Source organism: Melospiza melodia, chromosome 2 (genome assembly GCF_035770615.1).
Source record: "Melospiza melodia melodia isolate bMelMel2 chromosome 2, bMelMel2.pri, whole genome shotgun sequence".
NCBI classification, from domain to species: Eukaryota; Metazoa; Chordata; class Aves; order Passeriformes; family Passerellidae; genus Melospiza; species Melospiza melodia.
The window spans coordinates 60,407,221-60,692,755 of record NC_086195.1 but is presented as its reverse complement, the minus strand read 5'-3'; the positions used below and the strand labels follow the sequence as shown (position 1 = coordinate 60,692,755).

The 285,535-nt window shown below is 45.7% G+C and overlaps 4 protein-coding genes and 3 long non-coding RNA genes across 10 annotated transcripts; 3 read left to right on the top strand and 4 right to left on the bottom strand.

The window, feature by feature from the left end:
• The first annotated feature begins 45,666 nt into the window (after nucleotides 1-45,666).
• On the top strand, nucleotides 45,667-105,933 carry ARHGAP31 (Rho GTPase activating protein 31). The gene is made up of 12 exons (XM_063148363.1): nucleotides 45,667-45,895; nucleotides 81,335-81,437; nucleotides 81,932-82,076; nucleotides 86,932-87,014; nucleotides 87,636-87,743; nucleotides 89,426-89,571; nucleotides 90,870-91,068; nucleotides 92,865-92,989; nucleotides 95,411-95,470; nucleotides 96,304-96,924; nucleotides 97,254-97,564; nucleotides 98,455-105,933. Exons 1-12 carry the CDS (start codon nucleotides 45,796-45,798, stop codon nucleotides 100,885-100,887), a joined length of 4,434 nt encoding a protein of 1,477 aa, XP_063004433.1. The 5' UTR covers nucleotides 45,667-45,795; the 3' UTR covers nucleotides 100,888-105,933.
• Nucleotides 71,304-74,692, bottom strand: LOC134415108 (uncharacterized). Its single transcript, XR_010026939.1, has 3 exons — nucleotides 74,243-74,692; nucleotides 72,116-72,240; nucleotides 71,304-71,367 (listed from the first exon to the last, which is right to left on the bottom strand). It is a non-coding gene; the product is annotated as an uncharacterized LOC134415108 (long non-coding RNA).
• A 5,712-nt stretch (nucleotides 105,934-111,645) lies between the features above and the next one.
• Nucleotides 111,646-123,443, bottom strand: UPK1B (uroplakin 1B). Its single transcript, XM_063148362.1, has 8 exons — nucleotides 123,209-123,443; nucleotides 118,015-118,102; nucleotides 117,293-117,493; nucleotides 115,733-115,807; nucleotides 114,911-115,021; nucleotides 114,448-114,627; nucleotides 113,601-113,684; nucleotides 111,646-112,979 (listed from the first exon to the last, which is right to left on the bottom strand). The coding sequence occupies exons 2-8, from the start codon at nucleotides 118,081-118,083 to the stop codon at nucleotides 112,929-112,931; spliced, it is 771 nt and encodes a 256-aa protein (XP_063004432.1). The 5' UTR covers nucleotides 118,084-118,102; nucleotides 123,209-123,443; the 3' UTR covers nucleotides 111,646-112,928.
• Nucleotides 123,444-132,141: 8,698 nt separating this feature from the next.
• On the bottom strand, nucleotides 132,142-138,136 carry LOC134414160 (uncharacterized). 2 transcript variants are annotated; one of them, XR_010026682.1, is made up of 4 exons: nucleotides 138,014-138,136; nucleotides 136,728-137,174; nucleotides 136,389-136,451; nucleotides 132,142-135,714 (listed from the first exon to the last, which is right to left on the bottom strand). It is a non-coding gene; the product is annotated as an uncharacterized LOC134414160 (long non-coding RNA). The 2 variants fall into 2 exon arrangements; XR_010026681.1 differs by lacking the exon at nucleotides 138,014-138,136 and adding an exon at nucleotides 137,863-137,994.
• Nucleotides 138,137-141,751: 3,615 nt separating this feature from the next.
• On the top strand, nucleotides 141,752-154,172 carry LOC134414975 (uncharacterized). The gene is made up of 5 exons (XM_063150302.1): nucleotides 141,752-142,001; nucleotides 144,537-144,671; nucleotides 147,417-147,561; nucleotides 151,239-151,470; nucleotides 154,101-154,172. Exons 1-5 carry the CDS (start codon nucleotides 141,752-141,754, stop codon nucleotides 154,170-154,172), a joined length of 834 nt encoding a protein of 277 aa, XP_063006372.1.
• A 15,087-nt stretch (nucleotides 154,173-169,259) lies between these two features.
• LOC134414159 (uncharacterized) lies at nucleotides 169,260-172,830 on the bottom strand. Its single transcript, XR_010026680.1, has 2 exons — nucleotides 172,496-172,830; nucleotides 169,260-171,083 (listed from the first exon to the last, which is right to left on the bottom strand). It is a non-coding gene; the product is annotated as an uncharacterized LOC134414159 (long non-coding RNA).
• A 240-nt stretch (nucleotides 172,831-173,070) lies between these two features.
• On the top strand, nucleotides 173,071-277,444 carry IGSF11 (immunoglobulin superfamily member 11). 3 transcript variants are annotated; one of them, XM_063148359.1, is made up of 7 exons: nucleotides 173,071-173,148; nucleotides 270,008-270,171; nucleotides 271,344-271,551; nucleotides 272,343-272,498; nucleotides 273,519-273,641; nucleotides 273,872-274,022; nucleotides 274,648-277,444. In XM_063148359.1, the coding sequence occupies exons 1-7, from the start codon at nucleotides 173,076-173,078 to the stop codon at nucleotides 275,096-275,098; spliced, it is 1,326 nt and encodes a 441-aa protein (XP_063004429.1). In that variant the 5' UTR covers nucleotides 173,071-173,075; the 3' UTR covers nucleotides 275,099-277,444. The 3 variants fall into 3 exon arrangements, with proteins under 3 accessions (XP_063004429.1, XP_063004431.1, XP_063004430.1); XM_063148361.1 differs by lacking the exon at nucleotides 173,071-173,148 and adding an exon at nucleotides 173,659-173,726; XM_063148360.1 differs by lacking the exon at nucleotides 173,071-173,148 and adding an exon at nucleotides 182,649-182,669.
• The last annotated feature ends 8,091 nt before the right edge of the window (nucleotides 277,445-285,535 follow it).

Here is a 285,535-nt window from a genome sequence, read left to right as displayed (position 1 = left end):
TTGGGCTTGCTTGGCTCTCAGCACCTCGCCCACACAAATCCTGCCAATAGTCATTATTGTGATGTCTTCAGAGCTACTTCCAGTGAGGAATATTGGGAGAAAAGTGATGGGTGGATGTAATGTAATGTACTGACACCACATGCACCTTGTACCCCACTCTTTATTTCAGTCTCATTTGTGATGAAAGGCCTCCTTGCTCTTTCTTTGCTTTCCATCTCAGCAGCAGGAGCAGGTCAGGGATATGAAATGAACACAAATGTGCACATGCTCCATGCATGTGTGCATGCATGTCTGTTTGTACCTGTGCAGCACAAGGAATAAAGTCAATGATGTCTCCTCGAGTAAGTCACAGATCTTTGAAGGTCTAATTTTGTCAGACAAGACTGATTTTTTCAATAGGGCATCTATAAGAAATATTGTCCTAAGAAGAGCTAATACTCTCAAAGAGAAAAAGACTACACATGTACTTTTGTATCCTTTAAGACTTGAATATTCTGGGAAGTTGAGTCGTGTGGCAATAGAACAGCACTTATTGCTCTAGCTATGTTATTTTAACTCCCTCATGTGCATAATCTGTTCTGGAATAAGAGTAATTACTCCAAAGTAAGAAAATGCTTTTATTCTAGAACAGCATCTCCCTGAGGGTGAATTATACTGAGAGCGGAGTGTGAACTAGTTCTTCCTGCCTTACCAGACTTTAGGATGAAAAAATTGTTTTCTGATCTGCACCAGAATAAAAATCAGATTATTTTGAGATTTTTATCAGTGAAAATGAATCAGTGAGATCAGGAAGAGCTCCTTAGCAGCCTGCTGATCAGTATCTGCTGTGGGTGGACAATCCACAGTTTGAGGTCCCTCAACTCTCTGATTCATGGATGGACATTTACTTGGAAATCCTGCTTGGAGAGAAATGTCCTGAAAGCACTTCACTGTAATAAGTGTGTGTTCTGACTCTTATTGTCTTTTTTTTTTTTTTTAATTTGAAGTGTCCTTGTCCTTGAGAAAAGTTTCATCTTTGATAAAATCAGTTGGTATTTTCCAATGAAATACTGGTTTGTTAAAAAATTCATGACCAGCCTTAGTAGTATTAGCATAGATTTAATGGTATAATTATCTAACTATAGTTATGCTGGTCAGTTCCCTGAGGTACTGAAGCTCTAAGCTCATTTCTTTGTGTGCGTGCGAGCACAAATGATAATGCAAGTCGAGTATTCCTCTCCCCCATGAGAACATGGGCATCTCATCTCTTCCCTCAAACTACCCTTGCTACTGGTGCCCTGGAGCACTCCCACGATCCTGCAGTGCGCCCCTGGGCTGCCCTTCCCGGGCTCCCCACACGTATGCCAACAGCTGGGATTCCTCTGGGGCTCCCTCAGACCTGCACCTTCCAAAGCAGCAAAATCCCCTGCTCCTGCACCCCTTACCCCGTGCTCTGTGTCTGCAGCACTGCCAGCACCCAGGGCTGCTCTGGGGCTGCTGCCCTTGAAGCAGCAAGCTCTGTCCTGTCCTCACCAGCCTGCCTGCCCCGCTTGCCTTTGCCTTCCCAGCTCATCCTCCCCCTCCATGGCGCATTGGAGCTTGTTGGAGCATCTGCTGCCCTCTCCTTTGGAGTCGCGGGGAACGCTGCTGCCCTCAGCTAGCTGTCAGTATTTATCATGACATCCCATTAGCACAATCCACACTAATGACTGGGAAAGACGCATCCATTTCCATTTTCTAAAGGGCTTCCACTGGCTGGGATCCGGCTGCAGGGTGAGGCTGGGGAGGGTGGCAGGGGGACAAATCTTTGTGTTGACAGAGCAAAGGGCACATATCATTAGCGAGTGCTCTTCCCTCCAGCGGCTCAGCGGCTGTCAGGGCCGAGCCAGGGATTCCTCTCCGGGCAGCTCAGCACTCGGTCAGGCACTGCAAGGTGTGAGCTGGTTCGGGGAGAGGGGAATCGCCTCCCTTTTGCCATCTGCACGGCCAGAACAGCTTTCCAGTTACACAGACTGCAATTGCCCAAAGCTGCCATTTCTCTCTGTAATGTGAGTTGTGAGTTAAATCTGTGGTTGCATGCCCAGTGTGGAAGAGCCAGGAAACGGGATGCAAAAAGTTCGTGGTCAGTGTGTATGTGGTAGGGAGAGGGGACAGGACCGGGGAATCATGATGCTGCTTCTCCCCACCCTACACAGCACTCAGTTCACCTGGTTTGCAGCTCTGTGTCTGTAAGGTCTCTGATTTGTCCTCCCCAGATGTCTCCAGTAAGGAAGAATTAACTTCTCCCATATATCCAGCACTCTTACCCACTCCTTTCCAACACCTTCTTAATCGAAATCCTGTTTGTGTCCCTTTTGTCTGACTGAATTGGACTTTACTGCAAAGGAACTGAAAGACTTCACTGTCAATCTTGCGTAGAGAGGAAATGGGTCCATGGGAGATGCTTGAAGCTCTTGCTATGTCATTCTAGGGGGAGATAAGTCAGTTCTGTTGCAGTGAGACCAAAAAATAATGGTTACAAGAAATCAGGTTTGTGTTCTGAGCCCAATCCTGATTTCCTTCAGCAATCCCTGCTGGGTGTTTTGGTTCAGGTGAAGGCAGAAGAGCATATGGCACTCAAAAACCCAGGGCAATCAAACACAGTGATGCCATTCCCTTCTTAGGACTTGACACCATTTTCTCCTTGTCCCTCTCACATCCTGACTCCAAAACCTCCCACCCACTGCTGGCACAGATCACTCTGTGCTATCCAGAACAGAGGCTTCTGTGCAAGTGAAATAAAGTAGAGAGAGCTTCCATCTCTGCCATCAGGAAATTTTTCCACAACCCAGTGTAACTTTGGCCACAAAACTTACCTGATACTGAGATGGAAATATCCTCTTTTGCTCCTCGCTTGTCTCCTGCCTCCCTAGCAACCTTGCCCTTTAGCTATTGATGAATAGCTGTGTTTGCTTTTTGTCATCTATTATCCCACAAATATAGATTTCACTTCTGTAATACTTGCTGTAAATTTGACCTTCAAGCTCCCTGACTGGTCTCATCATTTTTCTCTGACCTCCAGTTCCAGAAATTGCCAGAATTGCCACAAGTATACAGCTGATGTAAACTCTTGCCAGTCAGATATACCCCCATTTTTCTTAGGTGCACAAAGCAACAAGGAACCTTTTTATATTAAAACCTTCTGTTTAGCCGGTGCTTCCTCTCCCTAGGACCTATGCTGTTACTAGAAACATTTCACATATCTTCTATTTGCTGAGTATGTGCTAGCAATATTTTAGCCTTGACTTTTTAAAATGAATCCCATCTGGATGTTTCTTGCTGAGGTTTCCAATCTCTCTTGCTCTGTTCCTGGTTTGCTTTGGTCTTCATTATTTCATCCCCAAGGAACCACAAAAGGTTTCTATAGTCCTCCTTTGATGTCTATCCTTGTCTCTCTGCCTGTATACTTTCTTTTTGCATTTTAATTCATTGAGAAGTTCCTTGCTTGTCCAAATGGGCCCTATGCTGAAATATCCAGTCTACCTGCTGAACAATATTGTTTGTTCCTAAGCTCTCAATAATTTTGCTTTAAGAATAAGTCAGGCCCCTTTGGTATCTTAGCCCCTCACAGCAGCTTCTTTTTCAGATGATTCTTCCTGGAAAGTCTCTAAAAAAAAAAAAAAAATCAAAATTTGCTCTGGGAAAATCCAGAGTATTAACTGCTGTTTACCTTCCCAAACATTCTCTAGATCTTTAACTCAGAGATTGTATGGTCACTGTGGTCCAAGCTACTTTCTGTGACATCATTCACCACCATTACCTCTGTCTGTGAGCAGGAACAGCATTGGAACAGCATTGCTTTATCCTTTTTCCTTTCCCCTTCCTTTTAATCTCAGTAAAACACCTTCTCCTGAGGGTAATGCCACATCCCTCTGGCTTCATCTTTCCCTTCCCAGGGCAGCTGGCACAGGTAATTTCTGCAGGAAGGACTCACACACCTGCCTTCAGCCAGGGGATGTCCTTGATTTACAGAAATGTCCTACTGCTACCCAAGGGGAGGTGGGTTCTGCTTTATCCCTGAAGTGTTTTCATGTTCCTAGGACATACCTGGGTTTCCTGTTGCCCTCCCAGCAGATGTCTGGATGGTTGATATTCCCTGTGAGGATCAGGGCTTGCATAAGGAGATTTCTGTTAACTGTTTTTAAACAGCCTCAATTACTTCCTCCTCTTGGTCAAGGGGTTTGTGATGGAACCACAATGCACCCTCCTCATGTTTCTTTCTTTGCTCCTACCTGTCCTTCCTAAAGAACATCCATGACCTCCAGTTATGAGTGACATCCTACCATGTCTCTGTGATCCCACATGATCCTTCCTTGCTCACTGCAATCTGGAAGATGGAGAGGAAGCTGGGTGAAGGTACACACAGTCCCTTCATGTGACTTCCCTTTGGGTAAGAAACCTCTTGCACCATGCTGGTTCCCAGCTGTGTTCCCTTACCTTGAGGTCATCAGTACTGTGGCACTCTGGTCCTCCCCTGCTGCAGCCTGGAAAACTCTGTTGCCTGGTGTTACTGAGCAGGAGGAAGTGTTTTCTGAGGCATGACAGCAAAACAAAGCTAAAACAAACCCAGAAAGATAGATACTGAGATGTTCAGATTCAGAATGAGGATAGAAATAATAAATAGGCCTTAAGAACAAAATGTTTTACAGCTATAACCTGTTTTTCACTGCTGCCCTCTAAGGAGATGGGTACTGTACATCATATGCTGTGACAGGGTGGTCTTGCTAAAAGCAAAATGATATGTGATGTGAGTGAGAGATTCATGGCACATTGGAGACTGGCTTGTCTTGCTTGTCTGGCTGAGCTTTGTGTGAAACTGATACGCTCTGATTATCTCTGATAATATGACCTGATGGCCAGAGGGAGCTCCACTACACAGCACTACAGCAGAAAGAGCTGTGCAAGGCTTGGTTAAGCATTTCTGAGTAGGCTTAGAAACTCTGATGGAGTAGAGGACTGCTTCCAGTCTTTCTTCCCCCTAAAAAAAGCCATTTGAAGGTCTTTTGATCATCACTGGATGAAAAAATTAGTCAAGAGGATGAATCAGGCACTAAGAAGAAATGTAAGCAGGTGAATGGAGCTCAGGTGATTTTTGTCCTACATTTTGTGTGCCCAGTGGGAGGTTGCACATGATTCAGCAGGACCTTCTTTGTTTGATGTATTGAATGGCAGACAGCCTAAAGCCTTCTGGACTTCAGTCCACAGCTAAACCCCAAACACTTCCATCACAGTGTAGAGATAAGAGAGAGAAGCGTAAGGAAAAATCCCAGACAAAAAAAAGCAAGGCAGGCTGGCTGATAAAACTAATCAGGCTGGCAATGAGGAAAAGCTTTATTGTTACTACCTGCAACTGAAGATAAACTACAGGCAAAATGGCAAGAGCCGTTTGGGCTGAGCAGGGAAGGAGGTGGTGAAGATTATGGGATGGAGCACTCTGAGGAGAATCTTTGAAGTTGATTTACTATGTCTCTGGCCTGAGTGAAATCCCAGGAAGCTCTGAACTGCACTTCAGATGTGGGGGAAAAAAATGACCCTTCTTTTTTATCTTTTATTTTTTTGTATGTAGAAACACACAGTTGTGGAGGGAACAGGGGATACATAGCCAAAGGGACAGTTAGCCAGAAGAGGTAACATCTGTAGCAAGTTTGTCAACACGTTTCTACATAGGAAAGGCAGCAATGCAGGGCAATGCATGATATCAAAAAGACATGCTTCTTCCCACCAAACAGTCCTCCAAGGGTGGGGTGAAGGAAGGGAGCAGCACAGCTCTTGGTGTCTGCAGCAAACAGAATCACTGCCTTTGCTGTCTCTTCACAGCACTCGGTGCTCCCCTCCCTTTGAAGCACCACGACCCTCTGCTTCCCTGAGCTGTTCTGCTACAAGTGCCAAGCAGAAGCAGGTACATGGCCATATGAGACCTTGCCAGCGTGTATGGCTGATTGCCCTGGAGCTGGGATGCAAATGGAAATCTGCTGTGCCACCTTTACAAGATTACACTGATGTCTGGGCTCTCGGGCCACAGGTGGCCTTCCAGCATCTCATGGATTTATTTCTGCAGCTCCAAGGGGAGGATATGGCAGCCTAAAGGACATGGTCTCTGACAGAACTGATTGCAGAAATGTTCAACCTCAGTGAACTTAGTCTGAAAACTAAACAGTCAGAGTGGGGATAACTATCAGCAGCTTTCTTTTCTACCTTCCCTGCTAAACACACACTGACTGGTGCAGAGAGTCGATCCTTAAAGTATCTTAAGGACACTGGGAAAATTAAAACCAAGTAGTTTCTAAAGCGGGAATTGTAGGGGAAGTGCTGAATTACTAGCTTCAAAAAGCAAGACAATTTTAGGGGTAGAAGATCATTATCAGATGTCTATTTTTGAATTTTTGCTTATTACCATGTTCCCTGACCAATTTGCTGAAAAAAAAAAAGGCAGCCAAAAATAAGAGAAGTAAATTAGATGGACGAATGTCAATGCACCTTTGAAAAGAAGCCCTGAGACCAGAGCCAATGTTGATAAGCTCTGACTTCAGGATACCATTTATAGCACAAATGTATATGACCAAAATAGGACTGGTCGCAGTAGCAAAAAGAAGGACATGAAGAACTGTGTATTTTATATAAGGAAGAAAATGTGCCCTTGGGAGCCAGGGTACAGTACTGGAGAGAGGCTGCCTGGCACCAACACAGTTCTGCAGAGCTTTCAGGGCTGTGCTTGTTGCAGTGAGAGGCCAGCATCCTCCAGCTTGCTTAAATACACAGAGACACGGGGACACACAGAGCAAGGTGCCACTTGATTTCACAGTCCTGAGGTGAAAAAAGCCCTAAAAAGCCATAAAAAAGGGTTAATCCTGGGGAGGATGTAACTGTGCAGAGCAAGGGAGGCAGGGCTGTCAGTCCTAAGGGGCAATGGGCTTTTGCTTCCCCAAAAGTGTGATGGCTCTGCTGAGGAGCTGGTGGGTTAATTGTGCTGGCAGGCAGCCTGATAAAAGAAATTTAAGTGCTCACGGGCTCCTGAGTAGCCAGCAGTGAGTGAGAGAGAGGAGGAAGTGCTAGCTTTGGGGTGGGAAAATGTTTGTGTTGCTTTCATGAGGAAATTAAAAATACTGGGAAGCTATTCTGATTTATTATTGAGATAAGGCTGATCACCATTCCTTGGAAAAAAATAATCCTCTGATTGCATGAAGCCAGATCTAACACCAGAATCTGCCAAGCACTACACACAAAGGCACACCTAATTGCTCAGCACCAATAATGATTTTTTGCTCACAGCAGTAAGTTTAGACCCCTCCCATTTTCCGCTGGGCTATGTCCCTACCTCAGCCCTAACTCACACAGGAAAACAAGCTCAGCAAAGGGAGTGGTTTGCCTGGGGGTCAGGCAGTGAGTCAGCCTCAGAGTTTAACCAGAGAATGTGTGACTTTCCATATGCTTGCCCAGACCTCTGGCTGTATTTCCTCCCCAGACCTGCCCCCAGGCCCCGGGTGGGATTTCTCTGCTCAGTGCACTGTGCATTAGCAGAGAGGAGCTGCAGAGGGTCAGTCATTTTGCTGACAGGACACTGCTTCACCTGAAGGATGCCAGAATTTCCCTTTTCCTGCATTGATCTTCTCCTGAGTGACTTGGGAAAGATACTGCCATGGAGGAAATGTTGACTACCAGGCTGGCAGCCTTGATGCAAATGTCCAAAGCGGCCAGGTCTTGGTGACATTAATCCTTTCAAAGAAAGATTGTGGCAATAAATCTGTGTAAGGGGTGGTAAAGTCTGATGCATGAAGACAGTTTAAAACAACTAGAGATGTGTACTGTAGCTTGTCTGAACGATTCACACCTGCCAAGCGACACCCACACATTTTATTGTGCCTGTCAGTCTGCCCAAGCCCAGAAGGGAGGAAAAAAGCTGGTTTTCTTTTTCTCCTCCATACTCCTGTTACTGCCCTTCTGGGTGTTTGTGGGGCAGGTGACCTGCCTTCTCCCACTGACCCATTTGCTGAGGTCTCCCATGCTGAGATACTGTGTCCTGAAAAAAGGAAGGCAGGCTTTGAAAAGGGCCTCTGTGAAGGGCAGCACACATGCAGTGAAGAGCCATTGTACCAGGGCTTCCCCGGGGCACAGTAGATGGAAATGTTATCTTCAAGAAGCAGTACACAAAGATCACAGCTTTTTATAGCTCTGACCTCTTCAGACCAAACCTCCAGGCCCGGAGGAATGGTTTTTTTCCCCAACTTTCATGATTTGTGTCTGACTACAGGTCCTGCAGCATTGATGCCTGTCTGAACACAAGCCATGCCTGTGGCTTGAAGGACTGATCTTCCCCAGTCTCACCTGCCTCCTGGAGCAGAAAAGGCAGTGAGGGCTTAAAAGAGGCATATTCTTCCTCTGCCTCTGTCTTCTTTCTTCCTTGCATCCCATCATCTTCTCTCTGGAGGAAGATAAGAGACAAATACAGAATGCATCTACCTTTCCTCCTACCCCCCACTTCAAGCACAGAAAAATGCAATGAGAGCAAATTGTGCCCTGAGTTACCTTTACCAAGTCCTTTTAGGCTTGGGAAGGGAAATAGGCTGCTGCTAATACCACCTTGAGATGCAGAGTTTCAGAAAGGAGAGAGAGGAGCTCAGCCAGGAGCTGTAGGAGCAGATCTGGAAGGATGAGGTTGCCCTGGAGATGAGGTCTCCAGAACATCTGCAGAAAAGACAAGGGTGCATACACATGTTTTGAGGGTAACATGAGAGAAAGTACAAGCATCAACTGAATGAAGCTTAAAGGGTAAAGCTGGGAAATCTTCATCTTCAACAGAGTCCAAATCACTTTGGCTTCATGTATCTTGAAGCAATGAGTGTAAGGTCTCTTTTAATTCCCCCAGTCACATATGTGGATGCAGACAATGGAGGAATGTCCTTTTGCATATGTGTGTGTGTGTGTCTGTGAAAATGAGGGAGTAAAAAAATGCGCGGTCATCTTCTTTGCTTGGTCTAAGGTAGGTGGGAAGGCATCTGACAGCATTTGGGGTTAGGCACTCCACCAGAGAGAGAAGCAACTCAAGGCAAAAGTTGGAAGATGGCACAGCTGCAGGGAATTTTAATGTAAGATGTATGGGGGTTTCATAAATACTGTCCCTCTGGTTCTCCGACTGACAGCAGGTTGTGCTCCATCTAAAACCAGGGCAGCTCAGAGAGGTCTGACAGGAAGACAAGAAGGGTGGTCCATCGGCCTGGCTTAGCACTATATCATTTAAACAGAACTCTGCCTTCATCTCTTCCAGGGAGATTTCATGCAGCTGATTTAACATCCTAAATAAGATATCAAATATTAATACAAAATATTGCCTCTACCTCAGGGACTCAGAAGTTGTTCTTGCCATAAACTCAAGGCTTTCATTAAATAGGCTGAGGCGGCAGCTGTATTGTTCCTACAGAAACAGATCACTTTACCTCTGTCAGGGCACTGCTGTGCTAGAGCTATGAGTGAGGGAATATGAGAGAAAACAGTATGGAGCAAAAGAGATGTCAGAAGAAGAGATACAGGGAACAGAAAATGGAAATTATCAGCTGGGGAAAGAAGGATCAAAGAAAGGAATGAAGGTGTACTGATGATGGGAAGGAGAAAAGAGGCAAAAGAATGGGGAAAAATGTGGCAATTATGTGGCAAAAGAAAGAGAAAAGCTTGTTTCCGATTCACAAGGCTAACACATGGTCCTGAGAGGATCAAGGAACTACTCTGGAAATTCTGGGAAGCCGCATATGATTATTAATTATCTGCAAGATGGAGTTTTTTCCTTTTGGCTTTTTCCATTCTTTTGCCTTTACTCAAGGAGACTGCAAGGAGAAGTTCACCAGACTGACCTTCAGGAGCCAGCCCCTGGGCTGGCAGCAGAGAAACAATACCTGGGCACTCACACCTCAAACAGGAGGTGAGGTGCTGTGGTGGCCTCTGGTGTATCACTGGTGGGGAAACCTCATAAATGGGGCAATTCCCACTTTCCTGTGGTCTGGGCTGTGCAGCCAACCTGGCTCGATGACTAAGCCAGCCCCCAGCTGCTTTGGAACTATTATCAATGCTGTTCTGTCCTGTGAATCAAAGATCTTTCCTGGCTCTGTGGCTGCCTTTAGTTGGTCCTGCTTTGTGCAAATTCTTTCCCTGCTACACTACAGCACAATGCAATACCAGCAAATAATGCCAGAGGGTTTTAGCAGAAGACAGACTTCCAAATGAGAGAAGTGAGTTCAACACTCTCCACAATGCTATACCACAGGTGATCTTGTGCTTATGTTTTGCTGATTTTTAGGGATTGCTACCCAAACATCTAAAGGCAACAATAAAGAAGACAGATGAAGAAGCAGCAGAGTGTGAGGTTTTCTTCTTTAAGGTCCCCATCTGCTTCCACAGTGGATGGTCTGTAGAAGGGAATAACACATTTGCAGGCTGCAGAAAAAGACCCTCTTTTCATTTTTCTGGAGATTAGATTTTTACAGTGTGGCTCATTTGACCAATTGAAGGCAAATGCAATTCCTGGCCTGCCACATTTCAGGCTAAAAGGAATCACAGTTTGATCAAACAGTCTGACCTTTTGTGCACTGTGGGCCTTTCATATTCTTATTCCATTGCCACTATAATGGCAGGAAGAACTTGTGTTTCGTGAAAGCATCTTTTTTTTAGATGAGTGTTTAGTCTTCATTTAAGGAGAGCAGGGGATGTGACGTCCACATTTTATGTCAGTGCTGTTTCCTGGCTGACCATCCTCTTTGTTGAAATTCATGCTTTGCCTCCAGCCCAGATTTGTCCAGCTTTCAGTCAGTGACCCCTGCATTATTTCTTTTCTGCTAGATTAGAGAGATCCCTTTAGTAGCTGGCATTTTCTCCCCATTAAGGTACTTGTAAGTTGCAATCAAATCACTTCTTTGTCCTGGTTTTGATAAATTAAACAAACTCACTCCAAGATTCTCATAGAAAAGCGCTTTCTCCAGATCTCTAAAGATTTTAGTTGCTGTTTGTTTTTCTCTTTGATTTTTCAGCATCCTTTAAAGGATGGACACCAGAGCTGAATGTAGTATTCTCCACTTTGATTAATGAGGGGAGACTCCGTTGCATTACACAGCTTCTGTGTGAGGGGAAGTGGAGGCACAGGTACTGATCTCATCTCACTGGCAACCAGGACCTGAGGCAACGGCCTCAAGTTGTGTCAGGGGAGGTTTAGTTTGGATACTAGAAAAAGGTTCTTCCCCCAGAGGGTGGTTGGGCACTGGAACAGGCTCCTCAGGGAAGCATCCAGCCTGACAGAGCTCAAGAAGTGTTTGCACAATGCTCTCAGGCACAGGGTGTGGCTCTTGGGGATGGTCCTGCACAAGGTCAGGAGCTGGACTCCATGATCCTTGTGGGTCCCTTCCAACTCAGCATATCCTGTGATTCTGTAATACTCTCATGCAAACATAAAATAACCCTTCTACAACAGAGAAGTAAGAAACACTTTTTTCTTCAGCATTGAAAGCTCTCATTATCTCTCTTTGTTAAGCAGCAGTACAAGATGATCATTGCTTGTCTGGCTTTGCCCCTAGATCCTCTTCAGAGCTGATGTGTCACAAGACACTTGTGGTAGGAATAGCTTGTGCTCTTTCTTCTTAGTTTTTTTATTGAACCACGTCAAAATGCATTTTGTCTGTAAGCATCCACTTGCTATTGAGTACAGTTCAGGGCCCATGATGGCTTTTTTCTCATATTTACTACTCTGCCAGACTTTATCTCTCTATAAACTTTACTGGCTGTGATTTTTTATTTACTTCCAGATCATTAGGCATCAGGCCCATTTCTGATTGTGGAGCTGTGCGAGACACCATCCCCATTTGAAGAGTTGTTCTTCCTGACAACTCTCTTTAAAGGCCTTACAGCTGTTTACTCTTAACCCATTTATGATGTGCTTTATGGATGTTGTAAAATCATCACACGTCTGGTTTTAAATCAGAATATCATGCACTACTAAGTGAAGAGAAATCTGTGTGGTTAACTTCTTCAGCTAAACTCCAAGTCCAAGAGAATCACAAAAGGTTTGACACATTGATTGTCATTAATTATATTTGTGCTCATTACTTTATCAGCAGCAGACATCTGGCCATCTGACCTACCACTGGAACAAGCTGCTTGCCTTTTTTTGCTGTATTAACACAGCATTAGAGTTCTCTTGGTCTTCTGAGATTTTGCCTCCATGCCAAGGTTTGTTTACTGTAGATTACTAACTCTAATCAATAGGTGACACAGTGAACTCCTTTGCACTCTTGGGTAAAAATCATTCAGATCTGGAAACACTAAAATATCTAACCTTAGTGGGTGATGTTTAATAGTTTAAGACACTAATGGACTGGAAAGCACTTCTTCATCCTCTTAAAATGTTGCAGGTTGGTTTTTTTTTGGTTTGTTTTTTTTTTTTTTTTTTTTAATTTTTAATACAGACTGGAAGTACTTAAGTTGGTCTCTATTTTTCCAATGTATGAAAAAATATTATCTCCACTATTCCTGAACCTTGACAGAATTTATTTTGTCCCTTAGACACTTAATGTTCTTATTGTTCTTAACCTTACCACATACTTGTTTTCAACTTATGTTTAGTTTCCCTTATCAGTTTTCTATATTCATGACTTCTAATTTGTATTGACTGTCATCTGTTTTCTGATACAGTATAACTCATTTTTTCTACATGTCTTCCCAGTTTCTGATTGCTGCTTTGACTTTGCAGCTGAATAAGGATGATGAGCTCTCAAGGCAAAGCATCCCTTTTCTTGATTGAAAAGATGTACTTTTTTTCTAGCAAACTTTTCTGTAAGACCTGCCAATTTTCATTTATCTTTCATGCCTAATTTTTCCCCATCGATTTCACTTGTATTTTTCTTCTGCTGTTGAGAAATTAGCTCTTTGCAACTGCCCTCTGTTTGCCCACATTTAATGTAATCATCACACAGTCATTATCATCTGTAATTTTAGAAACCTTTAAATTCTGTCAGCCCCAGCATATATCCTTATAATCAAAGCTCATTAAAACATTGCTTTCATTTTTTCCCCTTCTGCATTAGGTTTGAAGAAGAGACAGGTGCTTAAAGAATAACTCACCTTATTTTCTGCTTTGATTTAGCACTCTGGAACATCCCTGTACTTGCATGCCTCCTGAGTTTTATTAGGTAGCATATGCATTCAACAGCCTTTGGTTCTGGATTATCAATAACTCTAAATCAAGTAATGACATCTTTAATGCAGACTCCACTTCTTTTTTCTGCTCACTTATTCCTAAACCGATTAAACCCATGGATTTCAACATTCCAGACCTCTGAATTGTCCCACTAGGTTTCACCAATGCCAATTATATCAATGAGAATTTCTAATCCTTCTGCTTGTTACAGAGTCTCTTTGCACTGCAACATGAGCAGCTGAAACATTTCTTTCCCTATGTGCTGCCATCTCAGGGCAGTTTGTCTGTGATGAGCTGAGTTCAATGTCACTTTTTCACTCCTGCACTCGTGGCTTGCCTCACAGGATGTGGAGTATGTGATGTGGTGTCAGGATTGTATCAACATCCATGTTTTATAACAGTGCTAGAGGCTAACTTTTAAGATGGCTTGCTCTTTTTCCTATAAGAACTGTAAAAATTGCTGCATTGGAACTTGGCACCTGTCAAGTCTGTCTGTCTTCAGTTAGCTCATAACATATTTAATGCCAAGACATACTACACAAAGGAAGGAAAAGATGTCTTTGTTTGTCATATTTACAGCAGCAGAGTTTTGTGGGAGTTAGTGGAAAAGGCACTTCTTGTGCTCTGGTCCAAAGATGATGAGACAGAGTCCAGGACACAGCTGGATCTGTTCAGCTGTTCTGGAGGGAGGAAGTCCCTTAGATAGTAGCCATAAGTCAAGACAGAATATTTCTCTATCCACTTTTCACCTAAATGTTTTTCTTGTCTCATTGCTCTCCCACTAGATAATTATCACAGGGTTTGTTGAAATGGGGCCAGTGGTGCTGGCCATATCACATGCTCAGTTATTCAGCAATAGACTGGGAATAAGTGTCATCTCTCTATCTTCCCAAGGGTTTTCAGAGGGCAGTGTTTTAAGTTGTGCAGGCAGGAGCTTCTGAGGCAGATGGGCAGCTGTCCATCATAACAGGATGCCTCATCTGCAGCCTCCCTGGGCCTGGGTTACAGGGACTGTTTGCTGAGCAGGGGACAGACAGATGGGAGAAAGTCTTTGCAGCAGAGGACATAAAACATGTGTAATAAATGTGAGACTGGAGGTCTGGAAGTACTGATACTCATTCACATACAGATAGAGTGATAATATAGATTAAAATTTCTTTATAATCCCTTGAAAAAATTCTTGCTTTCTGTAAATGGCCAATCCCACAGTTGTTGTGATCTCACTCATCAGTTTCAAATCCTTGGGATGACCAGGAAAGAGAAGTTGACCCAATTGACAAATGGTTTCCTAGTCCATAGCAGGAACTATTGTTGGGGTCTCCAGGAGCAGGCTAAAGGGAGACAGACAACACTAGTTCTTCTTGAAGAAAGATAAGCATCTACTCAAGCAGCATCCTCCTCTGTAAGGGGAAAACTCTTGGGTTACACTCCTACAATGCCTGATAGGGAACCAACCCAAGCAAGGAAAAACAACTCTCCCTAGCAAAACACATACGTTTATCAGAAATTGGCTAGTGGTCCATACTTATCCTTGGACTCTTAGCCACAATGTTTTATCACTGAGTGCAACACCAGACAGAGATGCAATTTTCTCTTTTGCATCAGCTTGAGCATTGAGAGGTTTATCTGGTATGAGGTTTATCACAGTATGTAAAATGGCAATTACTCTGAAAACTGCTTCTGGTGCATGTTCACAACACAACTTTTGTATAAAAGCACCTGGGATATTATTGTGTTGCAGACATCTTTTTGTGATAATCTTTACTTAGGATTTTTTCTCTTCTGAGAAGCTGAGGCCTCAGAAACAAAATATAAACAATGGTTATCTGCTGCTGTGGAATGCATCAGGTGGATTTTTGATTGGGCCATCTTGAATGTTTACAATTAATGGCCAACCACAGACCAGACAGCTTGGTCTCTCTGTCCGAGCCACAGACCTTTGTTATTCATTCTTTTCTATTCTTAGCTAGCCTTAAGATGAAACCTTACCTTCTATTCTTAGTAGTACAGTTATAATGTAATATATATATCATAAAATAATAAATCAAGCCTTCTGAACATGGAGTCAACACTCTCATCTCTTCCCTCATCCAAGGACCCCTGTGAACACTGTCACATTATTTTCCAGCTTTCTGCAAACCATAGTTTCCATTGCCATTGGACATGGGTCAGGATGGGTATCTTATTCATTTTCCCCAGCTAGAAAACATTTTCTCTGCCTGCCTTAATCTCTTCCCCTGCCACATTCAATACATTGTGAGTGTCAAATCACCAAGTGCCAGCACTTGTGTCACTCCGGGCTAAGGAAAAGCCCAGGTGCCTGCTGCAATCCAAATCATTCAGGGGATGCTTGGTCACCTCTCTGCTGAGTCAAGTGTTTAAAAGAGAATACATCACAGGAAGGGGAAAATCAGCTGTTCCCTCAGCCTTTCATCTGTGTCTGAATGATAGAATGGGAGAGGAGCTCAGTTCCATCTGAGCAGTATTAATTGTGGCTGGATTGTCACCGGTGCTACAGGCAGGAAGGTTTAGCAGTGGTGTGTGTGAAGAGAAGCATATTTGTCACAACAGCTTAGGGCTCCTCTGTGCTGGCAGGGGGGTCTGAAATGAAACCCTGGGATGATGAGGGGTGTCAGGTGGCTGTTACCTTTCCTGGAACCCTAACATCCCAGTGAAGACTACAGACAAAAAAAATAAATCACTGCACTACATTGCAACGTGCCTTGATGGTGCTTAAAGAGCTCTCTTTGAAGGAGCCAGCTTAAGGCATGGGCACCACAATTCCTAGTGCCTAAGCTCTGAGCAAAGCATGATTTACACTGAAAGCCTTCCTGTGCAAATGTGCTCCATGCCTTCAGGTCTGATGTGTCAGGATTTATTCTACCAGACTCTGAGATAACATGACAAATTTGCATCTTCAACTAAATCTCACAAATTTCACCAATCCCCCCAGCATGTAGCTCTACTTCATTCCATCACTAGCAGCTCTCTTTCTTCCAGCAAGAATAAGAAATTGATGATAAGTAAAAGAGAAAGCAGATAACACTTATGTATGTAAACTGTCCAATGGGTCATTTATTCAGCCTGCAGTGAGAAGAACCAGGAGTATGACCAGAAGTTTAGCTTGCAATGGACAGAAAATCCTACAGGCTTTTATAATGGACACACTACTGTCCTGCTGCTGCAATGTGCAGTGATTTGGGAACATCTGAATGCAAGAGTTTTCCAAGGTGATACAGCCCAGTCCCTGCTAACAAAAGCAACTGTACCTCAAGGCTTCTTATAAACTGATCAAGAATATCCCGTGTGGCTTGACCCCTCTCTCCCTTGGACCCCACAAAAGGCCAAGGGCTGTGAAAGACTTCAAAGCATATAAACAAAGAGAAGATACTTGCCATAGTGGCAGAGAAAGTTCAGCTGCTGAACCTTGATACATTCAAGGGAATCATCTCACTGAGCCCTAAATGTTACAGAACACAAATTAGCTGTCCCTAACAATCAGGTTGTTGAAAACTTGTGCTTCATCCCAATGTTAATCCAAACCAAACAGATGGAGGAAAAGGAAGAACAGTACAGCACTCCTGTATGTGTTGGTAGAAATATTTATTGAAACTTATGTTTGTAAATGTAGAATTTTCATTCTGTGGTGGCTTGTGCTGACTGAGAGTGGTTACAGCTGTTCCACAGGATGGTGAGGCTGAATGCTGAGTGGGTGTTTTTTGTCTTTAAGTCTGTCTATAAAGCTCACCAGTTTTAAAAGATTCTGTATTAAACACTAGTTATTATAATAGTATACACATGCAAAAATGCTGCAAGCCCATTATTTTCACGGTGTTTGTGTTATTGGGAAGAGTCTCAAAAAATGCCAACCCTACTTTTGGTCTTCCATTTGCTGTTATGTATTTCTCTAACCTTACTCTTCTTATGTGTATCTTCTTTAAACTAAGAGATCACATCCTTCTCAATCTTTCTTTAACAGGAGCATCCCAAGCAGATAATCATTCATGTCACCCATCTCTGAGCTCCTTCCATTTCTACTGCTACCACATGAAGGCTGGTGACTGGGAATGAACACAATATTCCACATGAAAGCACACTATTGATTTATTGAATGGCTTTATATTTTCAGTAATCTCTTTCACACACACTTTCTTGCTACTGATGCTAGAGGAGTAAATGGATAAAAAATGTCTCTCAAACACACTAAAATGGAAAATCTCAAGTATAATCTCTTCCTCCCCCTGGAAAAGTAACACATCTGACACCCTCTGTGTTGCAGAAAGTGCATATTCATCTTGGATTTTCAGAGAGGTGAACTTTTGACTTTCAATGTGACTTACAAGAAAGTTGGTATTTATTGTGTTACTGCCCATTTGCAAAGTACCTGAGAACTGGGATTCAGTTAGCTGAAAATGTGAATAGCTTTTTTTGGGCTGGGATATGTTAAAGAAGGGAATGCTAAAGAACTTTTCTTTGCCAGTAACCATTTCTGTAAGTGGACTTTAGCAGTAGACATCTGTAACTGTTTTAACAAAATATTCTTCTTTCAATAAAAAAGATATGGGTCATTCATAACAGTTATAAAATTGATAGCATAAAAATGTATAGCTAAACTGAATTCCTGAAATCCAGAATATGTACAGATGCTCTCAGACTAGGTAATAAATGCCTCTTTTTCTTTATGGCTTGTGTTCTGAAATTTCCCCTATGAATATACCACCCCTGGAATGCAACACATTAGCAAAGTTTGTCATACCTCAACAAATAATTTTAAGAAGAGATCCTCTTTTTCACCATATCCTGTGGAAAATAAATATCAAGAACTTTTAGGAAGTCAGCAGTCACTGACTCTTTCTGGCCAGCCCTGGCCTGCTCTTCTCAGCCATCTCATGGATCCCTGATAGGTGCAGTTGGACTTTAAAGGAACATTTTCCTTGTGTCCCTAAAGCAGCAGTGTGGACACACTCCCAGGCAGCTGTGGCCTGAATGCTGGCAGCCTTCCTGCTGACTCCCAGGTTTTTCTGCTCCTGTAAGGACTTAAGGATGAAGACTGTAGACATACAGGCACTTTGACTCCATCTATCTTGGCATATGCCAGTGTGGATAAAAGAGTGTATGGCTACGTGCTGAGGCTGTCTGCTAGAGCCCACTGACAGGAAATAAATGAAAAGCATAACAGTTGTCATTATCACCAAGTGCCTCCTAGGCACCCTCACTGACCAGGAGCCCTGTCTCACAGAATGTGCAATGAAACAGGCACTAAGATCTCTTTGCACCCACCTCATTGTCTGTTGTCCTCTCCAGAGTCCAACACTGAAGATGCACAGCCACACTGCATGGTCCAAATGGTTCAGGAGTTAGCCCTAATAAAAACAGGCAGATGTGTGAGTAATGACAAGTAATTTACTCTATTCTTGGCATTGAAAGTCAGCTGAAGTTATCATTATTGGTGTAGAACTAATCCAGTCCTGGAGAGCAACCTCAGTTTCCATTATGGCCATGAGTACAGAAATGAACATGACAAATTTGCAGAACTTTATTATTTAGTCAGGAGACACCACTTTTGTTAGCAGGTCTCCTGTATGCAAAGGTCTTTCCTGTGTGCTTATAACAAGCCCTGAGCCATTAGTATGGACTTGCAAGTACCAAGTATGAATCTTTAACTCTGAGTGTATCTTGGGGATTAAGCACAGTTGTGCCTCTGAATTTTAGCCAACATGTGTTTGATGTCAGCCTACCTATCAGCAGGCAGCACAGGTGCTTAACAGACAGGGATGTGAAAAATAATGTCCAAGGAAGTTAGGGCTCCATGCAAATACCTCTGGATTAAGAGTTTGCTAGACATGACACATTTCAAAGCCACAGGGAGAACTTCTCAGTCTGTTATTTGATCTTGCTTGTGTTTATCACCAAAGAATCAGAATGTTTAACAGTGAATGCACCCAAATCTTAGAGTAAGGCAGTAGGGCTAGAGACAGCTCCTCTCCAAACAGCTCTTTTAGCCTCACACTCTGCTGCTATGACCAGAGATACTGCTGTGGTGGGTGTATGAGGAGATAAACAGATGCATAAAATAGATTAAATGGTTCAGGATGATAAGGTTCAGGTCACTAAACATTAGTTTGATGGGTCAAGTGCAGTCTCCATTCTTGTATGTTTCCAAGACAAGAATAGACAAAGCCCTGAGCAACTCAATCTGATCTCATAGCTGACCCTGCTTAGAGTGGGGGATCAGACCACATGATATCCTGAAGTCCTCCCTTTCAATCTGAATTAAATTGCTCTGTGATCCTGTTGCCAGGGTCCCAAATCAGTGCTCTGATGCCAGAGCTTCTTCAATCTGTCATGCTTTCTTCGCTGATTCCAATCCTGCTATTCGTTTCACTCCTTGCAGTGAACACTTTAAAAACCTGCATTCAGTGAAGCCAAAGGTCTTGAAAAAGAGTATCAACAGGGAATCTGTGGCTGTGAAATTCACAGATTTCTGTGAATTTTAGCCAGAGCTCTGACTAAAATTGATGAACAGTAGCTATAAGCTACCATCAACTTTCCCCGAACACATTTATGTTTCATTAGGAATAGCAAAATACGGTGCCTGTTTTCCACTCATGACATCACCTTACAAATATATAGCTTTCAATCTTTTTCAGTTTCCCCCACTCCCAACTTTGCTTCATTTAGATATGATCACTGATAAGTTCTGTTTCATTTCATGGACCATCTCTCATCAGTCACATTAAGCAATTTTATCCAATTTAATTTCTAATACAAAAATGTTTGTTTGTTTTAATACCCCTTCCTCAGCCTAAACAAACAAAAAATTAGAGAAGAATCAAGTGCTTCTTTTATTCAGAAGAATTAAAATCTCCAAGGGAACAAGCATTTCTCATGAGCATTTGTTCCTTTGAAAACTCAGTATTTGTTCAGAAAAAAAAGAAAAGAAAAGAAAAGCAAGCCTTTGATGAATGTATTAGCAGTTCATTCTAACCAGGATAATAAATGAAATGCTCTCAAAGCAGAAAGAGACCAATAGCCTCTTAAAACAGATAACTGCATGTGATAGCTTTTTATGGACTGATGAACTTGGCACAGCATGCTCCTACCTTGCTTCCTCAAGACACTTTCCCACCTCCAGCTTAAGGCTACTGTGCCATAGAAATCCCCGTACCATGGCAGGAATCTCTCTGTGAATGTCTGCAGTGCATATAGGGGCTATATATAGTCTGAAATCAGGTTAATTGCCTATAATAGTGCCCTTCACTCTCTTTGTCAAGTTTATCCTTGCTGAAAGATGTCACCCTGACAACTGCTCAGGCTGAAGTCCCCCATCTTCCACAGGAGAGTGGAATATACTCCAAATGTAAGACAGACTCCAGCAACTTTTCATCCCTTCTGACGAGTTTGAGTATAAGGGGGACAACTGTGGTGACAGCTTTAACCTTGACCATTCCTCAAGAGCAGCAGGAGAGGATTGTCCACAAGAGGCAGCCATTGGCAGCCACAGGTAGCCACTTATGGTTATTTTTGAGCGGAGGAGATTTGAGGTAGTCATATTATTTCAAAAGTCAGAAGCTTCACACATTTTTATCTGCATGCATTTTGATGTGTATGCATCTTGGCCACTCTGTGAGCTCCTGGTGCAATGCTATCAATAAACAACAACTCCTTGGAGTGTGGTGCTCATGGCATAAAGCAACCAGGAGGAATTATTATCACAAAGGTGATCACAGCCCAGGTGCTGCTCTCACTGAGCAGGTACAGTCCCACAGCACCAGGCAAGGTGCTGATTGAGGCAGAGTCCACTGACAGCCCCAGGCAAGGCAAGGTGATGAGTCAAGTCCAGGTTCCCAGCAGGGAACAAGACCAGCCTTTCTACAAGGTGGACCCAGTATATCTCCAGAAAAAGAATTAATTAAGCCAGGACAGCACTGAGAACAGGTACACAGGCAACATAACCCAGGAGATTTATTGAAGCTCAGGTCTGGGCTAATGGGCAGAGGTAAGCCAGCCAGGGTAGTTCAGGTCTGTCAGAGCCCTCAAGGCACGGCAGATAAAAAGTTGTAAATAAAGGGGAGCACCATTAAACAGGAAACGGGAATCTTGTGAACAATTGTCTTAGGGCTGAGAGAGCTGTGTGTGAACTGATTATTCCAAGGTTTTTTGGTGGTGGTTTTTTTTTTTTTTTGTTTTGTTTTGTTTTGTTTTGATTTGATTTGATTTGTTTGTTTGTTTGTTTGTTTTGGTTTGGTTTAGTTTTTTTTTGGGGGGGGTAAGGAGTGGAAAATATTTTTTCGCATTGGGATACAGGCAGTAATACACAGACACAAAGGAGACACATCACTCAACAGAACAGGTTGAACCCAGTAGGGCAAGGGATATTAGGTAGAAATCTGGATGGGGGCGGGGGTGGGGGGGGTGTGTGAAAGGAATAGTTTAGCTTGTGCAAAACAACAGAATTTGCACAACAACCCAGTAGGTGAAAACAACTGCCACTGCCAATTGCTGTGTGTCAAGGTCTAAATGGATCACAGTCAGGAAGTAATTTATTTCCAAAATATGCATGAAAACATGAGGTGTGTCATCAACTATTTTACTACATCTCAGAACACATCTGTGAGATCATTTTTTAGGAGAGTGTGCTATGATGAACAGAGCTCCTCTAGCATGAAAACTTCTGCTATTCCTCTGGCTCCTTTGGATATGCCAAGCTGCATGTCTCCAGGAGATGGGCTGTAGGAGCCTGAAACACAAGGTGTGATGATGAGGCAGCAGTGGGGATTATAATAATCAGAAGGATCTTTATTTCTGTCTGGAGACATGGTTAGGACTTGTTAACTTCTTTGAGCCAGTCCCTAGAAAAATGTGGCATACCCCTGTCTCTGAGCTCTCCCTGCACACACTTCATGTGTTATTTGCACATGAGGAGGAGACTTAGACAGCAGATGCTGCAGAAAGGGAATCAGTGAATATTTATTCAGATTCTGCACAGCTGCTCATCTCCACTCCTCCCCCACTGTCTTTTGTTTCTTATTCATGAGGACGGGTCTGAGTGGGGTTCTGTCTGACATGTACGTTTGGGACACAGCTGTGGCGGGGGGGTTTCTGCATTAGGAAGCAGAAATCTTGTAATTAAAAGCATTCTGACATGTAGTTCAAGAGCTGCAAAGCACAGCACATCAGCGAGGGAGCCACTTACACGGCCTGAATGGGAGAAGGGAGCAAACTGCAGACACCCCCCACTGAATGAAGTCTATTTGCATGAACCACTCATGAAATAATTACCAAGAGCAACAAAAAGCGAAGTCTGTTTGCTAATGATTCATGAGCTGGATAAAGGCTTGAATTAGTTGGATAATTTATTTGTAAAAATAATCTAGCCAGCTGTAATTAGAAGGCTGGATAAAGTGATCTAGAAAGAGAAGGAAATCATTCCCAACAGAACATGACCTTCCAGAGGGTATTACTGGTTTTCAACAGAAGCATTCCTTACAGCCTGTGAGCCTGCCTGGGTGCAGGGTGGATCTGGTGGAGGCCTAAGAACCAGGATGCTCTTTTTTTAATTTTAAGTGTAGGGATCCTTTCCTTTCTTGGCTTTGGCCTATTTGAGCAGTTGGTACTACTCCCAGTGGCTTTTGGGTGTAGATCAAAGCATTGCTGAAATCACTTTCAAGTCAAGCAGAGAGCATTTGGAATTAGATCAGCAACTAGCTTCATTTTAAAAGAGTTAGAGATTTTCTGTTGAGAGAAAAAAGTTGGCTTTTTAAAAAAAAAAAAAAAATAGTAGGGCATTAACTTTCCTACAAGTTTCTCCAAATAGTTCAGGTCTTCTCCCCAACCCCAGCTCTTACAGAGGCTGAGATAGGGATGCCCCTTGTGTGAAGCAGCATCCTCTGGGGACAGTCCCTCTAACCCACGATGAATATCCACAGGCCTGTGTGTGATCGATCCCAGTGCTGCTCATTTTGCCTGCCAAAGCCTTGAGCTCAAATGGCTCCTTGTCTGTTAGCTGGCCTGACCCTGACACGGGTGGCAGAGGGTGACAATTGTGCTTTGTCCTCGTCTTTGCTGCAGGGCTGTTCCCTTCTCTGCTGCCATGGAGGGCAAAGAACTTGGCTGGGCAGCAGGAGGAGAGGAAAGGGGCCACAGGCAGGTAAGAGGCTCTGTGACAAGGAACCCACCTATTGCTTTGTGCAGAGCATTGTCCCGTCATCCTCACAGAGGAACGAGCCAGCTTTTGCTATGCACCTTCCTCTCAGCATTCACCTCCAGCATACACATATGTATGCTAACAGCATCAAAATGGTGAGGCAGCCCCTTAGGAAGTTATCTGACTCCCCTGGGCCAGTGAGGAGTTCTTCTCTGACCTCAGTATCCCTGCTTCAGCCTAGCAAGCTGTGTGAGTGGACCCTCCTCTGTTCAAAAGGAAAATCCTCTGGACAGAAAACAGGCACTGGCTGACCCAAACATCAGCAGTTGTGTCAAACTCACCTCTGCTGGCCTGTAGTTTAATCATCCCTGTCTGTTATTGTTGACCTGCTCTGAAGCCTTTGGAACAACACTTAAAGGGGCCTTTCCTTGAAATTTCCTTGCAATGAAATGTCAAAGGTACTGTTGCAGCTCTCCATTGCATGAGAAAGCAACAAAAGAAAATATGCTAACCATGCCCTTGGTTTTCTAACAAAGGGCTCTTCAAAGTGTCCTCCTTCTAAACTATAAGAGTATTCCCTTAAGTAGAACGGGTGACAAAACTCTCTTTGCTACTCATGGGGTGCTGCAGTTCAAGCCAAGCCCTTCCCAACCTTCCCACTGCTGGAGAGAGAGCTCTATTCTCCTCCCAGGAAGGGCCAAGGCTCAGCTGAAAATAGGCTGAAAGCTTCATATAGGGGTTAAAAGGACCTCACATGGTGAGAAGTCTATTTTTAATTAGCTTTGTAAATTGGTGTAATAATTTTAATGATTTGGAGATTGCTCCTCTAAGGTATATCTGGGAGCTACAGTGGATTTTTTATCTCTCCCAGGGGAAAATCAGCAACATTCAAAGAGAAGCAAGTCCCTTAGATACTGAAAAGCAACTGTTTGTTGCTATCTATGTAACAGTCCTGTGCAGAGGGGTTTGAGAAAGGGGTGGGTGGGAAGGGTTTCCACCAGATCAAAATAAGGCTGTGAATCATCAATGTCACACTGTTGGGAAAATGTGTAAGACCACACTAAGATGTATGGCTAGACTCCTGTGAAGAGCCTGGGCAGGAATCCTTCAGCACTGGTGGTTGCTATGAGCTCATTCAGACAGCTGGCATCACACTTCAAAATGTTTGTGCATCAGCTGGGCACAGCCTGGGAGGAGGGTGCCAACAGAGGTCAGTGGTCGAGAAAACAAGATGTGTGAGAAAAGACAGAGAGTACTGCCTAAGCTAGAGAAAATGACATTGCTTGAGGAGGAGGAGGATGGGATGCAGCCTGCAACACAGAAAAAGGCCACTGCAAAAAGTATGGGACTTTTTTTTCCTTTGTATTTTTGCTGGGGAAAGGAAATGCAATGAACTGCAGCAAGAGGAATTACAGGCTACAGATGCACTGAAGTAGATTGTCTTGGATGGGTGAGTTTCCATCATGGTAACATTAGATAAGTATCTGCTAGGAATGGCCCAGATATAGGCTATTCTCTTTTGGGCAGAAGATTGGTAAAATGAATGTCTGAGGTCCCTTTTAACCCATATTTTTTCACTAGTCTACATTCAATATGATAAAGCCTCCCACTAGTCACACACAGGGGGATAGAATTCTGAAACTGGAATGCAGGGATAAGGAATGGACATTTGTTCCAAAGGTTGCTGAGCCTTGAAAAGAGAATCAGAGAGTTTCCAAGTCAGAATACAGCATCAAAAAGGATTAATTTCATGCATTATAATGCCAAGCAGGATGCTGTCCACACATCATTAGGAGTCAAGGCTTTTAAGATCTGCTCTACACTGGCACAGAAAGCAAAATTTGCCCCAGTGGCCTGTGTAAAAGCCATAAAAACGAAATTCTCCCTCATGCCTGCTTGCAATGCCCTGGCTACCAAAGAAGATTTGTTTGTCACCCTCCAGCCCAGGTGATGGCTGCATTCCAGCAGTGCTGCCAGAACGGCAGAAAGGTGCACAGAATACTTGGGCATGGAAGTTCCTCCCCACAGAGCCATATGGCCACAAGCAGATAACGCTGTGAGCAGCATTCATTAACAATTTCCAAATCTGCAGCAGCTGGAGCGTGGGATCATTTAAAACTTGACTGATTTACTTCCTGCAGCCTTGAAAAGGAGGGATCGGTGGGAACCCAAATGCACAACACATTTCTCTGAACTTATCAAACGAAGCCACATGCATCTCATTAGCATCACACACACACTCACAGAAGTTACCTCGTGGGGAGGGGACTGGAGAGGCTCACAGGACAGCTGCTCGATGGAGCATTGGCAGGAGACCAGGTATCCCAGTTGCTGGATTGGCTCCAGAAACTGAGCAGAATGGAGAAAGTGGGAAGAATATTTATAATAATCCTGATGAAAACAAAGTGTTGGGCTACTATTTCATTTGAGCTGCAGCAAGAACAACAATAAAAGCTCTGAGGTAAGGACCATTCTTTAGGCCAAACTGTTCTGTGGAGGCTTGTAATGAGCTTCACTTACCTAAAAATAGAGTTTAAGTTAACACAGTGTACCCTTATTTGTGGGACAGTGATCCATCTTTGTGCCCACCAGATGTTACTTCATTAATTATTGACAACAGCATGGCATTTCTATAGCACTTCATAGCGTTAAGAGAGTTTTATAAATAGATAGATAAAAAATTAATCAATCAATTTTGTTAGACAATTAACTAGCATCTACCATTTTAGTCTGAGGTGATGCCAAGATTTTCCTTTTTTTTCAAAGCGTGCAAGAAGAGAAAGACTGAGCTTGCCAGAAAAAAGAGAGAAATGCTTCCAGCCTAAAAAATGCGAAATAATTTCTGAATGTTTAGCAATGGGGTTAAATGTTTAGAGCTTCCAAAAATTTTGGGCACTGGGAAGGAATTCATCTCCCTCCTTTGATTGAATGCAGATGTTTGAATCTGGGCTGATCATTGTGGACCTCCTTTATAGTCAGCAAAAAGAAATGAACCATGCCCTTCAAGAGCCTGTTAGTTGTGGCTGATTATAAAAGGAGATATTGTAGATGTCAAGGTCTGACGTAGGCATTGCACAGCTGGGGGAGACAAATCCTCCCCTGACATCTCCTTTGAAAATCTGTCAGGGAAAATATTTTGAGCTCCAGCCCTGGAGCTGCTGCAGTTTGGAGGAGGCAGGATGGTCCTCAGGGGAAGGATGGCCAGGCACGTGGCGGGCACAGGTCCCAGCTAGCACGAGAGTGGCGCTCGCTCTGCAAAGGCGTTGTGTAAGGAGGGCACCTGCCCGGGGGCAGGGAAAGAAAGCTCTGCTCCTCCAGTGCCCCTGCGTAGGCTCTGCCTCTGAGCTGCACTGCTGCAAAGAGTGAGGGTCTGAGAGCTGGCTGGGGAAGGAACTGTTGCCCAGGAATACACGGGCAGCTCTGTCCTGGCGGCTCTCTTTGTGTTGAAGTTGTGGCCATGCTGGGGCTCCTGCTGCTTGCACAGTGGGTCGTGGTCACTGGCTGCTGTGTGCCCTGCCAGCCTGGCTCTGTGCCTTGCATGGCCTCTGTGGGCTCACAGGGACTGAGGCATAACAGGAAGAGTCCTTCCTGATAAATAGGAACAGTACCCAGAAACAGATTGCAGAAATCCTTGCTCTGTTGTGCCTGCAAAAGGGCATCGGAGCTGCTGATACACTGAGGTATGTGGCTTCTTTCAGCCATTTCTCCACAGCAAATGATCTGGTGTTTGTTTGAATGTGCAGGAACGGGAGCAGAGAGAGCAAGGTGCTGAGGAACAAGAGAACAGAAAGCTGATATTGTGCAGGGAATACAGCATGCCCTGAAGGCTGAGAGATTTGTGGTGTGAAACACCAGGATCAGGATCCCCTCTCTGCACAGCAGAAACCAGCACTCACCTGAGGTTTCAGAATTTCACGTTCCAGCTGACAGGACTGCAGGACTGTTAGAGGAGACATAATGGGAGGAGAAAGGAGACGGAAGAACTCCCATACACAGGGACAAAAATCCTATTTCTTCCTCCTGCTTTGAAGACCAAGGCCAGAACAAGTCTTACCTTGGGGGTAGTAGCAAAATCCTTCCCAGCCAGTATTTTATAAATTTCCCTAAAGACTTTCCCTGTAATTTTGTTTTAACATAATGTACAGTCACAGCAAAATGCAACAAATGTTTAAGAGAACAATTCCATACAAAGCAAGAGCAGCACTGGCTATCATTATCAAGATCATACTAACAAGATAAGAAGATTTACCTGCTATGTGTTGGGAGACCAAAGACATGGCCGTTGTCTCTTCAACTTTCTCCTATGTAGGCTTTTTTCTGTTCATCTGAGTTGCCACTCTCCAAAATATTCATGTGTTATTTAAAAAAAATATATTGATGGAAACTTGTTACGAGTATTGTAATGGGTTAACATAGATTTATACACTTTCTAAAGAATGCTTAAAAATTTTAGAGTTTGTACTCCTGTGCAGTAGTTCTTAGTGGGGATTTCACTGGCTGTTCCCAGGCTTGGAGATGGACATGCAGCTACATAGGCTGATGGCAAAGATGGGATATGTAGAAGAAGGCTACAAGCTCTTTTATGAAGTAATAGCCATATTTCTTCTGTTTTTCACTCTCTCCCTTCAAAATAATTCTATATACTTTCACATGGATGGCAGTATCTTGTTTATGAATGATCTTTCACTGTTCTTGTTTGATGGTCTTCCTTTAAACCTCTGTCACATTACGCATGTGGAAACTTATTGACCATGAAATTTTCTTTCACGATCACCACCAACTAGAAGACACTAGAGATGCCACTGGCCAAGCTCCTGTTTCTGCTGGATTTTCTCCTCTTTCTGTGGTTGCACCTGGTTTCTAGAATAAACACATTTGTTTCTAGAACACATTTGTCTTGTGCCACAAATGTTTGTGGCATCCTTCTAGCAGACAGAGACAATTCCTGTCCTGAGGAGCTCCTGACTGCAGTTAGGAGAAAAGAAAACGCTCCAGGACTCTTATATATTTACATATATATAAATATATACAATATATATATTTAAATATATACAATGTATATAAATTATGTATTTTCTAATTAACATTTATTCTTTTTGTTTCAGCAGCTATACACAGCAGGTCAAATTAATCCCTGGTAAATTGTTACTAATCCTTGTATACATGATATTCTAATATTTCCAGGCAGACAGAGGAGCTGCCTGGCCACTGTCTGCACAGATTGCTTTCAGTGGGAAGAAGCAAATTTTGCAAGCTCAAAGGAACTGCTCCTTGCAGTCCAAGCTGAGAAACTGGCCAAACTTTTGACAGCATGCAATTTCCCCATGAGGTTTTGAGTATAGGTTAGGCTAAAATCATGTTTCTGAAGAGATTATGCTACTTCCCCATTCTGATTGCAGGAAATGTGGAGAAGAAAAAAAAAATTTAAAGCACATTTCAATTTTTTGTAACCCTCCAGGAGTGTTCCTTCGGGCTGCTGCTCAAATTACCTGAATAATTTTGCTCTTCCCTATGTTTTCTTTTAATAAAGATGCTTCTATCAGTGCATCATTATTCAGTTCCCAGCAGCAGAACAGCTAAGAAGACTCTCCTGGTTGCAATCATTAATGGCACCAATCAAACCCGAAGCTGAAATACCCTAAATTTATTTAAATTCAGCCTCCTGCCAGACTTCAGAATTAACTATTTGCGCATCCTCTGTTGCTTTACTTGCATTAAGACCTTCATGCTATTGCATAATTGACTAAGGGATCATAAGCAAAGAGATCAAAACACAAATCTTAAAAGATATTTCTTTTCTGGATGGAATGTGACCTGGGTCTACTCTTGGCTGTTTTTCTGCTTTGGTCAAAAGTGAGTGCAGGACAAGAAGACGCAGCACACAAGCACACACCTCACCTTTGCTGATGCAGGACTGTGACCCTTGCACTCGCTGTACGAGCTCTGGGATTATACCACACGTTACCACTAGATGTCAAACTGTGTCCCAAATCCCACAAATGCCTCCAGCGTCGAGTGAGGGAGGGCCCTACGTGCTGCTCCTGCTGCAGCGACCGTGTCGGAGCAGCTTTTAATTTTATTTCAGAGGAAAATGGTAGACAAGTGATTGAATTAAGGGGCTTTAGTTACTGGAGACACAGGGATTTCTAAACGGGTACTTTGCCCAAAGAGGCAGGATCAGGTGTTACTAACAGCTACTAACTATGATTTTGTTCAAAAATTAAATCTACCTGCTTGCACTGTTTATGAAAGAAAAAACTAATATCGATCCATAGGGGGAAAAGTTAATTTACCAGAAAGTGAGGCTATATTGTTCCTTTGTTCCCTCTTGGCAAGTTTTAGCTGCTTTAAAACAAAAATCAGTAAGAAAAACCGAGTCCTTAGATTAGAACTGCAGCTCTAGAAGCGTTGGTACACAAAGCACAAAAATCATGATAAGCATTTGGATCAAGGATTCCCCTGCATGCAACAAAACCACAAGAGCAGCTTATTCCGTCAAGCAGCTTAATCTGGAAGTGATGGAGGTGCTGCCTTGCAGATGAGCTGCTCACTGAAGCCCCTAATGAAGTTTTAACTACAAGTCCTGAGTTTCCTTCCTCAGGGGAGGCCCAGGGCGCTGTTACTCCAGACAGGTTTGAACTCCTACCTACCACAAGTGTGATTTCTCTGATGTATGTTTCTTTTTGTTACCTTCAGGTTTAAATGACAGCTCTTTTACCCCCCAGGTAGGGTTGTTTCGCAACAGGAGGTGAAGAAATTTCCATCTAAGTGAATGCTTTCTCATGAAAGCTGTTACGTAAAGGATGAGCTCTTGCCTTTACCGTGTTGGAAAATACATTTTGTTAGGTGTAGGCTTCTGGCAGGACATGGCTTGGGCTCTTTTTAGCCTCACCAGTATCCTTCCTGTTTCTACCAAAAATAAACACAGCAAAGCTTTTCTTCTTTAGTACTTTTAAGCTTTCTTGGCTTTGTCACAACTTGTGTCACAGGATGTCCCACATCACCACAACATACCACATCACCACAGCATGACATGGGCTGAGATCAGCCGTGTGTGGGGAAGTGTCTGGGCCTCTCTTGCCTTCAGTTCCTTGTCATCATCTCCCACTGGATCAAGAATGATCAAGTACACTGGGTGTAGAGCCTCCCTCCACAGCCTAGTCAGGAGGATTTAATCATCTGGCTCTGACCTTCTCATTTAGCACTTCTGAAAGGTGTAAGGCACCCAAGCTGCCCCCCTGAGTACAGCCTCAGCTCTTTCCCTGTCCATTTTCCACAAACACTTGCACGCAAAGTTTAGTCATGGCTCATGTCCCTAACTGGTTGCTCCTCAATTCCCTCCTCCTGTGCTCCTCTTTGTGGCTGGCAAGCTGGTAAGAGGCCCTGAGGCAGAGCTCTGTGAGGACAGAGGGTCTGGTCCAACCTGGCATGGTGGCTGCCTGCCTCCCACACAGGGAATGGAGGCTCTGGCTGGGGCACAGCCACAGAGCTGTGTGGGAAGGAAAGGCTGTCTGGCCCCAAGTCTTCATCTGAAGACATTGTGTCAAGGCCCACAGCAGGTCCTCTCTGGCAGTCCTGCTTTATTACACAGAGCAGCAAGCCTGAGAGGAGGATCTCCTGGACAAAACAGGCTGCAGAACAAACATGGTTAAGGAAGCTGCTGGGTCTGCTTACCCATCCCCAAAGCTGTCTCTCCAGCCAGAAAATTTCATCTTGACACATGAAGAGGGCCTCCTCAGCAAGCGTGCTCTATCCAAACCATTAAAGAGAGGGCCTTGTGCCAACAAAACCAGGCCAAAACTATGCAATCAGACCTCCAGCATGTTTAAAAATATCTCTGGGTCCCTGTACATCCCACTTCTCCTGGCTCCCTTTCTGTTTCTCAGTGTGAGGAAGGAATCTCTAGCTAGCCGAGGTTTGGGATGTGGTTGAGACGTTTTGGTGGTAAAAGGGTGGAGCTCCCTTGTTTTCCTCTTTTTCCACAGAGTGCTCTTGCTCATGGACAATGATTGTCCAAAGAAACCATGTTCCTTTTCCTCTCCACCCCCTGTTCCTCCTTCCCTCACTCAGAAGGTAAACAAAGGAGCTGAGGGATGACAGGAGTGAGCACAAGCAGGAGCTTTGCACCAAAGCTCTCATCAGAGCAAGGTGTGGCCAGCACACCGCAGCAGAGGCCAGCCAAGAGAAGCACTTCCCTTCAAAGAGCCCTCCTTCCACTGGAACACCCTTTCATGGGATTTCCTTACTGTGGCAACCCACACCCACACTGTATTTGAAAGAAGGATTATTTTTGGGTTATCCCTGTGTCACTACCTGTTCCACTTGCCTCCAGCAACCGCATAACAGATTATTGGGGCAGAGATGGGGACAGGGAGAACACGAGGGTACCCCAGGATAGCAATGAAATGAAGCAGCTCTTGGCAGCTTGACAACGTAATTTCTCTGCCACCATTGCTCTCTCTGAAGTTTAGATCTGAAGCTGTCTCCTGTTCTGAATACAATAAAAAAGTTGCTCCCCTTCAATGGCAAGCAGTCTCACACTTAAATCTTTCTCCCTTCAGCATCTTCCTTAAATGAAAGATACAGGTGTAAAAGTTAACAGCACCTGAATTAATAATGATTATCTTTTTACAATCAAACATTAGCATGAGACTGTGCTCTTGATTTTTCTCAGGCCACGTGGTCTCACTCATCACAGCTGGCCCAAATGCCTGGAAACCACAACTAGTCAAAGTTCACAGTCAATCCATGGACAAGAGGAAGAAATTGCAGAAAACTTGCCAGATAGCCTAAGAAAATAAAGACTCTGAGGAAATTTCAATCTGCTCTGGAATACTCCAAGAATAGAAAAAGAAATGAGATTTGCTGAATAAACAATTCATGGCAAAATTATTCACTGAGATTAGAAGCCAAATAAAAGGAAGGAGAAGGATCCAGAATGCTTTATGGTAATAGAAGGTGTGATGGTATTGGCACAGGAGGAATGTACTTCCTAGGAGGGATGACAAAGAGGATTTGTCTCCTTATTGGCATTTTTCAGAAGCACAACAAGAGGTAAGACTCTAGAAGAAAAATAGAAGCCATTTTTATCCACAACCTATAGATCCTGGGGCCCCAGAGCTGAGATGTCACATCTTATTTTTATATCCTACTCCCAGTGTGTGAGTGTTTTACCAAGATGGTTTTTTTCTCTCATTTCATATTTTCAGCAATTGCTATTGTTCTGTAGTCTCCAAACAGGCTCTGGGAACCCAAGGACAGCACGAAAAGCTGAACTCTGGGAAGCACTGTGCCCGGAAAGGGCAGAGCAGGAGGACTCAGGGGGCGACAGAGACTCCAAGGTCCCCTGGAAATGCGGCGCCTACTACCCCTGATGCCAGAGCTGGGCTCAGGTGCTGTGGCATTTCACAGTGAGCTCAAAAAGTGTTCCTAACCCTCAGGTACTGAGTGGCTGTGGTTTCACATGCCTGTAATCAGCAGGAGCTAGTGTTAGCCTAGAGTGAACAGAAAAAACAGTGTTTTGTAATTTTTTTTTCCTTTTGTTTGGAGGCTGCCAAGCACATACTGAGTGTTGTACTCCACTGCTATCTTCTTCTTCTCTGGCCATAAAGAATGAGCAAAGCCAGGAAACATGTGAGAAATCATGTTACTTATTGCAAAGGTTAATCTGAAAAGAGATGATCTAGCTCAAACTAATTTGTGGGTAGCCTAGATAGTTTAAAAGGGAGACAACTGTGAGTTGGCACAAATTGGGGTATCTTAGAAAAGCATTTGTAGTTTCCACATGACTGATATATGATTGTCTGTTTGAGATGGTGATATTTAAAAATATCAGATAGCAAAAAAAGGATTGGTGTAATCTATCGCAATTACGCTTCATATTTGTAGTTATTTCTAAAACTCCATAAAAATTACCAGAAAACAAAACTAAACTGAACTAAAAAGGTTGCTTCCTGTTAGCTGGAAATTAAAACATCCTGATTTGAAACTAAATATAGCCCTTCCTCTAAATTTGGTAATTTTTTGCTAGACTGGGCTCTCTGCACATGTAAATAGAATAATTTAATCACTCACTTTTATTCAAATCCACAATTTGCATTTACTTATGTTAGAAAATAGCGAATGGCTTTGCTTATTTATGTGATAATTAATTTTTTTACTTTGACTTGTGTCAAGCTATTTTCAGATAAAAATTGGAATTCAATTAAGATGCAGAAAGACAGCATTTAAATTCTACTTTTTATTTTGATAATGGAGCTACCCAATAGTTGTGCAGGACATAGAAGCTGATAACAATGATTTAGTAAGGAAAGGAAATAGTATCTGTAGGTGTGAATTTAATTGTTTCTGTTTGGTTCATATGTCTTACAAGGTTTTAGAGCTAACAGCTCTTTGCCTTTCCTTATAGCCTTACTTATAGTGAGACAGAAGAAGAAGATCTAGTCTTCCTTGGTTTTCCAACATGCTATGAACTTTGTAGTTCTGATGAGAGCAGTAGTTCTTGAAGAAAAATAAAAATAAATAATGAATAAATTAAGGAAAACCTCCCACAACTTCCAGAAAAAGTCTGCAAATTGTAGGGAAAGGAGCTCTTGAACTTCAGCAGATTTTTCTAGTTTTTTCTCTGGTGACTTACCTCACATTGCTGGTGAGAGATTAGGCCTTTAATACACAAAATTTCCCACTGATTTCTTAAACAGCTTCATTTTCTTAAAGGAAGGTCCATTCAATTTAAAAGCTAAAAAACACAATTAAAAACCCCCAAACTAGCTATGGTTGCAGTCCCAGCAGTCCTCCCACTGGTCACAGAATCACAGAAATTCTAGGTTGGAAGAGACCTTTAAGATCATTGAGTCCAACACATGTTCTAACACCTCAACTAGATCATGGCACCAAGTGCCACATCCAGTCTTTTTTTAAACTCTTCGAGGAATGGTGACTCTACCACCTCCCTTGGTAGATGATTCCACTATTTGACCACTCTTTCTGTAAAATACTTCCTCCTTAATTCTAGCCTGTATCTCCCTTGGCGCAGCTTGAGACTGCGTCCTCTTGTTCTGTCTGTTGTTGCCCGGAGAAAGAGACCCACCCCCAGCTCACCACAGCCACCGTTCAGGAAGCTGAAGAGAGTGATAAGGTCACCCCTGAGTCTCCTTTTCTCCAGGCTGAACAACCCCAGCTCCCTCAGTCGTTCTTCATATGGCTTGTGCTCCAAGCCCCTCACCAACCTCGTTGCTCTCCTCTGGACACGCTCAAGCATCTCAACGTCCCTCCTAAAGTGAGGGGCCCAGAACTGGACGCAATACTCCAGGTGAGGCCTCACCAGTGCTGAGTACAGGGGAAGAATGACCTCCCTGCTCCTGCTGGCTACACTGTTCCTGATACTGGCCAGGATGCCATTGGCCTTCTTGGTCCTACTCATTTCACATCTAAACAGAAGTTTCTGCAAGAGGCTCCTCCCAGAACAGGACCCATTCTGCAATCACCAAACACAGGTTTTTGTTGCATGTTCCTCAAACAATTTGCACTTCCTCAGCACCCATTTCACTGCCATCCCTGAGCTTCTCAGGATGTTATTAATCCACCTTCTCCTGATTCTCCTTTCTGGCAACCTTTTCCATTTCATGTTCAGCTGGAGCTCAGGACTTCCTCCACCTGACTGTGCTGCCACAACAGGGCACAAAAGGACCCCAAGCACAAAATCTGCCTGGTAATTCAAGTGATTGCATACTAGATAAGGGGCTGTAGTGCTGTCTTAGAGAGTCAGAAAAGGATGTGGCTGCAGACCAATCCCTGTCACATCTCCTAAGCAACCACTGAAATAGATGAACAGTCTTTTCAAAATGGCATAATGATAAAGTGATTTGGCAAAATGTGAATATAATTTCCTGTTGACTGTTAAGGCTCCATAAATGATCTTTAGTCACTGAGCACAGTGGATCTGTGTTCTGCAATAAACAGCAAGTATGAAATAACCTCCTTCTCTATTGCAACACAAACCAAGATCACAGATTTCTTGTCCAGCCTGTGTGCACTAAATCAGGAGCTGCTACAGAGACAGGCCTTTTTTTCTCAGCTTGATGTCCAAAATTTTCCAAGTTTTTTGGGCTCGTATCTTAAACATTTCTCTATGCACTAATGATTGCTGTAGCTTTTTTGGTAGTGGTTTATCCTGAAATCTGAGAGTCTTGCAAGAAACCCCCAGACACCAGGAGCTGGGAATTTACAGCAGTTGCTGTGTGACAATAACATTACAATCCAGAAGACCCAACACATACTGGGTTTTCCCTTATCTCCTATGACAAAGGCAATTCCCAATTGACTCAGTTTTATTGGAGGCCTTTGAGTTACTCAAATTATCTTCTGTGATATGTTGAGTGCAACGCTGTAGGGTCTTGCATGCTGTATCCTATAGAACCTGTCTGCTAGGGGTCAGTCTGAAATGCAGCCTCCCCTTGATGCATGAATTTCTCCCTTTTACTGATTTACCTGTAAAACATGGATTGTAGTACTCAGGTAGTTCCCTGTACCCTCCATTCATATACAGTTTATCCATGAGACTGCTCTCCTACAAAGGCCATGAATCAGTGCTGTGTGCCCATGGTCTCAAAATATGATTATCTACTTATTTTTGCCCCAGCTGCATTTTTCCTGACAGCATGCATTCTCCTAAGCTGTTCTTAAAAGTTGGTTCCATTTTCAAGTTGGAAATACTTAGTATTGTTACAAAAAGATGCTACATAACTCAAACCATTGGATTTGTCCCAGCATCTCTTAAATTTGCCAGAGAACTGTGTGTATGGGGTGATCAGTGGACTGGGAGTATGACACTGGCACTAGAGTCACATGCACTCCTGCCCTCCTCCTCACAAGAGATTTATACCCCTCTTCTCAAGCAGGACTAGCAGATGTCTGTGTGGTTTAGGCAGATAGTTTTCTAGCTAGTCTTTCTCTTTCTGTAAATTTTGCTATCATTCTGGTAGTCAGCAGCTTTCTTTCAGTTGGAAATGTCGGCACCTTTCTATTTTCTTTTTTTTTTTTTTTCAAGAAAACCTCTCTAGTGCTTATGGGTTTAAAGGAAGACCCAAACCTGGTCCAGCTGAAGGATGTTCCTGGAATCTCCCTCAGGGATACACGTCCTTTTCTGGCTAGAGATATTTTGGCTCAGAGGCCCATTAGAAGCAGCAAAGTTGGAACTTAAAGTAATGGAACAAATCCATTCTGGATGCAAATCTGTGATTTCCAGGTTCTCATCATTTAGGCTGCTGTGGATTAGGCAGACCTCTCAGTCTTAAAAAATACTTTCATTCTCTCTTCTCCCTATATGGCTTTTTTGTTTGTTTGTTAGCTTGTTTCTCCCCCTCTTTGGTTTTTACTTTGGCTCCATTTGTTTAAAACAAGCAGAAGTAATCTTGTTCTTGCTCTGCACACCAGTTGGGCTGGGGCTGCTTTTTTCTCTCCCCTTCCAGTGCTGCTGCTCTAGCAGAGAATGGTGGCCAAACACCACAAGAGCACAGAAAGGAACAATGGGGTGAGGGAGAAGGGCACTGACCACACCTGTAACCCTATATGTACATGAGCAGCTCCTGCTACAATCAGGGCAGAGATAGCAAAAGCTTTCCAGGAACAACCTGCTGCTAAAATGCGCTCTGGCAGGAGTACAGGATTAGGGGTGAGGGAGAACACAGAGCAGATCTTACATTGCTCCCTGCCATCCTGATTTGCTGTCTCTTGGCATTCCCCCCGTGTCCTCTGACACCTCCTCAAAGACAGTCCCTGGGGCAGGGCCACACCACAGGGCTCTTAGCAAGGGGAAAGAGCCCATGGTGGAGGCTGGAGTGAAGAGGCACAATTGCTTCCCATTTCTCAGTACAGTGTGTTACAAGGGGCCCATTGCAAAGCTTGGCCGCCTGACAGTTTCGTTTGCAAGAGCCTTGGCCCCTTTCCAAGCAATTCTTTCAGGTCTCATTGTTTGGTAGGAAACAAACAAGGGGAACAGCACTGGGTGGGCACACCAGAAGTGGATCTAAATATAGCAGGGCAGCATTAGGGAGCCAGGCTTCCTAGCCAAAGCTTACTCTAAAGATGACAAACCTGCTCTGCTAGTCCACAGAAAAGACACCAGTCCTGCTGTAGGCACCCCAGTTACACAGGAGAGGGCTCTCTAGATGCCCCAGTCCTCTTGGCCAGCTACAACGATGCTGCACTAGCCATAAAAGTTGCAATTACTTACTCAGTTAAGCTGGGTAAGTAATTGCAAAGCACAAAGAGAATATAACCAGTTTTAGCCTGAAGTCTTCTGAGCAGCTTCTGCTATAATTTACACCCAGTCTAACTTCAGAATGAGTCAGGAAATAATCTGAGCTACAGATTTAGGCAATGAGGTGTCAGAATGAAGGCAAGCCAAGCCCTTTTGACCTGCGATGGAAAGAAGAGGACTTTGTGCCACCTTTGATTGGAGGTGTTGAGACTCAGTAGGATTCAAACTAAATAATTTTGCTGACACCACTGCAGAGCTGGTGACATTTCTGAAAGCAAAGGAAAAGAGAGAACAAGCGTGCTAGAGAAGTTTAAAAACATCCTCCTTAACTTGGCATATCCCCACAGAAAACACGTCCCGCTAGAACAGCCAGGGCACAGGTAAGGAAATGTTAAAGGAGAAACGTGGCTTTTCCTGAGGTAGTATATGGAGGGATTTAATTTTACACATCCTGAGCTAGGGGACACTCAGGCAGAAGGAATCTCCCCACAGAGCTGATTTTCCTGCTCAGTACCTTCAGCATTTGAGAGCACAGTAGAAAGGCAAGTTGTTTTTCCACTTAACCTAGGGGCATGCCTGACCATGAAGAGAGATGTGGTGTGAGGCAGGAAGAAAAAACACGAAGGAAGAGGGAATGATCAGCCTTGCAGAGAAGACAATAGGAGATCATTTGTGCAGACCCACCAGAGCATTTCCTACAGGGATGTAGCTCAGCAAGCAGAAATAAGAAACAACAAATGTGCCAGAGCCTGCCACATGCAGGAACACCTGGCCCTGCCTGACACAGCTGCCAGCACTCCCTACCCCTCACAGCTGCCATCCCTTGTTAGAGGTGTCTGCACAGAGAACGTGTGCCTTTTGCAAACTTGGATTTCCTCTCTTCCCCCTTTCCTGCCACCAAATCATGCTTTGCCCTGTTAGAGGCAGACAGAAGTAGCAGACTGTCCTAGCTGAAGACCACCATCATAGCTGGTAATTCTTCACAGGAAGAATTCTTCATCTTTATGCGGGATGTTCAGGCACAAATAAAGGAACCTTAGTTGAAAGCTCATGCTAAAACAAGATATAAGACTCTCATACAATAGATGATTCATGCAAGTGATCAAGAGAAGACCTCAGAATAAAAGAAGTCAGGTTTTAAGTGACTTTTAAAAATAGCATGTAACAGGCTACCTTTTATCCCTAAAATAGTAAGTGTCCCCTGAGCTATTTGTTGAGGTTTTTATTTCCAACAACAACAACAACAAGATTATTATGAAACAGCCCTTATCTTCTACAGAAAGCGACCAAAATGGGTGATAGCTGGAGTGAACCCCTAAACCTACTTCTTTTCCTCCTTCCAGCTTAGTTCTTACAATAGAGATTCATTCTCAGCCCTTAGCCTTGAATCACCATTAAAATAATGCAAGACTGCTGTTTTTATGCAGTCATGTCAACCCACAACTTCCTTCTCCTGTGGCAACATGATTAGCAGAAAGGATGATAAAGGAGGTACATCTGAAAGTGGAAATACAGGCAGTGAAGTGGGTGCTGGTTTCAGTGTTCTCTGCATGGTGGTGAGCTGGGCTAATCAGAAATTATGCATGTGGGGTTTTTTACAGAGTGCTACCAATGCTGTTGTTTGGCAGAACTGAGGACAGGAGAGATAAAATAGTTTCTTTTTTTTTTTTTATTATAGACCCCTGGCTCAACAGATTTTTCATGACTCGTAGAACAGTGTTTATAGGCTAAAGGGCTGGGGAAACTGCCACGAAACCAGCGAGTTGCAAATGTGGAGGAGACTGATGCTTGAAACTCTTCTTCTATCTCTCAGGCTGTGGTAGTAAAGCTGCCAAAAAGTGACAAAGCAAGGGGTGTCTAAAGGGATAGATAGACAGATCTCCTCAGGATTTTCGTCCCCAACTGTGTTTTCTATGCTCCTAGAGATTCTGATTATTGCTTGTATTCACAGACTGGTAAGACATGAGAAGAAATGGCCTTATGGTTAAGGCATTCCCCATGTTCACAGGTGTAGCTGATTGGGCTTTTTGCTGTGCTATGGAGTTACAATGTACTTTTAAGCATATTTTTAATTTCTGTTGTCCTCTTTGGTTAGCTGATCGGGTGGGAAAAAAGCAGGCAAAACCATTTCCTGGTTTGGTGGGAATCCTTATGGTTGATATTTGCAGTGAGGCAATGTGTTAAAGGAATCACCCTCTGTGACACACTATCTTGCTTGTACTCTGCATAAAGTTGCCAGCTGTCTCTTCAAAGTTATTTAAAAATTTGCTGGCAGGATGCTCTCAAAAAGGTCTGTGTGACTTCGGAATGTCTCCATCATGGAAGTTTTGTGGTCTTCCTGCCTCACCAAATGGGTCATCCTGCTGGTAAGATGCTGGGAGGAGGTTCAGACCATGCCTCTGAGATGAAGGAAGCTTTTGCTAGCTGTGTGGCTTGTCTGATAGATTTCTTTTCTCTGAATGTTTGTTTTACAATGCTGCCATATATTACTGAGCTTGCAATAGAGTTTTACACAGGGAGACATAAAGCCTTTCTATAATGATCTTCATGTTGTTTAAATAGTGAACAGTTGGAGTCCCCAGTCAAGAATTAGACATCCTCTGTGCTAGATGCTGGACAAACACAGAATTAGGCAAATGTCATGGTTCAAACAAGTTTGTGTTCTCAGTTAGGGAATGGAGATGTATTCCTCATCCTGTTTTCTGTATCCAAGACATCTCTGGAAGCACTGTGAACAGTGAGAGAAGGCAGTCTGGCTAAAAACATAGTTGCATGTTTTGTAGCTGTGCTCTGTATGGTCAGTACTGAATTATCATGTTACACTGGGGTACTTAGAACCATGTAGGTTGCAAAAGACCTTTAAGATCATTGAGTTCAAGTGTTAACCCAGCACTGTCACGTCCACCACCAAACCTCCTGCCCCTGGCTACACTGTCATGCCATGGACAGGCAGCCAGCAGCAAGGAGACTCAGTACCATGTGTGGGGTGCCTCCTCTCCTTCATTTGTTCCTGGGGTGCTGGGATCTGCAAAGTAGCTGACCAAACAGTTGCACAGGGCAGAGAGACACACAGAACAAGGTATGTCAGGGTGTAGGTCAAGAGGGAGGAAGGCAAAAAGGGAGCTGAGGAGACAGCTTGTGTGGCTGGGAATGGGTAGAATTAGGAACCAAGAGTGGTAGATGCCCTGTGACAAGGATCAATCCAATAGTCTGTGGTCCAAAATGTACTCAGAGAAACAAAAGACTCCACGCCAGCCTTCAGCTTCACAATACACTCCAGCTTTGGCCACAGAGATGGGAGTAGACAGGAAACTGCTCTGGAGAGGGGCAGGAGAGAAAAGAGAGTGTGCTGAGGGGTGGGGAGGGAGGGTGAACTGGCGTGTCAGAGTCTAACAATGAACCGTCTGTGTCAGGAAAACAGACGTACTCGGCAGGGCTATTTTTAGGGGTTCAGATCTCCCCTCTGTGAGTCTGCCTCCCCCCCTCCTCTGTGCTGAGTGGCGCCTGGCAGATCGGTGGAGATTTAAAGGCCACAGATAGGAAAGAGCTCAAACACAATGAAGGAAATGCAGCAGGGAGGGGAGAGATGGGTGCCCAGAAATAGCCTGTGCAACACCTCAGCCACAGCCCCCAGCTCTTAGTGGAAGGGGAAGAAACACTTAGACCTAATGGCCAAAGCTTGTTCCCCAGGCCCTCGGAGTGCTCCTGGTGTCACCCATACCTTGTCTGTGAGAACGGAGAGAGCTGTACAGAACTGTAAAGTCATCATCCACGCTGTGTTCATTCACACACCAGGCTGGCTCACCACATCCGTTCTCAAGCTGAAGGGCGGCTCAGGCATGGCAGATCAGCAGTGAAGCGGGCTGGGAAGGTGCCCCACCTTCCTGCGTGAACCTGTGGCCCTCGCTGGCAGGGAGACCTTTGTAACTGACTTAAAATCCTGACCCACATTTACAGGTTCAAAAGGAGGGAATTAAAGTCGTTGTCATGGCTTTCAGACTTGGGCTGTGGCACTGTGGGGGCACATCTCTGCACATGTTGGCAGAGTGAGGAAGGAATCTCTACAGAGGGATAGCTGCTATGAGAACCCTTGTTTGGCTTGGTGTTGCTCCTATTCTGCACTCACTTTTTCCTTTACTATTATTATTTTTTAGGATGGAGAGAATTTCCCCCTTCTTTTCCAGTTGTTTCAACCTTGAATTCCGTTTTGCTTTCCATACTTCTTGCCTGAGAACTTTTCCTCTCCAGGTTTGCCTGAATTTGTCTGTGGAAGCTTTCACAGGAGGGACACTGGCTCACTCCTTAGCCCTGCTCACTCAAACTAGCTCAGAGCCCTGCCTCCTGGGTTGCGCAAATCCAGATTTCGTATTTTTTCCTCTCTGGAGAACATCGGCCCTTTCCCTCAGAAAAATCCCTTGGCTCAGCACTGATTGCAGGCTCCGATATGAAGTGCTTTATTTGTAAAGCCTCCCTTGTTTGGCTCCCGCTCACCTTGCCTGACCTTCTCCTCCTCCTCCTTCTCCTCCTCCTCCTTCTTCCTCTCCTCCTCTTGGCCACAGGCTCTCTGGGCACTCCTGTAGTGATCTCCCCTCTGTCCTCTTGCTGAACCTTATCCTGGCACAGGAAGAGCCACCCCTGTAGCCCAGCCTGCCTGGCAAGAGCTCTCCTGGAGCTCCTCATGGTTTCTTTCTCTCATTGCAGCACACACCTCCTTCACCCAGCTTGCCATGCCATTTCCTTTCTTCAGCTCTCTTCCCTCCATGGGAACAAGGAGCTGGACAGCAAACCTACAGCATCTGAAAGAGTTTCTGTGAATAAAGTGGCAATATTGCCTGTTCTGTTTCTAGCCTCTCTTCCCCTTTTCCCTCTATTGTGCTTCAAATACTGTTTTTTCTTGTTATGGGGGTGGCAGTCTCTCTGCTTTCCCCACTACGGTACCATGGTGGTGATGGCTGCTGGTGGGTCCTGCAATCTGGCACTGGATACTCAGGGTCCAGGGTCCTGGCTGGGATCAGGGCAGCAGACCACAGACCCCAAATAACCAAAATGAGATGGCAGCACCTAATTTCTGCAGTGTTCATCAGCCAGCAGGACTCACCACCACGGCTTCCAAAGATGGCACCAAGAAATGGTGCTTCCAGCTGAAAATGCCTTCTGGGCTGAAGTAAACACCACGGGGTGAGTATGATGTGCTGACCCAGCAGTGCTGCTGCGTGCCCATGCTCTGGGACTGTGAGCTTTGGAGCAGGGCTGTACAAGGAAGGGGAGGGGATCCATGTTGCACAGGGTTCTCCCCCACCCCTGGGGCCAGAACTCCCTTGCTGGTGACACAAGGAAGCTTTAGTCATGTAGGGGATGATTTTATTTATTTTATTTTATTATTTATTTATTTTAAAAGGGAGGCATTATTTTCTGAAGACATTCTGTTTGGATAGATTTGCAAGAGAGGAGTAGAGAAACCATATCTAAGACGAGGGAGGGCAATGGAGACGGGGCAGGAGCATGATGTAGGGGGTCAGGTGGACACAGACCGTGTTAGAGATATGACCTCCATCTGATGTAGAGCAGTGGAGGAGACCAGCACAGTGAGATTAAACATCTTGTTTAGCTCAGGAAGGGAGGGGTCTGCAGAGGGGAGTTCAGGACTTCAAAGAACTTGGTGTGGTTACTCACCATGCTGAACCTGCTCTCCCCCCGCTGGTCCTGTGTGGGGACTCAGCCGTGTGGGAAAGGGCTGGCGAGTGCAGCAGGACATGCCTCCTCCCTGAGGGGGCTGGGACAGGGCTGCATCTTCCAGCCACCCAGCCAGGGGGAGGATGGGCTGGCAGGGCACCCAGGTCTGAGCGTCCTGCTGTCTGTGTGAGCTGTGTGAAGCCAGCCCTTGGCAGGCAGGCAGGATGCGTCGTGGCACGCGATGGCTTTGGCGGCACGCCGGCGCGGGGAGGGATCCCAATCTCTGACTCGACATCAAGGTGCTGTGAGAAGCTCAGAATAAATTCAAGGAAGTTCCAAGTGTTTCATGAGGACTGAAGGTTCCTGAGAACAACCATTGGTCTGGTGCTGAGAGCTGAGTGTTCCTCCTTAGTCTGCGAGTGGGAGCAGAAGGCAGGGAGGTGACAGGCCAGACATCTCCATGACATTCTGCAAATCACTTTCCCCTCAACCTATCAGGCATCAAGCTGTAAAATGGGGATAATTATGATAATTGCAGAGATAAACTGCACAATCGGAGCTATAATTGGGCAAGGTCCATCACCAGGTCCCTTGGTACTTTTTCTTATGTGTGAAGTGGTAACATCCAACACTTCTAAAGGAAAAAAAAGTCATCATAACAACAGAACCTGAATTGATTTTGACAGAGGTCAGATCTCAGACAAAGCTTGATTTCTCTGAAAAATTATTCTCAAGTGAGTGAGGTGGTGAGTTTGCAGGGAGGTTCCTCTGCCCCATGAAAATGCAGAACCAAGGCTTGTGAAGGGAGGTGGGTTTAAGTGTGTCCTTCGCCCCATTTCCTGGCCAATTTTCCTCTGAACCAAAACTACTTTCCTTGTCTTTTGCCTGATTTTTAGTGAAAAGCTGTAGTATGCTGTTTTTCATTTGTTTGTTCATTTTTTAACCCAGGCCCTACAGCTTTATTTGGCACAGAGTAAGACCAGTCAGTGAAGCCTTTGGAGAAGTAATTTTGCCTCCCTGGGTATGCTGGTGGGCATACCCAGCCCTGTAAAGAAATCAGAATTTCTGGGATAAAAAAATGTGAAGTAAGTGCAAGGAACTGCTCTAATGAGCTGACATCTGTGTGTACTGAAAACTGGACCAGAAAAGTGTTTGTGGGGTGAAAGGGGTGATGACACAGACAAGGCTCGGGGCCTGAAGGCAGACCTGTCCCATTTCCCTTCTTGCTGTACTAAGTCATTTCAGCTCCTTATCTAAATCCCTTTGTTGGTCAGGGGGAGCCTTTTTTGGGAGCTGACTCGAAAGTATGTGAACTCAGATGCCCGGGCAGCATCTGTTTCTGCTTGCCGGGGAGGAGGGAGCTGCAGGTTTCCCTCCTTCCCCCTCTCTTTAATTCCCCAACTCTCGGTCCCCTCCTTGCACTTCAGCAGCTCCGTCCCGCACCTCTGCAGAGGAAGGCAGGTCCTGCAGTGACACAGTCACGTTGGAGGGCAGGAAGGCGCCTCGCAGCGAAGGACTCGGCGAGCAGGGCAGAGATTTATTGGAGAGGCTCCCGGTCTCTCCGCTCCTGGCCGGAGCCTGCCCGGCCCTTGCCGCGCTGTGGGGAATTGAGAGCAGGGAGCGCCCGGCCGCGCCAGGGATTCCTCCCGGGCAGTCCGCTATCTGCCGGGGCAAATCTTCCCTCTTCCTTCCCCCATCCCCATCCCTGTTCCCCAAACTCCTCTCCCCGCCTTCCCTCAGCCTCTCGCTCACACACACACACACACACTCACACACACACACTCACACACACACTTTACTGCCAAAAAGCGTCCTCCGCCCCCCTCCTCAGCTAACTTCCTTTCAGCATTTTTTTGAGCTGGATTATCCCAGGATTTGTAAAACGGGGAAAGGAGAGAGCGAGTGAGCGGGAGTCAGGACAGGAAGCTGGTTTCTCATTCCTCCAACTGTCCAAAGCAGGAGGAGGGGAAGGGGGGGAGCCAAAGAGGAGCCTTGTGCAGACTCTTCCCCAGTCCCTTCTCATTAGTCCGTTTGAACTTCCAGTCTCCTCCGAAAGCCAAGGGGAGCACGACCAGGCTGGGACGCCTTCTGCTGGAAGTGGCGACAGCGCGACTGACGAGACGCAGAAGGTGGCTGTGGAGGGTCCCGGGATTGCGCTGAGGGAAAAGACGTCCTCCCACCATCTCCTGCCCCCAAGTTGCCAGCTCTGATGCGGGCACCCATCCGCCACCCACTTGCCTCTGATGAGAACCCTTCTGGGCTCAGGCTATGATCGCTGCTGCTGCTGCGGGCTGTGGAGCCTCCTCTCGCCCTGACCTTCTTCTGCCACAGGAGCAGCCCAACATCTGGTGGGGATTAATGTTTACTTCTCTGGCTGGACGCTGTACGGGACCCCCGATGTTGCTCCCTGGGAGCGGGACACGGGCGGTGGTCTGAGGAGAAGAGCAAGAATTTTGTCGCCCAGCGTGAGGCCGGGGGGAGGGGGGCAAGGCAGGAGGGGGGTGAACCTCTTTTGGGACTAACCTCATGAAGAACAAGGGAGCCAAACAGAAACTCAAGAGGAAGGGAGCCGCGAGCGCGTTCGGCTGCGACCTGACGGAGTATCTGGAGAGCTCTGGGCAGGATGGTAAATGCTTCTTTATTCTCGCTCTGGTTGCAGAAAAGCCAAGCGCGTGTCCCCCTGTTCTTACTGGCAGGACTGCAAACCAGACCTTTCCAAAAGCTAAGGGTTAGACAACCTGGAGCTGATTTATCCCCGGGAAGTGGAGTCACTGCCCCGTTACTCACAATGAATGAACGGTCGGAAGATTGCTTTGGTGATGCATCTGCATGACCCTTGCATGAGTAGTGCTGTGTGTGTGGAAAGGACTGGGCTGGGGTTCTCGGGCTGCCTAAGTGTGTACAAAGACAGCCTGACATCAGTCGTGATGCCCTCTCCCATCTGCCTGGAAGGGAGTACAGGCTTTTAGCGAGTCAGGTTTGGAAATCTGAATGGTGCTCAGTGTTGCCTCCTCCAGGATTTCAAAATCCACCTTAAGTCCGTGAAACTAGAATTTTGGAGGACTCTGGGGAGGAACTGGACTCCAGTTCAGTTCCCATGTTGTCCTTGGACTGCTGGATGGAGACAGGACCGAGACTGGGTTATGGGGTGGGGTACGGTGTGTGGTGTAGGAGACATCTGAGCTAACACGTTCACCACCCTGCCTGTTGGCTTTCACTCCTTCTCCCCTTGACCTTCATGCTCCCAGGTATTGAGAACACAGTAGCTCAGACAAGCGGTAACCCCAATAAAATAAGGGAGTCCTGAGTTTGAAATGGTCAGTTCTTGATGAGGGAAGGAGCAGAATGTTTTTTCTTAAAGTGGATTGAATGACAAGAGAGGTGGTTGTGAGTTTGGCCAGAAGGACCTACAGTTTAGCGAGAGGAAAAAATAAATACATGCCTGTTACCGTCCGTGATGTTAGCATTATGATCCCTATTTAGCATTATGTTCCAATTTGAACTGACCAATTTTACCAATGTCAGGTTATTTCAAGGAAAAAAAAAAGACTTCTAGCAGCAATGTCAGCTTTGTACAGGGAGAGCTGTACAATCAGGTCTTTCATTTGCTGATGAGCATGGCTGATGAAGTGCAGTGTGGAACCGCACTGGCAGAGGGATGGGCTGCATAACAGGAGTACTTTCCATTGCACAGTGAAGAGGGCAGCAAATGTATCACTAAGATGAACTGTTATATACGTGCATTTATTTATGTATGGGGGAAAACCAGCCATTCAATTGCATTGTGGGCTGTCTGCAACAGGTACTGGATCTTTTAACTTATATAGCTCTTAACAGCAATTGAATTAAGTGTCAAAAAAATAACAGACTTAATGAGCTGATGTCCCTTTGCCAGTGTGAGGTACTGACAGATAAATTCCATCCAGTGCTACCATGGACCTCTGTGGTGAAGGAACTATTTACAGCTGTTTACAGGAGCACTGGAAAACAACGCAGGGAAGGCGGGCACAGGCAGTATATTCACTTGAAGCAGCAAGGGGAATTTTAAAGGCAAAAAAATACTTACTGCAGTTGAAATTAGGCCAGATGAGCAAAATCTATTACCTAAAATGCCTTTTTTTTTTTTTTTTTTTTTTTTTTTTTTTTTTTTTTTTTAATATAAGTATTTTGAGAACAAGAAGGAAGGACATTTTCTCAAATCTCATTTGTGGCATGATTCACAGTTCCAGTGTACTTATCTCTCCATGCTGAGGAGCAGTGGGGAGAGTAGGAAGTTCCTTTACTTTATGTGGTACTGCTGTTTGTTCAGTAGCACATCCCATTGCCCAGTGCTGTGGGATCCAGAAATGAAAGGCTCAGTTGTTGTAGGTTTATGGGTAAGGGTGTAAGTTAAGTTGGATTGGAAGTTCCAATTCATCAGGACAAGAGGAAAAGAAATTAAAGTATTAGAGATATTAATTTTGTTGGTAGTAGGACTCTCAGGATAAATAGGAATGACCAAGAATGCTGCAGTGATGTCTTAGGGAGAAAAGGAAGGTTGAAATATCACCAGGACATCATGAACTCGCAACCAAATTAGAAGAGCATTCAGGGTATGAGAGATGGTTGATTTGGGGAGAGTTGAATTGTCCTGCTAAGATTTATGTCCAATGACAAGTCAGTGCTCCTGTAAGCAGCAGGTTTTATAGGGACATGAAGCTGTAGCTTTCTCTCTGCTTTGTTTTTTTCTCAGTGCTGTGTGTTTAACTGGTGGGATGCAGGCTCAGGTTGTTCCCTACTGAGAAGCAATGAAGTTCTAAGACTGTTCCTGATATCTGAGAGTCAGGAGCAGGAGAGCTCTTTGGCTGCTGTCCAGCAAACATTTTGTTGTGTTGTGGGCCTTTCTGCAAGCAGGTTTAAAGTGTACCCAGAAGGGTTAACTGTGAAGAAGATGCTGTGGGCCCAGCAGGACGTGAGTCATACTGGTTGTGCTTTCCGTGCTCAGGTTTGCTTTAGGCCATCCTGCAGTGCTGGTGTGTGTGACTGGAGCTGCACAGAGGCTGAGACCTGCTTTGCTGGTGCTGGCCAGGGGAGCACAGGGGGTGGCCAAGGCTAGTGAAGACGATTCAATTTGGAATTTTCCCCTCGGGGCTAGTACATGACCTTTACAGTTAGGGGGTGCTGCGCTACTTGTGTGATGCTTTGTGCAGGAGAGGCACAACTTGAGTCCCTACATGCTTGTGGTTGTTGATGAGCAGCTTGTGCTTTCTGTAAGGACCTTAGTCCCTGTGCTGTTGCCAAATTCCAGTGGAGAGAATGATATTCTGCTAAAGGTATCAGCATTTCCTCTCTTCCCATGTAACTCTTTAATGACTTGCTATGGTTCTCTTCAGAGACAGCCAAAGATCCTGCTGTCTCCCTTACCAGATCCATGTACCTAAGCCTCTCTTAGAAAGAACTTTATGATAATACAATAAAAGCTGCAGCAGAACTACAAAGTATTAAAAAAAGATCAAATGGGAAGACTTTAGCAGGTACAATGAAGCAGCTCAGGAGCCAGAAACATGATACAAAGCCTTTAGCTGCAAGTTGATTCTTTCAGATCTGACACAGGTCAGTGGTGATGGGCAGATGTGGATGTCTGGTGGCTGGTTGGACACTCAGATGTGTTGAATTTACTGTGTTTCAAGTCAGTTCCTGTCAGTACCACATTTGACCCTACTTGGCCTTTTCCTGCTGGCAGTCTCTGCACAGACACTGGTCACACTTCTTATGGGGGCAGACTGCTATCAGTGCACACAAGCATTTAAAATCATGACTCAGGCCACAAAAACCACAACATAAAATCTTTGCTGGGTTCTTTGTCCGCTTTCTGTTTTCCAAAACTTCATTGTGCATCTGGGTTATGTTTTCAAGTCTTTCTTTGGTAAGAGGGCTAGAAACTCGGGGAAAAATAATCTTCTCTTCCTCCTCACCATAATTATCAAACAATGGCTTAAATAGCAGCGTGTATGAGGACAAGCTCACATCAGACATAAAGGAATCATGGCTGGCAATACCAATGAGGAAAAGTTGTCTAATTTTATGTAGTCCCTCCTGTGTCATTTCCAGCACTGAGTCCATACTTGAAGGCAAGTGATCTTTTGGAATATAAAAGCTTCACTAGAAAGCAGTGTCCATGCCCAGACTTTGGACATGGGTAGGTATCCATGCAGAAGGAAGTGAGTACTAATGGCCCTTTACTAAAACTTTTTACTGTGCCAAACTTTATTGAAATGTATCAGTGTAATGGGGCTAACAGATAATAGTCTTGAAGGATTAACATTAGAGTCATGTTCTGGCCTCTTGATAACCAGCTTGGTTTCCAGAGGAGAAAAATGCATTGTGCCTCTGCTGAAGTCAGTGGGAATTGCACATCAGGCTCTCAGTTACTGTAATAACAACAGTGTAATTTTCTGGTGACGAATGGGCCAGCAGAGAAGACAAGACACAAGTCTGTGCACCATCTTTAGCTGGGGCAGGACACTCTGAACTGCTTAAGAAAACAGTCACAAAGAACAGTTTGCTTCTGGTTATATCACAAAAGTATTGTAAGAGGAGGCTATTGTAAGAGTCAAAGCTGTTAAAGTGAGAGGAGCTAAATCAAAAGGAATTTAAATATTCTTCGGGCTTCTAACTGTGGGAAATTCAAGCTGGGATTTCAGGTACACAGCCACGTACAACTTCCACTCTTTAAAATGGAAATGCACACAGCATCTACAAGAATTGAATTGTGATGGTAAAAGATTATCCAGTCTTTTGTATAGGAACTGCTAACGATCCAGACCTACCTTTGCTTCATATGCTTAGAGCCAGGTAGAACTTGGAAAAAAGCTGAATGTTTCCTGTGTTTTTTTGCTGATGTCTAGATGTTGGGCTAAGAGGTGCTACCAGGTGTGCATAAAGCCAAACCTCAGACTTGAGGCCTTGTTCTTATGGTGCAGGTCAGCTCTGTGTGTCTGAGATTCCCCTATGTGCTGGAGAGTTAATTCTGCTGCTGCTGTACCCCTCTGTGGTTTCTTCCACATCTGTTTCCTGCCTGATGTTGTCTGATTGGGATGCAATGAGCTCAGCTTTTCCCCTCAGCCCCCTCCCAGACTCCCCACAGCTCCCTCAATGGCTCTCACCCTGAGCCTGTAGCACCCAAACCCCTTCCTATCTATTCATCTGATGCAGCTTTATTGGCTTGGTTTGTTACTTGCTTTAGAAAAAAAGGGCTGCTTTGTTTGAGAAGTTTTGAAGCCACCAACTCCCTTGTTCTCCCCACTTGAGGGGAGAGAGAGCAAGGGCAGCCAGGAGCACTCCCTGAGGCTGGGGAGGGAAGAGGAGCTGTTGTCTTCAAATGTAGACAGGGAGATATGTGAGGAAACCATTACAAGTCCCTTGATTGTAGTATGAGAAAGGAGACAACAACATGGTTGCCCATATGACACTTCTGTGCTGTGTGGCTGTGCAGTGGCTGCTTCTGCCTGGTCACAACTACATTTGAATGAAAGAATAAGGAATGTTGTCATTTTGCATTAGTGGTCTCAAAAAGCTGGTGGCTCTGGCCAACCCTGACTCTACAAGCAGGTTCTTCAATGCATCTGAGAGATGCAGTAGGCAAAGACTTTGCCGTGGCATAGGCAGGTAGTTCAGAGGGAAAGCAGTAACAATAATTCAGCAGTAACGTGCTGGGTACAAAGGAAAGGTGGGCTTGGATGCTGCTTGCTTGTATTGGTACAGCCCCTTGTGCACCCTGTCCTCTGCACAGTGATTTTGTCATCATGCTTTTCACTGTGAAGCTGCCTTGCCCATACACGACTGGATAAGGAGACCTGTCACTCAGGAAAGAATTTCTTGCTTCAAGAACAGACTCCCTTTGAGTCAATCATTAAACCTGCCACACAGATGTGAAACAGCTTTTCTGGGCCCTGTGGCTTTCTTTGCTCACCCTGACATGTCTTTTGGGATAGGAGCATGCTGGGATGAGCATGAGGGTGCATGCAAGTCCATAGCACAAATAACTGTGCCATACTTTTGGGTAGGTGCTTTTGGTTAGTGCTGCAGGCAACAAGTCCTGAGAAAATTGCTGAAGGCAATTAAAGGCAAACTGGAGGAAAAAGAAGAAGCTTTTATTTATTTTTTTTTCATAGTCCCCTTGGAAAAATGAAAATGCCACATGCTCATTTAATCTGCTGCAGAAGAATGAAGAGCTGCATTCATCCCTCTCTCAAAAGTAGAAACTGTGGCACTGGGGATTTCTGTCTCAAGAACTGATCAAGCTGAAAAGAACCTTTTTGTGGAGCCAAATTGCCTTCAATCTAGATCTCTTTCCTGACCTACCTTACTCTGTGGCTATGCAAACACTTGTCTCCATTCAAGGAAGGAAGTGGCAGGGGCTGGGAGGAGAACAGGACAAGAACGGCCTCTTGGGCTGGCTCAGAAATGCTCTAGTCCTCTTTATTTTTGTGTGTGGTGTGCTCTGGGGTCTGATCCACATTTTCACACTGCTGGTATGCTGGGAGGCCACATGGCCTGTGCTCTGTGAGGTCTATTCCTGGCTCTAGTCATGCAGGCTGTGTGGATATTTAAGGCTGCATCCCCTCCCTTGTGACAGGAGCAGAAGGGACAGTTGAACTCTGAAGTTTTGGGGGGAAAGAAGTGGGATTGTGTTATTTTACAGTGAAGGAGAGCTGTGGCAGCGGGGCCTGAGAGCTGAGTACATGTATTGGCAGGTGGAGGAGCTAGGCTGAGCTTTGAGGGAAGACAGCTCCTTGGCCTTTCAGTGTCTGCCAAAGCGTGTCTATGGACAAGAGATGAGGAGCTTTGCTGCCAAAATGGATACTGTGGAGGAAATTATTAATAATGTAAATTCTTGCATTTTCTCCAGCCTCTGTCACAAGTGGTGCATCACGTTTTGAGTCCCAGATACCAGCCTCTATGGCAACAAGTGAGAGCAAAATGACACTGGGAACAACGGGAACAGAAGCCATCTGTTTGCTTCTGCTACTTTGCTGTTCCTTCTTGTTTTGGATTATGTTTGTGTTACTTCCTCAATCTGTTTCTGGTTCCTGGGACCTGGATTTTTGTGTCTCTGTGGCACAGTGTTACTGTTGTTTAACATTCATGTTGCAAGCTCAGCTCCTTGTTCTGTATTGACTTTCCATTGCTAGCACTGTGTGATTAGCAGAGAACTCTTGCATGTTGCCCGCTGCTTTACATTTCCCTGACTGAGCACTGCAGGAGGCAGATGTGTGGTTTGCATGCACTGAGCCCCACTTTGATCCTGCCTTCTCCCCCACCCCTGCAAACAGCATGAATCACATCTTGACTGCAGATCTTAGGTTAGGACACGTATTTTGATTTAGCAAATGTTTTCTCTTTGTTGGTAGCAGCTGATTTCATCTGAACTTGGAAACCAAGGAGTAGGGACTCCAGTGCTTGTGGTGCCACAGCTCTCAAAGGTTCAGGGAAACAGCTGTGCTGGATGAAGCACTGTCAGTGCACAGGGTGGATGTGCAACACAGGCTGAGCTAGCAAGGGATGGGCAAGTCTGGGAGGTCCCCATTGGTCAGGGTGGCTTGGGTCCCCAGCTTTGGTGCAGGCCTGGTTCTAGTTTGGAGAGCTCAGAAAGCATCTGTAACTTGGGCTTGGCATATATGACGCAGTTCTACAGCAGCAACATTTGCTGGCAGGCAGGGTTGTGCCAAAAATGTATGTTCCAGTGTGTCTCCTTTAACGGTAATGGGGAAATGAAAACAGCCTGTCAGTGATGGCATAAGCAGCCCTGCTCTGAAGGGCTGGGCTGGGGTGGCTGTCAGATTGACTGCCCACATCATGGCTTGGACTGGATCTCTGTCTGGAGGGTGATTAAAGGATGGAGAGCTACCAGCATCTGCCTCCAGTCCAGCACCACCAGCAGGGTGCCAGATACACTTAGAGCTCTGACAGGGAAACCTACAGATATCTTATTGAAATGCGAAGGCTGCTAAATGGCTGCACTGCTGGTTATTTCAAGGGCAACTAGTGTTCCCAGCCGCCTACCAGTGGCTCCTTTCCATATATTCCCTGAGCCTCAAGCCTCAGCTGTCCTTTGCTCGCATGCCAGAGCCTTCAGCTTCTCTGCTGATAACTTCAGTTAATGTGTTTTGCATTGTCAACAACAAGAAAAACCCAAACCAAACCAACCAAACAAAAAAACCCACAAAAAAGCCCCAAACAAAAAAAAATCTGCAGTATGTTTACAATGCACACAGAGAACAGTGTAGCATAAATTGAATTTATTGTTAAATGAAATTACGTTGTGCAACAGTGCTGACTGTATTATTATAACTTTCATACTTAATTCAATAATGTAGACTCTGTTTTCCACATTTATCTGAAACCACAAGCAGACTTTCCAATCTTCAGCACCAGTGTGATTGCAGATAAGAAAGTACTTAACCATGGACTTAAGATCTACCTTTTTGTCAGATGCTGGGGCCTTTGCATACAATGAAGTTATAGCCACCGATACTGACCCTCACCCTCACTCAGGTGCCAGATCCCTGCTACCCCTGTGTGTGACAGCAAGGGGTTGAGTCCCTAATGCTACAAGTCTTGTGGCACTTAAGTGCACAGGGGAATGCCAGTCCTCTTCTGTTCCATCCTCCCTGCCTTGAATAGGACCCTGCACCTGGATTAGATTCCTCATTTTCACCTGAGTGGGAGCCCTTTGATTTTAACAGTGCACCAAAAGGGGAAGTGCAAAACTCATGCTTTTTGCAGTTGCCTTCAGTTCCTCCAGCTCAGTTGTTGTGTTCCCATTTGGGAGCAGCCACCTGGCCTAGGTTCAAACCAGCCTTCTTCCACCCTGGTGTCACCTGTGATGATGGGTGTGACAGACTCAGTTCCAGGCAATGTCAGGTTGGCTGCATGGCTGCCTCAGCTTAGGTGAGTTAATGTCCATGTGGGAAGAGTTACCTTAACAGCAGTGGAAAATGTTACAGAATCACAGAATTTCTGAGCAGGGACTTCTTGAGATTAACTAGACCAAACCCTGTGCTCAAGCAGGGTCAGCTTGAGCCAGTTGCCCAAGACTATGTCCAGCTGAATTTTAAATATCTCCACAGAATTTTGGATGTAACCTCTGTGAGCAAACTGATCCAGCCTCAGACTACCATCAGAGTAAAAAAATACTGTGTTCAGATGGAATCTCCTGGTTTTTAATTTATGTATCTTGAATTGTCAATAGGTACAACTGAGAATAGACTTGCTCCCTTTTCTTCATTCCCTTCCAGCAGGTCTTCATTCACAATGATAGATCCTTCCTAATCCTTCTGTTATACAGGATAAGATGATCCTGGCCTCTCCTCACGTGAGAGATGCTCAACTCCTTTAATCATCTCTGTGGCCCTGAGCTGAGCTTGCTCCAGCAAGTCCTTCTTGTACTGCGGAGCCCAGAGCTGGACACAGGACTCCAGCTGTGGGCTCAGCAGTGCTGAGCAGAGGGGAAGGATCACCCCCCTTTTAACCTGCTGGCGACTCACCTCCTAACTCTTCTGATGTTCTCAGTAATCTATGCAGTTACTAGCAGAGATTTTCCTTGGTATTCCAGTTTTTGCTGGCAATTCAATCAATAACGTGCAATCAGGGCATTGTAAAGGATGCTTTCTACCTTGCCTGTGCTCTTTCTGCCCTGGTTAATACCCAAAAGGAATTGTCTTTTCATAAAGAGCCCCAGTTCTTTAATGCATTCTGAAGTTTTGCTGCTGGTCAGCCCAAATAAATTAATTTATATAATACACTGCTCTGCTGCATCTTCTGAAAGCCGTGCAGAGCTTTGGCTTAATAGAAAGTCTACAAAAAATGCTTTGAGGCAGCACACCTTTCTCAGGTGGTGTTTGTCCCCCTGTCCTCCCCCAAAGCCACAGTGCACAGAACCAGGGTATTGTGGCCAAGCTCCTTTCTGCCAAAGCATGTCCAGCAGACTGGAGAGTGAGAAACTTTGCTGCCAAAATGGATGCAGTAGGGGAAATTATTAATAATGCAAACCTTGCTTTTTCTCCACCCACTCTCACCAGTGGAACATCACATTTCAAGTCCCAGATACCAGCCTCTATGGCAACAAGGGAGAGCAGAAAGGCACTGGGAACAAGGGGAGCAGAATTTGTGTTACATCTCCAGCACAGAGATCGAGCAAGGGGAGGGGAAACTCACATCCCTTTGCAGGATTCTCAGCTGTGTCTGCTGCTCTTAGAAATATGCCCTGAGCAGCTGACTTGGGTTCATAGCAATTTGTCTCCAGCTCCTCACTGCCCTCTTCTACGCTCAGGGCTCAGCTAACTAAATGCCTTTGGAAATGCTATTATCTGCTGTGCTCTCTGGGGCCAGGAGCAGCGTGAAGATTGATCAGCTGGAACAGGAGGCTTTGTTTAGTTCTATAAAGTACAGAGGAGTTAAAGAAAGAACAAAAAATAAACGCCAAACCCAATGCAAAACTCACTTTAAATCTCATGCCCTTTATTTGCTCTCACCAATCTTGGAACGTGAATGTATTTTGTTTTGTCATGTCATTAGATACTATCACATGAGGAAATGGTTAGAGGAGATATACCTGCATCTCTAGAACAGGGATTGAACATCCAAATGGCCAGGAGATATTCCTGATATAACTAAGTTGTGTAATTTATTTCCTGAAGAGCATCAGACTGGAGACCAGGTCAGCTTCTCTGATACAAACTTCATTTAAAGGATGCCCTGGCTGGTGTTCACTAAACACAGCAGCATTGATACTGCATTTTTACCTGAAAGATGCTGAACACGCTCACAAATGTTCTATACACGTGGGATGCAAGGCTGAGAATCCAGGCTGGATCTGTGCCTGTACTCTCCATCTATATTCACTGGCTCATCAAAAAAATGCTGATTTAGCAGACAGAACACTGGGAGGAAGGGTGTCTCTGTGTGTGTTGTGTGTGTGCTTATCTGCAGCTGAATATTTCACTTGTGATATTTTTGAGACATTGACATTCTGCATTTACCATCTCAGCAGTGAATGTGACTGTCTGTCCTGTTGCAGACAGGCAGCTTGGCAGCTCAACAGAGCCATCCAGCATGTGGAAACCCTTTGCTGCACATGCAACTAGTGCTGGCATTTCTATTCCTCTCCCATTGTGGTGGTAGCAGTCACACCTCAGGAGGTTCAGAGGTGTGATCAGGCAGGGTGAGCTTCCTTCTTGAGCCCTTGCATCTGTGCTGCAATTTGTGTGAAATAAATAAGCTGTCAGAGGGACTGAATTGTTTACTTTCTTTGTGCAAAATCAGAGAGGGAAACAGCTTCACCATTTTGCTCTTTCTGTTTTTATCTTCTCAGTGTGCCCCAATTGGTAGTGCATTTTCCTTACCCTTGTTCTGGTCAGGTAATTTCAGATGCATGAGAGGCTAAATGAGAACAAACTCTCTTGTGAGATTTATTGCATCTTCTGCTTCTAATCAAGCCAGAAAAGTAGAGCAACAGACTTCCTTCTGTAATCCTGTTCTCTCCATTCCAGTCCCGACTGGAAACCAGAAGTACAACAAGGAGGAATGCAGAAAAAAAAAGAAAGTTAAAACCAATGTCCTGGAATCTCTAAGAAGAGTGTGGGGTTTGGCCTGAGGTGATGGCTCAGGGGTGCAGAGGGGGCATGGAGGATTCTCCCTTCTCTCAAATAATTTCAGTTCCCCCTGCTTAGCTGTTATTTTTTACCTCCCCCTGTGCTACCCTCCCCGTCTCTCTCCATTTTGATGACTTTATTGCCAGGATGGCAGTATGCACATGTTGCCAAAGTCAATACATCAAGCTCTGTGCCCAAGGCAGGCTTAGAAGCAGTAAATGAGAAGAGCTGGTCTTGATCCATTGGGTCCATCATTCTTCCCTCCTGGCTCGATAGCGACTTACACACTGCTGCCTGAGGTTCGCTGCGTAAAGCCACAAACGGGAGCTGAGCCAGGAAATTCAGTTCCATATCCCAGTAACTTCAGTTTAGGGTAGTAACTTCAGTTTGGGGTCACCCTCCAGACTTGCCAGAACCTAGATAAGGAATGGAATCCCCTGCAGCCACATCTGTAAAGCAGGTGGGTGTACGTGACCCAGTGCCTGCTGTCCTCCTCAGGGTGGCAGGCAGAACACGGTGCTGGAGGCAGCCCTCCATCACTGCTCACAAACCTGCTTGGGCAGGGAGGAGCTGATGTGACAAACACAAAGGAGGGCTAGGAGTCCTAATTAGTCCTAATTTCTATCCTGCTAAAACACCCATCTGTCACTCTGCTGCAATAATGAGATTTGAGGAGATTAACTGGATGCTAGTGAGGCCCCTCAGCATGGCAGCTCAGTGAGTGTGCCGCTGCTCAGCTTTAAGCCACGCTTGCAGCAATTACACCCCAAGCAGGTTTTTATGTCTGGGTAGTGCTTGCATGGGAGTGGCCCAAATAAATCTGCTACAGGAATGGGGTGGGTGATTCAGAAGATGGCAAGCATAGATTCAGCTCTGTCAAGTTGCTGTCTAGGCATCATGTGGGGAAATGTTACCATTTGGGCACATGGTAAAACAAGGACCCCAATATTTAAAAAATCCCTGGTTTATCTTTTTGTTTCCTAGAGGACAGTGTCTCTTTTACAAATGCACATGCTGTGCTCTGTCTTTTCCTTTGCAGAAGCAATTTCTGCTGGAGCTAGGATTTGTTTTTTTATCCAGTGTCCTAAACTGTCATGTAGTGCTGCTCTGCCTGGCTCAACAGCTGCCACCTCCCAGCCTAGAGGTGGGTGGAGTGAGTCTTGTTTTTGCAGTTTGTGAAATATTTCAGGATGTAAGGCACTCATTAAATAATTGATATTAGCTCTTGGGCATTAAACAGATGTGAACTGCAGCTCTGGATCCTAAGGGCTTTAGAGGCTTATCCGTGCCCTAATGATGGTTCCCTGTTTGGGATTTTCATGCGTCTCTCACTGCAGATTTGAACTCACTGCAGGATGGTGGAAGGATTTAGCTGACGGACAAAGGGTGACTGCAAGGCTTTTCTTTGCAACATTATATACCTGTGAAGCAGATCTAATTGAGCTTTGGTAGAAAAAGGGGAAAGACACGTGCATGTTTTCTTTAGGAGAATGGAAAAATTAGAAAAATGTGTTCCTGCCTCTTGACAGAGCATGCTTTCAGGGTATGAAAAGATTTTGAATAGTTGTGATTCAAGGAAAAGTGCAGGTGCACCTGATATCAATTCTTGTGCTTAAGGAAAGATATTGTAGCTTGTAATGTGCCTTATTCCTATCCCTTTTCCCAGCCCTGCCTCCTTGAAAAGTGGCTGGCAGCAGCAGCACTGCTGACTTTACCTTGTGGTGACTGCAGGGTGGAGATTGGGACATTCAGTGCAGCCCTGTCTCTGCAGTACCTTCAGCTCTTTGGCTGGGCTGGGGAGGTGAAAAACAGCACCTTGGCTGATGTGGGACAGGGAAGGGAAGGTAACAGATGTGGCACCATGAGCTGTTGAGATCTCTGGGCAACTTTGACGACTGCTTGCTGGTTCCCAAGGAACTGACTGCAAACAAAACTCTGTGTATGGCAGGAAAATTCGCTGCCAGGTTTGACAGGGGTCCCATGTTTGTGTTTTGAATGGAAAGCTCAAGGGGCTTCTCCCTTCACCTCTACTTTCCCACTCATTCTCCCCTCTCTGCTTCAGGGCGCTGGGGGGCACAAAACCCTTCTGTTTGTTGTGGGGCAGGAGAAGAGTGAGGGCCTTCCCTGACCCTCTCCTCCCCTCAGCAGTTTGCATGGTAATTAGCTCGTCCCTACCAGCCAAGCCCACAGCCCAACAGAGCGACAATTCAGATGCTGAACAATGTCCAATTATCCCAGCCCTGGGAGCAAGAGGCCACTCCCTGACACGTGGGCTCCGTGTCCCTGGCCAGATGGCTCCTCAGACTCCCTTGGCTGGCCCAGTAACGCTGCTTGGGGAATTTGACACGTGTCAGCAGTTTTGGCTGTGTTTTTGTGAGCTACCAGCAGCGCAGTTGCCTGAAAAATTGGGAAGAGCTCGGTGTGCACCCTGGGCAGTGCCACCCACTCCATGCCCTGTGCCGAGGCAGGGCTGGTGGCTACAATGGGTGCTCACCTGTGGAGGGAGATTTCGCAGCCTCAGCTTGGCTACCTGTATTTCCCGTCTGGTTTGGTGAGCTGCTGGAGATGTAAGCGGCTTAAAAGCGCACCTTTTGCTTTTCTCCTTGCATTCCATCATTTGTGCACCAGTGAGGGCTGAATTGCTCAGATTGGAGTTGGAACTGCATGAAGGAGGTGGCAGGGGTCCCACCCGTGGCATGCCACAGGCCGTGGCAAGCTCTGCTCCTGCCAGTGCCTGGCTCAATGAGAGACCTTAGGGCACTCCTTCTTTTTCCACATCCTACCTCCCTCAGTGATTAAATGACGCTGGTATCACCTTCTTTTTGGTGCAAAGTTCCCATTATTGTTGTTATTAAATGGGAAGAGTCCTAGCTGTTTTCATCACCCAGTACTGAAAAGTGGGCTCTTGCAGCTCTGGGGAGTTACACATTGGCTGAGAGTGACGGCAGGGAAGGGTTGGACTCAGCCAGCTTGCCTTTCTCAGCAGGTTCCATACCAAGAGGCTCTGAAGGAGGTGTGAGGAGCACCAGGGTGGTATCACATGCTTGGAGTGCTTCGTTCTGACTTGGCTTCTGCCCCAAAACGTGACAATTCAGCTTTGAAGAGAACATGACAGCCATTTGCCATCTAACCTCTGGGCTTAGGAAATGGAAAAAACAATTCAGCATGGATCTGAAATAGCAGAAGAGATTACCCTAGACTGGAGCTTGGCCAGGCTGCTTCTGCTAATCTTGCAAAAAAAAAAAAAAAAAAGGAAACCAAGCAGAAAAATAAAAAACACTTCAAAGAATTTCTGCAAGGCTTCATTTTATAGTCTCTGATTTAGAAGGCAGAATGTGCAACAACACAGCTTTCCCTTTGCACACCATGGGATGGGTTTGTTACTGACTCATGGATAGGACTGCCCCTTACAAGTTGCCTGAAGCAACTTTGATTGATTCTGGTTTTAGGACCAGGCCCAACCTTAATTTATGGATAGAAGTTAATGATAATGCATCCAAAGAAACAGCTGGGAGGAAAGAAGTGTGGCAGAGAAATGGAAAAGGACACTGGAGGAAATGAATGGGAAAAGGGAATAAGGGCAAAAGTAGTATGGAGAAAAGCATGTGAGGAAATTCCAACATGCATGAAAGGGAGGAGGCGAAGGCTGGAAAAACTAGTCTGAGGGCAAAACTGACTGTATTGGAACAAATGGAGACTGCAATGAATGGTGGAAGAGAGAGGGCTGTAAGTGGGAAGAAAATTCAACATCGTGGCAGCTTTGTTAGTGGGGGTGGAACAGAGGAAGAGACACTGTTCTGGGTACAGACAGCTGGAAGATAGACAGGAACATGCTCTAAGTGTTGACCATGCTTGTTATACAAAACTCCTCTTCCAGATATTTACCCAAAAGTGAGACAGGGCAATCGGTAAAAGAATAATTTCTGACTTGTTTCAGCCCTCTGAACAATTTTGGTTTTATGAAGTGCAAAGGAGATGCCATTGAGTTACTACATTGCAAGTGACGGTTTTTTTAATCAGCTAACTACATTTTTTCATTCCCCTTTTGGCGCCTAACTGATGTTAAAATGAGCTTCAGTCTCTGACTGGTTCCAAAGTCTATGGATGTGGACAAGAGCAGCTTTGCCTTGCTTGTACAAGCTCTCAGTGTTTAAATGTGCTCATCTTCATCACCTGCTGAAGGATGTGGTGCTTCAGCTTCCTTTGCTTTGGAAGCCTGTGCTATGAATCAAAACTTCTCTGATTTTACAGTGTCCAGCATGGTCCTGCTTTTAGATCATTCAGTTCATCCCCCTTTGAGACACACCTGTGCAAGAATATGAATTTAGCCTGGAGTTTTCTTCTCTCTGAAACAGGTCAGCCATATACTAAAATCAGGATACAGGTCATGGCCTGAAGTGTGGCTCAGCTGTGTTGGCTGTGGGGAACTGTGAAGGCAAAGAGATGATGGACTTGTACAGCAGTACTGTAGCTATCAAAATGTAAGGAAGTTTGATTAAGTATGATCTCAACGCCCTTTTCCTGCAACACCCCTTCTTGTGTTTGCAAAGTGTTTGTTAGTGTCTCAAAGCCCTTAGTACAGCAAGATCCAGGAGTCAGAAAGACAAAAGAAACACAGTCCAGAAACCCAATTCCTGGACATATGCCTTTGAGAAATGTAGTGCATTAAAGGTTTTTTTCTTTGGTTGCTTCCTCTTTCCTTGCTTCCTCCAGTCTTTGTTATTCCCAGCAACGACTTTATTTACTTATTTGCTTCTTCCCAAACCACTGGACAGACGGAGGCTTCATCAGGGAGCAGTTTAGCTGGAGTGGGCAAAACAATGGGGCTTTAATCAGGGTGCCTCCAGCAGCCACTGCTGGCCAGAGGTTTCTCTGAATTCCCAACATGGAACAGTTGCCTCTTTCATGAAGTGCCTGTGGGATGAGCACAGGATTGCTACACCCAAAGCATTTTCATGCAGCCACAGCTCTCTGAAAGGAAACACTGCTGAGGACACCGCCTGCAATGCCCCAAGCTACTGGGGTGACCAGCATGAGAGAGTCTTTCTTCCAGGCCTGGGCTGTGTTTGCCTTCCACATGCAATATGTGAATAGCTCAAGTCTGGAAAGTGTTTAGGAAAGCATCTAACTTCTCTCTTAAAGGAGAAAAAAAAAATAAAGGAGGGAAAAAGAAAAAGAGAACGTCAGGGATAAAGAAATAGTTTCCAGTGACTTGATGCAGTGTGGCCAAACTATTTGTAATAATTTCCTTTAAATTCTTTTTATATAGAAAGAATTAAATATGAAATCATGAATCAGGAAGCAGTCATCCTGCCAACCAGTGACATGTACAGAGACATCAGAGCAAAGTGAGAAAGACACAGAACATCAGGAGACTTGCTAAAACCTTTTTTAGCTCTCTCTTTTTCTTCCTCTTTTTGTTTAGTGTACACATTCATGTAGAACTAACATTTCTGACCCAAAAGGAGCTGCGGGAATCTCCTGCTGTTCCTTGTCTCTCCGATGGCAGCCCTAAACCTTCCTGTCTTGATGTGTCTCATCTGTCTGTGTTTCCTGATGGATGTTGCAATCCCCAGATGTTTGGATACCTGATTCATCTCAAGGAAGACTGTGAAACATTAGGTATTTTTAAATACCCAGCTTTATAATTGCTTTGTTTAACTGTGCAACATTCTGAACTCATATAAGGCAATAATAAAAATCACTGCTGTTTTCCTTCAAAGTTTTTTGCCATTGCTGCTTCTAAATTTGTGTGCACACAATGGCTTTTGCCTTTGCATTAGCAAGGTTATAACATTCCTGTTTCCTGAATTCGCGTTTTTCCAATGGCTTTTTTTCAAACCCTCTGTAAAGGTTCCTATCAGGAGTGCCCAGGCTTTTGTGCAAAGGAGGATGGATGTTACCCAAGTGCTACCAAACTGAAGTTAAGAAATATCCCCAACAAAACCTGAAGTCAGAAGAAACAGACCTCGTGCCTGTTGTCTGCAAAGGTCTGCAGGCCCACAAAGCTGACTTGAGTTGCATTTGAGTTTTGCATATCTCAGAAGCCTGCTGGATTACACTCTGGAGCTCTCTGGAGCCTTTGCTGTGTCTTGGCCAAAATGAGAGCTGAAGATGCCTCTCTGAAGCCCTGTTCATTTCTTGAACTTACTCTTCTCAGATTGCTCTGATCAGGGCTGAATTTGAAGTACAGACGCCTGACTTCAATTTCCCTGAAATACAGGGTGTTCATCTCAGGATTTTTATCTGAGTCTGTCTCTAGCTTGGCTCCAAGGGAAAAGAGAATAAATACTACAGGCCAGGAGACTGCAGATGCAAAAAATTATAGGCTTTAAAATGTCACTAGCTGAGCACATAATAGATATTCTTCACATTTTATGATTAGCTGTTGTGTTCTGTTGGCCAGTGCTGCCTTCCTGATGTAATTTATAAAGGAGTCTCAGGTCAGGGTGAGGCAAGCCAGATTCAAAACTGGATTTCCTGAGAACACTGCTATCTTTTGCAACTTTTCCTTAGCTTTCTCTGAACAGGACAAGCTTGCCTGTGTACACCTGACTGTGACTCCCACCCGCTTTGCCATCTCCCCTTCCATTCCTAGTCCAACAGGACATCATCCACCCAGATATCTGCTTGCATTCTGCAAAGCAAACTGGTTTATGAACCAGGTTATGCAGCTGAATCATGCCATCATGCCCAGCATTTCAGATCAAGGGAAGTGCATTATGTGTAGGATTCATACAGCTGTCTCCCATCTCTGCCCAGAGCTCTCTTAGAAACTGGGATGACCTGAATGCTGTGTGTGAAACCAGTCCCCACATGGGGCCATCTGTGCCTAGGGGACCAGGGCACTGGTCTTTAGGCCTTGGCAGCTGTATCTGCACTTCATGGATTTGTATTGATGTGTTTCCTTGCAACTTCTTTCATCTGCTGCTCAGGTGGGCCAGAGGCACAGCTGGCCTCACTGAATGTTCCCTGCCCAGCATCCTCTGGTGTGTGAAGCTGTGGAGTAGAGGGGGCTGTGCAGAGCAGTGTGGCAAAGTTGGATGGAGAAGGGCTGTACAAGCCAAGGGATCCAGTTAGGAGCAAACCCCTTGTCTGTATGTTGTGCCACGAGCCTTTCCTAGCACGGGGCTTTCATCACTCCGTGTGTCCTTTCAAGCTCTCCATACACAGAGTCTCTTGCAGTGGGACACAAGCAGTTTAAGGGATTTTCATGCTGTCAGAGGAAGAGTGTCTTCATTTTGTTACTGTGGCTCTGAAAGGTTTCTCCAGCACCTTGTAGCCTCTGACTCCTTGCCTCCTTTTCAGCATGCTGCCTTTCACCACTGAGCTCTTCCTGAGGCACAGCCTGCATGGCATGGGGCCAGCCTCTGACCTCAGTGATACTAGTATAAATCTGGGATACTGCAGCCAACTGGTATGGAAGTACTCAGCTCTGGATATACAGAAAGTATTCCCAGCCATAAAGGGGCTTATGATTTGGGTTAGTGAAACAGCAGATCAAAGGCAACTTCTATGCGATGGGGATACTTGCAAATCTCTCTTGTGACAAAGTGTTTCTGCAACATTCACACTTTCCTTGTTACTACTAGAGTGAGCCATGACTTAATTCCAAGGATGTCCAAGGAATGCACCAGAACTTAACTGATGCAAAGAATGAAAAAATAACCAAATTTTAGGTGGATTTGTCCACAGAAGGTTGACTGTTGTAAGTTGCTGCATTTGACATTGAAGACAGTGGTGCCGTCAGTTCCAGGAGAAGTAGGTTGTGTTGGCCTAGCACTCTTCTCAGATTGCTGAGAAACTCTTGGTGAGATTGGGTATGGATCAGAGCAGTGTCCAAGTTGAAAGCTTCAATGACAGTGTCTGGATAGGAGGTTTTGGAGACCTGGAGACAAGGCATTGTCTGATTTGAGTGTGCTTGACACAGAATGACCTTCCTTGAATGAAACTAAGCTGCAGACAAACATGAACTTTTGTGAGACTTGCAGCAAAATTCCTCTTTGGCCAGGGTCCCTTTTTTCTGTAATTGAAGGAAATTAATGGAAAATAAAGAGTGGGAAAAAGCATTGTGATAGGAAAAGATCAACTGAACCTGAGAGAAGCAGAGCAGAGAGCAGGAAGAGCCTCAGCTCATTCCTAAATTGGATCACATCCTTACTGCAATGCTTCCCAGGAAAGTGCAGTAGAGCAGCCTTGCTCAGTCTTCTCATGCTGAAGCCAAACACCAAACATGTTATTTTAGAACAACTGAGAAGCCATGGCCAAAATTTTGCAGCATATTGGTGGGCAAAGAAGAGAGAGAGAGCAGGACAAAAGCCCTGGAAGCCCTGAAGATCCCCCTTGGTACAAAGACTTCATGTGGGCCAAGGAGCAATGCTAGGGCAACCCTTACTGGGGAGTGCAGGCTAAAAATGCTTCCTGTGATGGGGCAGAAAGAAATGGCCTGTGGTTGCTAGTTGCTTCAGCTGATTTTCCCCTTTCCTTCCAAGAACTCTGCCCTGGGATGCTGTGACAGCAGGAAGACACATTTTATGGGCAGTTCCCTGAGGTCAGCCAGAGCCTACTGGGCTCAGCACAGACTCTCCTGCAATCTTACAGGGAGCAGCATGGCTCAGGGAGGTCCCAGGTCATCTCAGAGCAGTCCTGGGGGCATCTAAGGAGGTCTCTGGGGCAGGATATTCCTGGCCACCCTATCCTGACCCTGACACACATACCCTTGGATTTGAGAGAAGTCAGCAGAGCTAGAACAGCCATGAGATCTGAGTTCTGACAGCCCTGCAGTCAGCTGGCTCAGGAGGCAGAAGTAATGCATATATTTGGACTCTTCCTGCAGACAAAGCAGGGAATGTGTCTGAAGGAGTGGATGCCCATCCCAATATCCAAGGAGAGCGCTGAGCCCCCAGCATGGTTTTCCTGTGTGCCTGGCAGCATCAGCAGCTGCTGGTTTGGAACAGTCCACGCGTCCTCGTGCCAGCCAGGGCAGCTGGAGGTGGATTTGTTTTCTGTTGATTTCATGGCAGTGTTGCTGCTTCAGGCCCCTGCTTTGGTGTGAGGAACAGCAACACCCTAGAGGAGGCACCCAGTAACCTGCTGGCTGCTCCATGGCTGGCCAACGCGCGCGGCCGGCGTGGGAAGCGGGCAGACCACCCTGACGGCACCAACAAAGCCATCATGCTTGCTGACATTTCAAGGGAACAGAGAAGGGAACAAGGGCCGGGAACAAAAGCTAGGAACAAAAGTCTTTGATGCAGTTTAGAGCTGCAGTTGGAAGATACGGGCCTGAATGGTAAATGCCAGATGCAAGTGCATTTTTGCTGGGGAGGGATTTTAAACCTCCATCCAGGTCCCAAAGGTGGGGCTTGAGTCTGAATTCCAGGGAAAGAAAGTTATGCTGAAAACTGAGTGTGCTGTGAAATTAAAATGAAAGGTAAAAAAAAAAACAATGGGTAGCTGAGGAGATGGAGGAAGTCAGTAGCCAAGGAAGGCAAGAAGTGTGGTATAACTGATATGCAAACAGAAAGAGCATCTTTTGCAAGGAATTCAGGCCTCTCCTCACCCACCCCCCGCCCCCAACCTCTCTTCCCTGAAATGATCAGAAATATTGTTGTTTCTCCCTAGATGACCCCTTGATACAGTCTTGCTATTATTGTGGTATTCAGTTATGAGACAACCATTCAGGAGGAAAAAAAAAAAAAAAAGAAAAGAATTATAGAAGTGACACCAAGCCACAAAACACAGGACCAACTCCAAACATTCCCAGGAACAGGGCTACTGAAGTCTGGCCTTTTGGCACCAACTGACTTCTAGGACAAACAACCCAAAAGGTTTCTCTGACCATCTGATCAGTGATCTCTGATTCAAATCTCCTGAGGTTTTAGCCTGTATGTTCTGGTTTAGGATAGAACTTTGGTTAGGGAGATTTTTTCTGGTTTGGTGGAAGCTTGGGGGAAATTGATCCTCTTCCAGAAAAACACATTTGTGTGAGATTTTCAACTCAGCTTTCTGGGTCAGTGATTCTGACAAACCAGTTGCAATTTCTGCATGTTTTACCACCTTCTGAATTTTTGAACATAAGTTTCTGTTTGCCAGGAGTTGAGATACGAGAAAACTGTCTCTTAACCTTAGGTCTTCCACTATCTCAGTGTATGACTCAGGCTGACAAATCATTTCTGTTTCTCCTGTTTGTACCTATGGGATGAGAATGATCCTTATCCTCTGTTAATTCATGACTCCTTGCCGAGGGCTTAGATTTTTGCTGACATAAGCAAAGCACATTTTGTGAGACTGTGCTGAGGTTTTATCCTCACAATAGGGGACGTGACATACAAGCAAGATTTCAAATGAGGGGGTTTTGTGTCCTGAGGGTTGAAAAGCAAACCATAGGACACTCACCTCCTTTTTTCTCATTCATTGACAAGAAACACATGCAATGTTCTGGGCTTCAGCTTGCAAGAAACAGTGCTGCCATCCTCAGAAGTGTACAGAGAGGAGCAAACTCTAGGCAGGCCTTGATGATATCACTCAATGTCCATTAGAGCTGGTTCCTGTTTTGCACTGCACTGTACTCCATCTTCCCCTACCACAAGACTTCCTTTCATCCAGAACTGGAATAAAATAGGAGAAACTACCCCTAAATAAAAATTCTCCAAAAGATTTGATTAAGTGAAAGATATCAATAAAGGAGTAAATATATTTCACCTTCTAGAAACCGTGTAACTGAGTGTTGGTTGAAAAATTGAACAGAATCCATGCATTCTGGTGAAACATTTTGATTTTGTGAAATGCACACTTTCCTACTGGAAAATCTTTCAGCTGGATGATTTTCAAGTGGCCTTTCTTCCCACATGCTCTAGTATCCAATTTAAACTCCAGCTGCTGGTTATGGTCGTCCCTTGCTGTAGTGAGTGCTGGCACTTATGCTTTCCTTTAACTCAGCAAACTCTTCCAGGGAATCTTTCTGTTGCTTAAAAGGCACCACCTGATAATGACATGGGAAGGCTGATGAGATGGTTTTGTCTTTGTCTCAGTGGCCAGTGCAGACCCATTCCGTTTAGAGTAATCTCCTGATGGATTTTGAATATCCAGGAAGCCTGCCTCCCACCGTGTCCCTGAGAAGGCAATCCTTCATGATACTATGTCCCAGCGTTAGGATGTTTTCCCTACTCTGTAATACCCTCTCACAGTTCCATTCACTCATGGCTACAAGCCCTTGATCACCCAGAGGCAGCTCTTTCCCTCCATGCCGTGCCTCCCTGTGCAGACCACTGCTGTGTGCCTTCCTTTCTCCCCTGGTCATTGGGCCAGCTGTGCCTATTCACCACCAGCACTTTGTTCTTCCTCCCCAGCTAATCCCTGCAGGTCATTAGAGTTTCTGAGCCTTTTCTCTTCCTCCTCCCTATATGCCGCTTGGTATCCTGTTTTCCTTGTAACTGTAGCCACGCTGCAGGGCTGAGAGACTCAAGGATTTTTCCATTAATAATCCCCACGCCCTTTTCCTGGTCAGTACAGTGCTTAAGAGGGATTGAGGTAATTCATTCACGAATAGCAGGCGGTGCTTGCAGAGGGGGAGAGGGTGGCAGGAAGATGTGGGCTCGATGGGCTTGGTGTCTCCTGTGCCCCCCTCCAGCCAAGGGAGATTTTGCTGCCACAGCAGCTCCCCATCCCACTGTGGTGTGTGAGCACTGGCACAGCTTCAGCCATGGGGGCACACCCTCTGTGCCTGGGAATGCTTGCTCCAGAGTCAGCACTGCACATTTCAGCAGCCCTGGCCAGCTCCTGCTGGGAGAATGAATGTAGGTGGGCTTTTTTTCCTTTGCGTCTTACACCCTCACCAGAATTTAAGATTTTGCAACTGCACCTTGAGTAAGAATTTCTTCTGGTGAGGAAAACTAAGCCCCAGTTCACTCTCTTGCAGCTCTGCTGGCTCTGCCAGACTTGGGGCCACATCTGCTGTTGACTATAGTTGCATACAGCTGGAATAATTTTGTTGGCCTCTAGTTTGTGGCAAACTGCGGACAGAAATTGGAGGTATAGTCCTTTGCTTAGTTACTGCAGTGTCTCAGGAAGGTGACTAGGCCACAAATAGGAAAAAAAGGAGAATATCACATTATAAGAATGTATTTTATTAACATATACTTATGACTCATCCCAGAGGACAATTAGGAGCACTAGTTCTAGACAGTCTGCTAAGAGACAGGTACTATTCTGGTTATTGCTGTGCACTCCTCAATAAACACCCTCCCCACCCCACCTGTTTGGCTGCAGTGGTATGGATGTGGTATAGAAAATGCTGGGGGGCTCCATTTCCCCAGTCAAGAGAAGCCCTTTCCTGCTGGGGTGCATGTCCTAAGGGGACTCAACTCCTTGCTCTGTGAGGGAGGCCATGGGACCCTCATGGCTGAAATCCTGTGAAGGGCAGGCAGCACTGTTACCCTCTGGCTGTGCTCCTCACCCTCTGCCCTGCTGTGTGTCCCTGTAGCCACAGGCTCCATGCCTGTTTCTTACACTGTGCAGCAAACTGCAGACTTCCTGGTGGGAGATGGGACAAGCCCATTGGCATCTCTAATGGGACAGTGCAAACCTTGAATACCGTGGGCTGGGGGAGGCCTGAAATGATGTCTGGTTAGGTTTCCTCTTCTCTGCTGTGGCAGTGACACACACAGCGGCAGTCCGTGGAAGTGAAGTGATTCAGTTTGGTGTGAGCTGTGTTCTGCACATTCGTCGCCCATTTTCTCCACTGCTGATGAAACAGCACTGGCAGTGGTAGTGATTCCTCCATTTGAGAGAATAAAAAGGAAGGCAATAGTCTGGTGTAAAGGTCTTGGCATTTTCCACAGCTTATGACAGCGCTGCTGGAACGCAGGGGCTGTGGCTGTAGCTGTTCTATTGTGAGCTTGCATTCCTTAGCAGTGGGAAATCGGCAGCTGTAATTAGTCTCTGATGTTCTCTGCTAATAAGTGATTTTCTGCTACTTGCAAATACCAGCATCCCTAAGACATAACTGTATTGATTTGACCTCTTATCTCTTCTCCCTCCTCCTCATTGAGAGGGACCCCAGATGTTCTCCAAGACTACTTGGAAAAAAAGTATGGAAAAAGTATGGAAAAAACCCATCCACCCCTGCTCCTCCCTATTACATCTCTTTCTCCAGTACTATTTTTTTTCTTTTCCCTGCCATTGGGTAGGAAAATGGTTCCTGCCAGTCCTCATGGAAAAGGACACAGATGCCGTCAGGAAGCCCATTTGCTTTAGGAGGAAGAGGAGCCTGACATCAACAGGAAGAGCTGTGCAGCAGAGCTGCTCCTGCCTCTGAGAGAGGGGGCCTTGAAAACAATGTCAGCTCGCAGTTCAGGACCAGCCAGCAGGAAACGCATGCACCCTGGTGTTTGCTGTGCAGAGGAAATGATAAGCACTACCTGGCCTGACTTGGAGCCCAGATAGCATGGGGGGGAAAAAAGTGGGGGAGGGGGAGCAGGAAAGTTGTTTTTCTTCATACTGCTTCAGAGCCTGCCCTTTGCAAAATGGAAAACAAAATAAAGTGTGAAATATGGAATATATCAGGAATCTGTTGGGGGGCTTGGAAACCGAGGAATACAATTGCCAAGTGATTAGATTTACTGCTTTAGTAACTGCTTGGTATTGGGTTTTTTCCTATTGTTAGCACTGAGAATGACCCTTAGTTTGATAACCCCTGGCATGCATGTTTATTGAGAGGTGAAGGGAGCAAGGGGCTTGTATCCCCTGTGGAAGATTTTTTGTGCAGAAAGACACGGGGACAGAAAGACTTGGGAGCAGAAGGGCCTCGTGAGTACAAAGAAAAGTGTTGTGTAGATGGATGTCTTTCCTGACTTGTCCTTACTAGGTGAGGGGATAGAAGCCTTCTTGAGAAGTAAGGAGATACCATCATGCTGAGTATTTTATTCAGCTTTATTTCTTTTCCTCTTTTACCAGTGTCTTTAAAAGCAACATTGTGCCTCCTTTCATCCCGGACCATCTGACAGAGTTAGTTTCTATTTCTGATGCCCTTCCACCTCTGGCAGACAGTTGCAGAGTCCAGTCCCTGCAACTTAGCCTTGGAGAAACCATTCCTTGTCCTCTGGGTGCATCTCAGTAGTTGTGTGCTGACGTCCTTAGGTGGAGGTGGACAGACACAAACAGCTTGGCAGGAAACATTCTAAACAATCCTAGCCCAGCTCAGCCTCTGGAGGGCTGGGAGGCGTTGTGACACCATCTGCAAATGTTGTTCTGCCACCTTTGCTGTCCTTGCTGATTCTCTCAGGCTCTGGAGAGTGAGCAAGCTGCCCTCTTGCAACATATGTGAGCCCTGATGTGCCACAAGGCTGGCAGATGGAGCAGTGCTGCGCTCCCTGCTGTTTCTGCAAGAAGCCCTGAAGGAGCAGCACCACATGCAGATGTTTGAGCCAGGCTGCTCAGCAGCTTCTTCTTGAGCTCTTTACCCTCCCTGGTGTATGGAAAGGAAAACAAAATCCTTGTGAGCGTAGCTGTAAGAATACACTTTAGAGTACTGCAGCCTCTGAAGAAGAAAAGGTGTAGCCAACATGACCCATATCCCCTGGGCTGCCCTTCTTAACTAAATCACTGAGATAAACAAGTCCATTGAGACTGGTTCTGGACTTGCTGATGCCGATGTTCTTGCATGCTTGAGCAGCAATCCCCCAGACCAATAGCTTTCCTTGGCTGTGGGTGAGTGCTTCACCCAGCAAAGCCTTCAGCAGCAACAAGCAGGAGGACCACATGTCCTGATGTGTCCCCCAGACCTATGACATTGGCCTAACATGACTTTCACATCTTTTGACTTTGTTAGGCTTTGATTGACAACTCAATAAAACCCATCTGTTTCTCTAAGAAGAATTTCCTGGTAATGCACATGAAACCTCACACATGCACACACATACATACATAAACATAGTTGTATGTGTAAAAATACATTCATTTGTGTATATGTATGCACACACATTTATTTGCTGATATATGCATTTATTTTTGTGTAGAGTTATGTGTGTCTGATCAGATGCTGCTTCTGGCAGAATTTCCCCCATGTTTTTCAGACCCAGAAACTGAGCCCACAGACTGTTGTGATCATATACCTGGGCATAATTTAGGATGGGTAGAGCAGCACCTTGTTTCACCAGAAAAGCATCAGCAATCCCAGTCACCCACAGCTTAATCCTCTTCAGAGAAATACTGACCTGTTTTCAGCCTCCTCTGAGCAGGGTTGGGGGGAGCATTTCTAGGTGACCTTCCACTGCCAGCAGAAGTCTTAATTCTCCAATCTGTGCTGAAACTCACACCATCATTTTGTGCTCCTGTAAAGCTGGTGAAAATGCTTCTGTCATTTGTATACCTCCTTTGCTAGTATTTGCATGTCTCAGTAAAAGGTGAGAGGGTGTAGAACAAATTGATCCTATTTTCTTTTGTGGAACATACTGATGAGTCCAATGGGATTTTTTTGTATGAGTGTGTTTCTTTGGGTCAGGCCCAGGCAACCTGGCAATGAAAGCAGTCAGTCTAAATATATGCTCAGCAACTGAGCAAAGATGGAATGGATTTGATGCTGCTTGGCTACAAATTATAATGCTTGATTATTGCTAGTGCCTTTGCATGTTTGTTTTCAATCAGACCGAAATCATAAAGCCTTATTTACCTTTTAGCAAAAGTCTGTTTTCGTTTGCCTTTCACTTCTCATTTGCAGCCTTCATGGGTTTGCATTCAGGCTCCTCATCTGTCTCCCTGTGATATGTAATGATCCTCAGTGATTTCTCCTGCTCTTTGCCCTAAGTTGTTGACTGTCTGTAAAACAGCCCATTTGGAATAACCTCTGGAAATTGCTGTACCACTCTTGACTAGGAGAGCCCTAGAGGCAAGATCAGGGAGAGGCCTGAGTGAAAGAACATTGCTGCATAACCCAGTGTCAGTCTGCATCAGTCCATCAGTGTGACAGAGGGCAAAATAAAAAGAAGGGAGAAGATATAATTAAGTTCTGTAAGATTCAACCATGCCGTTTTAATTCCACATGAGGGCTTGGTCCAGGACCAGCTTCTCTGTTAGTTTGTACCTTGCTACTGAATGATAACCTGGGCTCTCAGTGGGGTGATGAGCCCCTGTTCTCCCTTTTACACACCTGAGCTCATTGGCACTGCCATCCTGAGTTAGCTGGCACAGCTGGATGTGTGCTTTAAACCTTGGGAGTGGCTGTCATGTATGCTTGTGAACGTGTGGCAAGCATGGAAGGAGAACCATTAGTGCTGGTGAGCCTCCATCCTCTCCTTGCACATTTGAAGGAAAATTACACATTCCAGAAATTTCCTGGAAAAGAACAGCAGAGAGAACTGCAGAGCAGCCCACTTTGCTGCAGCATGGGTGTTCCTGAGATAACAGCCCAGTCCTTGCTTCATCTTGTCTCTTCCGCAGCTTTCCAATCGCATTTATTTGGGAATTAGCTGCTTTTGTCACCACCATGCCACCACTACAAAAGGGAAGCAAGGATCTGTCGAGCAGTGGGAGATCATTACAGAGCAGCACAGAAGCTGCAGGCAGATTCCATGTCCTCTGGAGATTGCTACAGATTTCAGTGTATGGAGATGGTGTTTGTGAAGGGCACAGTACAAAGGACTTCAAAACTGTTTAACTAGTCACGGGTATTTTTCAGGTGCACATCAAGACCTAAGCACTCAGAATTTCCTTCTAACAGCCCCAAAAGTCTGTATTATAAAGAGAAAGCTGGAATCCCTATTGCCTAGCACACTAGAGTCCAAGCTGAAAAGGACCGAGGGACAAACTAACACTGACACTCAGGTAGGGAGCATTGATCCCCTTGAATTGCTGCTGTCCTGATTCTGATCCTAATAATCCCATGTAGGAATCTCAAAGTGATGAGGGAGATTTTGGGTTCTACCTCCTTACAACAGTCAAGAAGCATGTGTTAAAGCTTACAAGTTGCCTCCACAGTAATTTTGGGACTGTAAGAAAATGAGCAGGTCTATATCAGGTGGCAGGCCCAAGTAAAAGATGTGATTGATTTTTAAATTTCTTCTGAAGCTCTTGTAAATAAAAACATGAAGACCAAAAGCTGGTGAGAGGAGGAAGAAACTTACGGAGTCCATGCAATCTGGGGCTTTGTTGCCAGCAGTTAAGTGGGTTAGCATGGCTTACTTGGATTTCTATGCTTAAGAGGAGAGCAGAAGAAGAAAGGAAAGCATGATACAGAAAACATGCCATGAGCTTGTTTATAAATCTGGATGAAAGACAGTAGGCTGTCAAGAGACTTCAGATGAAGCCTGCCTTGCTGGCTTTCCATCCCATCACCCAACACTTACCTGGGCTCTTCCCTGGAGGTTGCTTGTCCCAGTTCCCTTGAGCTGCAGCATCGGCATCGCCCTTCTCCTGCACTCCATCATTTGGTGCAGCCTTTGGATTTGTTACTGGTTTTGGTACCTGTCACCAGAATCGAGGTCCATGGCAGAATTCCTGTCTTACAGCTTGCTTATCATCACAGCATCTAGGCATTTACCAAGACAGAGGTCAATTCATTACATGCAGCTCCAAAACTATTCTGATGTTTTATATACTTACACCCGAGTCCATTCCCAGACACAGCATAAATTATCCAGTTACTCCCATCTCCAGAATTATTTATCCTGATTGCTTGTGATGTGGTAAACAAAATGCTGTACAATATCCACCCTAATCTGCTGTGGATCAGGGTTGTTAGGATTGGAATGGTTAGCTGAGGATGTGCACAGCTCATTGACCTGCCATGCAGAACCTGAGCCACTGTTTTCCGAGGTGGTTGTACCACAGAGTCATAAAAGCCAGGAGTGGAGATATCCTGTTCTGTTATCTGGTCCTTTTTTTGCAGGAAATTCTCAGCAGGATGTTTTCCTAACAAAACTATTCTAGTATTTAGTACAACCTCTTTCAAAAGTGCCTGCGTGACAGAATTTGCCAGCTATGTCAAGGTGAAGTCACATTTCAGAGGGGCACGGTGACCGCCGGGGCTGAGAGTCAGCATTCAGTGCCTGCTTTGGCAGTGCTTTCTCTTAGGCTCTCTTTGATGTGTGCTGTCTGTGAGATGGCTGGGTCTGCCAAGGGCTTTTTCATTCCTGCTTCAAACATCACAGTTGTCAGATCTGCTCTGGAAAATCAGGTGTTCCTACATGTCTTATTTAGATATGTTAGATGTAAGCTGGGTATAATATCAATGGGGGGAAAAAATATCCTTGATGGTGGTGCCGTTGGCTTCACTCAAACTCCCAGGCAGGGAGGTTGTGTTGAAATGTGTGAGCCTGCAGGTTGTGTTGAAATGTGTGTGCTTGGAATTAGAAGGGCACATCCCAAACAGCACTCAGTGTTTCCACTTCCCACGCAGGCCATGGAGGGTGATGGCTCGCAGCATCTGACAGATTTGAGATCTGTTTTTCCTACGTTTTTGCCCACAAAATCACAACTGTGACAGGACAGTGCTTTCATCACAGGGAATGGCACTGTTGTGATAACCTTTGTGACATTGCAGGGCCATTTCTCACAGAAGCAGAGGGGAAAAAACACATGAAGTGTGTGACTTACACAGTGAATAAATTGTGCTGCCCATGTGGACAGGATCACCTTGGTGCCAACCATTCATCCCTTTAAACTGTGTTTATGGCAGCTAAAGGAGAGAAGCCAAGGTGAATTGTACAAACCCAGGTGGTTTTTTTTAAGCTGGTTTGGTGCTGTTTACTATGTCATGCTGTTCAAATACAGGTGTGTGTGTGTATGGAGGGGTTGTGGCAGCTTGGCCACAGCTAACAGCCAAATTCAACACTGGAATTTGAGAGTGAAACAGGTTTTGGCTTTTTTTTTTCTTTTTTTTTTTTTTTTTTTTTTTTTTTTTTTATTCTGCAAAATGAATTTAGTGCAGGTGAAAAGTATGCACAGACATCCTGGAAACTGAAGCTTTGTCCTTGTAGCATTTATGTCCTGACAGGGCAAACCATCCCCTTTCCCAGCTCTGCCGTTTTAATCTCTGAGCAGGAGAGACCCTCTGCATGGATTTTGGACGCTGTGGTCCCTTCCATCCCTGGCTGGTGCTGGCAAGGAAGCAGTGGAAGGCAAAGGAAATGCTATGTGGTGGGAAGGCAGGATTTATCCTTAGCTGCCACTGGTTAGGGCAGTGCACTGGGAGAAAATCTGGTGTTGTGACTGATGTGCTGCACCAGGGCTCGGGTGAGCTGCAGGGAGGAGAGCACAGCTTGATCTGCTTTCAAGTTTCTCAACCAACCTTATGCCTAGTGAAAATCAGGCCATGTCAGCAAAAAAGAAAAAAAAATATAGTGAATCAGCTTTAAAACTCGTGATTTACAGTAGAAAGTCAGGAAATGCAGAAAAATATCATATCAGAGATACTGATGATCAAGTATGTTGCCATTTGTACAATGTTGTTTCTTTCCTGTGATTAGGAGGCCAACTGAATATATTAGTTTGTTCTATTTCGTTATTATTTTGTACAAAATAACAGCTCTTGCTTAGTACAGACTGAAACACTTTATAAAAGGAAGTATTTTCTATTTTAGTAATTTAAATTGAAACAGGAGACTTTTGACCTTTATTGTCGTGGTATTGACATAGCATGATAGGAAGCATGCACTACTATTGAGGGTCATTGAAGACAATTTAAAAAAATACTTATGTATAACAAAACCAAAAGGATGAAATAAAAATGTCTGCAACCTTTTTTTTTTTTTTTTATGGTGCAGGATTCATAGTGAGGGGAAATTAAAAAAAAAAAAATCCAAACTATTTCCTGCAAGTCAAAAATCAAAAAGTTGGTGTTCCAGGTGAAATGAAAGGTCTGCATTTATCCTCCCAATAGCTGAACTAAAATTAAAATAAAATTAGAGAGGACATAAAACCTCCACCATGTGGCAGAAACCAGCAACCAAGGAGGCTCTGAGCATGTCTGTCAGCAGTGCTTATCCTTACAAGGAGTAGTCTGAGAAAATAACAGAAGGATAAAGTAGAAAATTCAGTGTGCTGCTGTTCAGTCCAGCTCAGTGCAGTGCACCCTGAGCACATGGCCCTGTCCAGGTTAGTTGACTTACTGTCTAACTGGGCAGTAAGTCTAACTATTCACACTGACTGGTTAGGGTGTCTGACTCAGCAGCCTCCTCCCTGGGTCCCTCTGTAGCCCATGGACACTCAGAGTTTCTTCTGGAAGGTGGCACTGAAGGCCAGGATGTTGCCTGCATCTCCTGCTGGACCAGCATCCTCCTTGCTCTTTGCTGGCTTTGGTGGGAGGCCAGGAGGCCGTCCTCCCACTGGTCACTGGATGGGGTCACTCCCTCTTTTCTTAGTGACCTCTCCAGCTTGGGCTGCTTGGGGATCCAAAGAGCTCAGTCCGGTGCCAGATGGAGCCTTTGCCAGGCTGGCAAAGAATGGGCACCTGGCTTGCTGGTGGGGAGGTTTGGGGGGTGGCAGCACCATGGCTGGGAAGGGAGAGCCAGCAGGGCAGGGAGGTGGGAATTTCAGTGCCCACTGCTTCCACTGGGAGCTGGGGGGATCAGAAGGAGGAGAAGGGGTGCCTGACCCAGTGAGAGTAGCAGACACCTGTAAAGGAGGTGGCATGGGCTGTCTTGGAAAAGACCCTGGTGAAGGTGCACACTGAACTTGGAGGTGATACCCAGTGAGAGTGGAACGAGTTACTGTGACTGCCCTTCTGGTTTATTTTTGTCTAGGGGAAGAGAAGTATTGTCTTTTGTGTGCAGAGTGTTTATAACTCAATTTCCCTTCTGACTGGTGCCTTGCTCCACGCTCTCTTGTCCTCCTCCATCTGGTTTCTATTGTAGTTTTAAATGAGGACAGTTTGGCTGTCTGGCAGAACAAGCAGGGTCTGTGTGACACCAGCTGCCCCTTCCAGCTCCTAAGCCTCCTAAGCTTGCAGCACAGTGTTAATTATAGGAGTGTCAAGACTGGACTCCCTGCCCCCCATCTTCTTTCTGTGCCTGCACGTACAGTCCCTGCTGCAAATCCCCATCCATGTCTGATCTTCCCGTGGGAGACACCCAGCCCTGTGATTTACATGCCCTGTGACTCTGATAGAGACCTGCTGTAAAGCAAATGCCAGAGCCTGTACCTTCCTCCATTCAGGGCTGATCCCAGCCTCAGTTCATCAGGAGCCATGTCTGAAATAATCCTACCAGGTCAGAAACTCCTGGAAGTGGGAGAGAGCGGCTCACTGCTGCTCTAACCTCACCACCCCCAACAGCCCAAAAGGCTAAGCTTTGTAGGAGATCAGAGCTGCTCAGGAATGCCAGAGCTACAGGTCCTGCTCAAAGAAAACATTTATTGTGCTCCAGTTCCATACAAGTGCTGCATTTAGGGGCTTGATTTGCAGGAAGTCAATGTAGTCCCTTCACCTCCAGGGATCTGAGGTCAAAGTCTGTAATTTTCGGTTGCAAGTGAAAAGTGTCCTCTATGGGATTTTTTTTTTTTTTGACATCACAAAACTGCCACAAATTTTGGCATAACTGACTCTTTCTCTTTCTATGAGCCAAAGACCTGGTATGGCAGGAAATCTTGTACAAGATGAGTGAAGGGCACTGGCAGAGATAAGTGAGAAGCCCAGGGTTGGAAAAGCAAGGAAAAATGCGGGGCTGCAGTAAGAGATGCTGGCAGAGCTCAGCGTATATTGCCTATTTGCAATCTATAGGTTGTCCCTGCTGTGCAGTTTTCACCCAATTTTAAAAATGGGTTGAATTTTATACATTTGCTGCAGATTGTTCCCCTCAGGCCCATGTTTTTGCTTACCAGTCCTCAACAGAGGGATGCAGCCTTCTCTTCTTCTGTATAGGGGGTTTGCTTACCTGCCTAAGGCCTCTTGACCTACTTTACTCCAAGGAAACTTAGAACTCAGCCAAAAAATGGTGTGATTTAATAGGTCTTACTTTCAAGAGGTCAAATTAGTCACAACAAACATCACTATCTGCATTTTTAGTTGGTGTTCTTATTATTAATACTGAGGTTTTAAAAAGTATCTAATAAAGCATTCTTTGTGCATGTACCCCATTTTTTGGCAGCCAGGCACCATCATATGAGGCTTGTCTCCATGAAAGACTGTTAACCTTTAGACAAACCTTGTCATGTGGCTGTCGTGATCAAATATGTTTTCTGTTCAATTAATTCTTTTTTTGGGTTGCATGGAGTTCAATGGTTTCTATTCCCTCACCCAGACAGATCTGAGGTGGACATGGATCTGCCTAACTTTCATTTTTGCTGGTTACATGTCATTTATTCCAAGACCCCTACCAAGAAGGAAATTTTAATATGCCATGTATGCATAGCTTCTGCCATAAAGATGTTTAAGCCTGATTTTCCAGAAATGGAAATGAGGCCTGAAGTAATTTATCTTTCTTTTTTTTAGCATTCTCATCATCATATGATCTGAGTTCCCTACTGCAGTTAATCAGGACTTGCTCAGAGATAGGAAGGTCCTCTTTTTTTGATGTGTCACTTGGACTTTTCTTGGAAGGATATTAACGAAAATTAGTACATCTTTTTTTTTTTTTTCTCTGTCTCCTTCCACACCATTCAGCCCACATAGCAAGTAGGTGTTGCATGCACTGAAAGGAATGCTTCCCAGGTTCTTTCCTCTCTGGAATGGTCTGATGCACCTTCCCCTCCAAAGTCCATGAGGAGAGAATACCATAGCTCTGTTACTGTTGTGGACAAAGCTTTCACTCTGTAGGCTTCAGCTGTTCTCTTTGCAATTCCATGGTGTCATGAACACTGTTTAGGCTTAGGGCCTCTGCCATGAGCTCCACCCAACAGCTTGAGGGTCTTGAAAATCAGCACAAGGGCTTTGAGTGTGACACACCAATGTACCCATGTTATGAGTGCCTGCTCATAAAACCCATAAAGTCAGTTTTTCCCTGGTGTTTTGGAGAAGCTCCTTTGGCTGAGAAGAATTAGTCTGTTTGGACCGTTCAGACTTCCAAGTAATCACTGGGACTTTGTGCATGCCTGTGTTTGGGTTGGCTAAAAAACAAGAGAAGGGACACATGAAAGGACTTCTTCTTTACTTCCCTCAGCAAGTCAGGAGGCAGAAGGGCAGCCCTTCCCTGAGCGACTGGCTCAGTAGCAGTGTGCCCCTGAGGTGGGTGCAAGCTTGGAGCCCTTCCCACCAGAGCCTGTGCCCTGCAGTGCTTGGCAGGGACAGGTCCACCCATGAGCTGGCTCTGGTCTCAGTGACTCCCATGAGAAATAATAAAATAAAGAAAAATAATAATGTCTAACTATTTTTGTTCAGGCTGTCATTGGAGGGCTGTCTTTGGATGCCATCTGATGAAGCCCATGTTAATATGTCATCATAGTCCTGAACTTTGAGCAGAAGGGCTCAGGGAAGGTCCAGCCAGAGGCATTGTCTCCAGGGTGTCACAAAGATGCAGTAATTGCTATGCCTGGCTTTCCCGTCAAATCTATGGCTTAGCTGGTTTCTCTCCATACAGCTTTTGAAATGTGCAGTGCAGCAGAGTCAGCATTATAGCAGGGAACTTTTGACTTGTGCATTTACTGACTTGTGCCTATGGCTGTGTGAAGCATTGCATTAAATACACAGTAGTTTCTAGCACCTAATAAGGAAGGGCTTTCTTACTGTTATTGTTATAGCTTGGGTTGTTATAGTACTGGGGACAGGGAGCCTTGATCTGACCAAGAGAATGGGGGGCTCTTGTACCTATATAATGGGGAAAAAATAAACATATACTTTGGGTCCAAGCCTGGATGTAAATGTTGTGCCTCAGGCTCCTCTCAGCTTTAAGACTGGTTAAGTCTTTGTCTAGTTATGCTGATGGAGCTCTTTTGAAGCCGATGTCAGGTTTTGTCAGTGTGCAGATCTAGTCAATATTTGAACTTTATACCCCCTCAGTGGGATTTATGAGCACTAAACTGTGGGTATGTAGGCTTATATGGAAGTGTGAATGTTTCTCTGATTTTTATCCAAGCCAATGAGACCTTTTGGCACAATTCAGCAAGGCTGGAGCTCTATACTGAGGAGGGTGGAGGTTCCCAGGACCTCAAGCTTTGCCACATGCTTTCAATTAGAATGAAACAGCTTATTTTATTTTATTTTGGAAGAAAAATGAAGAGAGGGAAACCCTACCTTTCTTTCTGCTATGTTACTGTGACTTCAGGGTCAGTCATTGTCACATGTTAATGAGCATTGCATGGCACAACCACAGCATATCCTCACGGCCACTTTGCACTTGCCGCGGGGCTATTTTTGATTTGCACTGTATTTCTTTCATTGCTGTACCCTTCCTTGCATCCACAGAGAGCCTCTGCTGTTTTTTTCATGGAACTGTCTCCTCTGTGGTGACTTGTGGGAGCTGTCAGTGTTTATTCACTGGACATCTTGCTTTGCTTCCCTCTCGTAGTCCCTTACGTGCTGAAGAGCTGTGCGGAGTTCATTGAGACTCACGGCATCGTGGATGGGATCTACCGGCTCTCAGGAGTGACATCCAACATACAGAAGTTGAGGTAAGGGCAACGTTTGGGAGTGTCAGAGGGATTCAGGGACATTGCTCATACCTTTTTGGTGTTAGTCCCTCAGGTACACACTGTGGCCAACAGAGCTCCACACTGACGCAGAAGATAAACTGTCTTTGAAGTTGCTAACAGGGAAAGACAGCATTTTAGGGATTAGCCCAAAAAGCTATGTCTCCCTCTGCATCTATTAGTGGGAAAGGCAAGGAGGGTCTCAGTGCAAATACTGAGTTGCTCTCTCTCACTTTGGGACAAAGCAATCTCCTTATATCAGTTTGAGATCCACTCCCTGCGTTAGGGATAATGGAGACTATTTGAAACCTCAGCATCTCCCTGAACTTGGGACACAATCTGGGCCAGCCTGAAGAGACATCTCTGCTTTCCCATTTGTTTTTTCTCATTTACTCTGTAAATGAGTACTTAGGGTGGAGTACTGGCCTGCTACAGCTCTTATTCACCCATATTGTTATGCTTCCATGTTGTTTCAGACAAGAGTTTGTTTCTGACCAATGCCCAGATTTGACAAGGGAAGTTTACCTCCAGGACATCCACTGTGTGGGGTCACTCTGCAAGCTGTACTTCAGGGAACTGCCCAACCCTCTCCTGACTTATGAGCTCTACAAGAAATTCACGGTAAGACCCTTGGCTGTTCTTGTTCTTCTCCAGCAGTGTGGATGTGATGCAGATTCCTCCATGACAGCTGTTTGGGATTCACTCCAATGTCCTGGCTTCTGGTGCATCCATCCATGTAAACACTTCTCAGTGCTCTTCCCTTCTCATCTCATGTTGGCTCTCTTTCCCTGTCCTTGTTTCTTTTCACCATTTCATATTTATTTCTCTCAGTTTGTCTGCTGTTTCCTCCCCTTCATCTTCTCATTTTTTCACTGCGTTCCTTCCCCGCTGCCTCTTTTTCTCCCCATTGTGCGCCTCCTCCCAGCACTACTAATTCTCTTTCTTTTCCTCATTACTGTCCATCACTGAATCTTCTGGCTCACCTGGGCTTGTGATCATAATCACAGGGGTGTGGTTTCCTCATCCCTGTCCCTCCAGCTGCCCCTGACACCTGTACAAACTGGTTGCCCAGCCCATGTGTAAAGTATACACTTTTCTGCATCTGTTACACTTTTCATACTGTTTGTAGAGCTGCAGATGAGGATACTGGTTATGCCAGATACGGCATATCAGGTCCATCATGATCACATTATAAATAAAAATGGCAGAGGAAAGTGGCAGCTGGCCAAGCAGAAATCTCTAACTTTGTTTAAAGAGATTACAATTCAAAGAGTAGTTACTTGATTCTGGAAAGCAGCCATAGATTATACGTGGATACAGTTGGAGCTCAGGAGCAGACTGCGGGAGAGCAGAAATATAACACCACAAAGCCTGAATTTTTAAGAGACTTGGCTAATTTTGATGACAGATAATATTTTATTAAAAGGTGGCACAGCAAGCTATGCTTGTTATTAAAGCCTGCATGTTTCTTAGCACTCTAAATCTACTTTCAGTTTTTTATGACACCAGCAAATTTACATTCCATCATTGAGGCTGAAATCTTGCATGCTGAAGGTATGCACTTCCAGCTAAAAGAATTTACCAACTTCTTAAGATAACTGGTGTGGGGGATGGGAAAGATTGTTTTCTCAGAGTTAGAAACATCCGTCCTTTGTTAAGAATTTCTGTCATCCTGCTCTTTCCCATTTGCTGGGAGGAGGAGGAGGCGACAGCCATTGCCAAAAATGTCAGATGTTGCAGAGAAGAAGTTCTGCAAAATCAGGTGTTGCTGTCTGAGTTGCCTCTCTCCCAAATCAAGCACTTCCAAATGACACTGCTGTGGCACAGGAGGCACTGGGAGACATCCATGGGGTCCTCACAAGGAGATGCTCTCCAAAGTCTCCCTGTTGCCTGTTTTGGAAAGAGGTGTCAGTGCAAGGGGTGCTTGCTGTGGGGCAGAGCCAGATGGGACCAGCCAAGCAGGAGCTTGCAGTAAGAAGTCAGGTAGCTCTTAGGAACACAGCTCTGCTGGGGATTTTGGGGTGGGAGTGGCTCGCTGTGCTGCCTGACAGCCGTGCAGTAATGTTAGGTGTCTTGCTGCTCCAAATTTTAAGTAAGATTGGTCTTTGTTTCAAGGTGATGTAGAATCAGATCTTCAGGGAAGATCCTGGGCAGATTTGAAAAATTGACCTGTATCCTCAGGATAAAAGGATTTTGAGGGTATGGAGTAGGATTGCTGGAGACAGTCAGGATGAATAGGATCTTGAAAATACAGGGTGTCATTCAACCATTCACTGTAACTGATGAGTGTCATTCTTGTTGGAGCAATTTGGCCGGTGTCTTCCTGGCTATCACTACTGATTTATGGAAGAAAAAATGCTTGAAAGGAAACATTAAGATTTAGATGGAAACTTCTTTTAGGAAAGAATGTTTGCTGAAAAGTGAAGTTTTGGGATGATGACTTGCAGATTTTCAGTAGATACATTTGGTAAATAGCTTTATTCAAAAACAAAAGGGAAAACATGTCTGTAACTGTCTGAGTGTTTCTTTTACAAGTACTTTCTAAAGGAAATGTCTCAATGTTACAGCAACACATCTAACTTAGAGAAAATGTCTTTCAGAAAAGGGTTAAATAGTTCCAAATTTTAATTATCATTTCTGTAACTAATGTTTGAGTGTGATGCTTTTGGTCAACCTTGAACAGTTGTTTTCTAAAATCTTATACCAGCTTCCCAAAATGTTATCACTTTGGGTTGACCTGAAAGGTTGTTTTTTTTTAAATCTCTGGCTTTTCAGTTTTTCCACTTAGCCACAAAATCCATTATTCATGTAAGCCTGCATAGAAGGGATTTATAATTGGTAACCCAGCTGACAGGAAGCACAGTCAGATACTAGGAGGAAAGAAAGAAGAAAGACCAATTCCCCAAGGAGCAGAAAACCCCCTAGGAGCATGTGTGTGCGTGGGGTGTCTGAGCAGGGAACAGTGGCAGCTCTACCTCAGCAGAGGAGTGCTGGTAGGAATAAAGAACACATGCTAATCCCAGCCTGACTGAGCCAGAGCTGGCTCTGAGCTGGGATAGGCTGCACTCTGAGTCACCACACTGATTCAGAGATTTCTGTCTAAGGAAAGTCAAGTTCTTAATGACTAGGGAAGGGTTGTCTTCTTGGTCATCACTATGTCAGCTTCACAGGTGTAGCATCCCGGCCATGACCTCACTGGCTATACATGCTTGCCAAGTGATTGTCATCTTGTATCCTAGTGATGCATGGTTGTTTCTGGGGACAGATAGGTTGACTCTGCTTGGCTTGTTCTAGCCTGGGCATAGAGGGACCAGCTCTAGGAGGCCAAGCTTACCTTCTCTCTCTGGACTGTATTCCACTCCTTAACAAGGGCTCATGAATTGTGGACTCCCAGAATCACTAGTGGAGTTAAAAAAAAAATCTTAAATGGCATAAATTCATACCGTGATGAACAGATGTGCAGGACATTGAATTATTGGTTCTTCCTTGAATTTTGTATTCTGCTGCTGTAATCTGCAGTTTTGCAGGGCTCCTCAGGTCTCAAAGCACAGCTCGTGTGGGTCAGACATGTGGCTTGGAGGACTGAACAGGTCATGACCTCAGAGAAGCTGGTATTCACTTGCTGTCTAATCATTAGGTCTTTGAGACCCGGAAGGTTGAATATGGGAATGAAAATGTGCACCGGGGGAGAAAATATTGTGTACAATCTAATGCTTTAGGTGCACCAGTTAAAGTTTTTATTTCTCTCAGTCTCCATTTTTGGACAAGGCTATTCAGCTGGAAACATTGAATTAAGATGACAAGAGCTCTTATGCTTCAGATTTCTGGGCTTTTTTTTTAAGGCACCATAGATGTCGGCGATGGAGAGAGACAGGGAGACTGACTTGGTGATCAGAATCCAATTTGATTGTGGGATACAAACGCTTATATGCTATTTCAGGGAGACTAGTAATGTGCACTGCAATGATTAGGTTAAAATCACATACACAAACTTATGCACATAACAACATGTCTTGCTTGCAGAGTTTAATGGGATTTTTTTTTCTGGTAAACTCATTTCATTTAATCTCCTTGCAACCCAGGTCTAATTTTCAAAGTTCCGTTTGCTTTTGCCAAGGCATCCTGTTATCAAATCTCTTACGTTAACCAGGTCCAAAGTCCATCATCTGTCTTGTGTCCCCCAACATTCCAACACACAGACACTTGTAAAATCACTAGAAGGAGTTAACCTGCCTTTAATTTGGGCAAACCAAATACATGTGCATCTCATATATACCTAACTAGTGAGCTCACTTGTTTTATCTGCCATCACTTCTCTGGCAGTGTTTGGTTAGCTGATGGTTGCAGATGAGAAGTGATCTGCAGGGAAGAGGGCTGTGACAAAACCAGCAGAGGTAGCATCATCACAGAGGGTGCTGTAGTGGCTGCTACAGGAAGATGCTTCTCTAGCAGTGGTAATTTCAGGTTCATGATGTTTCAGTGATGGATGGCTTGGGAAGGGTTGCTTCCTTCCTTTTCTCCCCTGGCAGAGCTGACATCTGTCTGGAGGCAAAGCTTGTGCTGGCTGTGTGGGTCACAGCATCTTCCTTTGAACTCGCTCCAAGCCCCAGCGGCAGGCGGGTGGGTAGGAGGAGGTTCCCAGACAGTCGTGCACTGTTTGAACTGGTGGTGGCTTGTCCTCCCCCAGCAGAAATATTGAAAGGGAATAGCTGAACAGATGAATGCCAATGCAGTGAACTCCCAGGAATGCTGACAAAAGCTTCTCATGGCTTTCTGAGCTCTTGGTCTGTAGACATTTGCTCAGGACTGAGATGTATAACTTTGATTCTGTCTAAGCCTAAGAGTTTATTAATCTGCTGGGCAGGGATTCTGCTATGGCTTCTTCCATCATGAAAGATGCAAACCCACAAAAATAATCCCTTCAGCTATGTTGTTATGACAGTCAAAATATTGTTTATTTTGAAGAATACAGAACATGTATATTCAAGGTATTCTCATAAAACAGCTTGAAAAACATGTTTTAACAGGTTATTTTTGGGGGCTGTCATTGCTTTTTGCTTTTTCCATTATTTTCACCTCTCTCTTTCCCCTCTCATTTTATCCATCATTAACCAAGTTTAAGAAAGTGAAAAGAACCAAAAAAATACCCCATGCAAAGCAAAGCAAAACAAACCAACACAAACCAAAACCCCTCCTGTAATTTGTAATTGAAGGTCTAAGTCCTTGATTGCCCCTCTCCCATAAATACTGACCACCATGTCTGAATGTCTGGGCATGGTGTGCTGAGACTTGGAGTAACAGTGCATGAAATCTCTGCTGTGCTGGGGACACAAAGAAACTTCTTTTTCCAGTAGCTCTGTAGGGTAACAAGAGAGCATTCCCTCTGAGACAGGGTGTCTCGTGTGATCCTTCTTATCCCTCTTCCTTTTCCCCTGAGTCCATTGCCAGGGTGTACTGTTTCCTTGTGCCCCTGCAGGAAGCAGTGTCGCGCTTTCCCGAGGATGAGCAGCTGGCACGAATTCAAAATGTCATCCAGGAGCTGCCACCATCACATTACAGGTAAGACTGTGTCCACAGAGGTGCTGAGGATCAGCATGGTGACCTCACCCTCATCAGGGAATAGTGCCTGAAATAGCTCTAGGATTCATTTCCAGAAATCAATTTCCAAAAGCTGACTCACCATTTCCAAATCTGGCAACAATTTATCTGGCATTTAAATACCATTGAACAAACCTTTGTTAGAGACAGAACAAGGTGTTCTTGCTGCACTCTTACCATCCCCCTTCCCCAAGTATGAGCACTGTGGCACCCTTGGGCAGTGTCCTGGGTGTGGTAAGGAGAAGATGATCTGCTGGAGGTGCTTGAGCAAGATCTAAGAGCTCAGCCTTTGCAGCATCCCATTCCCTCTTCCACCCATCTCCCGTGTTCTTTGCTCCCATCATGCTCAGGATAGTTTGGTTCATGCCCCACCCCTGGACACCCCAGCTGGAGCTCACCTGTTCAGCTATTCACTGCCATCCCCTGCAGATGCTGGTGCTGTGTCTCCTCTGCCCCACGGGCTCTGTGATGCCATTGCAGACACCTGGGGAGGGGACAGGGCTGGCTCTGAGCCTTGCTGTCCCAGCAGGCATGCACTGGTAATGTGACACATTTTTCTTTCTTTGTGTGAAACCACTGCAGGACGTTGGAATACCTGATCAAGCACCTGACTCACCTGGCCTCCTTCAGCAACATGACCAACATGCACACCAGAAACCTGGCCTTGGTGTGGGCTCCAAATCTCCTCAGGTACACTAGAGGTTCCTCTAATCTAGAGCACCGTGCTGAGTTCCGTGGGGAGTGGCAGCATCTGAGCTCAATGACCTGAGGAAAATGCAAAGATGGGGAAAAGCTGAGCAACTGAAGGGAAGAGCATAGCAGAGCAAACAGCTTTTCTTCCAGGTTGAATAATCTAAGGTTTTGCTGCCAGCGTCCAAGGAAGCTTGTGGGTTTGTGTGTTTCTTATTAAAAAAAAAGTTGTTATTTGCAAGTTGAGCATAGATTTAGAAATGGGAACTTAACTCATCACTTGGGAATGCTAATGACATTTTTGATGGTGCCAGTGCTTCTGCAGCAGGGCAGTGAGAGACAGCAAGGATCAGAAGGGAGAAAAACAGGGCAATAATACTAGAGACCTGTTCCCAGATCTGCTTGTGCAAAATTGAGATGAGCTTGCTGGGCTTGAAACGGCAGCCAGTGTCAGATCTCAAGACCACCAGCTAGTTTTTCATGTTTGTTATGCCTGGCACTCTGCTGTGAAGAAGCCTGGATTAGATGCAGGCAGGGGTTTGGCTGCTATGTTGTAGAGCTAAGCAGAACAAGGAAAAATAGCATATGGGAAAAAAATTAAATATCTTGTATCTTGTCAAAATTCCCTTTCCAGCCATCCAATACCCCTGCATTTAGAGGAATGAACTATGCAAGGAGAGTGCAAGAGTGCAGCTGGGCAGGAGAGGGGTGATGGCAGAGCCATCAGGGTTGCCCTGGGCTGGCAGAGAACATTGGCTAGAGAGGTACAGGCCTGAAAAGCATGCTCTAAAGAGTTATCTCACCCTTCTGAATCCCAAAAATGCCAGAGCAGGTTCTGAAAATGAATCAAATGTTGACACTATTGAATATCATAAATTGGGACTTTACTACTGAGATGTTTTCATTCTAACATCTGTCCTTGTCAAAAAAAACAATGAAGTCTGATTTTCCTTTGCAATCTTTAATAAGTACAAGTCCCAGGGAGGAAAAGAAAGGAGCAAGCAATGTAACTGCAGTCTCCTCACAGGGTTATCCTCTTGGCAATGCCCCAAGCTGTTATCTAACACACCAGTCATTAACTTTACAAAGGATCCATTGCCCAAAGATAATTTCTTCAGCAACACTTTGGCATGTCAAGATAAGGAATATTCCTTTGCTGAGAGCAAGATTGAGAATGTGGGAGCACATGGGGGGCAGAGAAGAGACTATTGGGGCACACAGTGAAGTATTGAAGAAATTGGCATGGGGAAGACCTGAGCAGGGTCTGAGGGATTTCACTGAGAGGTCATTGAAGCACTGAGTAGGGATCTAGAAGCAGCCTTTGAAGGCTCCTGTGTTGTTTTTTCAGGCCCAGCCTTGACATAGCTAAAATAGGAAAAAGGGAGAAGAATGGAATTTGAGAGTCACAGTTTTACCTGCTGAAAATGTAAAAGCCATGTGGGGAAAATAACACATTCGGGAAAGGAAGTAGCAGAGATGGCAAAGAAATCAAAGAAAATAATTTTTAAAAGAGTGAAAAGACAAAGAGAGGATGAGGGCCTGTGAGGGAAGGAGAGGAAGAGGTACAGCAAGAGTGGGGAAATCATCCCAGCTGCCTTGCTTGCAGGAAGGAATCTGGTCTGTCCTTGCCAGGGGCTGTGTGTGGCAATGCTCACTAGTGGTGCCCCTCTTTGCTCGTGCAGGTCCAAGGAGATTGAGGCCGTTGGCTGCAATGGGGATGCAGCTTTCCTGGAGGTGCGCGTGCAGCAGCTGGTGATCGAGTTCATCCTGAACCACGTGGATCAGATCTTCAACAACACCAGGAAAGCCAGCTCTGCAGAGAACATTGGTAGCAACCTCCCTGAGCCACTTCCCATGTCACTTGCTATGTCATTCAGCTCTCCCTTCAACTAACATTACAAGCACAGAAACCCTTGCTATCACCACAGACTTCCCCAAAGACACCTTGAGCCCAATATCTCATTACTCTTGTCTTCTTCATCCCTATCTTCAACATCTTCTTTTTCAATACTACCTCCTTTAGTGTTTTCTCAGGTTGCCTTATATCTCATCCTTTGCATGATCTCCTGTGGCTTAACCCTTTCCCCAAAAGGAAGAACCACCTGATTGATTCTCAGTATTGGTCTTAACTTTCTCTCTAAGTCCATCAGCCACAGTCTCAGTTCTTCTGTCAGATTCCCCCAGTTACAATTCCTCATACCATCAATACCTGCCCTGCAGCCACTATTTCCACCCTAGGCAGAGGTCACACTCCCAGGCATTCCTGGGAAAAAAATTAATCTTGTGCTCCAAAAACTTCTATCTTGTTCCTGAGGACATTTTATAAAAGAGATGTATTTTTTCCTGGGACATCAATAGTCTTCAGAGATGCTGATTTTGCTGTTTAGTGATGGTTTTGTTGGCAAAGACTGGGAAGTGAGAAGGCATGGATCCACAGTGACCTCACTGCAGTAATTGCAGAAATATGCATCTTCCCATTTTACACACTCAAAAGACTTCTGATACCTTCAGTACTCAGGCAATATCCACCTTTCTGCTCTGCAGCCCTGTGTCAGCTCATTCTGCCCATCTTTACCTTAACATGGCTTTGCCCCTGCCCCCACAAACAGACCCTTTGGGTTATCAGTGATACTGCTTTCTGGTCACGGAAATGGATTAAAAAGTTAAAGTAATGCTGGTTTTTAGAACAATCCCCCATCCTGCAACAAGATAAGGAGAAAGATGTGGAAGTGGGAGAAAGAACCAAATTGGGATCAGGGAGTGAACCGCTTCAAAATTGGGGGAGGGTGGGGGTGAGATGGAGGAAGGGAGTGAGGGAGGAGTAAAGGGAATGTGTGAATCCTGGTGGTTTTCAGAGACACCTCCTTCACACAGAAGTGTGTGTAGCAGAGGAAGCAAATCCACACAACCCAGCCTTTGGCTGGCAAGCATAGCCCCTGCTGGGAATGTTCTCAGATGGATAAGGTTGCTGGGGAGCTGAAAGGCTTATCTGACAAAAAGCCTTTCTCCCTGCACGTGCCACTTCTTTCCCCCCTCCACAGGAGATGTTCCAGTCAAATAAAGTCATGAAGCTCTTGCTCTCATCTCTCCTCACCCCAGGCTGGAATGTATTTTCTTGTTTTTCAGAGAGTGCATCAGTTGTGAAAAGTTTGACCCTCCCCTCGGCCTCCCTGCCAATGAAACTGGTGAGCCTGGAAGAAGCCCAGGCACGGAGTCTGTCTGCATCCCATCCTGCTCGGAAGGAGAGGAGGGAGAACAGCTTGCCTGAAATCGTGCCTGTAATTGGGTCCCTCTTCCACACAGTTGTTGACCTTCCTGACAGCAAGTAAGTGCCAAGAGGAGTGTGAAGCACAAACAGAAAAGTGCAGGTTCCCCAGTGTGATTGGGCATGATCCTTCTGTTAATGTGATACCCCCACACCTGCACTCATCTGAATCTACTGTCCCTACACAAAGAAAATTCAGTGTCCTCAAAAGAGGCAGAGCTACTCCTGAGAAGTATTTCAGGAGCTGGGTTCACAGCTTCACTAGCTCTCCTCTCTCCATCAGGGAGATCCTCACAGACCTCCTGCAGGAGGAATGAGTTGTCTTTGCCTCCTTGTGCCAGCTCAGAAGTTGGCTAAACACGGGATGAGCGTGGAGCAGGGTGGGGCACTGCTCATCTACGAGTTCCACCTGCTGGTGGCTGGTCCAGGCCACGCCTGGTGCCACTGACCTGCTCCAGATTCTTCATTCTCCTGGTTCCTCTGCAATTGCAGCCAAGCAGGAAGGCTCATTTTCAGTCCCAGCATGGAGAGATATTTACACAGTGGCACCTGTGCCAGCTATGTCTCTGCCAGGAGAAGAGTCTGATTGCAGCTGAGGTTGCTGCAGTTGTTGGCACAGCTGCCCAGAATAAGTATTTATCTATTGGTCTATCTAACTGTTAATATATGGCCACTCTACTGCCTGGTTCAGATAGATTATAGCCTCTGCAGCAGGAGGCTCATTAATCTGCTGACCCAGAAAGCACCAGAACAAAAAGATATTTATTGGCACTTGATATATTGAAGCAAAAAGGAGTCATCTAAGAGAAAACTGGCAAGAGGGTAACCAGCTTAAGACAAAAATATGTTTGTCCCTCTAGAGTGTCTTCTCCTTTCTCATTTGAAAAGTCCTATCCCCAAATATTAATTTCCTTTGTAGGCCTGATTTGTACTTCTCTGTGTATTGATCAGAAAGAAAAGCAGAAATATGGGGATAGAAAGCCCAGTGTGGAGAGCAGGACAGGGAGCTAAGAGAATTCTTGCTCTGAAAGATGGGGAGATTGAAGGAGGGGTCAGAATGAGAATGAAGGAAGTGAAACAGATCTTCACAAAGAAATATGTATACAAGGAAAAAATTGCATTAGGACAAGAAGCTTCTTTCTGCAAAAGCTGGGATTTCCAAAGAGACTCAGGGAACCGGTGTCCCACTTCCTCTGAGGGTTATGAGAAATTGATTTAATTCCCTTAAACCTCCTCCTGTTTGGTTAGTACATTATACTTGCACATTCATCACAGGTGTTATATATTCAACACCTGTGATTAAATTAAGGTTGGCCTGAGAAGCATTAATAGCTAGTTCTAGTTAAGGAATCCCTTTATTTTTGCCATAAGACATGGTCTTTAAAGCATAACTTTGTGCACTGAGAAATGGTAGCAGTTCCATCAGTTCCCTGGAATTTATAATACATTGTGTCATTAAAACCTGTTAAAAAAGCAATTTTTTTTGCTTTATTTCAGGATAGTCTGAGCCTTGAAAACCACTCTTTTCTGGAGACAAACATGGTTGATTGCTCAATCACTGTTGCTGTAGCATGATGCCAGAACTAACTATCTGAAGGCTTAGGTGTCTTTGTGTCTTTCCATCCATGAAATAGTTAAATCAGCAGTACAGATAAATCAGTACAGCGTGATTGCTACCTATGCAGCCAACAAGGGTTGGTTGTATGGCTATGCTTTGCAAGCTTTAGAGTTAAAAGAGGTGTGAGAAGAAAAAAATGGAAAGTGTTGAGGGGAGACAGCTCAGAGGCCTTTGGAGGGCATTAAAAAGACAAAAGTCTCTAAGGTTTGGTGACCATCTGAGCCTTTTTTCCTTCCAGGAGGAAATTATCCACCAAGTCCAAGAAATGGAAGTCAATATTTAATTTGGGCCGTTCTGGCTCAGAATCAAAGTCTAAACTGAGTCGAAATGGGAGTGTCTTTGTAAGGGCACAGAAGCTCTCTGGTAAGAAAACACTTTACAGCTGAATGCTTCTCTCTGAGGCTTTCTCCTGTGTTGTTGGTAGCATGGGACAGCCTGTATCCACTTGTCCCTAATGCCATAGACTTGAGATCGTCTAATGGGGTCCTGCTTGTTGCCTGGTTTCCTGCACATCTCTCACATTCTGCTGTGATGGCAAGAAACACCCTTCCAGGAGGCTTGGACAGACAGCTACAGCAAATATTGCATTTTGGTACCTGATAAACGGGCTCCTGTTGTCCAGCTGTCAAGTCTGGGGACTAGGAAATGTAGGAAATGTAGTGTATGTTTGGATTTGTCCACTGTTCCAGCCCAGCCAGTCTGTGTCTCCTGAGGCTCATTACATGGCACTGGGTGCATGGCTGTCTTTCTAGGCTGCCCTTCCAGGCTGTCCTTCCACTAAAGGACTTTAAAGAACCAACTGCATTCAGTGTCTATGTGAAAATTGAGGCACCAGGAGTGCCTTCAGCTCTGGCTCTCCGCACTTTGAGGGAAGCCATTCCTTTTGCAGAATTTACAAGAGAGAAGTTGTGTTTTCTTCTGGCTGTAATTCCAAGTTCTAACCTCTTCTGGGCTGCAATCTCTTAAACACTCTGCTTCCTAGAAAATCACATGGCAGTGCCAATTCCCAGTGTTAAGAAATGATGACTCAAGCTCTAAAAATCATGAACTTGACTCAAAAGTAATCACAATCTTAAAAAGAAAGCATGCCCTTTTATTTTGAATTCATAAAGAAATGTTTTGGGTTTATATGTTCCAGATTTTTTTTAGTATCTCCAAGTCAAGGAATTGTTTTCTATAGGGAGATGAAAGTGGATTTTTTTCTTTATAAAATCTCATGACTTCAGGAGCTGGTGTTTGGAGGACCACTGCCTAACATTGTAGGACTTCAAATAAAACATTTAATATTGGCATCATTAGCTACCACCACATATAGGAGGGGCTGCATTCGGATCAGAAATGAGTGTGAAGCCAAATACTGGATCCAGTCTTTTTGGACCCCTGCCTTCCCCATGTTTTGCATGTACAGATGGCCTCACACAGTGTGGCCATGACAGACTTCAAAATAGCTCTCTATCCTATTTTGATCACAGGATCACCTTCTCACTTTGATAAGGAATACTCTGTCCCAGAATAGCGCTAGCTCAAGGAGGCCCAGGAAGGATGGCAGCCCCAGTGATCGTGGAGGCTTCCAAGGACAGCTCTGAGTGGCAGGGGGCTGGACACCTTCACCAGCAGGACACACAGATGCACAGCCTTGTGCAGAGTTTTCAGCACTGAAGCAGTGCCTTTCTGTGCTGCTGGGTTACATTTTTCAGTGCTCTCTGCTTACAGCCTCATGTGAGGGAACAGACGAAGTTGCTGCTGAAACTCAGCACATGCTTTAGCACAGCTTCAGTCTGTGCACACAAATCTGTAAGTCACATAAAATGTGACTTACACAGCTCCCCAGCTTGAATTCTGTTCCTTCTGGAAAGTGGAAACAGTGCTCAAGACATCACGTCCTATGAACATAAAAAGTAGCCAGGACTCCATATAAATGTAAAAAGTAGCTGGAGTTTCTCGAACTATGCTCATGTGAGAGTCAGAGCCAGAAGCCTCAATTATATAAACAAATGAAGTCCAACAAGCCTGCTGACTTTCTGCTTTACCTACTTTGTGCAACTCTGTAAACAGCAAACTTTACTCCCAGACATTTTCCAGATCTCCATGGGCCCTTTCTGGGCTGCCAGAGACTAACTTGTCTTCCTTGCCAGCTACATTTCCCTACCTCCCTTCCTTTTTCAGAGCAGTAACAGCTACAAGCTTCCAAAGCCTCTCAGGAACAGACCTGTAGAGTGCATAGTGACAAACAACAGCTTGTTTCTGAAAAAGCAAGTCCAGTGAGGATGGCCAGCAAAATAGGTCTCACTGCCGTCAGAAATTTCCCAGAGTTCTTGCTGTAGGCAGGGTATGCTCACATCAGCAAAAGAGCTGGGAGTGCAACGTAAAAATAACCCAACATTTGCTATCAGGAATGAGAGGTGATAAGGCATTTATGTCAGTTTAGTTAAAAAGTCCCCCACAACCAATAGCCTGACTAAGTCGGGGAGGGGAGTGGCTCATGGCAGCTTTGGGGATGCTTAACTGCTTCAGAGTGGAGGTGGTGTTGTCTGTCTGGGTTAAGTATAGCTCTCCACATGTCCAGCAGGTGCAAAGCTGTTGTTAGCACTAGCAGATCCCCAGCTGTGTGGACAAGTGTTGTGGGTAATAGGCCATGTGGTGTAGATACATGGGGGAATGCTTGGAAATGGAAAATGTCTGCCTGGCATGCCTGTCTATATGTATGCAGCCTTTGATCTTTATGGGCTGAAGCCTGCAAAGCCACAGGGTCTGATACCTGCTTCCACAACTCTTTTTCCACAGAAAAAGCAACTATCCGGCCTGCAAAGAGCATGGACTCATTGTGCTCCCTGCCAGTGGAAGGTGAGACATCCACAGCCTGCCTGTACTGTAGGGGGAAGGATTGCAGCTCTGCATTCTCAGCAGCATGGATCACAGAATGGTTTGGGTTGAAAGGGACTTTAGAAATCTCCCAGTTCCAAAACCCCTGCCACAGGCAGGGACACCTTCCACTGCACCAGGTGGTACCAATACTTGAGCAAGCCTTGAACACTTCCAGGGATGGGGTATCCACAGCTGCTGTGGACAGCCTGTTCCAGAGTCTCACCACCCTCAGTGGATGAGCAATCTGTGTCTATCTCACCAGGTTGTGTATCCTCCTGTACTTATGCCATGGCTGCTGATGTGTGTCCCCACCTCTGTGTGTGTGCATTTTTTATTCTTTTCTGTGTTGTTTATCTCAGTGCATCCACCTGAGAGTTACCTCTGTGTTTAGCTGCATCTTTATTGGCAGTTGGACTGCTTTGATTTCTTTCTTGGTTATTCTGGGCACAAAAATCCCATTTGGAGGTGAAAAAGGCTTACAAAAAGGTGACAAAGCCTGGTGTGTGCATTGTGGGCACTATGTGATAGCCCCAGACTTGGCTGCATTGAATGGAGAAGGGTGTCTAATAAAAGTCTGAGCTGGTTTCCACTGGAGAGCATTCAGTCCTGTGCTGCCTGCCTGTTTTGAAAGAAGCCCTAGGCTAGAGCATAGAAAGCATTCAGTGCCACTTGGCTTCATCTATCTGGGGAAATCTGAGGGTTCAGCAGGGCAGGACTCATCCCTGGAGGGATTGAGGAGGGCTCCTCACAGAGGAAGTTTGTTTGCTAGTTCTTTGCTTCCCACTGACACGCTTCTCTGTTCCCATCTCTAGGAGAGGATGACAAAAGCAGGTTCAAGCGGTCAGTGACTACTGGAGGATTCTTTGTTCCCACCAAGATAAGGACAGGAGGCACAGGCAGCTCATATGACCTCAGCAAGGAGAATGAGTGGGAGCGGGAAGGATCTGCCATGGGGGCCAGAGGAAGTTCAGAGCTGGGTGGGGAGAGAGGTCTTCCCCGCATGCCGCAGGTGAAGTCAGCCCCGGAGCAGCTGAAGGTTTTCCGGGTAGCAGAGGATGCTGAAAACGAGCAGACTGCAGCCAAAGGAGTGCTCATGTTCTACACCTCTGAAACAGCCACCAAGTCAGGCTTCCCAAGCAGCCTCTTTCCCTTGGAGGCCTCTCCTCATCACCAGAGGAAAGCCCTGAACATCTCGGAGCCGTTTGCTGTCTCTGTCCCGCTGAGGGTATCGGCGGTCATCAGCACCAACAGCACACCCTGCCGCCTGCCCACCAAGGAGAAGCATTCTCTTTCCAGCCTAGAGGAGCTGTCTTCCGTGGTGGAGAGCACGAGCTCCTCTTCTCTGGAGCCAGGGATCCACACCAGGACAGGGCAGGCAGTGGAGCGCAAGGAGAAACAGCTGGGGGCAGCTCTGCCATTGGCAGCATCCAGAGGTAAGCTGTGTTAAGGAGGGGGGCATGGATCCTCACCTGGGCTGCTGGAAGTGCCCTGCAGCTTGGTGGTGTGGAGGTTACTCCAGCTTGAGCTTGTGGCAGGAGAGAAACTAACCCATAGCAGGGTGGGTGTTGGCTTGATAGCAGGTCAGAGTGGTGCTTGTTGCAGTAAGGAGCCTGGGGAAGTGGGTGACCTCAAAACATGTGGTTGTGCCTGGAGAGAGCTCTCCAGCTTTGTTAGTTGGTGTTGGCTCGTGGCAGCACTGCTATGTCCCAGTGCACAAGTTTTCAGTCTCAAGTAGTTACATTCGTTTGTGTTTCTCACCCAGGCTCTCATCCTGAGGAGCTGGTGGCAGCTGGGAAACCTGAGTCCCTGGAAACGCCACAGCCAGCAGCAGAAAATCAGGAGACACGTGGGCAAAGCAGCTGCACAAGCAGCACCAGTGGCCCCCAGCAGTCCTCAGAGCAGAATCCCACCTTGGAACAAACACCAACTTCAGAATTCCATAAGGGACCACTCCCAGCAGACAAAGCAGAGCAAAGACAGCTCAAGATGAAGGATGTCTCCTCAGAAGGCAGCTGTGACCAACAGGAGGTGGAGATGGTTAAGACAGAAGGAGGATCACGCCTAAGAGATGTGGTAAGGAAGAAGGCATGAGAAAGGTGGGGGACCATGTTGTGGTGGTGACTGGGAGGTTGTTTAAAGTTTCATTGTGTGTCTGTAGTTGTGAAAACTCAATCTGTAACTTAGGCCAAGCAGCATCAATAATTGATCATTAACTGATTTATTTCACTTCTGTGAAATCTCCATGTGGTGATTTACCTTTATGTAACTACCTACTGTCCCCTTTTGGTCATCTTTTCCTGTAACTGTAGAATTTCAGTCTGTACCATCTGTCTGCTCTGAGACTCTCCAGATGTGAGACTGTCCGGATGTCTGAACATTTTGACCCGTGGTCTTTGAATTCCCCTTCTATTTTTGCTGTCCCATTTGTCCTGGACAGCCTGAACAGTCCTTTTTACTCCCATTCTCTACACACAATTTTATTTTTTAAATTCTTACTATTTTTTGCCTCCTCTGTATCTCTAGCAAAGCCTTTTCACCAAGTTTCTTACAGCGATACTCATCTCTGGACAGCTATTTAAAGATCTGCTGGCATATCTCCTTGAATAGATTATTCATTCGAGTTTGTGTGCAGTTTGGGAATGCATTTTCTCTGGCAAGGCCAAGCGAGCCTGAATGGGAATTGCTGAGAAATGGGCTGGAACATTCCAGCTACTCATTCAGCCCACTATTTCAGTATGTCTGTCCAGGCCTCCTTTTGGCTGCACCTCAGACCTTCTCCTCCATAAACCCACTTGTTTATAGATGCATTTTCTTCCTTGAACTGGTAGCAGTCTGTGTGTCTGTGTTTCTCTACCCATGAAGCATGCTCATCCAGGAGCCTGGCTGTTCTAGGAGGGCTGTTTGGGGAAAATGGAGGGGTATTTACTGGGAAGTTGTGAACTCCCATTTTGTCTGTTTTTCAGACTGAGGAGGACCCATCGAATGCCCTTCTAGAACCGCTGTGGCCAGACATACAGCAGGAACTGAAAATCATTGAACCTGAAGAGGAGCTCTTGCTCTTGCCAGCAGCTGTTCCCAAGACAAGCCCAGTTTCCGAATCCTCCTCTTCAGAACAAACAGAAAGTCTTTCCTCCGGCCCAGGGCAGAGTCCCACCCTCACTGAGCAGAAATCTGAAAGCAGAGCACCACAGATAACTCAGGTGTCTTTATTTGGTGCCAGTGGCATGGAGCAACAAGACAGCCTCCCCAGCTGCCAGTCTGATGCAGCTGCACAGCAGAGTGCTGCTTCAGCCCTACCCAAACTGGGCACAGTTCCAACGGGCTCAGCCACTCCAAAGAACCAGCAGTCAATGGTGGAGAGCAGGAGTGAATGTCTCACTCCTACCCCGGACTGGACACTTCATGGTCAATCAGAATTTAGTGAGATTGCCACTAGTGATGGATTATCTTGTTCCAAAGGAGCATGTCCAGAATCAGGGAAAGAAAAAGATGGCACTTACCAGCTCCAGAGGGAAAAGGATGGTATTACCAGAGTCCAGACTGAGAGGGAGAAACATGAGATAATGACTACTGACGAAAGGGACACACCCTCCTCCAAGGCACTGCGTGGAGCTGGAATCCAGGAGGGGAAAGAAGGCAGTGCTGTTAGCAGAACCCAGGATGCTGCTGACCAGGATGATGAGGATGCCTGGACAGATAATGTGCAGAGCTTAGAACTTGTGGAGCCTTGGGAGGATCACCAGTGGGTTACAAGCCCTCTCCATTCCCCCACCTTTAAGGACCTTCAGGAGAAGATGACGCAGGAGTTTCACCCACAGAGGCAGAGGGCAGAGACAAGCCGTTCTCTGAGGCCACGCTTCAGTCGCAGCCTCTCCCTGGACAGCAAAGACACGGTGCTGAGCCTGTGGGCCACCCCGTTCTCTTTCATAGATGCCCCTGACCAGCAGCAGCCCTGCGGTGACATGCTGCATTCAGTGACTTGTGAGCAGTCCAAAACACCATCCACGTCCCCCTCTGCTTTGGGCAAAGTAATGCAAGATGAGAATGGCCCGAGTCCTTCAGAAGAGCCCTCAAAACCTGAGTACCCCCTTATCAGGGAGAAAGCACCAGGACCCTCCAGAGTCCCTCTTTCAGAGACAGAGGGAAAGAAAGTGCATGTGAGCAAAGAAAACCCTTGGAGCCCAAAGCTTGAGTTGTCTTTCCCACACCAAAATAGCCCAGGCAGTTCTTCACAGACTAAGAACACAAAGGAGGAGTTATCCATGTCTCAGGACACTGCCCTGGGAGGCGAGACTGTCACCAAAGCATTGTGTTCTGCTGCTGAGTCACAGCTGAGCAATAAAGGTGAAGAAACACCTCGCAAAATAAAGACCAGGCCTTCATCCCTCAACTTGGATTCACTCCTCCCAGCCCCAGATTTCTTCACGTTTGAGAGCCTGTCCATGCCATCTGCCCCTGGGAACCTCCTGTATGGGCAGAAGGAAGTTAAGAGCAGTGATTCTGTCCCATCCCTGCCGACACACTGCCCTGCTGCCGCTCGGGGTGTTCCCTGGGGGTCCCGTTTCAATGCCCCCATGGATCTAGACTTGGATTACCTGGCAGTGGCCCACGCCACCACCGGCCGTCGTAACTCTGCCCCCGTCAGCGTGTCAGCAGTCAGGACCTCCTTCATGATTAAGATGTGCCAGGCTAGAGCAGTGCCTGTGATACCACCCAAGATTCAGTACACCCAGATCCCCCAGCCCCTGCAGGCTCAGAACGCTGCTCTAGCCACTGAGAAGAAGGAATCAGAGGCCAAGCAGGCCATCAGGCCAGCTCCACGGGTGCCATGGAGCCACCTGGAAGCCCCCAAGAGCCCGCTGACAGAGAAGAAAGCCAAAGCAGAGAAAGAAAACAGTGACCCTGCTCAAAAGGACTCAGCCTGCCCTTGGCATGGCAGCCTGGGCTCTCCACTGGAGCCGTCTCAGTCCAGTCACCACCCTGCTCTGGATGCCCCCGTTCTGCGCCGAAAGCGCACCTCTGGCGCGGAGGCAGCTGGAGATAACCCACAGTCTTCAAAGATAGAGAGGCCATCGGGGTTCTCCAAACCCTCGTACAGATCTAGGCCCGGGAGGCCCCAGAGCCTGATTCTCTTCAGTCCCCCTTTCCCCATCATGGACCACCCCGCGTCCTCAGCAGACTCCAGGGTGCTGTTGTCGCCCATCAGGAGCCCCACGCAGAGCTCCTCCCTGAGCCCCATTTGTGGGGATCTGTCCGACCCCGCGGGCGTGACGCTGCGGAACAAAATGACCATCCCCAAGAACGGCCAGAGACTGGAGACCTCCACCAGCTGCTTCTACCAGCCCCAGAGGCGCTCCGTGATCCTGGATGGACGAAGTGGGAGGCAGATTGAGTAGCAGCTGCTCCTCCTATTCCTTTTCCGTGATGGTTGGAATGGGAGTGTCCAAGACCAACTCTGTTGCCATTTTGCTGTTGTTAAAACTATTCTGTGCAAGATGGACCTGAATCCTTTACGGTTTCCTGCAAAGCTTTTGCTATGGAAGGTCATGGTATCTTTGTCTTGCTTTTCATTCCCCTCGTTGCTCCTGCCTAGTCCCTCACTGTCTGTTTTTTTTTAATGGTAAGCCAGTCCCAGAGAATTGCATTTCTCACACCTGTTCTCTAACAAGCCCTGTGAAAGTCTCATCCTCCCTATGGAAAAAAGGAAAAGTAAATCTCTGTATAATTATGATATAGAGCTGAGAGGAAACATTGTTACAAAACACTGCAGCTCAGGGTGCAAGGCACAACATCTGCTGAGGAGGTAAGTCCAGATGTTTGGGACCTCCTACCATTGTTTCCCAGACTCCAATGAAGGACTTTCTGATTTACACAGTGTACATAAACAGTGCAGGAGGCTGGGGGTAGCTGAAGAGGAAGGTGAAGCTGGCATGAGCAAATCACACAGGGCGTGAGGCACCCAAGGGTGTTTCAGTGATAAGCACACAACCTGAAGACACTGCCTCCAGCTCTCTCCTTGCATCAGAGATGTGCTCTTTCCAGCCTGTGCAAGGGCTGGAATGAAGGCAGCTGGACAGGAAAGGCCTAGTTGTTCTTTCAGTCTTCCAGGTCTTGCTCAGGAGTTTGAGTGCTCAGTCTCTCCTTCCCTGGGCACATAAGGCGGGTGCGGTGAGGAATGAGTGTGCAGCTGGCTGCCCAGCGTGGAGACCCCTCAGGCTGAAAGCACTGAAAGCCAAGGCAAGGTCACACCAAAGGCCAGTATCAACCATTTTCATCATTGCTTAAAGCCAGATGACGCCTCTGCAGCTGTCTCCAGCTGAGCTCCACACTGCCAACAGCAGACAAAAACAAGAGGATCTCCTTATCTCTACGTCCTTGGGCTGTTGCCCTCTGGCACCCTGACTGACATAACTCTGACCCTTGGTCTTTCATTGCCACTGGGTGACATGTCCCCAGGTGCTTCTTCTCCATTTAAATTTTCTCTCCTATGATTTTACACTGTTTCTTTGAGAGTGTGGCTGGTTGCCACCTCCCTGGACCTCAGTGCTTTCAGATTGATTAAGAGTATGGTAAAGAGGATGATTTGTGGGACTGCAGAACAGATCATGAACAAGTCCTGAGAGGGGGATTTGAAGTGAATTAAACTCTCTCCTGAAGGAAACATTAATGTTACAGGCAAATACGTGTTCAGATATGCAACAGCTGCCATGGGAATAGAATTAAAGCTTCCTTTATAAAGCCTCTAACTCTGCATTCACCACAGGCTCATCTATTGCCTGATGTATGACTGTGGGTGATGGCAAAGTCAGGTACAGCCTGTGCTGTCTCTGCAATTTAAGAGTCACTGGTGACTAGAGAGGAGATGGGAACACAGGTGTTGCTGCCAGCACTGAGATTGTCCCTGTAATGTGCTTGCAGGGGCCATCATTCCTGGAGATGTCTGTCTGCAGGCCCTCAGGTGGCTGTGATGGACTATAGTTTAAGCAGTAAACTCTTAGGAAGCGCTATGGCCACCACAATGAGTGTCAGCCAGAATTTCCCAAAAGACGTGTGTTTAGGGCTTTGTTTTGTGAAGTGCTGGCAATTTCCAGTGGTTAGCAAACTCACCCCATGAGCTCCTGGTCTGTGCAGACTGTGTCACTTTATTAGTGCCATTGTGGCTGGAGGGCCCTGAGCCTCCCCATGCAGTGCTTTCTCTGAACTCTCTGATTGCAAAAGGAGAGATATGCCAGAGTATTTTTGAGAAGTTATGGGCCCGCAAACACAAGCAATACATCTTCAGCAGAATTTTCTCCTTCCATTTTCAAAGGGAATGTGAAAAACAAGAGGGCTTTTCCTTGTCACAAGCTGCAGTCTTTGATCCTCCCCGCTGCACTCTTCATTTGTGTACAGTACCACATGGGAACAGAGCAGAGAACTAAGTCTGTGCTGTCAGTTTTGTTGAGGGAAATTATTAAACCAGATGAGAGCCTGGAGTTCTTGTTTGGGTCCATGTTCTTTCACGGGCAGCAGCCTATGCTTTACCTGGGCAAGCTGTGGACAGCAGGCCCAGAATATGCAGCTTCATGACAATTGTATTATTTTACTCTCAGACCATAATATGCCTGTGCAGCCTCTTATTAAAACTAGGGAAATTTCAGTCCTTCATGCTCCTCATAGTTAGCACAGCTCCACACTGCATATACATGGCATTGCCTCATGAGAGAGCTTTTGATCGCCATGGCTGGGTTAATGACAAAGGGAAGGTGTGATACAAGGTACTGTGGTAAGGCTTTAGAGGAAGTAAAAGTTGTGGAAATGATGCCCAGGATTTTTGGCATCAACAAAAGAGTTTGCTTTGGACAAGGACTTACAGTCTCTCAGGTCCTAGAAGTTTTGACTGCCAAGGCAGCTGGAAGGAAGCTAGAGAAGCTCACAAAGTAATGCATCAGAAGGAAAAGAAAATGTGATGAAACCTTGGCATGTTACAACCATTTTTTTCACCTCCTTATTCTCATATAAGCTGATCTATGAACAAGAAATGAGGTCTGGCAATTTGTATATAATACACTGTCTCAACTCTTAACAGCATTCCAGTAAGTAATACTGCTTTTGGCATAGGTGGTAAAACTCCTGCAAGAGAAAATTATTAGAAATCTTTGCTTGATATTAAAAATCAGCCTCAAGTAAGATCTGTATCCAGACTATACTTTTTAAGGATATTTCAGAATTTGAACTCAGATCTGGGTCCTGGATTTTAATTAAGCAGAGATGCTGCAATGATATCTCTATTTTGTTGCTTGATCCCATTGCTTATCTACAATTTCATCTCCAGCTGATGTATCCGCAACACTTAAAATATAGCCCCAGGTCCTGCAGAGATGAAAGCATGTTCTTAGTTGCAAGGTGCCCTGTTGTTCTCAGCTCCAGATTCAGCTTTCTGCAGAGTCTGTAAAGTTTGATGCTGGGTCCATGCTGATACTGGTGCCTGCAGTCAGCTTGAAGGGCCAGAGCCTGGGACACGGGCAGGGCCAGGAGACAGACGCCACCTCCCTCTGAATGGTGCTGGCTGGGTGGCAGGAGCTTCCTGAGATCCAGCTTTACCAAGCCATCCCCAGTGTCAGTTTCAGGGTCAGACCAGGTCTCTTTGAGAAAGGATTTTCTTCTTTCTTCTGTTTGTTTCTCCTTGGTTTTGGGTTTGGTTTTTATTGTGTTTGTTTGTTTGTTTGTTTGGGGGCTTTGTTTCTGTTTTTCCTTCATTTATCTGTGAAGCATTATGATGAAGGATAGATTGGATTTATGGGAGATGAGTCTGGCCCAGGTGAGCAAAGCTGATTTTTCTTGCTATTATTGAAAGGACCTTCCTAAACAGACTTGCTCATCATCTGCAGCTCCACAAGGATCACTTCAGAGACCCTGCAGTACATTTCAGTTCTCCTGAGACTGTGAAAAGTAAAGGCTTTTGCCCAGTTTGCAGATGGCCCCAGTATCAGACATGACAAAATATCACCAGCATGTGTTGCCTGTGGGCTTTTACAAGTGGAAGAAGAGTGAGTAAATTTCTTTTCCCATGTAGTCAGACAGTTGGTGCAGCTTCTCTTAAACTATCTCAGAGTGAAAGGGCTGAGCTGGCAAAGGTGAGAATCCCTGATGGAAAGGAGGGACATGGACAATGTTAGCTTGTGTGGGAGCTGCCTCGCTGGCACGAGAGTAAACAGAAATGAAGGTTATATTTTACCTTATAAACCCCAGCCCTCTGGGCTGTCCATCTCATGCTATCACTGTAGAAAGACTGAAGTACTTATTGTTTCACCTTTAGAGCTTCAGAGGAACTTAAGTCTGTTTTAGAGAGCATCTGTGAAGTCTGCAACATTTTCCCTCATCCAGCGTCCAAATGGTGCAATCAAAATATTTTTTTCTTTCTTTATGGATTCTGAAACACCTGGAATGGTGAATATTTTAAAATTTTATATATATATATATGTATATCAACCTATATATATATATATAAAAGATCATTCTATGTAAATGTATTTTAAAAAGGAAATGTAATTAACATGAAGGAATTGCCTAAATAGTATTTTACACATCTGTGAAGCTTGGGCTGATGCATGGAACTGCTTTCTGCTGCTAGGTTTGCAGCACTGAGAGTGTGAGATCAAGTGGCTTTTTGCCCACAGAGAAACTAATTAGTTCTGGGTAATCTGTGGTGGGCAGAAGGCCTGAATGTGCCTTCCTGAGAAGGATCTTGTCCTGGGAAAGGAGGGACAAGACCAGGGGAGACCAGAGTTCGAGGGCTGATTTAGTTTCCACCACAAGCTTCTCCCCAGGCCTTGAAAATGCAGACAATCTACTGAAGCACATACAACCTTTGAGGCATGCCCAGGTTTTGCAGTTGTCCTTTTTGCTTCTCTCCATCTCTGGAAAAAAAAAAGAATAAAAATCTCTAGGGATGATCCCTATTTTGTTTAACCTTTGCTTGCTCCTAACTGATGTAAAGGCTTACTGATGGTAATTAATTATGCTCCAAGCAGGGAATGGAAAACTTCCCATGAGTTGGACTGGAGATGGAGTAAGACTTTAACAGCCCCAGAAAGGAAGGATGGCAGAAGGCAAGAACTTTCTGAGGGCTCCATACAGCAGTCTAGACCTTGGATCTTGTGCTTGCAGGCACTAGTTCCCTTTGAATGTTATTTGCTGCCAGGTCAAGAGAAGGGCTGGAAGCTGGACACTATGAAGAGGACTGTCTCCATCCCACTGGCCCTGGTTTTGTGATTATTTTTCCTGCTAGCTCTGATGAATTGCAGTTTTGTTAAGCTTTTTTTCCTCTGTGTGGACTTGCCTGCCTCTCTGTGTGATTGTTTAAAAAAAAAAAAAAAAAAAGAAAGAAAACAACAGCCACAAAAGAAAGATGTTTTGCCAGGTCTCAGCCATGAGATTAAACTGGAGTTTTTATAAAAACAGATCTGTGCCCTAGTGATGTTGTGGAACATTCCATTTTTTTTTCTGAATTTGGTTTATGAATACAGTGCAAATGCTTTTGTTGTCCTCTGACACAGAGTTTGAGCCCCTCTTTTGTTCTGTGAGTGGCCACGGCACTGATCTGTGTTTGTGTGGGCTTTGATGGTGGGGACTGGAGGTTAGGCCCTGACCACACACTTTTCTGATTGGAGGTTGTGGGAGCTGCAGTTGCTCTGCAGCTCTGAAAATGAAGTGGGGGCTTGGAGATTTCTGTGGAATTGCTGTTATCTGAAATGCTTTAATATTTTCAAGGGTAAAATAATCTTTCCTCTTACCATTGCTAGTTCTACCAGGCTGAAGTTTCAGTGATGTGCAATCATGTCCTCATATTTAGCACATCTCCTGCAGAATTCTGCCTTGCCTGTGATAATGCAGAGCAATGCAGGGTAGAGCTTTGCAGAGTAGAGCACAAAGTTGAAAAAATTTTGTGCTCCCAGTTCTTGTGCAGCAGAAGCCAGGCTGGAACAGGAGACGTTACTATGAAGGCTGCTGATGCATCGTGTAGGCACTTCTGTTGATTTGTAAAGGACAAGCAAGAACCTAAACAAATTATTAATTTAGTTCCTTGACTCTCATTGAGCCAATCTCTGAGCTGCAGCATGGAAGTGAATTTTGGTATTATGTGTTCCTTATTCCATCCTGGGATCAAAGAGAGGGGAAAAAAAAGGAGTGTTTTGTGCTTTTAGCCTCAGTGGATGTGTCTGCAGTGCAGCTTGATCACTGTTCTCCCTAAAAGGCAGATGAATCATCAGGTTAAATGAAATATTTTTTTTCCTACTCAGCAGCAGAACTCAGGGCTTGACTCCCTTTCCTACCTCCTTCATGACTTCAGTTTCCCTTTAGGAAAATGCCTGGGTTGTGCTTCCTGCTTACCATGGCAACTGGCATACAAATTGAGAGAGAAAACCATGTTTGTTGAACTCTGGAATTGTTGTTAGCCAGGGCCAATTATGAGTGCTGTATGAGAACCAGTATTTTCCCATTCTTTGCGCCACAGAGTCTCGCAATGACTTGGCCATAAGGCAAGGGGAGAACCTCAGACTGCCCCACAACATTCCCATGGTTACAAAAATTAGAAATTAGGCCAAAGGGACACTGCAGACCTGCTCCTGCTGCACTGGCACTGTGCCCTGAATCAGGGTGCTTAAACACATGGCAGTGCTTGAACATTTTCAGCCAGTTTCGTTTGCCTGCCTGACTCAGGGCAGTACCCTGTGTACGTTGTATTGCAAGCCACAGCTACAACATTTTGGATACTTTCAGCTAAGCAAAAACCAGGATTAAGCAAGTTCCCAACCTGGCTGTTAACCAGGAGTCAACCTTAGCCAGCACCAAGGAGCATTTGACACTGGTGTCTCGTACATCCCCAGTGCAACCCAGGAGTCCAGCAGCACTGGGCAGCAGGACATCCCACTGGAATCCCACTGGAATCCCACTGGATGAGGGTAAAGGTCAGCTGGCAGCAAAGGGGAGGCAGGCAGTGCAGGGAAGGGAAGGGAGACTGGCACAAGACACCACCACCAACAAAAAGAACAGAATTGTAACAGCCAAGAATAGAGAAATGAAGTCAGATTTCTGAGTTCATTTTGCATCTGGACAGGGTAAATTATTCAAAGAACGTGCCTCACCACAAGGGTAAAGGATGAACAGTTTCAGTGTTAAGGATTAGAAATGAATGGGATCTGCAAAGCTCAGATCTGCCCAAGTCCTGATGCCCTCTCTGAGGGCATCAGACACAGTGTGTGTGTTAAAACTTGAATGTTTGCCTTATTCCATAATGAAACATATTTTTGTATGTCTTTTTAGCAAACTGCAGTGTGAGATGAGCTACATTTTGCAAACCTAGACAACTCCTAGAAATTATGTTTGCAATTTGGGTCCAGATCCATTTTAAAATGGGACCTGTTTTCTTCCATAGCACATCTGCTGCAGAGGGTACATTTCTCTGTCATTTAAATTCCTTATCTGAAAAGACCAGGAATTATTTGAATTCAGTGAGAGGAAATGACTTCAAAAAAAAACTTTGTAGCTGCTTAAGAAAGAACCACAAGGCACACAAACATGGGAACAACCAGAACTGGAGAAAGGAGAATAACACACATGATGATTATTCAACAGAGGAAATTTCTAGATAAGTAAAATCCAAAAAGGAAAAAAAAAAAAAAACCAACACCCAACAGCCGTGAGATTAAGTTGAACCAGTCTGAAGAATATCAGGTAACATTTTATTTTCCTCTTCCTTCACAGAGATCAGAAAGAAGAAATCAGAAAAAATAGTGCTCACAAACTGCTTTACTTTTTTTTTTTTTTTTTTTTTTTTTGCACTGTGAGATAATTTACTTTAAATATCAAGGGTCAGACAGTATAAAAGGACTAGGCTGGTTATTTACAGGGTGACTTGGATTCACAGTCTCCAGCCTCTGTGGCAGCCACAGCACCCTGCTAAAGGTGAGCATTGCTTTGGGAAAAACAGGGAAGTCCTGCATTGGCTCACAGTGAGCAGCCGCCCTGTGTAGCCAGAGCAGCTCACTGCTCATCCCTTGTCTCTCTTGCAGGGTTTATCTCAACTGGTGATCGTGCAAGAACTGCACATGACCTTGCCTGTGATGTAATTTCACCTCAGAAGCAAGGCAGAAACACCCTCACCTTTTTCCCTGTTGAGGATCAGCCCTCAGCAGTCACAATCCGCTCCTCCCAAAGCAGGATCTCCGAAAGATGCCTGAGATGGCAGGAGAGCTCTTGCAGGAGGTTCCCAGCATACCACACGTGGCAGGGGATTTCCCAGTTGCCAAGGAGGGCAGGGCTGCCAAGGGTTGGGAGGAGGAGGAGGATTCATTTAGGAGCTAGTTTTAGGTCATTGGTCCCAATAAACATTTGCTTGGCTTGAGTCCCTGTTGTAAGGAACGTGAAAAACTAAGATGCCAGGGCAGTGAGTGGGAAAGGGAATAAATCACCCAGGTCAGAAGGTACAGAACAACACTGTCAGCCTGGTTCCTAGCTTTCCCAGTGAGGTGGGTAGCCAGATGTAAGTATGGCACATAATGGCCATTTTATGTCGTACATGAACCAGCAAAGTAAAGAAAAACAGGGCCTGAAAGGGTCTGTGCAAGGAGGTCTCCTACAGAAGAAGTGAGGGGAAAGGAGGAAGGGGGAGGAAAACTTGGAAAAATGGGGGTTGAGGCACAAAATACACAAAGGCAGCCCCACAATGCCCCATTGCCTGAAGGAACAGACACCTTCAGTACTGCCAGCAACAAACATTCAGCAGTGTGAAAAACACCAGGTTACATTTCTCTGTGGGTGGGAGGGCAGCATGTGGGATTCTTTTTGGATTGGAGGACACAGCACTCCATCAGCTATGAACAGAGGGTGCTTCTCAACAAGACTCTTGATTTCTCAGAGCTGGGAGTATTGCAGTAAGTTAATAATCTAAAAATACATTTGGTAGCTCCATGAGAGAATTGAAGTGTGCTTTTATTGCCATGAGAGAACTGTGAATATTCACACCTGTAGAGAATGAATACACAGAGCAAATCTGCAAACAAACCAAATGACTTTCACCTGCAGAATTTTTTCCCTTCATCCTGTGTTAGGAGGATGTCTTAGTGCAGCAGTTCTCATGCACGCATGCATACTGCCTGCTCTGAAGCCCACATACATCCATGCCTTCAGGAAGCAATCCAAACAGCTGAGAATGACCAGGGTTTTTTTACAAGTCTCAGCTGACACCTAAGCCTGGTCACCACCATTCCTGTCACAGACTCCATCCCTTCCTCACCCTTTCCCTGGCACCTCAGGTAATTTCAGAGGCTGGAATAAAACTTCAGAAGCACAGATTTTTCTGATTTTTCAGCAGGATTTTTCATGACCCTGATCAACATAATTCTGTCATCAGTCCAATCCTCTCCTTCTCCCTTAGTTCAGGCAGATAAACCTGGGGTTTTCTGGATGCACTGTGGCATTCTTGGAACTTCTGCACTCATCCACCATTGCCTGGTTTACTTGGTCACAGCTTTTATTATTTTAGTACACAAATCATCAAGTGCAATGGGAGGGAAAGCTTAAGAAGCAGAAAGCAAATTTGAAGAACCCAAACTGAATTGACTTGAGCTGCCATTTATGTAACAGGTCAATGGTATCATTTGCAACTGGTTGGAGCAGTTAATACTGCAACAGTCTATTTAAAGTATTGCCAGTTTCTCTTCTCCTTCAAAATCCTGCAGCACTTTCCTCTATACTAAATGCAATGCTGTAATCATACCACACTTAGATGGAGCAAAAGACCAGAGGAGGAAAATAATATTTGATCTTACCAGCTTCTGTGGTCCTACAGTTTTCTCCAGGCAGAATGTCCAGTAATATCCATGTTCAGAAGGCCTTGCTGGCCTCTGGAAGGTCCCAGAGCCAGTTGTTTCACCCATTTGCAGAGCTGCTTGAGTTTCAGAAAAAAACTCAAGCAAGAGGCCCTTATGCAGGCGGGCACCTATCCATGACCAAGAGTTATTGGAGGTGTTTGGCTGAGCAAGGACAGAGTCTCTGTGCCTGCTGTATCCTTCCTGCTCCATTTTTCTCCTCTCTGCTGTTGCAGTTGGCAGGAATTTGCAGTTTCTGACCAGTAGCAGAGAACCTAGTCTTTGCCATTGCTCCCTAACTTTGGCAGATGCTGATTCTCTTTAGCTTTCTTTACATTTAGGTTTTACTGTAGCTTTCAGCAGGATAAACATAAAAACACCCAACTCTGCTGATGCCTTGTGAAGGCTGACCTAGAACAGAGGCTAGATGGAGTTAAAGAATGAAGTAGTATTTATTAAAAGGCCTCAATGGATGCACATAGGGCAGTACAAGAGCCCAGCCAGCACTATACCCAAGATGAACCAAAATGGTCACAAAAGTGAATGACTGGTCACAGGGTCTCTCACTTTTATAAGTTCTGATCTGTTTGCCTATTGGAGTTAATTGTCCAACTATAGCTTTAGGTTATAAGTCCCATCTTGTTTTTCTCTCTTCAGTCCACTGTTGTTTATGCTCTTGGGCCTGAAATTGGGTCGGTTGTTCTCGGTCCCAAGCGGGAAAAGGAATTGTTTTGTCTACCTACTCTGTGAAGAGAGCTTACTGTCCCTTAATATGGAGTTCAGAAGTTCTACACACTAAAGCAGTGCAGAATCAGAAAAACATGAAAGCTAAAACATAAGGAAACCTAACCTACCACCAAACTTCCCCCTCACCCCCTAGAAAACCAAACCTTGATCACTGACATACATGATCTGCATGGTCAATCCATGACTCAAGTCTCACAACAAAAGTGCTGAAGACTAATTTCCTTGTGGAATTTCTCAGAGTCCAGGGTCTCCAAGACAGTCACCACACCACTGAACCAGGGGAGTGGCTGATCCGTGAGGATTGTCAGTTCTGAAGGCACAGTCATACAGAAAGCTCCTTCTGTGTTGCAGGGACCCAACCTTTCTTCCTCATCTCTTCACCCTTATATGTGCCTCCTCCTCTTCCTCATCACTCTGGCAAGGAATTATTTGGCGGCTGAGTTTCTGCTGTTGCAGGTGTTACAGCCTGTCATTGCCCTGCCCCACATGTCCTAGACACAGACGTTCATTGTTTTCCCTTCCCAAAGACACAGTCTTGAACAAGAGAAAAAATTCACTTCCATTTCTTTTTAATTAGTATTTTGGTGAATATACAAAAACAAAGAATCAAGGCAGATGGCAAGCATCAGGACATGAACCAGTACATATATGGAAGAGGCTTCACCTTAAAACACTCTACAGAGGAGCACATTTCTCACAATACATTAACTACTGAAGCATTCACTAGGAAGGACACCAGCTTAGTCTGGGCCAAAGTAAACAGCCTTTATTGAACTGAGTGGAAACAGCAAGCACTGATGCAAGGACTGGGTCTGGTTCAGTTAGCTCCTTGCTTGCATTTTTTCACAAGAGTTACTCACTGCCATTATTTGCCATTTGTCCTACCTGATCCAGGGACATGGAAGGGGAATGACACAGGGAGTGTGACCATTTATACACAGGTAGCTAAAGCAAGAAGCATAATAAACCAGGAGCATGGAACAGCCACATTTGCAAAGGCAACTGCAGCAGAGAACCCCCTGTGTTCTGCACAAATTCTGGTCCGTAGATGCATGAAATCTTGTGCAAAGTAGAGAACAGCTTTTTTGAAGGAGCTGCTTGTTAGCAGGTGGAGCTTTTCCTGGACTGGCACTTCAGAAGGTAGGAGCACATGCAGTAGTTTCATCAGTGGCAGGAGGTAGGCTTGCATATAGGCAGCATAGTGCTGAGGAGTGAGCTAGCCTTTTCTTGGGCTTGACTAGCAACAGACTGTCTATCTGTGACATGTTTTTGTTGCTGACACACTTAAATGCTCAGAGAATTTGCCTTATTCTAAGGCAAGGGTGACAGAGACCAGCAAGAGAAGTTGATCAGTAGAATATAACAGAGAGATCTGCAGTCTTTTCCCTTGCAGCATCTGTCCTTATTGGTCACAGGAGGTTACAGTTTTGCTCCCATTCTCCTTGATGGAGCGTTATAATTTACATTCAAACTAATTTTAGAGAGACATTTTTCTGGACCAAGTGTATATGGCATTTTCTTTACTGATGTCATCAGAGAACAAAGCAGATCACTTTTTTCCCCTCATCTTATGCTCCAGGATTTCTTGCACAGTGAAAGAAGGATTGTACTTCAGGCAGGAGGCATTAAGGCTGCAGAACAAGGGGCAAAGCAGGGACAAGAAGATTCTTTCCTGCAGTCATGACTTCTTTGTGTCAAGTTTTTGGAGGGGCAAAAGTATATGCAGGAGAGGTAGTGGGAAAACTTCAAATCCTCCATGGCCTGAGGAGAACGGAGTGGGAGACAAACAAATGCAGTTTCACATGGCTCTTCAGGACAGCACTGAGGACACCAGGCCTTCAGTATTCAATTCCACTCCAGTAGAACATGGTGCCAAGGAGGACGCAGAACTGAAATGACAACACTGTTAAGTTTCTCTGCCCCCCATTTCCTGCTCTCCACCACTCCCCCAGCCCCATTTAGTCCTACTGGTAGAAGAGAGTAAAAGAAATTCTTGAAAATCAAAGCCTGTTCAGGCAGAGGATCTTAAAAGTTTTTTGTCTGCACAGAAGCTACACAGTAAAGAAAGAAGATACTTGCAGCTGTAACTATTTGGCTATTGCTCTGCTCACTGGGGATTGTCATGAAGCTGCTGAAGCCTGAGTACTGAATACATTCATACAAAATCTTCAAACTACTAGCTCAATTAGCTATCTTGATGATCCAATACCCTTCACAAAGAAGCATCTGCAAGCTGTGTTTGCTGTGTTGTATTGCTGAGATGGCAGCAGGTAGCAGCAGGCCATGGCAGGCTGGAAGGCCATCTAATTCCCCACCTCTGGAAGCCAGAATGGAGGGGAACTTGTAAATGTAGCCCTTGTGGAGCAGGCTACAGGCACATTTGTGATGAATGAATGACGATAATCTATGGATATTTTAAATGCGTCAGTGCTGTCATCCACCTCCACCCAACTGGGTGTGGAACAGCAAGAGAAGAGAAGAGGAAATAAAGGCAAATATTAAGTACTTACAGTCCAGCAGAGGATGGCAAAGCCAAACCAGGCAACACCCCAGGCATGTGCATTCACTGGCCCAGACATAGCGTCGTAACAACCCTGAAAGACAACAGGGATGACTGAACACCAGCCATGAGCCTGCACTGCAAGGTGACAAACGTATCCACCCCCGAGAGAGGCTGAGGTGCCATGGTGGCCTGCTCCTCTCCTACTGCAATTTCGGTAGCTCAGAGGGTCTCAAAAAACCAAGCCAGAGCTACACTGCCTATTGACAACTTGCAGATAACCCACCTGTTTCTGGCTCCAAATACAAAGTAGACCCATCTCACACACTTCAAGGACAACTTGCTGTGCCATCACTTGCCAAGTACACTTAGATAACCAAACACAGCTGACACAGAATTGACCTCCAGAATCAAGAAGCGTCAAGGAAATTTGAAAGCTTGAATGCCTTCTAGAAATGCAAGCTAGTGCAGAAGCTGATGCTCATGACTCAGCAGCCTAGTGAATAGGACATGATGGTCTACTGAAAAGTTGTTCCTTGAGGAGGAGAACTGCTGATTTGCCTACTCATATTGTATACTGTCATCTTTGGGCTAAGTTTGATTTAGCTACTGTCCATCTACATGTTAGAGATGTCAATTCTTACTAGTGGCTTGGGAGATTTTTCTCTCCATCAGGAAAGACATTATCCTAAAAAAAATTCCTGTCCTGTTCAGCAACATGGCCAGGACTCTACAGGCATTTCTTCTCATCCAGAAAGCTTCTGAACACCTGTAGCTTACAGTGAAGGAGAAAGGTTTCTTTCCCTTCCAGCAAGGCACTGATGTACGCTAAGTGGAAAAAGCAGAGGTGATCTTACATTGCTGTTGTAGTAGCCAGACACTCCGAGTTTGCAGCCATCGAGGTTGACGGGGAGCCCTTTTGCATCCAGCACGCAGCACGCCCGCGGCCAGGGGTAGTCGGCGTCGCTGTGCGTGCTGCGGAAGGCAGACGTGTAGTTCTGCCAGTCGGAGGGGCCGTTCACCCCACAGCAGTGGTTCTGCAGGGACACACAAGGGAAAGGTCTCTGTGGGCCCAGGGCACAGCCCTGCACGTGTCAGCACACTGGTTAGGCATTAATCACAGATTTATGGGGGAGATTTCTGAAGTGCCTGCCTTTGACAGTCTGCCGTCTGATAAACGAGCTAAAGGGGGAGTGTGCCAGAACTTTCTTTAAGGTTCAAGGCAGATGCCATCCTCTTTAATATCCAGCAGCCCCAAGGAGGATTGAAATTCTAGGCTTGCAGAGCATTTAGTAATTAGTGACTTTTCAGTGTTGTTACCTGACGCATGAGTTCATCCCATGTCTTTGTGACCTCATTGTCACTGTTATTGTTTGGCTCTGACTTCTGATATCTCTCCAGCATTTGCTTCAGGAAGACATTTGGAGTCAGCTACAAAAAAAACCAACAACAGAGAAAAATGCAGAAACTATGTAAATAAGTGGCCATGTAAAGCAAATCCAGGGTTATCTGGGGAGGGTTGTTTTCTTGTTTCAGAGTCCTGCTGGAGAACAGGAATGTTGCTTCTCCTCTGGCTTTACACATGAGAATAAAGAGCAGGATTTGAGGAGCAGGAGCAGCAAAGTCAAAAATCTCAAGCAGGCACTACTAGATGTATACCACAAGAGCTGTGCAGAAGCTATGGATTGCATTTGGTATGCTGGAACTAAAGCACCACAAATAATTTCCCTCCCCACAGTATCTCCAATAATCCATGTAATCTTTCCCTCACCAGTAACACTGCCTGGGGCAAAGCTGAAGATTTTCTTCTCTGTGTATGATAGATTAATCAGTGGGTAGCTGAAAGACTAAACACTCTATTGATGATTCAACTAACCCACACTATTATTTCCTCAACCACAAGGTGTTAAACATTTAAAAATGTTAAAAATAACAAAACTATGTTCGAAACAACAAAGCTATTTCTTTGATTAGAATAATGATGTTGGAGTTTTTCCTTGTGGGATTGTCTTCTGCTCAGCAGTAGTCCTGTGAGTTTACACTGTACCATCATATTTACTACACTGAACAGGGTGACTGTGTGCCCTAGAACTTGTGTTTCTCATCAAAGTTAAAAGAATACATGAGAAAAGAAATACTCACTGAGTCTTGGTTAGTCGCTGCTGTGATGCTAGAAGCCATTTCAAATGCAAAAGTGATCAGCATCAGGATGATGTACTGTGGGAGAAACAGCAGAATGGGTTCTTGGAGAAACAGCTCAGCATTTTTTTCAAGATTAAGCCAGAAACTCTGCTTGATGCAAAGGTGGCCAGGCTATCGTATTCCCTCTCACCCAGCCTGAATGATCTCGTAGCCCTTCCCAGTGCTTGCTCCAATTTGCAATCTGCTTTCTTGAAGGTGAATGATTGGAATTGCTCTCCACGTCACAGACAAGATTTCATCAGAACCTCATGGCATTAAGACTGCCCTGCCTCCACAGAAAATACTTTGTCCTTTTCTTTGTTGTGTCTCATTGGCAACCTGTGTTTGTGTCGTGTGTCCTCCTTTCACTTCCACTTACCAGCTCTAAGCTTTTCAGCAAGAAGCTGTTCACTCCTGGCAGGAGAGAATTGTATTTTGGGGAAAGGGAAGGTGCAGCTTAGGGCATCATTCAGATCGCCCTGATTTTCATCATCAGATTTCCTGAACACTCCTACATTGTGAGCAAACATCCTTCATGAAAACAGATTACAAGGGTCACCTCTCATAGTGTCTTTCACTCTTTCATTTCTCTTTCCAGCATAATCCCTTTGACAGTTTCCATTTTTTCTTTGGAGTTCTCATATGTATCTGTTCCTCCTCTGATTTAAAGCATTTTTTTCCTACTTACCTCAGTTTCTGTCCCTTGTATCCTCTCATAAATCCTAAAGCAGAGCCTTGGGTTTCAGCTGAGGCACCAAAATTCAGAGTTAAGGGAATTCTGTTTCCTCAGCTGTTTTCTGCATATTCCCTGGCTCAAAAATTCAGATCTCTGAGTTCCTCTTGTCTAAAACAGACACCCTGCAACCCCACAGGAATCCACAAGAGAGCTCATTTCAGAGTTTTCATCTCTACCTTTTGTTAATAAAAACACCAATTAAGTTTTGCCACTGCCATACTAAATGACTAAGTAAGACATTGTACTGAGATTTGTCCACATCTTAACCTTGTCTTTGGCTTATCCAAATCTCTGTCCCCACCCCTGTAATTTCTGCCTGCCTGCTGATGTCTTATGTTCTTCATTGCACCCATATTTGGTATCCTGACACTCACTAATGCCTTGTACAGAAGTCATTACTTATCAACTCCTAAACTGAATAGTGCATGACAGCTGAAAAGCATTAAGGGGTGGGGAGAAACAAGGATCTAAACCACATCCCAGCTACATGTGATTGCACAAGTGCTCCTGCATTGCTTCAGGGCAAGGCCAGGGTCAAGCCAGTCAAACCTTCACTGTGATTACCTCCATTTATTCCCTCAGCCTGGTTCAGGGGCTTCTTGGGCATGAGTCGTCACAGGAGTCACCTTCTGGGACACCACAGCCATGACCAAGAAGAACCTTTGGCTCCTTATCAGTATAAAAGCTGTCTTTGTTCATTGGTTGTTTCCCCAAGGTGACCAGGACACCAAGGCAGTGTTTGTTCAGTTTGGCAGCAGTAGGAAGGTAAACTTTGCTATGCTTACCACCAATAGCAAGGTCCTGCTGGCCTTGATGACTCCAATTATTCCAAGGATAGACAGGGCAAAGAGTGCAAGGCCGACAAAGATGCCAATCCAGGCGGCAGCGTAGATGCCACTGCTTTCTGTGGCTTTCAGCAGAGGGTAGGCACCATGGGGGTTGGACACAACGTAGATACACTCTGCTGTCAGGGCAATGCCACACATCTGGCAAGCACAAGAAAAACATTAGCTCAAGGTTCCCCAAAGAAATAGCAAAGACAGAAACAGGTGTAGGCTGCTTTCCTTTAATTCAACTTCCTGCCAAGTGGGAGGTACCCAGCTCCCTCTGCCCAGCTCTACAATCTCTTATATTGGGACTTCACAGAAGAATTGCAGGCAAATCTCACCCAGCCTTGATCTGAGAGGTCAGGCCCAGGACTTGAGGATGTTAAAAAAGAACAGAACCTTCCATTACTATAGGAGGGAGGTGGCTGGAAAAATGTTGGTCTGCTCCTGCTGACAGTTCTAAGGCTTTTCCCCTAGCACCCATCTTGGTATTGTGGATCTGCCCCTGCTGTCCCTTTCCCACCCAACTGATCATTAGGACAGCTCTCCTTATCCTCTTCTCTCATGCTTTACATACACCATATATGTGTGGATTTCACAAGTGAAGAGGGAGAACTGCTGTTTTAAGAAGTGTCATACTGGAAGGAAGCCTCCACCCATTCTTGTTCCACTTCACTTACCCCAATGACCACATTCCCAAAGACTAACAGACCCTGCAAGATGTGCATGCAATCATCACTTTTCGCCATCTTTAATTCTTCATGCAACCTAGAAAACAACAAATACAGTTTTCAATTAAATCACTGGTGCAATATACTTCAATCAGAAATACAAATTATCCATGAGGAGAAGGACAGACAGAACTTGCCAGCCTGTCTGTACACCTCCCATCCCTTGCTTTGTAGTAGTTTCAGAGGAGACCTCCCCAGGTGTTAATCTGCTAACTCAAACTCTCCCTGATACTGGAGCTACAGAAGACTGGGACCACTTTGGGGACAGCTGGTGTCTGCAGCTTTCTCTTGATGAGGGTTTTCATCCTCACAACAGCACTCACAACAACCTCTGCTTATGGGGTGTAATTTCTACCTGGCCTGAAACACCAGCTGCATCTGGATGCAGAGGGAACAAGTTCAGCACCCTCACTTCACCCCCATTCCTATCCTGGGCCATTTTGAGCAGCACCACCACGGGACTGAGCTGGTAACCACGGTGCTCTGGCTGTATCCCACACACATCTTCAGCACAGGGCTTTGCTACCAGCAGCCCCATCTCCCACCCGTGCTGGGAATGGGAGCAGAGTGCCCCAAGTCAGGTGTGAGGGAGGAAGAGAAGGAGACAGGGGCAGCTCAGGTTGCAGCTGGCTCATGGGAGGCAGGCCAAGTAGCATTCCCACCAAATTCCTGAGAATGCTTATATCCTGCAGTCTAGAGTCAGGTGCCCTGCATCAAATTCATCCCCTTCCAGAGAGAGCAGCATAAAGGCATCAGTCAGAGGTGTGAGAGCTCTTGGAGAAAGAAGCTCAGACACCACAGCCCACCAAGTTTTTCTTTGAAAGGGATGTGCGCATGGAGAGGGTAAGGGGAAAAAACCCCAACCCTGACACAACTGCATTTACCAAAGAGGTTAAGAAAATATAAACCAGGAAAGAAAGGCCGCAGTGAGCCCAGCTTGAGCAAAAGCTGCTTGAATGTCCTTCTTCTGCCTGAGTACCTGCACTTGTGTCTCTCTTTTGCTGGGGCCACTGACTTCCTGATTCTTCAAAGAAGACGTTGGGATATATGAGCAGACAAAGCTGTCAAGGAAGGGGAGCTTTCTGAGGAACAGAACATTGTGAGATGTCTCTAAAAATGCCACCTCCTGCCTCCTCAGCAGCTGCCCTTCTTGGGGTATGCAGGACCTCCAACAGTGACAGATGGAAACCAAGCACTTTGTACCGCTCTCTCTGCAGTGGTGTGAGGGTTAGGCATGCAGACATCTCCAGTGCTCTCACCATTGCATCGGCAATGCCCAAGGATTTTTGTATGATAGCATGTGTAGGAATTTTTTAATAATATGTGGCCATTATTTTTAAGTTGAGAAGACTTTTTAGTCCCAGCTGGGTGTTTGGAGGCCAGACCCAGTACACATCAAACTGTGATCTATATTTGAAAATGGCAGGCTCGTGAGGTCAACCTGGATCTCCGTCCCTGCCAAATTTCCTGACAAGCCAGGGTGTCCAGGGGCTGTCTTGCAGGTCAGGTCTGAGTCTGACCAATGTTCAGCCATGTGTTCTGCAATACAACACTGCAGAGTCTGCCAAATCTAAGAGGAATCCTGGTTTCCCACTCATTTGAGAGCTGGAGAGAACACTGCCTGGCTCATGGGCCTGTGTCCTGCAAACCCCAGGGATGCTAAAAAACCTTTCAGTTATTGCCATCTAAGGGACATTGCAAATCAGGCAGCAATCCAAAAAGTAAGGAACTCTTTCCTGCTTGAACACAGGCAGGTAAACTCTGACTGCTACATGGAAAACGGGGTCTGCGCCAGTTGCACTGTATAAAGCAAGGTTGAATGTGTTACCCTGTTCAGGGTAACAACAGCACTGACACCTTGTACATGGGCTGTCCATCCAGACCAAACTCTTGCCTCTCCACAAGCTGGCTTTCTTCTTGCCTGATCTCCCCTTGGGCAGGTATTTTTGCAGTTACATTAGCTGAGAAAGCAAGCCCCTTCTCTTGGGGTGAGCCCACCACCAGTGAGCTGCTATGGCTGTGAGGAAAGCTGGACAGAGTCACCACCACAGGTATCAGCTGGAAAATGGCAAGCTTCCCGACAACCTAAGGTTCTGCCATACCTTAACTAGGTTCAATGGGATTGCAGGGCAGGGGGAAGCAGAGAGACCAAGAAGAGGAAAAGGGAAGGATGTACTGTAGACCTAAAACCTCCCAGTCTTGCCATATTTCTATGAATTATCCCTCTGCCTCCAAGTGATATGGGCCAAAGGAGCTAATTTCTTGGTTTCCACTTTATTAGCCTGTGCCACATGGGTCAACCCCTTGTCTGACCTCCTCTCCCTTGCAGGTGGTCCAGTATCACCATCAGCAATGAGAGCACCCCCCAGGCAGATGCTCCAAAGCCATGACAACAGCTGGGCAGCTGGAGAGCCAATGCTCCAACCTGCCCCAGAGGAGAAGCTGTGGGAGACCAGGAGCTTTCCTCTGCTCCTCATGCCTCGGAGGTGAGCTGTGTTCAGCAAGAGCAGGTTGCACAGCACTAGGCACAGGTGCATGACCACAGAGCCATGAGGCCAGCCTGGCTGGCATGCCCGAGGCAGGCTGTGCACAGAGACAGCTCACAGGCACCCCTGGGTGTGACAGTGGTGGGCAGCCCTCCACCAACCCCCAGAGACACAGCTGCCCACAGGCACAAATGCATTTGGAGGTAGAGAAGCCTTCTTCTTGGGCTTGTTAAAATTAGTGTTATGACCCAAATGCAGTTTCCTGGGCTTCAAGGAAATCCCTGAGGAAACTGGAACTTCAGCCGTAACCTTTATCTGAAACTTCCACTAAGAAGGCAGCCAGGTCCTGGAATTTCAACCTTCACCTGGTGTTCCTCAGCACATCCTAGAAAACTTGTAATTTAGGTGTGACCTATCTAGGTCTGAGGTATTCAATTATCACTGCCACAGACTTTTCTCCATGCTCTAAGCAGCTTTGGAAAGGTGTCTGTTGTTCTCATTGTACCAAAAACCCGTGTCCCTCTTGAGGCACATCTTACTCCTCCTGGTCACAAGCAGTACAACTGGTCATAACTTCTCGTCTCTCCTCTCCCCTCACACCCCCAAAACACTCCTTACCCTCATGGGGGTCCAGCTGAGCCTGCCAGAGCCCAGGAGAAGTGGCAGCTTTGCCTCCCCCTGGTACCCCACCCACAAGGTGCAGACAATGTATAATTTCCATGCTCTTGAAGATTTCTTGACCTCCCCTCACTTCCTTTACTCTCAGTATCTCTGAGATCCTTAGCACAGCTGTGGGAGACAAAACTGACAAAAAAGAAGCTCCTTTCTGCAGAGGCTGGCTTCTACCCTTGTGTTTTGGGTGATAACCTCATGCAGGCTTTGAAAGGACACTCTTCTGGCAACAATTCCCAGATTCAAATGGGATTTAGTGTCTGTTGTGCACCTCTCGAACACATGGTGCTGGTCAATCTTTTGAAGCCTCCACACCTTGTTTCTATATATCCCTGGGACAGGATTTCAGTGGCCTTGCAGATTAATTCCCCCTTCTTAGCCTAGCTCTACTCCATGTCTAGCCAAAAAAACCAATGGATAGGAATTCATTTGGCATTGCCCAACACAGAACCAGGTGGCATTTTGATCGCCTTGCATTTTGTGCTAGTTGTCAAGCACTGTGACACAGGGACATCCCAAAACATCCCTGTGAGCATCATTGGCTTTACACCCCACTCCTGGAGGTTTCTCAGCATGGTGGTGGGGCTTGTATGTGCTTCACATCACCCCTTGCCACCTCCCTTTCCCTCAGCGCCCCTGCTCAGGGCGTTGCATTCTCATGCCCTGGTGCAGGGAGGCAGAGACAAAGGATGCGTTTGTTTTGTGACTCACGGGCTCTGCCCCACTGGAGCGAGTGCAGCTGAGCAAACCCGGCTGCCCGGCAGCAGAATCCCGCTCCCTGCCCGCACAGCCCGGGGCAGGAGCCTGGGCACCTCCCTCGTGTCCCAGCCCACTGGAGAGCGTGTCCCTGCAGGCAGCAGCAAGGTGCCGGGCCAGCCCTGGGCGCTGATGGAGGGAGGGCAGCCAGGTGGAACCGCTGCCGGAGGCTGTGCCAAGGCCAGGGCCAGTGCCACGGGAGGGCTCCCTGAGCCACAGACCGGCTGCGGACCCCGATGCATCAGCAATAATCCTACTTTTGGGGTTTTCTAAAATCGGTTATGATGGAAAATTTATCCCCTCATGGGCTTAAAAAGAAGGTATTTTCCAAGTGCTTGGGGTACCTCGAGAATTACACAGTTATTAGGAGGAAGTAATTTAATATGTTAATGATGAATCGCTTGAACTCCACTGTAAGAAGCTGAATGTTTTACAAATGTCAGTTCATCATTTGTTTACTTATTTCAAAGCAAACATCTCCAGTGGACACAAACTCATGCACTCCTCCTGCCCTGCTGGACTTTCCCCAGTGCTCCACCTCTGACAGAAAACTTCTTGTGTGCTAGGAGTCAGCCACACTCAGAAATGGAAGAGGCAGACAATTATTTTGTCCTACCAGAGGAGAAAAATAAAGCAAAAACATAGCTCAGCATCAAGCAGGGGTCACAGACTAATTAAGTTTCCTTTCAAAGAGATTGGTATGAAATGAAGCCTGTGTGAACAGTGGTGTGGCTGGTAAATCATCATCAAGCATAATTACCTTGTAAGTAGAGCTGGGAGGTAGGTTTTTCCTCTCTCCTTTATTAATTCAGCTCAGCCAAAACAAGCAGGTTTTTTTAACTTTCCTATTTTCACAAGTGAGGGGGAACTACAAGACTCATCTTCCTCTACAACAATTTTTCCTTTTTATTTTTCTTTTAACACTCAGATTTACAACAGATTTAATTTTTCCATTCCCTTCTCCCCAGTCTTTAGGAGAAAAAATATGAAACAAATTAAAATAGCCATAGAGAAGACACAGCCTGAGGTAAGAAAACTGAAATACTTAATGATTTCATGCAGTTAATCTTATCCAGGTACCAGACTCCCACATACCAAACACAGCCCAGGGACTAAAATTAAAAAAAAAAAAAAAACATTAAATATAAGAGCTATATTTTCTCCTAATAGACACTTCTGGCTCACATGCCTCTTTAAGAGGAAGACCATGACCAAAGCAAGGCACTCACCGCTCTCTTGTCGTGATGCTTCCAGCAGAAACCCCAACCCACCTGCAGAGCTGAAAAGGCCCTTTTCTCCCACCTCCGCCGCCCTTTAAAGAGCCCAGTTTGCTGAGGAGAGTGCTGTGTGATTGGTGGGGTGCCCATCACATGAGGAAAACTTTTTTTTCTAGCCAAACCTGTTCCCCAGTCCTCCTGGGTCCGAAGGGTGTCTCTGTGATTCTTAGATCATATCGGAATGTCGTTGTGCTGAAAACACAAAGCTTTAAAGAATTTCTATTCTTATACTCTCAAAAGGGTGGATGAGTGAGTCACTCATATGAGGCACTTGAACTTTAAAGAGGATGGGCAAGTTGGAAGGACGTAAATACACGAAGATTGCTGGGTCACTGCTTCAACGTAGGTATAAGAAGAATGCACTGAATAGAAAAATAAAGTAAATTAATTTTAATGTTTTCATTTAATTATGTAGCACAGGAATGATCCAGTTGTTTGGGTTGGATCCATTTTTGTTTCATACAGCTTGGGATTTTTTTTGGAAACAGAAATGTAAGTGTTGGCTACTCTGCAGGACACTGTGGATGACATGAAAAGTGGGGAGAATATTTCATTTTCTTGGGCACTCTGGATTTTTCATGTATTCAATCTTATTAAGACAGAACAAAATGAAATACAGATATATCTATTCATTGGCCTGTGATGAACTGAGAACAGCTATGGCTGAGGAACAACAACAGCAATGGAATGTCTTTCACCTTCCCCTCTCACCCTCATTCCAGCACAAGTTTGCCAAAAGTCAAGATTCACATTACTGGTGTCTTGAACATGTCTCTGGCAAAAGCACAGGTGGTTGTACTTGTTCTTCATCTGCTGATGCAAAAACCAGCCAAATAAATAACAGGCTTGGGAAAGGTAATGGGAGTTCCATGATGTTAGAGCCCATCACAAGTGAAAAACAAGCACAAAAATAACATCTATATGTCCTATTGGTGGCAATCCTGGCAAATATTTGGTGTGAAATTAGTGAGCCATGGTTCACTAAAGGGTCTTACGAATTTCTTGGTACTTGTAGACAACTGAAGAGAGATCCCACTCTCCCATGAGGTCTGTGTGAGGTTTAACCCTGAAGAAAGGACAGTATTTTTGGCATTTCCAGTTCCATGAGGTATCACAGCCATAAGCAAAAGGAGACACATCAATTGCAGCCAGCCTGACCTACTAAAAAGGGACAGGAAAATAGTCCCTTGGGTCCTCAAGAATACAGATGCAGATTTGTCTAGACCTAAATGACTCAGACCTCCTTGCCCACTAAGTTTGCTCCCTACAACCCATGCAGCCTATTTTGGTGCATTTGCCACCCCGTATTTTGGCAATGCTGGTGGGACCAGGTGTTTCACACCAGCTGGTGTCCTGGGCTCTAGGAAGGCAGGCTCACATCATTTTTCTTGGACACTGAGAGCAGCTGGCAGGGGAAAAGCAGTGCCTCCATCTCCTGAGCATCACAGTTGGGCTGATCTTGGAGCAGTGATTGGACAAAAGCCTGCCATGGTAAAACACCCATCACATCTCAGCTGGGAGGAGAAAAGAGGCTGCAACTGTGGAAATGCTGTCTTGGGAAAACAAGACGAAGAAAGAGAGGAGAAGAAAGGGGAAGCTGGCAGTGAAGTTCATAGCCTTGCCAATCACCAGAACTGAAAGTAGCTGCTGGAAGAGAACCCAGGTGCAGCTGAGCTCTTGCAGCTCTGTAGCCCTGTCCAGGGCACTGCAAAAAGCTGTTAGAGTGAATCCTTGTTTGGGGTGGAAGAGTGGGTCAGGCTGGACTGGGTGGTGGTCACCCTTCAGCTGCTGCTACCATTTGGCTGTCACAGTTTGTTAATCTGGTATAGAATGTGGGTAAGAATATTTTTTATGGTCTCTGGAGAGAAATCTGATATAGGAAAGGAGAGGCTTGGAATGGGGGTTTTGTTTGTTTCTTTGAAGTTCTTTTGGTGTGTGCCAACAAGGTGAGACTATGAGTTTACATGAATGCCTGTGCAGAGCAGAGGGTCAGACAGAGACCTTGTCTGGGGAGGGAGCACAGTGGGGCTGACAAGCCAGGGTTGGGAAGCCCCCATTCCCACAGGGATACCTCCAGTGGGGTGCCTACAGCTGTTTTAGCCTCCCCTGTAGGACTGTGTCTGTGCTGGCCTACTTCAGATGGACCAACACTTCTATACAGACAGATCCATGCATTTGTGTGTGCTCTTGCACATGGGAAGCTCCAGACTGCTGAGTGTGCAGACCCTTACACAGAACCAGACGTGTGTACGTGCACAGGCACAAACCCATACACGTGTGTGCTTTGTGTATCCAGCCACGTGTGTGTGCACATATGTGCACATCTCTGCTGCGGGTAAGTTAAAGGCAAAGTGGGACTTGGGAGTGAAGACATGCTGCCATTTGGGGTTTCATCTGCAGGGATGGTCAGATGCTGAAGCCACAGCCTGGCCTATTTTCAGACGGAGGTGAAAAATGGATTTCTCAAGAGATCTATCACTCGGTTATTGTTACGTGCTCAGCGGGTGACAGGGCAAAGTTAGAACACGCCTGTCACAAAGTATGCTGTGTTTATTCAAAATTGGTATGGAAGGCATGTTAGAGGATGCCCAAAGCTGCTGAGAAGGGCTGATTAGATGTTGTGGTTAGTTCCAGTGTGTTGGTTCCACTCTTCACCTCTAAGAATACTTTCCCATCTTCCTGAATCCTTTGAATTTCTTCTCTTCATAGTGTGGAAATAATGATTTAAGGCTGAGATAATATGAGAGGGAGGAATTAGGGAGGGAGTGAGCATACAGAGAGGAAAAGGAGCTTGTGGTCAAAGTAGCAGACTCCCAGGAGTCATCTCTGTGACCCCCTAATGCCAGTGTCATGACAGAGCCTCTGCCATCCATGAGCAGGAGGCTCCTCACTGCATTTGAGGTGCTGTACATTGAGATCAAAGCTCATGGCTGAAGGACCAGTCTTGGGAAATTCCTTGTCCCCACCAATGTGGCTTCAGTGTTGGCCAAGCCTGTGCTCCCATGCACCGGTTCAGCTTGACACACACTGTTTGGCCCAGGGAGAGGACTTTTTTAATGATTGTCCCTCCAGTATACAGTGGCAAGTTCATGGCAGCACTGCTGGGAGTAAAGCCAAGCATCCCTGTTGCAGCGTGCTGCAGAGGGGCTGCCACCTTTCCTGGTAGAGTCCTGACCTCATCAGCTGGGCCAGCAGCCTCCTCCTTGAGGGCACTGCTCCCGGTAGCCCCAGACCCAATTCCTGCCACCCAGCTTTGCTCCTGCATTCCCGGCAGGGCTGCGAACAGCTGCTTCCCAATCTGCAGTTTGACCTTCCTTCCCTGGGCCAGATTTGGGTTTGAGGCTTGTGCCTGCCACCCAAGCCCTCCACGTGCCATGGCCAGGAGCCAGCTCCTCCTCAGAGTAGAAGGGAACTCCTAATGGCTGTGTCCTCTCCCAGCTCAGTGCCGCTGCACAGGGGGTGAGGATGCAGGCGGTGGGGGACAGATGTCATGGTGCCTCTTGGGTTTGCAGCTGGCCTGGCCTCCTGCCAGCCTTGCATCCCGCCTCCCCAGTGGAGTCCTGTCTTTTGCTACAGCTGCCTCCCCCTTTTGGGAACATTTTTGCCCTTTTTTGCCACTTCTATACCTCTCAGCCTCAAGAGAGAGGAATAACTGTGGGGTGCAGAGAATAAATAAGTGAACACCACCTAGTGAGATCAGGGGAGAGCAACTCTGTCTCTGAAATTGTTTACCAAACAGTGCTGAGTGTGGGGAGACAAATGGCATACCATGAGCAACAGCCATGGGCTAATTATAGTGGGTTAGGATAAACCACCGGGCCACTGGGCTGGCCACCCCAGCTAAACCTGCAAACATATAGGCTGAAATGCTGAACTGTATATATATATTTAGTATGATGTGGAATGCAGTCAGTAACTTCTATCTGAAACTTCAGCTACCTTGGCAAAGAGTGTTACAGAGAACACAGATACGAGCACCTTTGTGATGCTAGCAATCCTGGAGTTTTGCATTTAGCAATTCTTCATTCCGAAGAAGAGTGCTCATAGGGCACACTCTCAAGGACTGGGGTTTTTTGAGTTTAAGAGAGGGATGCACCTTATCATCCCAATTTTGTAGGGTAGCTTTATTCATGAGCTTATAACCACATCTGTATTTCAGTATCACTAAAACTTGCAATTTTGGGTAGTTGCGTAAAGCCCAAGCTACTGCAATCATGAGATTGCATGAAAATTTGTACTTTCAGCCTTTCAGAAGAGAATGTTCCTCCTGAATGTGAGCAAGCAGAAAGGACAAACAACTTGGAGAAAGCTGCTCTGTCTGATAAAGAACTGAGGTCAGGCAGGGAACTGCTTCCCCAGGGAGGTTTGGGCTAGTATTCACAGTGATATTTGCACAAGTGGGTAAAGCCAATAACAAATTAAATCTCGGTACTCCACTGCTAACAATTAGACCAGCTGCTCTTGCTCCCTTCCTCAGTGGTCTCAACCCAAAAGCATAGAGAAATAGTGGATTCTTGTAAAGATTAATCTTTATTGGCTGCTGCTACTGTTAATAAAGGAGACCCTCAGGGTGCCTTCTTGTACTCACTGAGAGAGATTTGGGCTCCAAATCTCACCCTAAGGATGTCTCTGACCTTGCTGAGTACGAAGGGAATTTGTAGGAGAGCCTCAACACATGCCCAAGGCCAATTTCTGCAGAGGAAAATCCAGACCATCTTAGAGCGGCTGATCTCACCCAGGTCTTTCAGCAGCCCACAGGTCACGTTTTTGTACACAGAAGAAGCAGAAGATAAAACAAGCACGGAGGAGCATGGGAGAGTGCAGAGGTCAAGCTGTGCCCCGACTCCCCTACCACCAGCAGGAGTTTCTCCTGGCAGGGAAGGGGAGCCAAGCCCAAGAGTGACGCTCCACAGCCAACACCCTTGAGGGCATAAAGGGGCCAGCAAAAGGGACATGGTGTTCTCTTACATCTCATCTTCAGATGAGGGCAGGCCAGCCCACTCTGAAGAGGAGCCTGGCCAGTCAACCATAGAATCACAGAATCATAGAATGGTTTGGGTTGGAAGGGACATTAAAGATCATCCAGTTCTGACCTCCTGCCCTGGGCAGGGATGCCACTCACTAGATTAAGTTGCCCCATTCAGCCTGGCCTTGAACACTTCCAGGGATGAGGCATCCACAATTTCTCTGGGCAACTTGTTCCAGTGCCTCACCACCCTCTGAGTAAAGAATTTTTTCTTAACATGTAATCTAAACTTGCCCTCTTTCAGTTTCAAGCTATTGCCTCTTCTCCTATCACTACCTGCTGATATAAAAAGTCCTTCTCCCTCCTTTTCATAAGTCCCTTGTACTGGAAGGCTTCAATGAGGTTTCCCCTAAGCCCTCTTTTCTCCAAGAGGAACAACCTCACCTCTGGCAGCCTGTCTTCATAGAGGAGGAGCTCACAGGGAAGGCTCAAAGGAGGATAGAAATCTCTTTATGCCTTGGCAAATGATTGCCTGGGATTTGCAGAGGTCTTTGGCAGGAGAAAAGACTTTTGAGAAGGCAAAAATTTTCTGCTTGCCTTTTAGATAGCTTCTTTAAAAGGCTGTCCAGGGAAGATCTGCTAGACAGTGTCTCTGTATTGCTCTTGGTTATGAAACCTGGCCTCTGAAAGGCAGCATATGTCAGTGTCAATACAGCCATTAGGATGCAATCCCACTCCCAAACAGCCTTGGCACTATGATGGTCCTTTACTACTGTTGGTTCAGTTGAGTTTCCCCTAACAGACTGGGAACAAGCTGTTCTGTCTGGATCTAGTAACTGCATTGTTCTTGCTGATGGTTAAAAACCTCTCCTCCAAAATCCCCTCTGTCAGTCATGAGCCACAACATGCTTCAAAGAAGTGATCTTTTTTTGGGAACATTTACTCCTTGTGTGCAAGGGGCCAAAGACACTTGTTCACATTGATTCCAGCTTATTATTGAAGAGTGTTTGGGGATACCTCATTCCTCCCAAACCCACTGCTTGCCTCCTCTGCATTAGCTGCATCTGATACAGAGGCCACAAAGGGCTGGCAGTGGAGCACTGCCATCTACATATGGTTGCCTGTCAGTACCCAGTTTCCAACACACTTGCTGCAAGAATATGTCTCATTTATCTCAGCATTTCCACCATCCACCTTGCCAGAGGGCTAGAGCACCCAGCAGAAAGAAGGAGGACAGTCAGTTAAAGCTGCATCACAGCAGTTTTGGCAGTGGGAGGAGCGGGAGCAGCAGAGGGGTGTTGGCTGGTGCAACACGGTGATGGAAATAAATAGCACCCGCCTGGGGCGAGTTTACTGTGCTCCCGGGGTGACAGCCTCTGCCTCGGAAAGGGTGTGGTTGATGTCTCACACATCAACTCATTGCCTTAACAGAACTGTAGGCACTGTCCAAAATTCTTCCACTGAAACTCTTTCAAGGTTCCAGTATCTAACGGGAAACTTCCCTGAGAAATCTGTGAGATTCAAACCCTGCTGTGCACCTGGGGTCTGACCCACTCAAGCCTGTACCGACCTGTACCTGGGTTTCAGTTTCAGGTGGATGATGGATGAGCTTTTGCTTTAGGCCATCTAGCCCTTCTACACACATCTTTTCGCCTCTGCTTGTAGCTACTCATGCCTCTGCCTAGCCTTTAGCAAAGGCTCAGCCGGTCTGTGCTGCCCTCTTATGGGCACACACAGGCAAGGTTACATTTTATTCTGGTTTTATTTTTTCAGTTCAAGATGCTCTATAACCTGCTATTCCCACACTGTTTTTCCACACGTAATTTCTGACAAGCCAGGAAGGCTTAGAACAACTACTAAGAAGTCTATGTAAGCTAACTAGGAAAAGTTAGCTCAGCTTCTACCTTTCTAAAGGGCTTTGCTCTTCATTTACAAAGATTTAATCATCTAACGGGGCAAAATGTAGGGAGCTGTTCCTAAACTCCTCCCATATATGCTCCAATCTGCCAAGGCAAACATATATTTTCATCATGGCATCAGACCATGGTCAAGGAGTGTCTCAAGATAGCTCTCTTACACTACCAAGGAATTCAGGCAACAGGGCCCAAAGCTGGGTTCTGCAATGGGCAGGGCTTGCTTTCAATACTGTGGGGTTTCAGCAAGCTGGCAATGGTGTCCTTTGCTGAATCTCCTTGCAAGGAGGCAGGATAATATGCTAGACCCAGGGTATACTTATACATATATTGTATAAACAATAACAGGATTGAACTGGCATCGATCTGCTCTTCAGAGGGACTGTCATGTTCATGATGTTTATGTAAATTTGAGACACTGTTAAAAACCTTTGAGTCTCTGACCATTTTCCTGCATGCAATACAGCCTTCCCTCTGATGTCTACTCACCTATTCAAACTTCAACAGCTCCTCAAGGTGGGAACTGTTTTTCTTCAAAGGCTGGTATGACATCTGTTTTTTCCATTAACAAACAACTGCAGCATTACACATCCTTTATTCACCCGTTTCCTGTTTTATGCTGGAAGCTAAGCTGAGGAACAGGAAGGAGGAAGGACAGAGGTCATCGCTTTTCCTTACCAACTCCCTAACCCTAACATGGATCCTGCCTCCCAGTTAATAATAATTTTTAAGGTTGGACCACATGATTCTAAATAAGGTATTTGCCTTAAAGACTTTTAAGTTTATAGTGAAGTTTTCATGGCAAGTGTAAACTGAGAGATGCACTCCCTTAGCTACAATGCTTCCCTTTTAATTTTGAGAACTGCACTAGATAGCTGCGCACCTTCATAACTCTGGCTCTGTGCAGCTATATGTTCCTCCACTTCTTGTCTCTTTAATGACAATGAAAAAGATGCTCATTTTGGTCTCAAAGTAACAATGTCAAAAAGAAAATGAGTCCATCTCATTGTTTGTTTCTTTCCTGGTATTATTCCAGTGCAGTTTATGATAGGACACCAGCAGTTTCTCCTCTCTTCTGCCCTGGAAGATAGTTTACCCCAGACTCCTGGATGAATAAACCATGGAGATTTCCTTCCTAGTGCTTGAAACAATAGGTCTGTGACAAAGGAGGGTGAGCTACCCCCATCTGTGAGAGGAGTTGCATGGGGAATTGAGATGATATCCTTGAGGGAGAAGAGCCACACCATTCATTCATACCAGGAATTTCTAAAACAGACCAACTACTGGGGTGTCCACAGTCAGTTTCCAGTGTTGAATTATATATACAGAAATCTCTCGCATCTGCTTTGCCTAAATTCATCTGTTCTGCAGTGACATTCCAGCCTACTGCCTTTCTCCAGGAGATGATGGATGAATATTCATCCAATTCACATCTCTTCAATAACTCAAAGTTCTTCTTTTAATTATTGTATGTCAAACTGTGGCTGTGAGCTTTTGGTGATGCTGCTACATCAGTGTTGTCCATAACAGTCCCCAAAAAAGGAATGCAGCCATGGATAACAATTCCTGACCTTAAGGAAATGTTTATTCATTTTTTCCTGCATTTATCTGGATGAAAGAATGGTCAAGAGAAGCTTTCTCTGGAATACAACCTGGAGGCATGTCAGACAGGGTTTGATCAATTTGCCTCAGTATATTCTCTTTCCAAGCACATTCTCCAGTGTTCAGCCTGGAGGAGCTCTCTTTAGCTAAGCTCTTTGTTGGACTTTACCCAGAGGTTATTTTCTTCCATTTCAGACATGAAAGCAGTTGCTACTGCCTACTATGAGTTCCACACGATTGTGAAACTTTGAAATCAATGGCATTCAACTAGCTTAAAGTTGGTGTTATATAGCAGTGATTCATATCCAGTGAGTCACAATGAAATGTCTCATGCTGTAAGCAGCTGCCCATTGAAGGGAGATCTTGCCTGTGCCCTCCACCTAAGAACCAGAGCAGAGGCTGTGTGAACTTTTCAGAGAATTTTTAATCAGTTGTTACAACTTTTTTTCCCCCATTGGTTAGAAGCAGTACACAGGCACCTCCAGTATTGCTGGAGCAATACTGGAGTATACTGGAGGCAGCTGAGTGCTTTCAAGTTCCATACAGAGATGGCAGAAAAAAGAAACTGATGTTTTGGTCCAAGAGACCTATTTTATAGGGACTGCACTTTTCCTCCTGATTGGCTCCTCTGTGTCCTGCCTCTGGAGGAGCACAAGGTTCACAACAGAAACAGTCTGGGCACCATAAGACTGTGCCATTTGGCAGATTAGATGGGTGTTGCACCTCTGTGTCTGTCCATGGATGAACAAAAATATCTCTCCCTTGAAAAGAATGTGTTTTTTCTCAGTACCCAGCTCATACTGCAGAGGAATCATCCATGGAAACTACAAACTACCTCCAACTTCCACACCTTCCACTTCATGACTTATCCATTGGAAGTACACAGAGATACACAGGTGTGGTAAACAGCCCAAACCACCCTTTCTAGAAGAATGCACTTCAGTGCACAGCCATTTCCCTTGTGGAGAGGAGAAAGAGCAAACAGCAGATGTTAGTCACATTGCTTAGCACTCTGGAGGGCATTCAAATGTGCTGTGACTAGTGTGCTTTAAGGACTTATATGGAAGAGTTTCGGTTACACACGAGGAACTGCTAATTCCTTCTGAGCATTCAAGGCAAGAAATTTAATGACAGTTTAATGTCATGATGATAAATGTCCACTTACAAAGATGAAATAAGGATCCAATGGTTTTGGAAAGAAATTGTGGAAAAGGGACAGTCACTCTGGAATTAAGGCTACAGTAAAAGTTTCCATTTAAAATACAACTTTTTTTCTTTTCTTCAGCACAGAAAAGCCTTCTTGTACACAACTGCAGTGCCTTAATGTGAAGTTGTTTTTTTCTAGAGCTAGAGTGTATTTCTCAGAATAATTCTGAAGTAGATGAAAAAATACAGCTGTGTGACACTACCTTAAACACGTAGTGTTTAAGGTTGTAATTTGCAAACATTCTGGAGGATGCTTTTTTGTTTTTATAAAATTAAGTTTGATCATCTGAGAGGCTTGAGGTAAAGGAAGTGACATTTCTGATCTAAGTCCTTGCTCAGAGATTATATCCCCCCCCACCCCAACTCTGAATGCTGAAGGATTTTCCTTGGCCCACTGCCTTCCCCAGTCCCTACACATGCCGTCTCCAGGCCCACAGACCTTATCCTGGGTACAGCCTCATTCATCTCTAGAAAACTGCTCCTCAATGGAGGAGGACCTCTCCTTAATAGAAAGAAAAGAACAGAAAACACTGTTTCTCTTTTCTGAGAAATAGACAAGACAGATGCTCTCTTTTATGTGTACTGGGAAGGAATTCTTGCTGCCACACAGCAACTTTGTTAGCATGAGATGAGGTGGCCAGGCCATCAAAGGAAAATTGTGGCCCTGAGATTACTGAGGAACACTGGGTAGGGCCTCTCTTGCAAAACTTCTGTCACCTGTAAGAAGACTGCTTCCCAGTTCATTTCAACCTACCTGGGAGAGGAATTAAGGATCTTCCCTTGCACAACTCCCTTAATGCTGACATGAAGTTGAAGGCATATACTTATAGTCTGAGAACGTATTACAGGTCAAAAGCTTTTTGTAAGCAAAAGACAACAACAAACTACAATACCCAAATGACAGAGGTAGGAAATACACAGTGAAGGCTGTACCCCAAGGCATCCTAATCCTGCTCTACAACAAAATTCAAAGACATGTCAGCTTCTCCATCTCCTGCAACAATGTGCTGACAAATGACCATAGAGACAAGAAAGCTTCAAACACTATCTTCATCTTCCATACATTTCCTGTTCCACAGAGATACATTAGGACAGGGCATGTATGCATTGTTTTTCAGCCTGATACATTTTTGGTCAAGAATTTGTAAGCAGATCAATCTCAGATTCTCAGTGTCAGATTTTTCCAGTTGCTGGAGATAAGTAGGGATTTCAAAAGCATCTCGCTGCTGCAGTGGCATCTAGATGCTTAAGTATACATTAAAACTCTTATAAAACCAATGAAAATTTAATCTGAATCGTGAGCCATCTTCAGGCTCACAATAACCTTGAAAAACTCCCTTGCCTATGAATGACAGGGGTGCTTACCTGTTTTCAATTTTGAAACACATGAGTTAACTGATCCTTTTTGAGAAACTCAGCTAGAAAGGAAACTCATCTCACACATGGAATTTGTATGCCAAATACTTGCCCTCTGTTATTCCCAGACTTTTGGCGCCCGAGCTGTGTTGGGTAGAATCACACATCCCAATCATCATGCATTATTTTTTTAAAAATAGATGGAAGTTTTTATGGTGCCCTCTACATAGCCATAGAAACAGTCATTTGGGAATACACCACCATTCATCAGGAAATTAGAGCACTTGGCTAAACAACAGAAAAGCCTGTAGTGACATAAAAACCTTTTCTGGGATCTATTGCATATAAGACAATCTATTAAGCCAAAATAACAGTATGCTCTGTAGCACATTTTCAATAATTGTCAGGCAAGAGACAAGAAAAAGAAAAAAAAAAGTTTTTTTTACAGGGTAGAAGCAAACACTTGGATAGTATGAAAATTAGAATTTTAATTGTTTCAAAAACCAAACACAGTTCAAATGATGTGCTTGCGAAATGTATCTTGACTCTTAATTCTCTGGGCTACCAGTGCTTGGTTTTGGATTGTTTGCTTTTATTCACCTCCCACATTCCTGAGTGACAATGTCTCCTGAAAGCATAAAGGGTGTGTGCAACTGTTGCTTTACTGTTCTGGTTAAACACCCTACTTACAATGATACAGGCAGGGCCACCCCAAAAAGCAGAGTGATCATTGTCCAGCAGGAGTGATTAAGGGTGAGACAGCTGTACCCAGTGTGTGGAAGAGGCAGAGAGACAGCTTCTTGCATTAGAGGAGCTCTGGGGGCAGTGGGAAAGCCCAGACACAAACTATCGAAGTATGAGATAGGCATTGGTGCTGCTGCATAACTGGACACAGTAAGCCACCAATGCAGCATGAGAAAAGAAGGCTGTGGGTTGTCCAGGGCTGCTTTTTAACTCCACTTGCATTTGTCCTTGCATTGTCTGAGCTGTGAGGTTTCTCTGCACAGAGAGGCAGAGTGTGGATTGGCCTAAATGTGAGATTTATGCATTTATATGCCTAGAAGTTCAGCAGACCTGCCTCTTCAAGATGTGCCATATGTGCATGCAGATCCATGCACACTTAGATCTCAGTCTGTGATTCCAAACCAAAACCTGGTTGCAGGATTTAGACCCAAGTGGAAGCACAAGCATACAAAACAGATAAACCAGGCAAGAGACAGACAAGCAGATCTTTTCCAAGTTATTGCTAATGACTACACGGTGCTGGGAAGGCATGGTGTGGCAATACCACAACAGCAGGGTAAATGGGGACCAAAAGGAGTGCACAAGCCTTCTTCTAGAAACACCTACACATCTCCGCTCTATTCCGATAGTTTCTCCGGTTCTGCTTGCCTGGCATTTATCATAGACTGCACCTGGGCAAAAGGAAAATGGAAAGAGTCATTTGGGAGCTTATTTGCTTTCACACTGATGCCCAGAACTGACCCTGCCATTTCTCTGGAGGTTTTGTGCTTAGTGCACCATGAACCCAGCAGCAAACCTCCAAGATGGTGCCTCTCCTGACTGACTGGAGGGCAACGAAGGAAGACACTCACTCTTTTCCTCTGTCTGCTTTCTTTCTTCTAACCTCCTCCTCCTCCTCCTCCCAAGAAGCAATCCACACTTCTAACTCACTCCCCAACTATTGTCTCACTTCACTGACTTTGAATTACCTGTGTTTTAATACACTTCAGGATCAGCAGAGACAGCTCTCTTGAATAGGGGGGTGTGGGTAGAAAAAGTGCTCCCTCCCAGATTGGGATAGAGGCAGCTAGAGAAGGGTCACAGAGACCTCTGTCATTAAGCTTCCCTCACCTCTCAGGTAATTCAGGGCACACTCACCCCATTCTTCCCCCACCCTCCCATACCTTTCCTTCCTCTCAGAGCACACATGGTCCCTTGCACCCCAGGCCCTCTGCTGCTGCCTGTGCTCTTCTCCCTCCCAAGACAGCAGACACACAGTCAGGGAAACAGTCCTGGGCTGACCATGACTCTGGTGTGCTCTGCAAAGCTGACCCTGTTCCCACAGAGCCCCAGCAAGGCACCCTACCTCCAGCAATATGAACTGCAAGGGGTCATCAGGCTTATGGATCAGCAGTTTTTCTGTGATATCCTGAGACAGAGACAAACAGGAGGAAAGAATTATTGATCTTTGGATAGATGGGTGCCTGCACTTCCTGTATCAATGCCATCTGCATTTTAAAAAGCAAGAATCTTTTCAGACACCAAAGATGATCTAGGGTCCTTTTCTACTGCTTTTTCCTTAAGTAATACCTAAGAGAGCACAGGACAAGGAGGGATCTGGGGAAGGGATAATTTGATTCAAGCTAACTTTAGGCCAAGCTCCTCATGTAAGGCTCTGGAAGAAGATAAGAAATATGTATTTCACCTGAAATAGCTGTAGAATTTTATGTTCCTCCACATAATTCATGGCAACTTGATAGGGGTCTCCAAAATCCTCTGGATTCTCCAATGATTCAAATGCAATCTCTGCTGCTGACAACACAGCCTCAACGGTGTTACTGCCATCCTGTGTGGATTCAGAGGTGTGCATCTTGACTTTGAAAACTGGAAGTTCACCCACAGGTGATCTGATCTCAGGTGAGCTTTCCCTGGATGCAGACTATACAATGAGCTGGAAGTGGTGCTCGGAATGGGGTGGCTTCTTGACAGCCAGCTGGTCTGCAGATAGTGGCAATTCCACTACAGACGGCTGGGCTGCAGATGCTGGTGTTTCCACGCCACGTGAGTCATCCAGTGATGGTGGGGATTCAGCTATGGGTGTGTGGTCCTCAGATTCCTCCACTTCAGATTCTGAGTGATCATCGAACCCTTGCTACAATATTTAGCAGATAAAGAACAAGAGTATTTAAAACATCTACCTCCACAGACTAGACTTAGCATATTACTCCATCCTCTGCAAATATGCTGCAGAGGATGGAGTAATATGCACACTTAAAGCATGCACTAACAGGGTTCATTTCTGTGACTGGCTCCACCTGCACCTTCTGCATGATCACCGGAACTTTACTCAAGCTCTGGCTGCAGCCTTCAGAGCTGAACTGTGCAGCAGTTGTATCTGTGCCTGATCCTCGCTGACTAGTTTTCCTAGGGTGACTCTGAGTGTATATTCTAGGTATCTTTGTGTCTACGGAAGTCCCTTGGATGGATCCCAGACCGACCCATGACCTTTCCTTGCCTGTGACTGTTGGTGACCCCTCTGATGTCTGCACTGCCTGCACTGTGGCTGCCCTCAGCTCCTGCCTCATTCCCTGCTTGGAATGAAACACCTCCAGGTTTGCTCCCTGACAGCAGCAGCCGAAATTTGGGCAGGCTTTGCTCATGTACCCCTTGAGCAGCTGGACTGCGCTGTGTCCATGCCCCTCACTCCCATCCCTAGACCTGTGACTGAGTGCGGGCAGTCTGGTCCTGTTTCTTTCTCCCATCCCGAGTCCCGGCTGCTGCAATGTAGCCTGAGGCGGGGTGCTGGGGGAGGACCGAGGGGGATCAGGAGCTGCGCTCACCCTCCTGGAACCGGGAGGGAGGGTGCTGTTCCTGCTGACAACGGGGTTCGCTCCGAGCAGAAGGGAGGCGGTGGGAGGCCGGGCCGGGCCGGGCCGGGCGGTGCAGCCCGGGAAGCGGAGGGAGCGGTTCCCGGCCGGGGCTCTCCCTCACCTGCCCCCGGCTCTGCAGGGAAGGGCAGGGGGCGCTTCGCCCCCTACCTGCGCCGGCTCTTTCTGCCGCTCGCCGCTCGCCGTAGCCAGGGGAGAGGTAGGTGAGCGGGTGGGCGCGGGAAGCCGCGGCGGTTGCCGGGGTAACCGTCGTCACGTGCCTCGGCGCGCGGCGCGGCTGGCGTCACGCGGGCGGCTGAGGGCAGCGCGGCCATCTTGGGTGAGGGCGAAGCTCCAGGGCGGGGTTCCAGGGCGGGGCTCCAGGGCAGGGCTCCAGGGCGGAGCTCCAGGGCAGGGTTCCAGGGCGGGGCTCCAGGGCAGGGCTCCAGGGCGGAGCTCCAGGGCGGGGCTCCAGGGCGGGGCTCCAGGGCGGGGTTCCAGGGCGGAGCTCCAGGGCGGGGTTCCAGGGCGGGGCTCCAGGGCAGGGCTCCAGGGCGGAGCTCCAGGGCGGGGCTCCAGGGCGGAGTTCCAGGGCGGGGCTCCAGGGCGGGGCTCCAGGGCAGGGCTCCAGGGCGGAGTTCCAGGGCGGGGTTCCAGGGCGGGGTTCCAGGGCGGAGCTCCAGGGCCGGGGGGGCGGGAATCCCGGAGTTCATCGGTGGGAAAAGATCCGCGAGTCCAGGCGGTGACCGAGCGCCACAATGCCTCCTGGACCATGGCAGTAAATGGCTTGTCCAGTCTTTGCTTAGTCATTTCCAGGGACGGTGGCTCCACCACTTCTCTGAACAGCCCATTCCGATGTCTAATCATGTTTTCTGTGAAGATATTTGTCCAACCTGAGCCTCTCCCGGCGCAGCTTGACTCTGTCCTCTTGTCCTATCACTGGTTGCCTGGCAGAAGAGACCAGCCCCCACCTGGCTACAATCTGTTTACAAGTGGTTGGAGAGAGGGATAAGGCCCCCTGAGCTTCCTTTCCTCCAGGCTGAGCATCCTCCAGCTCCCTGAGCTGCTCCTTGTAGGACTTGTCTCCAAACCCTTCACCAGCTCCATTGCCTTCTCTGGACTCTGTCCAGCACCTCAGTGTCTTGTCGTTAAGGGCCCCAGAAGTGGGCTCGATTCAGAAGAGACAGGATTTGAGGAGTGGCCTACCCAGGGCTGAGTACAGGGGGACAATCACTGCCCTGGTCCTGCTGCTCACACAATTCCTCATACAGGCCAGGATGTCACTGGTGCTGATGCCTGGCCCTGGCCCTCATCCTGGCTCTGGCTCTGGCTCTGGTTCTGGTTCTAGTTCTGGTCTCAGTCCTGGAAAAGGACATGTCAAATAGCTTGTGCAGGAAGGCAGGGAAGCAAGAGGTAGGGTAGTAGAGTGCCGAGAGAAATATTTCCATGTACATTGATGTGAGAGGTACTTTGTCCTGTCCTCAGTTTTACACAGATCCAGACAGTTTGTGTTCTGCGTGATGAACTTGGTCAGAAAAAGCAAATAAACAGACTGCCAGTTTTCCCCAAAGAGGAGATGAAAGGAGAAAGATAAAAGCTCTGCTGGGTTACCACAGTAACCAGCTTCTGACATATTCTGGTTCATGCTCCAGTCTGACAAGAGCTGGGTTTGAAACAACTGGCTGAAAATGCCACGGGGGCTTATGGGGATGAGAGGAGGGGAGATACAGGACTTCAAAAGCTGTTCTAAACTTACAGATGTCACTTCCATTCAGAGCAGTTCACTTTGTGTGTGTTTTTCAGGTTATGCCGTTGGCCTTTTGAGAGAAACAGCTGTCTCACTGCTCCAGTGCCAGGTTCATGACAGCGCTGTCCATATCCTCAGCCACACTGGCCACTCAGATCCTCTTGCACTGGAGCACTGCTGTTTGCACTCATGGGATGCCAGGTCATTCCCTCTCTGATCCCTTCTTGCATCTCCCATTTCTCCGTGTGACAGTGATGGCTCCAGACAGCATGGGACTGCCGGCTTTTTGTAAGCGCTGATGCAGTTTTATCTGAAGGAGGCATCTTGATATCAGTTGTGTGTTGGGGTGGTTGTGTGCTGAGCCATCCCCGAGCTGTGTTCTCCACAGCATGACTCCCTGCAGGAGTTCTCCCATGGGTTTCTCCTCTCTATCCTCTACTGGACGGAACTAAGCAGTTCTCAGCTGCCTGCTGGCTTCAAATAGTGTCATGCTGTGGGTAAATCTCGAGCCCCATGTGTTCCTTTCATCTGTGCCTCATTGGTAAACAGCAGATCTCTCCATTTCCAACCCCACTGCCTACTGCAGGGATCTGGCTGCTGGGTCTGGAAAGCTAGGATTTTGCACAGGGAAGTAAGATGAATGACTCTATTAAATAAACATCACTGCTCTGTTTATTCTTTCAAAAGAACAGATTAAAAAAAACAGAAGATGCATTTTAAATGCATTAAAAATTCTGAGCAAAATAATGCCTTAAATACAATGCTCATGTAAGATAAATCACATGGCTTTTTTCTACACAGGCGCATGGAAAGCAAAAGCATATTATTATATCATTATTTATATGGCACCATATGCTAAGTCTGGAACTTACAGACTTTGAAATAAATAAGAAAACACCAGCTGCAGATTAGCAATACACTCCTTTATTGGGAGTCACTGTGTAACTGTGGCTATCATTCCTGCTGTTAAGTTAAAACTTAAATAAATTGTCAGAGAAATAAGATAGCCATTAGAGATTCAGTGTCTGTCTCCTGGGGGCGCTTTTTCTAACAGCTGTAACAAAGACATGCTGCTGGTTTTGTCCTATCTCTGTAGTAACTCACTGCATTTGTCCCTGCAGTATCGCACAGTTGTTCAGCAGAGATGGTTGAGCTGCTCACTATAAATAATGTTGGTTAACAATGCGGCCCCTTTTGGGTTAATAAATTACGCTCAAACCACTCTTGAGCCTCTTTGATTGGTTTCTTGCAAGTCTGCAGTGGAGAGTTGGAAGAAATTACTTTCCACAGTCTGTTTACTTTGAATATTTCTTCTTATTTTATTGAGCCGTAAATATATGTATATAATAGCCAAACCCTGAAAGTGCCTATCTCAAATTCTGGTCGTCTCATCTGCTACTTGAAAATCATAATGAGATGCATGGGATGAAACATATCAGCAAATTTAAATGTCATTGCTTAAAGGGGCAGAGGGCCTTGGTCAGCACCATGCTGGGAGATTTGTTCCTCTCCTTTGTGTGGGATTTGCTGTCCAAAGCTGGGGTTTTCCCCTGGCTGAGGTTGGTGGCCAAAGCAGGGAGCTCACCTGCCGCATGATCCGTGAGCTGTGGCAGCCCAGTCGATAGCCACAGCCAGGGCCTCGTTGTTCTCTGCACACTGCAGCCCCAAAACTCTCTGACCTGTGCTTCTGCACAGGTGTGGCCAGACATAGTTAAAGCCTTCCTGACCTCTGGTGAACAAAGAGTAGCTTCAGGTCACAGAACAATGATCAAAAACACCCCCCGGGCTGTGAGGCAGAGGCTTGGGGTCCTTGGAGAGACATCTCTGCTCATCTGTGTCCTGATCGCACTCTCTGGGGGTCATGAGGTTGCCCTGCACGTTGGTTCCTTACCTCAGTGGTAGGTTAATTGTTCTGCTCTCGATCCAGAGCGTTTTGAGAAAAAAAAAACAGGCTGGGAGGAGAGCAGGTGTTAGTGCAAGAGAGTGGAGAAAGCCAGCTTGTGCATGAGGTAGAGGGCTGGGCTGCGAGGGGAAGAGAGGTGTCTGGGGCTGCGGGTTTGCATCCCGACTGCTCCTGTACCAGCAAACTTTGGTGTGGGTGTACTTCTGGCAGCGATGTTGAAGAGGAGACACCTGTACCCAGGTGTCTGTGCTTGTTCAGGTGGCTCTGAGTGTTTATGTGCCGGCAAATGCATCTCTTCCCCCAGCACTTGTGCAGTTCGGGCTCTGCCCGCATTTCCCAGCAGAGAGCAGCAGAGCCTCGTAGCTGCTCGCAGGGCCTCGGAGTGCGGCAGCCTCCGGGACCTTCTGGCAGCACTGGCCTCCGCAAAGCACAGCCGTAAACCTTCGCTGGGCTCGCAGGCATGTCAGGCATTGGTTTGCCTACACCAAGAGCATTGGTGTGGGCAAACAGAAGACACATCCTCTCAATAGCGAAGATTTGGGGCTTTCCTGAAGACCAAGATGTTTGCAGAAATCAGTGAGACCTTTCTTGAAAGGGTGTTTTCCGAATTTTCTTTCTGCTCGAAGTTTCCTGAATGGGAGTGCCTCAAGTATGGCTTCAGAAAGTGGGGGCAACAGGATAAGCAAACCTCCTTCATAGATGACCAGCACAGACTAGGTAACCCCTCAAGGTCTCCTTCAGGCCAGCCTTCAGCAGTGCAGGAAAGAGATGTGTTATTAGCTTCTGTATTTGGAAATATTTGCTTTGGGAACCTGTTTAGCCAACCTTAGATTTAACCCTTTCTGTTAAAAATAAAGTTTCAGCTGACTATTTTCCCCTCATTTGAAACGTTACCAGGAATGTTACTGGAGATAAAGATGAATGAAAAAAGTGGGATAATTTCTTTGCCAAGGTGTCAAAACGAATTAATCTGTGTCTAGTTTAGATAACATTCTCAAGGAAAACAAGACTTATTTCCCTGTTTGGAAGTTTCCTTGCTTTTCCTATGGCAGTTAAATAAGTAAAATTTGGAATTGTATTAGAAGGTCCTCAAAAATATTAACTGGGACTGGTTTTGTCATTCCTTAATTGTCTCATTCTAGTTCCTAAAACTATTATGGTTTTATACATTCTCTTGGAAAATAATCACAGACCTTCTGGGAGGCCCAGTCCTTGTAAGGCAGAGGGCTGAAGTTTAGTCTCACTATCACATGGCATGAGAGAGAGGGGATGCTGTGTTCTGGCTGAAGTCCACAAGAAACCTTCATCCAATCCCATCTTCATCAGCTGTGAAACCCCGGAAGGAATGAGGGGTCCAGACGTGAAGTTCAGCGGAGGGAGTGGTGCCTGTGGAGGATATTGGCCAGAAGGACAGCAGCTGGGTACTGGGAAGACTCCAGTTTGCCTTTTTGCTCCATCCTGCAAACACTGCCTCATCACTGTGTTCCTCTCTGCTGTGAACCCATTCCTGGCATTGGAACAGGGAGGCAGGCATGATACAGAGCAGGATTTTGGAAGGCAAGTGTATCACGCAGTGACAGCAAGGCCCTGGATAACCCTGTCGGTAGGTCCCTCTTGAAGAGGCTGCAATCCACAGATGGTTGTGAGGGGCTTTCTGCATTCCTCAAAGCCTTGTGGCCACAGTACCTTCTTCACCCTCCCTTCCACACACCCCTTTACTAGGCTTGTATGCCAAGCTAATTTAAAATGTGATGCAGACCACCTCAGCCCTGAGGTCACTCAGCTGGCCCATGCAGCCTCCCACCACTCACCCCAGGTAGGATCTGTCCTTCTTTATTTGTGCAAATGATACTTTGTCTTTGAATCGTAGCTGTACATGGGAAAGGTGCAATTAGCTGCTGCAAGGAGCCAGGCCTGTCTGCCTTCCCTTGTTTAACAGAGGCTTTAATTAAAGACCCCCTGATGCTAGAAAGGCACATTAATTATTCATCTGAAAACATTTACATAGAGTCCCCCGTTTCCCTTCTTCAATAAATTATCAGCTTCACATCTCCATAATTCATCGAAATGACTAAAAATACATTGTCTCAGCCTCCATCACCTCCCTTTTCACTTTGTCTATTCCGACTGTGATGGGTTCAGTATCTTAATGTGAAGGTCTCCTACTGCTCTTAAGTAAAAAGGGAGGATGGAATACAAGGGGGAGAGGGAGAGGGAAAGATTTGTCCCCTGATGGGAGTCATGCAGATGGCAGTAATTTTTGGTTTTTTTCTTTCCCACAAAACTGGCATGATCCTGAGGTTTGAAGAAGCTCATTGACTGTTTCTAATAAGGAAAAAATCACTTAGAGGAGAAGAAAATATGTTTCCAGGGGCAGAAGAGGTCTGGGTTTAGATATTTTCTATGCTCAGATGTAGACAGCCTGTGTGATCCTTAGCCCAGCAGTTAATCTCCCTAGATCATCTCTGTACCTCACCTGTAGACCAGGCCAGCAGTTGCCTCTCTGCCTGGTAGAGGGATGGTTCTTTACTAGTTATAAGCTGTTATAATATAGATGTGTGAAAGAGAAAAAAAACAGATAAGTTAGGCAGAGGGAGAAGTTTTGCAACAATTCACAACAAAGATGTCACTCCAGGCACAACTGAGGGAAAATTCACTGCAAATGGTATTCTCCAATGCATTTAACTTTGTGACAAAGCGAACCATCACATGAGAGAGGAAAAAAACAATCCTCTGAGGGCTTGTTTACATGGGGAGTTAAAAAAATTAGTGTGAGGTCTGAGGTAATGTGCAGAAGTTGAAGTGCATTTAACTTCTGTGTGGGGCTCTGATACAGAAGGAAAATGGCCACAGTTCACTATGGTGACAATTGAACAAAAGCAAAGCAAAGATCACTTTATCTCCATATATCTATGCAGGCCTTAACATGCTTTCCTGTGCGCTCATTTCACATCTTTGGTAATTTATTTTAACTTTCATGAATGTTTTTATCTGCAGGCATTGGAGAAGTGCATGCTCCACGTGGCTCTGAATACCTACTGTTCCTGGAAAACCTGGAGCAGTCTTGGTGCCTACAGAAATCAGAACAGATGTGCTCTCCTGGGAGCAAGGGGAGCCAGATGCTGCAGACAGGTGATCTTCTAGGATGATGGGTGGAAGGGGCAAGATGGATACTGGCAAATTTCTTGGGATGTGTTCAAAGAGGGCATTAGATAATGAACCAGGAAAGAAATGTTGAATTCAGAGGACTTGACCTCTAAATCTGAGACCAAAAATGGGGTGGAACTGATTACAAAGAGAGTGACACGGTTATCTGAAGCATTACTTTATTGAATTCTGTGGATTTTTTTCTTTCTCTTGCCCTTGCTGTTTTAGATGGGCTGTCTTGGCTCAGCAGTAAATAGCACGGTGACAAAAACCCTGTCTGATCATGGGGCTGTGTCTAAATCTTGAGCACTGCAATCTTAGAGCTGAGAGACTAGAAGCCCTTCTTGCATTCAATACATTGATTAAGTTTACTAAGATATAAATATCATCTATTGCTTACCAATTACATTATAGTTCAGATTATTTTATTAAGGGATCTGAATTAGCATTCTTCTGGACGTAAGAGGAGCATGTTTTTGCAGGCAATAGTTAAAAGCTCCCATCCTTTTCTTCCATCTAAACAAATTGAATTAAAATTTTCTGTAGTGAAGTCTTTTAGCACTTATATATGGAGACCCCTTAAAAATTGTCCAGGCAATGGCTTTCATCCAAATGTATGTAAGTATCAGTCTTGAGATACCTCACTCACAATCCAGCCTTTGCTGTTAAATTTGTATTGGCCTTAACATGCTTTGAAGTAATAATCAGTGCTGTGTCTCCAGGGGGATAGGACAATATGTAATTGGCTTAAACAGAAGGAAGATCTCGTTAGACATTAAGAAGCCTTTACTAATGGTACAGTAATTAAGCACAGGAATAAATGGCTCGAGGCCTTCTGCCTGTAGAGAAGTTTGGATGAACACACTGAATCTTGTCTTCTCCCACAAGGAAAGCAGAGATCATTCTTTGCAGTTTCTTTCAACTGTGTTTTCTATGATTCTGCAAATGTCCACAAAGTTTTCTTGCCAAAAGTGGCAATAGCAGCATTTTCATTGCACTGCATTGTCATTGAAAATGCTGCCCCATCAGTGCCCCAGCGGAAGAACAAGCTGAAATAACAGAATGCCAATGAGAGCATCCTTTCTTTCCAAGCTGGCAGGAGCAAGCCATTCTGGAAGGTGATGTACATCTCCCATAACCCATGCTCCAGCTTCCTTGGTTGAGCCAAATTGTCTTCCCTGCTTGTCAAATGGGAGAAGTGTTAACACTGTAATTAGAAACATTAAAGCAATCAAAATGAGCATACAGGCATAATTAAGGCACTATTGGTTTATGTCCCCTGCAGGCATTCTTTTAGAATAAATGACTTTTTGGTTTAATTTAAGCCTCTTCCAAAACATCACTAAAACAAAGGGGCAAAGGAGTTTCTATCCATATATTCACCAGTAAAACTATTTAGTTTCCAATCTCATAACCTAGTTTATACTGGTAACATTTCCCTGCACTGACTAAATAAAGGGTATTGCTGAATAAAGAGCTTAGCTCGACAAGAATGAGTTGGGTCTGGACAGCAAGAATCAAAGAGGAGCAAGAGAGACGGCACTGGCTCTGGATCAAGCCCTTCATAAAAGAGAAATTAGCTGTGCTGTGCCAGTTGGACATGATGTTATGAAAGTGCCATTTTTTCCTGAGAAGGAAAGGTACACAGAATAATTAAGAAGGCTGGTAGAGTTTTTTCCAATCTGGGTGAGTGCATAAAGGAGAGATGAAGATCAGCAACATTGGGTGAGTATGGAAGAGTTGCAACTCTTCTTCTTCTCTGTAAGTCTAGAGTGGTCTTGCACTACGAAGGAGGTTGAGCCCCATTCACAGTGCTCACTGGGTTAAGCCTTGGAAAAGTAGATGTTCAGCTCTGACCTGCAGAGGCTGAGGTGTCTGCAGAAAGTAGCCACAACTTGTCTAGTTGAGAAAGATGGGCCCAGCGCTGTGTGTGCATGTACATGTGGTGTGATTTTGCTGCTGACAAAGAAGCACAATTGCCACCCATTAGAAAAGTTCTGCCTCTTGGTTCCTCATTCTGCCATAGGAATACTTTTTATTGTCATCCTGGTAGTTGTAATGGCCAATTCAGCCCGAGAAAAGGGGCTCAGGGTTACCCAGGGGTCAAGGCAGAGTTGTTTGCACCCGGTGGCTTCGTATAGAATGGGAATCTGCACATCCAAATGGGTGAATATTTTCTGTCCTGGCTGCCTTCAGCTCACAGGAAGGTTGAGTGACTGGAGGACTGGCATGTGGACTTTATTTGAGGTTGATGTTAACCTTGCAACTGGTGGCAAGTTACAGGGTCTACTGAGTATTCCTAATGGTCTGGGAAGAATATTCAAATTTGACCATCTCTGCAGGGATTTGATCTTACAATATGCTCTCGGAAATGTCTTCCTTGTATCCACTCTTCCCTGTTTTAATGAACTTCAGGTCTTTGATTTATCCTCTGATAAGATCCCATGCAAACCCTCAATCTGTCTGGTATAGGCAAGAAACGTGATAGAGCCAGCTAATGGTGGTGCAGATGGAAGGACACTTTCTTTGAGGACCTGCCTTCCTGACAGGGTTAGCAAGGCCTGTGTTAGCACTGTGGGATCACTGTCACACTCATGGCTATTCCAGACTCAGCTTTTTGCCCATGAGCCAGAAGAGTGACAGCTCCACAGCTGGCATCTCCCACCATCGGTTCTTGGACTTGGCTGCTGTTAGCTGCAGGCTAAACTCATCCCGTGTTCCGTCCTGCAGGTAACATGACAAGCAACAGGTACTGCAGGACACTGCTGCAGCTTCCTGGTCCTAGTACTACCCTCGCAGATACCAAGTGGCATCCATCAGGATCCGAATGTTCCTGTGCTGGGCAGCTGAGAAGAGATGGCAGCGTAAACCAGAGGTAAATAACAGACTCTGAGTCTGAGTTTCATTATAGTTCTTCATACCAAAATGAGCCATGGTAAGAGTCAATGGGTGTACCCTTCCTCCCCAAAACTGACTAAACAAGAGGTTCAGAGATGTAAGGGGAATTTTTTGGCTCATATTTTGGCACACACATGAAGAACTGTGGAAATGATGTTTGTCTTTGCTCACTCTAGCTCTGGCTATGATCTCTGCAGTCATAGAATGACTGGAGCAAGTAGCTCCCTTATCCCAAAGCCTTGCCCTGTTACTGCATCTCCTGCTTGCTTGGCTTAGGTTGCCTGGGTTAGGATTGCTAAATAGGATTTCCTGGATAGGGAAAGAAGCACAAGAGAACCTTTATGCTGTGGACTCTCCTGCAGCACCTCTGCAGAGGGGCACAAATGCCACTCTTCTACCTCACTTTTTTTTGTCCCTGTCCCCAGTGAATGCTGCCACAGCTGACGTGCCATCTGTACAGAGCAGAATGATGGCCCTTTCCCTTGCCCTCTGCCCTCTGCAGAGGCAAGGGGCTGGAAACTGGCTGCAACAGATGGGCAGAAGGACAAGGTGAACGTCACAGGCAGCACCAAGAAAATCCATCTGAAACCTTGCTCCATATGGGGAAGTACAGTTCCAGCTGTTCAGCCTTCGGAGTAAGCTGGCTCTGAAGCTGCTGCTACCCTGGCTGTAATGCTAGGCAAGCACAGCCCCATCAGAGCTGGTGAATAGGGGGAAAGCGGCAGGGGTAGCAGCATCATGCTGGTACAAGGAATCTCGTGATGCTATTGCTCCCCATGATTATGCTGTTAACAGCCAAGCAGGGTGGAGTTTAATGAGCAAAGGTAGATGAGAAAAGGAAAACAACTGAGACAAATGATGTTTAAATGTGATGGCTCATTAAACAAAAGCTCTCTGCTATGTTTCTTTCCTTGGTAGCAACAAAAGGGACAATGGCCATAAGTAAAAGGCAACCCACTGACAACAGGAAGGATTTATAGAAAGCAACACACTTAATTTAGCTGCTCCAGCACGAATGAGCAGAGATATTTTGCATCAAGTAACTCAAGTGAAGGATTTTGCAATGCCTTTGTATGAGACAGAGTGCTTTTTTCTGCCCGAACCATAGGAGCTTCTTGCTATTTGAATACCAAGAACAACTCCTGCTTTTCTTCATGTCTGAATTCTTGTTGTCTTCAGCAGATGTTTTGCAGTGCAAAAGTCAGTGCAGTGTGAGCTGGAGGCCTCATATTAATGTGTCAACCATCTTGTCTGGCCTGGCTTAATGATGCCTGCCTGTGGGGCCTTGCTCCTGACCAGATACTGTAGCTTTTACTGAACTGTAGGCCTTTACAGATTTTGGGAAGTTAGGCTAATCAATTCTCCTTCAAAAGAAAGCAACAGCTTTACTAGTGTCCTTCCTGACAGATGTAAAACCACTTCCCAGAGCATCTGTGGTGTAGAGGCTCCACACCCCCCAACTGAGCAACTATTCCAGTGTTTCATTGTCATAATCCACCTTGTCAGTATATTGTCCTCTCCAGTCAGGATATAGAGGAGAGACTATTTCCTCCTTCTTTGGCAAAGCCTTACTATTGATTGTGTAGTGGATTGCCTTTCAGCTTTCCAACAACATGTGAGAAAAGATCTCCATAATGTTCATTTGTCTTACAAGGCAAATGGCTGCTCTGCATTTGTATAAATCACGGAACTGTGTGTGATTTTGTGCCTGAAGAAAAAGATACAGTCTATCTTACTGGAGTTCCTATTGTGTTATTTATGAGACTGGTGAAGGCAATAGTCTTCAGGCATGAAATACCTGATCCCCCAGGAGCTCCCACCATTAAGCTCTTGACCTGAGAAGTTGGCCCTGCAATCCATCCAGCAAGAGGAGAGATGGGTCCCTGGACTTCTTTGCCAGTTCAAAATGTGTCAGGAATGAGAAAGTCATGATCCCTTCTGATATTAAAATATCTTAGATAGCAAGAGAATGATATCTTTACTGTTCTTTACTTGTTTTCTGCATGGGCAACTCAGCCTTATAAGAGATTTCATTGTCCAGTACTGGAAAATTTAGTCATTTGGATGCTGTAGAAAGTGTGCTGCTAGGTCTCTCCATAACAAAAAACAACAACTTCAGAGCAGATGCAGAGAGATGAGATTTAAACCTCCACTATTCACTGGCCTTTTTGAGGGTCATGTGCCAAGGAACTAACACAGATTCTAGCATTCCTGGTGAAATGGTGGTGCACAACAGCAGTGGTTTTGTTGGTTGTGTTCTGCACATGGCTGCACTGACATCGTAAACCACAGTAAAACAGGTAACTTCATTCTGTCTGATGTAACAGGAGGTCTTCTCTCTCCAAGTGTTATTTGATCCCAGAGGGATTGAACTGATTTGAAAGCAGCTTTCATCAACTCCCTCTCTGTTCCAGGTGAGGAGCTTGCACCATTGGAACTACCTGTTCACAAATCTTGTGGGAAGGCAGCCAGCAAAGTGCAGTGTCCGTACAGAAAGTGCTTATTGGTTAAGAGATGGCAATGCTGTGGACAGGAAAAATGCTGCTGAGACAATTTATCTACAGTGAGGAGTTTAAACATTCAGTTCTCACTTCTGTACCACTGCATCTCCTACTTAGTGGAAGTCAAAATGTTGCAGTTGAGCAACATCTCATTTTGTGCATAGAAATCAATGATCTGATTGATTGCCCTCAGACTGGTTTTTGTTCAAAATTGCTGAATCCCCATTACCTGGATGATATGAGTCAGAGAAATTAAAGTCTCCCTGATTATGACGTTATAAGGCAATCTGAGTCTGCAAAAGAATAACCTGCATATTTGATATCAGGGCATGTTGTGTTTGCAATTGACATTTTGAAGGCAGATACCTAAGGCTAGAGCAAGCTACAAGAAAAGCAGACCACAACATTAAGGCAAGGCCAACTGAATATTCAGTGACTTAGAATCTGGCAGTGAGTGAATTTCCAAAAATTCTTACAGACAGCAAGATTTACCTCCAACTGCATTGCTAAAGTGCGGGTATGTGGAAAGCTGTGACACTGCAGAGATCAGCAGAGATCCAGTCAATGCAGGGGGATTCATTGGAGAGTTGTGCTGCTCTTGTTAGACACAGTAGACTCAGCTGATGGGTTGAGTGGCTCTCCATAGCTGCAGCCTGCATTAACTCCTTTTCTGCTGACTGAAAGCAGTTTGGCCCCAAGGTCACATGCAAGTACCCACAGTCCAGACAGCCACATCTCACACTATCTGTGAGTACGCACAGTTCTTCTCACTCCTGAGCTACAAACCTCACCTTGGTGTGCACCATGTCAGTCAATAACAAAAGCAAGCAGCTGGAAAAGGTGGTTGCCACAGAATAATCTCCAATTCCCTGGGAATAATATCAGTTTAGTGTTTAAGACCAGTCCTTCCACCTTATTTCACACCATAAGGATGTAGAAAGTGTTTGGAAACTGAGTCTTGAGTCGGAATGTCTTCTGAAGGGTATTTTCACAAAACATTCAATCCCAGAAGTCAAGAATGTATAAATGTATATATAAATGTCTTCCCCCTTGCAAAAGGGAAAACTTTTACCTCCTCTATCTATCTTGTAAATGACTTCTTCTCCTGACTTTGCTCTGATGGATTTCCTAGAGTTTTCTTATTTCTTTGCAGGTGGCCTCTCTCCAGTTTCATAAGTACTGATGACCACATTTTCTTCCTGTGTCTGTTGAAGGCAATGACCACTATATCTGCTCCAAAACAGCTCCCCATGGACAGATCCAGGGAGCTTCTAATGACAAAGAGGAATTTGATGTTCATACACAATATGCTGGCATGTAAACCCACCAAGGATGACCAGAAGAAATGGTACCTGACTGTCTTCATAAATTTCCTCAAGTGCCTGGTGGGTAGCAGAACATGCTCTTGCCAATGACCTCTGAGACTGCAGTATAAAATTAACCTAAAGCAGCTAAAAAGCAACTGGAGGGGAAGGATGTATTTTATGTCAATTCAGTCAAAAAGTCCTCAAAATTAGTTGCCTGAAGTGTTTGGGAAAGCTGACAAAGTATAATAGCACAGAGACTATTTTCTTGCTTCTTAGCAAAGACAGCATTAATCGTCTGGGCTTAATATAGCCTTCCACATGCCAACCGGGTGCAAAATTATGGCTGGTATTAGAAAACCACTTACCATGTGGACAGGCTTAAAGTGCAATAAGCTGTGGGGTGTGGATGCAGATGGAGTATGCCTAAGGACAAACAGTGACCTTGAGAATTGTGTGCCATGTCTCTGGAGATATAGTGCCTCTTCATTATAAACCTGACAGACATGGAGCTCTTCATCAGTGGTGGGGCAGGGAAGGACTTAGATTTGGAGCCAGGCTTGAATTTTTCAGTCCAGGTATATCTAGACATGTCTGAGCACAAGAGATTTACTGGAAAGGGTTGTACACACCCTTATAATAATATGTATTCATAATGTATAGGCCAATATACATCATGAGTATTTCAGAGAGAGAATCCAAGGCTTTGGATGTTTGCAAGAACAGCATGTATAGAAAAAAATCATCATTTTCTATGCCCAACCTGGCTTGATTGGGGTACCTTCTACCAAATGCTTTTCCTTATTTTGATAGAAAAGGAGCAGAAGTATGGCTGAGTATCTCATCTGAGACTTTGTCTTAGCACTTGAAGAATGCAGAGTATATCAAATAAGGTCAAACCCTTTAACACCCTGCATTATAACATCTGTACAACACAGCTTAGAGACTGTTGTTCTGGTATTACTACCTAGTAAAGTGGGCTCAATGGTGCAGTGCTTATATAACACTATTTTTTCTGTGCATGAATTGTGTCTCAATCCTGTTTTTCTCCCAGTAGTTTCTTGATAGTTATCAATAAACAATTTTAACTAGTAAGTTTCAGGTCTTGCAACATATTCTTCATTGCTGTATATGTAGTTAGCCTCCTTGGTTTTGCAGCAATCTCTCTTGGTGGTCTCTGATGAGGAGATTAATTTTAAGAGCATGATAATAAATATACTGTCGTTAAAGTCTTTTGGACAAATGTAAATCTTCGCTAAAATTAGAAGACATTCAGTGCAGTATTTCCGCAGTTATCCAGACACTGACATACAACATCACGCTGACTGAGTCGAGCGGAAGGCTGATTCATGGATCAGGATTTTTGATAATCAACCAACACTAGTATTTAGGTAATTATGTCTGTAAAGGATGTTATGACATCTCTGTCTTACGTGCAGTGCCAGTTACTGAGACAGCTTCTTTTTATAACTAAAATATACCTTTCCTGCCTGAAAACATTATGATAATTGTGGGAATGTCTCTTATTACTGAGCCACCTACCACTTGATGAAAATGACAGAGCTCAGCTTGTGTGAATTAATGCTGAAAGCACAGAGGAGACTAGCTATGGCTCCTCATCTGACTACTGGAAGCATGAAAGGTGTGGCAGCAGGGCTGGAACTGAAAGAAGCAATTAAAAAGAAGGGGAAGTGAGAACATCCCAGCATTTCCAAGTGTCATATTCTCTTGTTAGTGGGCAAGATGACTGCCACTGAGACCCACTAAGCTGAGAGGCTGATCCATGTTTCTCCTTCCAGCTGGAAAAGGGGCCTCTGGGAGATGGCTGCATACTGTGCCATTGCTTTGCTATTGCACCTATCCAGAGGGGGGAGCATCCTTTGCTGCTGCACAGGCTCTGGTGCAAACCCCTCTCCTGGCCGCAGCCAGGAAGGGAGAGTTGACTTCACAAAAAGCAGCTGCTGTGCACTTAATGTCTTGTGGTTTTGTTACCAGATGTGTTGGTTTTTAGTTATACTGGGGATCCATCTTCCTTCCCAGCCTGAAACTGGGAAGCATAGCTGTGCTCCTCACTGCTAGGCCACCATTTGGGCTGTGAATGGAAGGTCAGCCCTGTCTCCAGACCACAGGCACACACTCATCTCTGACCTTCTCACTGGCAATCTTCCAACAAACTCTGCCCCATGTTCAGATTTAGGGAGAAGTAGCCTTAATTGTGTGCCAGACCTCTGATGCACACCTTGCAAAATCTTCTGGGGTCTGTTTGAATGACTAAATAACCAGGCCCAAGGTGCTTGCTCTGAGCTGGAGTGCTGTAGCTGTGCTGATGTTCATCTGAACCAGCATTTCAAGATGCTCACTGTGCTTCTTCCACTGGATGATACCTCACCATCCCTGCTTCCTTCTCCCTTTTCCCTTCCATCCCCGTGGCAGGAAAGACTTCTTGGCTTTTAGGTGGGGGTAGGTCATGGCAGATGTGTGTTTTCCTTTGAGACTTGCCCACTGCTTGGCTTAATTAATCCTGACACATTGCAGTTGCTGTTACAGAAGAAATGTCAAGAGAAATTAGACCAGCTGATAGCATGAAAACTGGGGAAGCGTGGTGCCTCACTTTCCTGGGTGGATCTGATTTGCTTTCCTGGCAGGAGCTGTGGGACACTGGATGGCTGTGAGCAGAAGAGTCTGACCTGTGTCACCTGCTCGTGCCACAGTTGCCTTGCACCAAGATCCAGCAAAAGGACATCAAGGACCTGTTCCCCAAACAAGCCAAGCAGGGGATCTAACGAGCAGCAAGTGGCATGGCTGGGCTTGCATGAGAACTAGGACAGCCCTGGGATCTGGCTTGGCTTAGGGTCCTGGTTACCTGAAGCGTGAGGCTGTGAGGAGCTCTGGGGCTTTCTTGAGCTCCTCAGGGAGGAGACAAGCACTACTGAGTTGCTTCTTTATCTTTTTTTTTTTTTTTTTTTTTTTGTCTATGAGCATCTTTAGCAGCTGTTTCTCATCATTTTCTTCACCTTTATACCTACTTACTTGAGTGTTTTCATATACCAGTCAATTTTGTGGGATTTTTATCAGCAGCTTTCATGCTTTTTTTTTTTCCTTAAACAAGCAACTTTCATATTTGATGTTTCATTAAACCATCGCATCTGAGCTCTTTCTTTTCTGCAGTGATCTGATTTAATAAAATGAGAAGCCAGTCTAATAATGCACAGTGCACCTTCACAGTGTGGATGCCTTGTGAGTGTGTATTTCCTTGAACATCTTCTTCTCTGTGCTCTTCTGTGGCACATCAGTTTGTAAGTGTGCAAATGCTGTGATCCTGGAATAGAATTCCACTTGCAGAGAGCTGGCTTTAACACTTAAATATGGCCCAAAGTTCAGGAGCATTTTTTGTGCTATCTTGGGGATGCATGTGAGTAAAATTTCACCTCTGCTTGATGATTGGCAAAAAAATCTCTTTGTTCTACCAGACAGGCACTTACTTGCCAAGGGCATGTTACTCATACTTAAATATTAAGAACAAGACCTTGCCATGGCATGGTGTCTCTAGCTTGAGAAGCTCAGAAGTAAGTTTAGCTTCTGGTAGGATAAAAGGGATATTTTTCTCCTGTTTTGAACACATAGATCGCACATCCTGTTGTGGTGTTGAAGATCTCACTCCTGATTTCTATGCTGGGCTCAGTGGAGGAGTGCTCCTCTGGGACTCCTCTGGGGAGTGGATCATGAGCTATGCTGCACCAAGAAGCAGAGAAGAGACCAGGTACTCAGAGAGAAGAGCAGAGAGGAGGAAAAAGAAGGATGGTTTTGTGAGGGCCATTTCACTCCTTAAGGGACAATGACCTACCTGCAGCAGATCTTTTGATAGCTGTGATGGCATCACCAGGTTCTTTGCCCTGCCCCAGCAAGTTCCAAGCTCAGGGGTTGGTCTAGGCAGGAGGTTACCCAGGCCAGGAGGTTGTAGGAGGCAGCGACACAGTCACTGTCCCTTGTCCACTGCGCCTATTTGTGCAAAGAAAGCTGAGCTATTGTTGGCCAGTGACAGCCCCTCTGATCTGCAGCAATTGGTGCATTGTGGTTGCTGTGTGTCCACCAAAGCTCAGCTGACCCCTGAGAGAACAGTGCCATGGTCTTGTGCACTGTGTCCCTCATCCCCATCCTACTCCATACTCCTCAAAAGGTCACAGCATTGCTTGTTCTTTCTCTCCTGTGGTCAGGGAAAAAAGGGATGTTGTGTTGTAGAAGACTTGGTTTTTGGAAACAAGCCCTTCTCTCTGACTTTCTGCTTGATCTGGAGCTTACTGCACATATCCAATGTGTAAGAGGGCAAAGGGAATGGGATTTGGGGGCTATGAGAAGCCTGGCTCAGATATCAATCACTGTCCCCATGTCCATTCATTTTTCCTTTGCTATACCACCTTCAAGAGGTCCTAGTCAAGAGTCCTAGAGATTGCTGGACTGAGTGTAACCAGGCTGCAGAAAATGCTTGCTGTCTGTGGTAACAGCAGGTCTGCCTGCCCTCTGGGTGGTGAGTTTCTGAGTGAGTGAATTTATAGGAGGCCAGAACCCAGTAGGTATCACTGCTCCATGGGTCCTAGCATCCATTTCCTTTTTGGAAGAACTTTAGGAGCTGTGAGCATGGGAAGCAGCCTCCCAGCCCTCTGTGGAGAGGGGTGTGTGTTTGCATGGTTCTGATCATGCTGCATGAGGTGGGAATGCACTTCTGCCATGTATAGGCCACTGCCTGAGCTGGGGCTGTCTCATGCTGAGAGAGGTGCCCACGTGAGGGCTGCTCTGGTATTTTTTCCACAAATCACGTGTATTTCATTGACCAAAACTGCCCACAGCTTAGAAAGGGATGGCGAGTTTAAGTCATTTTAACACAAGCACACAAGGGCCCCTTGGTGCTGAAAGGATGGCTGTCCCAACTCCCAGGCACTGCTGCCCTGTTGGAAGTTGCCAGCCTGGCACAATCTGCTGGGGAAGCTGTTCAAGTTTCCCTCCCTCATCCAAGTTGTGCACAAACCTCAAGCTTAGCTCACACCAGCCATTCTGATGACACTGAGGTACATCTGCTCTTCCACTGGCATGGCTGAACCTGAGGGAAGGGACCTCTTCATTACCTGAGGCCTTTCTCACTCACAGCCTTACCCTGGTTTAATTAAAGCACCACAATCCTCTCCCTGAGCTCCCCCATGTTAGTCTAAAAGTGTTTTACATCTGCTTTTTAATTCATAATTTCCTTACAGACTTAACTTGGATCATCATAATCTTTTCTCAATCCTGTAGAGTACAAGCGAAGTCGGGAGGGGCTTCAACTAAGTGTGTGTTACACCAGCACAATTTTATGGGTAGGCAAGCTCTGATCAGCATGACTCAGGACATGTGAATATTCACAGCCATTAAAGTCAAAATAAATACAGTGTGGGTGACCTAATAGATTCAAACAGTCAATGCAGTAGCAGGAACTGCTGTCAGTGTCCATGAACAAAGAAAGACAAAGTTCCTTCAAATAAATAAAAAAGTATATTCACTCTGCATTATTCACCCAACCACAGCTTCTCAGGGAAACCAAGCTGTTAATGTCTGGCATGGGAGAAAGCAAAGCAAAAAGTACAAGAGAAATGGAAACAAAGTATTTTTTCATGTTTTAGCGACTGGGACTAAACTATTAAACATGTTTGCTCAGGATGGAAAGATGTGAGATATGAAGCCCTCAGGCAGTAGCAGTGGTACACAAAGATACCTCTGAGCTTTTCACTTTGGCTCTGAAGGGTGCTCCAAGGATGGTTTTCATTGGGCCCATGTGAAGGAAGGAGAGATTCCACCCACACCCTTTCCTGTAGGACTGCAGATAGTGGGAATAGAAGGACTGGCACCTGCTGTGTTGGGAGGGAAGACTTACTGATGGTTCTGCTGTCCTCATATTCATGTTCTTGAATAAACCACTAGAAGTTAACTATCATTAGTGTCTCAACAAATTACAAAAAGGTTTGGGGACCTGCTCCTTTGGGCACTTTAGTAAACCTGGACCTTATTAGACATCTTTTAGAAAGTCAGCAAAGTCTTTGCACATTTACTTCAATGTTATTAATTTACAAGGGCTACTCAATTAAGAGAGTCCACTAACTTGTAAAACTTTACTTATTTACGCTGCTTCTCGGCGAAGGATTTTCTCAGAGCGTGATGATGATAAGCTTAGGCATTACAAATCCTCTTGCTGCTTTTGTCAACAGGCAGCCTGAGAGCATTAATCAGAGAGATGCACACTTCCCAGCAGTGGCTTTGCTCCAGCTCCCTGCTGCTTCCCTGCTACAGGGTACGGCCCTGCGGGGCACCAGCTTCCCTCTGAGTCTGGAGGAGCTCTGCACACCAGCATTAGCTTTTACCAGGGCTGGAGACCCCATTTGAAAGGCAGCAGGAAATTGGGATGCTTATCATGACCACTTTTTAGGCAGCAGGCAAGATGAGGCTGTGTTTGCCTCAAAAGCAAAGCACTCTCCCCAAAGTGTGCATTTTGGCTCAAGGCAATTTTCTTGCACCACGCGTGTCTCCAGTGCATGAAGTTTCATCAGGGCAGGATGTGGGGTACACTTGGGCTTCAAAGTGTGCTTCAAATCACTTTTCAGACAAGTGAAAAATTGCAGTTCAACTTACTGCTGCAGAGAAGGGAAATGGGAGTGCAGGGTGAAGAGGACTGGGAATATTGTGACCTCCAAGCCCTCCAGATCACCTTTAGGGATGTCCCAAATGCTCCTTGTTTGTCTAGGAGCCTCCAAGTCACTTCAGGCCAAGTCAGTCACGCAGCTCTGTGGTGCTCACAGAGCGAATGTGGTAGGTAAATGCTGCTGCTACTCCTGGGAGGTGCTTGTATACATTAATGGTATGAGGAACTTGGCACGATTTCTGCCTTGCCCCAGCCCAGGGTGTTATTTTTCCCTCTGTCACTGCTGCAAGTGAGATTTAACTAGGATGATTTTCTCATTCCTGATAGTTACTGAGATTTTGCTCTGGGCACTTGGTGAATCCCCATCTCCCTGTGCAGACACTGTGGGTGCACAAAGTGTGAAGTTTGAACCCACCTGGCAGACTGGGACAAGTCCTTCCTCCATTATGGATTCATTGAGATGGTGCTGGGGAGGGTGAATCAGTCAAATAGCTGCTATGGGCAAGAAAGCCACTGTCACAGGCAGTGAGAAAAAAGGGTAGCATCCATCTGCCTCAACAGGCAGATATTAGACACATGGAGAGTTTGACACAGGTTGTGTAGCAGTGAATTATTGTACATTTTGACCCTTTGTCCAGTGTCTGCCTCTATGGCTGCTTGGACTTCTTTCTGTGTTATTCAGAGCATTATGCTGTGTATTGACATTTGCCTTCTTTGAAAGCTGCAGGGAGAGGATTACCCACTGCTTTCCTACATGGAAAATGCCAATAATGAAATTGAATGCAGTGAGTTCTTCCTTCACTAGGAGCTGCAAGGCTTCACAAGCATGTCATAAGCATGGTGGTAGCCTTTGCTGCCCTGAAAGGGTTTGCTTCTTGAAGCAAATTGATTTCCCCTCTGAGTCAGCATGAAAGCAAAGTTTTTCAGCTCTGACAATTCTACAGGTGCTTGTGCAAAATCTAATGAATGTGTTAATGTGCAATGCAAGGATGTTGCTAGGAAACTTGTGAGAGCTAAATGAGGAAATGCTGTTAATAGAGGCAAGTGGCAGGGCCTCAAAGTTTTCCTTTGCAATCCTGCTCATGGTTATTATTATATAAACAGGGCCAGTTGTGGCACTGTGTTGGGTCATCCTCTGGTGACAGCAGGTCTGCTTAAAAAGCAGTAAAAGTAAATTTAAAAAAGGCTTGACTCTTATGGGTTTTGATGTTCTTCCATTCCAGAAAAGCTTTACTACACTATCTGCTTCTGTAAAGGGCGGGTAAGTGCCTTCTCTTGCGATGTGCTGATGGGAACTTTGCTCTGCCTTGTTTCACGGTGCCTATTTGACACTCACTGGTGACCGATCTGAACCAGCCTGTGCAGACCTGTGTAAGCCCCAAACTGGGGCAGTGCTTTCCCAGTCAGCCTGAAAGGTTTTGTGAGCTCTAGAGCACGGAGGGAAGTGATTTTTGCCTCTACCTTTGCCTGTCTACAGTGGGCCTCCCGGAGTTTAATTCAGCTCAAAGATGATACTGAATGAGAGATTTTCTTCCCTACTTTGTGGTGTTAAAATGCCCATAGAGCCCAATGGATGCAAAGTTAGCAGTGACTGCTAATATCTTATGTTTGGAAGAGGCCAAGAAGCTTTTGACTCAGTTTGCCTGTGGGTACACTTAAATGATCTTCCCAAATTAAGCCCTCTTGCATTTCCCTCCTAATGGCACATTGTTACTGTAGCAAGTGTTGCTCTTCATGCCATTACTAACCCTCAGAAACAGCACATTTTGCTTCTTCTGAAGGTTAGGGAGTGCTGGGCTTGTTCTCTTTTGGAGAAACATTGAGCTGTGTATGTTATGTACTTTCCAACTGCTGAGGAAGTTTGGGCTGGCAATCCTGGCTTCCTTCCAGCTGAAGCTGTGACATTCTGCTGCTTTAGCTTTTCTTCCAGCCTCTTCAGTTCATAATACTTCTATTCATGTCATCACTTGTTGAATTAATTTTAATCTCTTTTTTCCCTTTTTTTTTTTTTTTAGAAACAGCTAGGGGAAAAAAACAAACCAACTAAAGAAAGTTACAAAACTCCAGCAGCAAAAGTTTTCTTTGGATGCAGCTACTTGTTCTCTTATCTAAGAGTGAACTGCAGGTGCCAGCTGTCAGCTGGAAAGACTTTGCTGTGGTGTGGTGTGGGGATGGGAGCAAGTTGCATGCCAGGTAAGCTTTGTTTTGGAATGAGTTGACAAGGGAGTTGTTCCTAATGTGTCCTGAAGTACAAGTTGTTTATGTGGCTCATCTTGAAGAAGCCCTGATAACCTTTTAGCCCACTGCATGCCAACTGCTGGGGAAAAAAAGCCCAACCCCGGAATAATAGAAGTGAATTTAAAATGCTGTTTGGAAAAATTCTTCCTCCTTGCCTCCCTAGTGTTCAGATCCAAGGATTTTTTTAAAATCTTGAAGGCTTTGCAAAAGATTATGTGATATATTTTTTCATCTCTTAGTGATCTAATAAAAATTAATTCCTTTCCCTAGAAATGTTGTCTCAGCTACAGCCTAAAGAATTCACAACTACAAAAATACTACTACTGTGAGCAAAGTTGCCTCCATTTCAATGAATCCAACTGTGTAGAATTCAAAGGGAATTATCTGTGCAACCATTTAAAAATTACTCAAATGCATTTCTATGCAGAGAAGTCATAGCATTAAAATCTCAAGTCTTTTCAGGACATGTGTCCCCTTTGTGCAGCTGGGAACTGCCCTTCCCTAATAGCATGAGGCTCCTATTTCTATCCCTTCACAACCACCAGGCATTAAAGATGAGAGGGTTTTTGTTGTACAGGGTTTTTATGCCTAGAAAAGCATCACTTGCCCAAGGCTGAATCTGAATCTTGTCTGTCCTGAGTGGGGATAGTTTGGGGAGAAATGCCTTTGAAACCGATGAGTTATTTGTAACACTAGAATACATTTGGTGGAGACGAATTAATGGGTAGAGTACAGCTGAGCTGGTGAAAGGTACATGATTAATTCAGTTTTGACAAGACTGTATAATTTATAGCCTGGATCACACCTTCAGTTAGGCATATCACATTCTTTATTTCTACAACTGTAAAGCCTAGGAATACCAAACCTGAATGTCAGCCATAGTGTGCTTGGTGCTGCACACAAACAGAAATACAGAAATAATGGTACAGTGTGAAAGAGAAAAAGCACACCTGAATAATGCTGAGACTATTTTGGGAGGCAATCCTGCTCACCAGTGAAATATTGAACTATTGAAGTTTTCATGCTTGATGACTATTTCCATAAATGTCCCAGTTTCTGTCTTTGCAGCCATTCCTTCATGGAGGCCAAGTTTGATTCCAAGGAGAAATAAGCTGAGAGGGCAGGACAAGCATTGCAAAAGCAGACGTCTAGTGATGCTGTAGATAATGTGGGGTTTGGATGCCAGGGTCTCCAGAGATGTGCTTATGAGGGATGTGTGGGTTCCTGCCTTCTGGTAAGCTGAAACTGTAGGACAGAATGATAGAAGAGAAAGGGAATTTGGCTGTAAAGGAAGGGGTCTATCCCATGCAGGAACAGATTAATGTGCCTTGTTGTAGATGTGACCCAAGTGATGAGGAAAGCCAGGTAGGCTGGAGCTTTTGGTTCCTGTAAGGGCAGTAGCTGCCCTTGCTGTGGGCCCATCTCTCAACATCAAACAGGGGAAGGGAAAAAGCAGGCTCAAAATGGACTCCAGCCCCTTTACACTGTGGGGGAGCACCCCCTGCTGTGCTGTGAAGTGGATGTCCGTCAAAACCCCATGTTGCTATTGTGGGGCTGAAGATCTTGCTATCCTACCTGTAGGGCTTGCAAGGCTGTTGTAGGAGCTCTGCTCTGCACCTCTGGCACACCTTGGGGCTGCTGCTCACTGCAGAGCTTGTGCTCCCCTTGTTAGTGATTTCAGAAGTATCACTGCATAAATCAATATGCAGGAAACTAACTTAGCATCTCTGCCAGGTGTCTGTTTTCCTGTAGCCTTCCCCAGTATTTCAGACTGGATTGGTAATGAGCAGAGAGCTATATTTGTGTGGAAGTGAGATGCCAGCTCCTTAAGGATTCATTTATTGGGCTGCAGGCCAAGGAATATTTTGGCCCTTGATTGCACGTTGCTTGCTGCATTTACTTAATCAAACGGGGAAGCTTTTAAACTTTCAATCCAACAACATGAATACATTATTGTACAGTCCTCTGATTTCCTTGCTAGCAACATGTCAGTAATGAAAATGGGGCTAAGGAGGAAAGAATCAACAGTGTCATTTGTCTGAGTCGCTCTGGGATCCAGGTATGGATAAGGACTCTGCTGTTGTCTCTTTTATAACATCAAGATCCATTTTATGAGATGCCTTAGAAAAATCTGGTTTGTAGCTGTTTGATATCCTAGAGAAATCTAGCTGCTTTTTTTCTCTTTTGGGAGAGGGATTCATCCTTGGAGATGACACCTCCTAGAAATCATTATAGAAAATAGTATCCGTGGTAACTGGAGCTGATATTTCTATACGCAGAAGAAATCTGTGCCATCTTAAACTGGGAGTTGATTGGATGGGGGAGGATAACTTCAGAAAAAAAGCTGCTTTGAAGCACTAGAGAGAGGATCAGGAGGCCATGTGAGGTGCTCAAATGTAACTTTACACACCAGTAAATACAACCTTACACACAAGTGTAAGCCCAGTCCCAAATTCAGTAGTACCTGCATCATTTTTCAAATGCTGGTATGTCCAGAGAAGTCTTTTGGACCTCTCCTGTCCTACAGGCACTTTAAGTTGTTCAACTATGTTTATGCAGATTTTACTGTGAGAACACTTGCTTTGGTTAGCATGCCCTGTTAGCAGAATGAGCTTGCTGTCATCCTCTGCTGATGAAATCGGATTGAACTGAAGTACTGGTGCAGGGATGTAGAGGGCTTGATCCATTGCCACAAGAAAACAAGGAGAAGCTCAGGAAGCTGGGCTTCTTTAGCCTGGAGGAGTGAGAGGATAGGGGAACAGGCACCTGTCTGCCAATATATATGTGAAAGTCATAAAGAATATGGATGTAGACTCTTTTTACTGAGGATAATTAGTGGAGAAGTGCAGAAAAGTTTTGGAGTTTGTGTCCATGAGATTTTGAAGAATTAACTGGTCAGAGCTCCAAGCAACCTAGTCTGAATTAAATTTTGACTCTACTGAAATTGTTAATTTGCTAATTATTTTTTTAAGTGAGGGGTATTTGTTTTGGTGGGTTTTTGTGGGGTTTTTTGATTACTTTTGCTAAACTTAGATGACTCATAGACAACACTATTGCTTCAAAGCTTTAATGAAAAAATCTGTCAAACTTTTTCTATATTTGAGAAGCTCAAATATAGAAGCTGAACTGGAATCTCTTGACAAAAAGATGCAATGTGGGGAGAAAACAGTTTTGGTAGAATTTTGGTTGAAAAACTTGGTTCAGGTCTATGCTTACTTTCAGATGTGTCTAGGCAAAGTGAACAACACTGGGGATGGTAACTAGGACTCCTCAGAATTATTTCATATTCATCTTCCAGTTGCACCCAAGGGCCTACTGGTAATGGAGCCCCCCATAGGTTGGTCCACATGCCTTTGAAGAACAGGCAGATGAAGAAAAAAGTGAATTTTTTATTAAGGGCTTAATTTAGCTAAATTGAGTTGAATCTGTTCTACCACACTGAAAATTCCAATTGGCTTCCTAAAAGTCTGATCCTCTGTAGCCCTCTAGCTGGGCTGGAAGTGCTGTGTGCTTCCCCAGCAGAACAGGCTCTCTCTGGCCGACCAACAGGCAGCTGTTACTACTTTGTATCTTTTTGGAAGCTCCTGTTTTCAAAAAGACAAACTCAGATGAGGTAATGTGCTCCCTGCTCCTCAGATTGATACAGCAGAGGGAAATGCAGGCATGGTGTGATAACAGAGACCTTGAAAGAAGGGACAGAGGATGCAGTACAGAGGGGAGGCATTGGGGTGATGACAAAAGAGGTGTAGGATACCAATGTGGACATCAGCTCTACTCACTAATGATTAGATAAAGAAATGGGGACATGAGAGCTGGACAAAACAAGTATTAAAAAAGAAGAAAAAAATTCAATATATGTAAGAATTCTCCATGTGTAGTAAATCTGGATGCGGTGTAGACTTGCAGGCCAAAGAAAGAGGAGTGAAGTATACAATGTTGCTAAAAAATGTATAAACTCTGCTCCATATGAATCTTAGATGAAGGAGGAAGAATATATCAGCATTATGTTCTTCCCTGCAAAGAAAAAAATGGGTTGTTTGCCAGGAAGTGTGGAAACTGATTTCAGGTGTATTATTACTCAGATTTTTTCCAGATAATAGGTTTTATTTTTTTTTTGCATCTAATAATTAGGTTTAGGTAAGTAATATTTCTTGATTAGACTATTATGATTTCAATTGTACTAACAGTAAATTCCTAGGTTTGTATATAATACTTGTTTCTTTATTGTCTGTAAGAAAGGATTTGAGTGTAACTGTGCCACCCAGCAGAATCACAGAATCATTTAGATTGGACCTCCAAGATCATTGAGTCCAACCTTTGACTGAACAACCTTGTCAACTAAACCATCATGCAAAGTGCCATATCAAATTTTTTCTAAAACACCTCTGGAGTGGTGAGTCCACCACTTCCCTGAGCAGCCCATTCTGATGCTTGACAATTATTTCTCCATTGCTTCTCTCTGTGAAAGGGACATCTTCCCGATGTCCAACCTGAACCTCCCCTGCCACAGCTTAAGGCTGTGTCCTCTCCTGTCACTCCTGTCCTTGCCTGAGAGAAGAGGCTGCCCCCACCTGGCTACAGCTTCTTTCAGGGAGTTGTAGAGAGTGATAAGGTCGCCCCTGAGCCTCCTTTTCTCTAGGCTAAACAACCCCAGCTCCCTCAGCCACTCCTCATAGCACTCACTCTCTAGACCCTTCCCCAGCTCTGTTGCCCTTCTGTGGGCACTCCCCAGCACCTCAATGTCCTCCTTGCAGTCAGGGGCCCAGAACTGGGCACAGCGCTCAAGGTGCAGCATCACCAGTGCCAAGCACAGGGGGACTGTCACTGCCCTGGTCCTGCTGGCCACGCTGTTGCTGACACAGGCCAGGATGGCATTGTCCTCCTTAGGCACATGCTGGCTCATGTGGAGCCACTGTCAACCAGCACCCCCAGGTCCTTTTCCACCAGGCAGCTTTCCAGCTGCTCTTCCCCTGGCCTGTAGTGCTGCCTGAGGTTGCTGTGACCAATGTGCAGGACCTGGCACTTGGCCTTGTTAGCAGGTGAGTGATAGCCATGAAAAAATAAAAACAAAACAATGCAAGAAGGAATAACTTCCTTAGGCCTCCACCACGAGACATTCTCCTGCTCTTCCAACCTGTGGTATTCTGTAGGACCAAGCTCCTCTTGTGATGTTTTCTGGAGAAGCCAGCAAGTGAGAGATGCCACAGACTGCTGCCAACCATGAGTCAATTGGCACAAGGGAAAATTTTCCTCTAAAGCAGGCATCAAGCAGACTTCTAACTTACTGCCTCTTCTAGTCCAGTCCTGAAGTCAGTGATGCATCTTTACTTCCTTTCGCTTAATGTGAGAGGGACACTGTTATGATTCCTGGAGACTTCATTTCTCCATGTAGCAGCTAAGCTCAGTCTTGGCTGTACTGCAGCAACAGCTACAAAACCCAGAAATAGTTTTGTCGGTGTGACCTGTTCTGTCCCAGACCATTTTGCTAAAATAAGCAAAAAGAAAGGCAACTGGTGTGGTGTGTTTTGTACTGCTGAGCGAGGCACCTTGCTGAGACTGCTGCTCTCATTTCTCATACTGTAACCGTCTATGCTGAAAGCATTCATTGCCATTCACCTTTAGGAGTTTAATTTGCATAATCATTTTTTCTTGCAGGGCTTCAGAATTGGCTGATCTGGACTCTCCACTTCAAAATATCTTAACTGTGCTTTTCAATATGCACACAATGCTGTGAGCTAGAACAAAACGATCTTGTTGTGTTACCATAGAGACACCCAGGGTCTAGGAAGGGTTCCTGCTTGAAATCTTACTGTTAAAGGGACAAGGGCTGTTAAAATTTGATGAAGGGCTTAATCCTTGACCAGGCACTGGTATAAATCAGTGCCACCAGGGTGAAACGAACTGGCAGTCCCAATGCAGTGCTTTACAGACAACCCCCTCCAGTCCAACTGGCCCAAAAGGGGCTGTTGTCTTGGTAGACTCAGAGAAAAAAAAATAAAAATAAAAGAGGTGGAGGGAGCAGGGAAAAGGTCCAGGAAATTAACTTGGAAATGTTGAATCACTTTATGCTTTTCCTTCATTTCCCCCCCTCTTGTTTTGATTTGAGTTCTAATTAAAAGGCTTTCCTTTGCACTTAGACAACTCATCTTTGCTTTTTAAGCATACATTTTTTAAGCACCACTAAATGAAGGCAGGCATGAGGGAAGGTGCAGGGCTGACAACTCTGCTCTGGAGACTGAAGTCCTGCATTCACAATTAAAGGCAAGTAGTTGGACTATAGCTGCATTCCTGTGTTGTCCTGGAGAAAACAAGCTGTGGACTGAGAGGACACTACCTTCCATGACTCTGTAGAATTTTTAGTGTTGCTGCTGTAGTTGTCAATTATAATGACCATTTTGTGCGGTGTAGGGAGGAGAAAATGCCTTGCTATGTACATAAAGGGAAGCAGAAGCTGGTTGTGAGTAGACTCAGCAAAAAACCTTCTGGCATTTTTGTTTACTTGGAACCACAGTGTCTGGGCTGCTTATATGAGCATCAAAATGGTGCTTAAGAGTCCTACTTGCCAACTTATTTAAAAACTCTAGTGCAAAATGGAGAGAGACTCTTTACTCTGACCCATGTTAGTTAATTGATGTTGACCCTGGAGTTAAAATCCCCAAATGAGCATTAGAAAGAGCATTGGTGAACATGTCTTGAAAATTCCACTTTTGTCATTGTCTGACAGTGGTGGGAGGTGCAGATCTGCCTTATGTTGTACGTGGAGCTATTTTCTAACTCTCCAACAGTGGCTGTTGATTCAGTTCCATAAGACATCCTGGCTCTTAAGTCTGGTGAGGGCAGAGTTTAATCCTTCCTGCTGTCCTTAAGTCAGCTCTGATGACTTCTTCCTCTGGCTTAAATCCTGGCTCTGATGGACTCACTTGATGACTGTTTCATTATGTAGAGAATGGTAGGGTCTCTAGGAGAAGAGAAGTTCTGCTCTTTGTTTTTGCTGTGAAATAAATCCTTTCTGGCCCAGGCAAACGTGAATTATGTACACCCTGCCTTGCATAGGCATCCATGTCATATTGTGCCAATGCAGGATGTTCAGCAGAGCTGAATTTGTGCACATCCAGGACACTATTAACTCTTCAGGTGCTCCATACTCTCAATAAATACTGTGTGACCCGTGGCTAGCACTAAGCAACAGCAAGAAATGCTGTCAATAATAGCTTGGGAGCTTGCATTCCTGTCAGCAGTGATTTAGAGAATGGTCTAGACTTCCTGCAGGACAGGTGAAAGGAAGATAAGCTGGCACCGGCTCTGAGCAGCTTCCCAGCAGCCTAGCAAATGCTGCAACAAGGAGAGATTTGAGTCTGAAGTGGAGCAGGGGAAATCAGAAATGTTAGCCAGCAGGCCGTGTCAACGTGCAAGCTTAGTTTTGTTCTGATATTACTTCATTCTTATGTTGTTTCTAAACAGAAGATGACATCTGCTGCCACGTGGCTGCTGAGATTTTGTAGGAGTCACCCTTGGGATGCCATTGGCTCCCTGTGTTGAAGGATTAAGTCAGACTCAGAAGATGCTGAACATTTCTCCCATTAAAACACTGAGGAGAGGGTTGAGGTGTATTTAACAGCCATTTCAGTGTGGTGGTAATAAGTACCATCATGCTTTAGAGGGGAGAAACCTTGCCCAAATTGACCTTTAGGCCAGTAACATGTATCCCCCTCATCATTGCATAGGTCACCTGTCTCATCCATGGGTACATTGCACTGTGGATGCCAAAGATCTGAACTTTCTCTTCCATCAGTCCAAGACAGATGCTTTGCTCAGCTGCAGAGTAACATAGACACTGCTGTGGTCCCTGAGCCAAGCAACCATCTGGAACTGGGAACAGCCCTGAAGGTGTTGGAGAGATACCTACACTGCTCCATGAGCTTGGAAAGCTGGTGTTTGCTGCATGTGGATCTTCCTGTCCTGTTCCCTCAAACTGTCCTGTATATCCCAAGGGTTTTCACCACTATGTGAGATATCTCTGGCTTTTGTAGGTAACTTTGTGAATTAAAAGTTATTTTTGCAAGTTTTGGATACAGACACCATTAGTGATATCAAAATTAAAAGAAGTGGCCATATGTCCACTGGCACAAGGATTTGACCCTCTTGTGTTTCTGAATTCCTTATCCATTTTCACTCCTCATTGGAAAAGCAAGTATGTGCGGTTACTAGTTACTAATGAGCATCAGAGAGTTAAGAAATGCAGAAAACTGCAATATCTTTTATTAGACCAGCAGATGTAATAAGGAAAAAAACAGATTAGTTTTCAAGCATGGAAGCTCTTCTTTAGGTCAATGTGCCCAAACGCGTGTTGGTATTTTCAGCTACATCAGCTGGTCTAGTGGAGACAGCAGAGAGAGATGGCTCTTGATGTGTGGGTCAAAGTGGCCTTGCAGAAAGAAACAATGCAATGGCCTACATGAGTGCTGAGAAGTTTGAAGGTACGCCTAATCCACCCGGGTTTCCATGGACACATCCGCTCCTGCCATCTGGCATTGAAGGAGTGTGGAAATCTGCTTGTTGTTTCAGGGCTGGTTTCCCTCAGATATTCCTGTGGTCTCCCTATGTGGCTGACTTGCAAGCATAGGCCATTGCTGTGCCAGGGATCAGGTTATCCTGACCAACACATGGACAGGGCTCACCCAAAAGCCTATGCTGGCCATGCATTGGATACACAGCACCTGCACTGGACTGCACCTGGTGCTGGACGGTGAGGGCACATCTCCCTCCTGATGCTCCTGCTTGTTCCACTATGCAGGCTTTCAAAAGCACAAACCTTTACACTTGGGACAGAATTCCCACATAACCAGTCCTGTGGCCAGTAAGAAAAAAAACCTGTGATAGATGAGTTGACAGGGTTATCACTGTTTTTTCTTCTATTTAGTGACCTCTGTTTTGTATACACAGGTGTTCAGCAAAATAAACCCAGGGCTTTGTTTGAATTAGTTTTATTGAAAAGGTAGAGACATAGTTAATTGGGTATATATTTGAAGGGCTGTCATATTTCTTCTCAGATAGGATTAAAACAGTTCAATCTGCAAACTCTATTTCGTCTGTCAAAGGGAGATAACCAATTTCACAGACTGAAGTTATTAATGATCAACTGAGTGAATTTTATCCATCTTTTTATATCTTGGAAGGACACCTCACTGAAGCTGATTTTGATCAATTTGTAAGCAATGTCACCTTCAATAAATTCCCATCTGACAATAGATAACCCAGTAACAAGCTGGGAGACAGCAATGGTGATGTAAGACCTGGCATCTATTGGAGCCCTTGAACCCAACTGCATCCCCACTGGATTTTTAGAGCCATGTTAAGGCAAAAGGGAAAAAAAAAGTAGCATCATCCTGGAAAAAAGCTTTCTTTTCAAATTTGACTCACAGAGATGTTTTTCATTGAGACATGAGAATTACATTACTTATCATAATTCTTTCAAAAGAAGAAGGTGGGAGTGGTTTCTTTCTGTCTTTTTTTATTTTTCTTTTTTTTTTTTTCTATCCTTGTCCAGCCTAACAAGCACAATCTTGGAAGTATCTTAGCTCTTCAGTTAAAGGATCTTTGTGTGTTCTTCTGAGCAATGTAGCCTGGGATATGGCAAAGCACATCTCCTCTGTCCATGATGTACTACTCCATCGATGCCGAGGAAGAGGTATAGACACTCACTGGTGGGAAAATGGACTGCTAGAGCAGCAAATATCTGTGCTCATAGCTCTAGTGTCCAACAGGCTGGAGTGTGCTGCACTCCATGGATAAAGGGTTGGCATAAGTCTAATATTTTGTGGAGGCTCAAGGACAGCTGAAGTAGAAATTCAGAGTTCCAGGAACAGTATCTCCTCAGCCACGTCCTTTCTGTACAATCTGCAACCTATTTTTGGAAGTGGTGATAAGGTGAAGAGGGAGCCAGAGTGAGAGGACTGACTGGTGCATCTGAAGATTATTATTCCCTGTGGCTGCTCCATCCTTCTGGAGTGTGGCCACAGATTGTTCTTGCAGTTGCTACAAGAAGCAGCTGAAGTCACTTGCTGTGTCACTGTGGTTTGTAGGTATGGTACAGTATCTGCTGCCGATGACCAGATCTGAAAGCTGATTAAAATGCTCCCTGATCCTAGCAGCTTGCATCAGGAGGGAGTCATTTGGGTCCATTTTGGGCAGAAATGCTTTCTCTGACCACCAGGCTCTTAGTTCACATTATGCTCACTGCACTTTTTAGGAAGCACATTAATTCATTTACTGTAGAGGGTGAACTGATCTTTGCTGTTTACCTGCCAGCTGATGCACAGCAGGATGCAAGGAACAGTCCAAAGTGAGCTGGGATGGCATTTGCTAAATGCTCTGTGTCCTTATACTAAAAAACACACTTATTTCCATTAGGTCAAGACAGCTTCCAAGTCTTGGCAGATCAGGAAGGCAGTGCGGCAGTCCTAGGGAGAATATGCAATTTTTCTTGTTTTCACTTGATTTGTCTTTGCATCTTTTCTTTCTTGGAAGTGATCTGCAGGAGTAAGGGCAGTGGCAGGCCACTGTGCCAAATATGCTCTGTGCTCTCTGCCCTTGAGTTTGCTGAAGGAGGTTATGTTTGGCAAGAAACATTCATGGGCCTTCATTGTAAGTGAACGTGTGGACATACTCGTTGTATTCCTCAAGGTGGTCACTGTGTGTATGCACAAGGATGGAGGTTTCCTGGAACTGCTTCTGATCATAAAATCATCATTTTCCTTTGTCCTTTTGCTTGATGAAAAATGCAGCAAGTCAGCTGGAGAAAAGAGAAGCAATCTGAGAGAGTCTGAGAAAACTTCAATTCCCATATTGCCACAGAATGAGGGGAACAGCTGGGCTATGGCTCTCCCTTCGATGCTTTTCTGAAGCGTTATGCTTCAGCTGCTTGAGCCTTTGCCAAGAGCTGGCTCCTTAATGGAGCAAAACCCTCTTTAAGTCTGCCTGCCCATGGCAGGGCTGGGGTGGAGGGTGCTTTGCTAGAGTGCTAGAGCTGTCAGAACACGTGCCTCATCAGGTTTGATGTTGGAGAACATGCAGCAGGCACCAGACCAACCTGAAAAGATTAAAGGGTACATCCCCTGAGTCACCATGCGATGCCTTCTCGACTTTCTGAGCCACCACTTGCTGAATGAAATCCCAGCCCATGTGGCAGTGAGCAATTTTGCTGCCTGATAAGGGTAGGTCAACCATTGCTCCTTGTAAACAGAGTTAGTAGTTTTATTTCAGAACCAAGATAAATGGTAAACCTGGACTACTGGGGTGACATTTTTACCTAGTCCTCTGATAGAAGTTTGCCAAAGCTTGATGCTGTCCAAGGCAGAGCTTAACCTAGGCTAACCAAGGCTGGTGAAATGGTAGTTAGCTTTCCACATACTGTTGTTATGGGCACCAGCTTGCTTTTTTGCATGGTTCTTAAAGAAATTTATGTTTTTCTACCCCTGAGACCTTTCCTTGCCATCTTCACTCCTGGGTGCAGCTCTCCCCCACCCCTCTTCACAGGGGTAGTGAAGCCATGTAAAGGGTCAGAGCACCTTTTGAGGCAACTGAGGAGGCAGAAACCTGAACAGTGCTGAGCAATAGGGTAGTCTGGGCAGGGGGCAGGGGGATGCTCCCAGGGACTGTGACTGGAGGTGGGGAGAAGCATGACAAGATGGATTTGCTGCCTGCAGGATGCAAAGGCTGCATAGCTGTGCTTTGCTGGGAAGGAAACGTTAAGTGAGGGAATGAAGCAATTGGACATTTGACAGAATTGTTAGAGAGTTTTCCTTGTCAAACTGCTTATTTTCACAAAGTAAAACTACCATGATCAGACTTGAACAGGGAGCTGGCTGTGCGCGAGGAGTCATTCTGTGCAAGCTTTCTGCTTGTTCCTTTCCCCACAAGCTCATCCTAAATTCATAAAGGGTTCCCTTTCTCCTTTTCTACCCTCTACATACACTTGATGTGTGCTGATTTTCAACTGATTAATTTTTCTGCGCAGCCCTAAGAACTGCACTGACTTAAGCTTGTGACACAACTTGTTGGCGATTCCTGCGTTACACAGTATTGCAGTTCCCCAACTCCGAGACCTGCCTCACACCCTTTGGAGATACCTTGGTCGGTTTTACAGGAGTGCGGAATGCTCGTGTTTCCCAGGCTCCTGCATGGCGGAGTTAGGGTGGTTCATACCTTTGCAGTGTTTATACCGTGCGCTGCAGCGGTGACCAGTCCCATGCAGACCATCCCAAATATTTTGCTGTGCGCTGCCTCTGCCGTCTTCAATGCAGCTGTAGGCAGGCTCCGGAAAGAAGAAGCCCCCACGCTGCCGCGATGATCCGGAGGAGCGGTGGGGGGGCAGTCCCCAGCTCTGCGCTGGACCGCACCTCCACGCCCTGGCCCGTGTAGCATCCCTACGGATGCGGCGGCATCGGGTTGGCGGGGAAGGGGAGGAGGGGGGAACCCCCAATTTGCGCGGAGAGAGGAGGAGGGTGGTGGGACGTGCCGCTGCGCGCCGGGACGGTGCCGCGCGGGGGGTGACAGCCGCAGCCCGGCGGGTTGCGGGGGCGGCTCGGGGCCGCCAGGCTGCGCTCTCGGTCCGGCCGCCGCGCCTGCCGCCCTCCCCGGGCGACCGGGGCTTGGGGCACGGCGGAGCCTCGCCGCGAGCGGGCGGTCCCGGGACGGCGGCGGCACCACCGGCGGCGGCACCTGCGGCGGCGGCGGGCAAAGGCAGGGCTCGGCGGCCCGCTCCGCGCCCCTCGCCCGGCCCGGCATGACGCGGCGGCGCCCCGGCGGCGGCGGGAGGTGGGTGCCGGCAGCCCTGGCCGCGCTCCTGGCCCTGAGAGGTGAGTGCTGCACGGGCGGAGCGGGGCGCGGCGCCCGGCACGGGGCATCGCCCTGCGGCCGCGGGGTCGCCGCCGCCGGTGCCACGGCGGTGCCCCGCGCGTGGGGAAGTTTTGATTGCGGTCCCGCCAGGGATGCTCGGGAATGCGGCGGCGGGCGAGCGCTTTTGCAGGCAGGCGTGGGGAAGGAGCGCTGCTCTGCTCGGCTCCTTCTGCTGCCTCCGCTGCACCATCCTTCCTTCTATTCTTATATATACATATTTTATTTAATTTATTTTTTACCGTGCCGTAAAACTTGCTTGAAACTGGGCTTCACGTTATGCTCAGTTGTCTGGGCCTAGCCCTTTGGTAAGCTCACCTGTGTGGAAAACTCTGGTCTATCCCTCAGGCCCTGAGGCAGCAGGGAACTTTCCGCAGAGATGGTGACAGGCTGCTCGGAGCCCCCTGTGTCCCCCCCATCCTCTCCTCTGCCTCCTCCTTCCAGGCACACGGCGCACCGCTTCAGCTCTGAGATACGTGCCTGCCCCCGGGGACGTGGAGACTCCAGCACCTCCCGCCCCCTATAGCCCTTCCAAAATAAGGTGTGTTCCCTGGTCTCTGTGCGGAGAGGAAACAAATTGCGTATGACAGATGCTACTCACATCGCTTAGTGCATTGCCGGGGAGCACCAGGAGGTGCTGCATTAAGGGCAGCAGAAGAAGCTACCAAGTGCAAGATGTTCAGGCTCATCTGTTGATCAGGTGGCAATGCCTCCTTTCAAGTAATGCTAAACTTTAGAGCAGCCCGCTTGGTTATGGTTTACAGAGGTCCACATGGCAATTTTCTTAAGGTCTGACCTTTAATGCAGACACTCGCTAAGCAGTTTTGCAGAGCTCAGCTCAGCAGTGAGCAGCTCACAGCTTTGAGATAGCTGGGCCACCTTCACTGCTGGGAAACTGGGAAACTTGCTGCAAGAGGTCCCTGAGACAGAGGGAGGACAGTAAGAAATGATGGGATCTCCCATGAGAGGACCAGAGATGTCTCAGCAAGGTCGAGATTAAACCTCCTCACAGTCGGGATATGGGTGGAGTCTGCTGCTTGGGTGGTTGTGCTGAGCTCTCACTGCCCTGCAAGGCACAGCAGGCTTTCCCCTCTACCCCGGGCTTGGTTAGAAACAAATCTTGTGATGGATAAATGAACTTTCACAAATGCCTCAGCCTCAAATGCACCCTGCATTCCTGTCCTCAGAAAATGTTTGGGAGTCTGAGTCTCATGCATTAACTGGAAATTGCATCTGCTGACTTCAAAGAGATGAATTATGAAAAAAAAATAAAGTTTACTAGCATTAAGTTGAAGGAAATAATCTCAGCTTTCATACTTCACACTATTGATTTGCTTTTCTTCCTTTTTCCAATTTGGAAAGCAAGTTCAATTATTTTCAGGTTCTCAGTGCTACAGGTTTTTTTTGCCTGCAGTCATTGCAAAGGTGTAAATGTCTATGGAGTTACTGGACTTGCTCCAGTTAAAGGCATATAAGTGGTGAAGTCCTGTTGACATGATGTCACTGCAAAAACATACAACAGTAATCAGATATAAGGTTAAAATTGAAGGGATATTTAATCATCCTTTTAAGCATTGACTCAATATTTACTTTTTTTTTTTTTGTTGAGGGCACACGGGGACAGTGACATTGGACTGAGCTAGGTGTGAAAACACCCTTTTCCATGAAATATTTATCTCCAATAGTGTAATGGTTTTTCTTGAAATTTCCTTTAAGACTTCATAGTTACCTGAACGAAACACCTATATCTCAAGCTTGGCTTTTTTTTTTTTTCATTTTGTCTTAGGAAAAGTCTTTAGAAGATGGTGGTAGATGAAAATAACTGTGGTACACAGTTATTTTTGTGGAACACAACACTGCCATATTTTTTGGTGGTTCTTGAGTTTGAAAAGAAAACACTCTAAGGGATAAGGAACAGACATACACCCAGGAAAGCTGAAATTAAATTGGGAGAGTTTTTTCTAAACAACATTTGCAGATGATTAGTAAGTGTGTTTCTACTCTGGGCTGCCAAGTATGGTTAGGAAGAGTGATTTTTAAATTTTTTTCCCCATTTTTGAGATTTTAGACTGGTTTAGAAGATAGAAGAAAATGAGGGGTCATATGCAAAGTGATTCCTAAATTAAAAATAAGATTTAAAAGAAGGATCTGAAACTGTAAGAGTGTATAATCAGGCAAAATACTTAATGCCAAGAAAATGAAAGTTGTTGGGGGGAAAAAAGACTTTGGAGGTCATTTCATCATTCTCACACTTTATACCTACAATAAAATAAAATTAGACTTCATAGTGATATTTAAGTCAATTATTATAGAGCCATTTTCTTATGTTGCTTTGCAATTTGTAGAATAACAATTATCCTTTGTAACTGGTGCTAGTTGCCCATTTTCTGGGCCTATTATATCCATGTTAATGTCCTGGGCCAAGGGCAGCATCTATGTTTTCCCTCTAAAACATTATAACTGTAATAATTTGTTGTGGAAATAATATTTTCCAAGGAGGAATCTAGGGAAAGATAGGAGGGAATTCTCTTTAGAGCTTTGAAACGAAACCTGGGATTGCTAATCAATCCTCCTATGTCTCCAGAAATAGCATCCTGCAAATTGTCAAATGTGGTAGAAATCACACATCGGGTACAGTCAGGGTGCAGAGCTGACGTGTTTTTTAACTGCCTGGTGTTTGGATCCTGTGACACAGAACTGCAACAGGTGAGATTTCAGTGTGTTACAGTCCACTGCAGATGGATCTTGCAAGAGCAGGGGTGAGGGTGCCTGGCTGTGGTGGATTAATGCAACAGCAGGTCTACAACTCCTCACATGACTTGTTGGAGTCGCCCTCCTGTCGGTCTGAGGTTCTCACAGCTGAAAGTCTTTGGCCTTGCAGCACCCTTGTCCTACCCACCCGTGCTTCCCAGCCCTGCACCAGGTCCTCAGCCCTAGAAAGGGAGTACTGTGTCAGTCCCTTGCCCTTCCATGCTTTTGCAGTGTTTTTTTGGAACAGATTGCCATTTGTGTCAAGCTGTGTGGTTTTGTGACGTGTAGATAAATCATTTTGCTCGTGACCTGACCTTGGTCCCCAGCGGTAGGCACAGATGCATTAACTACTTCTTTTTGAAGTGGGCATCGTTCCCTTATTTTGGAAACCAATTCTTTATCTCTGTTTCTTCAGTATTGCCTAAACTGCAATTTTCTTTTTATAAGATTCTGTTCTCAAGGGATCTCAGAGTGCCTCAGGAGCAGCTATATTTAGTTGCTCAGTAGTAATATGGATATACAAAGTATGGTATAAACGACTCAACTTAGGAAACTTAGGAATTATTTTTCCTGCCTTCTTGCGAGAGTAGTGTTTTTATTCTTGTACCAATAGTACAGATGGAGAAGGCAAAACTCAGAGAGACCTTGTGACCCACTGAAGGTCAATGGATGCTGGTAGTAGTCTTGAGTGTCTTGGAACAAACTGTAACCACAGGAGGATGCTTAAATTTATGCAGCAGGTTAAACAATAATGTAATGGTCCTCTTTAGGGATGTTCACTACTAAATTGTGGTGAGTCATCTATATTTAGCAGGATGCTACTATCATCGTGCTTTTTAAGTAAAGTGCTTTTAACACAGTTTATTTCAAGGAGAAGTGCATGCACTGAAAATCTGTTCTTTGTAGTTTCCTCCTTGTGGAGCATTAATGCTGCCTTCCCTTTTGTAAGTGTTCAGAGAAAAATTTAGCTCCTGGTTGTTTAACAGACAGCAATGTAGCAAAGACAGTTCTCTTGTTATTACTACCCTGTGTTTGCACAGTTATTTATAAACATTACCTAATTGAGAGTCTCCAAACTTACTTTGTGAGGGAAGTCAGTTTGATTTACAGCATGGAAAACTGATGTGTACAGAGATTAAATTATTTTCTTGCTGTCAGGTAGGACATTTGCCCAGCCTCTCCTTTAGAGAAGTCACAATTACAGGGCTCCTGGTCATATGCCTCCCTACTTTATTCTTGCAACTGTTTCATGCCTTGTGCACCAGGGAGAAAGCACAACATTTTTTACTGTGCAGAGTGAACTTTTAAGGTTTTTTTTTTTTGGTGTTTTTTTTTTTTTTTTTTTTTTTTTTTTTTCCTTAGAAGTTTTCATCTCTTTGGTTTTGGAGGTCATTTGTGTCCTGGCTCCTGCCTTTTTTTTCACTGCATGAACTGGGCTGCCCTATTTCATCAGAATTGAGGAATTTGGCTTCATTCTAAATGGAAGTGGAAGTCAAATGCTTTGATGATTTTAAAAGGAAATTTTTGAGATAAATTCCATCTTAGGACACTGATACTTTGTCTCTTTGTGGAGTGGTATTGTTATAATACAAGGAAGTACTCTAAGCAAAAAGATATTTTGATGTGAAAAGTCAAAATTTTTCATACCAAAGATGCTTAAACTGAATGTTTCTACATTTTTGATTTTTTTTCCTCCCTGTTTTTCTTTTGAAACGCAGTTATGATTTTACAAAAAATCCCATGTTTGATAAGTTTTGGTTTAGTGGAAGTAACTTCAGTAAAGCTTTAGTGGTTGCTGCTTTTTAATTTTGGAGGGCATTTAAAAGAGATAAAAACCAACTTGCAGCAATTGTTCGTACCTGTGCACAGTCTTTGCCCATTATTTTTGCCATCTTGACACATGTATGCAAACACCATGTACACGTGCACTGCTCTTGTGCTTTCCTTATTCATTGTGCTGTAGAGCATTGTACTGAAAAAGTCAAGCTTCTATTTCAGAAATACAGCAAATATTTGTTAATATTTGTTTCTCCTTCTGGAACAGTCACTGGAGAAATCAGAACAGGACTAGCAGGTTGAGCTCAGTCCCTTATTATTTGTGCATGTGCAGAGCCACAGCTCTCCTCCTGGCAGCATAGCAGTACTTGTACATTTGCATCTCTGCATGAAGCTAATTTCAAGTGTAATTTTGGTATTATGCTCATCAGATTGCTTATTTAGGGACAAAAACTTGTGCAGTTATTTTCTCATACTCTCATGAGCCAACGTAGCTATGAGAGCATGAGCTTTTGCTTCACAAGCATCAGCAGGAGAAAGCCAGCATCTGAACTCCACTTACTCAAGTTACCTCTGGGCTTTGATTTTACCAGGAATGTTGAAGCCAGGAGTGTTGTTTGTGGGGAGGCAATGACACCCTGTTTACAATCTGTGGTGCATTTCTGCAGCAGCCTGTCTAGGCAGTCCTGGGCCAGGTCAGCCCATTGGTCTCTGCTGCCATGGCCAAATCTGGATGCTCCAATGGGAGATGCCAAAACCTCCTCAGTGATAAACTGGTATCAAACATTTAGCAAAGGGGCGTCTGGTGTCATGTCTGTGCTACAAGTTGCCCTAGGAATAGGCTGGTGTATGCATTGCTCTGAACTTCAATGCCTACAAAACCCAATTTTCTCTTAATTCTAGGGTATGAGCACACTCCACTTCCTTGCCATAAAATGAATTAAGTCATGCACTCCTTCTACCAATGCAGAGTGAATAAAGCATCCATCTCCTCCCCTTCCTCAGGCAAGCCCCCCAACTTGCAAAGCAGCAGATGTAACACTTCTCCCTTGCCAGGGGCCCGGTTGAGCTGGGCTGAGCGAGCCCCCTGGGCCATGTCCTGAGCTGGTGTCCAGCAGGGTGGGTGTGCAGCGGCCCAGGACGCACCAAGCCCTCGGCCTCCCGAGCTGAGGGGCTGCGGGTGGGCTGCAGGCTCAGCTCTCCCTCTGCCCAGACCATTAACATCTCTGCCAAGAGCAAGTGGGCTGGCACACCCTCTCTGCAGGCCCACTGGGGGGATTACTTCCTAATCCCCACTAATTAGAAGTTGGCTAGTGCCTGGAAGCATGAGGGTATAGTGATGTTATGCTTTTTTCATTCTATTTTTGGGGTTTTTTTGTTCTACCTGATGTATCTGTGGATGTTCCCAGTATCCTTATAAATGCATGGGCCTCTGTGATTTCTGCTGAGCTCTTGACTTGACTATGACATGGGCTAATCATTCTTGGTAGTTAATTATTGTCTGTGCTTAGGAGGAGTAGAAAAAGTAAAACCAGAAAAGGAAAATGACAATATTTTCCCTATGTCTGGTCATGTTTTCTGCTCTTCAGTTATGCTAAACAACCTTTCTTTTTTTCTCTTGAAAAAACAAGCAAACACAAAAAGCCCACAAGCAAACAAAACTCACAGAGATTTATCTGTTTCACTTCTTCATTCTCATTTGATAATTTCTTTCTATTTAACTCATCTCCAAGTTAAATTGTCCCAATTTTAACAGTGTTTGTCCATTAAGTGTTTTTGATTGATGAATGATGAAACCTTTCTGTGCCTTCTGCATTCTCAAATGTGCCATGCAGAAGTAACCCCAGCAATTCCAGCTGAGGGTGCACTTTCAGTGTTCCTGGTGGCATTAGAATACTTCCAGCATCCTTCTTTTCAGCCTCTGCCTTTAGACACCCTGACAGCTTGCTAGCTTCTTTGACCACTGTTGTATGTTGAACAGATGTTTTCATTGAGCCGTTCACAGTGATACCAAGATATTTTTCTCAAGCGATTACATTTGAATTAGAGCCCCATGGTATATGAGTAGTTCAGATTATTCTCTCAAGTTCTTATTACTGTCTGTTTGGTAATGTTGAATTTCATCCTGCATTACGCTGTCCACTTGCTCAGCTTTGTCAGATCCCTTGGAAGTCTCTCTCAATCTTCTTTTGTCTCAGCCAGCCCAAATCACTTTGCCAGCTTCCTGTCTCTCTTCCAGATATTAAGGAATAGATTAAACCACCCCAGAACTGGTTAGAAACCTGGGGGTAATCCCTTGTAATCAGGGCCAGAGCAAGGGCAGGGGGAGAGGGGCTCCCATGCCTCTGAGCCTGGACACTGAGGAGTGGGGCAGCAGCTCTGGACTCAGCCTGACCTCAGCTGGCCTGAACCCCACTGGGGCAAGGCCCGGGGAGGAGTTCCCACACCAGGCAAGCAGGGGACAGGTCTGGCAGTGGACTGGCATCCTGCCCAGAACAGTTTAGCAGGTGCACTTTGAAGTGACAGAAAATTAATTACTTAGTACTGTCCTTTTCCTTCCAAAATTAGAGTGGATTGCAGGGCCACAAGTTCCCCAGAGCTTGGTTTGTCCCTTATTGTGTACTTTTATGGGCTTAGGGCACTGGGCTGGTTTAACCAAACCCTGCTGACACTTCCAGGTTAGCCTGTAGATCCCTTATGAAGAGCACACCAATTTCAAGAACCACCTGACCTAGCAAGAGTTTGCTGGTCTTTGCTAGTTACAACCACTTGAGAAATTTTTCTTCGGTTGTTCTGCACTTCTGGACTTGTCTCTTAAATGTACTGAAGTGATTGGGTTTTGGCTTTTGCTCTTGGCCTTCAGTATTGTTTTCAGTCCTATCTACCATTTTATGAGGTAACTGTTTAGACTGAATCACTTCTTGTTTCTGTTGTTTGGCCATACAGTGTGTTCTCTTGCTTCTCAGCAGTTTTTTGTTTAGAGCACTGAGTACCTTCTCAGTGATGATGCTGAGATTGCTTCCGCACACCACTGTACAATGTAACAATTTCAGTTCCACTGCTTTTGGAGTTAGGCTGTTTTGAGCCTTTCTGCTTCTAATTGTTTTTTCTAACATGTAAGAGGCACAATGCAAAATTCAGCTACTGTGTTCCTCACAGGGATGTTAAATTTGATTGTGTAGCAGTCACTGTTATGTTGTATCTTTAGATCATTGCAGGGTTTTAGCTTCTAAGTGTGCTGGGACAGGTTGTTCCAAGTCCTACCTACGCTCTTTTAGACGCTGCAGAATTGTAGCCTGCTGTGACTCTTAGCTAATTCCTGCACATGTTGCTGAAGTCACTATTTTTTTTCTGTTTTCTTTGACTTTGTTCCTTTGCTCTCACTCCACACAGTGCAGTTGATATTCTTTACCTGATCAGGAGGCCGTTGGGAAATACAGGTTTCTTTAGTGAGAGTTTTTTTTAGTTAACTTTTCTCCCTTTTCAGCCTTAGCTATCTAGATGAGATTTGTATATCACCCATTCTGCAGTTTGATGTCTCTGCTTCTTTACCCACACTGGATTTCCAGGCAGGGCATGAGTCTGTGACGAATTCTGCAGCTGTGGGCACACAGACTGCAAGGCATGTTGGACACTGTGTTGGTTGATATGGCTGCAAAAAGAGGTAGTTGCATCATGTTGTAGGGACTGGTTCACTGCATTGAACCCAAAGTGCTTCTTGGAGTTTTTGCTCCAGCTCCACACCACCTGCTCTGACCTGTGCTCCCATGTGGTCTATCAGCATTAGCTGCACTCCAAAATGTTTGGTTTGGAGGTGATATCTCAGCAAATGCAGCCCTGCTTCTTGGTAAAAGGGTCCCTAGGATTTCCTGCATGGAGTGCATCACTCACTCTGCTGCCTCTCACTGCCTGTGGCAGTGAAGGACGCCTGGTGCTCCCCATGACCAGGGAAGGAGACAGGGATGGGGGGAAGATGGGTTGCTTTAATGGAGCAGAAGATGATGGAGGGCTTCTGCAGGGCATTGCTGAGTGTGTGTGATTTCTGGGCTGCTTCCATAACTGTGTGGTTCATCTTCACTGTTTGATGGGGTTTATTGTCTGAACATCTCCATGGTTTGTGGAGCTGCTCATGTGCAGACCTGCTTGGCTTTCTGACTATGTGAGCTAGTTACTAGGAGAGGTTGGAAGGACCTTGGCTACTTGGCAGAGGGACAGAATGGCCTCAGTCTGTCTGCAGAATCGTCATGTCCTTGGCTTGTCAAGGGCAGCCCTTCCTTTTGCCCCTGAAACAGCTGCTGCGCCCTGGGCCCTTATTACGGGACTCATCCGCAATCAGCGCCTCCCTCTCTGTGATGGAAATGCCTCGGACAGGGAGAGCAGGCTTGTGCATCTCAGCTGCAGGAGCTGCAGCAAGGCTGTGCTTTGCTTGTTCTTTGGGGAATGCTCCTGCTAGCTCTCCTGTAGCTTTTCTGCATAGTTTCATCTGTTCTCGCTGCTCTCGCCCTTATTCCCAGTGGCTGTTTTGCCTTTTTTTTTGCCTTTTTTTTTTTTTTTTTTTTTTTTGCAAGACTTCATTTCAGCTGCCACATTGACAGCAGTTGTCTGTTTATGCACAGAATAGGTACAGCACAGGCAGGCTTCCCCCACCCCCTGGTCCCCATCCTCCAGCCCTCCTGCACTACGTCCCCCACAGGTTCACCCTCGCTGGGAGCTCCAGCCCCGAGCCAGAGGGCTCACAGCGAGGGCACCGCTGCAGGTGAAGGGGGGGAGCTGAGGCATCCCACAGCCACCGGCTTGTGTTGCATCCTAATTGCAAATAGCCCTTCCGGCGTCAGCAGTTTGTGGGAATAATTGACAGGAGGTGCCGGCGAGGTGCTGAGTCAGAGAGAGGTGTGCTTGCCAAGGCACTGCAGCAGAAGGAGTCCGATCGCCTCGTGTGGAGGGAAGCCAATGGACGGTGGGTTTCCTAGCTGCCTTTTGGGCCTCTTTCTTTCCTTGCTCTGAGGCTGCAATTCAGCAGCAGTGATGCTATGCATGTAAGGGAAAAACCAGGGGATCGGGGGAGCTCTTTATTTTTTGCTTTTTCCTTTTTTTTTTTTTTTTGTTTGGCTGAGAGCACTGGGATTAGGGGATGTGGGCTCCATTCCCACCTGCTGCCACTGGGTTTCTGTTCTGTCATTTCTGTGCTCTGAGCAAGCAGAGGGGTAGAGAACACATGTTGGGGGATAGTGTCGAGAGAGTGGCCCTGGTGACAGATTGATGTCTCCTGGGAGAGGAAAAGCAGCATGTGACACCCTCAGCTGGGCAAGGGGGATAGCTATGCAAGCCGAAAAAACTGCAAAATAAAATTACTGAAAAGGTGTTCTGTCCTGTCCTTCCTGAGGGTTGTTTCTGCTGCAGTGTCCTACCATTTATTTGGGGATTTGAAATTACTCGTTTGACATGCAGGAAGATGAGTGTTTGTCCTGTACACATCTAGCACCTGATGGACCTCCAGGTCACGCTCGTGAGAGCTTTGTCATTTATTCCTGACCTTTTTGAATATGGCTAACATCCATGTTTATACCACAGCTGAATCTGTCCCAGAGGTCTGTACTCTTTCCTTTTTCTTGCTTCAGGGTGACTTCAGTCGTCTTTGTCTTTCTTCCTCTCTGTAGCACACTTTTTCCTACCTTGGACAAAAGTCAGTATTTATTTCACAGTGATCTAAATATATGTGTCTGCTGTGTGCTGCTTTTGTAGGGAGAGCATACTATTTTTGCTTTTAGTAACCACTTTGTGGAAAGAGATGAGGAGCATGAAGACAGAGGCCCATGTATTTTTCACAACCCTTCCTCTCTATGCTGCGCTCTGCCCACCCACTTTTTTAATGCTAATCCCTGTATAATCTTTCTCTTCACTGACTCAGGTAACAGCCCTGTTATCTAGATCACCATGCAGCAGTTGGGGAAAACTGAGGCCCTGAGATGAGAAGTGCTTTTGCCATGGTCATGCAGGACTCCCATGGCCAACATGGGGTTGGAGCCTGCATCTCCTGACTGCCAGCCCATGCCTTCTCCACTGGGCAATGCTGCCTGGCCACTGATTTAATCAGTGGCCTGCTGGATACTTTTCATCCTGAGTTTTTGTGGCAGTGGCTCATGGGTGGTTGTCGATTCTGAGTCTCTAGAGAAAATCTGCAGCAACTAAATCAAATGCAGTTCTTCCCTCATCCTTGAATTGACCATCTTCATAATGAATATTTTGCTTGGGGCCCCCAGAGGGGTGGCCCTGGGGTCGCAGGTGAGGGGACTCTGTGTGCAAGGTATCTGTCCTCCTCACCTCCAGCTTGCTGCCTATTCACATGCTGGGTGCAGTGTGACACTGGTGGCAATCTTAAATAATCTGTGCCTTCAGGACACTTTGGAGGCAATCTTTCCTGACTGGGTTCTGCTGCAGGATCAACCAGGGCTAATCAGGATCAGATTAGGGCTGGTTTGGGTGGCGCAGGATGGTCTGAGCTGTGACTGTCCTGCCTTCAAGTTCTGTTTCTGTGTGAGTTTTGCCCTGCGTGGTGGAGATGTGTTAGCCAGGGCACTCCTAAAGAGAAGAGTGAGTCTGGTCCTCAGGCATTGTGAAGTATTTTCTTCACTGCTTAAGGGAAGCTTGGTTTCCATTGGGTCTAATGCAGCCCTTCTTCCTTACCCACTCTCTACCCATGGTGTGGCTTCACCCTGAAAATAGAAAAAAATAGAGCATTGTCTGTTACAATTGGGATTTTATAAGATACCTATGGGAATTAAGCACACAATTCCCTCAGGTTCTTTTTAAACAGCCTAGCTGATGTGAATTTATGTTGGCAATAAGCAAGAGTGGAAGCAGTCCTGTCAGCAGAGCCACAGCTATTTTCCCTGTGTTTGATGTAGAAACTGCTGTGGTAAAGCTTATTTAGCTTTGAGGTTCGTGTGTCAGGACCTGGCACTGGAGCCTTCAAGAGGTCTCTGGTGCGAGAGGACCCCATGCTCTTGCCTCCTCTGGGGGTCTTTTCAAGCACTCAGAAGGTCTGTGGAAATATCAGTGTGTAATAACACCATGTGTAGGGCCACAGTGCTGGGCTGGACAAATGCACCTGACATCCACTGAGCCAAGGACTGAGCCTGCTATGAGCCAGTCAGAATGATGAAACTCTGCCAAACCAACTCTTCCTTCCTTTCCAAGGTGTAAAACCGTGCATGGATGGTAAGGAGTAGCATTTAATTTCAACTCACTGCAATAGAATTTGCTTAGGGGATAATTGAGAGATTCTTCTGACGACTGCAAGAATCCTTTTTTATTCTCTTTCTCCACAACCAAAGAATGACAACTTGTATCAGTTTTCCACAAATGGAGAAATTCAATGACAATCATTGTACTTTTAATTAAAAATAAACAGTTATGATATAAGATAATAAAACAACTGCTGGAGATCAAACAAGCTGTGGAATATAGCTGTCACTTAGAACAAATCAGGACACAAACAAGAAGAAAAAGTTTCCTTCATCCCTGGTTACAAGTGAGAATCCTTTCTGGGATTTTGTTTCTGTGGCTAAAATAATCTTCATAGTGTAATTTAGGTTTCTTTTTGGAATTTGTTCTTTGGCCATATAGCCAGGGCACAGCTGGCAGCTTCTCTTGCAGCTGCCAGAGGGGAAAAGTGATTCAGGTGGGGATGCTGCTGACCCTGTGATCCAGTGCTGGCCAGAGGGTCCCAGAAGGTCACTGATGTCTCCTGCCAGTGATCTGCTTCCAGCTTCTCCTCACCCCTTTCACCTTTATGAAAATGTTCACTGTGTGACCATAAGTTGATAGACACAAAGGAGTGTCCACCTCTAATTGTGAATTTATGTGAAATGGGCCCAAGTTGTGGAAATCTCACTAAATTAGTGAACTATGTAAGGCTTCCATTCATTTTGGCTTCGCTCAGAGTACAGCTGGGATTATTCTCTCAGATTTGAAGAGGGTTTCAGCCTTGGAGCTCAAAATCAACTTAGAAGCTAAAATCAGACTAGGTCTCCTTAGCTTAGCTTTAAAAACAAAAACGTATTACACTCAAAGTCCATTAAAGCCAAAAGGATGTCTTAATGCATGTGTATATATATATATATAATATATAATAATGCACATATAACTGTACAGTCAAAATATAGCAGCACTGGGAAATGCATAAGTTAATGATGCCTTATTATGTATCCTGTATCATTTATGGCACGAATCCTGTATCTTTTATGGCATGAATTTTATAGTCTAAGTGGTAGTAAGATTAGAGGTAGGTGAATAATTTATAGCAAATAATTTATTTAATGAATTCCTCTTCCATTTCTATTTGAAAATTGTTTGTGAACATCCTGCGGTTTCTTTGCATTTTACTTATTTGAAATTACTTACTGAATAGCTTCTACAAATAATATTTGACATGCCACATGTTCATAAGAAGGTTTGTTGTGGTTTTTTTTAACTGTTTCCTAAGAAGGAGAGCAGCATTTCAGCTCCAGGTTTGGTTGCTCAGCAATGATACAAAGTGAAAGTTCATGCCATAGTATTTCACTATCCTGACAGCTCAAAGTAATTGCTGGAATTAAGCAGTTTCTGAAATGTACAAAGAATTAGCTATTAATTTTTAATAATTTTTCAGACTGTTTGTGGGGATAGGCAAGTTCAAAACTCACTTTTGCCAGTGAGTCCTAAAATTGCTCAAAATGTGTTACTTCCTTGTACATTTACGTCACTAAATTAGAATAGCTGCAGAAATGAACAGAATGCTCTAAGGTCCACAGTCAGCAGTGTGCTGTGCATATGCCTGACTTTAGGCATATTCCTGAGTAGATGCATAAGTGGTAGAGTGGCAAATTATGAACTTCAGCATATGTTTAAGTGGTTTTCTGAATTAGGGACCAAAATAGAGAACAAAGCAAATTTATCTTTCATGAAAGTGAACATACAAGAGAATTCTGTTTCCTTATCTGCAACTACAGGGTATTGCATCTTTCAGATGGGGAACGTGGGGGAGTGATGATATAAATGTTGAATTAAGTTGCAGTATTCCTGATTTCATCCAATATAAGGTAGTTTATTTGAAGTTTCTCATACATGTCACTGTGCTTTTTCCCCCCCTTAAATATTGCATGAAATAGCATAAAGAATTGAAAAACAAACAAACAAAACCTCAGCCATTAGTTTCAGTTTTTTAATTTATATCTTCATCTTTTAAGATTTCTCAGATTTCAGAATATTTTCCATGTACTTTTATTGGCTTATCATCCCTCTAAGAAAAAATTAATTTGGAAATATTAAATAATGCTTGACAAAAGTAATGCAAATGGTCCATCACAGAAAGAAGAATTTTCTCTGGGTGTGCAAGGCCTAGGTGTGAGTTACTTTAACATCTTAAAGAACAGCTACAACAATGTCAGCTGCTGAAGGTCAACATTTTTGTGTGCAACTTTTGTGTACATTGTGGAAAGCAGCTTCTGAAGCTGTGTGAGACACCCTTCAGCTCTGTAACACAGGTGATGCTTTGTTGGCCTACCTGAAGGCACATTTAAACAGTTGGTTTTTTGTGTCTGTGAACCAGTGAGATCTCATATTCTTCCTGTTTGTGTCTTTGGGCTGACCTATGTGGGGTCGCTTATGTGTAGTAGAGGGTGGGACATGGCAGTGAGTACCTCACCTAACATCATGAACCTTTTTCTTCTGTCAGAGGAGGGCTGGGTGCAGGGGCTTTGTGTCCCAAGGGAACAAATGCTTCTGGGCCACAGGGCCCAACTTACTGAGTTGAAGTAGCTATCAGAAGAGCACAGACAATTCAGGAGAGGGTGGTCTGGGAAGCTGGGAAGAGAAAGAGCCATCTCTGGGTGATTGATGATGTGTGGGATGCAACTGCAGAAACAGGCAGTCAGTTTTGTGGGAGGAAGAGAGGTTGTCCCTGCTGACTTGTGAGAGCTAAAATGACCTCCTTGGAGCAGAGAGTCAAAGGAGTAAAGTGTTGTTCCTCATGCCAGTGATCAGAAGTGCACCCAAGCCATGCTGTGCACCCAACACCCAGACCAGACAGACCATAAAGACCAGCCTGCCAAATGTGTTCATCGATGTCCATCGGTGCTTATATGCAAGGAACTTGCACTCATGAGAGGAGGGCTGCTTCCAAAGAGAGGATTTCTGGACCTCTTTACACACTGCTTGCCCTTTAGGTGATGGTCTAGTTCCCAGTCTTGTACACATGGAAATCAGTGGGAGAGTTTCAGCTTCATGTGGTTGGGAAGGTGAGGGAATGTCAGGCAACAGAAAGGAGGGCTTGATCTGGGCAAGGACTGTGTGCTGCAGGGAGGGCTGGGGAGTGCCCAGACTGTGCATTCCCTGGTATATATTCCTATTTATTGATCCATGCTCCTCACCCACCTGTCCTCCTCCATGCACTGCACTGTGATTTCAGCCCCAGGGCTGGAGAAGATTCTGTAGGAAAAGCTGGCAGTGAAATTCTGAATATTGCACCAACAGTCTCCTCTTTCTAAGGCTTTCAGAACACTAATCACATGAAATACATCCAAACTTATTGCTCATCCTTGGCACCTTTTATGACCTCAGTGATGAATGTTAAAACATTGAAACATTGAAATTAAAAAGCAGTCACCTGTACCAAACAAGATAAACAGCAAATGGTCCCAACAGTCTGCCACGTGCTGTAACACACTGTAGGAATGTCTTTAGCAGCAAAAGAAGTAGCACTGCATTAGGTTTGCAAGGGCAGTGGCACTCGTGTCTATGACAGGAACAGCATCAAGAGACTTCTTGAAGTAATTGCATCCTCAGTATTTTGGGACCAGAGCCTGGCCAGCTCAGGAAGGTGGGAGATCAAAGGCCACTTCTGAATTTAGCTCACTTTCATAGAGCCTTGGGACAAAAATGGCAGAAGAGGTTGGTTTGAGAAGAAGTGTGGCTATGTCTCCATCCAGTGGCTAGTGCCAATGATGACGAGTTGGCATCCCACAGAAATTCAGTTTTATGTGGGGCAATCTCCCAAAAGAAGCATGTGGCAGATGCAAGGCTGCCTTCTCAAAGCTGACTTTTACAGAGGTCTAAGATGTGTCTTATCTTGTCTTGCGCCTTTCTCTGTTGTTCTGTCTTCAGTGTTACAAACATAGACTTATTAATAGTATCAATAAAAATATAATATAACAACAACAACAATAATAATTATTATTTACTATTTTACACTCCTGTGGGAAAGACCCTGATTATGCCAAGTGGTTCTGCTGTGACTCCAATGGGATGGCGCACAGTTGCAGACCTAAATGGCTGTGGCCATATATCACGCTCTCTGTGTCTCTCTCACAGTCAGCCAGGACAAGTCAAAACAGGCAAAAGGAAAGAAAATAGACAAATTTCCGCATTCATAGCAGCTGGAGTGAACGCCAAACAGATGGGCTCTTCCACCCCGATTATCCTAACCTCCTAAATATAGAAATACAGGCTTTTTTTTCCCCTTCTTTTCTATTTTTTTATAAATTTAAATTACCCGAGGGGGTGGTGTTAGCTCACGCTAGGGCAGTGCTAACGAGTGCAAATAGAAGTCATCTGCTGACAGAGTCAGATCGTGGCTTCTGCTCATGACTATCCCCCCACCCTGCCCACACACATTTTTTTCCACTGGAAGTGTGGGGAATGAAGGGGCTGAAGCCGTCCTGTCTGTGGGGTGGGGGAATGTGAATGTGTGTGTGAAGAGGCCTTTACTTCAAATTCTGTCAGTACTTATGCAAATACACAGAGTAAATAAGCAACAAAGAATATGGTTAAGAACTACACGTCCTTGCCTCCTCCTGCAGATGGTTTGGTGAGTAGATGGGGTAGCAGTGCTTCGAGTCACTGGAGGAGTTCACAGCTATTTTGGTTATCATTGCACAAGCACACTAATAGATATGGGGTAGAAAGGTGCAGGGTCTGCTTTTTTATCTTGTACCAACTTATGTTTTTTTGCAGCATGCAGAGAGATTGGAGGGATGTCTTCTGGCAGCAGGCTGGTTGTGCCTGAACAACCTCATCCTTTTTGTTCTGCAGTAGTTGACATCAGCAAAGCAGCAGCAGGGCAGTGCCTTGTGTGATTTTTTTTTTTTTTTCACTTCTTTTGCCGTACTGAGGACTTGGATTGGAAAATTCTGATTTTTTTTCCCAGTGGAGAAACACACCACCTCAACAATGCTGTGTTTTCCATTAATCTTTCAGATTACTTTTGCTCTTTCTTGCTCCAGGGGCTGCATTTTGTACCTGTTATCAGGCTTTTGCTCCCTGACCAGTCTTGGAGAGCGGGTGGCAGGAGGAGGTGCTGCCTGCACAGCATAGTAGAGGAGTGTGAGGCTGTGTCTGATCCCTGCCCTGTTCTACCCTTGCAGGGTGGAGAGTGCACACACCTGGGTCTTGCTTTCCCCACCTCTAGGAAGGGAATGAATGACAAGGGCTTGTTTCTGGATGTTTCAGGATGCTGTCAGGGAAAAACATTGTGTTGGTGCTGTATTACTTGCTATCACTGTAACCATGAACCAAGATATATAATGAGGATAAAGATTAGGAACAAAACTGCCCTGACTTGGGGCCCAGCCAAGGAGAACTGCAATGTTTTTCCCCTTGTCATTATGTACAAGGGTGTGTTGTGCTCTGTGGATGTATCTGTGCTACCATCAGTGCAGATATACAAATAGACCGTGTGTAAGACTTCAGAGACTCTGTGAAGAGGTTCTTTATCTTATGGGCTGCTCTCCATGTAAGGCTAGCACATAGTTTATTAAAGCTCCCAGGGCTCATTTTGCTTGTGTGCTCATGCTCTCCTGCAGAAACTCAAATAGCTGCAACCTTAACCCCAGGTGCCAGAGTGCCATATGTACCGCTGGGTTCGGTAGGATTTGCATCATCCTCGGAGGCTTCCCACACACAGAAGAGGTCAACAGCTTTTAGAGGAGGCTGGCTGGGGAAAGTATGGACTTTGCGCTGTTGAAGAAGGTCTCTAAGAATAACTTGATCCAGCAGCTGGCAGGGTGACAGAACTGCAGGAGATCCTGCCTTGGGGCAGAAGGATGAGGCTGGTGGTTTCCTGAGGTTGCAGTGCAGGGGGTTGTTACCCCATGTCTCTTCAGGGTAGAGTGCTTCTCTTGTTACATTGAGGTCATGCAGAGTGGCTTGTCTGAGCTGTGAAGCACACAGATGCTACAGATACTGGTTAGTGAAGCAAAAGCAAATAAATACATCTAGAAGCTTCCCCTGGAAATGGTTTGTTTTTAACATGGTGGTGATCATTCCACTGATAATAAGCCCAGCTGAGGCTGTGCTCAATATTTGCACTGTGTCCCCTAGAGCCGGGGTCAGAAAAGGGCTTTGCAGCCTGGATGCAGTGGCAGACCTGTGCTAGCTTCCACACCTTTGCTTAGGGCTCAGGATAAGCTCCTGCAGATACTGCATGTAGGGGATCCCAGTGAGAGGCACCTACCTGGCTCTGCAGCAGAGGAGCTTTGGCAGGATATCTTCACTCTGATTCACGAGTGGCTCCATCAGACCTGGCTGGCACAGCACAGGGGCACTCGAGCATCTCCATGCTGTGCACTTGAGTGCTCCTGAGCAGCAGCAGCTCAGGGGTGCAGGCACACCCGTGCTGGCCCTGCACCCTGCCTGCTTGGCTCAGCTGCCTTGCTCAGGCTCCCAGCCCTGCACCCTGGCTCTGTCCCTCGTGCTGACTGTGCCCCATCCGTGCTGCTGCAGCCAGGGCACTTGGGGCTGTGCTCACCCTGACAGAGACACCACCACATTTCTGCACCCAGGGCACGGGGAACCCACAGCCAGCTTGGATCCTCCCTAGGGACTCAAACAGCATTTTTAGGATTTAAAAATATAATGGTACTGCAATCTGAGGGTTGTTGTGCTGCTTGTGTTTAAGGATGCCTGGGTATTTTTAGTTATGCTTTTCACCTTTTCTTGCCTCAGTTTCACTCTTGATAAATGTTGTTAAAAGTCCCTCTGATTGCAGTTGTTGCCCCCTGAATAGTTGTGATTTTCATGATTGTTATCCTCTCTTTGCTTTGAGTCACTTAACTATTTTGCTAGGTTTGAAAGAGATTGCCTGGAACTTTCCTATCCCTGGATTCTAACTCAGACTGGTTTTGCATGGAAAGTTTAACCCTCTTGTCTCCTATTTTTGAGAATAAGTTGAGGGAGGGAATGGGTTCCTGCATATATGAAAAGAGAAATGTTTTCTTTTGAATGCTGCCTTTCCACTATGTTGTGTAGCCAGGCCTTGAAATGCAGCAGAAGGGTGATCTGTGTGCTTTTTGTCACCTTTGAGACAATCCACATGAATTAGGTTAGATAAAGAGCCTTTGAAAAATCAAATGTGATTGTCCATGTGCTCAGCAGAGGCAACACAGAATTCATTGAAGAAAAAGCCTCAGAGTTTTCACTCCTTGCAGCTTCTTTGTGTGAACTGGGACAAACCCAGAGCACCCCTGCAGATGCCATCAGCTGTCACTAGGAGCAGAGAATGGACCCACGTCTCCCTTACCTGCCTGGGACACTTCCTTTGTCATACTTGGAGATGGTGGAGAAGAAAGACACCTTCCTCATGCCCAAGGAGAGAGGGAGCTGGTCAGGAAGGTGGCCAAGGCAGGGGTGCCTGCAGCCTGAGGAGCATGGTGAGAATGGGAATGCACTGAAGGGGTGGGGGGAAGAAGGGAGGAAGCTGATCCATATGGGATTGAATGGAGAAGGACTCCCTGGGAGTGAGTCATATTAATGGGCTGCTCCCCCAAGCTTTTTCTGCTTCAGAAAATCACCTCTCCCAGCTTCTCCTGGGGAGACAACAATCACCCAGAGGGATTGAAACTGGGAGCCTTTATGAGGGTTCCTTTGGCCTGATGAGGCTCAGTGGAGAGGGGGGCAGGATGAGTCTGGGCCTGGCTGTGTCACATTCCAGAGGAACTGAAAAACTAGAAGACCTGAGCACCCTGAAAACCTCCCTAGGGACTCAGCAATTCTGTCTTCAGTCTGGGATTTGAGGGTATACCACAAATATAACCCACAGTCACACGTTTATTCTAAAGCCAGTAAACCAGATGATTAGGTATAGGCTCAGTTTCTGTCTATCCTGGAGGTTGAAAGAATCAGGGAATAACAAAAGTATGTGATTTATTTATTTGTTTGTTTGTTTTAATACATAATCAGCTATATTTTAGCAGTGCCAGTGGATGTGGCAGCTGTTGCTGTTGCTTTTCTGGCAGCATCTGGGCTGAATACCTGAGCTGTGTTGATACTTGAGTGATTAGACAGTTTGTTTATAAACTGTCTTGATGAAGGCTGGTACTTGCACCGCAGAGGTTAAACAGGAAGTGAATTAACATAATATGAAGGTAATAATGATTAATAATTGCTACATTAGTAACAAGAAGGAGCAATGAATTTTTAACATTGGGATAGTTTAAATTTCTGTGAAGTAGATTGCCACTTTCATCCTTTCCCTCCAGGTATATTACATTTCTGAAATGTCTCCTGTCCCTTCTGTGCTGAGACACTGCTTCTCTTGGCAGTGGTCAAAAGATGCTTTTGGGGCAATAGTGTTCTTCCTTGCTTTTGTTTTTGTTCAAAAGAGTGGAAGCTGAGGACAAAACAATCTCTGGCCTGGATGTGATGTGTATCTTGGAGCAGATGTTTAACCCAGCCTTTTGCATGGAAATGAATCAAAGTACCTGAACTTGGGCCTCCAACCTACAGTAATTTAGCAGGCTTTTGCTCAGAATCCATAATTCAGAGACAAGATAGATGGTGTATTTCAGGGTTTGGGCAGAGAGCCACCTGTACAGCATGAAGGAGAGTGAAGTTCCCAGAGCACCTTCCTCCTGCCTCTCACAGTACCCGGGGCTGCAGCAGGTTGATTGGAGGAGAGAGGTGAAGCTCCTCCAGTAGCAGTTGATGGCATGGCATTATCCCTCCCTTCCCACTCATCCATTGTGGAGAAAAGGCACTAAGGCCTGTGAAACATATGCTGAGATCACCATGCTTTGTCAGCTCCAGTGAGCTGGATCCTGCTGCTCAGCGGGGTTTGTAAATACTCTTTACTGTGCAGAGAAGCTGTGGGGTCTGGCTGTCCTTGGCTGCTTGCTCCTAAAGCTTCTTCAGTTGCAGAAGTATTTGGGAGATATCTATTTGCTGCATGGCATTCCTGGGAGCAAGGAGGAAAATTTTCTATTTAGCTTTCCTGGTTTCTTGGTGTCAGATTTTGACAAGACACAGCACCCTGTGGTCAAGGTTACTGACCACATTGACAGCAGGTGCAGGCAGACTAACTCTCTCTCAAATGGAAAGGGATTTTTTTCCTTAAATCATTCACCAAGTGATTGTGAATTAAGAGTGAATTATTTTCAAACGGATCATGAATTGAGAGTAAATAAATTTTTAAATGGTGTGCTGTGAAACAATCACAGATAGTAAAAGGGACACCAGGCATTGCCTGGAGATAACTGAAATGCTTTCTCCTACAAGAATCGATGGCAGCAAGAGATCCCCCTTTCCTTTCCTGTCCTCTGATCTCCAAGTGCTTTACTTCATGTAAGTAGCTATTGAATATATGGCTGGTGTGGCTCTTAATTCCTTGGGGAATACACAGCTGGAGAGAATGTTCATTTCTCTCCAGAACACATTACTTTCTCCCAGTAAGCAAGCTTAGCTTTTTAACCCAAGCAACCTCCCTCCTACACCAGTGAGCCTTGAAAAGATGTACTTTTGTTCTGTCTGTCCATGACATTTTATACTTTTCTTTAAAATGGTTTAGATAAAGACTGTCTTAACTACTGGTGGAGTTGGAGAATGACAGACTTCTGGGAAAATGAAGCTTCCCTGTGTTTGTCCAAAGTTCTACTTCCAAGAATGTTCCTGTTGTCCATTAGATAGCTAAGAAACAGAGTGAATGAGAAACATAGTGAGCAATTACTTACTAAAGTGGAGGAAGAAGATGGGCAGGACAAACATGGTTTATTTGTTTCTTTAATCCTTGTTTCTCACAGTTCCATTTTGAATATCTGCCCCGTGGATGACCTAGGCAAGCCCAATTAAAAACCAGAGTTCAGTGTATCACTTCTTTTTTCTTGTGGCCTGTGATCTTGTCCTCTGATAATTGAGCTTTGGAGTAAGTCCCAGTGAATAACTCTGAAACTCCAACACCAAAGACAAAAAACATCACTAAACCCCAACTTTTTGTCTTTGCTCATGACCAAAATAGGAATATGCCAACTAAAGGTCACTTTTAGGTTCTACCTTTTTCCAGTGCCCTGGTTAGAAAAATCATGCATGGGAAAGGGATATCATCAAGACTGGGGAGAAAATATTTCCCTTCCTGGTCAAGCCTGATCCAGGATGGAGACTGGGATGAGGAGAGAGAAGTCACCCTGAGATATTTGGCTCTGCAGGACAGCTGCTGTCTCCCAGACTCTTGTTGGAGCTGTCACCCTGGAGAAGAAAAGGCTTTGGGGGACCTTAGAGCACTTTCTAGTACCTGAAGTGGGCTACAAGAGATCTGGGGAAGGATTTTTTATGAGGATGTGTAGTGATAGGACAAAAGGAAATGGCTTCAAACTGAAGGGGAGTAGGTGTAGATTAGATGCTAGGAAGCAATTCTGTTCTGTGAGGGTGGTGAGGTACTGCCCCTGGTTGCCCAGAGAAGCTGTGGGTGTCCCTGGAAGTGTTCAAGGCTGGGTTGGATGGGACTTTGAGCAACCTGATCTAGTGGAAGGTGTCCCTGCCCATGGCAGGGAGACTGGAACTGAATGATCTTTAATATCCCTTCCAAACCAAACCATTCTATGATTCTACCTAGAATTAATTTTGACTGATAGCAGCACAGAGTAGCACAAGCACAGCTGTGAAAATAAAGCCACAGGTTGGCTTGTAGAATTTCCTGTGATTTAAGTCATAATGTCTCCTCTTAATTAATTTTATTCTGGTTTAATTAATTGAGGGTTTGCCTTGATTTATTTGGTTGCTGAATTGCTCACTCAGATGGCTTGTGTGAAGAGCTGCTGCATTTCCTTGCACAGACTGGAAAGTTGTGTTATAATGTAATAATCAAACACAAATTCCTGATGATACTATCCCCCTCCTCTCATCTTGCTCCACTCCTCCACCAGGGGAAAAATAATTGAAGAGGAAGGAATGGATCCACAGGTTCTAATGCTTAAAGAAGAGCAAGACATTTCTTGGAACTTGATACCATTTTTGCATTGAGTTATCAGCGTGTCTCTTTGCCAGTCTGCTACAAGACCACGGGCACAAGGCCTTATTCCTTGCAGCTGCTATTCTTCCATGTGTAATGTGGCTCATTTGAGTTTGGGATGTGGTTTTGGGATCATGATCATGTCAGATGCCCAGCTGTACCGCATTTGCTTCTCACGGGGCAAGTTACACTGGGTGCTCACCAGCAAAGGGTTTTGCTCTCCCTTGTTCTCCCCCTTCGAGCATCCACTTGTGCCGTGTATGTGCCGGAGAGCGTCTCCCCCCTCCTCCATCCTTTTCCCGATGCAAAGTCTCTCAGCGATCTTCTTGTTGTTTGTGAGGAGCCAGCAACCCTCCTCCTCCTCCTCCCGGCTGGGAGCAAGGCCCTGATTTCCATTTGAATAGCAGCCTTTCTGCTGAGGCTTCCCCACGGCCCCGGCGAGCGAACAAGGAGCCCAGTGTTCCCGGACACGGGATGTTCAGCCAGCCCTGACGGCCCCGCTGTCCTCAATGCGGCTTTTCAGCCCCTCCGCTGAAGCCCGGGGCGCCGGGCTGGTGGGGGACAGCTCCCGGCCCTGGGCAACATGCCACTCATTTTAAGCAGTCCCAGCCTGTTCCCACTTCTGCCTTTATGGTCTAGCAGAGGCTTGTTTGAGTTGCAGCTGGTTTTCGTGTGGCACCGAGGTAATGAAAAAAGGGAGGGATAAGTCAGACTGGAGTGGTAGCAGGGGATAGGATGAGACGGGGTCCTTTGCCAAAGGCTTGAAGGATGAGTGGGATGTGCGTGGGGGTGAGTCCATATCCTGGCCAGGGTTTCTCTCTCCTTAGCTCATGCTGACACCTCAGGTTAAAGTTGACCTGTGCCTTGCTCCTGAAGTTCCCTTCTAAAAACCACATCCTGCCATGCAGCAAGCTCTCTGGATTGGCTTTTTTTTCCAGACATGGCGGTGCATGTCCCCAACTCCAAGGTTTTGGCAGGACAGAGGAGCAACATCTGACCTGCCCTGGAACTGCTGAGAGTGGGCAAAGCCTCCTGCCCCATTCTACCACTCGGAGCCTTTGTAAGGGCTGCCTGCACAGTGAACTTGTTGCAGGTTTTTTTTTTTTTTGTTTGTTTTGTTTTGTTTAGTTTTTTTCTTTTCTTTTGTTTTGTTTTTTAGTTTTTGGGTTATTTTTGTTGAGTTTTCCTTCTGGATGATGCTGGTGCAGGTGTCATGATAGATTCCACCCTCCATCATGGGGAAGCTCCACTTCCCAGCAAGGTGTGGAATAACTTGCCCACTTCTCCTACTGCTTTTAGCATCCAGGAGCCCTTGGTGGCATGAGAAACCCCAGCTGGCAAGCCATGAAGGAGCTCCAGACACTGCAATGTCCCAGTCTGACTGTGGGTGCTGCTTTTGTGAATCAGTTTTTGGTTTTTGGTTGTTTTTTTTTCCTCTGTGGGCAGAGGTAAGGGATTCCAGGTTTGTTTGTGTTCTTCCCCAGATAGTGTCACACTGATGACATTTAAATTCAGTGGAGCAGGCACAGAAGGGGCAGCAGCAGAGCAGGCTTCCCTCTCTGCTGCTGTAGGAAGAGCCAGCTGGAGCGTGGGGACAGTGATGAGGCCAGGCAGACCTCTGCCAAGGCTGGCAGCAAACAAAGCCCACTACAACCGGTTACAATGTGTTAAATCGCTAGTTCACAGCACACATGAAGGGGAAACCTTTCTCTTCTGTGTGTATGGGTAAATTGCTCAGAAGTAAAGGTAATCATTGCTTCTGGTAACATAAATTTTAATGTAGCTGCACCCTTTTTAGCTTTTTTGGTTCTTCCACTGAGTACTGTTCATTTGTTGCTTGGCTGCTGAGTTCCTGCAGTTCTGATTTCCCTTTTTTTGAAGAAGGCCTTGATTCAAGTGAGCTACACCCCTCTTGAGCACACAAATGATGGAGCATAGGCAGAGATCTGGAGGTCTTGCCTTCACCTCCTCATCTTCCATCCCATCCTGGCAGCCCGATAGGACTGGTGGTGCAGGAGCGGCATTGAACCCTGAAACAGAGCGGGGCTCATTCAGGTTGGTGGTGGAGGCTTGGAGCAGGCCAGAGACTGTTTCTCTGCTGCCAGCAGAAGCACCGGAAATCCAGCATTCCCTACTCCCTGGGCTCTGGGGTTGGTGCCCTGAGTGGTGGTGTGAAGGATGCTGCATTTATTTTCAACTTTTGGGAGAAGTTATTTGTAATATAAAAGGATGGAAATTACTGTGGAAAGTCAGTCACAACTTCTTTATTAGAAGAGCACTTCTTGCTCTTTGCCATGAGGAAGAAAAAGGAATGTTTCCAGATTTCTGTTAGTGGCTGCACGCTCTGAGGCAGCTCAGCACTTGGTGCTCTTTGAGGCTATAGGGGCTGGAGTGCTCTTATGCTCAGCACTTCAGCTGGCAGCCTCCACAGACTTCCCTAGGGAGCACCACGGATGCTCAGAGCTCAGCAGGATCAGACCTTATATTAACATTACCAAATGATGAAGCTCAAGGCGCCCAGAGAAAAATAAGTTTGAGTCTCACTGGAATTCTTGGACTCCTGTGGCAATTTTTGAGTATGGAAAATTCAGGCAAGTTTTAACACGGTCAACAAATTGTTGAAGTTTTTCTGGGGTGTATGGATCCTGCATTAGGGGACCTTCTTACCAGGTAGCTTTTGAATGCTGCACTCCCTCTTACAGAGTTTGCTCTGGTGCAGCTTCTGAAACTTGTTCAGAGAGAGAAGCTCCAGTTATGTGTAAGAGATAATATGTAACTAAGCTGATATTTTTTTCTTTCTTTTATTTTTTTTTTTTACTCAGTGGAATTTGTTGGGAACTCAAGAAGAGAAAAATACAGATGCTTGTGTTACTGTAATATAAATGTCACAGATGAATAGGTTTCTAAATTGTGACATTTAGGAAATAATATCTTGTCTTTTTTGCACTTGGAGAAGACTATAATTTCAGTGTGAATATTTCTTTGTGTTTTTGTTTTTTAAATTTATTTTTAGAAGACTGTTTTGCTGGGTATTGAGCATATAAAACCCTGAGATGATGTTGCTATGAGAACCTTCAGCATTTCATTTCCAGATTAGGAGCCTTTAGCTATGAGACTGTCACGATAGTTCAGTTCAGCTTGTTGCATTTTAGTTTTATGAATGAATCTAAACAAGGTTATCACCTGGGTGACTTGAATGACTCTCAATTAAATAAAAGGAAATGCAGAAGTTACCCCCCAAGAAAGCCCAAACCCAACAGTTTCTCTAAATATAAACCCCTCTAAATTCAGCTATAAATATGGTTCTGGAAACAGCTCAGTGTTTTCTCTTGACAGCTGCATTCTGAATTTACACTTCCTCTGCTGGGAAGGGAGTATCTCTTCATGCTCATCTCTGTGCAGTTCAGCAGGACACATTCTCTAAGAAAAGAAACCCTTCCCAAGATGAGCAGGCTCTTCAGCTGCACGGTGATACTTGGGTACTTTGACTCAAGGTTATTTACTTTTCCTCCCTTTTAATTTTTTTAAATTACTATTTTTGTGACATTGGCATCCAGTTTGTTCCATTCCCTGGGGTTTTGGGTTTTTTTTTGTCTTTTACATCCATAAAGAAGCAGAGCTCTGGAGGCTGTTTGTTGTGCCTCTTTTACTTTATCACACAACCTGCAGTGACTACCATTGAGAGTAGGAGGTGAGGGAGAACAAACAGTTCATGTCTGTTAGGATTTTGTGATTTTGGTAACAGTGTGCTGCTTCTTTTAGATCCAGGTATGTTTGAACAGCCAGGGAAGGAGAGGTGGGTTCCACTGGCACAGCAGGTGTATTTCTCCAGCACTTCCAGGACCCTGGCAGCAGATGCTGCAGGCTGGCTCCCAGCTCACTCTGCCTGCCATACTGGATGGGGTGACTGGGAAGCTCCAGTGGACTGGCACTTCCAAGTCTGCATCAGTGAAGTAAATTTTTCCATCAGAAGCCATTTCCTTCCCCCACAGCACCTTCCTGGCTCTCTTGCAGGGAGGATGGTGTGGCAGCAGCCACTGCTGCATCTCAGTAAGGGTGTGCAGACAACTGGCAGCAAGTCACAGAGAAAAGGCCTTCTTTCTGCAGGGGTCTAGTTAGGCTGTGAGTTACATTAGCAGAGAGGGCATACTTACCATGCCATAGGGTGGGCATCAGTCAAGCTGGGCATGAAAGGGCAGGAGCTGCAGGGTGTGCAGAGGGACTGAGCTCCCCAGGTCTTGCACAGGCTGAATGAAGCACAGCAATTGTAGTGGTGCACCTCCAGTGAGTGAGGTCACAGGCTGCACCACCAGAACTGTGCTGGACCTCTAGAGAGGTGTGTGAGTGCTCTGGAATCCTCTTAGAGTTGGATGTGGTGTGGGCAGTGTCTGTGCTGCTGAGTGCACTTGTGTGGTGGTCCTGCTGTCCTACAGGGTCAAGCTGTGTTTAAACAGTGTGTGAGGAAATGTGGTATTTGAAAAGTTGCTTTGATACTCTGAGTGGGCTTCATGTTGCCCACTGAGCCCGTGCTGGAAGACTGCTAAACATTGTGTCATCTGTCCTTGAAATTGCCTCATGAGCAAGGTAGTGGGGATACTGCTGGGCAGGAAGGGGGGACATTGGCTGACCTGTGTTTCAGGAGGTATTTTTGCTCTTTCCTTTGCCCTTCCTCACAAAGAGTTAAAACTGGATGGCAAAATAGGAAATGGATCCTTCTCAAAAAGTGCCATGCTCAAAACCAGTAGCAATTGGAAGGGAGTGTGCATAACTTAGAGTGTGCAGCAAAGTGCCTCGTCTGGTTTGTTCTGTGCCTGAAGGCTGAGCAAGCAGCTCTGAGTGAAATTATATACAAGTGCACACACGTGTGTACACACACACAAACACAGAGCTCTGCATTTGCCAGTAAAAGTGCAGTAACCTGCACTCTGCATATGAAAGATCTTGTCTGTGCTAAAGGTCCATCATCCAGGGGGAGTTGTGCTGTCAGGAACTACAAAGAAGAGAATCATTGATATATACATTGCTGGAAAACCTGAAAGGTTGCAGAAGCAGAACTAACTGTGCTGTTTAGGCTTCTTTTTTACATTTTTATTTATTAAAATGCTCTAGATGCAGAGTAGTTCTTCTCATTATTTATAACTGTCGCTGCTGCCTTGAAATGAAACTGCTGGCACTTTGATAAATGTGGTGAAAGCTTGTCTGGTGTCCCTGCCACTTCTCTAAAGTGCCTCCTGCGTCCTCTGCTGAATTGCTGTTTCATCAGTTTGGACAGCAGTGTTCCTCAGCAAATTACAGTATAAGTCTAGTTGCATCATCCCCTGCTAATGGAAATAGAGCAGGAGGGAGTGAGCCTGTGCCATGAGCATCCTGTAAGTGCTAGGCAGAGCAGGAGCAGGAGGAAGAAGACAGCCCTGCTGAGCCCCACTCACCTCTCCATCCTGGTCAGTTTGGTTGGATAAAGGCTCTTGTTCAGGGTTGCTGTGAGCATGTTTCTCTTTTGCCCTGTGCTGACAGCTGGGATGTCATTCCTGTTTGAATTGCCTGTGTCTGAGGGCAAAAATTAAGTTGTTCCAGCCCCTCCTTCCCATCATCTCAATGACCATGGTGTCAGGACAGTCAACGGGGCTGTACTGGGGCTGTCCTGATGGCTGAGTGCAGGGAGCTTTTAAAAAGCTTGAAGAATGCAAATCCTCTGAGATCAGAAAAGGCTAAAATGCTGACATTGAAAAAACTAGTGATCAAAACAAAGGGAGAAAGTTTGTTTTGCACAACCAACCAACCAACCAACCAACCAACCAACCAACCAAGAAACTAATCAACAGCAACAAAGAAGAAGCCTCTCAAAACCTTGACTTCTCCTTTGAGCAGAGGGACTTGCTCTTAGATCATCTTGCTAAGCAGAAGCTGCACTTGTGCTGAAGCAAGCCTGCCAGTATGATGAGGCAATGGAAAGCTTGCCCTACAAGGGGAGATTAAAAGAGCTTGGACTGTTTAGCCTGAGGAAAATGGTAGGGGGAGTATGAGAGTGCTCTGTAAATATGTTAGCAGGTAAACAGTGTGAAAAAGGAAGAGTTTTTAAGGCTAAGGGAAGGTATTTGCAATAGTACAATCAATTATGAGAAATCAATTGTGGTAATCTAGTCCAGGAATTAAACCACAGTTTCATTCTGTTAGGTGGGGGAAGTTTGGAGAGCAGCTTCCAAACAGAACAACAGGAACAAAACTCCCAGACAGGCTTTAAGAGGAGTCTTTATCTGTCTGTGAAAGGGATTGTATTAAGAGGGCTGGGCTCTGTGTGCCAGTAAATTCTGTTCTATGCTGCTTCCTGTATTTCTAGTCCCAGATTAACTATTTGGGCTTTTGTATGAGATGTGCATAAATAAAAATAATAGATTAAACTGAGTGGTTTGCAACTTCAAACTAATTAGTTTGGGGTGTGTGGTTTTTTGTTTTGGTTTTTGTAATTTGGTTTTTCTTTTTTTTTCTTTTCTTTTCTACCATCCTTTCAGGCTGTCCTTTTGACCCGAATATGCCACAGCAGCGTTTCACCCAGTGCCCAGGTTTCCCCTTCCTTGTCCTCAAGCCGTCTCACTTTTGTGCAAGCTGTTTCCACCAATGCATAGCACAACTCAGCACTTTTAGGGGCTGAAAGCTATTTACCAGCTAAGAGGGCAAGAGTACAAAACTATTTTCAGCTCTGTGACCCACCTCAGCCAATTGGATTGTGTCTGGTAATCCTATTTGGTGGAGATGGGTTCACGTAACCTGAAATAGTTTCTGCTCTTTGCCTTCACCTCCAGTGCCTACACAGCAGCAGGGCTGGGGTGCCTGTGCTGTAAGACCCGACCTCCAGAAGGGAGAAGGGCAGTGGGAGAGCTTGGGCGGAAGCTCCTTTCCAGGAGGTTGTCCCTTTTTCCCCACTGGTGTCCCGTGGGGTGATGCCCCTGTGAGGTTGCTCTCCACCCCTGTGGAATCAGGCATGGATATGTCTAGCTCTGACCTTCTTATTACAGCCCAGACATCAGTCTTGGCTTCTCCCTTTGGTGAGGAGCAGTATTTTGGATTGCTACTGCAGCACTTTCATTTTTGCCTGCACTCCCACTTCCTAATGGTCATGTGTAGCCTGGAATGGGCAGGAAGGAATTAAGTCAGATGAAGAAAAGGACATCAGTATTCTCTTACACAATTCATTTCCAATGTGTAAAGTATTTCAAAGTAATGAAAAATCTATTGCCCAAATTAGGCCCAGAATAGATACTGCTATTTAGCCCAAACTTTCCAGACAGGATTTGTGGCTCTAGGGCTTTTATTGGTGCTGTAACTAAACAATGAATTTGCAGGATCCTTTTTTACTCCATTTTTACTTTGAGGAAAGAATTGTGAAGTTACACTGTCTACTTGACCTTTTTTGCTTTGTACCTTGTTGTCACTTTTAGCCCTGATGACAGGAGTCTCCGAAATACTGCATTTGCCAGAAGTCACCAAATCATACAGATTAAGAAAGGAAACACTACTGAGGGAAAGGAGGTCCATAATGTGGATTTAGGCAGAGTATTAGGCATAAGAATATTCAAGCCAGCAGGCTGAAGGAATCTAGGCTTCAGGGCTGCTACTCAGGGATTCCTTGAGTATTTAGGATGGGGGTGGGTGTGTACAGCTGAATATCTCTGAGCTTGTACAGGACTACAGAGCAGGAATGTTGCCGAGTTTTGTGGTTACCAGTTATAGCTCAGCTCAGCTGAGGCACTTTCTGGCCTTGGTTACTGCAACTTTCATCCCTTTGATTGATGGAGAGTACCAGGCACACTGAGCTGGGCTCACATGCCTGCCTCCTCCCTCATCAAAAAGGAACAACTGTGGGCTAATCCCCTGGGCAGCCCCAATGGCAGCGAGAGATCCTGTGCTCTCCCTTGAGGGGTAAGATGAGATGCTCCCTCTGGCACAGCTCCCACAGGTGCTGCTCAGCCATACCATGGGTCAGTGCTGCTTCTGGCTTTTGCCTGTGCTCCTCAAAGCTATCCTCCTTATTTCAAGGAAATAAAACTTGGAATAGCAGAGGCATGTTCCCTGGAGGAGTGGGAGGAATAGGAAGGCTGAGTATAAGGTGCAGTCTGGTGGGAGAATCACAGAATATTCTGAGTTGGAAGGGACCTGCAAGGATCATCAAGTCCAGCTTTTAAGTGAATGACCCATACAGGGATTGAACCCACAACCTTGGCATTCCGGGGTTATTTTACCACCAGGGTCTAACCAGCAAAGCTGTACTCAAGGTCATTTTCCTAGCAAAAGCATAAACTGGAGGTTGTGGTGTGTTACTAAACCCAGTGTCAGCTCAGGCATGGGACTTTTGTTGCCATGGGTGCTGGACCAGGCTGAGCCTGCCTCCCAAAGCTGTGTGTGGTGAGCCTTTGTCTGCCCTGTGATGCAGCCAAACAGTTGGCAAGTGTTGTCAGAGACCAGTGTATGCAGTGCTTTGCACTGCTTTTGACAGTGCTTTTCATCATGGGCCATTGCAGATGCTGAGTTAAGCCTGGCAGCTAACCCAGGAGGTGGGCCAAGTGTGCTACAAGCTAGGGCAGGCTGGGGGGCATGTGGAGTCACCCTTGTGGAGTCACAGGATGGGCAGAGCAGGGACAGACTTCTGGCAGTTTCCCTTTCTTTGCAGCATTCATACTCAGCATTCATGGCACGATGGTTTGATCACTCCAACCTGCAGCTTCTCCCTCACCTGCCCTCCTGGCCTGTGCAGCAGCAGCAGCTGCATGGGAATGAAATGCTTTTCCTGCTACACAAATATCCAGCACTGCAAAACTAGTCTGGAATTTCTCCCTTTCTCCCCCATCCCAGTATCCTTGTTCCTCTGTCTTTTCAGGGATCATGTGAGTTCTCCCAGAGACATTTGGCAGTGACATGTGGTTTATTGTTGCGTCTTTCTTCTGCCTTCTCACAAAGTAAAACCTTTTTCTTCTTTCAGTGTTGGCTCAGCAAGGGCATTGGATTTGGATCCAGCATGAAGATGAGCAGCCAGCATAAAACCTGGGCGAGTTTTTGGAGTAAATAATACACCCAATTCATCTCACTGCGTCATTTGCACTAGATGTCTTGGAAACCAGAGTTTCAGTTGGACAGGCAAGCCTGCACCAACTGGAATTGAAAGGATCCTTCCAGCCTGAGTGCTGGCAGCCCTGGAGGGATTTCCTTCTAGGCTTTCTCAGTTTACCTGGACAATAGTCATAAGTGTAGCCTTTCTTGCACATGCTTTAATCTCATGTTTCAGACTGTCTGTTAGTCATCTGTAGGGTCAGGAGGGCATTTCTCTCTCTGATCAGTATGGCAGATCTGCTGCAATCTGATGGGGTTTTTCTTCCTTCTCAGTACTTTAAGGCACATTTTACTTTTTCAAATTTCTGGGCACTTTTTCCTAAAAAGTTCCTGCTAATTGTGAAGGCAGAACATTGCAGGGTGTCAGTGGAGTGCTTTATGTGCATTCCTATCCCTGGGCACTCTGCAGTTAAAGCAGCACAGGACACCAAGGGGAGGGTAAAGTTTCTCTTTGTGGGACCTTTTCATATCAAAACCCCGTTGCCAGGCTGCCAGAAATTACATGGTGTTTCCAGTCCTTCCTTCCTAGTGACTGGGATACAATTCATCCAAGGACTGGCAGGGTGCTCGCAGTCTGTGGTGGGGATCCAGCTTCCTTGGGGATTGCCACCAAGTTTTTCTGCATCCTACTCCAAATGTAGCCTGTGTCCTCAGGCTGCTCAGATCTAAGAGCTGCTGTCTTCCCTCTCCGTCCCTCTCTCTTCGCCCTGTGAATTTTGTCATTCACCTTATTTAGTTCAGAATTGCAGCAGTCAGGGTATCAAAAAAAAAACAAAACCAAAAATCTATCAATAATATGTGTTTAGAAACAAGCCTCCAGGGTGTTTAATTAAAGCAAATGTGATGGGAGGCAGCCAAAAGGCATGTGTGGGGTGTGTGTGTGCACAGACAGCTGCCATGGGGGAGCAGCACGTGTGTATGTGTGGGTGAGACAGGGAATAAAAGATCTGGTTAAATGGATCCTTTCTCTCTGAGCTCCAAATATAATGTTCTTAAACAAGGAACCCATGAGAAAAAAACAATCCTCTCATGGAATATTGAAAAGGCTTGTGCCAGGAAGAGGTCAGCAGCCTGGCCCTGCAGGGCTAGCACAGCTGTAGGCTGGGGTGCCTGAGAGTTTTGGTGGGGAAGAGACATCCTAGCCAGCCCTCTCCTGGGCGCAGGGGCTGGATTTTCCTTCTGGAATCAAGCTGGAAGGCTGATGGCTCTCACCTAGTTTAAAGAGACAAAAGGCAGGCTGGGAGAGGGATGTGTGGGCTTTTCTTTTACCTAGGCTTTTGTTGCTGACAGAAGTGGAAAGAGGAATAGAAACAAAGCTATGAGTTTCAATTCCTGTTTTGTCCCTGTCATCCATAAAATCTATACCTCTTTCCTTCATGAGCTAATTAGCAGCTGGATATCATAAGGACCTGATTTTATTTTCTTCAGTTACTTTGGAAGACACAGAGAAACCTAGGTGTACTGGGGGAAGTAATTCTGACCTACTAGACCTGACTTTTCTTTTCATATCAGTTTCATAGAATCATTTACACATTGTGTCCAATTTTTTTCAGCTTGTGTTCTCTATTTGCCAAAAATATTTAGCTTCTTCCCTTTCAGAGCCCTGCAGAGTCCCGTCTCTTTTGCCTGCCTCTGCTGTCCCAGAAAAGGGAGGCAGAGGACCCTGGTGCCTGGTAGCTCTCCCTGGAGCCCTCAGGGAGAGTTGTCCTTTTCTGGGAGCTGAGGATGTAAAAGGGCCGTGTGCCTGCGGAGCTCAGTGCTGGCCGCAGTGGGTCCTGCAGCGAGCAGCTCTCCTGCTGCCAGTGGTACAGAGTTGGGGTGCCACAGCTGTGTGCAAAGCCAGCATCATTCTCCTGTGCCTGATGCCCACTTAAAAACAAGGGGGAACAGAAAAAGCGGTTTTGTTTTCCAGCTGAAATAGCTTCAACAAGTCACGGGCCCAGTCCCTGTCAATGCAGCTGTTGTGTGCGGCCCTGGGATGAGTGAGTGGCTCTGTTGTGCTTGTGCCCCGGCAGCCATCAGGCCCACAGGGGCTCCTCTGAGCTGGGGGCTGGTGAAAACCAGAGGATGTGATGGTGGGAAAGGATTGCCTCAAGGATGGTGATTTGCCATCCATTGCAAATAGCCTTGCAGTGAGAGGTGTAGCTGTGGCTGCTGCTGAGCTTCTCAGCCATAAGAGAGCAGTGAGCTGTCAGGCTAGCTGAAATAAGAGGAATATTGTGTCAAGGTGTTACCTAATGATGGTGGCTTTGTAGTCTAGGAAGCCTGCAGCCCTGTGCCTTCTCTGAAACTCAGGTTGGTGAAAAGAATTAGGGTGGAAAGACCCATCTAGTCCACCTGCAGGCAAGAGCAGTGCAGCCTGTAACTTTACATTAAGGACTTCCAGCTGCACTTTTGCTGTCAGGTTTGGCGACTGCACCACCTTTCTGTGGCTTCCCAGTGAGCTCTAGACTGCCTCAACGTGTGTGGAGCCATTGAATGTGTTGAGTTGCAAGGGAGGGTGGCTGCTCTGTCGAGCTCCTGGTTCAAGGTGCTCCTCCATGATTCCATTTCTGTGCCACAGCAGGTAATGCAGGTTCTTATCAGCTCTAATTAATGCTCCTGGCAGTGGTGACGCAGAAGTGTGGCCCGCAGAAGTGTGAATCTAGTGGCCCGCAGAAGTGTGAATCTAGTTTAAGGAGACTAAGAAGCCAAAAGAAAAAAAAAAAGAAAGAAAGCCTTCTAATCTGATCCACTATGCTCAGGCCAAGAGATCAGCAAAATGATCAAGCAAGGAAGAGAAACAACTTCTGGCTACTAGATTTTGCATGCCTATCCAGGCCAAGTGCTGGGGGTAACTATTCAATGATTGTAGCACACTGAACATCAATCTTGTAACAAGCTTGGATAATACCCTCTGGTGAATTAACAAGGACTGCTGATATCTAAGTGTTTTTCAGCTGTGTGTTGCCAGGAATAAGTCTCAATTCTGGGGGGCCTGAGTCTCTCCTCAATCTGAGTTTAATTCCCTCCCATCTGCTGTCTGCATTTCCCGACGATCCTCGCCCAAGTAGGGCACAGTGTGTGTTTTGAGGGGAGTGGGGACATGCTGGGTTCTCTGTGGGCTGACATTTCCCAGTCAGAGAATTTCTGCTGTGTGGGGATATCCAGGGTCTGCTGTGGTCTTTGTGCCCCCGCACGAGCAACCGGGTGCTGCCTCAGCTGAAGCGTCCTGGGAGCCTCTGCTGAGGTGGCTCTGCTGGGAGAGCAAAACCGTCCAAGCTTGTGCAGTCTGGAGCAGGGGACAAAGGCAGTCTCATTCCCACCATTGCTGGGAAAAATGGGGATAATTATCTCATTATTCCTGCAGCCTCCACAGCTCCCAAAGAACGAGTAACTGGTGTGCAACAATGCCTCTGCTGTAAATAACGCCCTCAGCACATTCCACTGAAGCAGAAGACGGAGGTATAAAGCACTGTCTGCCCTCAGACCACGCTCACAATCAGCAATGGGACCTTGGTCCACTGAGCTTTTAGTTTTGGGTTGTTGTTTTAGTTTTGATTTGATTTTTTTGGAAGTGGGGTGGGGAGCTCTCTGTGGGCTTTCTAATGTTTTATTTATTAAGTCAAGGGCATGGGTGCATGTTCACTTTGCAATGGTTGGAGATGTGCAAGAAGCCTGTGTCACCCTTGTCCCAGATGTGACTGGCATCTTCACTCAGAGGGCAGGAAGGGAGACTTGTGTCCTGGCTGTGCCAGTGCAAATCTGGGGAGTGCCACTTACTCCTCCTGGATCTGTCAAAATGAATTTTCCTCTTTTGGCATCCAAAATGTCCCTGAGATCCTTGTTTGGAAGGAGGCAAGACTAGAGGATAGGAATAGGAGAAGTTTTGCCAAGGTTCACGTAGCCTGCAGAGATCTAAGAACACTGGATGCCATGACTCAGGTTTATTTGCTTTGTCTTGTTTAAAAGGTGTCACATAAAAAGAAATAGATGATGCCATCAGGAGCAGAGAAGTTTCTTTTGTCAAACTTCTGCATGTTTCACTGATCCATTGCTGATTTGTGGAGGTTACTGCAGTGCTGCTGATGCCTGTCCAATTATCTGTGGGTGCCTGAAATCTCCTGAAATACATTTGTTTTGTTTTGTTTTTTTTTTCTCTACTTGTTACTCACATGAGAAATATCAGGAAGCCATCTCCCAGGTTTTCCTGGAGTGTTCCTGGAAGACTGAAAAGGTGTATCATTAAGTTTCTTCATCCTTGTCTGAAAATTGCACTGACTTTCAGGAAAGGAGATATTTTGCATAGTGTTTGTCAGGCAAGTGGTTTAATTAAGTGTTAACATAAAACAGAAGGTGAGTTTTCAATGTCTTTCTGTTTCCTTGCTCAAGCTTCTATTCTGTTGGTTGTGATGTGACTGTTTCATTAGATCACAGGAGATGACTTTGGCAAAAATTAAGAAGCTGAGATGTAATGTTTCTAATGTGTCTTAAAAACAACTAAAAGAGAGGTGTAAAAAAACTCCCATCCATACATTAATGTTCGCTTAGGCCTCAGACTATTGCCAACCCACAAAAACAAAAATCCAAAGACCTAAGCATCCCTCTCCTGCAGCCCTTCTGGGAGCAAGACTGGTGTTGGCTGGCACATGAGCTTTCTCTGTGCCACCACTGTGCCCCAGCTGGGCAGAGCAAGGCGGGTGTGGGTGCTCCTTGCAGAGAGGAGAGCAGAGCCAGCTGCAGGGAGCCAAGGCAGCCCCCATCACTTTGTCCCAGGCTTTGATGTTGACTTGCTACAAAATTTGCCTGCCTCCTTTTCCAGCAGATAAAACTGGGAAGGGTGACTGTTGCTCGTAGTGAAAGGAGGCAGTGTGTGAATTGGTGGGGGTTGTGCTTGTGCCTCTGTGAAGTGCTGGATGGATGTAAAATGTCTTTATTCCCTGTCTGGTCCCAAAACAAAAACCCTGTGAGGCTGTGCAGAGGAGGGATCCCTCTTCCTTGCAGGCCATCTGCAATCCTTCCTGCCAGCAGCCTCTGCTGCTCCCACACTGAGCCAGCAGCTCAGTGGTATGTTGGGGCTGGCTGGCTCCGGGCAAGTGGTGGCTTACACAGAGGATGGAGCTTTCTGAAATCCTGCACCTAACCTCGGCAAGGACAGGCTGTAGCCAAGCAATGAGTCTTCTCCATCTTTGCCACACCATCTGTCTTCTTCAACTTTCTGTAATCTTTCAGCTGCTGGATTAGAAATTATCACTATGCAGTGCTGGGCTAAATCCAAAGCAGGGCTCCTCCTTCAAGTGATTGGGGAGAGGAAAGTCTTGCTGAAATGTGGTGTATCTTCCCTCCTCCTCAGGGCCCTTCAGGGTCACACCTGCCCATCTTGGAGCATCTTGGAATGGTAGAGCTGGATTTATGCTTTGTGTTTTGATGTCATCTCATGCCATGTGCAGGGGTAGAGGGGACAGCACTTGTGATTTAGCTGGACAAGTGCTGGGACAGAAACACAACTGCTAATTTCTCCTCTAGTCTGACCTTTGCTAAATAACATGCTCTATGCTGGTGCACATGTGGAAGAAGTTCTGAGTCCTGCACTTGCTCATTATCAGTCTTTCTGGAATCAAAGGAGAAATTGATCTTTCCTCTGTGTTTTTACAAGCCCAAATATTTCGAGGAGTGAGACAAAATGCTTCCTTCCCGTGTACTGTTTCTAACATCCATGTTATCAGTGTTGCATTGTCAGATGTCTCCTTGCTGCTTAAAACATTATGCCTCTTCTTTCAGCATCAAAGGCATTCTTTTCACAAGGAACACAAAATGGGGTGATATGGCTCAGAGAGCGACTGGTGCAGGATGCTGCTGACACTGGAGCAGGTTTAGTGCCTTTGTGCCACAAATGCATCCAGGACTCTGGAACACAATAAGGCAGCTTTTCTGCCCCTACCCCATTGCTGGCACTGCCAGTTTTAGCAGAATGAGTGCTGCTAGCTTTTTCTTGAGGTTTCCCAGTTGTATCTTGTGTCTGGAAGAGTATTTAGGGACCTGTGGTTTAAGCACCTGTCAGTGACACTGAGGGTATGACATCTGCCTACCTACAGAAGTGCTGCCACACCAAGGGGCACGGCGCATGCCCAGCATCCCTCAGTCTGGAGAAGTCAGTGTGCTGGCTGGCATGGTGGGGAAGGAGGCAGTGAGCTGTCTCAGTTGGAGGACCCAGGGAGATGCCTGGTTCCTCATGCCAATCATAAGCCAGCAGTATTGCATAAAATACTGGTGCAGCTGGTTATAGGCATTCTTTTAGAATGTGTTTTATTAATGTTGAATTTGAACCAGAAGAGGAACAGCTTAGTTGGTTATGCAGTACCAGAAGGAATAGGGAGCCATTAAAATGTATCTGGGTGAGCAAAGCTGGGTGCACACAGAAGCAGCACATCTCAGCAGTGAGAAAGGGTCCTTTGGTAGCAATTATTTTTCTGACGGAAGCTGCACTTTTGTTGCTGCTCCATGAGGTGCAGTGCAGAAAGGATGACTGCCTGGAGGGTGCTGCTCCAGGGAGGTGAAGCTGTGTGCAGTTTCCTCAGGGAAGCAGCAGTTCCTTTTGTGAACCATTACTCTGTGTGTGCCCATGTTAATGGTGCTGAGTTGCCACTCACTGTCATATGTCCCTGCCTCCCAAAAAAACCTGCACTATGGAAAGGGAACAGAGAGGGGAAAGGAAAGCTGAGAAGCAGGGGACTTGCAGGCTCACAGGGAGGTGATGGGGACAATGCCTACATGAGATACTGCAGGCAGAAGTAAGCTCACTTGACCTTCTATCTGAGCCTGTGGATGAAAGCCAGTGCTGGTCTGAAAGCCATGAGATTGCTTCAGTGCAGCACTGGATATAGGCTCATGCTCCTTGCATCTCAGCATGCCAGCCACAGCTGTGCAGCTTCATCCTGGCTGAATCCAAAGCACTGCTCCTCCTTCAAGGGATTCTGCCTGCAATACTCCAGCTAAATATACCCATGGCGTTGCAGGTGCCACCTTCTGCTTATAACCCTCCCCTTTTCCCAAAGTGCAGCCCACCAAGCTTGTGTTTGAGGGAAGGCTACTCAGGCTGTTCCCTAAATGAGTAAAATGGCTCTAATATGCACCAGCTGGTCCCATCACCTTCAGATGTAACTGTTTAATGTACATGTTGTACATCAGCTTAGCAACTTGACAGTCGTGCTGTGGCTCACACAGGAATCCCAAATATCTCAATGCAACATTGCAGCATGACTGTTTCTCCTGAACTGCACCTCTAAAAAGAACAGTTAGGCTGAAGATCCCAATTTCTGTTTCTCTGCAAGGTTGAATATACCCATGCTGTGGACACCTTTGTTGTCCTAGCAGATGGCCTGCAGAGTGTCAGTGTTGGGGAAGCCACTTGCTGCAGTGGTTGGAGGATTAAGTTCAGAAAGGGTGGGTTTGCCCTGAGGAATGATCCCCAAAATTGCTGATTTGGAGAGTCCCTTCTATACACTGCAGTTGTTTGCACACAAACCTATCATCTATTCTCCTGGGATTTGCTGTTTATATGGAGGAGAACAAATAAAGATTCTTCTGCAATTTCAATGGAAGCCAGGGAGCTTTTAAGCAGGCAGAGCAGCTACTGGCATTCCTGTCTCTCTGCTGAGGAAATGGGCTGACTGCTAAGAGAGATGTGAGATGTCACAGTTCCTTTTCATCCAAGGGATGAAAAACACTGTGCAGGCATTTAAGCTTTACAAAATCTCCCTGCAAGGTGTAGGAGGAATTTTTTTACAGATGGAGAAACTGAGACAAAATGCCTCGCTACTGCTTGATCCATTCATTTCTGAAAGAATTGAGGACAGAAGTTGGGACAACTATTCATAGCACTGACCACAAGGTCCTCTCCCCCTGTCACCTTGGGAGGGACATAGCCCATGCAGCAGTGCTCTTGGGAGGGCCTTCAGTGTCTACTTTAATCAGGAGACTATTTTGCAGATGTGTCCCCTCCATTCTTGCAATGACATTGTATCTGACCTATATTTCTTACAGATATTTTGTTTCACCACCCCATTTCTAGTATGTCAGCCTGCAAGACCCATCTGTATACGCTTCCCATTCCCTATCCCTCCCTGTTTTCAACCTATGCCAGTGCACTGCTTACTGGAATCAGAAAAACTCTCACCTTGTGTGAGCTTTTTGTTATCCTGCTTGTGGTTCTGTGCTCCCCTTCCGTATGGCCCTGCCAGCTATGGCACAAACAAAACCTGTCTGTGGGGGAAGGGCGCAGGCTGGGAATGCCCATCCTCTCGGGGACACGGCTGATCCTGCATGTTGTGAATGAGAGATGCTACTCTGTCCTCCCTTCCTCTTCCCTGCGGTGAGCTGACCATCTGCTTACCTTAATGGACTAGAGATTAGCCTGGGGGTTAAGTTATCAACATAATTAACCTAGATTTCTCCTCTACAGCTGAGGCAATTTTTGCTTATCTGCTGCTCAGGTGATGTTGTGAAGTTCAGACGGCTCTCGAGGAACAACAGAAACTGGAGCAATTGGAGGGGAAGACTTTCAAAGTTTGAAATTACTCTGAAGCCCCCAAGGCACAGAGATGAGAGATGATGAAGTTTGTACAGGATCACGTATGTTCTCAGCTATGAGAACGGTATTGAAGAGAAGTCTAATATATTATTAATACTGGTTGTTCCTTATGTGGAGGGCTTTTCAGGTCTGTCTCTCAAACCAGGCAAGACTCATTACCTCTGTTTGTGGAAATTTGTTCCTAGAACAGATACAGAAAGCGAACAAATTGAAAATATTACATCCCTGTGTTTCTGTCCAGGCGACTTTTGTTGTGTACCTGTGGGACACTTCCCAGCCTGTGCTCAGTGGTTCAGTGACAGGTTATCGTTCCGTACTGCAGTCATGTCTCACCAGAAACTCTCTTCATGCTGGCTTAGGATGCTAGAGCTAATGTGACTCTACAGCCACGTGTGGGTGGCTTTTATGCTACATTTTCCTTGACAGTAAAAGATTGCAGTTGCCACTTCAGAGCATCCCTAGCTGCCTTTCCTGCCCTAGATTCAGGCTGTGTTTGTGGATAGTGCTATCGGACTTATGCTCAGGCAGCCTTCCTTTGCAGGGCCCCAAGTTTCAAAGGGCACCAAGTCCTTCCACACACCCCCGGGGTTCTTCTGCCCGTGGCCACGGCATTCAGGCCATGTGCTTTGCACTTGGACTCAGCTGGCCGTGGGTGGGGATCCCTTGCAGAGGCTGTGAGTGTGGGAACACTGTTTGACCCATCCGCGCGGGCACTTCCCGTGCCAGAGGACGTGCCACTCGAACGATCATTGTAATTACCGTCCTGCAAGCTTTTAATCCCTTGGTTAAATAAAACCAACAAATGATAGTGGGAGTGGGAAACTGCAGCCGGCTGGAGGACAGCCCCGCCAGCAGCAATGAGATGTGTGAATGAAGGAACACCCGCATCCTGCCAGAGACACCTAATCTTCCTAATGGTGAAATTAGCATGCAGCTTTGGTCAGATCCCACCCACACCTCGGTGCTCAGCTGCAGACCTCTCATTGGCACAGCGTCAGGCAAGCTAGAAGGAGTTCAAAGAATAACTGCAATGATTAGGTGCTGGAGGGGAGCCGAGGTATGAAGAAAGATTAAAGCAACTAAGTGTGTTTATCATGGAAAATTGGTGATTAAGGGGGGAAACCTGTCTTCCTGTAATTTGAAGGGTGTGAACTTGAGGTAGAGGAGCTGATCAGAAGGGTAGCAGGGGGCATACAAGTAGGAGTGAGGTGATAGGAGTAGGAGCTCAAGGAAAGAAATGTAGGTAGAATATCAAGTGAACTCCTAATTATATTTTTTGGTAATGAGTGACAATGGTAAGGATACAATTTTTTTGGGATGCATATAAAGAGACAGAAAAATGCTGGAGGAGTCACCCTCTAGTAGTAAATTACCCTGTAACAGCGAGGGCTGGACTACCTGAGTCCATACATGGTTTGGACCCTTTGCCACATATTTTTTGTTCTTTACAAATATATATATCTTGGAGGAAACAAACAGCACCAGCACTTGTGATTTTCAGTGGAGACATGTTGCAAACGTTACATTTTCCAGTAACACTTTACCCCACACTGTCAGTGTAAAATCTGTCTGCTGTCAAACTGCAGTGGGGTGTCAGTCCTCATGTCTCTTTGATAAGGTCTGGGAAGGATTTGGAGGACATTAGCAGCACCCAACGCCCCCAGGCTCTGCTTAGAGCAGCTGTCCTCGGTGAAATGGGGGGAGCCCTGGTGAGGGAGCCCTGCTGGTGCTGAGTTGTTTGGAGATAGAAAAGCCTCAGACCATGCCGGTACTGATTTTGTATGTAGTGCTTGGTATGGCGAATCAGTGTGCCCATCATGCTGTTGAGCTTGTGCTCTGCTTTTCAGTTAAGGCCTAAAATTGTCAGACCTGTCTTTTTGGGTGGCAGAGACCAGTGACAGTGCAGGGAGGATCTCCCTTATCTTGGCTGTGAAGGATTTGAGTTTCCTTAAGAGGGGTTTGCAAGCCCTGTCTGTTCTCTTGCAAGCATTAGAGCACCTGTGGTTGGAGCACAATGACAGGCACCTAAGGTGTTTGTCCTTTATTGTCCCGTGATTGTGCCCATGCAGAAAAGGCAGGATCACTCTCCTGACAGACAGGTGAAACATTTACTTGAGTGTTTCTAGTGATGACTGTGCTGCAGCCATCTTACTAGCTTATTAGCTGAAGTACTAGCTTTTCTTACTAGCTGAAATGATACCCCACCATCCCTCCCAGAAAGCCTCCCTATACCCTGGGACATACATTATACTAGGGATTTTTTCCTGTCTATAGAATAATAGAATCACAGGATATGCTGAGCTGGAAGGGATCCATCACGATCATTGAGTCCAATTCCTGGCCCTGGACAGGACACCCCAAGAGTCCTGTGCCTTAGAGCATTGTCCAAATGCTTCTTGCATTATGTGAGGCTGGGTGCTGCGCCCACTTCCCTGGGTAGCTGTTCCAGTGCCCAAGCACCCTCTGGGGGAAAAATATTTCCCTTATATCCAAACTAAATCTGCCCTGACTCAGCTGTATGCCATTTCCTTGAGTCCTGTCACTGATCACTAGAATGAAGAGATCTGTACCTTCCCTTCTGCTTCCTCTCCTGAGGATCCTGAAGACCACCATCAGGTCTTGTCTCTTCTTGTCCAGGCTGAACAAACCAAGTGACCCCAGCCACTCCCCACAAGGCTTCCCTTCCAGACCCCTCACCATCCTTGTGGCCCTCTTTGGGACACTCTCTAATACTCTCTAATACACTCTCTCTTAATGTCTTTCTTATGTTCCAGTGCCCAAAACTGCCCCCAGCACTCAAGGTGAGGCTGCCCCAGTGCAGAGCAGAGTGGGACAATCCCCTCCCTTGCCCAGATGTGATGCTGTGCCTGATGGCCCCCAGGGAACAGTTGACCCTCCTGCCAGGGCACTGCTCATTCAGATTCAGCTTTCCATCAGCCAGGACCCCCAGGTCCCTTTTCACAGAGCTTCTCTCCAACTACTCATTCCCCAGTCTGCACACAGAACCTGGGCTGCCCCCTCCCAGGTGCAGACTCTGGCACTTGCCCTTCTGAAACTTCATATGGTTGATCCATGTGCTTACACATTCATCACCTCCCCCACCTCTTCCCTGCCTTGCCTCTGCAGCTGCCTGCATGCTTTCCATAGAGTTTGCAAAGTCTTTTCATCGGCAGTAAATGTTGCTTAGAATGGCTTCCCATTGCAAGCATCTCACCTTGATGAACTCCAAAATAATGTGTTTACCAAGTTTGCAGCTGCCCATGCTATCTCTATTGCACACAAATTCTCACCTTGTACCTGATCTGTTCTCTTGCTCCTGCCTGCCTTTCTCTCCAAACCTGCAGGATGATCCCCTAACTGTGTTGCTGTTTTTCACACCAGCTGCCCAAAGGCTGTGACACCAGGTACTAGCATGGCAAACACTGACATAGGGCCCGTGCTCTACCATGGTTCTTACCTGGGGCAGCTGCTCCCCATCTTCATCATCCTAACACAGAGTGACTCAGCTCCACTGCCCCTGCAGTAACCTGCCTCGCCATAAACAGGAGACCTTGACAGCTGAAGGTTTGCCTCCAACATCTTTTTTTAGCTTGCCTGGTATAATTCTCTGCTCTGTGACTGCTTGCAGACAGCACTGCAGGTTTTATTTCCAAAGCAGGCAGCATTGTAATTAAGAGGTCCCAAAATGAACTCAGCCTTTCAATAACAAAGCATAATAAAATGAGCTCCTAACAAGACTGACAGGAGAGCAGTCAAGCTGTTTCAGCATCCATGTAGACATTTTACCTGACAGAATAATAGCCAGTTTCTTTCAGCTGTTAAATCCTTTTTCTCTGTTAGGGTCTGTCAGCTGCTATCACCTCAGGAACCACCAACAAAGGGGTGCATCCTTGGCTTTCTGGGGAGGTAACAGCACCAGCTAAGAGGTAGAAGCTTTCAGCCTGGAAAATTTCCAAACACCTCTAGAGAGGAGAATCCTGCCACTGGCAGGCACTATAGAATCAGATAATGGCAACCAATGGCAACTGCAGGACTGATCCTTTGCCTCCTCCCCACAGGCAGGCAGCTCTGAACAGCTGTGGTCTATGATAGCATGTAGGAAATCAAAGTCTGTAGCATTATGTTGACATGGACAACCAAATTTTGAGACCCAGTGTCTTGAGAAACTGATCTTTCTCTCAGACAGACTTGTACCAGCTATTTCACAGCCAGCGCACACTTGCTACACACTGAAATGTTTGCTGACTTGCAGCTAGGCTGGTGTGCTGGGAGGCTCCATCTCTGTGTTATGGCCCACTTCTGGTACTACCTGGTCCTAATTTGCTTCAGGAGTTGTGATTGAGCTGCTGGTCCTGGCTCCAGCAATGCTTAATGAACCTCTCAATCAACTGGCATGGATAAAATTTGGCTGGGTCTTGTTACTGGGTGTTGCCTTCCTTGTCTGACAAGGTCTAGTGAAAAGCTGCTTGATTGTCATTCTGTCATTTGTCATCCTGTGTCTGTGAGAGAAGGCAGGTGATTGCCCAAAGAGCAAAAGATCCTGGAACCCTGAAAAAGCCTGGACTTCTTACCCAGGCAAAGGTAAAGACCCTTCCTTGGAGGCATTTCCAAACCCACAAGACCTTGTGGGACAGTGTGGGTACAGAACAAGAGTAGCCTTTCCCCTCTGCATCCAATCCCTTATCAGCTCAGGAAGCCACTGGCTGCCTGCTTTGGTGAGGCCGCTCAGGATGGCCACACAGTGCTGAGGATGTGTCTGCCAGCAGGGAGCAACCCTGGACTGATCCTGCACCAGGGAACAAAGCTGTGCACAGAGACAGTTCTTTTCACCTGCTCCCTGCCAGGAGATGAGGCTCCTCCTTGCCTGGGTCCTTCTTGCAGGGAGCAGGTTGGTGGCTGGGGTCATGCTGGAGGGAGCTGGCAGCACTGCCAGGGACTGTGGGGCCAGGGTGGAGAGCTGTGTGGTGGGACAGTGCACTTGTGCAAGTGGCTGTCAGTCTCCTGGCATCTCCAGAGTGCTTGACAGCTGGGAACACAATGCAGACAATGCTTATGTGAGAGGAAGTGACAGCAAGGAAATGGAAACCTCTGGAAGCATACCAGGGAGTGAAGCCTCGTCATAATATACCCCCAGGCCAGATCAGAATTACTTCAATGCAATGATTCATTATTTTTTTCTTCTGCTTTTCTCTCAGCAAGGAGATGCTACAGATTTTGACTGGTATTGCTGAGTATGAAAAATATCATGTTGCACACTTAAAGGAGATGCTGGCAAAATAAGAGTCCTGCACAGAAAAGCTAGTTTGAATGTGAGTTTTCAGGATAGCAGAGCCTTGGTTTTCTGGAATCATAGTAGTTTAGAGTTTGCTTTATTTTGCAAAAGGAACCCAAATACTTTGAAGCTTCATCTGGTCAACTACAAAGTCCAGGAAGAAGTTTTCCCTAGCACCTCCTCCCATGTAAGTTTGTATTTGTTATTGGAGGGATCTGTGTCTTGTATTTTCACCAGATTTCAGACTGACTTTGGTGTAACAAGGCAGGATGAAGTCCTCTTTTATTCCAGCCTGGATGCCATGGGGATGTGATAGACCATGTGGTGACCATCTCTCATTTCCTTTTTACCATACTGACAGAAAAACAGCATCTGGTATTGGTTTTCACTTTCCCCTGAGAGGGAAGAGATGGGAGTAATATCACAGTGGGTATGTATGCTGGTGCCACAACTGTCATTAGGAACCTTTTGCGGCCAGTGGGCATCCCTGACTGGTGGTCATGTCATGACTGGGGACCAGCATTTGCCCACAGTGGAGCTATGATGGCCAAACAGTTTATTTCTCCTCTGCATCATGATCTATATAAATCTCATAGAGCAGAAAGTGGTTATGATCATTTATCATTTGATGAGCTTCAGCTTTGTGTCTGGCAGATACTAATGGAGAAAATGTTGTCATCCAAACCCAAGCAGCCTTCAGCTGCAATTAAATTACAGTACTGCTGAAGAGCTACAGATTTGAGAAAGAAAATAATAACAGGTGGGCAGATTATTAAAATATAATGCAGACAATACCTGGAGGGTAAATATATTCAGCTTTGAGATGACAGTGAAATCTGAGGAGTGTTTTGACGGTGAGAAGGCTGGTATACATGTGCCTTCACAGTGAGAACCCCTGGTTACACAGCTGGAGAACTGATATCTTTATTTCAGCAACTTGTTTTCCATCATAGAGGAGGGCTACTTATGCCTGATAACCCACAGGCAGCCTGGATGCATCTTCTTTTGCTGTGTTTTATAGTAGGCTTCCTGCAGCATCCCAGGAACCAGAAAAGTCTTGCTGCAAAACTGTGTGCTTTGAGAGGCATTGCAGAGGCTGGCTAAAACCAGCCCTGGGCTGCACAGCTTGCCCTGGGTTCCTGTGAACCACCACGTGGCTGTGACCACAAGCAACAGCAGTCCTGCCCACCCCTAATTCCTGAGGAGCAGTGTCACATCTTCTCTGGATACAGGTGACTTCTCTATCTGCTCAGGTGTGCTTTCTTCCCTGCCTTGTGCACGGGCTCAGCTCACCCTGGCAGCCTCTTGCCCCATGCATCATGCAAGCTTTTCACTGTCTGTCCTGCACACACTTCAGTTCTTTGTTCTGCCATACCTTTACTTCACTGCCTGGCTGGGGAAGACACATTCATGCCAATAAAACTGATAAATTGCCAAAGAGGGTGAGATACAGTTTTAGTAACTGGCATAACAGTGAATTTGCTGACCTGGCACAGGGAGGGGAAAGGGAAAGGCTTGTGAATTAATTACAGTGCTGAAGCAGGGCTGAGGAGAGCCTGGCTTTCTGCTGGAAGAGGTTCAGTTACTTGGCTGAAGATAGAGTCCAACTGCTGTTCACCTGAGGAGGCTGCAAATGCACAGGGTTGAGAGTCAGGGCTGCTCAAGAGGTGGGCCTGGGTGCTGTAAGCTGCATTGAGACCATCTGCAACACTCTGCCCCCCATCCATGACTTGTCACTGCTTCCCCTGTACGGGCATTTTAAATCACACCCCAGAACTGACTCTTTAGAGAGCTGCACAATTTCTGGGGCTGATGTGAAGGCAGTGTGACAAGGTGTGGGCAAAGCTGGGGTGTCAGCAAAGCATGATCCAGTCTAATTTGACTCGTGTTCCATACCAAATCCTGGTTCTAGCTCTGCCACTGACGTGGACAAAGACAGGTCACTTCTCCATGCTATGGGCAGAGAGGGACAAACTGCTGCTGTTGTCACTTTTGGTCACTGTATCCCCAGATGCTTTCCAGTAGTCTGGAAAAGTCTGGTGCTTGCCTTGTTTTGCAAAGCTAAAGCTGTCTCTGGAGTGCCCCAGCCATGCTGTGGTCCCCTGTCCCACTTGCAGGGCTGGAGGAAGATGAAGATCAAGCATGGATCTCTGAGTCCTGCTGTTTTCTCTTCTGCCCTTCATCCCCGGCACCAGCTTGGGGAAAACGAATAGGTAAGTGTCTGTGGTGGAGCATTGAGCAAAGTGGCTCCAGTTCTTCCCAGTTTTCTGAAAAATTCAAGAGGAAGATACAGACGGTGGGCAAACTTGGTAAGTTGGAGGCTCAGAGGCTCAGTAGTGGGTGTTAGCTCCAAGAAAAAGGCAACATGTTGAACAAAATCTCCAGAGAGTTCAAGTTTTATGAGTCTAGAAGGAAGAGCATCTCTTTTGAAAAGTGTATTATCTCTGAAAGTAGAAAATAATTATTACTGTACCGGTGTGATAGTTACCTATCATGTTTACAAATCTTTGTTGCCAAAGGAAAAATATTTCAATACATTTTGAATACAAGTTGTCTCCTTAGGGGCCACCTTATCTCTGATATACGACTGATTATTTGGCCAGAGAAAGGTTATTGCAAGAAATAGACTTGACCTTTTAAGCATACAGCTGAGATTTCCAGCAGGAGAGAGCACCACACTTTCTAAATGAATGTTTTAGTAGGCAATGAAAGCAGAGGAGTGCAGCTAATTAAAGATGTATGTTGAAGAAAATAGATGGAATAATAAAAGGTAAACAAATATTAGAGAAGACAAACATATTGTCAAAATAGAAGTCAAAGCCAGCCAGCAGAGAGAGGGAAGAGTCCTATGTGGAACAAAAGCAGCCATTTTGAGAATTGTGCTTAGCATTAAATTGCAAAGAAATACAAAAAAAAAAATGCAATTATGACTATGCAGCTGGAGGACAAAGCTATTATGATGATGATGATGCAGAGCCATTGGTAACTCTATGATGAGAAAATGCAAAAAAACCTTTCAGCCATCTGGTCAAGCCTAGTACTTACACAGTTCTCCTTGCTAATGGTCCTCACATCAAATATGTGTTGTAAAGCTGCATCCTTAGCAGTATTTTAAGACTGGATCTATAGTAATAGGACATATGACCAGGCATGCAACTAAATGCGCACAAACCTCTACATTTCTCATCAGCTTTTGAAGAGAGAATTGTGCCTGGTGGAGAGTTCAAATAATTTTTTTCCTTATTGGCATTTGTCCAAATGTCTTTGGCTTCCAATACATCTGAACAGAATCTTCCCTGAGCTTGGTTTCTGCTTTTCCTGTGCCTCCCCTGTAAAGTGAATATAAGTTACTGAGCCAGTATTGGCTTACTATTCCTACAGTCAGATCTGTGGAAGGGCAGTGGGGGGATTAACATAGGGAGCATGTAGGCACCTGAGCTGGAATTTAGCCTTGGCTCTGGCTCATCACTCTTCATATTATTAAAAAACAGGACCCCAACGACTAGAAGTGATCTGGTTCTCAGCTTTATCTCTGGTCTGAAAGCCAAAGTGTCCAAAAGCATGACTCTTCTGTGGGAAGCCTGGGCTTGCAGAGAAAACGATTTGCTGGCAACTCATCTTGGGCAGCATTTTATTTTTTTCCCATGAAGGTTTCCCTGCTTTGCTATGGGCTTTTGCCTGGTCAGGCTCAGTGAGTGTGGGAGCAGTGGGAGCCTAACTCTGTGAAAGCTGGTAAGAAAGGGTGGTTACAGGTTTCTTGTGTTTACAGGGATGATGGTTTTTGACATGTCTTTTGGTGCATCTCTGTTTGGGGAGGACTGAAGGAAGACCTGACGTCAGAGAAGAGGGGATTGAGTGTGGGTTGGAGCAAAGCAGTTCTCTGAACTTGAAGGTGGTGTCACCATTGTCACTGTTGTTGGGAGCTCTGGGGCAGAGCAAGGGGTGATTTCAGTCACAGCATCTTTGCGCATCTCGGGGAGATGCCCATTCAGAGAGACATGATTGCCTAGTGTGGTCTGACCTCTGTGGGCCCCGCTGAAGGAGGAGAGGCAGTGCAGGGGAGGGCTGCTCTAGGCTGTATAAGCACTTTTGATTCCAAGTGATGGTTGCTCAAAGGCAGCTGGTACAAAGGGCTGCCTGGCAGCAGACTCCCCATGACAAATGCTCACTGGCCATCACCAACTCAGGTATTCCCAGGGCTGTTGTGGAAGGAGGTTGACTGAAGTCACGTGTTCAGTGCATGGGCACCTGCCCTCAGCCTCAGCAGGTGCCCCAGGCCCCCTGGTGAGGCAGGGGCACAGCTGCTCTGAAGGGGTCACTGCCTTCTAACGCTGTCGCTGCTCTGCTGGCTGTGCGCTGGGGACAGAGAGGAAGAGGAGCTAACAGTTTTTGTTGACAAAGCTGTCTTGATACCTGTGTAGATCCATAGGCAGAGTTGCCTGAGGAAAGATTAAAAATTAATGGAGACATTTTCACCCTGGCTGGCTCACATGCCATTTTAATCCTGCTGCCAACATGACAGGCATTTCTGCCTGGGAAGAAGCACCGAGTGAAATCCAAATTGTTTGACAAGGAGCAAAACCAGCTACTGATGGGGCCTGGGGCAACAAATCAGTTTGTAAACACTCTCCTTTGAGGAAGGTCTGTACATAGATGTTGTTTGTATGGAGGCTTGGACCAAGGTCTGAAAATCTCTGAAGTGAGCGCTGTCTTCAACAGAAGGCAGTCTCTCCTGCAAATGAGGACAAATGGGCTGGTAGTGAGGAGCAGGTGAAGAAACCTGTTTTATTCCAGACTTGGTCTATGCGCAAAATAGTACCTGTGTAACGGAAGGGATGATTTGTTCAAGTGTGCAAATCTTCTGTCTGTTCCTCTGGTTGAAGGAACTTCAGCTGGTAGATAGCAGGCCCAGTGACAGCTAATGCCAAGGGAAGGGTCATAAAAGCAATGACTGTTGGATTTCACGGAGAAATGCTGAACAACGTGCTGAGCTCAAAATGTAGGATGAAATAGAGAATTAATTGCTTCTGGGGAGCAGGGGAAGTGGGATCTATGGGTGCAAGAAAGCTAGAGCAAGAATTAGTGAATGAATCAAGGTTTGCCCAGGCCCATGTAGTTCAGGTTTCAACACCATTTCCCACAGAGCTGTGGGGTGAGCAACCAGTGAGTGCACCCCAGGGGTCAGGATGAGAAGGGACACGCTGCTCTTCATGTAGTCCTCCAGTAGTCACTGTGTTATCACAGCCCATTCTTTGTAAGCCAGGCAAAAGAACTTGTCCTCTTTCCAGAGAGATCAAGCCTGAAATGTAAAAATAGTCCGATTTGGACTGGAGCTTAAACCTAAAGTGATTACATGACTTCTATTAAAGCAAAAAGCAAACAAGCAAACCCTATTTTCCTCTGGTGATTACATAACTCACAAATCAGATGAATGGGCAGTCTTCAAAGCCATGGCCAGAGGAAAACACCTGTACAACTTGAGCCCAGTGGCTTTGTGCTGCAGGAACTGGTGCTCTGATGGACGCTGACCCTTGTAAGCACTGTTCTTGCCCTGCACATACCTTGCAGCCTTCTGCTCCTTCTCTTCAAGGGCATGTGTGCCTTTTCCCAGCTATATTTGGGGGCTTCATAACCTCTTCAGTATGGCATTTCTTACTGCACTGCTGTCTCTCTGCTCTGTCAGGCACTTGGGACTTGGAGCACTGCAAACCAACTGGTTTTGCCATTGCCTGTCAGCAGCACAGGCAGCAGGGCAGCTGTGTGTTGTACTGAGAGAAGTAAGAACAGCAGAAGAGGTTGCATCTACAGACCCTGTGCATGCTGTACACACAGTGCAATGCACATGCTCCTGAAGAGCCTTGCAGACATGTGATCTGAATGGCAGCCCAGGATTTCTTTGCAAAGAGCTTCAGTAAAAACTTGTGTAAATCAGTACCTGCCGGGGTCCTGCTGTGGAGATTTCCTATAGTACAAGGAAGTTTACTTAAATGAGGGTTGCATACCCCAAATGATGGTGTTCTTGAATCATCAGCAGCTGAGAGATAGTTGTGTGTTGTGACTTGTGCTCTGTGTGATTTCTCAGGTGCCTTTGTCCTCACTGCAGGTCATCAGTCAGTCTCTCAGCTGGAAGTTGCTGCTACACGTTTTTGTAAATGCTGAGAATGAATTATATGGTCTTCCATTTTTTTGATACATAGCTTGAGGGCTTTTAATTTTTCCTGGCCTGAAATCCTTCTGGAAACCTGGCTTGTGTAAAGCCTCACAGAGTGGCAAGTTTGAGCTGCATATCTCTGAACTCAAGGCCCTCCTGGCTGGGTGTGCAGCAGGTCTCTGACCCCTTCACCTGGTGGAGAGGTGGCAGAGGGAGTGAATGATTTCCCATCAGCTTGCCTGCTGCTCTGGAAGTAAAGTGTTAATGTGGGGAACAGCACTGCAAAATGTGTTCATTAAAGATGGATGTAGGAAAGATAGGTTTTTAGGGGATAATGGGTGTGCTGGGAGGGTGTGGGTAAGGCAGGAGCTGCCATATCAGTAGAGTGATAGGCAGGACCTGGAGGATGCCTTGCCTGCACTGCTGAATGTGGAGGGTTATCTGCAGGAGTGGAACCAGCACTTGGGCTTTCACCCAGGCTGGTAGCAAGGACTAGGCTCACATGCCAGGTCCAAAATGTGTGTGGGGCTGGGACAACAGCCACAGAAGAGCTAAGGATTACTCTGCAGTGAAGGTACTTGTCTGGGGGGGAGGTAAGGGGCTCTGGGCTCCCCTAAGCAGTTGGGTTACTGAGTCAGAGACACTGAGAAATAGAAAGCTGAGAGTCCAACATGCTGCATGTTGGTGATGGGATGAGCCCTTCACCCTGTGCTGCTGTCCTATTATAGGGTTTCTTTCTTGCACTTCTGCCTCTTGAATTCATATCCTCAGGCTGTTTGCTTCGCTCAGAGGTTATCAATATTCTCCTAAGAAAGGGGTTGGATTGTTTCTTGTCTGGGGACAGTTCACAGTCAGAACTAAGTAGAAAAAGAGGCTCCTTCATGTGAGAGCATTGGGATCCAAGCAAAATGGCCACTGCTTCACACTTCCTGTGTAGGAAGACCCACTGCCAGCCCCACTTGCCTGCATGTCATGGGGTAGAAACAGGAGAGAAAAGCAAACATCAGAGACAGAGCTGGGTGCTTGAGGGTGTGGTGGGGGCTCTGAGTTTGCAGCAGGTTTTCTGCAATGAGTTGCAAAAGGCATTTGCAATGTTTGCTGTCAGAGGGGCAAGAAGACATATTAGTACAAACAGGGGTGACCTAACCCCCAAAATGTAAATGCTGGAGTTAACTCCTTGATCACTATCAATAATATCCAGCAAATATGTGAATGCACCAAGTCTTAAGTGTCTCTAATGTATTGCTGAAGTGTGAAGAGCCTTGTTGTCTCATGCTCTGCTGCTACAGCATCCTGACAGCTCCTTTGCTTCAGAGACTTCTCGTAAAGACATTGATAGTTACAATGGAAAGGGAGGGGGCAGAATACAGGAAGGAGCCGAACTAAAGCACATTTGATGTAAAAGCATATGTGAACATAGATACCTCGACCCTGAGTGTGTGATTCTCATTGCATTCCATTTGCTCAAGTCTTGCATTTAAGTGTCATGGCTACTGCCATGTCAGCCTGCTCTCAAGGCCCTGCAGAGTACACCGGTCTGCCTGATCCAGTTTGGCACCTCTGAGCCCTAACAATGGTGATGCTTTGAAGCTGTCTGGGAGGGAAACTGCCTGTGGAGAGTGTTTGGCAAAATTTAGACATAATCCTGCTTCCTGTAACCCTATCCATGAAAAGGACTGGGTTTCTCCAATGGAAGGCAGTGCCAGCAAACCATGGTGCTCAGTCTAGGCACTCAGCTTTGTTTTCTTGAGGTATTTAAATAATCCTGCATTATCGATCATGATATCCACTGGTACTGGATCCTCTACACAACTTGATTGCTTCAGCAATCTACACTTATTGCCACATTACAAAAGTTGGTTGTTTTTTTCCTGAAGAGCTCTACCTCTCCTACCAAATGATGCATCTCATTTTCTGTGCCTGAGATGCATTGCACAAGTGACACCTTGATTGTGCTCTTCCAGGTTATTGGCAGGCTTTCTCCTTCTCCTCTTCCCTCGTATTTCTGACTGCTCTGTTATATGTGTGAAAGTGCCTTCCATTATGCTAGACCTGCACTGGGTAGTGGAGCTGATCCATTGGTCTGCTGGGTCTGGTACATCACACACAAATTATACCTAGAGTTACCTCCCTAGAGTTTTATAGATTTTTTCCATTTTTTTTTTCCTTTTTTCCTGTTCATGGTCTCATTGGGTTTTTCTGATATATGGTCTGTCCCAAGGTAATGCAAAGCAGCTGCATCAAAAGGGCTGCAACTATCACAGAGCAGATGTAACGTGGGATTCTTGTCTGAACCATTACGGGGTGTTATGTCACAGTCAGGGCTCCCCAAGAAAGGTGAGAAACCAAAACCCAGATCAGGCTGAACACCCCCAAGGCTCCTGGATGGAGGGCTCCAGACCACCAAACTGGCCCTTTCACCTGTTCTTCCCAGTATGTTAGATGTGATCAGTCTTATCACCTCTGTAGTCCTGCTGCCTTGAACGCTGTTCTGCCATCCTGCCTGTGCTGTGCACCTTGTTCATCATGGTGCTGTGCCACACTGCAAGAGCTGCTCAGGTAGGGTAGCCCTCTGGCCTGTTCCTTGTGCTCTGCTCCAGAAATGCCTCATCTGCTCAGGCAGAGGGAAGGCTTATCTTTTTTTTCCTAGTACATCATTGGTCTTGTAAGAGACTTAAGTGACTCTGTTCAGTGGTGCAGAAAAATGGACTCTGTGTTTTCTGTCTGGTGGTTCTTGCTTTTTAGTTTTCTCTGAGTCTCATTCTTTCCCTGTGTCCCTCTGGTCTCCCAGTTTGTCCCACTCCAAGCCGTGCACAATCAGGGGGTCTTACTCTTGCTTCTGCCTTTCTCCCACCGCTTCCCTCCATGCGCTTCCATAGAGACACGCTGTCCTCTTGGTCACCTGCCTTCACCCAGTGTCTGGGGCAGGGTGCTCAAGGACAGTGGCTCCTTTTTCAGCCATGCCTGTCCAAGGAGCCTGGCCATCTCCCAAGCTTTATCATGTTCATCTGCCAGCCCAGGGCTGCCCTCACCTCTCTTGCCCCCCAGGAGCCTTGAACAACTCTTCCCTCCCAGCAGTGCCTCCTGAGGTGCTGTGTACATACACAGCCACCATGTCCGTGTGGACCTGGCAGCGCTTGCACGCTCAGTTTCATTTTACCTGTGATGTGGCTGGAACACAGCTGCCCTTTGTGAGCTGTGTTCCAGCAGTAATGCTGGCTTTGCTGGCCTGCAGCCCCTGTGGCAGGGCCAGGTTGCCCACCCCACAAACACACCGTAGGCACTGCGTGTGAGCAGTGCCTGCCAGCGCTGCTAAAGGGCTCCTGGCACGCTTGACCTGACTTGTGTGTAGCAGTTCAGTCTGTATTTGCTGTGGTTTTTGAAATCTTTCAGGAAGGGCAGAATGAAATTGGTTGGGTTTAGCAGTGAAACTTCTCAGCCCTTCCTTCTGCTCAGAACAGGGGTGATGTCCATGTATTTTTATCTCCACTTTGATGTTGAATTTCATGTCTTTATTTGGCTCGCCGTCTTCTTCCCTCTGCCAGGATGCCTCTGGCTGTACCTGGTTATATCCAGCCCTTTGGCATCCATGCAGGGATTCTTGTGAGGGTGGTGGCCACTCCCTCGTTCCCCACCTGTTTCGAAGATTTGGGGATGGGGGGGTGAGGACTTGGGTAACAGTTGCATCTGGTGGATAGAGTTAATCCCTGGAGTCTTGAGCATCTCCTGTTTTACTGGCCTGCCTGGTTTCCTGCCTCCAGCCCCTGCCCTGTTGGGGTAAGGTTACTGAAGATGGCGGGGGGTGGGAGCCATGGGGGGAGTGTGTCTATTCTGAGGAGCTGGGTTTGGTTACCACTCCAGCACGTGGCATGCCAGAGACGCTTGGGTATCGCTGGCAGGGAACGTGTGGTACTGGGGAGGGGGGCAGGAGCTGCACCATGGGAGCAGGAGAGCATGGCCAAGGAGCTGCCAGGCTGCAGGACCCATCTTTCTTTACCCAGATGATTGCAGAGTTAAAATGTGTTGAAGACCAGGAAGCAGTGGCACTGAAAGAACATACAGCAGTTCATCTATTAACCTTAAATTACTCCTTTTCCTGAACTCCCCACTACCGTGCCTCCTTGGCAGTGAGGGAGAGAATACAGATCTGTTTTTTGCATGGATAGCCATGGTGAAATGACTCATCTAAGGATGTGGGGGGTTTGTGGCACAGGGATGACCAAAGCCTGGGTCACAGATGGCCTGATAGATCTGTAACTTATCTGCTAGATCGTAATGTGTGTTGCAGAGATTACTCGTAGATACAGTATTTTGGATATCTACAGATAATGATAAGGCATCATTCACATGTAAAGTGCTGTTCAACACACTTTATAAGTCCTTCAGGTACAGAAGCTCAGGTTGGAAAAAGAGACTTCATGGCCTGAGGAGCAAGGCACAAGGCAGGGATATGATGAGTTAATGTACCCAGCTTGGGTTTGCTCTGATTTCTCTGTGCTTGCTGGTGACATATGGGTGAATGAGGACAGTGCTGCACCTAGATGTGTGTCTAATGTCACTGTGCAGTGTGTGGGCATGCCTAGAAGGAGCTTTCTTATATCAATTTGCATCTCTACCTACCTGGTACTTACCCCTCTTTAATAAACCTTTAAAGAAAATGGTATTTTCACCTGCTGACACACAAAAAAAAAGCTCATTTGGGAAACTTGTCTGCCTGCAGGTTCTTGTCCTACATCCCACACTCCTGCAATGCTGTCTTCTTCTGCTGACATCCCCAGGATCAAGCACCACAGCACTTGCAGAGAGTGCACACATCTTCCGGCACCTCATGCCCTGCCAAAGGATTCCACATGACCACCCCTACCCCTGCCCAAACTGTTAACACTGAGCTTCTTCCTACATCTCTTTTGACCCTTAGAAATATCCTTTGCTTTCTACTTTCCTTCCTATTTACTTGACCAGGTACTGGCAAGTGCATGGCTTTGGGATCTGTGTGTGGTGATTGACTCCCTGGCAGGAGAAAACCTGGATAGGTTTCTCTATCTGTTGAATTGTTACAACAGTTTGTCACAACACAAATTTACCCATCTTCTCAATGTCACAAATCTTACAGGAAAGAAACCTTGGAGATATCTACTGGTTTGTTAAATTTTCTGACCAGCAGGTTTGAAAACGGTGTGGGTGACAAAATACTGGTGTACACCCACACAAACTCTTGGTGTGATCTCAAGAAATGACATAAGTGTTGTATATATAGACAGTAATCATAGCTCTTTGTCTTAAAAGCAAGACCACATCTCTAATTTGACTACCAATCAAGTTTTGTAATTTTTCTTTCTAAATTACTTGTGCACATTCTCTTGGTCTTTTCTGAACTTCTCTGTGGTGGATATTTAGTGGGCAGTTGTGCTTGGACCAGTGTTCTGGTCTCACTGCTGCTGTGGTCCTCTGGCTTGGTGACCCCACACATCACATCCTTACCTAGCTAGGGGCCCAGTGGGCCAGCCCCCATTCCCCAGGCACATACCCTGTGTGTGGATGCTCCAAAGCCCATGGCAAAATATCTGTGTCTGTGCCTGTTTATCCTTGTTCCCTGCCTGGCACAGCACGTGCAATTCCCATTTGAGAGGGATGTAGGAGAGCTGTATGGGAAGGCATAGCACTGTTTAATGAATAAAAAGACATTTACAAAACAACAGGGTTTGTTGTGGCTACATGCAGACTTTACACCAGACAGAGATGCCAGCATTCCTAAGAATCACAAGCAGAAAGACTATTCACAAGCACAGTCAGCTGATTAATTTATTCACTAACAATAATTTTTATGGGCAAGTAGTCTTGAAAATAGAGTATTTAGGAAATAAAATCAATAGTCCTTTTTAAGAATTCTGGAGCTATTGGTGGAAGGGAAGTAAAATTGTTTCATACTTTTCATTATGTGATGCTTGATAAAGCGCAGAGGAGTCATACTTTCTCAGTCTGAGCATTTTTTATATATTGCCTCAGTAACCAGAACTAGAGCTGCTGTCTTGCAGCTATTACTTATTGTGCTGTTTCAAGAGATAGGTTCAGCTCTTACTGCTTCTTTGTCTGCAGTCTATCAAAGTTTCATATTTTTGCCTCCAGATTTTTTACCTATGACATTATTTGGTTCTCCCATGATGGTTTTTTTCCTACAGGATGCTACTCTGGTGTCTCCTGTTCTCTCAAACTTCTGTCGTTGGTTTTTAACTTTCCTACTTTAGCCCCTCATTCATGTTTTTACCTTTTTGTGTTCTTTTCCCCAAATACTCCACCAGTTCTCCATCCAAACACATTTTATTACAGCCTCAGTCACCAGTTCTGCCTCTAGATATCTCCCTTGAAAGTTTTTTCTGTTTGCAGTGGGTTTCCTTTTCAGTCCTAATAGAGCTGCCTCCTTGCCCTCGTTTTTTTTCCAAGTCTGTGCTCTGGCATCTTACACTAACTTCTTGTACCCTGTTTTAGCTTAAGACCTCTTGGAATCATATTTTACTCTTAATGTTACCAAAGACAGTGGTTTCACAGGGTCTCTAAGTGCTACAGTAGTACGAATACATATTTAAAATTCATCATCCCGCTAGGGCACATTCCTGATGTCCTAACCTAGCAATTCCCTTGCTCTTAGTGCGTGGGCTTTTCAAATGCTGTGATAGAGAAGTATATTGTAGTCACTTAGCAACCAGAACTGGCTTTTTGAAAGCAAAAATATTGGTTTTGTTTGTAATTTTGGTTTCTGGAACTTTAACAATTGTGTGCTCAGGAAGTCAATGCAGTGTTTGCAGGGTTGCAGAATGAAGATGCTGTGTCGGTTTATGGGCTTGCTTGCACACTTGTGTGTGTGCATGCTAACCTGCTTGCTCTCCTTGGTTATAGATGGGACAGGGTATTCTCTTGTCGTCTTCTTTTGTACCTGATTTGCGAGAGTGTTGCTGAACTCCACTTAAACAGGCAGTCAGTGAGAACTTTGGTGCTCAAAAATCTGGAAAAATCTGTTCCTCTGCTGCAGAGGCAGGCTGCCTCCAATGCATCCCCAGCTGTGAAAAGTTCCAACTGCCCTTTATTCAACAGCCAGCGCTTCCAGCTTTGTCCCTGGCAAACTCTGCAATGCAGCTCCGAGTGATCAATGCAAAAGATTTTGGCACAAGAAAACTAAAAGTGTGGGTACAGCACAAATCAAATTGAATTGCAAAATAAAACAGCTCAGGCAATTCTCCTGATTGTATTATTCAGCTTCACATTTATTTAATTAAAGCCAGGCATTTTCTAATTAAAACGCAGCCCCTGCAGGATTTCCCTCTTGCCTTGCCGAGGCGGGATGCGGCGGGCAGGGCTCGGGGGAGCCTTTCCCTGGGGATGGGGTGGCCTCGTCCTGCGGCCACGATGCTGCGGGACAGCCGGGGGACACCGTGCCCGAGGGGGGGCCCGCGGGCCGGCCCCGGGCTGGGACACACGCACACACCGTCCCGCTTGCGAGGCAGCGCACTGCCCTCTAATGCTGCTCCCCGGTAGTGGAGGAGGGAAGCCTCCGGAGGTGCCCGCTGGAGGGACAGGGCCCTGCCCAGGCTTCGGGAGAGAAGCGCATGTTTGCGGTCCCGCGGGGAGCGGGGACAAGCAGGGCATGGTTTGGAGGGACGCCCCAAGGCCAGCGGAGGTATCACACTCTCAATCCCTAGGCGAGCCTGCTGGCCCTGCCTTGCAGAGGAGCTGCTGTGGTGCCTTCTGTACTTACTTGACATGGGCTTTTCTTTCTGCAAGTAAACTTCTCCCGAAATGTGCTGTAAAAGAGCTCCAGGTCAGAAATGTTGCCCTAAAGCTTTATTTATAGCTGTGACCTGTCTTAGGTGAGGCCATGACTTGAGCTGCTGCAGAGGCAAGGTTGCCCTTTGTCAGTGCTGCCCTTTTTGCTCCAGAGAGGCATGTCCAAGCTGCACACTGCACTTATGTCAGAGATGTCCAAAATTACCGTATCTTGCAGATCTTGTGGGGGGGATTTCCATCCCTTTGAGGCTACGTCTTAACAGAGGAGCAGGATTTGCTCCTTCTGCTTCCTAGAAGTGTGTGCCTGGAGGTGGCTTTGCCTTTGCTTCCTTTGCCAGGGTGCCATTGGGTAGGGGCTCTGGTGGTCCTGGCAGTGGGCTCCCCTTTTGGAATCAGAGTCTGCCACAGGGAAATCAAGGCACCAGGAAGTGCTGGTGTTTTAGATGCTGGCCTGTGGGATCAGGCTGCAGCACCGCAGAGGCTGCATGGAGCCGTGGTGCTGGAAAGGAAGGGCTGGAGGAAGGCTCAGAGGTGGGTGGTGTGGGGTGACCTCCCCGTGGCACAGGAAGGAGAGTGGTGTGGGGCAGAAAGCTTCTGCCAATAATGGAGTTCACTGTTTTCCTGACCTGAGGGCAACTGGGTACGAAGCTTGGCTGGGAATGGCTCATCATAAGACTGTCATCAGTTGGTTTAAGTCAATACCAATTACAAGGTTATTAATTAAAAAAATGTGACTGCTGTGAATAATGACTGTAACCCTTTATTTTCCAGATAGTCTCATTTTGGATGAATTAGAGCTCTCTACATGCACTGACTGATAAAGGCTCTACTCCATTAAACATGTGTTTTAAATGTCATAATAGCATCTTTTAAAGTGTTAGGATTGTTGGTTTTTTCTTCAGGATTGTGATTTTCCAGCCTTGAGGAATCTTCTTTGACTCAAGAGTCCCTATTCATGCATCTTCTGCTGTCTGAGAAAACATAAAAGTTCCTTCAAACACAGCTCAACATGAAAGGGTGAATGTTCAATCAGGCATGGAAACCCGCCTGATGTCATCTCTTGTTTCCAAAGAAGTTTTCTGGCATTCCATTAAGTGTTCCCGTGCTTTGATCTGTGGGAAAGAGATACTGGGATAGTCACCATCCTTTACTGGCACTGAGATAAGAGCTTGCTGCTCATATTATTGCATATGAGTCGTGTTCTGGGGTCAACCTCCAGACTGTCTGGCTGCCACATCCTGGAGGATGGAGCTTGGGGCTGACTGCTCCACATGAGGACTGGTGTGTTTGCTCAAGCAAACCTGCACCTCTGGCAGTTTCCAGAGTGGCCTGCTGGACCCTTTTCTTGTGTTCACAGAGGGACTCAGCCTCCAGGGGAAGAGAGGAGTAGAGGGAGGCAGTGAGAGAGCTACCTGTACCCTGTCTCACCTTGTGAAGCAGCTGGTGCTGCCTTATTTCTGTTCTGCACCTGAGGCTCAAGAACAAAGAGCTGCCTGGCTTTGGTTTGTGGTTCATCAGCCAAACTTTGGGACAGCTCCAAAGTGAGCTGTCCCCTTACCTCCAAACCTCCCCTCTCCCTACACCTCTAAGGCAAGCTCTGGGCCTTACAGTGCCACTCAGCTGTGCCTGGAAAATGCTGTCCCCACCCTTGCTGACACACAACTTGATGGATTTGGGGGCATGAATCCTTCTCAGGGACGCACGTAGCCCTGGCTCCATCACCGCTGGGCAGGACAGATGTGAATCCACGTGCATTGGTGACGCAGGCAAACTGGATTTGGCCAGCTGCCGGGGCTTTGAATGTTCATTTTGGGGGAGGGAGGGAGGGAGGGAGGGAGAGAGAGAGAGAGAGAGAGGGAGGGAGAGAGGGAGGACAGGGAAGGGAAAAACCTGCCCCCTGCCTGCTTCTGGTACCGAGGTGCCTGGGGAGGGAGCAGGGGCTGTGAGCAGAGGAGGAGCCAGGCCAGGGCTGCTGCTGTGCCAGGAGATCCTTTCCTCGTTTGATGGCAGAGACATAATATTGTAGGGCCAAAGCCCAGGAGCCGGCTGGAGCTGTCTGTCCTTTTTCTGCATCCGATGGATTTGCGTGCATCTGGGGTGTTGCTTTGTTTTTCCACCCTGTGTCTTTTAGTAATAATCCCCTCCAAGGTTACAGAGATATCATTTGTCAGGCAAGCCGACAGAGCTCTTTCTTACTATGGGATTACATAAGAGAACACAGGCTTTATTACCATTTTAGGATGTATTAGCATTGTGGATTATTTCCATAGAGACTGAGCACAGTGGCAGCTTTCACTCAGGGTTCCCTCATCTTTCCTCCCCCACAACATTTTACTTTTAAAAAATGATATCCATTAATGAAAAAACAAGCAGGAAGCATCCTATGAAACCTGGTCCATGATCAATGTTGTATGTGGGGGGCTGACACAAATGCTAAGAGTGCACTGCAAGACCGCTCTCAGAAAGAGGGATTTCAAGGAGATGATGCAGAGCAGCAAGAAAGCAGACATGCCTTCTTCATTCCTGCTTGTTTGTGTGTGAGGCTAGGGAGGGCTGCTGCCCCTGCCTTGGTTGTTCTTTGCCTGTGGAATCGTGGCAGGTTAAGTCAATGCTTCATGTCTCAATTGAGCAGTCTGTAAAATGGGGAGGTTAATTATGCTGGCGTATCCTGTTGGCCATGGTAATGCATGAGACTATGATTTATCCACAGCATCATTTCTGTAACAAAAGCCAGTCCTGGAACAGCTGTCTCACACTGGCTGTGAGTCTTCTGAGCTGCCAGTAGAGTAGGAAAAGAGTGTGGAGCATCGCTGTAAATAAATGCAACTGCACATTCCTTCCTTGGAAAAGCATCTGGCCATGTTTTAGGTCCTGCATTTCTGATGCATGCTGTAACCAGGGTGTGGGGAAATCTCCTCCACAGATGGACTAGCAGGGGATATTTTAGGTCTTTTCTCTTTTCCTCAAAACTTATGGAGAACAGAGATGTTTTTCTTGAGCAAGTCTAAGGGATCACTGAACTGTAAAATTTGGAAACTGATTTCCTCCTCTTCAATGTGCCTCTGCTACAGCAAAAGTTCTGGCATATCTCATGGCCTGGCAGACATGTAATGGGAAATTTTTTGCCTTCATATGTGCTGGAGGTGCCTGTTACATGAAGGGGTTTGTCATGAACCTTAAACTTCATCATGCAAAGTGGATAAACTGCAAAGTGCCAAGGCAGATGCCAGCTCACTTGTCAGTGACCGGCCTCCATGTCTGGAAAGTAGTCTTTTGTTTCACTTCTTCCTGGTCTTTTCAGGGATCATAAGTCATCTAATTAGTGTTTCTTCTCCTTATGCTGCTCATATATAACACGAAAATTGTTCTAGACTTGAGCAATCCGCAACTTAGGGAACATCTGCACTGTTTGCACTGCAGTCATATGTCACAACTATCCCCCAGGACCAGTCTTACAAGACAGCAATCAGAGCTAACTTGTGTCCAAGAAAGAGGCTGCTGCTGTCTTTCTTGGATGCTTCACTTCAGACCCATGCTCTAGTGTGTCTGTGTGCATGCCTCTTCCTTGCTAGTGAAACCAGTGGGATCTGGGTTGCAAATGAACTCCAGTGACAGAACAGGCCTCTGCAGAAGAGGTGCTTTCTACAGCAGAAGCAAAAACTAAATAAAAATTCACTGAGGATCAGTCATTTTTGAGTGACTTGCTGAAGAAAGGCATGGAATTTGAGGTTGTTGGAGATGTGTGGGAACGTCCTGTTCGGTTCTGTGATGGCTGCTGTAGAAACTCACATGAATTCTTGGACAGCCACATACTAAACAGTTAAAAGAAACCAGGCTTCAGATGTTCTGCTCAAGAAGCTTTTCGTTCCTCTTTGGAAGAATAAGTTTACCAGAGCATTGAGAAAGTAGCTGTCCTGTTGTGACCCTGGCAATTGTGTTGTTTCAGTGCTTTATCAGCACAGTGCATCCTTACCTGGGATGTTACTCCGAAAACCTTGATATTTACCTGTAGGCTAATTGCACCAGAGTTTTGTCTTCTTATCTGTCATTTCAAATAATTAGTTATATTTCTTGTCATTAATAAATATGCTCTTTGCTGCTGTAGAGAAATGTGTCCAAGAGAGGAAAAAGAAATAAAGTGAAGTTCTCATTTTTGTAACCTGCTTAGACCTATCAACTTTGTATTCTCTCATGGGCCAGTCTCCTATTTTCTTCTCAACAAAAGGACCTAAAGACTTTTTAAAGCCCTTAAAAGATACAAATTTCCAGCTAATGACTTGTGGCTGTGTAAGCAACAGGATTTAGTTTGCTCACACAAAGTAGAAGAGGTTTGGATCTTTAAAGATTTTTAGTTGGACTCTTCATCCAGTCATAGAATGCTTGTTGGCCAACTGAAAGTGTCCAATAATCTTTACTTTCTATAGAAGAGACCAGGTATGATGTTTGAAAGACTGAGTCTCTTAGTCCTTAGAGAAGTGCATTTACAGAAATGTTTTGTAATCTAAGATGTCTTATCCTAGCCAAAGTGGGATACTACAGCAGACCCCAGCAAGGCAAAATTGTTTGTGGGAAACAGCCTAAGGGAAAGCTGTTTTGGCTGGAATAAAAATCCCTGTGTGTTCTACTCTGAACTGGTATGGCCTCGCCTTGAATATTGTGAGCAGTTTTGGGCACCACAATATATGAAGGATGTTAAGCTGTTAGAAAGTGTCCAAAGGAGGGCAATGAGGATGGAGAAGGGCCTTGAGGGGAAGCCGTATGAGGAGGGGCTGAGGTTACTTGGTCTGTTCAACCTGGAGAAGAGGAGACTCAGGTGAGACCTCACTGCAGTTCCAGCTTCCTCGAGAGGAGGGGCAGGCACTGATCTCTTCTCTATGGTGGCCATGGGAATGCACCCAAGGGAATGGCCTAAAGTTGTGTCAGGGGAGGTTTAGTCTGGATATTAGAAGAAGGTTCTTCCCCCAGAAGGTGTTTGGGCACTGGAACAGACTCTCCAAAGAAGTTGTTACAGCACCAAGCCTGGCAGAGTTCAAAAAGTGTTGGTGGCTGGAGACTTTACCCAGAGATCTGACTTCCCCTCAACTGAAAACAGGACAAAGAGTTTTCTTAGGTGAAATTTGCTACAGTTCAGAAAAGAATTGTTCTAGGATGTTCCTATCAGCCTGTGGAAATCACTAGGGAATCCCCTAAGTATCAGATCCTAAACATGCTGCTCTGCAGGGCTTAGGGCAAGCACTTTTCTTCATGGCAGCAACACCAGCACCCATACACTGCAACAGCTTGGTGTGATTCTTGAAGGTTTTAGGTATTTGTGGATGGACTGCAAGGATTTGTGCCTTGGGCTGACTGACAGAGCAAACCTGCAGGCCTATGCAGGCAGTGGGGCTGGCTGCATTTCTCATGTGAACAACATGTGCTCTTCCAGGAGCCTCAGGGAAGGGCACACATCTAAACTGGGCTGTCTGTGGGAATGATTACTATCTGTTTATCACAGCTACCATCAAAGCAGAGTAGCAGATAAATAAAATGGAGAAGAACCTTCTTTCTACCACAGTTCCAGGAATTCCTTCACCTCATACTTGCTCATTCATGTGGCACAAATCAATTTTCCTTGATGGTTAGCTGGGTTGCATCTGCAGAACAGCAGGGAGATGAGCAGGCATTGCTTCTGTCTCTTGTGGTCCTCAAATGCTCTTTGAGCAAAGTTCTGACTGCAGATTCTCCAGTCTGCAGCTGCTGAAGATGCAGGAGACATCCATCTCAAACCTTACTACCCAGTGTCTTCCTAAGGCACCTAACTTTGGTGCAGTGGGAAACCTGTGAAAGTGTTTGTCAGTGATGGAGGGTGATCCTTGGGGTTGTCCCATTAACCTCCATCATTCTGTCCTGCCCAGGAGCCCCATGCACACAAACTGCTGCCTTGGGAGCCAGAGATGTAACTTAATTCTTTCTTCTCCTGCTTTTGTTTGATAAATCCCTCACCAAAGTAAGTGTGCATGAGGACTTAGGGTATGTTAGATGGGCTGCATTTAGGCTGTTTCCTGTGTGGAAATAGCACAGTAAAGCTGATGTGTCCTAACTGCAAGGAGCCTTGCATGGCATGTGGACAGAATTATTCTTTTTTATAAGTCATCAGACTGTGCCTGCACAGGGCTCTAAAAAGACTGTGATAACAACCTAATTTCTCTTTTTCTGCTCTCATGGTTTTAGGGGATTAAAAAAAAAAAGAATTAGTTGAGGGGCACCTGGTCATGCAACAGTCCTATGGGTGTGTTGGTATGACCCCTGTGTGACTCATGATATACTCTGAAAATTTAAAGAAGCTTACCCAAAATGAAATTTCTTATCTACTTACTTTGTGTGGTCCTGCCTTCAGCTCCAGAATGGGAGACTCTCAGGGACCATAGCAACCACTGTGGAACAGTTTTGCTTATCTGCTCCAAAGAATGGTGGGTGTGATAGTAAACTCCTTGTGTCTGCATTGTATTGAACCCCAAGTGTTCTTAAAGGTTGCCTTTGTTAGATACCTGTCCTTATTTAGTGTTTTATTTGAGCACTGTATGTATGGTGCATTTGTACTCACCACACCCCTGAGAGTTGCTTCATTACTTCATGCTTTCACTCTGTGAAATAAAGATAATTATTCATCTTTAGGCATATTATAGGGTATTTGGTAGTCTGAATTTTGCTCTGCATGGGCTTGCTTCTGTGTTGAGATCTTCTGAACTGGGCCTGATTTGATGCCTTGGGGAGGCAGTGTGGTTGCTCTTCCAAGTGACTTCCAGAGTCATGTATATTGGTTGTAGGACAGAAAGGAGGGACCTGAAGATGAACCTTTGGTCTGAGAAAAACACCCTAATTTCAGAGTTATCCTCTGTTTCCAGGTATGCTGACACCAATATTTCAATTTGTGGAACCCAGTTAGTCTTGCAGCAGGAAGAAAAATACCCTTTGACTTATAAATTGAGCACACTTAATGGGGAGCAGCACTGGAGTAGTCATTATTAATAATTATTTGCATAACAATAGCCTTTCTTCCTCAGATTTCACAAAGCTGGGCAAACATGAATTAATTCAACCTTGAACTACCCACATGGGAGGATGAAAAGTATCATTATCCACATGAACAGTTTCTCTGCATGATTTTACTAATTATAGTATAGCGCTTAGGTGTTGTTATATGTGCCATGTAAGAAGGTAAATAACATTTTACAGAGAGAACCAAAGACGTTTCTCTCCCAGTCAGACTCTTTCTAGCACTCACACTGTATTGTCTCCAGCAATGGGCAAAATTATTCTGGCAGAAGGTGAAGGAAATGGGCAGCATAGGTAGAGCTATAAATAGGTGAAATGCCTTGCTTATGCCCTGCAGGAGTGGGCCTTTCAAAGAACTGGATCAAGATAGTTACTCAAGTTGCACACCCTGCACCATACCAGAACAGCTTCTACCTTCCTCTGTCACTTGGAGGGATCTCATTCCTGATCCTAGCAAGGCAGTGTAACGCAACCCTCCCAAAAAGGCTGTGCTGTTCCATTAGCACTGCCTTAAGATTTAACCAGGTTGTTCCAATGAGGTGTGGGAGCACCTTCTGCTTTGTGATGCTTTGAGTGTTAGGGAAGCAGCTACTGCCTCAAAGCCCTGGGGAAGTGCCCCTGAAATACTTCCAGCTACCTGGGAGCCTGTGGGTATTCCTCCTTCCTGGCATCCGAGACTTCCAGTAAGGCCTTTGCTGTGCTTTTTTCCTGCTAAGCTCATGGAAAATAGCTGGCTCTAGGTTTTCCTGAGGACAGCCCAGGATCTGGGCATGGCGGCGTCTGAAATAAATATAGTTTTGGAGGAGAGTTCATTTCCCCTGAATTAATGCAGCCTGACACAGAGCGCAGGAGCATGTGCCATCTGGTCAGATCTGCCTTGATTTTCTGAACAAGGGGGAGGGTAACCGATACTTTTATGAACTGTGCTTGCTGCACAGGAGAAAACAGTAATCCCCTAGGTACTGAAAATGAGAGATGCTAATCTGAAATTAAAATGGGTAAACGCACACAGGCCCGGTAAGGTCGTGAAGATCAAAACCTTGTTCTCTAAGGAAATGAACATTTTTATCTTGAGAAGCCCCAGGCCCAGCCATGTAGCCCACCAATTTAATAGGAGGTGGTGGGGTAGCATGCTGCTCTTGTGGGGTCAGGCTTGTTCCCTGCACACACAGGGTGTAATGTAATTTCCTTCCTCATCCCATGATGTTTGTATGTTCTCTGCAGAGATTTCACTCCTTTATTACCTGTCCATGCTGCCTGCTCCACCCCGGGCCTGTTTTCCCATTGCCTTCTGATGCTGCTGCATAAATTGGGCTGGAATATGTCCCTCTCATTACTCTTCAGCTAGAGAGCCGACATTTAATTCTACTCTAGCCTGCAGTCCTGCCGAGTGTGTAATGAAATGGCCAGGTTCCGTGGATTCTCTGTGGGAGGGAGTCAGCAACAGTCCAGCTGTGTGCTGTACTGCAAGCTGGGATGCTGGAGGAGATCCTCATCTCCTTCCTTGTGCTGCCATAGGAGCAGGGCTTGTGTGTTCATGAGCCATGGGTGAGGATTCTGTGCAAGCTGCTGCAAAGTTCAAGGCTGCCACGTGTGCCCTGCGGCGATGGCTACGAAGTCATAGCTGGCCGTGACTTTGGTACAGGATGGGCTCCTAAGGCCAGCCGTGCTGGCCTTAATTTGGCAGATAATGGCTGAGTAACCCAGAGGCATCTGTAAGGCAGGAACACAAAGTGTTTGCCTTGTTTTCCTAACAAAATTGTGCCCTGGCTGTGTGCCTTTCAGACTTTCAGCCACCACCCTGTAGTACAAAATAACAATGAGGGCTCTGAAGCTTTTCTGCAGATCAGGTGAGGCTGCCCTGCGGTACCACCAAGAGCAAAGAGGACAGCAGGGAGGTGGCAAAAAAGCTGCTTTCACATGCAGCAAAGCACTGAGGGAATCTGTCAAGGTGCAGAGAGAGATGCAGGTAATAACTTCCTTTACCTGCCTGAGGTTTGTAGTGCCTGCACTGCTTAAGGATAAAACCTATCATCCTTTCATATATGCTTGGGGTGAAACAGAGCTGTGGGCTAACAGAGACCAAAACAGAGGCAAAATTGGGGTGCAGAAACAGCAGAGGTGCTCATTGCATTTTTTTCTGGGGGTGTTTGCACACATTCATGGCCAAAGCCTCTGTCTTCCTGGAGTTCATGTCACCGAAACACAGCCTGTGCCTCCCACCTCAGGGGTCATTTTGTCTTCTGCAATCAGGTCTTCCCTTGGAGCTGTGGGTACAGAGCACATAGGGCCAGCGTGCGCTGCTTGCTGTTGGGGCCAGCACCAGTTCTTGTGGATGTGAGGGCTGCAGGAAGGGGAAAAATTGGAGGCGTGTTTTCTGTGTGGTTAGTTCAAGGAGAATATTGTAGCTCTTTTGGTCAGGAAAGATGTGTGGGGAGAGGACATTTTCCTGTGGTAGCTTGGTTATCCTTTTTCCCTGATGAAAAGCAGTAGCAGTACCTTGATGTCTTCCTTCTGCTCTAAGATGTAGTAAAACTTGCCTGGCTTTTTAGGGGAAGCTGCATTGCAATGTTTGGGTAAAATATGCTATCAAAGAGGGTGAAGGTTTATCTAACCTGCAAAATCCAGTTAAAGGGTCAAGACTGAGGTTTAACTCATGACAGAGAGATTCTGGCTCAGAACTTTTCATTGGTTTCAGGAGTGCTGGACTCTGATCATCTATGCAAGGGGCCTGTTTCTATTAAGATACTGTATTTGTTTCTCTCCTCTCCTCCTCCATTTTTTCTCCTGAAAAGAAGATACCTCCAAAATCAGGGAACTTCACTCTTCTCTTTCACTTTTTTTTTTCTTTAACTCTCAACCTTGTTTTTTTTTTTTTTTTTTTTTTTTTTTTTTTTTTTTTTTTCTGGACTGGAATGCCCAATACAATCATGCAAAGGTCTTTTATTTATGTTTGGCTGGGAGCTGACCAGATGCCCCAGCCTGTGAAATAATCACCATCTGTTGATTGTAATTGCAAGGCAAAAGCCAAAAGCCTGGAAGGTTTTTTCAATGATGTATTCAAAGAACTGCAGCTTGACTTTTCTGAATAAAAACAAAAGCTTCTGCTTTGGGTAAGACCTTTTTATTTTTTTTTTAATACTTCCCCACATGGTGAATGCCTATGAATAGCTCTGCTACTCATTCCCTCCTTATCAGAAGCAATTTGGCTTTGAGCTTTCTGGGTTTTTTCACTGCTGTCTGAGAAGGTGGCATCATTGCTGTGCCCTGGTGCGTTGTGCCCCTCATCTGCAGCTCGGCACTTTGATGGGGAGCACGCTTGTCTGAGGTCCCCCACACACTGAGTTTCTTCTCTCCCTTTTTTTATCTCTCTGACATCCTGCCATTCTCACATCAGTCAAAGCTGTCTCTGGGGAAGAAGGACAATGCCGAATACTGAAGGTGCAGTGAGAATCAATAATTCATTTAATCATAAATTAATAAATGATGATGCTGCTTGGGGAGAAGGGGAGGAAAAGAAAGAACATTAATAAAGTGGTTTCCAGATCAATTCCACAACTCTGAGACACTGAAGGAAGGCTCCAGAGGGCCTGAACTTGGTAATTGTCAAGATCTGTAGGAGTCCCTCAGTACCATCATTGCCGTTGCTTGGGTTTAATTCGGTGATACGCCTGCTGTCTGCCCCCTCTCCTGCGGAATTTGGAGGCTGCAGAACTTCGGTATTCGCAGGATGCAGAGCAAAATGCCTCTGGGTGGGGCAAGTGAGCCGTATAGAAGTTTTTCTGCCTGCTGGATGAAAGCGTTGCAGTTCCTCAAGTGCTTCTGCCAGGCATTGAGAGGAAGGCAGGTCTTCACTCCTGGCCCCCCAAGAGCAGAGCTTGCTTCTCTGGGACCACGGGGTGCAACTGAATGTTGTTCCCACCGGTGACCTGGGAATACTCAATGTTGTGCTGCATCTGGCCCTGCCCAAAATACATGGTGGTGAATACATATGTGCATCCCATCTGCTTGACACTGTGGCATATGAAGGCAAGGCAGGCCAGAATTTAGCAATCAGAAAATGAGGAATAAATGTAATAAGGATATTGAGTGTATTAACCTCAGAAGACGCCTCTCAGACAGGCAATGTCTGTTTGTTCCAGTAAGTGGGCAAGGACTTCCCAAAGCACTCCCTTCTGTAGTAGTGGGCATGACAGGTGGCCAGATTTGTCACAAGCTGCCACCAAGCTGCACGTTTCTCTCCGGTGTGCTCTGTCCTTCCCTGAGCCTGCAGTAGTGCAGACCTTTAGCAGCAGCTCAGCTGAAGGCCCTTAGGGCTGCTGAGCGCTATTACTCTTGTTTTCTCCTTCATTGGCTCTTAAGTAACATCTGACACGGGGGTTGGATTTGGCTTTTTGAAAATAGGTACGACCCCAAGGATGTTTCTCATGCATTAAGTGCTCTGTAGGTCTTCCTGCAGTTTGAGCTGACTTAAATTTCTATGAGAGATGAAAATGCTTATTTTTGTCATTGTCCAGAAGAGGTCAGGTCTGTTTATGCAGTGGTTGGAGAAATTCAGGAACTGTGCCCCTCTCCCAGCCCATCCTGTGGTCAGCAGGCATCTGGAAACATGAACTCCCTAGGGGCAGGAGGTCTTTACTATGTATTTGTATGTCACTGTACTAGTAATGGTAATGAATAGTGGAATTAGAGCCTCAGTATCTCTTTTATGTAACCATGCATGTTGCTAATGGGCATTGGATTAGCCAGAGCTGCTCAAACACCCAGCAAGGCTGCTTGCCTCAGTTTGAATTTTGTCCCGTGCTTGTGTGCTGGGTAAAGTGTCTGCTCTTCCTAGAAGGAAGGAACAAATCGATGCAACCAAGGGTGCTGCTGTAGCTTGGGAGCTGGGATCTCAGACAGTGCAAAGACTGGAAGACAGAGAAAAGATCTCCAAAATGCTCTCTCTGGATGCAGTAGTATCTATTTTCTGTGCTCCTTCTTTTCTCTTTGTTGAGTTATTTCTGATTTAATCTGATTCAGAAGCAGAACAAGGCCTACCTATTTCCTGGTGTACGGTCTACCTTTTGTCTTCCTGGTTTAGTCTCATAACTCCTAGTTTTTACCTCCTCTCACTCTGCAGTGTTCACATGCATCAAGTGCCTCTTACAGTTTACTGCCCTAGGGCTGTTCTTTAATAACCTGTATGCATTTAGCCCTGCTTAGTCTTCTGTGCATATTCTTCCATGTCTGTTTATCAGTCATCTCTGACTTTTTTTTCTAGTTTGCTGTTCATCTGTTGATGATGAGGAAAAAATGATGGAATTAACCAAACTGAATCCTTGGACTGGTTGTGTTGAAATGGTGTGGCACTCTCCTCTCCCTTCTTTCCTTTGCTGTGTTGAGATGCACTTCTACTTCCCACTCAAAATTGCCAGAGCCTGATTTGCTAATGAATCACATCAGGATTTTTTTATTTGCTTCTTTTCTGTAACCTCAAGTTTCAGGGAGTGAAACAGTTTCTGTGCTTTCTCCCTTCTATTGCATATCTATCTTTTAGATTACTGCTCTCCAGAGATATTAAATGTTTCCTTTTTTCTGTGTTGATGGGTTCAGTTTGTGGCTTTGGTAAGTCCAGATGCAATCATCCTCTGTCCCACTCATGCTACTCTCTGCTTTAATTTTCAGACCATTGCCTTCACATGCTCAATTTTAAGGAGCTATATGTTCATCGAAACCCTCTTTCTTTGTCTTCCAATATATTTGTAATTTCTCTGTAGGGTGGCAGCTGCAAATTTCATGGACAGTTAGTGTTGTTTTCCTGTGACACTGTTTTAATAAGGCCACCATGGATGAAAACCCCTTGGCATGTCATTTGTCATTTCCCAGTCCAACAAAGCATATTTTCTTTTGGTACCACTGGCCAGTATTTTGATCCATGGGCTTTTGGTTCCAGTGGGGCAGTGTCTAATCCTTCAAATTCGTAAAGCTTCAAATTCTCTTTGCTATCTTTCCTCTGTGTGCTAATGTGTATGTGTACTAAAAAGCAAAATATTTTAACTTGTGTATTTCATGTGATTTTATTCTTTAGATTCTTAATGACCCTACGTATTTGTTTCATTATTTCACTAAAGCTAGACATTGACTTAAAATTAAATATTGCTGCCTCTATTCCTTATTGAAAATCTTTATTATGTTTGCTTTTTGGCTGATTTTGTGGAACCTCCCTAGCTCAATCTAAATTGTCAGATTATTTGTCACTGGGATAATATGTTTGTCAATGCCTCGCCATAACAAATTAGGCCCCTGATCCTGCATACATTTATGCAGGTGCTTATATGTATAGATTGCCTAACATTCAGCTCTATATTAGTTCGGTTGATGTGAGAAATGCTTTTAAAAATGTCTCTGTCTTTTCTGGATTAAGTTCTAGGATGTCGCTTGCTTTATTTCATTTGTGGACATATAATTCTTCAAGTTCTTTTTGCTTCTGCTTTTTTAAAACTTGCTTTCCCCCCCCTCTTTTCTAGTCCAAAATTCTTCTCTTTATTCTTATGGCTAGAGACAGATTTACAAAAGCTGTTCAGCCATTTCTGAACTATTCATTTCATCCTCATCCTCACTTATTAATGAACCCACCTTCTTTCTGGTGCTGCTTCTCCTCCTGATGAATTTGTAAATCCCTTCTTATTCTCCTCAATGCCTTAGGCAACATAAATTCATTTGCTTTTTTTTTTTCCCCTTGCCCTTATCTCTTCCTTGCATCCTTAACTGGCACTGTATGTTCTTGTTTAGTCACAACCCCCACTTTCATTTGCAGCATAGGAATGTCTGGTGATTTTCTTAATGAAAAAGCATCAATAGGAAAACACCATGCTGTACATTACTATATGATCTGAAATGTTTCATTTAAAAGTTGTGTGTAGCGGAGCTTTATCAGGGTCAATTTATGTTGCAAAGCCAGCATTTTGGCTTAAGCATTTCTTTGCTAAAATTTAAAAGTGCCCACCATGGCTTGTGTAGGGCAAGACAGGCAGCTGAGCAAATGGGAATTCCTCTGCTTTCTGAGTGGTTTCATGCACTCTGTTGACTGCTCATTGCAAGAGCTGCTCTCCTTCCCTGGTAGGAGATATAGAAAAACCTCCCTTTCTAAGGGGAGTTCTTCTAACCCAAAGTGCGTGGTGGAGGTCTGTGAGTGTTTCAGTCGCTTGCTGCTCAGGAGAAGGCAAAGAGCTAAGAAGAAACCTTGGGTGAAACACTGAGTGGCTGTAAAAGGGGAGAAGAGGCAGGAGGTCTTTCCATCCTTGGAAGCTCCACTTGAAGACAGACTGGCAACAGTGCTGTGTTTGAAAATAGATGTGGTGGTGTGTGAGCTCCATCAGCATGTTGGGCAGGCAGAAATGTCCCATGACCTCTGTGACTGCTTTCACCAGAGGTGGCAAACCTGCCTTGGGCAGGAAGGCTGGAGAATGTCTGGTGAAGGAGTTTTTTTGCACAAGATCTGGGAACAAATAAACCTGGAGGCTAAATTTAGAGGCTCATTAGAGGAGACCACTATTCAGCCAAGGCTGATATTGTCACCTGTAAAGAGGCCTGTAATCTCATGAGAGTGGGGCTGTACCACTGACCTGCCTTGTGACCTCAGAAAATGTTCAGTTTCCCAGTCTCTTAAAACATGGACAGCAATGCAGGGTTACAGGGCTTTGGCCAACTCCTGACTGTGAAATGCTCTGAAAACCTGGGTAGAAATGGAAGTGCTTCTTTCTTTAAGGGAGTCAGAATGAAGCTTCTCGTGGGGCAGGGCAGGAAGAAGTGGCTTGTATTTAGTGGTTCCCACCACATCTTTCTGTGGTGTTCTGACCCACCTTTCTCTCTCACTTTCTCCCTTTGTGGATGCCATGGAGAGCAGCTATGCACAAGCAGAATATAATGAGATCATATGACTCTGAGACCAGAAGCCACTCTATCTTCATCTTCCCAAATCGTGGCATCTTTCACACCCTTCCTGGACATGGACAAGTCAGGAGTCATGCAGAGACCCAAGGAGGTGAAAAAAGAAGGCAAAGCACAAAATACGCTTAAAAGCAGAGTTTACTCCCATAGACCCATACTTTTCCCATAGACTTATACTTTTTCCCTTCTTCTGTGCCCCACAGTGTTGGGCTACAGGAGGGTGGGGAGCCTGCCAGAGTTCTGGTCAGTATGTTGGTTATTTTCTCAGAGGAAATGCCTTTTTGTTTACATAGGGGAGAGAGAAGCTTAGAGAAGAGACCTGGCACAGAGCAGTTGGGATTTGGTTAATCTGCTTAGAAATACATTAATCGGAGGATCAGATGCTGTCAACAATACTCTTTCCCCTCACTCTCTTCCCCCTTTCAGTACCTTCCTCATCACTGCTCCCCCTGGATCCTATTCCTCACCCTCCTCCCTGCAACTCTCATCTCCCCTGCTGTGAATGCCAGGGAGTAATGAAGGACAAGGAGATTAAAGCAAAATTAACAAATAAAATATAAATCCTAGACCTAAATGAAAATTAAAAATGGGTATTCAGCTGTTTATTTATTTCCCTAAAAATAGCCTTGTACCCCAGCCAAAATAAATGTAGCCAGGATTTCCCTGAGAAGTTCTGGGGAAAACAGTCAGGTTTCAAAAGATGAACAACTAGTGCAAATTGTGTCTGTCTGCTTTTCCCTTTGATTCCATCCACATGACATTATCATAGCATTATGACAGTGACTGGAGAAAAGACTACTCCATCCCTCACTGCCTTCAGCAGAAACTGCAGGTACTCAGCCTCTGGCTGTCATCTCTTGCGCAAAGATGGGCATCCATACTTGTCAGCAGTCACAATTTAGGGGGTGTTGTATTAAAACTGGAGCCAGACTGTTCAGTTTCTCTTTGCACAGCTGGGACAATAATATACACAAGGACATTGCCTGTAGAGGTAGAGGAGCTCTGGAAGGAATTGTCACTGTTAGTGGCACATTGCTCATCCTGTTGCTTTTGCCTGGCCTCTGGGGAATTGGAAAGGAGGTTTAAAGGTGGCATTCCATGACTACATGAAGCCAAGTCTGTGGCCAAAGTTGTTGCTTTCTGAGCTCTTTTGTAGCAGAATTACTGTTGTCAGAAGAGTTTTTGTTCTACATGCACTGTTTTCTTCTAACATTTTTGTTTTATGAATTTTTCAAGGAAAGCACAAGAACAAAAGGCATTGCAGTGAACAAATTATCAGTACCAACTGGGAGATAAAGAAAGAAAGTAGCAGCAGTTGCTATCTACTCTTAGTATTTGTTTTTTTCTGCACAGACTTTTATATTCCTGGGTTTTGTTCTTAGATGTGCAGCACTCTATTTCATTCTCTGTATGAAGGTATAATCATAGGCAATGCAGGATATGTGATGTAGCTTGCTTAATTTCAAGGAAAACATTTCAATTCAGGGATCTTCTGACCTCCAAGCCATTATTTTAACAGCATTACAGTTGCATTAATTTTGGAGGTTTTGCAATCCCATGTTAATCCACATTCCATTGAAGCCAGTACACAGACACCCATTGTCTTAAGCTGGGGTTGGTTCAGGTCATTATGCTTCAAATTGTGCTAAGGGAAAGGATGAGAATAAGGGGAAGGGCGCAGTGGTTATCAGAGCTCAGTTTCTTTTTGTGTTTTCATGGGTGAAGTAAAAGCTGTCTTAGAAAGAAATTGAGGTGGTAAATATTTTTACAGGAGAATTGGGGTATTTTTGAGAGGGAAGGAAGCATGAGGAGAACACGAGGCTGCTGCCTAAGGGTGCAGCAGTACATGCCCCAAATAGGAACAGAATGTCTTGGCCACAGAGATCTCAGTGCTTTATCTGTTCAACAGGAAGAAATGTCCTTGTGCCAGTTCCCCTTCTCAGTTCCCTCCTGCTAGAACACTGCACTGAAGAGAAGGTGAGAACTCACCCCTCATTCTCTTCAGTGTGTTTTAGAGGAAGATCTAAAGGAAACAGTGCTGTTTATATAAACACATGAAGAGATGCCCTCCAGGACATGTGAACCCCATCAAAGTTGAGGCACCCCAGCTCTGCTTGGCCTGCCTCCTGTATTCCCCCACCAATGTGACCCACCTGCCAGCTAAGTGTGGCTGTCAGGCTGGGTGGTGGTGTCTGCTGGCTGTTTCCTGCAGGTCCTTTGCAGGCCTCTTTTTCCCAATGCATTTTTAATGCTGATCTCATGACCTGTACAGTACTGTAAACCATTGGTGCCCTGGGACAGCACCTTCAAAAGATCTGGGCTTGAGCATTGGACTTACAACCAAAAAGTGGTCATAAGATATTCCTGATGGCTGTGTCCAGACCTGGTGTCAGTAAGGGAGAAATAATGAATTAGCATGGTCACAAATTCTTGTACCTTGGCTTCCTGCCAGCAGGTGGGAGATAAGGATCCAATAAACCTGTCAGAGATGTGTACCTTGGACAGCAGCCCCACACACATGAGGTGCTCTCTTACTTCTGGTTGGGAGCTGGGGCTTTGATACTTGCTGGTTGACATTATAGCCCTGAACCAGTGTGTGTAGGGATTTTGTCAGTCTGGGCAAAGAAGGGTGTGATAACATTGCTGCTTCTGTTTTGTTCAACATGAGTAAGAGTCAGAGGGACTGTGGCAGCACAGGTCTTGCTGTGAGCTGCTATCAGGAATGCACACAATGTCCTTTCCAGTGTGGCATTCTTGCTGGTTTTAACATGCTACTTGCATTAAACTAAACCTAGTACAGACACATGCTGTGTCTGCTGAGCATAGATACTTGTGGGTTTGGAGCTGGCCTATATCTCAAAAATGTTGTGGGGAGCTGGTACACATTTTTTCTTGGCAGGTGCTTTCTTCACCATGCTTTTTCTCTGTCTGGCAAAGCAGTGTCATCACTGCTTCTTCCATCCTCTTAACAGCAGGGGCTTTGCTGGATCTTGCCTCAGGCCCTGTGATTGGGCTACAGGTTGGAATTTGCGTTGCAGAAGATATTCCAAGAAAGAAGTCGTTCAATGAGGAATCTTTTCCCAAGTACTATGTCCCTGGAGTGTCGTGAAGGAGGTGTGAAAGAAGAGTTGCCTCCTACTGTAGTAAACCCCATGGACCTGGATAAGGCCCCATGGAGGATTGAACAGTAGGAACTGCTGAGACAGCAACATAAGTTCCTGTGTCTCTGACCCCTGCTCCAAAGCTTATCTCTGTAACCCTACAGGCCACTATACCTAACACTTACTATTGGTCAAGTCTGGATCTCCCTTAACCCTATAAAAGGGGCCTACTTTAGCCCATTAGAGAGAAGAAGAAGAGCTGTTGCTGGGACCCTTCACAGACTCACCCAATAAAACCATCGCTGTGGAACCGCCAGGACCTCTCCTTCTCCTCTCTTGTGTCTGCTGCAGCCTCAGCCAAGGGCACCCTACCTAGCAAGCAAGAGCTGAGATCCTAAGAGAGCTTGCAATCACTAAAGAGCTGATAATCACCAAGCTTGCTAGAGGGTAGCCCCGTGGCGTCGGCCTCGAGCTAGCCTAGCTTTTGGGCACTCTCTCTCCCTGAGGACTGGCTCCTGGGCTATCTTGCTCTGCTTGATAATAGGACCAGAATAGAGGCTTTATTATATCCTACCATTCTCTTCCCCTGCCCAGAGTGTTGCCATTGACTTCCTTGCTCATAGCCAAGACCTGACATGACAGAGTTCACAGCCTGATGTGCTCCTTCTCAGCCTCAGTGTTGTGTGTTGATGTGGATGTGTGTTCTTGGGCTGAGAAGGGAGTTTGGAAGCACTGGGGTGGTTGTCCCCTTTCAGCATGGCTGCACACAACACATGCACTATAAAGTGGACTTCTTACACATCTCATTTTTTTCTGTGACCTCCCTCACGTCTGTAGAGTGTCCCTACAGTTGAAGCATGAAGAAGTTTGAGATCTTGGGGCACCTTTTTAGGCCAGTGATACATGGATTGTGGTCTGGGACATGGGTCGGCACCATGTAGGTAAACTCTAATAAATAGTAGAGACTCAGTGATTTCATTCAGACCCTCTCCAAAAATAAGAGTGGATTTGGGGCCAGAAGTTCAGACACCACAATTCTGGTCTGTGTGCTGCTTAACAAAGTAGCAGGCTAAGTCTCAGTCAGCCCCATACCCTGCATTTAAAACTGCTTGAGATGGAGTTTTCAGCCTCCATGGAGCAGTTTGTTACACAGCTCTGCTGTTGTCACAGCTAGATAGCTAGTCAGAGATCTCACTGCAAATTTTGTTGCTAATAAAGATGATTGGTGGGGAAAAGAGAACTATTTTTATCATGCAAATTAAAAGCATACTACATTTATCTTTTAGCATTTTTCTATCTATTTTTCTTCTGTTTCTTTGCTGTCCCTTTGATGTATCTCCCTATCTCTATCTCATTTCCTACCTTCCTTCTTCCATGATTATCACTTTCTGCTTTCACAGGGAGCAGAAAGAAGCATCTGCTGTGCTTTTTGAATTCCCACTTAATCCTGCCTGATCTCCCATTATGAGAAGGCTCCTGTCCCTCTGGTACCTTTGTGCTTGGTACAGATGAGTATGGCAGAGCCCTGCAGAGGGCCCTGTGCTTTTGGGATGCTTCCCAGGTAGTGCCTCCAGCCCCATCTTCTTCCTTGCTCAATCTGAACAGCTCATGCTCAGATGCTTACGTTATCACTCATTTCTTGCAGCCTGATGGATGGAAGATGGATGGAAGTGACGCCTGGAGCTTTCAAATATGTTCATTAATTAGGCCTCCTGGGGTGTATTCCCGGCTGACCACTGTGTGCGCGTACACGGAGCTGGCGGGCGGGAGGAGAGGGCATGCCTGGCTCTGGAGCATACGCTGTGCATCCTGCCGCTTTGCAGGCTTGCTTTAACAGTTGGTCATTCCTTAAAGCCTCATCCCCCTGCAGAACTGGAGAGAGCCTGGGATGCCTCGGAGGGGCAAAGAGACGCAATCGAGTTTGACAGGATTTGCACCACAAATTAAGTGCTGAATGTTCACGTTTGACACTCCAGTTCCATGGAGCTTTTGGGTAGCCCTTCACAGAGAAATCTGTCAGAAACCCAAGCATCCAGAAAGCAGGGGGAAAGCCACTCTGCCACCTCCTGTTTTTCACTTCTCAGAGGATGCAAAACACCAAATTGGTGCTGCATGGCCTTGTCAGCTCTAGTGTGCTGGGGAGGAAGGTACTGTCATGGCAGGGAGCTTGCACAGTGCCCTCCCTCCACTGCCATCCCACACCTCCATGCTTGGTGTTTCATTTTAGATGTAATGGGGATGTGGCGGCAGCACCACCATTCTTCTTGATTGATTAAAAGTACAAGTAGGAACAAAACTCATTTAATTATATTGAGCCAGAAATGTTCTTGTCAAAAGACTAACAGAAGCTTGGTTTCATTTCACAGATTTCCCATTTCCAAAGGTAGATGTATTTTCTCCATCTGTCCTCTGTGGTTATGGATTATTGCTGTATGTGCTGTCTAGAGCAATGCTGTCTTCCAGCCTAGCAGAAGTGCTTTGCTCCATTGTTGTATTGCTTCCTAGAGCCTGGAAAAGACTTCACCTTTTTGTGACTTGGGTACAGAAATACATATCTGTAGGTTGTCATATACTGAGAGTTGGGCAAGCAGTTCTAAAAAGCTGTTCCTTTGATGGAAGTCATCCCTGTATGGGCAACAGCCTTGTGCCAGTCTCAGTACAGCACATCCTCCCACAATAGCACCCTGTCATTAGAGCTGAATTCCTTCCCTGTGGCCTATGTTTACTGTCAACATACAGAATATTCCTGTAGCAACATCAAAAGACAACTCCTTCTGAGCTTCTGTGGTTCTAGGATTTAGCCAGTGTCTTTCTCAAACTCTTGGTTCCTCCTGCTCAGAGACTACTCTTGTCCTACTGTATTGTTCTTTAGCCATTCCACATCCTGCCTAGAGATAAGCAAATTATCTGTGGAGGTATGGGGCTCTTGCAGAAGCCTCTGGTGGGAAGCCTTTCTATGTATCTCTGGGCTGCGTGTATTTAGCCATGCTGATTTACCTCCATAAGTAGCCATCAAGTGTACCCTGTTGCATTTACTCCTCTGTGGCCTTCAACAAATGTTTTCCCTAGGGTCATATTCTAGCTTGCAACCTATCTCTTGGAGTATTTATTGTGTTCAACCTGCATCTAGCCTCGAGGCAGGCCTCTGCTCCTTGCATTGGTCTCTCTGCTTTTTCTCCTGCTTTCCCTCAATACCACACGCCCAAGCAGCACAAAGCACTCTTGGGCTGAGGGGACACTGCCCCAGTTCACAGCCAGGCAAAAGGAGTCAGGCAGTCAGATGTATTGCTAGGACAGCTGCTGAGGTGGATGGAGAAGCCAGAGGCTGTCCCTACTCCCCTTCCCCTGCCAGAGGTTACCCTCAGTTCAGGGTGTCAGCGTGGCCACCTGCATTCTTGTTCTTTATGAATGCATTCTTGCATTCTGATCTCTCAGTGTGGCCTATGGTAGAAAAGAAATTGCTCTTACCCATTAACCAGGATCTTTTTGCCAGAGCTGTGTGGGAGAGAGAGCTATTACACCAGCAGTTCCACTGGCAGGTCTGAGTGGGAGGCAGAGGCATGAGGAGTGAGAAGGATCCTTCTCTGCATCTCTGGGAGCCACCAGGAGCAGCTATGTCCTCAGCAGGAGTGACTACCCCTCTTCTCCCAGCAGGTACAGACTGCAGAGCCCAGCATTCAAGCCCAGATACACATTTTTCAGTGGCAGGCTGGACTTTGACAAAGTAAGTTTTAGCTTTCTGACTTTGGGCTGATTTATCTTAGCTGGTTTTTATGGAGTCTGAGGAACAGCCTGCAACCCTTGAAAGGCCTGTGCACCTGAGGTTGGAAACCCCTCCTCCACCAGGCAAAATCATCTTCATGTTTATGTGAGTGTGTGCAGCAGCTTCTGCCTCACGTTGTGATTTTTGAACTGACAGAGGTGGTGTGAGCACTCGCAGAAGGCAAGGAAAGCAGGTCGGATGAATACTGTCGAAGCAAATTCAGGCTTATTATTCAAACAGATGTTCATGAATATATTTTGCCATACTTGCAGAGTTTTAATTGTAATCTGACTTGATGGGCACATGAGTTTAAAAGTAGAAGACTGAATTTATGGAAGGAGAGATGATTTGGAAGATGAACTACCAGGCCAGAAAGTGAGAGCTCATGTCTGGCTCTGCACAAGCAAAGGCCTGTCACCTGGGCTTGTTGATCCTTGTCTCCTCTGGGTCCCAGGGGAGCTCAGATCCTGCTGGGAGAACACGTCAGCATCCTGAGCAGGACTATTTGTGTGCTGAATTGTCTGTTCATTCATAATTATTGTTTTCTTTACTTTATACTGTTGGCAAATATAGTGGAGTTTTGGCACTTTTTTGTCCTCCTGCCTATCACTCCTCTGTCCCCAAGTCAAGGGCTCTCCTCCTTTACTCTTCTGCTTTCTCAGCTTCCATGGGAAGCTGTCAAAACCTTTCATGGTGGCACTCCTGTGAAACCAGATGTCTGTGAACTTTTGGTGATACAATGACTTCACTGCCTGGTGAGCAAGAGGAGAATCTGGGAAAGAAGCCAAAGCATGATTCTACTACAGTGATTATTATTATTTCCATTAGCAACTATGGCAGGAAAAGTTATGATAAACAAGGGAGAGATAAGTGTGATTTGTAGGTGTTTAAACCCTACTGTGCATTTTTTTAAATTTGTTTCTTTTTCTCGCTGAATACAAACACTGATTTAAAGCTAGGAACAAATGGCTTCATTTTCACCCAGAGCCCGGTGATATTGGGGGTGCCCACATGTGGGGCAGCACAGCCTATCCATTCTCACACAGTACCTATCACACAGCAGGTAACAGCCCTGACTGCAGATGGGATGTCCTCTCCTCTGGCAGCATCTGGAGGGTCAGAGAGGCATCAGCACCTCCCTGAAGGGGACAGTCCTCTCCAAGAGCTGTGCTGGCTGCCCGTGCAGCTTCCTCACCCAGGAGGTGTGCAGGCAGTGCTCACCTCAGCTGGCACCGTGGTTCATCTGGCCTGGACCCAGCTGGCTGCAGGTGAAGGCAGCCTCCTGAGGATGGTCTCAGGTGGAGGATTTGGACGGAAACGAGCCTGAGAGTGCAGAAAAGAGCATAGGAGAGAGGTTGTTTTGTGATGATAATTGCTGGCATAACTGTGCTGAGGCAGCTGTTAAAAACAGTGATGCTTAAAGAGAAAGTTTTACTCCTTATGGTAAATGACGTGGTAGCACAGACTCCAGAGATGGAAACCTCCTGCTCAGCTTCCTGCAGAGCTGTAAGGCAGCAGCTGGTAAGAGAGCCATGGCTCCAAAAATACTGGTGGAAAACGCAACACCTCTGCACATGCTGCCTGGTCCCTTGGTTCCCCCTCCAGGCAAACAGAAAGGAGCACAAAAAAGTAAGTAAAATTGAGGGCTCAGCCTTTTCCAGCTCTTGGGAACCACAAGTAGGTTTCTCTGAGTTTTAAGGATACCTGGGGAAAGCAGTGAGTACCTGCTCTTGGCTTCAAGAGAAAAGAAAGAGTTTGGGGAGGCTTCATTATGCAGAGTAGCATTGATCTGAGATTTTAATAATGCAGTGGACTTGTAAGTGTTCCAAACTGTGAGATTTTTGAATTAATTTTTAATCCATGGTTTAACATTAAAGATTAACATGTGTTTCAAATTTCAGAAAGGGAATTCACCCCTGAAAGGCTAAGACTTTCTTCAGTGTTTTCTTAGGGTTTTGTTCTGTTTTACCTTTTTTGTCCCTTTTTCTCCCTGCTGGGTACATAAAATATAAAAAAATAGATAAAAAAAACCCCAAACCAACAAAAAACTCCCAACAAACAGCAAACAAACAAAACAGTCAAAAACAAAGGAAAGGGAAAACCCAACACACAGGCTGTGGTTGGGGAATTTTCAACTTGTTGTTAAACCATTGTCCAATTGGGCTCTTTCATATTAATGCTGCTCTGTGTGCTTTTAGACTTGGCAGGAGAAACAACATCTGTGTGAAAAACTGAGCCAGCTGTGCAGAAAAAAAATGTTAGTTCAGAGCAGTTGTGTACTGTGCTGCTTGGGCATAAGCAACTTCTTGCATTCGCTGCAGAGGGAAAATTTGCAAAATGTTTTCCTGAGACTTTTACTTTAAAAGACAAGGGAAGCTCATAGCAGTTTTATGTCTGCAAAAGTTAGCAGCTGTTGTAAAAGGGAATTCAGGACATCATGGGAAGGGAAGAAGAGAAAGCAAGCATAAAATCAGATGGCACTGTGGGGCTTGGTCATCTGGGGTTATCTCCAGATCCTGGCATCAGAAATAAGGTGGTAAGGAGGGAGCTGCATTGTCAGGTACAGTAACAGCAGCATCTGCTCTCCCAAAGTCTCCTTTCTGCATTGCAAGCATGTTATGATTGTACTCTGTGGTTTTTGAAAAGCTGCTCAAAGGCTTTGGAGCATTTGATAGTTCCTTGAGGGTGCCTGCTTTTTTCCTCCCAGCCTGGAATGCTTTGGGCCAGGGCTGCTTGCAGAAAATGTTTGCTTATAGAATCATGTTGGCCTCCAATGGAGCTGAACATAGTGAACCTTCTTGGTTATTCTTTTTTCTCCTTGATAAGATGTGTGTGTGTGTGTTAATTTGAAATCAATACTAATACTTAGTACAGTGGTGGAGAGAGTGATTAATAGACAGAGCAAGGGCCATGAATCAAGTTCTAAATTCCTGTTCCTGTCTTGCCATTGACCTGCTGCATGGTGTTTGGGTGAGTTATGTCCTCGCTTCATCTTGGTTTTCCTCACTGCAAAATGGAGACTCTGCATTTCTGCCTGGCATATTTTAGAGCTACCAGTGCAACTTTCTGCCATTCGAGTTTTTCAGTGTGATGCTGTGTACACAACTAGAGTGCCAGAGGGCTGGCACTGGCTGGAGGGGAAAGTGCACAGCATCTGGGAAAAAATCAGGCTCAGTGATCTTGGCTTGGATGCTTAGAGCTGCAGATGCTTCAGCTCTGGGTACACGACGAGCAGGGAGAGCCTCTCAGCTCTGGGATGTGTTTGTCTTTGCACCCTGTGCTGGCACATGCCAAAAGGACACGTAGCAGATGGACAGCAGATTTGTATTAATCTGGCTGTGTACATTTCATCTGTTGGTCCTGCTTCCAACATACATCATGGGAATGATCAGCCCAAATGACTGGAGTGTTGGGAACTGATTTATAGTCAGCAACACTTAAACCAGAGTTTTGGGTTTTTGTGCAGACAGGTTGAAAAGATTGCACTTCCAGAGGGCAAAGAGCATGGAGTGACTCTCCTTCTGGGAAAGGACTGCAAAGTGCTTAAATTTATGTGGTGCTGTGGCTTTTGTGTGGAAGTCTCTGTGCCTGACACTCTCCCCTTAAACCACATGGGGACCAAACTTCACATGGAAATGTCTACAGCTCCAGCACTCTTGGTGTTCCCATGAGAAGATTGTGATGGAGTTGTTTGTAGCTAAAGCAGGTAACAAAGTGGACATTTATTGCAGGGAAGTCCTAATGTACCCTCTCTGTTTCATTTCACTTTCTCATAGTGAGAGATCAGGTTGTGTAATGGAAGGACCAAAAATCAGGGTAAATTTCCACTGGGAAAAGAGACTTTTCACATGATGTTGAAAGGCCATAGCATATTAAGTATGCATGTGTGTATTCACTGCACTGGTACTGCATAAAATTATGCAAAGTTGGAATTTATGTAATATCTAAATATATGGCAAAAGTTTAAATGGATTGAAATAAAGTGTTCTTACCTTATTGAACTGAAGTGTGCCAATATTACCATAATTAAATGAGGAAGTCAAAGCAATTCATTTTGTCTTCACTCACTGAAAATGTCATCAAAGTTGATAGTCTTACAATCTATTTTGATTTTAATGAAAACTCTTCTTTTCCCAGTGGAAAATTGTCCTTTTACAACCTCTTTTAGACAGCTCAACTCATAATCTGAAACATTCAATTACTGACCTGACATTTGCCAGAGCAAAAGACAAATTTGGGTTTTCCTTTCTTTCAATTTAAATGAAAAAGGCCTGCCTCATTTTCCTTTTTTTTTTTTTTTTTTGTTTCCTTTTTGTTTGCTTGTTTTTAATGATTTTAATAATTTTAAATCCAAAGTCATTTGGGATTAATGAAGTTTAAGATATGGAGGTCTAATGTCTTTGAATATGCCCATGTAAACTAATTTCAATGCTTTGCTTTAATCAGTCCTGTTTGGAGACAGGGAAGTTTCATGGTTATTTTCCACATTCTTAAGCCTTAAAGGCTCTCTCACCTATGAACAAGTTACAAGAGTTTTTTTTTAAACCCCAGTTTGGCAAGATACTCAAACATGTGCCTAATTTTAAACATATATCTCCACTGACTTACGAGCCTTTAGTGGAATTTCTAGGACATATCAAATGCAGCCAGGCATCAGTGTCTGGCTGAGCAGCCCTGGCTCCAGGTGGGCTCCTGCTGGCCATACAGGTGACAGCTTTGGTGGAGCAGGACTCAGTCAGGTCACAGAGCAGGAAAACTGTTAAGGCAGCTCAAAGTTGTGGTGAGCAACAAACTTTGGCCAAGTATCCTTCCACTTGCAAAGCTTGTGCACTCCACAAGTTGAGAGCATTTCATCCACAGGACGCAAAATGGGTGTGGAAAGCAGATAGCCAACTTGTTGGCATGGACTCAGCCAAAACTTATGGTTTTCTGGACCAAATCCTTTAAGAACTTGATTCTCACCCTGGTGACAGTCCCTCTTGATCTCAAGGAAAATGGGCTCAGTCTATTAATGAAAACTTTTCCTCTCAGAAAGGGCTTGGGAGGTTGATTCCTTGGGGGTTGCTTTTATTTTAATATATTAAAATATTTAAAATTATATTTTTCAAATATTTTAAAATATTTAATTTTATTTTGTTGTGTCTTAGGCACCCCTTTGTTAAGGGGTGACCCCACCATAATCCCCCACAGGCCAATATATGCAACCATGGGGTGGTGATGATGCTGGAATATTTCAGTAACAGGGGTAGACTGGTGAGGTGGTCCCAAGAGGCATTTGGAGGAGCTCCCCTGCATTTGGCTTGAAGAAGCAGAGCCATTTCTTGGAAATTATTTCCAATCCTCAAACCCCACTGCCCACAGTCCCCTGAACTTCCTAAGGCCCAATCCCATCTCTCATTCTACTACTGCAGCCCCACAGTCCTCTCCCTAAAGCTCTCCTTCCCAAAGCCAACCTCGTCCCCTCTCTCCAACCTGAACTTGGTCTGGCCCAGCTTAACCCCACCCTTGCAGGGAACTTCCTTGAGGACTCCAGGATGATGTCCATGGTGTCTGCAGGGAGGGAGACAAGATCCAGCATCCTGGATCTTCACCCAGCCTGTGTTTAATAGGGCAAGCCCTGTGCCTTTTTTGTTCATCACCCTCTGCTCTTCCTCCTTTTGGAGGAGGGTGGACATAGCTCTTGATGCTTTGGGTAAAAGCAGTTGGATGAACCATAGGTTGGGAAGCTTGCACTGGAGTTTGACTTAAGGATGGTTGTCTGCTGCTGCTGCCTTTCCCGACCCCATGGTTGTATATTCCAGCCTGCCCACCCATTCATCCTGCCTTCCCCTGTGCCAACTCCCTTTACTGGACTTTAATCCTTTAATCTTATTCCTTATGGGCTCTGTCCTTCCCATTTAATATACCATTGCATATATTTAAACCTTGAGTTGTTTTCCCTTATTAAGCAGTTTATCACTGTTGCAATCTTTTTGTATTTTTTTTTTTAGCCAGGAGAGAAGGAAGAAATTTATTCTTTCGACCATAAATCATTTACAAAGCTGCTGGGCTGTTAATGTATTTTTTATGTCTCGGCAAACAGAAAATAGAAGTGAGTGTCTTAGTAAAGCTTTGCCGACCTGTTTTAATTTCAGCTTCCTAACCCTGACTCTCTGTTCCCCAGTCTTGGGAGCAGGTCCATTTCTCTTGTAGAGGCACCAGTGGATACCTTCTCCCCAAGGAGACAACGCTGCTGTGTCAGCAGTGTCATGTGCTGGTGCCTGCACTTGGCACTGATCCGCAGTGTGACACATCTCTGCTGACTGGGCTGTGCTGGGAGAATACCAGCAAAGAAATGGGATCAGGCAGGGTGGGAACTCAAGCCTATTTCTGCTTTTAGAGCCTGGCAAGAGCTCTAATTAGATGCCCACTCTGGGGTAAGCATGTTACATGCTGCTCTCAATTCATCCCATGCAGCCTGAACCTGTACTTTTCATGCGTGGGCTCAGGTGTGGTTACAGAATACCCACAGGGATGCTTGAGGATGCTTTCAGAGACAAGGGCTGGCCATGGTGGAGCTTCCCAAATGTTAAGAGCTGGCTTCAGGGAGGTTTTGCAACCTGCTTCATGAAAATTAAGCCAATGTGTACCTTCACTGTTCTCAGTCAGCTCCGTGCATTTTCCCTCTTTCTGGAAACACAGATACCAATCTTTGTGTAAAAGGTGAATTTCATTTCTGGTGTGCTGTGACAAGCAGTAAGATAACTAAGAGGAGGGAAGTGAGAGGTGTATGTTGGCATCCCAGCTAGATGAATGGGTAAATCTGCAGCTCAGAGCTGTTGCTGCAGGCTTTTTGCAAACTCAAGCTGAGCTTCTTACCTTAAATGTACTTATAGGAACATTTGATAAGCTTGCATCCCCAAGTCACTTGGGCTAAAGTAACTGGCTGTGGTGATTTAAAATGTTCCCATTCCTAGACATCCATTACTGTAGGATGATGCCTCTGCTGTAGCAGTGAGCAGAACAGGACAGTGTGTCTGCAGTACAGCTTCCCCCTCTTACGGCAAAAGAACTTAGAATGTGCCCATACCTTCCTCAGCAGGTTATGCTACTTAATGCCTAGCTGTGAGGTAGAGGAACTGCTTCTTTTCAGCTTTTGCTGGCTTTGGGGCAATAACCTTGTGTTGAGCAACAAGGCAAACAACAGAGGATGACAACATCTTAAGTTACTGCAGCAGGATTCCCCAGAGCTGATCTATCACAGGAGTAGGGGGGTGAAGGAAAAAGAACTGTATTTTCCAGTCTTAGTTTTCTGAAAGACAAAGAATAGGGAAATAACTTTTTGTGCCCAGTTAAACTCTTGCTTTCCTCCTTGTCTGTGCCTGCTATTTGGAAAATAGTGTTTCAGGCATCTCTGAAGGACCTGAGGAGAGGGAAATGACTGGCATCCTGTTGCAAGGATGCACCACTCTGTTTGTACCTTGGGTATACTGCCTTGTGTGGCCTTCAGCTATCTTCTGTAGACAGATTGCCTGCTCCTGATTTGCCCACCTGAGTCCTAGGGTATGAGTCATTGATGACTCTGATTCTAAACACAGCCAGGGATGGACAAAATTGACACCAAATGGTCCTACAGAGTGGGCTGAATTAGCCTTACTCACCCCTCCACTCTCAATTTTGGGGAGAAATGAGTGAGCTCTTGAGTTCCTGTTCCCCCCTTAGTCCCCTCTGGCCTTGCTCATCTGCTACAGCAAAAAACCCCCAACCTCTGAAGTGCAGCTGCTCCTTGAGTCCTCTGCAAATGCTGTGAATTCAAGGACTGCCAGCTCAGATGGCAGCAGTTTCTGTTTCCAGCCAGTGCCGCATGCATCTGGGGGAAGTGTTAAACTTCCCATAATGTACTTAATAGTGCAACACTACACCATGGAAAGGGGATTAACGCATGCCCTCTGCACAGCCATTGATTAGTTTCATCCTAGCTAATGTCATTGTAGACGCTATTTCTGTTCCTCTCAGTGTTCTTTTGTATTTTTATAATCTTGCTATAATACAATGCAGTTGTTTTTCTGCCTCTAACTTGCACACATATTGCATGCAAGGCAGCAGAGATAGAAGCCTTGCATCTATCCCAGCTTGCTGGAGCTGCAAAGGTGGCAGCTCTCCTGGCAGCTTTAGCAAGGCTTGATAGAAGCATATAAGAGAAGCCTGTACTGGGATCACAGCAGGAATCCAGGACTGGGAAGGAGCATTTGAGTCATTGGCGCCATGGAGGCTGCGTCTCTAAACCAGATTTGAGTTCTTGTTCCCACTTAGCACATGCCAAGAAGTTGCTCTAACACTATATTCTCCTCACTGTTCAAAAACTTCTTCTACATTTCAAGTCTGTGACTAATTAAACAGAAGCATTAAGATCTATTGGAAAAGCACAGTTCAGGTGCTTAGGGAGCTTAGCATCATGTGAACTCTGCTACCTGGAAAGCACAGCCCCTCTTGATTTCCCTAGTAGGTTTGAGTACTCAGCAGTTCAGCAAATCAAGGCTAAAATTGAGGCCTAAACCTGAGCACATGAGGATCTCACACTAATGGGGACCCTCTGAAGATACCTGAAGCTGTCTGGCTTGCTCAGCAGGATCCAGGCAGTCTGTGTCAGAAACAGGGAAAGAATCAAATTCCTCAGTATGTCATGAGAGCCCCTTTCCCACCCCTGCACCAGCTGATCCAGCTCCTCTGACAAGGACATGGAAGGGAACTGACACCATTCTGGAAGTATGTGCAGCTGAAAGCTTTTCTGCCATTTTTGTTTTGGTCATTGAGTCCATTTTTCATCCTGTCTATAGCTGCAGACTGGGGAGGTCAGCACAGGGAGATATGCTCTATGTCATCCCAATCAGTCAGTTGCTTGAAATCTTCCTCCCAACTAGCCTGCAGAGAAAGACTTATTTCCAAAAGAGAAGATGGCAGGGGTGGTAGTGACTGCTGCTCACCAGTCAGCACCTGAGGCCAGAGTAGAGTGGGTCAGCAGGAATTTTCCCCTGTTAGTTTTCCGTCTAGTTCAGGTTATAAATGGCAAGCAAGAAGGGTCAGTGTGATCAGCACAGTTCCAGAGGTACTGAACAGCTAGTCCAGTTCTTGGCAAGAAACACTGCAGGGCTCAACTTCAAGACCCTGACAATGTGTTTTCTTCATGGATTAGTGTCTGCTAGCCTGCATATCCTACAGGTTGGGCAGTAATCCTGAGATTACTCTTACTAGTGTAAAATGGATCTTTTCACTTGGGAAACTCCATGCTGAGGGAATGACTTGATACCACCAGCTGTGTCTGATGGTTTCTCCAGGGATAAAGGTGCCTATTGACCTGCATTTAACAGGAATGCTAACACTACAAACATCTCAGAGGAAAAGTAAGCATCAGTATAGTTTTAATACCTGTTTTACAGAGACCTTGCTCTAAACCATGCTAGATGGGATGGTTTTCCTGCTATTTCCTCCAGTCTGTCCTGCAGAGCCAGCAAAGCTAGGAAGGAAAATGTTGGAAATTATTTTGCCTTATACACTGTTCCATTGTCTTCCACAGGTTACTATCCCATTGCTAGACCTGTCAGACACTTGCATAACATGTGCCCTCAAACTGGGGCACAGAAGCAATCCCCCTAAGAATGGACCAAACTTTGTCCCCTTGCTGTGAGCTGGCAGAGGGGGTATTGTTTGCTGGAGTCATTCCTTCCTCACTCTATTTCTCCCACTATTATTGTTCCAAGGAGGTTTCTACCAAGCATCCTTCCCAGGAAAATTTGTGCTAGGGCACCTTGGACCCAGGATGCAGTCTATTATGACAGTGTGAATCTGTCCCAGATACCTGCCCTGCAGAATGACTTTGGAACCTGGAAGTTTTTCCATGGTAGAGTTTCCTTAATGAACTGGAAATAGTCTAGCTAGGCATAAGCTCAGATCTATGCTCCATTGCAGTGCTTGGTGATGTTGGTTACCCAAGCAGGGTGGAGTCTACTGCAAGCTGCCTCCAGACATTAGGTTGGGTAAATACTGTGTTTGGTTAGATAGACTCTGAACTAGCAAGTGTACCACATTCAGAATGAAGCAGGATACACAGTCCCTGATGAGGATGGGCAAGACCAGTATTCAAGCATCTTGTTGAGCAGCCAGTTTGGATGCTGTCATATCATGCTGGATAATTTCAATGTTTTCTGTGTTTGCAACTGCAAGCCAGGCACTTTCAAGGGCTTTTGAGTGTTTGCTGCAGAGGCAGGTCCTATGGCAGGTGTACTGCCTGCTTCTGTTCCTGCCTCCTCCTGCTGTGAGTCACTCCTTCCTGGGCTGTAGGTTTTGCTGCTGCTCAGTGTGTTGGCTTGGCAGTGTACCTCAGCTCATTCAGGGTGGAAGACATTTCTCTTCTTTAGCACAGGGGGTAGCTTTGGTCCCAGACTCAGAGATGTGAGCCAGGCAAAAGGCACAGCAACTTGTCTTTTCCTTTCATCTCAGGAAAAAAGACTACTCTGCAGTTTCTCCCTCCATTGCCTGCGGTTGCCAGATGGAACACTGTGCTTCTACCCTATTCTGCAAACTTCTGTGTGACCTCATCTGTGCCTCTCTAACAAGGGACCCAAAATGTCATACTGCCAAAGGTATCTTCCCCAGCATGTGGCAGCAGGATTGCTAATTGCGCTGGGACAGGCAGGAGCCATTCCAGCCATTCCCTGGGTTTCCTATGCAAGCTGAATCAGCTTGAAGCTTTATTCTCATTTCCCCACAGTGACACACATTCCTGCACATTTTCCCTTGAGGTCTGGAGATGCAGAATGCACACAGCTGAGGGTTTCTTTCATCCCTTTCACACCTTCTTCCCTCCTTCCTCCCCTGGCCATTTCTTTCCCTGGCTTGCCAGCACTGCAGAGTGAACCTGTAGTCTAGTCTCTACCTTTGGTATCAGGAGTTTGCTGCTAGCAAGTGCTAGCAAGTGCTGATTCTGCTGGTGATCTCTGGAGGAAAGGTGTGGCAGTGAGTGGGAGCTGGGAATGTTTTTTACCAACTTAGAATGAGTCAAAGTGCTTAGATTTGCCCATGTCTTTCAGTTTCACTGTATCTGGTACATTCTGAAGGCTCTGTGAAACTTGCAACCCCTCTAGGGCAGCTAGAAAACGTGGCAGCATCTGACTCCTCCTTACACCCACCAGGGAGGGCAATGTGTGCTGTGGGACTGCGTCCTATGTGCTTGTGTCATGATGTATAAATTACCTACATAGACTCCTTCATGCTTAGTAGGGAGGGAGCTGGAAAAGCAGCTACTTGGAAAAGCAGCAGCAGCAGCGAGCCATCAAAAATGGAATCAGTTCTGTTGCCAGAATAATTACTTGAGCCTAAAAATGTGAAGAAATTCTGAAAGAGCCTCTGCAGCCAAAACATTCTTCTGCTGACTGGTTTGCTGATAGGGGACAGAAAAATGGAGCATCCCTTCTAATTAGTGATGGGAGCTTGCTGCCTCAGGATCAAAGGAGAATGCTGTTTGCTGAATCAAGCCAAGATCAAAGTGTCCTACGTATAGGAAGGGCCCATTCCTCTTTCTGCTGACAGTGGTGTACCCTGCTCATCCTCTGGGCATGCTGCTTACAGGGCTGCTTAATTACTAAGTAAGGAGGAGACTGCAGTCACAAGAGAGGGTGTAATGGCCATTGTAATCCAATTCTGAGAGATGATTTGGTGGTGATCGATTCTTTGTCTCTCTGAAGTCATTAAACTTCTGAATGCTTAGAAAATACCTGGATTGTGTAACTTTGCAGAAGGAGACTTCTTACAACATCCTTTGCTTGATTTTTCTGACCTCTTATGTGTAATTTGATTTAGTAGGCTGTATGTGTGTGCATATATCTATATTTGCATTTATATCTACTCAAGGGAATTGAAGTCCTCATTCCTTAGGCTGCATTGTAAAATCCTTATCCCAACAGATATGCTAAATTTGAAATCTCTTTTCCCCTCTCTCCTCTGCCTCCCTCCTCTTGCATTAATACAAACCCACATTTTTGCAATGCCCAATTTTGAAATGTTTAAACACGAATCATTTGGTTGAGTTTTCCTAGTTGGTGTCACCCTGGGCAGACAGGTTTTTAAGTGTGTGTGACTTTGTGTGCATCCATCTGTGTTTTGGGCCATGACTGTTAAACGTGTGGAAGAATGCAGTCACAGAGATACTTGCATAGATGGACAAGTGCATGTGTAAATGTTACATTTTCTGATAGTCTTGAGATGGTGCAGCTTCTGAAGAGGGTTTGGTCTTTGCTCTTTCAGCTGTCTCACTGAGAAAGGAGTCATGTTACAGTACTGCCTGCCCAGTGCTGTGCTAACACACCACCCTACCTCCCTGTTCATGATGCTGGAGGAGGAGTTTGCCTTCCTTTCCTCATGCCTTGTTCAGTCTTCCTTGTCAGAAGTGGCTGTGTGTGTGTTTCCCCAGCTGTAGCCCTGCAGGTGCCATTCAGCTTAACAAAATGAGTCCTAAGTGTCACCTGCCTTGTATACCAAAAGAGCCAAAAAAGGGCCAAGGAGCAGTTTGCATGCCCTGGGCTGCCTGAGGTAAAGGCAAGCCTGAGGAGCTGGCTTGCCTGGTGGTTTAACAAGGCAGAGATAGGACAGTGTGGTGGTGGGGGGTTTTGCTCATCTTGCAGGCCAGGTTCAAAGCAGTTCCCTTGACAAGAGAAATGAACAAAGACCTCAGCTACTCCTTAGTGCTTCCCTGCTCCATGGCATTCAAAGTAAAAGGGATGTTGTGGTGCCTTGAAAGGAAAAGGAGATAATGTGGGCAGCATAAGAGTGGGGTACTGGCAGGGAAAAGTGAATATGTGTTTTCTGTCATCTTTAAAATTGCTCATGAGTACATTGTGAAGTTCTCAAATGTAGCAAAAAGTATTTTTATGGTGAATAAATTATGCATGTTCTATTTTAGTGTTTTTATTATTCTGCAGGATGTTTACAATCAACTAATAATAAATATTAGGAGTAGGAAGAGGGTGATTAGAAAACCTCATCATCTTGATGACTGAGTGATTGATATAACTAATCCTGCAAAGCAAACTGCAAAGTCTGACTTTTCCAGTAAATTGGAACACTCACACTTATGTATTACTTTTTCTGAATGACAAGGATTTGAATGTGTGGGTTTTTTATGGAAGGTAAAGTGGAAGGGATAAGGAATGAGACTGAAAAACACACAGTGTTGTTCCAAATTGCATGAGTAGTTTCTTTTCTTCTCATGGAGAGGATCTCATTAAATCTACACTCAACATAACAGAAGAACTTCCCGCCCCATGTTGGAGAGGGAGGTCAATCCAATAGATGTTCAAACCATTGTGACTCCCTGCACACTGGTTAGCACATTCATGATGCTAGACTGGATGAGTAGTCATGGCAAGACAGCCTTCAAATTTCAGCCTGCATAAAAGACAATTCCTTGCTGGAGTCACATTCAGCAAGAGAGATCTCCAAAGTTGACATGGATCACTTCCGGGCTTTGGGCTACTGCCACTGCCTTGCCAGCCATAAGAAAATGAGGAGTCCAAATCCATTCCCAGCCTGTTGCCCACAGACATAGCTGGAAGGCAGATGCCTTGTGATAAAGGTGATGCTTATTCCTGGCTCTTCCAGTTATTTACTTCTGCTTGCTACTGACAGACTTGCATAGGAGATTGATGGATTAAGGTTCCACCAGCTGTTTCTTATCCGCCACCTAAATCTCTGAGATGTTAGTACTGGAGAGTCACTGTTTCCCTAGGGGTTTCCAAAACATTCCATATTTTTAAGTATGTCCCAAGACAATGAGGAAAGTCAGAGTCCCAAGACAATGAGGAAAGTCAGACTCGGGGTGCTTTTTCCCCACAAAGTAAGAAACTTGTGAACTTCACTTGAAGAGGTTAGAGTGAAATTTTATCTGACTGTGTTCTGGAGCATTTCTGAGCCTCCCTGAACTACGTGGGGCTTTGAAGGTAGGAGATGTGGATGGAGGAATGGAAGTTTGGAAGAGGCAGCTGAGTATTTGCCAAGTCCTGGAGTAGTGCAACTCTGGAGCAATCACTTCAAACACCAGAACACATGGAAGGCTGTTCAGGTGCTAGAATCTTTGGGTTCCCAGCATCTGAAGCTCAGCGCTTCCAGGCTCTGGTGCTGCATTTCTACATTAGGCAGTGTGGGAAGGATTTCAGCAGACAAGCATGTGGGGACACTCACCTTTTCCTCAGACATCAGCCTATTTGATATCTTGGTAGTTCAGATAGAAAACTCTTCTCATGAAGCATTTCACCTTCAGCAAACCACTGTCTCTTGGCAGAAGACAGAAATTTTTCAGGCAGCCCTTCCTGGGTTCAGCAAGAGAATAGGGTGGTCTGAAGACAGCACCTGGATGCTAGCAGTATTCTGCTGTTGCCTTGGAGCTTGAAAACTCCTTGCCTTCTTCTCCAGCACCCTCCCACGTGCTTTGAACAAGAAAATGGTGAGCTGTCATAGAGAGATATACCTTTTTATAGTCAATATTTTGATTTTGTGGAGAAAAATGGTTTAAAGCATTTTAGTGCAACTTGAAGTGGTGGTGGAGACCTCTTGGTTAGTTTCATTTGACAAGATTTTGGTGGTAGGAACAGAGGTATTTCCCTGTGTGACTTGCAGTCTTAAAATGGCAGCCTTGAGCTGTTGTACTGGGAAGCTGGTGCTTATCAGGCTTTCATCTTTGTGCAGTCTATGTGGAATGCAAAGAAGTGGATGGTAGAAATTCTGGAAAATAAATGAGATTTGATGAGATCTTCCAGTAGCAATAGTAATTTTTCATCACCTAAATAGAAAGGACTGGACTGGAAAATAGTTCAACTTTTAACCCTTTAAATTAAAAATATTGTTAAAATACATCTGGTCTTGCTGTACTTTATGAAGCATAGAAGTTGGAGGAGAACTGTATTTCTTGGTTAATATTGCAGTTTCTTTTTCTCATTCCCTGCTGTTGGGTATCACTAAGAATGATGGGTTTGAAAACATATCTCTTTCTCTTAGAGACAGCTTGGTTGTTCTTATAGCCCTTTACCTGTTGCCAAAAAAAATCACTGCTGTTGTCAGAGGCTCTGAAACTAGAGTGCCCACAATTAAAAGGACCACATATCTACATTTGTCTGTAAAAAATGTCTGCATGAGAGTAGAATGATCTGTGAAGAAGGAATATAATTCCTTTTAGACAGATATAGTAGGGTACAGTTGTGTAGGAATGGGATACTGAGTTGTGACCTGCAAGTGTATGGGACCATCTGCAGTGCTTTGAACTGTGTGTCCTTCTCCTGAAATGCTTGAATTGTGTGTCCCTCTCTTTCCAGGTCTGGTGTGTGCCCTGGAGGTGTCAGTCAGTTCAGGGAGTATCCAGGTTGCCCGAGGCCAGACAGCAGTGTTGCCCTGCACCTTCACCACTAACGCTGCTCTCACTAACCTTAATGTCATCTGGATGGTCATTCCTCTTTCCAACGCCAACCAGCCCCAACAGGTAGGTCTTTCCTTACAGGAGCAGGTACTTCCTTGGGGCTTTCCTGCTCCCCACCATATTCTGGATGTAGGCCCTCTACAATGCTGAGTCCACGGTGGTCCCAGAACTTCACTGTCCTTTAACTGCTGAATGTGCTCTCTGGGTATCACATGAATCTGTTTTCTTCAATGTTTTGTTAACAGATGCACATTGTGTCCTTGCCTGGATATGCAGCTGGGGCAATTGTATGTGATACTGTGTTGCTGCCCTGGGCCTCTGGTAGTATGTGTGCTCAAAATAGCACAGGAAATGTAATCCAGGTTTTGGTGCACTGGATATGGAATTTGGAGGCCCTGGGAGTAGCTGCAGCTTTAACTTGTGAAATCTATGTAAAATGTTCTCTAACACATAACTTCTCATAGACTCATTGTCTCTTTTACTTCCCTTCTTACTTTTTCACTGCCTGTAGCTTTTGCAAGTCCATTCTTATGAATACTAGCAAATGAGAGTATATAATGGTGGGCACAGGAATCGTAACCTGAGATTTGCTGGTCTGTTTTTTTTCCACATACTCTGACAACAGAAGAACGCCTTTTCTCTGAAATAAATCTTGGGTTACACTGCCCTGATCACATTTTGTATTCAGTGCGAGAACCTGCACTGAAGAAATCTTGCTCCTCAGGGACTTGGTCTGAGCACAGTCTGACTGGCGAAGGCTGTGCAGGTTCAAAGGTTGCACTGCCTGTCATCCAGCTCATCCCAAAGTCCTTCAGTAAACAGTGTCAAATCATGGCAGGATCTTACTGATGGAGACTCAAAATGATACTGTCCACAGATGCTTTTCTTCAAAGTATTCACTGACCTGCTGAGACCCTCTGCTTCTGTACATTGATCCTGTCCAGGCAGGTAATGACTATCATATGAAGGAGGCTGGTATTGCCAATCCAGCTACACCATAAGATTTGGGTATCTTTCTGGTCTGTTATGAACATTTTTACTGACATAAAATGGGCTACAGAGGGTGTTCCTGTTTTGGAAAAAACACCATTGCTAGGATGTATATTGAGGTTTGCTTATTCAGAGACATTTTACTAACTGGTCCTTTTGGCTTTGGAAGCCCATGTTTTGCTTGCTGTTCTTCCTCCTTGCTCAGCTTCTGCAGAGTGTTGTTTGAGCCTTCCTTTGTTTTGCAGGTTATTCTCTACCAAGGGGGTCAGATCTTTGGTGGTGCACCCCAGTTCTATGGGCGAGTGGGGTTTGCTGTGACAATGCCAACCACCAGTGCCTCCATCTTCATCAACAACACTCAGCTGTCGGATACTGGCACCTACCAGTGTTTGGTCAACAATCTTCCCGACCGAGGCGTCAGGAATATTGGAGTCATTGGACTTACAGTCTTGGGTGTGTTTATTGGTATTATGGGGGGAAGGGGGGAGGGGCAGGGACAAGCGGACCTCTGTGCATGACAGTGCATCATGAGCAACACAGTACTGTGTGCCTTTGAGCCCACAGACATCCTGTGGTGAGGAATGGGCTGCCTTATGGATACTGTGGGAGTTTGTAGGGCACATAGACTTCATATGCAGGCAGTGTGTAATGAAGTTTTAAAATGTGGTGGAGAGAAACTTTTTGGGTGGTATTGTGATATGGAGTTGCAAAGTAGCAGGAATAAAATATGAGGGCATCCCAGAGGGCTGAATGGAGCGTAAGGGGTTTGGTGCATAGCAACAGGAGGAGAGAATGACTTTATATCTTTGCTTCCTTTCCATGAAAGCTGTTAGTTCTGAATGCGCCCATTGATGCTAAATACTCCAAAGTGCATGCCATTATAGGGATATGAAAGCAAAACCAAATCACAGTAAATTTGTCTATAGTTCTGTTAACTTTCACCATCCTTGCTATCTCAAAGACAAATATTCACCTTTTTTTCAAGGGAGAGGTCTAAGAGAACTGGGTCCTGTGAAAGTCAGCAGTAGTCTGTAACCCCGATGGGCTGGTGGGTCAGGAATCTTTGTGTGAATTGTCTCCCCCCAAACCATAACGAGTTCTTGTCTGCTGCCTCCTTCTTGTCCTCTTGACAGCTCATGCCACTGTCCTTGCTTTCCCCAGCAGCACATGTCCAGAGTGAGCCTGCATTCCGTTGTTTGGTCACATTTCCTGATTTGCTATCACCTTCCCCTCTTCTCTCGCAGTTCCTCCTTCTGCCCCGCTTTGCAGAATCCAGGGGTCCCTGGACGTGGGCAGCGATATCACACTGACCTGCAGCTCAGAAGAAGGCATCCCCCGGCCAACATACCTCTGGGAGAAACTGGACAATGTCCCCAAGTTGCCCCCAACTGCCACACAAGGTGCTCATTCTGTTGATTATCCTCTTATTTCCCAGGTGGCAGCCTGGGCTGTCCCTTGTCTGAGCTACCAGAGGTGGCATGGCTCACTGAGCGTCTGCCATCATTTGCATGGTCCCTTTATTGGAACGAAGATTCCTAAAGCCCACGGTGGACGGGGTACCCTCCAGAGGCCACTTCAATTTTTGTGGGTTTTTCTGGTCCAGAAACATGTTCCCCATTGAAAAACAAGGATTGGGTCGAATGGAAGAGAGAGAGTGTGATTTCTAGATGTTGGCATGTGGCTGAAAATTTCAGCTGCCAACCCACCTGCATTTTAAACCAAATGAAAGGCTTATAGAATGGAAGCGGGGAAAAGAGAGGCAGAATCATCCTGGGGAAATACAGCCAGCTTCTCACAGTTCTCCATGAGGAACTGATGCCACAGTTCTCCAAAAAATTACTGCCAGAGATGCTTTTCAGATGCATAGAGAAGCAGGGCTCTGATCAAACTGGTGTTTCCCAGCCTCAAGTCCCACTCTTAGGTTTTCTTAGCCTAGGTGTCCTGATCAAATACTGACAGCTGTACTTTTGCCCTTTATCTTGCTTTATTTTAAGAATATGCCACCTTTCAGTTTCATGTAATTCAGGAATGAGGAATATTGGCAGAGCAGGAGATGGGGAGCCCAGAGATGGGAGAGTAGGGGTTCTGCAGAGCAAGACTGAATTCAGCAAGTAGATCTGGGTATAGGTAATTTTGCATCTCTTTCTTCCCCATTCTTACACAATGCTGAGAGTCCCAAGCTTTCATCTGCAGAAATTCCTCTATAAGAAGAGAAGGAAACATGTAGTGTAAGCTCCTTAAGGCCTAATCTTGTCTCTGTGTGTGTATGTGCACGCACAATGCTTCCATCTAAAGGTTATTTCCTAATTTATTTCTCTCTTAATAGTCTCACACCAAAATTCTCTATTTACTGGCTTTGCCTTTTCATGGTTTTCCTCAAGCGGGGGAGGGATTTAAATCCTTCTTTTCTCTCTGACTAGACCAAGTCCAGGGCACTGTCACTCTCCGAAATATCAGCACTGTGTCCTCAGGTCTTTACCAATGTGTGGCTTCAAATGCCATTGGAACCAGCACTTGCCTTCTGGACCTGCAAGTCATTGCACGTAAGTATTTTGCCAGGGGAGGCTTGGCCACCTGTTTCTGTCTTGTGACAGAAAGGTGTGTAACCATGTTTGCTGTGAGCCACCACATGCCTCTCCATCAGAAGACAATCATGCCCTGGAATGGGAACATTGCCTCTCTCCCCTCCCAAGCCACGCAGTTTCATGTGCTTACAGATGGCCACAGCCCATCCCTGATTTCTTCTTCATGCTCTGTTCAATCATCTCCACAGCTCACCCACGGAGTATCGGCCTGATTGCAGGAGCGGTGGCCACAGGTGCCGTTGTGCTCGTTGTTTGCATTGTTTTGGTGGCTGTAGCACTGTTTTACTGGAAAAATAAACACAAAGAAGAAGAAGAGGAGGAAATTCCCAATGAGATAAGGTAAGGGTCAGGGAAGGCTGGTGATGGGGGACCTCCAAGCAAAAGCTGTAGCTGACAGGAGTGAAATTGGAAACCTCATTTTTGTTAATCCTGGGTGTGTTCCCCCAGGTCAGGTGCCAATATATATCCAGAAAATGGAGGGAGAAAATGAAAAATGGTAACAATACATTTTCTTTTCAGTATTGCCTCTAATGTCTTTAATCCTTCTGCCAGCAAGAGGGATGGGACTTCATGTTGTTAGCTCTGTAGAAGAGTGATGTGGTGGGAATTCTGACCCATAATGCCAGATACTGCTATCACTGCCAGCAGTGATAGCTAAAAAACTGTGGAGATACAGCTGTGATATTCTCCAGTCACAGAGGTTACAGTCACAGCTATCACTGTCTGGCACTGCCTGACTTTCTTTGAGCATGGGTCATTTGCCTCAGTGGCAAATTTGGCACCGGAAGCACACAGGACCTACACATAGGTAGGTCCCGCAGAGAAGGACGAGTGAAAAGGCCAAGGAGCAATGCTGATTCAGATTGGTGCTTGGATCGATGACCCCAGCATGGTAGTTAAGGGTGGGGGTGTTGGACAAGTGGGCCAGTGTCCTCCTTATGCCCTCATATCTTCTTCTTCCCAGAGAGGATGAACTGCCACCCAAATGCTCCTCTGCCACAAAGACGTTCCACGCTGATGCGTCCTCATCAGAGAACGACACCCTCACCTCCTCCAACACCTACAACAGCCGCTACTGGAACGACCCTAAAGCCAACCACGCCACAGACTCCTTCACCCGCTTCAGCAACAGCAACGATGCTCACCAGCCCCCCTTCTCCCGCTCAGGGAGCACGAGTGCCCGCCCCGTCTATGCCAACGGCGGCCACCCGTCCCCGGCTCCCCCTAAGACACTGGTGGTGACGGCCAGCACGGCGCCGTCGCCTCAGGAGGTGATCCGGAGCAACGGCTCGGTCGGCAGGAAGCCACGGCTGCCGCACACCCGCTCCTATGCAGTCAGCCAGGCCACGCTGGAGCGCATCGGGGCTGTGCCCGTCATGGTGCCCGCCCAGAGCCGGGCTGGCTCCCTGGTGTAGGACCGTGTGGGTGGCTGAGAGCTGAGCAAGGGGCCTCTCATCCCCGGTGGGGCAAAGAGACCCTACTCCTTCCTGAAAGTCAGTGAGGCGGTGGGGGGGTCACACACTTCCCTCTCCACCTGCCCTCCCCTCTCGAGGCTGCTGCCAGCTGGTGGGACAGCCCTGGCCCAGCCGCTCTCCCCCCAGCTGCTGGAGCTCCTCGTGCCAATGGACGCCACGGATGTGCCAAGGCCAGAGGAGCAGGGAGGTCGGGATGTGCTCCCGGGCTGCTGGGCCCCAGCTGGGACATGCACTCGGGCCTGACCCTGGGGGGAACTTTTGCTTTTATTTCCTGTTGGTTTTGTTGGGGACTGATTCCATCCATTTGGGTCTTTCAGGGAGGTTGGGGAGATATATATATATATATTATTTTTTTCCATTGTTGTTGCTGTTTTGTTTCCAAGAGGATGATGACCTGTGTTGGGGCAGGGAAGGCTGCGCAGTCCCAGCTTCCCATGGCCCTGGCTCCACTGTTGGATTAGGGAGTACTGTGCACTAGGGCTGGGTGCGAGGAGGCATGGGACAGGCCGGAGGGGAGATGAAGGCACAGCCACCAGCCCAGGCAAGGGGATGGTTGGGTGAGGGTGTGGGCCAGGAAGCATTTGTCTTTATTTTTTGCGGTTCTTCCCCCCACCTCAGCACACACAGACACACACAGGCACACACACAGACACAAGCAGATCCTCAGACTGGGTGTTTCTCCTGCACTAGGTTGGAGTGCCACCAGAGCCCTGTTTATAGCTGTGGAGGATGCAGCTGTCTGAGCATCTTTCCCTGAGACACTCGGTGCAGGGCAAGGCTGCACCACTGCTGCTGCTGCTGAAGCTGCTGCTGCTGCTCTAGGGCTTGGATCTCTTTTTTTCCTTTTTTTGGGGTGTTGCTGGGGTTATTCAGGAGGCAGAGAGCAGCAGGGTGGTGCGATGGAGCACCAGGCAGGTTCAGGAGGCATCTGTTGCCTCTGGGCTGCTCTGATTTGGGGCAAGTGACTTCAAACCCCACAACTTTGATGTTTGCATGGTGGATTTTATTCATCAGGCTATGCAGGGCTCGGCAGCATGGCAGGGCTAGGAGCCTTCACAGAGAGGCATCAGAGTTTTCATTCCTGCTCTCCCACGTGCACAGACATGTTAGCAGGATTTGTTTCCTGCTTTAGAATGCAGAGGCTTAATGAAAGCCCACACACTATCTCTCTGCCTCTCCCACTTCCCTCAATGTCCTGGGACTGGGTACTGGTGGCATCTGCCAGTGGCCCTGCCATCTCCTTGCAGCCTGGCAGGTGGTTTTGGCTGGCACCTCTATTTTTTCTATTGCAACTAAATAGCCTTAATCAAAGCCAAGAGTTGAAACCTCTGAAGGAATCTGATGCCATTTGGAGGGCTGGACTGAGGGCTGGGATTTCCTCTCCTAGAGAGCGCTGGTTCAAAGAGGCCACACCTGGATAGGTGTTTTGGCCCTCCTGCATAACACCAAGCCTTGCACAGGCAAAGGCAGCAATCACCTCAAAAAGCACCAGAGCCCTCCCAGGTCTGCTCTTGGAAAAGCAATGTGGGGAGTCACAGGTGACTTCCATAGTTCTCACATTGGAAAAGGGTCTGTTTAAGCCAACAGACTCTTCCTCATCCCCACTTTCCTTGTCCCGGCACGGCTTTACTTTCCCTAGCAGTGCACAAACCTTGGGCAGGGCCTTCTACCTGAGCAGTACAAATGCAAGCACAGACTCTGAGGAGGAGGAGGGAGAGGTGAGGGCTGGGTTCCCATGTGGACACAGTGGCTTTTTGGGAGACTGGGAGCTCCCAAGCAGCACTAGGTTTGAAGCTTGGCTGAGATTTTGTGCCTTCTTTTCTTAAAATAAAAAAAAAGGAAAAATGAAAGAAAAAGAAGAAAAAGGAGATAAAAAAATCCAAAATCCCTTCTTTCCCGTTCTACAGCACTGCATCCAGAATGTGTGCAAAACCCCCAGGTGGTTACTCTGTGTGTGCACACATTTCACTGGTGCAGTCCAGTTTCCTGCCTGTCTGCTCTCTTTGCTGCTGGGTGGTAGGATTGATGGGGGAAGAAGAGTGGCTTTAGAAACCCTAATGGGGGAAGGAAAAAACCCAAAACAATCAAAGAAAAGCCCAGACACATTCTCTCTGCTTTTGTAACAACCCCTGTGTGACATTTACAGGAACACTGCCCTCAGCAGGCACCCTCCTCTACTGGGAAAGCTCTTCTGGTTCCTACCCTCCATAAGACTGTTTGCTCCTCTTTCTTTGTTCTTTCTAATTGTATAAAATTCAATAAAATTTTATTCATATAAAAAAAGGATTTCTGCCTGCCTGCTGCTGCTTTTTTCTTCCTCCTACCTAATTCTGTAACTACAATGACTTTGGCCATTAGTACTTATCCTTGATGTGACTGGCAGTAGGCAGTGACCGTGCAGCCGAGAGCTGAATGTTATTAGGCCAGCCTATTTGGTAGTGAGCTCTGGTATGAAAGCCTTGTTTTTCCCATTCATAATAGTCTGACACATTGCCCTTGAATGTACAATTTCCCAGGCTTGCAAGGTCGCTACTTCTCTGGACAAAGGTGAGTTTTATTTTCTGTCTTTTGGCAAGGGAGACCCTATGCGGCTTTGAGTGATGTGGGAAAATGTTTTTTATAATTTCCAAATTTTGCTCTTGTATTGGCTTTCCAATCAAAACCATGGCATGTTTATCCCAGATTCAAAATATAAGGCAGTCGCTGATTTTCTTGGGCATTTGAATAAGTTTGATGGGGGAAAAATATTAGGAAATAAACAGAAATGCTGGTCCCCACAGACAGAGCATGTGAAATTTCAGTCTCTGAGCATTCACACTCTCAGAGCATTAGGGCACTGCAAAGAATACACTTCTTAGTCTGTATCAACAGCTGCTACCAGAAGGTTATAATTAGTTAGGGCAACCTGATGTTTTGCCAGGGATTTTGCATTTTTCTCTCCATGTTTCATTTTCCCTATTCCTTCTCTAGAATTTCACAGATATTCTGAGAGTGATTATTAAAACCAGAAACCTGCAGATCCAACAGCAGTGGTAACTCAGCCCTGCTGCCCATGCATCATGTTCTCATTCCTGGGTATTTTTCAAAACCTACTTCCAAATGCTCTTGTAAATGTGTTTTCAGTTATAGACCTTACTGTAAATAAGACAGCTGCATTGCCATTTTCAGGAAGCTGTCATAGGAATCTTAATGTTTCCATTTATCACCTTTTGATTGTGCAATCTTGATGTGACATTAGTAGCATCTTCACATTTTATTCCCATGATAGCCCTGTCAGTATTCTGCTATACTATCCATCCCTTATTACTGGTTTGCTCCTTACATCATCCTTCTGCATGTCTTGTTGATCCAGAGCAGGATTTCCTGGGATGCAGGATGGTTTGCTAGGTTTGTGCAGCACCTGGAATGCTGGAGTTTTAACCTGTAAATTGTGCCTAGTGAAGTGTTGCTGCAACACAAATAACTGAAGAAAACCATACCAGTTAGATAACTTGACAGTGCTCCAGAGTTTTAATTTATCACTAAAAATCAAACAGAGGTTCAAGCTATTGCAGCAGTAAGTGAAAGTCACCACTGAAATGGTCGAGTTTGCTGACAGCCTTCAGTTTCAGATGTGCCACAGGGATTGTCCATCACATGCCATGGATGTTGCTTTAAATGTTGGTACCTATGGCTATGTCACCTTCTACCAAAGAATTCAGAGAGGAACTTGTTCTGAAACAAGGATTAACTGTACTTTTGAGTGCTGAGACAGAAATAACCATGAGAGGATGCTTCACACTTTAGAAGTGGATATCTTTTTAGAGGCTGGTGTAGATGAGAGCTCAGTTAAAAATATTTGGGAAAACTGGTCTGCAGACTGCCAGAAGTTTTTTTTAACTTACGCAGCTTTTGGACTCATATCTGCTGATTCAACTGAACTAAAAAAAATTAAAATTATTCAGATGCATGCACTTCAACACACTCTTGCTGAAACACAGATGAGTTTCCAGCGGAAACCAGTCGAACAGATGGTATCCTGTCCAAAACTGCCTGGTTTCCCTATGAGGATGGGGGATGCTCAGGACATCATTCTTTCTTACATCATGGTTTAGGCCCTCATTAAGAAGACATCAAATCAGGGTTGCCTCAGATGACACCCAGGAGGTAATTGGGTGATTGATGGCACTGGGCACAGGAAATCAAACACATATTTTTATATTGGAGGAATGTTCATCATTATCATGGTTTCATCAAGTACATTGGTAAGCTCTTCCAGGTTACTGGATTTTTCTTGAAAGCAACATTTGGCATCCCAGCCTCATTCACTTCAGGCATGCAAGTGTCTCTTTGTGTCTGCACTCTAACCCGGATCTTCCCGGCCATGGCACTGGTTTGTGAGCAGGTGGATGGGTCTGTGCATGTGTCTGCCAGCACCAGGTGAACCCAAAAGGGTTCAGCAGATTCTCTTATGATGGTCTTGAACATTTCTAGCTTGTGGAAAACCGAGGAAGTACATGCCTTTCACAAGTTCACTTCCGAGCAAACCCAAGCACTTATGTTAACTCATGGCCCCTGTTTACCAGAGGCCTGGAGCAAAGCTGTTGTCAGGTTTCTCCATGACTAAATTGCCTCTCTTTCTGTGCTCTTTCCAAGGGCTGCTGGCTATTCTGCCTGCAGCTTGTTTTCCTGATGCCAGCAAAGCAGTGTTCACTCACTATGCCCTTGTTACAGGTCTGCTCTTGCCATGAGAAAGGCAAGAGGTGCTGGTGAGGATAAGGAATATGGGTGTTGAGAGAGGGAATGCAGTGTCACTGAGCTCACTGAGCCACAGGCTCTTCTTGGCTGGGGAGTAGATGGACATCAAGGACAAAACAAGCCTTGAAAGCAGGGAGAGTGAAATGCTGTGGCTCTTTTTCTTCACATTGCTTTCCTCCCTGTCTGCCTCTGTGCATTGCATGTGCCTGGAGGATGTTACTGAGAATTACCAGGTCTGTGACCTCCTAAGCAAGGGAGGGCACATGCAAGGCATTTCCTGAGCCTTGGCACCAGCTCAGAGCTCTTGTTGACTGGTGGACAGCACAGAGAAAGGTTTCCCTAGGTCACCTACACAGCAGTGGAGGGGGAGAGGGAGATAATATGTGGCAAGAGCTTTGGACACGTGAATGCTGTTTTTAGCGAGGAGAAACTTGGTAGTCTTGGGACTTCCTGACTCTAGAGCTCTGGCATATTTTCTTTGATGTGTTTCCATGGACAACGACATCTGAAAAAGCACTTTTCCTTTCCCTGTAGTAGAGAGCACTGCTGATGTGCAGGAATGGGGCAGTGCGCATGGCCGAGGATCAGACTCCTCACTAAGCCTTCTAATGCCATTTTCTGCTTGTTGTTTGTTCCTGATTTCCTTCTTCCTCCCACTTCCTCTATAACATGCTTGAATGAGAAAGTGGGTTGGCAGGAAATTTAATCTATCCATGTAAAAACAAGCAAAAAACCCCCAACCCCAGAAAACAAATAGCAGTAAAGAAGAGAGATTAAGATGCAGCTTGCGTGGTTGGCTGGCAAGTGATGCTTTAGCAGTGGATGTAGCCTGGGTCAGGTCCTGGATTTGGACTTATTAAATCATACTTGGGAAGGGATGATGACTTGCTTCCAGTCGATGTGCTTTAATGGGAAAACTGATGTGGTACATGCTCAAAGAGAAACACTGGCTCAGTGACTGGACACAGTACAGCCCAGAGGCTCTGTAGTTTCTTGCTTGTATTTAAACCCACTATGTTTGGTAGAGTCTGCCTTCCTGGATGCTATCAATATCTGCAGAATTTCTCTCAGGTAGCTAATTTTTCTTGAATGATCACAAGACCCTCTGGCAAGCAATCACCAGGTTGTTGTCCATGTGGACATTTCAGACAGGGAAAAGGTGTGAGATCTGGGTTGCCGCAGCACTCTAAATTGTGGCAGTTTCTGAGGTTGCAGAATAGCCCAGAGACCTTCTCTAGTGCTTGGCATCACTGGTACACCCTTTGCATCTGGGATCCTCTCCTCTCTTTCTAGATTGAGGCTTGTGGGACATTTGCCCCTGTTCTCCACATGAAGGACCAAAGGCAGCAGGGGCTAGAATTAGCTCCATAGAAAATACAGCATGACTTTAGACTATCAAAATTAAGATTCTTAGGAATAGAAGCTATTACAGAAATGTGCCATGGACAGAAAGCAGCTCTTTCGGCTGTGGTTTTCTGCTGGAATTAATTTGTCTAAAATCAAAGACTAACTTTTGGTGACACAAACGACAGTAATAGGTGCACAGGCACACAGATCTCCCACCAGCTCTCTCCAGGGGGCACAGCTCAATGGCTGCAGCCTGCAGTCCGTTCCTGCTATCTGCGAACACAATCTCCTCAGTTTTGTTTGCCCGTCTTGCTGGTGTGTGAACGCATCCTCCACTTGCTCATCCACGCTCCGGGACAGCGCAGGAGGTCGAAGCACGACAGTAAAGGGTGAGAATGCCCCATGCTCTTGCTCAGCCCAGTCACCCAGAGCATACATCCCGTTTGTTTCCCGGGATAACCTGTTGCGTAGCTCCCAAATCGCGGTGCCTTTCGCCGCTCCTGCCGTCATTGCACCAGTTGCACACTGGCCAGGGAAAGTTGGTTACTTCTGGGAAAGCAGGCAGGGAGCTTCGGGGCGACGTCGGCAGAGCGGCCGCACATTCTAATTCCCTCACTGCCGCCGGATTTGGGTCACAAAGATCGCCTTTTTTGGTGGCTCTACGCTGACATCCTCTGGAGGGATGCAGAACTTCAGCCGCTCCCGTGCGCTGCTGAGCTCGCCTGCACATGGCTGCACCTCCTTCCAGCTCCCGGGCTGGCTTTTCCCCCTGTGATCCTGCAAAGAGTGAAGTGCTCTGCCCCTGGGGTATGGACACCTCTTCCTTTTTCCCCTGCGACTGTCTGCCAGGATATGCTCTCACTACTGCGGTATCTGCTATGCTGGGATGAAGAGGCTTGAGTACTTTGTGTCCCAGGAGCAAATGGTCTTGAGCACAGCCTGCCTTTAGCTTCCCAGCTTCTGCTCTTGTAATGATGGTCTGTGGTTCAAAGGCCCGGGGAATGGGCTGGTGCTGGGGCAGTGCCAGGGAACAGATGGGGGACAGTGTAGAGAGCTGCTGCCCCCACATTTAACTGCATAAAACAGTGCAAAAGGCTCACAGCTGGCTTAAATTTGTCCTGCTGCCCTGCTGAGGCTGAGAGGAGCTACCTGGCTGACTTTTCTAGCTCCTCCACACTGGGACAATGCTTCAGAGATCAGGAGAGCACCCAGTGGAAAAACAACTGCAAACTAACTTTTATATCCCCGCCAGCCAGCTCTGGGGATTCAAGGATTTACCGACCTTGTGAAACCAGCAACCATATCCCTGCTCATTAATGGGCCCAGATTAGTTGCCACAGCAAGGACATGCAGAGTTTGGGGTCAGATATGAGAGCAAAGTACTTGCTCATGCAAGTCCAGTGAGGCTTTGGTTCAGAAAGCAAGGTGATTACATGCAAACCTCCCAAGTTTGATTTTCTTTTCAGCTATGTGTTGATGGAAAGAAGGAAACATGACCCTAATAGATTTTGGATGTGACTAAGACTCCAAAGTGTTTCGCTTTACAAAGAGCCACCTCTAGCCCCAGGCAGTAGACTCTTGAGATATTAGAAATCAAAACTTTCTTCCAGATCTGTGGGTACTAAAGATGGTGTATGAAATAGTCCAAACCACATTTGAAAGTTTATCTACTCCACAAACACTGTTTTCCTTGAAACATGGCTCATAATCAGGATTTCCATGTCATGCCCTCATTTCTATTCTTGTTGGTCAAATCAAGAGCATTCAGCCCATGGGGCCTTTCTGGTAGCCTTTCAGCTGAGTTTTAATATAAACATTGTGCCCCCATTTGTCCCCAGCACACACCAGACCCACAGGATGTCTGACCTTTCCTTCAAGTGACATCAAGTTCCTTGTCCACTGGCTGGGAGGGAGCTGCAGCTCCTGAATGCTCTGTCATATTTCTAAGCACAGAGTTCAAGGTCTGCATTAAAATTGATCAAATCAGTCTCTGCCTGTTTTAAGTTGGTTCTTTTTGGCCACAAAGGACTCTTGGACTGTAGACTTGTGTTTTCTTTCCTTTTCCAAAGGCTTTTGGAAGTTATCAGTGACTGTCTATCTTGTAGATATAGTGGCCATACATCTTTGCATCATATTTCAGGTCTCATAAACAGAAGTCTCAGCATTAGACTTGTGTTATTCAGAGCAAATCCATTGCTTGTTAGAGTGAAGCACGGAGGAAAGGGAGCACACCTCACGATTGCAACTGCTGCACAAGGTATTTGTGGGAGAGAACAGTTGTGAAGTTTTTTAAAATACAGTCACTATGATTCTTCCCAACGTATTAATTTCTTTCATGTCCTTTTCATTGTTCATTTAAAGCTTTTGGTGGATTTTCTGCTGCTAAGCCATACTTAATAAGCAGGAAGAGTATTCCTTTTCATACTAACAGATTACCTTTAACACTCACTGCTGCTATTGAAGTCAATGGTATTCCATTGGGAATCGCTCCACTCCTACATTTCCTCCTGTCTTTATCAACAATAAGATCAGGGACAAAATGAAATTGTGGTGTGACTTAGAGAAGCAAAGAGAAACCTCCACCTGAGAGTGGCACACAATGAAATGGAGCTGCTAAACTGATTGAGTTAGCTTGGGGCAAAACCCAGTGTGTGTGTGAGCGTGCATTTGGGGCTGAGAGCAGGGCAGGTCACTTTAGGGGAAATGAATGAAGGCAGCATTAAGTTAACTTGCAACAAGGATATTCACCCACAGTAGCACCCCAGTGTATGGAACACTGGTTTTGCAGGCCAGGTGGTAGTGAAGCCGTAAAACACCTTCATATATTTAAGCCAAGTTATATTCACCAGCCGTCACATCTCAGCCACTAGGGAGTTAAATTTAAACTCCTTTTTCAAGCTTAAATATAACTGTTCTTTAAATAATTCTTTACTTTGTAGGTGTGTGATTTATATCCTTTAAGGGAAGGAAATTACTCAAGAGGATAGAAAAAATAGTACATTAAATGAAGACAAATACATCGGGTGCTCGTGATCCAGCAAACGTGCTGCTGGGGTTCTAGTCAGATCTGGGTTTCACTCTCAGCTTGCCTTTGACTTGCTGCATTCCCTGAGGTAAGTAGGAATGCAGGCACCCAACCTGGGGGGCCACAGCTGGATGCCTGGAGTGCATGTCAGAGGCAGACCTGGTGGTTAATCTGGATGTAGGAGCCTGAGAGTGAAAATATTAGCTCTAGTCTCACTGAGACTTTTGTTCCCCAGCTGGAAAATGAGTATAATCATAAGGAGCAGGAATGAGAATGACTTATAAAAAACCCCCCATATAATCTACACACACATGCAGGTGTGCATGTGCACACACAACCCCCCCGAGGTCTGACCTAAGAGGTCCAACTATATTTGATCCCCTGCTGAAGGATGGTTAGCTTGCTCTTAAAGCTCTCTGCTCAGAGAGTCCACAGTCTTAGTAGGCACAAGGATAAAAGGGAATGCGTCCAACATTGGTTTTGACTGACTGCGTCATAAGAGTTTTATATATGAACAATAATCTACATATTTCTTCATATGCACGTTGCCAGCTCCCAGTGTAACTTTGTCAGAAGCTGCAGAGAGGATATGCTAGGAATACACAGAACTCTGTATTTTTCATTGATTTGCACTCAGAGACTAGGATTTTCTTTAATCCTAACCTATATTTTCAAGGAACTGCCCAGTTCATTCACCTCCTCTGTTGGCATTGCAGCTCTTCAAAGCAGGTGACCAGCCACATTCAAATTTGCTCTTGGGAGATGGGAGAAAGGATTTACTTCAGTTGTAGTAACCTTTGCATATCTGGTGGCTTCATCCTGTGAACAGGAAAGCTATGAGGTGTGGGGAGGGGGCTGGTTTTATTTAGCACCAAGCAAACTCAGTCCAAGGGTGTTCCCTGAGCACAGGAGAGCTGTGTATTGTCTCCACAGGCAGGGCTGGGGTTAGAGTACACCTGGCTAGCAGTCTTGTCGCTCTCAGGTATGGCAGGGAGCTCTGGGCTCCCAGCTAACCCCAGAGCCCTCCTCAAGCCTGAATGGAAAGATAAACATGCTTTTCTAATTGGAGAAAAAGAGTAAGGTATGGGTTTCATAAATTATGGGTTTCTGGTGCTCTCTGTAGAAAATAGAGAGCATTGGCTCTCTGTTGCATGTTTGGCTCTCTCATGTTGCATGACCATCCAATGGTTTTGGGGAGCAGAGGTGGGTTTTAAGGCTTGCACTGCTAACAGAAGGAGCACTGCTGCTCTTTGGAGTAGCACAAATCC

What these genes read in the sequence shown, in the direction of transcription:
- ARHGAP31 (XM_063148363.1), top strand. Translation starts at nt 45,796, where the DNA reads ATGAAGAACAAGGGAGCCAAACAGAAACTCAAGAGGAAGGGAGCCGCG. An exon ending in TCCAACATACAGAAGTTGAG is followed by an intron (nt 81,438 to 81,931) that starts GTAAGGGCAACG and finishes ATGTTGTTTCAG; the next exon opens with ACAAGAGTTTGTTTCTGACC. An exon ending in CAGCTCTGCAGAGAACATTG is followed by an intron (nt 89,572 to 90,869) that starts GTAGCAACCTCC and finishes CTTGTTTTTCAG; the next exon opens with AGAGTGCATCAGTTGTGAAA.
- UPK1B (XM_063148362.1), bottom strand. Translation starts at nt 118,083, where the DNA reads ATGGCGAAAAGTGATGATTGCATGCACATCTTGCAGGGTCTGTTAGTC. An exon ending in CTGGCTACTACAACAGCAAT is followed by an intron (nt 113,685 to 114,447) that starts GTAAGATCACCT and finishes GTTGTCTTTCAG; the next exon opens with GGTTGTTACGACGCTATGTC. An exon ending in TTGCCATCCTCTGCTGGACT is followed by an intron (nt 112,980 to 113,600) that starts GTAAGTACTTAA and finishes TTGTCATTTCAG; the next exon opens with TTCTGCGTCCTCCTTGGCAC.
- LOC134414975 (XM_063150302.1), top strand. Translation starts at nt 141,752, where the DNA reads ATGTTGAAGAGGAGACACCTGTACCCAGGTGTCTGTGCTTGTTCAGGT. An exon ending in GAGCCAGATGCTGCAGACAG is followed by an intron (nt 144,672 to 147,416) that starts GTGATCTTCTAG and finishes TCCGTCCTGCAG; the next exon opens with GTAACATGACAAGCAACAGG. An exon ending in TAAATTTCCTCAAGTGCCTG is followed by an intron (nt 151,471 to 154,100) that starts GTGGGTAGCAGA and finishes CTCGTGCCACAG; the next exon opens with TTGCCTTGCACCAAGATCCA.
- IGSF11 (XM_063148359.1), top strand. Translation starts at nt 173,076, where the DNA reads ATGACGCGGCGGCGCCCCGGCGGCGGCGGGAGGTGGGTGCCGGCAGCC. An exon ending in CGCGCTCCTGGCCCTGAGAG is followed by an intron (nt 173,149 to 270,007) that starts GTGAGTGCTGCA and finishes CTCTCTTTCCAG; the next exon opens with GTCTGGTGTGTGCCCTGGAG. An exon ending in GGACCTGCAAGTCATTGCAC is followed by an intron (nt 273,642 to 273,871) that starts GTAAGTATTTTG and finishes TCATCTCCACAG; the next exon opens with CTCACCCACGGAGTATCGGC.